This window comes from Pieris brassicae, chromosome 14 (genome assembly GCF_905147105.1).
Source record: "Pieris brassicae chromosome 14, ilPieBrab1.1, whole genome shotgun sequence".
Lineage (NCBI taxonomy): Eukaryota > Metazoa > Arthropoda > Insecta > Lepidoptera > Pieridae > Pieris > Pieris brassicae.
This window is the reverse complement of record NC_059678.1, coordinates 5503415-5747701: the sequence shown is the minus strand read 5'-3', so window position 1 is coordinate 5747701 and position 244287 is coordinate 5503415. Positions and strand designations below refer to the sequence as shown.

General features: G+C 35.5%; 14 protein-coding genes across 25 annotated transcripts; 9 read left to right on the top strand and 5 right to left on the bottom strand.

The window, feature by feature from the left end:
- Window positions 1-8111: 8111 nt before the first annotated feature.
- LOC123717963 (cardioactive peptide) lies at window positions 8112-29602 on the bottom strand. Its single transcript, XM_045674252.1, has 5 exons — window positions 29391-29602; window positions 11972-12083; window positions 11827-11905; window positions 10186-10253; window positions 8112-9017 (listed from the first exon to the last, which is right to left on the bottom strand). Exons 2-5 carry the CDS (start codon window positions 12041-12043, stop codon window positions 8892-8894), a joined length of 345 nt encoding a protein of 114 aa, XP_045530208.1. The 5' UTR covers window positions 12044-12083; window positions 29391-29602; the 3' UTR covers window positions 8112-8891.
- On the top strand, window positions 26809-31953 carry LOC123717962. Its single transcript, XM_045674251.1, has 4 exons — window positions 26809-26862; window positions 27748-28100; window positions 30057-30218; window positions 31827-31953. Exons 2-4 carry the CDS (start codon window positions 27869-27871, stop codon window positions 31937-31939), a joined length of 507 nt encoding a protein of 168 aa, XP_045530207.1. The 5' UTR covers window positions 26809-26862; window positions 27748-27868; the 3' UTR covers window positions 31940-31953.
- A 1587-nt stretch (window positions 31954-33540) lies between these two features.
- LOC123717958 (cyclin-dependent kinase 9) lies at window positions 33541-37976 on the top strand. Its single transcript, XM_045674244.1, has 5 exons — window positions 33541-34350; window positions 34684-34769; window positions 35162-35299; window positions 35668-35747; window positions 36803-37976. Exons 1-5 carry the CDS (start codon window positions 33669-33671, stop codon window positions 37020-37022), a joined length of 1206 nt encoding a protein of 401 aa, XP_045530200.1. The 5' UTR covers window positions 33541-33668; the 3' UTR covers window positions 37023-37976.
- A 1060-nt stretch (window positions 37977-39036) lies between these two features.
- On the top strand, window positions 39037-50530 carry LOC123717955 (sorting nexin-7-like). Its single transcript, XM_045674238.1, has 10 exons — window positions 39037-39379; window positions 39800-39938; window positions 40525-40644; window positions 43594-43735; window positions 44423-44505; window positions 45328-45419; window positions 46354-46482; window positions 47632-47831; window positions 48216-48261; window positions 48872-50530. The coding sequence occupies exons 2-10, from the start codon at window positions 39804-39806 to the stop codon at window positions 49266-49268; spliced, it is 1344 nt and encodes a 447-aa protein (XP_045530194.1). The 5' UTR covers window positions 39037-39379; window positions 39800-39803; the 3' UTR covers window positions 49269-50530.
- Window positions 50531-50663: 133 nt separating this feature from the next.
- On the bottom strand, window positions 50664-60403 carry LOC123717960 (pyridoxal phosphate phosphatase PHOSPHO2-like). 3 transcript variants are annotated; one of them, XM_045674245.1, is made up of 4 exons: window positions 60042-60403; window positions 54595-54783; window positions 52093-52311; window positions 50664-51474 (listed from the first exon to the last, which is right to left on the bottom strand). In XM_045674245.1, the coding sequence occupies exons 1-4, from the start codon at window positions 60183-60185 to the stop codon at window positions 51334-51336; spliced, it is 693 nt and encodes a 230-aa protein (XP_045530201.1). In that variant the 5' UTR covers window positions 60186-60403; the 3' UTR covers window positions 50664-51333. The 3 variants fall into 3 exon arrangements, with proteins under 3 accessions (XP_045530201.1, XP_045530202.1, XP_045530203.1); XM_045674246.1 differs by lacking the exon at window positions 60042-60403 and adding an exon at window positions 55282-55426; XM_045674247.1 differs by lacking the exon at window positions 60042-60403 and adding an exon at window positions 55287-55409.
- Window positions 60404-60662: 259 nt separating this feature from the next.
- LOC123717961 (grpE protein homolog, mitochondrial) lies at window positions 60663-64370 on the top strand. Of its 2 annotated transcripts, none has more exons than XM_045674249.1 (6): window positions 60663-60841; window positions 61070-61238; window positions 61618-61731; window positions 61810-61929; window positions 62579-62662; window positions 63176-64370. In XM_045674249.1, exons 1-6 carry the CDS (start codon window positions 60753-60755, stop codon window positions 63278-63280), a joined length of 681 nt encoding a protein of 226 aa, XP_045530205.1. In that variant the 5' UTR covers window positions 60663-60752; the 3' UTR covers window positions 63281-64370. The 2 variants fall into 2 exon arrangements, with proteins under 2 accessions (XP_045530205.1, XP_045530206.1); XM_045674250.1 differs by having other exon boundaries at window positions 60665-60841; window positions 61082-61238.
- Window positions 64371-66117: 1747 nt separating this feature from the next.
- Window positions 66118-85749, bottom strand: LOC123717957 (serine protease snake-like). Its single transcript, XM_045674243.1, has 10 exons — window positions 85612-85749; window positions 84684-84781; window positions 78046-78122; window positions 75165-75298; window positions 73917-74068; window positions 73325-73437; window positions 71022-71174; window positions 69359-69488; window positions 67824-67955; window positions 66118-66426 (listed from the first exon to the last, which is right to left on the bottom strand). Exons 1-10 carry the CDS (start codon window positions 85667-85669, stop codon window positions 66259-66261), a joined length of 1215 nt encoding a protein of 404 aa, XP_045530199.1. The 5' UTR covers window positions 85670-85749; the 3' UTR covers window positions 66118-66258.
- Window positions 85750-88611: 2862 nt separating this feature from the next.
- On the top strand, window positions 88612-99110 carry LOC123718140. Of its 3 annotated transcripts, none has more exons than XM_045674552.1 (10): window positions 88612-88625; window positions 90055-90083; window positions 91081-91166; window positions 92493-92637; window positions 93172-93240; window positions 93565-93675; window positions 94376-94554; window positions 96684-96808; window positions 98133-98252; window positions 98978-99110. In XM_045674552.1, exons 2-10 carry the CDS (start codon window positions 90076-90078, stop codon window positions 99107-99109), a joined length of 975 nt encoding a protein of 324 aa, XP_045530508.1. In that variant the 5' UTR covers window positions 88612-88625; window positions 90055-90075; the 3' UTR covers window position 99110. The 3 variants fall into 3 exon arrangements, with proteins under 3 accessions (XP_045530508.1, XP_045530507.1, XP_045530506.1); XM_045674551.1 differs by lacking the exon at window positions 88612-88625 and adding an exon at window positions 88939-88952; XM_045674550.1 differs by lacking the exon at window positions 88612-88625 and adding an exon at window positions 89240-89284.
- Window positions 99111-101529: 2419 nt separating this feature from the next.
- Window positions 101530-111091, top strand: LOC123718010 (pyrimidodiazepine synthase-like). 2 transcript variants are annotated; one of them, XM_045674349.1, is made up of 6 exons: window positions 101530-101644; window positions 107193-107366; window positions 108402-108568; window positions 109072-109174; window positions 109478-109611; window positions 110696-111091. In XM_045674349.1, the coding sequence occupies exons 2-6, from the start codon at window positions 107249-107251 to the stop codon at window positions 110813-110815; spliced, it is 642 nt and encodes a 213-aa protein (XP_045530305.1). In that variant the 5' UTR covers window positions 101530-101644; window positions 107193-107248; the 3' UTR covers window positions 110816-111091. The 2 variants fall into 2 exon arrangements, with proteins under 2 accessions (XP_045530305.1, XP_045530304.1); XM_045674348.1 differs by lacking the exon at window positions 101530-101644 and adding an exon at window positions 104325-104479.
- LOC123718011 (gastrula zinc finger protein XlCGF49.1-like) lies at window positions 102141-103987 on the bottom strand. Its single transcript, XM_045674350.1, has 3 exons — window positions 103770-103987; window positions 103406-103488; window positions 102141-102634 (listed from the first exon to the last, which is right to left on the bottom strand). The coding sequence occupies exons 2-3, from the start codon at window positions 103486-103488 to the stop codon at window positions 102160-102162; spliced, it is 558 nt and encodes a 185-aa protein (XP_045530306.1). The 5' UTR covers window positions 103770-103987; the 3' UTR covers window positions 102141-102159.
- A 1211-nt stretch (window positions 111092-112302) lies between the features above and the next one.
- On the top strand, window positions 112303-121085 carry LOC123718012 (phospholipid phosphatase 5). 2 transcript variants are annotated; one of them, XM_045674351.1, is made up of 7 exons: window positions 112303-112500; window positions 114650-114836; window positions 115357-115426; window positions 115740-115868; window positions 116767-116934; window positions 117561-117792; window positions 119380-121085. In XM_045674351.1, exons 1-6 carry the CDS (start codon window positions 112424-112426, stop codon window positions 117767-117769), a joined length of 840 nt encoding a protein of 279 aa, XP_045530307.1. In that variant the 5' UTR covers window positions 112303-112423; the 3' UTR covers window positions 117770-117792; window positions 119380-121085. The 2 variants fall into 2 exon arrangements, with proteins under 2 accessions (XP_045530307.1, XP_045530308.1); XM_045674352.1 differs by lacking the exon at window positions 112303-112500 and adding an exon at window positions 114298-114455.
- Window positions 121086-122610: 1525 nt separating this feature from the next.
- LOC123718164 (putative Dol-P-Glc:Glc(2)Man(9)GlcNAc(2)-PP-Dol alpha-1,2-glucosyltransferase) lies at window positions 122611-125047 on the bottom strand. The gene is made up of 2 exons (XM_045674586.1): window positions 124740-125047; window positions 122611-124539 (listed from the first exon to the last, which is right to left on the bottom strand). The coding sequence occupies exon 2, from the start codon at window positions 124536-124538 to the stop codon at window positions 123093-123095; it is 1446 nt and encodes a 481-aa protein (XP_045530542.1). The 5' UTR covers window position 124539; window positions 124740-125047; the 3' UTR covers window positions 122611-123092.
- A 4041-nt stretch (window positions 125048-129088) lies between these two features.
- On the top strand, window positions 129089-141217 carry LOC123718115. The gene is made up of 13 exons (XM_045674507.1): window positions 129089-129348; window positions 129546-129705; window positions 130183-131537; window positions 132469-132587; window positions 132661-132791; window positions 133933-134040; window positions 134625-134742; window positions 135171-135306; window positions 136318-136477; window positions 137403-137505; window positions 138523-138633; window positions 139105-139316; window positions 139881-141217. The coding sequence occupies exons 1-13, from the start codon at window positions 129179-129181 to the stop codon at window positions 141024-141026; spliced, it is 4029 nt and encodes a 1342-aa protein (XP_045530463.1). The 5' UTR covers window positions 129089-129178; the 3' UTR covers window positions 141027-141217.
- A 10574-nt stretch (window positions 141218-151791) lies between these two features.
- Window positions 151792-243909, top strand: LOC123718237 (RNA-binding protein Musashi homolog 1-like). 5 transcript variants are annotated; one of them, XM_045674715.1, is made up of 5 exons: window positions 151849-151914; window positions 165151-165182; window positions 230944-231077; window positions 232630-232850; window positions 236028-243909. In XM_045674715.1, the coding sequence occupies exons 3-5, from the start codon at window positions 230966-230968 to the stop codon at window positions 236709-236711; spliced, it is 1017 nt and encodes a 338-aa protein (XP_045530671.1). In that variant the 5' UTR covers window positions 151849-151914; window positions 165151-165182; window positions 230944-230965; the 3' UTR covers window positions 236712-243909. The 5 variants fall into 5 exon arrangements, with proteins under 5 accessions (XP_045530668.1, XP_045530667.1, XP_045530666.1 ...); XM_045674712.1 differs by lacking the exon at window positions 165151-165182 and having other exon boundaries at window positions 151792-151914; window positions 232666-232850; XM_045674711.1 differs by lacking the exon at window positions 165151-165182 and having other exon boundaries at window positions 151792-151914; window positions 232651-232850.
- The last annotated feature ends 378 nt before the right edge of the window (window positions 243910-244287 follow it).

The following is a 244287-nucleotide window of genomic DNA, read 5'->3' as shown; positions in this document are numbered from 1 at the left end:
AATATTGTAGGACTATATATGACGTAGGTTACCGAATTTCGTCAAATCCAAGACATAATAATGCAATGTAGTTTCTAAAGCATTGTAAAAGTGTTGCCAGCAAGGCTAATAAAATGCTAGGTCCTCTTCATCCTTTACAAATATTCAAAGTACAGTAACTCTTTAAGAAACACTTGTGCGTAGCACATAAATACCACTGAAACAGTTTAAAAACGTTTTCTTAGAAAACTTTGCTTGTCTACACTTGCGTGGTCTATTGCAAACGTACAAGGCTCGTTTGCCTTTCGATGTGAATTCATTAATCTAGATTATTTGTATAAAATATTTAACTTTAATCATAGTAATCTTCTTGAAAAAAAAAACGTTTCTTTGTAATCCTATAGTTAAAAGTCTTCTATAACTACCTACCAGTCATCTTCTACTTTTTGTGTTCCAATAAATTTTACAACTATTATCCAACTAACGGTTATTTTGTGTATCACGCTCTCAATGAGGTTTAAGAGTCTAATTAGTTTTAGTAATTTTTAAATTTTGCTTGTTTATATTGTAATAATTCATGTGTATGTGTGTAAGATTTGTGTTGTAGACTAGAATAAATATGACGTCAAACAATAAATAATAATTAACCTGAAAAGGAATTTCAATTCTGTTACTTAGTCATTCAAAAGATGAAGCGACATTTACATTTTTATTGAATCATATTTTCGTGTTAAAGTTAAAAAAAATTAACTTTTGCTAGATTGTATATTTCTTATACATTGAGTTAGTAAAATTATCACGTTGTAGATAACAAACCACGTCTGGTTGATTCTCGTTTGCCGGTTTATTGAAACGTCTTACAGAATCCCGTATGACTGTCGAAGACTGCTTATGAAGTGAGAAGTCTTTTATCCAGTTAGGTTGACGGATTCTTTGCTCTCGTCCCTACAAATTTCCCATGTTTCGTATCTAGCAGGCGAGACTTCTGGCACTGAAAGTGTCCGTATTTTTCACTTGGCATCAGGTGAGCCTTCTGCCCGTTTGCCACCTATTACATAAAAGAAACAGCGAACCAAATCATAAAGGGTATCACTGGCGCATTGAACTCATTTGTCTTCTCTGTAATTTAACAGTCACTAACGCGAATCACGTGATCAACATCAATACGTTGACCTGCTTTTAACACATTGCGTTAACTAACAATTGATTGTTGAACTGGCGACAGGTCAAGAAAAGAGGGTATCAATTCTTAAAAGGCCGGCAATACACTCACGAGCTTCTTTACGTGTGTCCACTTGACATCAGGTGTGTAAAAATTAAGCTGCGAGGACAATCGCAGAATAGGAGCCTGCTAACGTTGGACCAATTGTTTGTGAAACCCTTAACTTATTCCTAAGAACTTTGTAGAGTAAAGCAAAGGCAAGAAGTTGTGTTTTTTTATATGTGTTACCATTTATATTCTACAGTTAAATGAATTTAGAATATTCATTTTAAATATCTTGTTTACAATAAAAAAAACAATTACATAAGTAGCTAGTAGCCTGTCTATATACTCTCTCGTCAACTCCTCTTTACGTAACTTTGTTAGAATTAGTGGTGAGATTGTATTACTGAAGAATTAAACACCAGAGCTGGTGCTCCTGTATCGCAATGCAGCGAGGAAATGCTGCTAGCGTTGACACACTGCCACAGACTAAACAATTTTCTACTTATAGATTTTTTTATAATATTTACAAAAGGGAAAGTCAATAAAAATTGTTTAATACATTTAACATTCAAAAAATCCATATTCGTTTTGCCCACACGCTCATATTAGAAACAAATCTAGACTTGAAATAATTTCAGTTGGTAAACAAAAGGTAACAATCACAAATAATAGTTAAATAAACATGCAATTGGCTAAATAAAACATTTCGTAGATAACTAATGACTAATATAAAAATTTTAATGTACAAACCTGCACCAAAATCGTAACAAATGAACGATATTTCTTTTTTTTCTTTTTACAACAAATGCATTCACCTATTGTTTTGGTTGGTACTGGGGACTGGTTGATCCCAGTCCAGTTTTTCTTTCCATAGCTTTTGCAACATTATTTTAGGTACTACGTTTTGTTACAGGTACATCTGGTTCCTGTGTCACCCTTATAGGAACATGTAAAGTCGCTAGAGGGTTTCCATCCAAGACCAAGAGTACTCGAAGACTCGCTGATAGTTAGACTTGCTTATTTATGTCAAGGTTATCAAATACCTTCGGATGATTGCTCATATTTTCGACGATTAAAACAACCTAATTTTAATGCATTGGATACTGACTTTTGTATGTAAATTAATTGCTGTGGATCATCAGCTCCTGTTATTAAATCATCCACATAAAAATCAGTTTTGGATGATGTTTCTGATAAGTTCATCATCTTGTTCCTGTCCTAGCTGCCACAAACACCGTGTACTGAGATAACTTGCGCTTGCTGTGCCATAGGTTAAGGTATTTAAGATCAACGTTTGGATGGGGCTTAACATTTTTTCCATATCTCCAGTGAGTAGGTACTTGTATTGCCTTGTCCGAATTAAGATGGAAAAGATATGTACATCTTCGACATTGGGGCCTAACAATAAAATGTCATTCAATGAGTAACCTGATGTAGAAGAGGCTGAGCCCTCGAACACTACGCGGAGCTTGGTATGGTGGCACAAGTAGTATGCTGGACTAGGGACAGGTGAACTATTATAGTTAGATACAGACATGTCCTAATTCTGCATATTCTCTTATGAATTATGGTATTCATTAAAGGTTTAGATTAATTAATCGTTTTTTCCCAAGATTGTAGCCTTCTTCATCTCTTATGGTCGCAATTATATAAAAAAAACATCAACTCAACAAAAATCTCACGTAGTATAGGTTTTAATCCGCCCAAAAATATTTATTTATCTACTTCTTAACAATTATTCTTATTTTTAATTTAATTTTATTTACATTTGTTTTTAAATTTCTTATTTGCTTACACTGCTAACTTTTACTATTATTATTATTTGTTTCTACTGAGTAGTAGACTATTAATTGTTTTCTTTTACGACTGAAGCGCAAACTAGCTGCTGTGGTCTCTGGCAGAATGACCAGCACTGTGGAACAACTCTGCTCCTCAGCATAATGCTGAGCCAGGGCCAATTACAACCACGGCACACACGCATTACACAATTTAACCGTATTCTTTAAAAAAAAATATTGTTATTTTATGTGTTTCAGTGTGTGTGTTTTGTTGGAAATAAATGTTATGTTAAATGTCGTATTTGGTTTCTTACTATAATTATTGCTGGTGCTCGCAAACGATTTTACGACATTGTTTTGATTTTGACCTTGCCTTTGAATAATGATTATTATTAGCTATAGAACGCACAGGGGCACTGGTCACCTTTGACACACTAGCGCACGCTAACGTGAGACTGATTATTACGATTCAATGACTCAAGCACATCAGCACGGTCTATCATAAATTTATAAAATTGTTCGAGGGTAGGAACGTCGCCTTCCAAATTGTTGCGATATTCCTCCCATTTTGACAACGTATTGATCAACTTAGATGATAACATAAATATTATTAGTACATCCAATTTGTCAGTGGGTTGTCCTAGCCTTGTTAAGGCGCGTAAATTTTTGGTCACGTGGTCAACCAAAAATCGTAGAGATCGCTCTGATTCCCGTGGAAGCTGTTTAATATTAAATTAATCAATATGCTTTTGTTGTCGTATCTATTGCAAATCATCTTCCGCGCTTCAGCATAATTGTTGGTTGACACCTCCAAATTTGAAATAATCCTGGCCGCGTCGCCTTGCATATCAGACATGCGATCATTCTTATGTATCAGATTTTCAAGAGTATCCCGAAACTCCAACCAACGGAAATATGCGCCATCAAATTTGCTGGCTATTTGAATTTGAGGGAGTTTCAACCCTAATTTGTGGGGGTGATTAGCATCATCTATAATCAGGTAAAAAAAGATAATGCAACTTTGCACTAAATAACAAATTTACGTGCATAAAACGCTGTAAAACTTGTTTAAAAACATTTAATTTACACAAATGACGAACGATTTTCAATATTATTTTGTTAGTTATTAAGTTTTTTGGGAATTAGTTAAGGAAGGACACTTTGGCAGGTGTTTTGGTGTAATATTTGCGCAGGCGTTAAGTCTCAACAAACATCAACATATGAAAAAATATATTTAAACTTGGAATGGTCAAAAACAGGTTTCACAGTTTGTGGTCAATCAAGTGTCGAAACATAATTTTTACATATTATGAAACACACAGTCTTTGCTGTTATCAAGTGAAGTCTGTTAAATCAGAAACTACTGAACGGTGTTTTAGTAGTTTATAATGGATTTTTTAATAATCATCAATTACAGTGATTGTTATCGTTTATAAGAAATAAATTAATGTATAGTAAGAAATCAACAAATAAAATAACATGAAATTAACCACATTAGATATATATATATGACCAAGGTGTAATTGATGCACCAACAGATTTAGATGGTGTGGACCCTAGTCGAAGTGGCGTGTGGAAGCCAACTTCTTTCATTGGTAGGAAGCTCTAGGCCGTGGTGGAGATCGACGTTCCTCACATAGAAGAGCCAATAGAAGAGTGAATATTGGATCCACAATGCGCGAAGAAAACGCTGGTGTAGGTCATACATGCCGGTTACGAGTTTTGAACAAACCTTGTGTCTGAGGAACATCTGCTACTAAGTACAGGCTGCTATCCAGCGTGACGCCTAGACATTTTACGGATTCCTGCCACGGGATGGCTTGCCGAGCTGGACCTGGCGATCTGCAACGATCTTCTCGGATATGAGGGCCCACCGCGCGCTGCTTTTGTATCTCAAAACCAACCAAATCTGTCTCTTTGTCATCACTTGTGATTTTTCAGCTTATTGTATATAAATCTTATTTTAAGTTATGCCCGAAGCAACCCTGCCTCGATAGAAAACGTATGATCTGTTTGTACTGTTACCGACTTATTTTTGTAGTGAACCCAGTATGAGAATTCACGTTTAAATGTTCTCTTTGACGATACTTTCGAGACAAATTCATGGATAACCTTTACTCTGCAATCCTACAACTCAAGAACTTAATGGGAGTTCATAGCTATAGCTTACGCTCTTCTGAAAACAATATCCTTGAAATTCCATCACATAACTCTACCTTTCTTGACGAATCCTTTATAGCAACTACAGTGAGCCTATGGAATTCACTTCTTGTCTTCTGTGTTGTGGAATTTGCTTAGTACCTTCTCTACTGTAAGCATTACCTGTCCACTGTCCAGTAACTGGTCTAACTGAAATTATATACATATACATCTTTGTTTTGTTCAATTATTTTTGTCTAAGTAATTGTATATATAAACCGGCATACGGACAACACACTTTTTAGTAAAATATGAGGTTACATTCAACGCAGCATATAAGTGAAAATTTATATCTCGGCAATATTTCTGCTACAGTATATGGCTCATTATTTTGTCTTTACATGGTCTACATACATGGATTGGCTAGTACCTATAACCAAAATCAACAGCAACAAACACTATCTATATGGTTGAGAAATATTGTAGTGTTTTTGTGTAGTGATCGTTCCGGCCATAGCCTGGAACTATAAACAATGCATAGACTAGACGTAAATACTGGCTGATGGTGGTGACCAGCCACACCCTAACAAACTCCCGTTTAAGAGTTTATGTAGTTTTTAATACTTTTTTTCCTTATAGCGGATATGAAAACAATAACTTGACTATGACTTCTTATCGCAACAAAGTGTAAATAAATAATGATAACGCTCTGTCTTATATGATTTGTTTTTATTATTCAGTTAAGCTTATCAGCAATGTATATTAAATACACATTGATAAAATAAAATGTTTTAGTAATTAGTTAAAAATAACATGCATAAACCATGCAACCTTTAATAACATTGAAGTTATTTTCACGTTCTTCTCTAAGTTGTATTGCTTTGGAAATACCTTGACGTAATACTTTTTATACTTCTAAACTTAAAGCCTAAATATATCGTTTAAACGTGAACTTTAATAATAATGACACAGTGACACTGCATCCGTTTGTTTTGGCCTCAGAAACCATAATATTTCATATGGTTTTGTGCCTTTCTGTGCCTGGCACACGCGATTTGAGTTATCTCCAGGATCTTCGGTTTCGAGGGTTAAGATTTAATTGCGTAGAGAAACGTCTATGGTGCACAATACAATTAAATTTACACATCTGCCACAGCGATTAGGCGAGGTTTCGCTAACAATTTGATCGTTTTCATATCGTTTCATTCAAAGCCCGTGCTAGCTCGAAGGTATCAATAACATTGCAAATAATGCATATTAATGGTGGCGAAGTTGAAAATTGTTAAGAGAATGATAAATATTTATCCCGCGTCCTCCTAAAGGATGTTCTCTATATAAACAGGGGATGGAGGATCTACCCTCATTCGAGAACTAGTGCCTGCTGCAAACATGTTGAAAATAGCTGCCATTTTGTCGTTATTTTTGATTGGTAAGTAATAAATATACAACAGTAGTTTTTCTAATTTTACTGGATATATCCAAAACAAAACTAGTAAGATTTATGTTGGCGCCTGATAGATTGTACCGGTGAACACAGAGCTAGTGTTTTCCGTAACGAATAAGTATCGCAATACAGCGAGGAATGCCATTTTTTTATATTAATTTGTAATTATTTTTATTATTACTATATCGGTTAAGAAAATTGTAAATACTTTATATTCGATTGTTATGTTTAGGTTGTAATAAACGAATTATCACGTAAAATTAACAGTCAAACATCAACTTTGGTCTTTCAATTAACAGTTAAATTTAACACACACATTAGTGTCCAAATGAATGACAATTAAAAATGACATATTTCTTCAAACTCTGCTTTCCTATCTTCTATTTTTCGGGAGTTGTTTATTTCCAGAACTCAAATATTCTTCCTTACAGGCAGTGTATGGGGGCAAGGCATATCCTGCGACTCGTGCGGAAGTGAATGCGCTTCCGCTTGTGGTACACGTCATTTCCGGTCCTGTTGCTTCAACTACCTTCGCAAGAAACGACCTGACAACTTCAAGGTATACAACACGATATATCTTTTTAAAGATCCGTATTCTCGCTATTCATATATCTTATAATTGGACAATGGTGAGTTGAAACCTCACTGTAGTGAGCTAAGTGAAGAAGGTTCTTACCCCTACTCTGATTTCGGAACTGGACCCGTTAAGACGTGTTTGGACCACCTGCGGGAGATGGATTTTATCTAATTAACAGTCACCAGTATTTGCATACCGCGTTTTAAATGCAACAACTGCCATCTAGTGAGCGAAAATTAATTAATTAACGGTACTGTTTAATATTTAAATTGATTTTACAGATGCATCATTATTATGATGGCCAGCGACAGACCATACCATTGTTCACAGAAAACCTTCCAGACGACAGTTTTAGATGGTTCGCTAATGAACGCTACGGCCTGTTCGACGATGTAGATGAGCGGGAATAAATAAAACTAATATTTAAACTGACGAATATTATTATTCATGTATTGTGGTACTGTAATCAAATGGCCATTTCTAAACGAAAACTCCTTCAATTACGTTGGACCATATAATAAGTAACTATTCAAAATTGCAATAATAAGTGGGTAGTTTGGATTTGCACAAGCCTACCCACACATTCTTGCGATAAATTATCCCGATATCGCGTTCTCAGTGACTGTTTACACGTTCTGGAACGCCCGAACAAATCATTACCAATAAATATAGTTTTATGAAACATCATATATGTATAAACGCTAATTTAAAATATTATTTTCGTTACCATGGCAACCGCAATACAGGAATTGCAATTCGCATCTTATGGCTGGTCAGATGCGAATTTCATATTAAGCAATATATTTCGTTAATTTCTGTATGAAGTAAATTAAATTTTAGAGAATTTGTCGTATTATTTTAATTTCAACCCTCAAGTTGTTTCTTAGAAACAAAATTTACACGTGCTGAACCGGAAATAATTCTTCTTGTATAAGAGTAGTTTAAAAAATGGCAGTACGGCATTGGGAATGTCAATAAAAAAAACAGTTACAATGAAGACTTTATTTCTCTCCGATTTGAACAATATTAACATTAATTACAACTACGAGAGTAAACAGTACGAGTTTTATGAATAAAGACAACCTAATTTTCGTAAAATTGCTTTCAGTACAGATAACGAACAAAATTATTTGTCATCGTGATTCACAGATAATAAATTATGTTGGAATGCAAGAATTCTTAATTATATACAATGTCACCTCCTAATTTAGTACAAGAATAAAAGTTTTTTTTTTCTTTGCCACCGTTTGGCGCGAAAATTACACAAAAAACGCTACGGACGCATAGTCTATAATCTACCAATGATCAGCCATTTTGTTTTCTTTTTGACACAGACCTTCGAATTGAAGATAATTAATCATGTTTTTACGTCTACAAATAATTCTGTCTTAATCTGTAAATTAATTTCTATAAGTGAAAAAATTAAAATGACGAGCGATATAAACGATTCAAAATGTAATGACTATAAGAATAAAAATATTTATCATGTATTTGATTGAAAGTTTACTTACATAACTCCCAAATGAGGAGATCAATAAGTATATATTTTGTGGTGATCCTAATTTACCCATCAACTTAAAATAGTTATTATTTCATTGTTAACCAAAGACTGATTTTCCAATGTTAATAACGTTTACGTCGTGTTTAAAGGTTTGACATATAAATAACATAATTTATTATAGGTATTGACGAAAAAAATCGACCAAAGAAAAAGACAAAAATGAATTAGTCTGTGCCAATGACATATGACATTTAAAGTAACGCTTCCTATTGGTTCCGTCTGGCAATTTGCGCGCTCGCTTCTTGTATCGCTTCCCAAAGTTTTGCTTCAGATAAGATTTGGCGGGAAAGATCTTCTAAGGAGTTATCTGTGTCGAAGTTGTCTTCTTCAAACTGTGGATAAATTTTACTTGAAACTGGCATAATGGCAAAACTATTGCGAAAATATAAAAAAAAAACTGTGGATAAATAAAATGGTTAAAAGTTACTACAATGTGGTGTTAGGCGATTACTGGTTGTTTTTTTATTTCTTAAATGTTTAACTTCTGTATAATTATATTTAATTCCGTGGTTATCAGATCCCGCTATTTGATTCTAAATGATTCCATTTGATGAAATTAAACAGGGGACAAATCGACAGGAGGCTCTTCTGATTTTAAGTGATATTCCTGTCCATGGACACCTAATATCAAAGAACAGGGCCCAAACGGACAGGAGGCTCATCTGATGTTAAGTGATACTGCTCCCGTGGACGCTCTTTATGTCACAGGGTTCGCGAGTGCGTTGCCGGCCTTTTTTTTCAAAGAACAAGAGGCTCATCTGATGTTAAGTGGTACTGCTCCCGTGGACGCTCTTAATGTCACAGGGTTCGCGAGTGCGTTGCCGGCCCTTTTTTCAAAGAACAAGAGGCTCATCTGATGTTAAGTGATACTGCTCCCGTGGACGCTCTTAATGTCACAGGGCTCGCGAGTGCGTTGCCGGCCTTTTTTCAAAGAACAGGAGGCTCATCTGATGTTAAGTGATACTGCTCCCGTGGACGCTCTTTATGTCACAGGGTTCGCGAGTGCGTTGCCGGCCCTTTTTTCAAAGAACAAGAGGCTCATCTGATGTTAAGTGATACTGCTCCCGTGGACGCTCTTAATGTCACAGGGCTCGCGAGTGCGTTGCCGGCCTTTTTTTCAAAGAACAGGAGGCTCATCTGATGTTAAGTGATACTGCTCCCGTGGACGCTCTTAATGTCACAGGGCTCGCGAGTGCGTTGCCGGCCTTTTTTTCAAAGAACAGGAGGCTCATCTGATGTTAAGTGATACTGCTCCCGTGGACGCTCTTAATGTCACAGGGCTCGCGAGTGCGTTGCCGGCCTTTTTTTTCAAATAACAGGAGGCTCATCTGATGTTAAGTGAGATTGCTGTCCATGTACACTTTTTAATGCCAGAGGGCGTCGCTTGTCTTTCAAGAATCTTCTCTAGAAAGATCTTCTCCCTTATTCCCTCACACTAGTGTAATTATCTCTATTTTAGGTATATGTTCTAAGCACATCTCTCAAAAGAAGAATATTGACCTGTCTGGATCGCATCATTCCTTGCAGAGGCATTCCGGGAGGGTTCATTGACCTTTTGCGACCGCATCCTGAAAACCACGAATTTTGCTTGATATTGGTTTATGAAGCAAATTTAAAAGGTTAGCAAAGTTAATTGAAATAATCTTTAATTATCTGTGAAGTTATAACAGAGTGCAGTGTTGGCCTAGTGGCTTCAGCGCGAGAGGACCACCACTGGACTTTCTATGTGGGAATTTAACATTTGCCCGAACCGTGAAGGATAACATGAAGAAACGTATGCCTTAGACACTACGCAAGAGATGAGACATACTTGTGAACTAAGTTTTTGACATACGGCAGTCATACTAAGTCTCTTTCTTAATCTAAAACACATCTACTGCCCCATGCTCCCTCAAAAAACAAAACTAAAAACGTACATATTGTTACGAAGACGGGTCGACTGCAATGTTTCTAGAGTTTTCCACTAGTTAGAGAACTTTTCAGCAGGCTGTAATATGATTTCTGACCGTTTCAGGAGAGGATCAATCACATATTAGAAAATTGTAATTTCCATAATGTTACCCTAGTTTTCAGGAAGCTGAAACCTTTTTTCAGTCGGTTTCAGAACATGTGTAGTAGAGTGGTGCAGTTTTCAGGCGTTTTCAGGCCTAGGTATACCCCTTTGATGAAGGAATATTCTAGACCGAACTTTCTAGGTGTGAGACAAGGACGAAATGATACGAGAGTGAGAGGGAGAAGATCAGAACTTTCTCGAAACTAGACTGAGCACTCTAGAACGCCGTACGACAAGGACGGAGCAACGTGCGAAAGAGAAAAAGAGTGCGGACGTTCTAGAATTGTGCAATCGCTACTCAGTAGCAAGCCCGCGTAGAAAGTTCTCGAATATTGTTTAGAATTATTCCCAGGGATATATAAGCGAGCCGAAACGCGCCTTTAGTTTTGAATGCGATAACAAGAGAGAAATATCGAAGCGATAAAGTGAATACAAGTGATAAAGTACTGTGTTAAGTGTGCATAAGTGAAGTAATTAGTGACTGTAATTAGTAAATTAAGTGCATCTCTGCAATTAATCTGTGCCCATAAATTCCTCATTGATTTATCAAGAAATAAACCTTTGAAGAAATCTACGGCATTTTCTATCCGATCCCCTAGCTCGTAACAATATTTTATTGTATTTTTCCTCTGCAACGTCAAACATCACATATGAAAATATGTTATAGAATGGATATCCACGTATGAAAATGATATTAACTTAAGAAGGCGTCAGACCAGAACTCCCGAGGGGACTACAAATTAATTATATATGACTCCAGATATAAGTTTATTTCGTAATCCTAACATAGATTAATATAACAAATTATAACTATTATAAATATATTCAACTATTATTGGGACTATTTGTATCGAAGAAGTCATGGTCCGCCGGATGATAAACGCAAACCTGAGACGGGCGTGTTAAAGGGATATTTGTCTCTAAGCAAACCATAATGTCGCAATTGTAGTGAAACAATGTCAAATCGTTTAAGACAAGAGATTTAAATAGAATCTCTTAAGTAAAGATTTTTAGTCACTCTCCACTTAAAAGTCGAGAAACTACGATTATAACTTTTATATATTTTGGACATTGAAATTATACATTACCTGTGAACGCATTGCAGAACGGTCTCTTCTTCGGCAATACTATGTCATCCGTGAGACGTGGATTGAAATTATTTGGAATCTGAAAAATGTATCTTTGTACTAACTGCGTGGATTTAAAAGCATGGCAATTGTTGTTAATACTCACCCTTGCCGAATAGCAGGTGGTGATAAGCAAAAGTCCAAGTAAAACAATCGAGACGCGCAGTGATGCACCCATGGCGGGAAAATTTGACAGATCGAGTGACAAAATGGCGGATCTGTGGAAAAAGAATAATTTAATAGTTTTGACAATTGTCAAAACGCGAGGTTGCGTTGCGAGTTAAAATGACAACTATTTAATTAAAATTGCAACCCTTACAATGGTGATTAGCTTATTATCTATGGTTTATGAGTTCGTGTTTTGAAGCTTATAAAATATATTTTGTTACTGTGTAACTATTAACCAAATAAAAATAATTTCATGTATTATTTTCGATAATATGATTAGCTGAGTATCAATTGTACTATTAATATACCGCGATACAATTTGTAGCCAAAGTTCTATTAATCAGTAATCAAACCAAATAAATGTCGATAAATCTTCCCTAACTTCGAACTAAATTCGATTTAACTGAATTATTGATATTGGAATTTAAGTATAACGTGTAAAAGACGTTAAACGTAAATAAATCAATAAAGCTTTTTATAAATTTGACGAATATATAAATGATCCTAATCCTTGGGATTGATTTGCTTCAGTTCAAACAATTTGTATGTCTCAAAACTTGGCGATTCAAGGAGTGGCGTTGAGTATCTTGCCAGTTCTTATTGCCCGCTGGACTTGCGAACTGCTAGTACCTATACCTATATTTATAATGTTATTTTGAGTTTGAATTTATTTTATTTTGTTAATATCATCACGTCATTTTCCGAAGGCGATAGGCAGCACAGATCTCTACATACCACGGTCCTCATCCACCTCTCTCGCTTCATTCACTTTTGACCTGTCCCTTGTCTAGTACGTCCTTTATCCAGGCCTACTCAACCCGATCACTATTCACGGTCGCCCGGTATATCCTCGTCATCGTCCTCGTCCTCTTCACACACACTTACACATACTTCTTCCACAGAGTTCATTCTACATTTATCCTTTCTTTGTCACAGCCAACATTCACTACCGTATCTGTGATAATTTTTGTTAACAGACAACTGTAGATCAGGCTTCTTCTAGCCTGGCTACTTACTTCCTTCAAATGAATTATTTATTCAAGAATAAAATATACAGGATATCACTCACTCCTCTTATAACTTATGGAACTCATCAACTGTTAATATCATATAAGCTGCATGTCAATAATTAATATACTTAAATTATTCGTTCGTACTTTTGAAAGTCCAAAGAAACTTCAAAGTTTTTTCTGATTTATCGAAACGAAAAATGAATCATACATATTGCTCTTTTGTATTTTACACTATTTTATTCATTTGTTTTACATTAAGACTAGAATTTGTTTACTTTTAGAGAGAGAATTACTTCTATATTCATATACAAAACATTGTTAAAAATAAATAATGTTTTGAGACACGGGCACCGTTTCTATTAGATTTATTACACATCAAAATATTCGCTGTTTTCTGCCTCACTGTGTTGATAAACTTCACGAACCTAAGCCACTGGGAACAACAGCGAGGAGCCCTTTAGGACGGAGGGCGAAGCACCTTCTACAGCAAGCTTTAAGGAGAGAATTGAAAAATATAGTAACGAAGTTTTGCTATTTACTCTATGAGACACAAAGTTAACAGCCAGTTTATAAGTTCTATCGAGTTAGATACAATTGAGACGTGTTGAAGTTTCCAATTTGTTCGCTTTGTTTAGCTTACAGAAGTTTCGAGTATAATTAGTTGGTCACTCTTGTTAAAGAAACAAGAAAATTATTATAGTTGACACGGCGTACTTTCGCCTCACGGGCAGTGATTTTCGTGTTACAGATAACATAAATTTAATTTATTATAAAAGTAATATAATACAACATATTAAGTTCACTTTATTCAGATAATAACTGAAAAATAAATACACTTAACCTACAAAGTATAATATTAAAAAGAAATTTAAAAAGTTGGTCCCTGTGGCAGTGTACCTCGCGATACCTATTTGTAATGCCAGGAAAACACCAGCTCTTGGTTCACCAGGCGCCAACATAAAGCTTTTATAAGCTTATCCGAATAATTTAAGGGAGATTTTTCCGCATCGACGTTATGAACATACATTGACAGTTGCAACACTTATCAACGGTGTATTGGAATAAAATATTTTCAATACATTACATCAAAAACCATGAAAATCCAGCTTCGTGAGAGATTTGAGTCGCGATTATAATGGATGGAAAACTAGAACTCCAACTGTTCTCTGATGGACTTTCTCTCTATGTCTGCATTAAGCATTCGAACCCTGAAGGAAAACAAACCCGGAAAGTCGACGGCGCAGGACACAGGAGGCTGCCTATTACATTAACAAATGGTCATGAAAGTGATACAGATATCTGAGGTCGAGACCTAAAAAGGTTGTAGCGCCACTGACTTTTTTATAACGGATTAAACAGTAAACAAATCTGCATATATTCGGCATTGGCCTGATAAACTTTAACCAAAGCATTTGTAAATGCCTATCTCGAACCTAATCTTCTAGTTATTATTAATCTCTCAAATAAAATCTCGTATTAAGTATGATGTGGTAGACTTCAATAAAGAAATAAGTGTTCTAACAAACTTTGTTTTATATTAAACGATTAGCGGCCGACGTTGTCCTGTCTTAACTATGTATTTCGAATTGGTTTAATTAACTGAAATTGCTTTATGATATACAAAATTCTTTGTTTGTTTTTCTGGCTCGTATATAAATAGTTTTGTTGGTATTCCGACATATAACAGGACACGTGAAAAACATGGATTTTCAAGATAAATGCCGCAATTAGCGACTCTAATTATTTTATATGTATTGTATCAATATAGTAACTCTTGACTCAATTTTCCTACATCCTCTTTGTCGATATTTGCAGCACTCATTCTGGCAATGTTATGTCAAACACCATATGGTTACATCAAGAAAGTTTGAATTGTAATTTAATTTTCCGCGCAATTTTCTTATTTTTTTCTTTCATAAGAACCTTCTCCTGACAATAACAATCACAACAAAAAAAGAATTGGCAAAATCGGTCCAGCCGTGATGATGCCGTGACCATGTAATTCGCACCAGTGCGATGAACTTTTCATTTTTCAATTCTTGTTTTATATTGTAGTATTCCAAACAAAGAGTCAAGTGTTTTGGCAGCTGCGTTGTAAATTATGGCACTAATATGTCATCTATAAATTAATATAATCATATAGATTAAGATAACAAGCTTATTTCGATCGGTTGGTATATTGGTTGTCATTGAAATAACATAAACATAGTGAATAATTCAGGTAGATATACCTCCTAAACCCTGGTTTTCAAATCTGACGCTTGGTAAAGCTGAGCATCGTATGAGGCTGGGCCATGCATGGATTCCCTTGCATTTGGCAAGGCTTAACCTTTTACCTAACGATATATGTCAATGTGGCACTGACGTTGAGGATTTTAATCATATATTCTTTGCCTGTCCTGAACATGAATACATCGGAATACTTGGCGTTGACATATCGAACGACGTCCAGTTTCGCGGTCATTTGGAGGGAAAGGCTAAATTAGCCTCCAAAAAGCTTAGTGCGCTCAGCAAGGCGAGACGGTACTGCACTCCGGGTCACCGCTTGCAACTCTATAAAGCGCAAATACGGCCCCACATGTAATACTCTTCTCACCTCTGGGCGGGAGCTCCCCAGCACCAACTCCTTCCACTTTACCGTATCCAACGAAGAGCGGTTCGAATCGCCGATGACCAATCCCTCTCCGAGCGGCTCGATCCTTTGGCGTTGCGAAGAGATGTGGGATGACTCTGCATCTTCTACCGCATTTACACAAGAATCGAGCGTACAAATTCTTAAAAGGCCGGCAACGCACTCGCGAGCCTTTTGGCAATGTGAGTGTCCATAGGCGGTGGTGGTATCACTTAACATCAGGTGAGCCTCCTGTTTTGCCCCCTATTTTATAAAAAAAAAAACATGACCGTTCCGCTTTTATTTCTTCTTCTTCGCTTCAGTCCGTTAAAATGCTTCTTCTTCTTCTATTTCTGTCCTACTGTCTAATTATAAATATTGATGTATACAGAATTTAAGCCAGTTTCATTTTTCATAACAATATAAAATTATAATCATTTATTTACTTATTATATACTAAATCTGTCTGATCATTTTCCAAATTCCAATCCATTAAAATAAATCTAATAACACACTTTTGCATGGCTGTCGCACAAACCGTGCAACCACAAAAAAAACACTTTGGAACTTTTAACTGAAACCAACTTGCATTATTTCGCTCAAGTTCAGTTTACGCTTGAAAAGAGAATATACTTGAGTGTTATTGTTATCTTTATAAAACTTTAGAATTAAACTTGTAAAAATTATGAATTTTAAAAAAATATTGATTTACGTCAGTTAAGTGACAACAAACGGATATATACTAATACCGTCTTGGCGTTTTATTTATTTGAAAACTGTATTACGTTCGTGTAATTTAAGAATAACATTGCAAATATTATTAATTGGGAAATAAACTTTTTATTACCTCTTTATAACGTTAGAACATATTACGAAAAAAGCGTAACCATAAACCAGACCAAAATGGCGGCCGTTAGTTAATACCGAAACGAACAGTGTGAACATAGATAATAGAACGATAAATGTATTTTAATCTTATTTATTGATTAGTAATTTTACTGCTAACTATAAACGCTTAGACATTATACAAAGCCAAACCAGATTACATACATAAACAATACATATATAACAGAAAATATAAGTACGTTAATAGACCAAACTATCGAAAACTGAAATTTTACATATGAAACAACAAAAGTTAGATAAAACTTGAAACATTGTCGATTAACGTCTACATGAATTCGATATTATATTAAATATATATACAGACACGCTTTTTATACGTGAAATATGAACACACTTGAATGAAAGGAAAACACAATTTTCATTAATTGTAAAATAATATTAGCCAGATAAAAATTCTTAAGGGTTTTACTTGAAAGTAATAATTTCGAATTCCATCTGTTCCTATTTGCAAATAGATCGGCCATGTGTGCCTGACAAATATAAGCAGCTTTTTCTTCGTCTATGCTTCGGTGCTGACACGCACAATTCTAGTACAAAACGTGATTATTCCCAAATGGAATTAATTAAAATACTAATTTATTTTCGACATTAATCAAACACCAGACTCTTAGAGATTTGTACAATTTTAATGTACAATTAAAATGCTGCCACAGGAACTTAACTTTTAAATACATAATTACTATGCAGGTTAAAAAAATTGTATATACTGTATTGTTTGTAAAGTTATTCGGGTATAAAACATAAATACGTCTAATGTAGACAAAAACAGTAAAGATCTTTGAATATAAAAAGAAATATAATTGAGAACATGTTAGACCTGTATCACCTTCCCTATGGCATAGAATCTCCAGGGCCATAGGGTTCAATTGCACGGTTGTTAGTTAAAGTTTTGAGTTGGCATCTGGTAGATGGTAACTGTGATCCCAGAGCTGAACATTTCCTCATTCAACGAATAAGTATCGCAAATCGTGATACAGGGAGATATGTTAGCATTACAAGGTCTACGGGGACCACACTTTTAAAGTTTATTTTATGTTTCCATCTATATATTATAGAGCAGTGGTGACTCTCGTCCCTGAGGTCGTATATTCGATCCCCGGCTGTGCGACTTTCTTTCAATGTGCGCATTTAACATGGAAACCAGACGGGACTTACAGTTGGCCTACTACAAAGGGAGACGTTTGAGGAGTGTGCAAGTGGTTGGAGAGAACTAGGTTTCTTGGTAACTATGGGACATGTGCGACGGCGAAGGTCTAGGTTATTTGGGATATCAAGGGCAGGATCCAGTCTGTTGCACAGATCCCCATCATCCAGGACGTTGCGACTACTGAATGCTGTCTCCAACACTATAGACATATTTATATATTCGCAGAGTGAATTCACAGTAGCGATATTGTGTAAATTATGTGTTTAATATTATATTTTAATTATTTAATGTTTCTCGACATTATCGTATTGGAGTAGTCTGTAAGGATAATGTATATAGTATTGTCTTTTGTTAAAATAGCTTTTACACATTAAGAAAAACATCTATTTTTCTTAAGGATAATGTATGTATTTCTGTAATAAATAAATAAATAAACATAGCTCGAACGGTGTAGGTGCCTTAGGCACAGAAGGCTGATCACCTACTTGCCTATTACATTAACAAACGATCATGAAACAGATACAGAAATCTGAGGCCCAGACCTAAAAAAGTTGTAGCGCGATTGATTTTCCTTTTTCGATTTAATTCCGTTTATTATAACATAATGAATATTTGTGTCGTGTGTCATTTGTCATTGTTACAGCCATTTTATAATTTAAAAAATGCCACTTTGGCGATGTTTAAAAGCGTCCGTTAAGCGTAGTTATATTCACTGAAGCCTTTTCTAAATAACTTAACATGTCCCAATGATTAGACGGCCACTAATTACGGCCGCAATTTCGTCTGAAAATTCAAAAGGGTTTTCTTGTTATTCTGACATCTGTTACTTGACAGATGTCATGCGAAATGACAAGCGCCCCGAGTGCTTCATTTTAAATAGTCTTTTGTAACTTTACTTGTATTGTTGTATATACTAGCGAAGCAGAGATACGTTGTCCTGTCTTAACTGTGAATATTAATTTCGAAATGGTATAATTAACTAAAAATGCTTTATGATATACAACATTCTTTGTTTGTTGTTCTGGCGTATATAAATATTTCTGAAAGGGCATGTGAAAAACATGGTTTTTCAAGATTAATGCCACAAACAATTCACAACATGTCTTCAAAAAGTATTCTTCTTGTGCAACAGTTGTCTTATTATAGGATCAATTACAGTTAACGTACAATGTCGTTTCACGGCGAATTAAATACACATAGGGTAAAGTAAATATCGTGTGAGGCACAGAAGGCTGACCACCTACTTGACTATTAGAGAAAACAAATCAATAGGTTCAACAGAAATCCGAGGCCAAAAATGATTTTCTAGATCAAATAACGTAAAGGATTCAATATATCAAAGAACATACTTAATTGAGATTTATTTTAGTTACATTTATGAAGAAAAACAAATAACATATAATCAAAACTGTAAGGGATGCAACGGACGGCTAATGCTATCAAGCGATCTCTACCAGGCAACCCTTGTAAGGAAAGAAACAAAAAAAAATATACAAAATAAACTAAAACACGGATTCACGTGGTGCAATACAGAAGGTTGGAGCAGGATATGATATGGTTAAGAAATGTTTATGTAGAAGGGTTTGGAAGATGTTAGGGAGGTGGCCAATCATGTGGAGTCGGGCAGCCTATTGCACAACTTCATGGCAGAGATCCTCAAGGGAACGGAAGACAGACTTTTGGTACATGTCTTATTAAATTTTTTTTAAAAAAATAGGTCCTTTTTAGGTCTTGGCCTCAGATTTCTGTATCTGTTTCATGATCATTTGTTAATCGAACAGGCATGTAGATGATCAGCCTGACGCACGCCGTCGACTTTTTGGGTCTAAGGCCAGCCTTACGATGTGTTCTTTCACCGTTCGAGCTAATATTAAATGCGCACATAGAAATAAAATCCATTGGTGCACAGCCGGGGATCGAACCTACGACCTCAGGGATGAGAATCGCACGCTGAAGCCACTAGGCCAACACTGCTCTGTCTTATAAATGAAAATAAAAACGTTTCGTTAGATTGCTATACTGAAATTTTTGTAACAACTACGTATTTTTTTATATATAATAGGAGGGCAAACGAGCCTGCGTGACGCCCAAAAAGGGCAGTCTTCGCAGCCCATAGACACCCATTTTAGTGGGTGCGTTGCTGGCCTTTGAGGGAGGAGTACGCTTGAATTTTGAACAGTTGAAGGTCGCATCTCTCAGAGAAGTTTCCACAGTTCGCTAATTAGCAAAAGAAAATGCCTTGTGAAATGGACTGTGGAAGATTTCCAGCCATCATGATGATGTTGGTGAAATCATACGGCACGTACGGTGCTGAAACGAGACAGGAGGGATCACCCTGAACAATTCTTCGGAACACTCACCGTAGTACAATTTATAGAGAACGCAAAGAGACGCAATGTCTCTCCGTAGAGAGAGACTCAAGCCGATCAGTAAGACATTGGAGATTGAGAGACCTTCCCTGAATTTGGTCAAACGGAAGAAGCTCTTCAACTTCTTATCACAACGGCCTAGTGACAAGAGTAAAAAGGACAAAATCATTCGATTAAGTGTACGTATGTATACTAGTTAAGTACCAAACATTAGCACATGGAAATAACTAACCAAAAAACAGTTTTTACTGTGTTATTAAACACTATGACAAATATAGTTTTTAGTTAGTTTTAAATTACTTATTAGTATTTAAGGAATTACGCCCTAAGTCCCGCGCCCTTATTTAGCATAAATAACACAAAAAATCGTAAATGTAAAATACTCACCGCGTGACACACTGGTAATGCAACAGTCTTTGATCCTAACCGCTTATATAGCGCGCTGGGCGGGCGGGCGGATTGGGAATGGTGTGGAGACTTCGTACTACCGATATTTATTTGCTAGGTATAGAATTCTTTTATTATAATGAGGAAGGCGTAGTCAGCCTGCCGAGGTATATTAATGAAATTCAAACTGGACTTATTATCGATGGTTCTTTAAGAAAATTTCAAACGGCTTAATGAAATAAATATAGTTTTATAACAATAATTTAATTGCAAGAATTTGGTACATAAATATTAAAGTTTAAAGCAATTTACTAAATAATTAAAAGGTAGAATGTTACATAGTGGTTATATATCAATTATATCATCATAGTCAATTCCTATATTATTATATTAATTTTAACTGTAATTCCAAAAATAGTTACGTTAGTTAAAAATCAGAATTATGGACAGATTTATTTTTAGGTATGTTATAATATATAACCAGAGTGTAACCACTCTAAATGGGATATTTTGTTTAAATTTATATCTCTATATAAAAAAACTAAAATAGCTAAAAGTTATTCATACCTGTCAGTTATCTCAAAGTCAAAAATTATTATATAGGTAACACAATGTACACTTATGAACGTCAATAAAGAAATACATATGCTCCTTATTTTACATTTACTGCCTGTTCTCAACGTAGAACGGAAGAGAAGAACTGGCAATAAACTCTCCACCCCTCTTTGGAATCACCAAGTTTTTTGTTGTACACAATGTTTGTAAAGCAACCATTACACCATGTTCCACATGACATCTTACTATAATAATAAAAATAATAAAAAACAACAAAGATTTACCCTCTATCAGCAGAAGGCCTGGTGAAATAGGAGCACGCACTTACATTCTCGTGGGGAATGTTACATGATCAATTGACTGTAAAAAAAACTAGTACGAACAACTCCATGCATTTATTTCCACTCATCTCCCGCTGTTCTACGGTTCGCACATTGTGCGTAAAATATATAGAAACTTAATGAAATGCACTATTATTAATATACTATTTTGGGTCAGTATGAGCGTATATTGTTATTATGCTGGGCCTTTTAGTAGGCATTATTTAAGATGGCGACATCGTCATGGCTTAATATGATAAGCATTTCTTATAACCTAATCTAATATAACTTACACTAATGCCCAATCCTTCAGCAGTGTTAGCCTGATGCCTTCAGATGTCCACTCTCATCCCTGAGGCCATAGGTTCCATGAACCACCCATGGACGGATGTGCGGAACTTTCGCTCGAAAGAAAATATGAAGAAAGAGGTCTTAGACTAGTAGACTGTAGTTTCCCAATCTTGGGGCCCATGCCCCACAGGAGGACAAGTTGATTGTTTAGTTAAATTTAAAAAAATCATAAAATTATTTGGAATATGAATTTTAGTTTTACATTATATGTTTTGATATATTATTTACTATGTTCTATACGAGAAAAAGTTACTTAAGTGTAACTTTTTCTTAATATTCAAAATTATGTATGTTTTGAGAATTTTAGAAAGGGCACAAAAGGGTAGGGAAACAACGCTGATATTACTAACCAGCCTCTGCTGAGGCCCAGACCTAAGGTTAAGGACGTTACTAATTTATTTTGTAATAACAAATCGCTGGTTGTGTTGTTATTTATTTAACCAAATAAACTCAAACTCAAAATAACTTTATTCATATAGGTAACACAATGTACACTTATGAACGTCAATAAAAAATAAATATACATTAAATGCTTCTAATTGTACATTTACTGCCAGTTCTCAAATCAAGGGCGTTGGAAGAGAAGAACTCGCAATAAACTCTCCGCCACTCTTTGTAATCACCAAGTTTTTTTTTGTATTACACAACGTTTGTAAAGAGCATAATAAGTGAAATATTAGAACTGCCTTTAAGCAGATTTAAAACACATATTAAAAAACACATTAATGTGTTAAGGTTCGTACACAGTTGATGACTACCTAGACCAACAACGCGTGGCGATAGTTCTAATTATATTGTTATAATATGTTTTGTTATTTTTGACGTGCTGTGAATATGTGTGTAATGGTGAATGTGGTTTTTTATCTTATGTAACCTTAATGGCATTTCTTTTGAATAATTGTAAGAGGGAGGAAAACTTGCCGAGTTTCTGGCCCGTTCTTCTCAGAACTTCTTCTTTTGCGAATTTTGTAAACGTTTTTAACATTCATGAGTATGCGTTAAGACGCATTTGAACTGATTATAAGTATTTTGATTATATTACACAGAAGACTCATCTGTGATCTACTGATCGATATAACGTTAATTGTTAGTAAAAAAATAAATTATGCTCATTTGCTTACGCCTTACCACAAGTTTAAGTTCAATGGAAGACTAATGTAGGTAAGAATCTGCGTCCTGCAGGTGTGAATCAACTGTTGTAGTAAAACGCATTACGCCACGACATGCGTCATGCGACATGACACGTTATATTACGTCCAATGCAACGCTACCTTTCGTTTCTCACCAAGCTGGCGATGCGTAAATGTCCAATTTAGAATACAAAAATAAAATATCAAATGAAAACATACGAACTCTGTAATAAACACCGACAACTAAAGTTTTTCTATGTTTTCCGTATTAAGTTTATCCCAAAAAAGTTTTATCTCCTGAGCCTCAGTGGTGCCTAAAATACAGAATACTTTTTTTAATATCACGTTCGAGAAGATGGCCATTCCTTCGTATTATAGGACGTTCCTACGGGACGCCCAGATGCCATTGCAGCCCATGGATACCCATTTTAGTAGATACCGACTTTCAGAGGTTGGAGTTGGATGTCGTATCTTCCAGGGTAGACCGCCACCGAGAGTCGATTCCACAGTTCGCCATTTCGCTAGACTTCAGACCCATTAAGTTTCTTACCTACTTAAATGGGGTTAAGAAATCGGTTTGATAAATAATTTGGAGATTTTTTTTTAAATTAATCTACATAATCATCTTAATAGTAAGTTTGTTTTATTCACTGTAGACCGGTTTGTTTTAGAGACAGCATGAGATAGGTGCCCATCTCGAACCTCATTAGCTGTTTTGCTGATGAGTTTTTTTGTAATTTTTCATCTTTAAAACACTTTTGTTTACTTCAATTGTCGTACATTTTAGATAAATTATTATATATTAAACACAATTTATGATGTGGTAAGATTTAATAAATAAATAGACCAATTGAAGCTTTTACTTGCTTTATACAATTGATATCTTAACATATACTATTTCGTATACGTAACAGTCAGTCAAAAGAAATTGTTGTATGAACTTATTTTGTACATAGTATTTAGTTGTAATGTCTTCCTACAGGTTTTAAGTTGAAAAATTCTCAAAGAAACACAATATTGTAATGCCATGAAGATATATATTTATGTCTCTCACAAAAGAATGAAGTTTTACGGTTCTGTTTGGTTAGTTTTTAACTGCTATTTGATTTCTCTTGCAAAAGAGCTTGCTCCTTGCAAAATATACGACCGAACTTCAACATTATCAGTTCATCTAATCGTTTAGTATGGTCGGTCAAGTCTAGAGGGCCAGTTACCTTTCCACATCTTTTGTTATATGGATTCACACACTTTCAATGTGTCTTGCAAATATCACTAACAAAGCTAGAAGGCTCGCAAGTGCGGCCTATTAAAAATTTGTTACGCTTAATTCTGGACTCTAAATCGAATTGGTTCGATAATACTCCAGAGGGCAGCTGGATTCAGATAATTGTGTTGTTTTCGTATTTATTGACATCCGATGATGAACTTAGTAACACTATTAATTGTCACTGCACTATTGTAGCGTCTGGTTAAAATATTTTATTACTAGCTAAACTTTAACCAAAGCATTTGTAAATGCCTATCTCGAACCTAATCTTCTAGTTATTATTAATCTCTCAAATAAAATCTCGTATTTAGTATGATGTGGTAGACTTCAATAAAGAAATAAGTGTTCTAACAAACTTTGTTTTATATTAAACGATTAGCGGCCGACGTTGTCCTGTCTTAACTATGAATATTAATTTCGAATTGGTTTAATTAACTAAAAATGCTTTATGCTATACAACATTCTTTGTGTGTTTTTCTGGCTCGTATATAAGTTTTGTTTGTATTTCGACATATAACATGTGAAAAAACATGGATTTTCAAGATTAATGCCACAAACAATTGGCGACTGTATTTTATATGTATTTTATCAATATAGTAACTCTCTCTCAATTTTCAACTTTCCTACATCCTCTTTGACGATATTTGCAGCACTCATTCTGTCAATGTTATGTCAAACACCATAAGGTTACATCAAAAAAGTTTGAATGAAATGAAAAAAGAAAATTGCTATCGTAACAAAAGTATTCTTTAATTTTTTTTTCTTTCATAAAAACCTTCTCCTGACAATAAGAAACACAACAAAAAAAGAATTTGCGGAACTGGTTCAGCCGTTCACGCGTGATGCCGTGACCAAGGGAAATAGCGATTCATATAGATTTTTAACCCTTTTTACTACTAATTATAAATAATGCAATTCTTGTGAATTCATCCAGCAACTAAATACGTCTCATAAAATTTAAGAAGCGCAAGACACGCGTAAGCTTCATTTACTCTGTGTAACCTTGTACGAACCCGAGACACTGCAAGCCATTGCGACCGCTTACCACGCCAAGTGTGTTTATTTGGTAATTATATTCTCACTCTACGGACCTTAAAAATATAATGGTCCCCCTTACCTCTTGTAGCTTCCTACCATACCCAAGACCAGTGATGGGCAAAGTACGGGCCATCGCCGGCCCGCGATAGTATTTAACCCGGCCCGAAGGTCCAGCATGGATAGTATGTGGCCCGTTATAATTCGTTTTCGGGAATAAAAAGTAGATTCTATTTATATTGTTTTTATAATATTATAATTAAAAGCTTTAACAATTATACATAATTTTTTATAATTGTGGCCTTTTTTAAACTTTGTGGCCCGCCATTAAAAAAGTTTGCCCATCACTGCCCAAGACTAACAACGTTGTAATAACTTTGTAAAATGGGTACACTGCATGTAATTGTATAACAAATGTATTTTAATTTCGCTCCATCATTCAAGAATATTACATGACTAAGGTGGTCTGAAAATTGATCACAACAATGTGGCCAACTTTTGGGTGATCGCTTTCAAAAGATTGCAGGCAAAAAAGCCTATTTCACACAATATTTTGCGAATTATAAACATGATTGGTTTTCTATTAGGATACAGCATCAATCAAATTTATTGGCGCCGAGTTTCCAGCAGCCATTGTCTTTCGGAATATAATTTCTTTGATGCCTAAAAACGCAATGGCAGTAAGTATATAACAGGGGGCAAAAGGGGCTGGGGATTTAAAGTGAAAGGCTTGCGAGTGCGTTTAAGAATTGGTACGCTGTACGTTGACTTAAGTTCAATGGATTCGGAGACACTTCAGTGGGCAGCTGGTTCCACATAGTTGTATAGTAAGAAAAAGGAGGACGCCCACCAGACCTGGGAAGATGAAAAAAGATATTTCGGGAATTCATTTCGGTGGCGGTAGTTGTACGGATGTTTGCACTTTGAACAACTGACTTTAATCGTATAAAAATTGACCTTAAAACTAACATACAATTAGGAGTAGTGGTTCAATTCACAAATCTAAAGGACAGTCATTGTTATTGGATATACTCGGAAACGATAATGTTAAAATACGTGATGTAAGATCTAAAAGGAACAATTGTCTTCAAATATGCGATGTTCGTTAACGGTTGTAATTATTTACTAAAAAGTTCAGTGGTTAATAACTCGGGGAAATATTGTAAGATGGGGTTTATTATGAATACACTTAATATGAAACATTTAAAATCTAAATGCATTTATAACGGAAGCAGTTAATAGACCGTCAAAGACATTAACCGCAAGATTAAAATCGGCAAAATAGGCGTACTAGTTCGTAACGTAATGAAAATACATTTCTTGGGCAATTTTGTTAAAAATTTAATACAGATACGTATTGTATCTGTGGCACTAAAACCTTTTTAGGTCTGGGCCTCAGATTTCTGTATATGTTTCATCATTTATCAATCTAATAGACCGACTAGGTCGAATTTAATGCAAGCCGGTTTTCTTATGATGTTTTCCTAAACCGTTTGAGCGAATGTTAAATACGCACTAGAAAGAGAGTCCATTGGTACATTACACGGATCGAACTTACGACCTCTGGGATAAGCATTCCTCTCATTGTACTCTAATATAATATATGGTGCATAATCTGTTCCTCAATGACATAAGTACATAAATCAAATTATCTTTTTAGATGTCAAACCACTGACAGTGTATATGAAAAATTAACTGAAACAGTTATTAGATATATTAAAAATCGTTTAGGCTTACGGTAAGTAATTATCTAGCAATGTCTAATAATAATTATTCAAGTATCTTTACGCAATGTTCAATGTAAAACCATCCGGCGTCAATGCGTTATGGTGGCTGCAATTACACACAAAACATTTGGTTTGGTATTGTATAAAATGTATGTGTAATTCGTGGAGCAAACTGTATTTAACAAGTATTATATTCTAGAAATGTCCTTATTTGTTCACAAAAACAGATAATATTTTTAAGACAGCCAAAATGGGAGAAATTTGTTATAAGTTAATAAGCCAATAATTCAACTAGAATTGTATTAAAACACGTCCTCAAAGATCTTCCTACTCATTATAAAATCGACCTAATTTTCAATTTGAAAAAAAATATATTTTAATGATTAGTGAAACGTTATAAATTATATAAAGTTTGATAGTGTAATTTATAATTACTATGAAAAATTCTGCCTTTTAATTATGTAAGTCAAAATTGCAATGGACAAAATATGCAAAGATTAGATTGTACAACTATCATATTTTTGTACCATATATTGCTAGAATAAGCAAGGAAATTGCTATTATTGGCGTAATTTTGGTCAATTTGTGTCCGTATCTTCGCGTGCTATGTTTTACCAAATAGATTTCTTTCAGATGTGATTCCTCCTCTTAGATTTTGAGTTTCTTTTCATTGTTGGAATGCTATTAGTTTTAAAGAGGCTCGTGTATATTTAAATCTCTTCATAAATTAGACGACTTAATTACAATAAAAACATTATAGCATCTTTTATGACGCTTAAAGAACAATTCAAACATGATTTTAGCAACAAAAGCTCGCAAAATGGTAAAATTTTTTACGTTTGTGCAACCATTATTCAATAGTAACGCGACGCGATTTTAGAATTTGTTTGTTTCAGTGAATGGAGAGCAATATTGATTAAATGAAATCCGTTTGCAATATAACAAAAATGATACCCGTAGTTGGAATATACACTCAAAAACTTATCGATAATAAATACCAATGAATACCAGACTATAATGTCTGACTATGCAAAACTAAAAAAATTGGATGAAGAGTCGCTCCAGCAACTAAAGGAAGGATCGGGCCCCGCCGATGAGTGTCTATGCTCCATTTTCAGTCCTGGCATAGAGAAAAAGAGTTTCACCAAGTCTGTGAAAAGAGCTCTAGGTCTCTCTGGACGGAAGAAGCAAGTTTTCACGGGAAACGAGAGCGTTGACATACCATTGACGTTTAGCAGAGATGGAAAAGGTTAAGTGAGCTTTTTATTGAAAGCGTTACAGTTTTTATGATGATGGGCTCTGATGTTAACTTATACCGCTGCCATGGACACCCACACAGAAGGATCGCTTTAAAAAAAATGGTAGGCTCTTTTCTGAAATATCCTAAGTCGAATTGGTTGGGTAATACTTCAGTGGGCAGCTGGTTCCACATAGTGGTGGTGCGCGGCATAAACTGCTTTAAATAACGCTCAGTTGCGGAACGACGGACGTCGAAATGATACAGATTGTATTTTCTCTTCTGCCTTGACGTCTGAATGAAACTCAGCTGACGGTATAAGACCGAACAGCTCCTCTGAACACTCTCCAAGGTATATCGGTAGAAGATGCAGAGAGATCCCACATCGCAACGCCTACGGATCAAACCGCAAACACATGAATCACGCACTAAATTGCTACTGTAACGAATCCTTCTATTTAGAACGACCAAGCGCGAAGCCAGGTTTGTGAAGTTAAAGGGATAGGGATCTGCTGAACTCATTGAAAAGAGATTCACGTTATTTGTGGATGTCATATGCTATATTAACCTCTCATCAAGATAAGAGCGTATCAATTCTTACAAATAGCCACTACCGCACTCGCGAGCCTTCTAGCAGAGTAAGTGTCCATGGGCGGTATCACTTAACAACAGATGAGCCTCCTGCCTGCTTGCTATTGTATAAAACACGATTTTTATATATGGCAACACATACATTTGTAGACAAACTAGACATGGGTGAAGGATGCCAACGCACCTCATTGGCCTTCTAGTTCGGTAGGATTACAAGAATTCCTACAACTGGGACGGACGAATTATAACTAAGTTCACTTGTATCGAAATCATAACAATTGACATTAATAGGATGCGATTGTTTACTTTTTAGAAGTGTCGTATAAATATTTCAATAAATCTCAACATTATCTAGGTATAGATGTGCGCCGTGTAGCCTATGACAAAAAGTATCATTTTAATACGTTCAATAGGTTTACGTGTGATTAAATTGGGTTAATTCACGTTATTAAACTTAATGTCAAATGTGTAGCATCAGAAGACAGAAAAAGCGTCGCGCGACAAGCTACGAACAAGAGCTGACAACGACGTCAAGGAATTTTGTTAATTGTTCAAATTTGTTATAATACTTATAACAAAGAAGTCGTTCTTCTTTAAGTTGCATGTACGACGATTATTTTATGTATGGAAATTATTATGTTATGACGTACGAGTGCTTGATAAATATAACGTAATCGTCCTTAGAATAAATTATTAAGTTAAGAAACTTACTGCTGTTTCAGAGGCTTTTATATTACAATTCACATTTATTTGTACTTATACTTCATTTGTGTTTCTATTCCTAGGTTCTTGACCTACTACCACTATTATCACATCACTTATTAATTCATATTGGGTTTTTACAAATCTTTAAATGTACTTAAAATTAATAGGCGCGCATAAGAGACCTGCGCGTGGACAAATTACATAACCAATTTCGGTCATAGCGACAATTCGACTGAGGTCTGAGGGGTCAATAGGTCAGGGCAAGGGATAGAAAGATATTTCCTTCCTCTTCTTACATTACGCTTCGCAAAACAACAATTGTCAATGGTAACCAACCATTGCATTTTACTTACAAAGTGATGTTTTTGTGTAAAAAACAATAAAACAGTATTGTGACCAAATGGCTTAACAGACTGAACTCAAATTTGGAAAATCGTTAATATCGTTGAGCTCTTGTGCGTTATCATTTCAATGAGATAACTTATGAAACACATTGTAGGTAAATTCTTTCTTTTTATTATATCTATACTATGTGATACGGATAATAAAGTGTTTATTTTAGATACACCAGAACGTTATACCATTTTCGCTCATTTTTCCCTAGAAAGCATTCACTCGTACTAAGGGATTTACAAAAGAGTGTTGACTGTGACTTAGCTACTTTTTTTTCAGGCGTTTACACCACAAAGGAGGTCGTTAAGCGGCAAACTCCTTGCGGAAAATGCGGCTGCGACAACGAGAACATTGTACTGAAGCATTCGTACGCAAATATAAGGATAACCACGCCTGATATATCGTCTATCTGCCCGTGTCCAACGACTGACTGTTTACCAGGTACGGAATATAAATTAGTCAAGACCACCAAACTGTTAACGGGGCAGGGCCAGTAGGTTTTGTACATTAAATAAAAAACAATAACCAATATAAATATAGAAGATAAAGAAGACGAGAAGGGATAGAGAAGATTTTTAATTGAGCAATATTATTATTATTATTTGATTCTACTGATGGTTAGATTCTTATTTGTTTTTTGCGACTGAGGCGCAAACTAGCAACTGTGGACTCAGGAAGAATGACCAGCGCTGTGGAACAACTCTGCTCCTCAGCATAATGCTGAGCCAGGGCCAATTACAACCACGGCACACACGCATTACACAAATAAACCTTTTTCTTTTTGATTATTGTTATTTTATGTGTTTCTGCGTGTGTTTTTTTTAGTAATAAATGTTAGGTCTATGTCAATAAAAGTTAATTTCAACAAATTATTAAAAAAGTCAATCTTCTAAAGGAGGCAGTTCTCCCATTATTCCCCTCCCATTACCGTAATGGGTCTGAAATCTTCCACGGTCCGCTTCACAAGACAGTTTATTTTGTGAACCAGCAAACTACGGTATCGACTCTCGGTGGTGGTCCTCCTTGGAAGATACGACATCCAATTGTGTAAAAGAAGAACATTCTCTCCCTCAAAGCCTCACTAAAATTGGTGCCAATGTGTGTGATGACTGCCCTTTTTGGGCGTCTCGTACGCTCGTTGTGTCATGTCAGGCCCTATGCGGTCGCACAACTCAAAAAATGTACATTGTTTCTTTCCATTTTTTGTCATGGTTTCTTGAAGTAATGGAATGGAAAAAATATATGGTGCAGTTGAGCAGTTTATGTATCCATTTTGAAAGATCGATACACGATTTAAATAACCTTGCTCGATAGAAAAAAATGCCAATATAGCCAATTTTTGACACTTTGAATTCATTTTATGACGAAAATGTATATGGAACATGACTTTGAAATTTACACGATATATTTTATCACAAGCCAAGTAATCCATTTCAGAAAAAAAATTATAAAATTGTAATAATTTAATGTTTTCCATAAACAATTGTTATTACGGGCCGGCGCGCCTCAGCGTACCGCAGTCCACCCCGAGACACTGATACAGCAATTCGTGCTGGAATAGGGCCTTAACTTCAACCGTTCAACAAATCTGTTAACCGACACCGAACTTAATGGCTAAGTTCAGATATATTATGTTAATTTAAACCTGTTGAAGCTCGGTAACAACTGGCTTTTATCGTTTAAAACATGAGCTTAAAGCTACGATAACTTTAGAGGTAGTGACGCTGGATTAAAAAAAAACCAACTTGACTTATTGAAAAGTTTGTAATTCTAAGTTACACTTATGTTATTGGAGATTATCGGAAACGAGAATGTATTACAATTAATGAGTGTGGAAAAAACTAAAGGGCTTATTTTGGCTTCAAGCAACAATTGGTATACGCTTCTAATTATTAACTAAAATATATATCTAACTTAACTAATATTAGGTTACATAACTCTGGTCAAACATAATTTTTTCATAGATCGAACAGCCTTCTTTTTGTTTTACGAAATTGTAAAGTGCTTAACAGAAAATCGAACCCAATCGATACATAATTTCCGTTACAGATAAAGAGAGACTTCAAAACAATATAAAGGTAATCGTTGAGAGGGCTGGTGTTTCCACTCAGAGTATGCAAGATATAAAGAATAACGGCGAAGACATAACAAAAACAATTTAATTATATTATATATCTTGTTATACTGTGTTTTATTTGCAAAGTGACATTTGGAATCCAGACATATTAAGTACAGTAAACAGATGGTTATATTTCATACGGATTCGTTGATTTTAATCGTGTTATTCTAAGCAGCATTTTCTCGCTCTTTTGGTCTACCCTTGTTTCTTTCTTTCCTTTTTAGACCAGCACATCTATCTGTAAGTCAAGCCGATACCGATTGAGAGTGAGTGAGAAAGGGAGATCGAGAAAAATACACGCTGTTGGTTGATGTATTCGTTTAGTAGTTACATATTAGAAGTTTAGATGGCGCATAACTTCTTGTGCAGTAAACGCAGATTTTTTAAGTATATTACCATTAGCACGTCAAGTATACGTGTGTAAACAGTGTGAATATAGATACACAAATACATGGAGTGATCATATACAGGTATTTTACAAAGAAGTTTGACTTATGACGTGTGTACTTTGTACGCACGCTTTTTTTTCATAATTTCAATTACAGGCTATATCTGTTACCAAATTATTTGAAAGATCTAACTGTGATAAGCTGAATAGGCTTCTATTTTTTTTTATACATATAAAAATTCTGATAATTAGATTAGACGTCAATGTACTTGCAGAGTATTAAATATGAAAAATAATGTTATCTTTTGTACCTTAGACTTTATTTATTAAAAACTATCTGACCCGAGAAACTTTTTAACGTCTAAGAGTCACAGTCGTGATACAGATAAGCTGAACTTATTTTTTATGTAATACAGCAATTTAGTTCACTTTATTGAGATAACGCAAAAAGAAAACTACTCATATTTATTATGAAATATTGAGAAAAAATGCTATAAAGTTGTAGCACTCTCCGGGTATCCCTTAGAAAGTAAGAGCACATTGTACCTTTCGTGTACAGCTTACATTAATTTTTATTTTACGATCAAACGCTTTCTGGTGCTTGCCGGACACAGTATTTCCATTAATTACGTAAAATTATCGTTCATTTAGGTTAGGTAAATAGGTATTTCGTGTATAATATTTGGCTACAAGTCTGAATATCTAAATAAAATATTACATACGTATTTTAGACACTTTATAATATATATGATTGTTATGATTATTAATAATTATATCTTGCAACTTTGCTGACTGCTATGAAATCGATATGTAAGATGCTTTCTGGATTGGAATGTTGCAATCTAAACTCGTCTAGGTTTTAATTGGTTCATTGATTATTTTAGTTAGCTGCACATTTATAGATATCAATTATTTATATTTCAGAGTCTAAATTCATGCATAGAAAAGCGGAGTCTTGGCTTAAAATTAATATTTAGAATTGAATTGCGTAACCTATACAATTTTGACCATAAGTTATTTAAAATAATTTAATTGTATTCATTTAAAGCGGAAATGGTTATAATAATTAATTAATTATAATAATACTCCAGAATATTATTACAAAGAAATCTCCGACCATAGGCAATATTATCCTTTCTACATTCTATGCCAACTGTCAATGCCAATTGTTAACTGTAATTGTCAGTGTAGGAAACCGACAATATTAGGACGTGTTGTTTTTAACTTTTTAAAATCTTCATTCTTCACAATAATAATTGTGTTATGTATAAATGTATAAAAAGTATTACTTAGTCAAAGAAATTCAAAATAAAGTATAACCAAGTGTTTATTGAATCTTTTTCTTTAATCTTCATTTATAAAAGGCTTCAAAATTGCATCCAAAATGCAAAATGTTAACGCTCCGCGGGAGCCTGCTCCCGTGTTGAGCACAAGTTCAACTATTCTCAATATGAGAGAAAAAGAGAAATATATTGAAGAATTTGACTTTCCATTCTGTGACGAGTCTTCTAAATATGAAAAAGTTGCCAAGATCGGCCAAGGAACCTTTGGAGAAGTGTTTAAAGCACGAGCTAGAAACAGCAGTAAAAAATTTGTTGCTATGAAAAAGGTTTTAATGGATAACGAAAAAGAAGGTTTTCCCATTACAGCACTGCGAGAAATTAAGATATTACAGCTTCTGAAACACGAAAATGTCGTAAACCTTATTGAAATATGCAGAACTAAGGCTACATTACACAATAAATATAGGTCAACATTCTACTTGGTTTTCGACTTCTGTGAACATGATTTGGCAGGTTTATTGTCTAATGTAAACGTAAAATTTAGTTTAGGTGAGATCAAGAAAGTTATGCAGCAATTATTGAATGGGTTATATTACATTCATAGCAATAAAATATTGCATCGAGATATGAAAGCTGCAAATGTACTTATTACTAAGAATGGAATATTGAAACTTGCTGATTTTGGTTTGGCAAGAGCATTTAGTGTTGCTAAGTCAGGACAAGCCAATAAATACACCAACAGAGTGGTCACATTATGGTATCGCCCCCCAGAATTGTTATTAGGTAAGATATCCCGGAATTAACTATAAAGATTGAACAAAACTTCTACCATAATGTAAATAATTGTAATTGTTACATAAACAGACCAACCAGGATATTTGAGTCCTCGTTAATGTATCCCATATAATTTAGCTAATGTTGATTGTATGGATGTAATCTTACAATTTTAATGTAATGTGATATATTTGAGTAGTATTTCAGAATCTATGTATGATAGTTTCACATAGATATTTTAGCTCCTTATTTCCATCTTGGTTGTATGTCTAGGCCTATTTGATGCAATGCTAAGTAAAACCCTGAGGGTGTTCACAAAGTTTTGAGCAATTAACTTTTTAGGTGATCGTAATTATGGACCGCCAGTAGATATGTGGGGAGCAGGCTGCATTATGGCCGAGATGTGGACCAGGTCTCCAATTATGCAGGTAATAATTTAGGTGGCACTGGCTGTGTTATTTTAATGCTGCATTTGTAGACATCAGATATTTGATTTGTATGTATGTATGTGTATGTTTGAGGATGCAGTTTCCGCACTTAGTCTCTCAATAGGTCCATTGATTTATTATTTTCTAATAATACTAAATTTGTAAAAAGTTAAAAAATAAGTTTCTGCAATAGTAAAAAATGGCTGGTGTCATATTACTGGATAATTAAATCAACTAATCATTATTAATATAATTACTGAAAATTTATAAAGTAAGCTTGTGTAGATGTTTTAAATTAAAATGCTTTGTTTGGTTTTCTTAAATATGAATGAATTTTTTTTTGTAAACATGTTTGAACAAAGAGAGCCTTGATGAGTTACTTGATTTTTCAGGGTCCCACAGAGCAGCAACAATTAATACTAATATCCCAGCTCTGTGGGTCATGTACTCCAGATGTATGGCCAGGAGTGGAAAGTTTAGACTTATACAATAAGATGGAGTTGCCAAAGGGACAAAAGAGGAAGGTTAAGGTAGGTAGACATATCAATAACTTAAGATTTTTATATCATTAATTGACATATTCTGTCACCTCATACTATAGTAGACCAGTGCTGGCATTGCGCCAAGGCTCAAGCCTCTGGGCATTTAAAACACAGCTGTGAATGATTAGATTTTCTTTGAGCCGTTAAGACTTGCTTGTACAGGGGAGGTCCTGTGAGAAAACCAGTATTGGTTAGAACCACAAATTTATGTACACAATGTTCTAATATTAAAGTTATTGTTTTATGTACAACAGCCTCTGTAATTTTAACTGTAATCAATTCAACTTTAGAAGAGAGTATCAAACTTCTTAATGTGTATAAATTTCTGTATTAAACATTTAATACATGTTTTTCAGGAAAGACTAAAGCCATATGTCAAAGACCCGTATGGTTGTGATTTACTTGACAAGCTGCTGCAACTAGACCCCGCAAAGAGGTACTCCTAATTAACTTAGATGATAGAAACATTTATTAATATGCAATCATAACATTTTCAATAAAGCTAAGCTCGTGATCAGTTAAATAAATAAATTAGGCATATGAATTATTTTTATGTGGTACAACAGTATACTGTGCATTAAATATACAAATCAATATCACTAGAACTGTAGGACGATGAAAATGAACTCATTTTACTAATGAATATAAAGTTAGATCGTAATTCCAATCTCTAATCCTACAAATTTCCTCGATAGCAATCCAGGATTGATTTGGCCAATCTAAGCAATATAGGTTATTGGCATGTGTAAACATTAATTTTAATACAGAGGCCAATCTTCAATCTCTGATCGGTCCTCTAAAGGATTGGTTGAAAAATTAGATAGGTTATTCAATCTATGGATTGAATATTGGTCTATATAATTTTCGATTTAAGATGGGTAAAATTGGATTGAGATTGAATATAAATTTTAGCCGTAAAACATTGTATCTTCCTGCTACCAAATTACATATTTTTTAAAATAGTGAAAATTAATTTGTACAAAGTGCAACGTAAATTATAGGTAGTTGCTGCCAGCTTGTACAGTATTACAACGTCGAGTAGTATCGACGCACTGTATTGCCATTACAGAGATTTATCAAAAAATATTTTAACATCTTTGACATAAATAGACTTATTTCAAGAGTAATTGTGTTTTATAAATATATATCAAAACTATAAGGGCACTTTTACCTATGTTTTAAATTTTTACAGTTCAAATGGATTATATCTTTACAAGTTAAGTCTTATTTAAACAAAGATTTATTTCCAACACAAAAATACAGTATTTACAATATTTTAAACCATTATAGTAATAATAATAATTATAATTTTAACCAAAAATTAAACAAATTTAAAAGTTTGGCCCTGTGGCAGTGAACCTTTTACGCTGGCAGCATTTCCTTGCTGTATTGGGATACTTATTTGTTGAGATAGGAAAACACCAGCTCTGGACTCCACCTTAAATCCTGAATTAGTGCCTGTGCATTTGAAAATCTTAATTATTTTTTCAGATATGACGCAGATACAGCACTCAACCATGACTTCTTTTGGACTGACCCGATGCCATGTGACTTGGCTAACATGTTGGCCCAACATACGCAGAGTATGTTTGAGTATCTGGCGCCACCACGTCGTCCGGGACATCTCCGACATCATCATCATGTGCCTGGAGCTCAGGCCAAGCCCAACCCACCACCTCAAGACTCGGGATACCAGGATAGAGTGTTTTAGTGATGTTGACTTTGGACAAGTGTGAAGTGCAATTGTGTATTGGGGCATGGTTCCCATATTTTATGGAATGTTCATTTCTATGATATAAATGCTAAGACATTGTACAGTGATATAAGATAACTATTCAATATGAATTATGACACAGGTGGGTTTGTAGATCTTCATGATTGTGCGTTATTTGTGTAATTTTTTTTATTTAAAATACAATTTTTTTTCAAAAGAATTTAAGTTTAGCCTTGATACTGGGCTTTCAATAATAAATTCTATGTTGTAACCTAAGCTATTTGGGAAAACTTGATTAATTACTGAGATTATCATTTTAATATGGACTCATAAAAATATCTCTTTTCTATCTAACCACATACAAAATGATAAATTTATAAAATTTGCATGTGGTTTTTACTAATGAATCTTTATACGTAATAATTGAACAAGTTTTAATTATTTTTGTATAAGATATTTTGTGATATATTGGTTGAAGTAGAAGTAGGAGAATACAGGTAAGGCGAAGGTAGCAAGCAGTTTATAACCCCTTGCTGAACTGAAACCTGAAATACTTTAGGGAAAATCCATGCAGGTACTTCTTATGTCTGAATAGTTTTTATAGGAAACTTATCATGTAAATGTTTATAGCAATTTTCCCTAAGTTTTTGACCGACTTTCCTGCTTCCAAATTAATTTGCAACCCATCCTATAAAATTTGGCCAACAATAAGAGTAAGTAATGAAAAGACAGGAGAACTGACTAAAACATACAGGGTTCCGTCCTCCCTTGGACACTAGAAAGAATGTGTAAAATAGAATTACAAATATAAGTCACATCGCCAGAATTTCAATGTCAGATTTACTGTTGTTTTACATGGATTACAATTTTAGATAGGTAGTATGTAAATAAAATGTGATATATTCTTGAATATATTGTGTTCCTTATTATTGTTAATGTAATAAAAAATAAGGCTAAATAAATTGTTGTATGACAGTTGTGATACATTTTGTATTAAATTCCTTAACATAGTTGGGTTTATGTCAAAGACTTCAATTCACTGATGAAATTCATGAAATCTAATTTTAATTTAAAGAAAAATCTAATACTACATTTAGATAGCGAAGACGAGTCTAATTTACATTTTAATAATTATAAAACTTTAAAAAAAATTGGTTCATATGAAAATTAATAATTGATATATTATTCTTAAAACTTAAAATAACATTCGTCTCATTATCTTGAAACCAAAATTTTTGAAGGTTTCACTTCTATGTGTGAATTGCACACAAGTTTTTTTTTAATGATTTAATTGTTGTCATTGATGGTGGGTGTTATGGTACATAGAGTGTATGGAAGATAAACTAAACCAACCTTTACGGGGTTTGCGAGGGACGTTACATGGAGTTTGTACAATTTTTAATATAAATAAAACATTAGCCAGGTTTTATACTTTAGAACGCGACTATAGATAGATCACAGGCACTACTGTTCAGTGTTATCTCTATGGACATTTAGGTAGCTTTATACCAAAATTATATTGAGCATAGTGTAATTATTCTGTTAAACTACAATAAGCTGATATAATCGCGGAAGTTCACTAATATAATGCATTTTAATATTAGTAAAGAACTATACAAAGAGAAGCACCTAAACACAAAGCTAAGGACGCGCTTTACCTCATCTAGGGAAAATAAAACAGTGACAACAATTAAAGATTACATACTTTTTTTAATTATTTGCGTTCAGAACAAGTTAGTCTATACCATACCGCTATATATTACTTCTTGAAATATTTAGAAAAATAGTAATTCAAAGGATAAAGAGGTTCAACCTGGCATTTTTCATAAATTAAGTAAATAAACTTTTTTTTTTCCCACTACACAGTAATTAGTAATTTAATGTGTAGAGTCACATAGCACACTATTATCTGTGCTCTGTACATTAGAATTGTCAATTCATTTATTGACAGCTGTGTCAAAACTGAGGGCTGACATCTCTATCGTTCAGCTGACTAGAGTTGTTACTACTTTCATAAATCAAAATTATTCGATCTTGTTATTACATTCTAAATTATTATTTCCTATTCTTAAAAAATAAAATGTTTTGGCATAACATATTAATTTGTTGATATTAAAACTTATTGAAATTTCACTTAGTACCAAATTATAATACGGTGATGTGATATTATTTATATTTAATTCAATCTAGTGCATGTAGATGCATTATCGATCGCGAAATTGCAAATTAGGTTGAACTACTTTTTATTAATTCCATATCAGTGCAGTGATATCTTATGTAAACTAGATACCTACGCCCCCTTTTCACATTACTTCATACTTTTACGGATTTTTTACACCTTTAATAAAAGAAAGGTAAGCACTCCTTTCCAGTCTTTCACGTTAAAAATTTGTTTATGGTTTTTATTATGTTTCAAATATGTAGGAAAATCCTTAATCCTAAAATTGCTTTAAATGTTTTGCTGTGAATATGAAATAACATGAATATATTCTGATTCATGTACATTATTACTATTCAAAACAACTTTATTTTAAGTATAGTCAAGGAACTAGCAAAGTAATTTAATTTTTTAATGTTAAATATGAGTATATTAATCGGCAATAGGATTTGGAAATAGTCTGTATTTTTTTTCTGAAATTAAATCTGGTGTGTATTCAAACGGTTTTCTTTGTATTACTATGTGTGTACAGGACAATATCTGTTGGTACTGCTAATATAAAAAATGCATGAACTAACCATTAATAATGTAATAACCTTTTCCATTATATTTCTAGAAAAATGGCAAGTGAAAGTAGTTCAGCAGTTTTAGATTTGAATGATGTGGACACAACTGATACAGAAGTAGGCAGTGTCACAGATGATAGAGAGGGTTCTCCCCTCATCATGGAAACGGGATATGATATTGCTGTTAAGGTAATTGAGTTATTTTATATCTTTATGATTTTCATAAATATTGTGAATTAATTCACACAATATTGACAAAAATGTGTAAGATCTACACACCTTGTGTAGAACCTTTTTGGTTTTAAAAAAGTTACTTTAAAACCAGATCTCATGTGAAGGAGAGTTTAAAAACATCTTCCCTATTAAAGTCTGCAAGCTAACCAATTTAAATAGCAGAAAAAAGTTTGGAATCTTTATGAGAAATTTATTTGAACTAGAAATATTCTATATTTTGCTCATGCTGCACAATATTTTTTGGTGCCAGTGAGTGCCGATGTACTGCATCGGCCAGTTTTAAAAATGCCAGCGTTGCGATAGATTTTTTTGGGACAGTAAATATATAGTATTCAATTGTGTGTGTGTTTTTTTAATTATCATAGTATAAAATCTCCTGTAGAGAATGTTGTATTTTGAATATTGTGAATATTTTCATATAAATTGTGTATTGGCATATTTACCAATATATTGGTAAAACTTGGATGGCACTAAAAAGCTTAACCAAGGGCTGGCGACACCCTGAGTTTGTCAACCAATACCGTACATAGTAAATTTTTAGGTAGATGCACCCATGAAACAGCTGTCGACTCTAGAAACATTTGTGACGTTTCGCGTCCGATGCGTTTGCGCTCGATGGCCTGCACCACCCTACGTTAGGCGACGGTTTAACCATTTTAAGGTAATTTACATGCATTAAGTTATAGGGTAACACTAAAAACTCATATTTTTATATAAATTAGTGTGTAGTTGACACACTAATTCATATAAAAATATGAGAATATGTTTCAATACAAAAGACTAATTCTCATAGGTATTATGTTTAGTAAAAGTCCATTATCATAGAATAGTAAAACAAACTTCCAAAGGAAATTAGAGAATTAACACTTAATAAATTGAAAGCCCTCGTTAAACATAAATTAATCGATTTTTATAAATTTGACGAATACTTAAATGATCCTAATCCTTGGGATGGTTTTGCTCCAGTTCTCTCTCAACTCTCAATACTTGGCGATTAAAAGGAGTAGCGGAGAGTTTCTTGCCAGTTCTTCTTACCCGCTCTACGCCCTTGACTTGCGAACTGGTTGTAAATGTAAATTTACAGTTAATTTAATTTGTTTTTCTTGACGTTCATAAGTGTACATGTTTACCTATATGAATAAAGTTATTTTGAGTTTGAGTTCAGGGGCGGATTTACCAGCAGGCTTAGTAGGCTGGAGCCTAGGGCTGCAAATTTGGGAACCGATGTTTCTTCTGCTACTTTAGAAATCAATTCTTTGCATGACGGTTGATGATGACCTAGAATAAAGCTGCTAGTCTGCCCCCCAACCAGTTACCGACCTCTGCTCACACAGGACACACACACAGAAACACATAAAATAACAATAATCAAAAATATTTAAAACAATAATAATAATAGAGAGATAACAATTTTTTAAAGAAAAAGGTTTAATTGTGTAATTCGTGTGTGCTGTGGCTGTAATTGGCCCTGGCTCAGCATTATGCTGAGGAGCAGAGTTGTTCCACAGTGCTGGTCATTCTGCCAGAGACCACAGCAGCTCAGCGCCTCAGTCGCAAAAAACAAATAAGAACCTAATACTCAGTAGAAACAAATAATAATAATAATAGTAAAAGTTAGCAGTGTAACTAATATAAAATTAAAAATAAGGATAATTGTTAAGAAGTAGATAAATAAATATTTTTGGGCGGATTAAAACCTATACTACGTGAGATTTTTGTTGAGTTGATGTTTTTTACAATTGCGACGAAAATATTTCTCTCTGCCCAGTCCCATCTATAAACCCTAACATGTGAGTACTGGTGGGAGGATGTGAACTGGATGGTTGGTGTATAATGTTGTGGTAAAATCAAACTTTTATGTACATTTTTAACAAAATCTTGAATTGAGGCAAGGGCGGTGAAAACTTCACAATCTCCGCCACTGGCGTACTGTATATTGAAAACTAACCTACATACTACAGACTCCATTATTAAATAAAGAGTATTCAAACTGACATATACTATATAACAAATACATATAGTTGGTACACAAGTTCTGTCACTGCCACATTATTTTTGAATCCCGTACATGATCTTGTATTTTTGAATGTTTGACTGTTTGAATGTTTTAAAACAAAAAACAATCACTTTCCGTAATTTTTCACGATGTAGTGGACATTGAAAGGAAACTGAATAGCTTTTATTGCACAGCTGTGGGCACTCACCGTGTACCATTTTCAAGTTGCTCAAACATTTGAGTAACGCTTAGGTTTGTGTATCGTACTATTGATAGGTACAATGAAGTCTCCAGTGTGGGCAAAAGAACTGGGCGGCCGCGCTCCGCAAGATCATCAGCAGTAATCAAAGCTATCAGGGCGCGGATAGCAAGAAATACTGTCCGAAAACAGAAGTTGATGGGCTTTGGAGATGGATATCAGTAGGAAAACAGTAAAAAAGGTTTTAAATGAAGATCTTGGTCTACGAGCATACAAAAAAACAGTGGGCACTTACCTAATGCTCGTCTAAAAGCAATCAGGCTTAAGGTTCGCGGTTGTGGTTACAGCGGTACGCGAAAAACCGTGATATCCCCTTCAGGGACGGAAATAATTTCGATATTGAAGATAAGTATAATAAACAGAATTATGGAGTGTATGCTAGGAATTCTGAAGAAGCTGGTAATAAAGTTCCGAGGGTGCGACATGGACATCATCCATCATCAGTATTGGTCTGCTTGAGAGTGTTCATAACGGGCCAACTGAGGTTCATTTTTGCGAAAAGGGGATCAAAACCAGTGCGAAGGTACTCTTGGTGTACCCAAGAGAAGGTTTTGGATCGGCTTGTCAAAGACCAGCCCAGCACGCTATTTGCGTGACATAACTTCGTGTTCCAGACTCTGCGTCTGCAGACCAATCAAGCCTGGTTTGAGCGTCAAAACATCGCCCAACATTGGCCTTCCTCCAGTCCGGATCTTAATCCTTTGGACTATAAAATTTGGCTTTAATTAGAGAGGAAGGTCTGTGATAAATCCCATAAAAAATTTGGCGAGTCTGAAGTCGTCTTTAAAAAAAGCAGTCACTGAAATCGACATCAATCTGGTGCCTGCCGGCTGCCTGGAAGTTCCTTTGGAATAATTTTATTTTTCGATTCCTTAATTAATGTACTATAAATTGATATATCACTCATTAAAAACTTTTCTTTCATTATTTCCATTTATGACAGAACTTTGAGACCGTCTACGTACATAATAGGCATGTAGGTGGTCACACACATAACATTACCTCAGAGTTGAGACGTACCTAGTCGCTTCTATAGTTATAGTTACATTTATAACGCTAGCCAAATTGGATTTTGAATCTACAGAGGCCTAACTAATACAGCCACCGCACGATCGTACTCTCGAATACATGCGTATACACACCCATTCACTCGTACTTATAAGACATGTATGTACCACTAAAACTACTTATAAAAACGGTTCTTAACCTGTACCATTAACCACGGAATATTTGTCGTTTCTTCAACACCGGGACTCCCCAGTGTGGACTAGCGATATATGAATTTTGTCACAACGCGATTGTCATAAATAATGTTATTATCATTGAAATGATTGATAGAAATAAGTATCTTATAGCTACTTCACAAACGCCTCTCGGCTGCACATCCATTAGTGGCGATACCACCGCTGCCTCCGCTTCATTCAGCGAGGCAGCAGCTCGATAGATATTCGCCGTCGTTCGTCGCTGTGCGAGCTTTGGCGCTTGATGCTTTTATGGGTGAGTTGAGGAAAATATGTTTAATCTTAAACCAATTATATGTCTTTAAATAGAACATGTACTTATACGAATATCTCGTCTAGTCTTTTGTCTTTTTCTAATAGAACGCAATCAGGCATGAGAGGAGGCTGATGTTATGTGATAAGCCTTTGAACACTTACATTGGCAGAAGGCTCGCAAATACGATGCCGGCTTTTTATGATTTGTTACGCTCTTTCCAAGCCACATAGGAATGGTTCCACATAGGAACGAAAGACGTTGATACGGATTGTTATTTTGTATTTTCCTCGACGTCTGATGAAACTCAGCTGCAGGTATTAATCCGAACCACTCCTCTGAACACTCTCCCATGGTAAATGCGGTGAGCAATGCAGAGAGATGCAACGCCAAGGATATCACTTTATAATTAACTAATAATGCTAACAAAACATGGTTCAACGGGCAGCCACATCGCTACTAAACGATTTCTTCCAGGCAAATTAAAAAAAAAATTAAGTATTACGTCATGCAATTGTTGGAGACTGAACTTTTAAATGCGTGGCTAACTCCAAAACAACTGAACCGATTTTGTAAACTTAGACTAGGCTTATGAATATATATTTTTATGATAATCAATAATATTATTCAACATCAACATTCTAATAAATAAATAAAATAATTGTATAACCGTAAACTATTTATTTCCAGAGAGAATCGCAAAACACCCAATTTTAACACACAGCGACGACTTTAGACTTTTTGTGACGACACCAGACGGTGATATTGATAAGGTGACTCATTTTCACTCTATATATTTTTAAGAACGTCAAAATTTATATTGAATTGACCTACTTCAACCATAGAGTATAGATAATAAACGTGATCTACAACAACAAATTTTTAGCGCCGTTCTATAGTCTATGGCAAATTACTATTATACTCTGTGGAAGCGCCCGTTTCCCGCGAATATGTCCTGCCATTTATTTTTTTATAAGAAATTCCACATGTATCTTTTGTTAGTTAATTGACTTTTAGTTAGCCTTTAAGCCAAAGGGAGTGTCACTGATAATATGTTTCTATTGTTATACCCACGATCTTTGTGATTTTTAATAAAAATTGACTAAAGGAAATTACAAAAATACAGACTGATGAATTAAAAATAATGGTCCGTAAAGTCGGTTTACGGACGATAGTTAATGATAATAAACATAACATTGATGAAATGATTGCATATGTCTTCTACTCCAGAAGAGAGATATATGCGGCGCATGCGTACAATGAGCGTAACGGGACAATGAACGTAACGTGACAATGAGCGTAACGGGACTATGAACGTAACGGTACAATGAACGTAACGGTACAATGAACGTAACGTGACAATGAGCGTAACGGGACTATGAACGTAACGTGCCAATGAACGTAACGTGACAATGAGCGTAACGGGATATTGAGTGATGATTTTTCGTGTGTGCAGCAGGCGTTCTTAGATGTTTTACGTATAGACTAGTCATATACGTAGGAAAACGTATCATCACGGAGGAATCACAATTTGACTGAAGGAGGCGACTGAGCACACTCAAAACTAATTTTGTTGAATTTAAACCATATTTCAGGTATTTAAAAGTGAGAACGGCGCTTTAAATTTGTGGGGGCTTAGTACAGCGCTGTATGGGAACAACGAGGCAAAGGTCACTAATGGCGCTAGGTGAGTTGAAGTTAGTCTTATGTCTCTTTCCCGCTTCGTTCCGTCCTTGTCACACTAGAATGTTCCACCAAAGAGGTACGTTTATATGAGTTCTACTATCTATGAACCTTCCTTAAAAGGGCCTCTTCAAAGTGTATAATGCTTTTGGTTTTTGTTAACGAAACTGTATATTACACTATATAATTAATATTTTACTGATTTTAATGAAAACACTGAAAATTTCAACAAAAAATACGACTTTTGAACATATTTCCGAAGGTTTAAAAAATATTATTTCACATATGTTTTCAGGCGTGTGCCTGACACACCCTTGTAACACTCACTCACACACGCGCACATACCCTCTCCCACTATCACACTCACATACACACACCCAAACATACACCCATACTTTATTTCTACTAACTTCTAACTAGTTGACTGCTTTGTTTTGTTTTTCTTTCCTTATTTAAAATGTTAAATTTGTTTGCCTACTCATATATATATGTACTTTTTGTTACCACTCAATATGACTTTGCCGTGAACAAAAGCTTGGTTACCCATAACACAGGTTCTTACCTAGCTTGGAAACCAGTCTCCCAATACCTTCTCAACTGTAATCTTATTTATTATTGTAAATGTTATATGGGAGAAAAATAAATAAATATTGTTTAATTAAAAAATCTTATTTTCTTTTTGGTCTCTAAGACCAGGGGGCAAACTGGCATCGCCCTTGGGCGTCCATGCGCGGCGGTATCACTTATCATCAGATGAGCCTCCTCCTGAAACATAAAATAAACATATATGTCGATCAAATAACAGTCTTCAAGGCGGTATTAGGATTAGATAGGCGAAGACATAGGCATGCTACGCAAATTCGACTGTTCTCTGATGGTTTTGTTTCACTTGAATATAAAATATTGTTCCCAAAGAATTTTATGTATTTTGTTTCCAGAGTAAAAGACCCGGAGTTCACCTCGGCAGGTGATTACATGCAGTCGTTGCAGACGAAGTTGACAGCACTCTGCACTCTCACGAACAAGCTGTACAAGGGGTCCGTCTCGCTCAGCAACGAGTATACAGGGTGAGTCAAAAGGAAAATAGCCAGATGTGGTGATGAAATCGGCATGTTTTGTTGAAGAACAGGGGATAAACGAGCAGGAAACTCACCTGATGTTAAGGATACCACCGCTCATGGACACTCTCAAAATCAAAATCAAAAGTTTTTATTTCAAATAGGCCTTTGCAGGCTCTTATGAAACGTCTAGTTGCACGGTTCCAAAAACTGGGTCTCATGGAGAAGAACCGGCAAGAAACTCCATGGACACTCTTCAACAATGGTTTAGCTTACAACGCCTACACAAGCTTCTCAACGCCAGAAGGCACGCGAGTGTGCTCTTGTCTTAAATAACCCTTAGTCGAATTGGTTCGGAAATACTTCAGTGTGTGCTGGTTCCACATAGTGGTGGTGGGCGGCAAAAACTGCCCTCAAAAACGCTTCTGGAACGATTGTCGAACGTCCGATGTCTTCCAAATCGACGAGATCTGGCGAGAGAGAGAAGACAATCACAGATCCGAAGCCAGACATTGAGATTTTATTTTTAAAGTGGGTGCATGATCCTGCACAGGCCCGGATCAGAGAGCAGCTGATCCAACGCTGACTCTGACTTTGAAGTCAGAGTTTACAATAGAACGCTCGAACGCCAATCATTACAAACAATTGGATACAGCTTAGTTTTTTGTCCTTTTTCTCCTCTTGAGTAGTCCATCAAACCCCCGTCACGGGTAAAGGCCTCCTCCAGCTTTTTCCAACTGACTCTGTCCCTGGCTTTCTTTCTCTATTCACTTCTATATCTTCCATCCACCTCTAGGGCGCCTTCTTCTCTTTCCCTTGGTCCTTTCTATATAATTGTGTTCACCTTTTCTCAGTGCATCTTCCTATATGCCCTATCCTAGCTTCCTTCAGTACCCTTGGAAACCCTTCACGGGAAAAGCCTCCTCCAGCTTTTTCCAACTCTTCTTCTTCTCTCTCCATTCGCTTCCTGCTGCCGCTTCTATATCTTCTATCTATCGTTTTTGTGGCGCCCTCTCGTTTCCCTTGGTTTTTTCATCGTCATAGACAATTTACAAGATGTCTATGATATCGCGTGGTGTTGCCATTCTAATAACAAATGACGTGTTGATTTATTACATAATCTCTGACATAAACAATATTAATTCAAACACCTTCCAGCATGCGGCGCGCCTGCGACGCGTGGGCCAGCCAAGTGGGCGGGAGGAGCTCGCGGGCCTGCGCCGCCGTGGCTAGGGGGTGCGCCGGCGCAGCTGCTGCCAGAGAAAGAGCCCCGCTCAAGTATAAAGCCATTTTGCCCCTGTTGGCCGCATATGCCAATGCCCATTTGGACAAGATCAAGGCAAGAGATGCGTTGCATGGTGAGTATTTTAATTCTCTTCCCGAAGGTTTATGTGCTATATGTGTGAGCTTTCAAGTATTACGTCATGCTATTTTTGCAGATTCTTGACCCCCCCCCATGAAACAACCACCCCCCTGTGACTCTATACCTAAAACCTATTATTATATGGTATAGTCTATATATGTATTAACAATAACGGGTAATCAATCAATCCCCGCCCCGCATCGTAACGTTTTACAAGAGGGGGGGGGACCCCCTCCCCCAAATTCGTTACGTAATACTTGAATGCTGCCATGTGAGATTGATCACTTATATGCCTATTAGATTGAGATTGTAGATCAGTCACAGACTATATATTGTATTTTTGTCGTAGTGTTGCCACATTATTATTTATTATTTCCAGCTGCATACGTCGCTGGCAACAGTGCGACAGGTGACAGTCATAACAGGTAGGATGTCAATAATGTTTTTAAATATAATTAATTAGAGGTTTTTGTATATGTGCTGAGTCCTTGAAGAGCGACCTCCACCTCCACCTCGAGGGTTCGATGACGTATTAAACATTAATTCTTAAATATCATGAGGAAACTGATGTGGAGACTATTGTGAGAACATTGTGAGTGTCCGGGTGGTATCGCTTATCATCCTCCTCCTCCTCCAAATAGTAAGCGCTGTTCAGGCATAGAAGGCAGGGAAGAATACTACATACTACACATTTGATTGTTAATCTAAATCTAATCCAAATCGATCCAGCCGCTTAAGAGGAGTTCGGTAGTATTTGTTCCTGGAAGTTAGAGCCTAATATTTTTACTTTTAATCTAGTTCCTAATTAAAATCCGAAAATAATCGAACACAAATTAACTAAAAATTCATATGACAAGCCAAAATTCCCGCCTCGTTCCACAGACTAACAAAATATTACAATTTAATAAAACATCAGTTCTGACAAGTGACAGATGACAGTCTCCTAGAAACAGGTGACATTCAATACATAACTGTGTATATTAGGTTTTTTTTTACATATTTGATTCGATTAAAAAGTACGAAATCTGGTGCCAGGCTGGAGCAGGCCTCGGAGGCCCTCCGCTCCGAGCTATCGGACTGGATCCCGAAGACGCGGCGGGAAGTGAAGAGCCATCTGCTGGAGCTGGCCGACAGACAGGTGGCGATCCACACTCAGTCGCTGATGGCCTGGGAGGCGGCGCTGGAACTCTCGCACGAGGCGAACGTCGGAGAACTCTTCAAAACGGTATCGAAAACGGCCGTGCAAAACCTCTCCCCCTCCAAGTGTCCGACGGACGTCGAGAGCGACTACGGCGACGGGACCATCGAGGACGAAACGAACGATCCGAAGCAGAACGGCATGAACGGGGAGAAGGAGGAGGAGAAGTCCTCAGAAGAGGAGAAGGAGTTCGCGGACCCTCTGCAGAAGTTCACCGAAGTGGAGTTGTCCTGATTGTGCGACACTCTGTTCTGCGATGTGTTCAAGCAGATCACTCTTTGAACTTCTCGTGATTCGGTTAAGTGATAAGCTTCGACTCCATCTGTGGAACCGGCTGCCCACCACAAAGGTCCTACAAAGAGCGTACCGACTCCAAAGAGGCAGGTGAACCTTCTGATTCACTATTAGTGGAGGGTCTTAATATACCTTTATTAATCTACCAATTACACACTAGTCACCTCTCATAAAGCCCAACTAATTGTAGTGCCACAACCATACATGAACCGCTCCTCCAGTCAGGAGCAGATGTGTCCGTTGCCCCATCGGGGCAAAGATCTTGGGTAATGCATAATATTAGATATAAAACAAATTGTACTTAAATGTATCGAATAATAATAATAACAGTGCCAAATGTAAGGTAGAAGTTGTTATCAGTAGCCAATGTATTGGATGAAGGTAATGTCAAATTTAGTTTTCATACTTCATCGCTAGACATAACCGATTGGACTGACAGTGCCACATACTTGACAGGTAAGTGTGTCACTGTCATGGATCTTAGTATTGCCAGTAAATAACTAACCATTATAAGAGGAATAATTACAAGTCATGCAGGCTTACTTAATAATTATTTGAAAATCTGGAAAATACAGTTCTGGGCTTAAATGTGACACAAACTTAGGAACAACTTTGTATGGAATAAAAATAAATACATTTTTGTTGGATTTTTATTTAATGTAATAGTAAAATTATTTATTTTACGCATCAAATGTCATGATCACTGACATTTTGAAATGTCAAACTGACATTTCAAAATGGCGACGGTAGTTTCAATTTCAGCCGCTGGCCAAGAAAAGTACGTGGCACTGTAATTGTCTATGACAGTATGAATAATCAAGTGTCATTGAGACTAATCTGTTTAAAACAATATTTTAAAAGAGTACGAACGTCACTCTGAACTAAACTTTCTAGAAGAGACATAATATTTCTCTCTTCTCTGTCCTATTTGACTCTATGGAAAACGTGTTTTTAAGAGTAGTCTGTATAAAACATGACTTTCAAATTCGTGCGAAGCAAACTAATATGTTAAAAATCGTTAATTGATCAATAAAATTTAAAGTATTATTTTTACGTCAGTCACGTAACACAAACACAGATTAGATCGAATCGATCATGACGTAAAGTATTTTATACAGATTAGTCCAATGACCACAGATTACTATTTTTAGTCGAAATTTTATCGACTTAATGTAAATATTGTATTTATTGAAATAAATCACTTTTTCCCAACATTTTGTTATTTATGCCACCGATATGAGCCCATATCTTAACTAGTGTCAACAGAAATCCACTAAGACACCTGTCAAATGCTCTGAAGTGTCAATTTTGGCGGGTTATAATAAAAACACAGGATTTTTTCAAACATTTATTAGAACAATTCACTACGTAAAGCTTGGTGAGATGGACGTTTATAGAAATTTTCGAGATTTTATCGAACAAATGAATACGTTAAAGGTGCGTTCATCAAAAACAACTATTTTCATAAACAACAGACCTCTCTCAGCGGACCGACATTAATCCTTCTCGAAAATGATCAATATCAGGTATCGCGATTGGGTTGCCGGCCTTTAAAATGCAGACCAATCACAGTAACGTCAGCGTAACACATATTTAGAAGCTACGATACCTTGGACACGACCAACTTATACCCCTCTAAAAAGGAGTGTTATTTATGAAAAATGATACAAATTTCTTATTCTACAAGTGCTATAAATATTCCTAGAATGAGGAATCATTCCTGGAATGGTTAACCCTTCAGAAAACATTTCACTTCCGTTCGAAAATACTACTTCTAGGCTTTGTGCGGTATTTAAAACAACTAATTTCAACAATTATATTATTCAACAAACAAAAAAATATTATCGAAAACTGTTTTGTTACTAAAAGATAACTACAGTTACATTGTACACTTTAGCGGAATTATAATGTACAGTTCTTAGGTAAGTACGCCTTACGCAAGTCAATCGTATTTACTGTAAGCTGTACTTAAGAACGAATGGCTGAAAATCATCGAGTCCAAAACTTATTTCGGAAACAATTCATTGATAATCGTGTAAGCGTCAATCCACGGGACGACTTTGGCCTTAATCTGTGGTTCCGGTGTTGCCAGTGACTTTTTTATTAACTCGTCGAGAGGGTATCCTTTTCGCGGGAATACTGTTCCCTGAACAAAATATTTACAAAATCTTATGTCGGTATAAAGAAGTCTATTAGAGAATCTAGTAGAGAAAGATATATATGTCAATGATATTATTTTAATAACTCGACGTTAAGAGTGCTTTAAAATTTAAATTCTTGATATGGGAGAAATGAAATTAATCTATGTTTTTAACTCCAGTCAAGTCGACAATTAAGTTGTAATTTTGAGGGTAGTAGCAAAAACAAACTCCATTCTCCAAACTGAGACCTGTATAAATTAGCTTCATCTTCGGATTGCAGAATATAACCAGAAAATCTAAAGTATAAGTAGTACTATCAGTGCAAAGTTAACTATTAAGAAAAACACTTTTTGAACGGATTAAAGCTATGTATTATTATTAAAACTTATAGTTATTTACATAATACCGTGACCACGCACGCCGAAAAGATTCTAAAATTTAGAATTATGTAAATAACTATACGTTTTAATAATAATACATAGCTTTAATCCGTTCAAAAAGTGTTTTTCTTAATGTGTAAAAGCTATTTTAACAAAAGACAATACTAAAGTTAACTATTTCAATTAATGAGGGTACATGTAAAAATGTATGTGTAAATAATTCAAATTGAAGGCTATACTCACATTACTAAGCAATTTCGTTGACGGACAGAAGTCGTTCCGCCCATCCCCACTGTACACAACACGTGTGTAATTCTTGTTCTTACAAATCTGCGCCAGCGCAATCGATTTACATAGGTTCGAGGGACAGAGACGGCAAGATGTCTGACGCATGCATGGCTCTATGAACAGCCGATCATTTTGCCAGAAAGCACGATTTGTTACTATTGTTGTTATGGCGTCCTGAAAAGAAATTTTCAAATTTATAAAACTAGCGCTGCAACCTTATAGGTCTGGGCATCATTGTGCCCGACACATGCCGTTGGTTCCGAAGCCGGCTCATAATATTTTTATTTAACATAGAGATACAGCTTTGGAGTGTTGGCCTCCCTAAACGTCCCTAAAACCCAAAAGCCGACGGGGAGTGTCAGGCACAGGTGGCTGATTACTTCCCTATTAGAAATTATTGGTATTATTATTAAGATATATACATTTTCTAGGAGGACCTAGGAGTTCAGACTCTCATTCGAATTCTCTTCGACGATTCGCGACGACTCGCTGTTATAACGGATTAAACAGCAATTATCCTGGATATATTTTGTAGTGGGCTAATCAATTTTAAAGAAAGTTGTTAAATGGCTCTTTAATCGGCAGCTCATGTCTGAGCGTCTTGGTCAGCGAGGAAGCATCTGGAGCTATCTGTTACCACCAGTTTCTGGCCAGCTCCAGAAGAGAAGAGACTAGATCTCTTATGTTTACAGTTTTGTGGACGATGAGTCTTTTTGCCTTCTGTGTTACCAACCACGATCAGTTTCTCCAAGTTCTCATCGCCTCTGGCCTTTGTATGGTCGAAAATAGATAGAATTCAACTGTGGAAGACTGTTGGCATATGGTAGACGGGCGCTAAAGAGCTAGTAGCATAATATACCGTAAGTATACTATTATGTACGATGTGTTAAACTTAAACAAATATATAAGGGCTACGCAATGGAACCTCCACAGATAATTCTACAATTAAATACATTTAAAAAAATAACTGTCAATCTGTCCTCAATATGGTAATTCCTCAATATGGTAATTCCTCAATATGGTAATTCCTCAATATGGTAATTCCTCAATATGGTAATTCCTCAATATGGTAATTCCTCAATAAATACACTGACAAAGCAAGCTCTCTTCAGCAAAATGGTATCTACATGGTCTAGCGATTTCGTATACGGTAAGGGACTGGTACACAGGTTCAATTCCCGGTCCGAAAACATAATTTTTAAAGTGTATCCTACAATATATGTTTTTGTATCGTTAAGGTGTTTCAATAGATTTTTTTCCGTTTGCTTGATGTATAAATCAGTGGCGCTACAAACTTTTTAGGTATGAGCCTCAGATTTCTGAATCCGTTTCATGATCATGATGATAATAGGTAAGTAGGTGATCAACCTCCTGTGCCTGACACATGCCGTCGACTATTTGGTTCTAAGGCAAGCTTCACGATGATTGCCTGCACCGTTCGAGCCTACGACTTTAGGGTCGCAGGCCAACACTGCTCATTATTTTTAATATAATCGCCTAAACCAAAGGCTGCCCACTAGAATTTCTTAGGCAACATTTATTCATTATATGTCAGTTACACTAAACCACAATTAATTTCACACCTAACTTAAACTCCGTTCTATAGTTAGTGAGTTTATCGCGTTCCAAGGCCGAGAGACTTCATTTTCTATATCAACACATGATCGATCTTAAACACCACCGCCAAGGTGAACCCTTGTATTGTTTTTACACAAAATTCACGCGCTTCGATGACGCCATGACATCTTGTTAGTACGAACTTCATAATTGCCTTAATAAACCTGTTCTAGGTTGATTTACAGCGTACAAGCACAGACAACTTATTCTTTAATCTATATTTAAGTTTTTTAGCCGAATTCCTTCATCGCTCACATAATAATGCCCTATATTTGAGTACTCCAAAATCAGGATTACGTTAAGTCCATTTTTGTCTCTAATCCTCGCCATCATTTTTCAATCCTTGCCGGCTATATCTTGTATTTCATATTTAAACTTACACACATTCAAAAATATATTTTTGAGTGTGTGTGTGTGCGGACCTCTAACGCTCTCGCATCCACTTTCATGACATTCACGATGCTCGTCTGTCTGACCTGTCCCTTCTCTAGAACGTCCTTTGGTCCATCCACGGCTGCATTCTATACAAAACTTCTCATTCATCCGTTCTACACCAAACACCTAAGCAGACATGCAAAGATCCAGAAAAATCTAGAAAAACTCATCGTGACTGGCAGAGGGCACCAGACCTTGAGGCCGATCTCCTACTCGCTAGACGTATCAAAGCCCTTACAGGTGTACCATCACCCAGGCTTATAGGCTTGACGAATATAGAGAAAAGATGAGGAAGTTGTCTGTCGCCACTAACAAAACATCCATCCATCTAAATCTGACCAAATGGTCAGCTTTTTAACAAAAAAATCGCATCCTCTTTTGTGTCGGAAGTTAAAAAGACGTTACCTGCAACTCATTCGTCTTAATCCAATGATTCACGAAGACTGTGTTCGCATCGGTTAGTATTACGACGTCCCAGCCCTGCTCCGCCAATGTGGTGATCAGCTCCCGCATGCCAGGAGTAGGACGCATACTGGCGATGCTGTCCAAGATTTCTGATGGGTGGAAGCCAGCTGAGAACGCGTGCTCGAATACCTGCAAAACAGATTTATTTTATGTGGTCTTTATTATTCTGGTGTGTGGTAGGTAGTGAGGGGATAATTGCAGCAATTAAACCATGCTACGTCACGGTCATATGTTTGCACCTACTTAGAAATACGTCGTAGAGCAGATTTGATTTTTATAGAATAGGGTAAGAGGCTCTGATGTTAAGTGATACTCAACGCCAGAGGGCTCGCGATCGTCAGACTTTTTAGAATTGGTACGCTCCATTCTTGAAAAACCCTGTTTTTATAGAACAGGGCAATCGGGGAGGAGGTTCATCTGATGTTGCCAATGCCAGAGGGCTCGTGAGTGAATTGCCGGCCTTTTAAGAGTTGGTACGCTCCTTTCTTGAAGGAGCCTAAGCCGAATTGGTTCGATAATATTTAAGTTGGCAGCTGGTTACACATAGTGGTAGTGCGTGACAAGAATTGCCTTTAAGAGGCTTTGTTGTAGAACGACTGACGTCACAATACAGGTGGAATTTCGTACTCTGCCTCGACAATGATGAAACTCTGAACACTCTCGGAACTCTCGTAAATGCGGTAGAAGATGACGTATTGGTTCGGAAACATGTTGACGTGCAATTGGTTCCATATAGTATCGCGTTCTACGTCCGATGAGAACTAATTTGAAAATTAATTATGTTTTGATTAATCCCTGTCGTTTCGATACTTGAAACTTCGATTAAGTCGTTATAAATGACCACCCATACGCTGGTGCAGGATATAATCACGAAAGCTCTAAGAGTATACGTCTTCATTTCTTTTGTTTAAATAAATATAAATGTATCATTTATTTGAAAAGATTTGTACATTTAGATCGATCAATTATAAAAATACACACAATTAGCCATGTAAAAATAGGCTTTTGTGTGCCTTTATAGCTTTCATAATAATAAGATGATTTATTTATAACTGTTGTCAATCTTAGTGTCTAAATACGCTATAGTCAAAAAGAATTTATTCCTATAGGTAACACAATGTACACTTATGAACGTCAATAAAAAATAAATATACATTAAATGCTTCTAATTTTACATTGCCAGTTCTCAAATCAAGGGCGTAGAACGGAAGAGAAGAACTGGCAATAAACTCTCTGCCACTCTTTAATCGCCAAGTTTTTTTTTGTATTACACAATGTTTGTAAGGAGCTGCAACCATTACACCATGTTCCAGGTGACATCTTAAGTAATAAATAATAGTAAAATTAAAACATAGGTTTATCTCAGATTGTCAAAGATCCTCTATCAGCAGGAGGCATGGATATTCTCGTTGGAACAACATGCATACATACTCGATATAACCTTGATAAACCTTGCCTTATAAAAAAACTTTTCATATTATATCTGTTTTTAATTTATTTGTTTGGACAGTTTTTTTTTAATTTGAGTAATTCCTAGATTAGGGCGTTCTAGCAAACAAATATATAATAAATATTAGTATATTTTATTTATAATATATAGCGTAGATGGCACGCCAAGTGGCAATGAGAGAGGCCAAGGCCATTGGGAGCTTTGCCAAATCACGTCCACATAACTTCAAACTTACAGTTTCAGATAAAAAAAACTGTTTTTTACGTAAATAAAAAAAAATTAAGATGCTACAACATTTTCGGAGCTTAGATCATTTCTAAATACCTGACACATGTCGATAGTCATATGTATATCAGTATAATGTGGTAAAAGTCTAAGACCAGGTTTTGGCCAGTGATATATGCACAATAAAGTTAATAACGTTAATAGATCTTAAGTGTAATTGATTTAGAACTTTTGATAGTTGGATCCGGTGATGGTGGGCGGCCATGGAGAGTCTCTTCCGACTAATACCTGCAGCTGAGTTTCATCATCGTCATGGCAGAATACGAAATACAATACGTATCACCATGACGTCCGCTCCACAGATAACAACTGAACGTTTCTTAAGGCAGATTTTGCCACCATTATGTGGAACCAGCTGTCCAATAAAGTATTTCCTAACCAAAACTACCTAGGGTCCTTCAAGAAAAGAGCGTATATGCGAGCCTTCTAGCAATGGGCGGCGGTGTCAATTAACATCAGATGAGCCTCATAACTTATCAAAGAAAATGCTTTCCGTGGGACGGGCATGGAGGCGATGTGGGTGGACTTCAGTTTTCTACGTCAGTCAGAATAGTCAGGTATCACTATAATTAACTACCAAAGTATAAATATTTCAGCTCGTGAATAAATCGATTTCAAAAACGATTACTCTTATCGAGAATTTTCTAATTTCAGATAACAGGGCAATGACGAAGTGTATTTACGAAACGTTGCCTTAGAGTGTTAAAATTTTGATTCTTAGCAATTCTTTTATAATAAAATAGCTTAAAGATCCAAAAACAACAACACAAACGACAATACAACCTTTTGAGATCTGTATCTGTTTCATGATTTGTCAATCTTATAGGCAAGTAGGTGATCAGCCTCCCGTGCCTGACACACAGAGACTTTTTAGGTCTGAGGGAAATTTCCTTCACTGAGCTAATGTTAAATGAATATATAGATAGAAAATCACAGCATATCTAACCTACAACTTCAGGGATGACAGTTACATGCCGAAGCCACTAGGCGAACTGCTCAATGAATTTATAAGTAGTTAAATTACGAGAGAATTTTAGAGTTTGAAACGTTTTGGGTGAGTTTAATTTTTGATGAAAACAGTTTGCCTGGTCCTTTACCCTTTCAACCCTCTGCTGAACAGATCAGATAAACAAAACGGTACAAAACGGTCTCATTGGAGAATCACTTCGTATTCTACTGGGGTATAAAATCTTCTCAAAATATTCCTACCTATGTAGGCCCTGCGTTGGGTTGTCTCTCTCCTTAGAATATGGCGAGGGGGCCGATGGCTGACCATGCGTGATACTCGTGAACGGGTGCTACTTGTGGTGACTGGTCGTAGTTGAATTCGTGTATGCGGTGATGTTAGTTATTTCGACTATTTGGGTGTTGTTCCCACGAGAATATAAGTGCGTGCTGCAATTTTACCATGCCTCCTGCTGATAGAGGATCTTTGACAATCTGAGACAAATCTATGTTTTTATTTTACTATTATTTATTACTTAAGATGTCATCTGGAACATGGTGTAATGGTTGCAGCTCCTTACAAATATTGTGTAATACAAAAAAAAACTTGGCGATTAAAGAGTGGCGGAGAGTTTATTGCCAGTTCTTCTCTTCCGTTCTACGCCCTTGATTTGAGAACTGTTCATAAGTGTACATTGTGTTACCTAAGTGAATAAATGATTTTAAATTTGTTGAATAACATTCAAGCAAAATCGTATACGGGTTAAATTGCTAAGACTATATGTTTTATGTATGTATGTGAAAAACATAATGAATGTTGACATTCTTTTCTTGGCTTGGCTGTAATTAGTACTAACGTCACCATTTTGATGCTATAATAAATAATTTTACCATCTACGAACATCTAATGAAAATCCAATTAAAATGTATTTATTTTATTCCTTGCATTATTGCAATGGCAAAGTTTTAATTACCGACCGGTTCTGATTGCTAGGTATCTTAAAAGATATTCTATCGATAGTAAAGGTAACAAAACCTATCATATCAGTTGATCCTAAGTTTGTGTCACGGTTAAGCCTAGAACTGTATTTTCTAGATTTTTAAATAAGAATTTATTAAATAAGACAAATTATTCCCCTCATAATGGTTAACTTTTATTTACTGGCAATACTAATATCCATGACAGCGAGGCTGTCAAGAAAGTGGTGTGGACCTAAGTAGATCTAAACGTGTGGCAATGAACTAGAAGCGCCAAAATTTTTACACACGAATAATGTAGCCTTCCTTGACTACGGTTTATATATATAAATGTATGAGCCAAAGTTATCCATTTTGCTCGTCAAGGTTTTCTTAGATTTATAGGTTATCGCGAGTTACGCCCCGTGCGTAAAGCCAGACATACTCTTCAACAGTTTGCATTCATTCTCCTTTAAATCACCTCAATGGAAACGTCTCCTTCATCATCTCAAGAATACACATAAACTCTCCTCATTATATAGATTGTTAAAAATAGTAGATAAATAGGAATGACTACCTCAGTAAATATTAATGATCTGTATTATGTATTTTTAATTCCTTCAATAAAATCTATGTTCTGACGCGACATTAAATTTGGTGACGTCGTAATGTGCGTATACATCGACTTATATTTTTAATACGCCAAAAAGGCTGGGAAAATGCTTAAAAATAATGTTTGCTTCATTACTTTTAAATATAAGTTACCTTTATTTAAATTCAGGACCAGCTTTACTGTTACAAATATGCTTGTGCTTGCGCAGTACAACCGGAAAAAAATTCAGGAAAAGCTAAGGAAGTATTCCTAGTGAAACAGTATTTAGTAACAATGAGTCTTTTAGTAAGTCATCAAGTTATGATATCATTGTACATAGTCATAAGGGAAATCCTAGTCTAGATCCAACTCATCCCTGATGTGTAGTGGATTTTTCGATGTGAGGAATCCAGGAGAACCTCGCTTTTTAGCAGTCAACTAACAGCAGCGTTCATGCCAAAACCAAGGATTATAGCGCTGAGACGCTGACGTGTTTTTTTTAGAATTGATTTCAATAATTCCGTAGAAAAAGATTTGCTATAGACTTCATAGTTTATAATTTAATCATATCTATAATAAAAATTTCAACATCGCGACTATGCTACTAAAAGTGTGAGCGATTACAAAACAGAACACAAAAAACAGAATGTCAGTGTTTCAATACTGTATAATTATCGTACTAATTGTACTAAGTAAATAGCTGTCAAAAACAAAATTCATTAAGAAAACAAAAAGTGTATTTAGAAATATATAAACAAATAAATATATTCAAGTAAGTAGAAATATTTATTTCACGTAATTAGAAAATAGGTATGTTACAACAACACTTTTATCCATAACTTTTCATAGTTTTTGTTTTCCCTAAAAGAGGTTAGTATCTTGCTGGAATTTACCAAGCTGCTCAAAAATTTATATATTATATATACTCTTGAAGCACAATTTTTTTATCCTGTTTTTTATTATGTTAAACAAAATTTTATTAATATAAATAGGGACACTCCCTCTTCAATAACTATGTAAAACATAAATTTAATTATTATACATGTATGCTCGCATTTTATTCAATTTATTTTTATACAGTTAATCTATGAATAACAATAAATAATTAGCTTATGAATTTAAAATAAGACGTCAAACCTCAAAGACTTAAAAACTTACAACGCTCATATAGGGTGTCCAATCCCGGGTCCCGGAATCATATTCCGGTGGAGGCCGTTTTTCCCTCAGTCTTGATATTATTATCGCATCTGAATCTTCATCCACGATCGTATGATCAAAATCAAACACTGCTAATTTCGCCATTTTTAAATTTCGCGCTAACACACTATACCGCGATGATGTAATAACCACGACTACAAAGTGAAACTCACTGAGCTCCTTGCGGTAACCGCTCTAGTTTTAATAGTTCCCTCATTTTTTGCAATGTTTCCGAAACTTACCGCATGATGGTAAATAGCGAATATTTGCGACTTCCTAGAATCTTACAAAGAAGCATCTTCAAAGCGCCACTTGCCAGTGGCATTTTCCTTGACCTAGAGTAATTGCATTTTGACACTTGACAGTGAACTTGAAAGTGCTATTAATATTTATTGTTATGCATTTTTGTATATGTTTTAAATAGTAATGTCTATATTTTTTGAATTCAGAATAATAATTCAAGAACATCATTTCGTAAATTAGAATATTTACCTCATAGTTATTCTTTTACTTCCATTTGAAGGTCTTCCTGGTCTGTCAAGAAGATGTAAAATGTATATTATGGAATATGCATAGAGTTAGACATTGACAGTGACAGATAAGAATAAAAAATTCTGTATAACCTTACGTGTTTAAATTCCCAACTTTAGCAAATTAATTTAAGTACCTAATATGGCTTCGTTAAAAGTGTATTCAATAGGCCGGTTAGCAAAATGTGTAACAGATTCGACTCTGAAAAATTTAAGGACAAATTACTACAGGTAATTGTTGCGCAACTGTTATTCCAACCTCAAAGATAAGTTCGTTGTGTTTAATATATAAATCACAGACAAATAAATTACAAGATCACAATAAATTGTATATCTTTCAGTGGTTTTTAATATGTATAAGTGATTCTTACAAGTTTATCTTCTATATGATGTGAAATAATTGTTGCATCAGCCTAGTTCAGTAGACTTTTTATCATTCCATTTGAAAATGTGTTCAAGTTTTTATTCTAGAGGTTCTGTCCGCTGCTACAGTGTAGAAGAAAAAGCTGCAGAAGATCCAGAAAAACAGAGTAAACAATTACCAAATACAGTTGAAGAATGCCATAAACAGATTGAAACTCTAACTACAGACCTTAACACTATCAAAGAACAATCTAAGGACTTTGAAGTAAGACTGATAAAACTATTTTTATCATTATATAGTTGTGATCTTTTTGTGCCAATAAATAAAATTTGGCACTTACATTATTTTCTATGTTTTTGGACATTGTTTTAGTTTCATATCACTAGGGATTCCATGTTTGGTGTTATCTATTAAACTTACTACCATAAGCATACTATTTAGAAGACTAGAGATCTTATACTAATTGTGGTTGTGAACCACTTATTTGGATGGATGTACTAATCAAAATTTCATAGACACGAATCTATGTAGGGTCTATACTCTGTTCTTAATATTATACCAAATATACAGTACATTTAGTTGTACTAATTATATTTTAATTACTTAACTGATGTATTTCTGATGTATGTGTATGATTCTCCAGGATAAATACAAGAGATCACTTGCCGACTGTGAGAATGTGAGACGTAGAATGATGAAACAAGTGGAAGATGCTAAGTCATTTGCGATACAGAGTTTCTGTAAGGACTTACTTGATGTGAGTGCGTTTTATTTTAAAATGTTAATAAACATCCATTCTCTATATAATCATTAAGAAAAATACTTTAAATTGCAGGTGGCAGACACCCTCTCAGCGGCAGCAGAAAGTGTACCAGAAGGTGCTGAGGCTGGTGCTGGAGCTGCATTAAGATCGCTGGCAGATGGAGTTAAGCTTACAAGAGCTCAGCTTTCACAGGTATCTCATCTTCAGTTTTTAAAACTATCCAAAAAAAACTTAATCATAAAACAGACTGGTTGCTTGCTTGCTAGTTCTACGATATTCATTTAAAAACCTGTTCAAATTTATATATGCGGAACTCTTAAATTATTTAAGATTAGTTATAGTAATATTTCTTAAAACATTTCAGATTTAATTTTTAAGTCCTTAGTTATACCAAATTCACAAAATTACCTATAAAAATAAAAAAAATATTAATTGAAATTAAATTGATGTTCTCAGTACAAGTCACAAGATGTGTCTTTTTATTTTTAATGTATCATCTTTTTAGTTTAGTGTGTTTTTTTTGTTACCATTTAGTTTTGTCTTAATAACTGTGTATAACATGTATTTTTGCACTTCTCGCCTATCTTATGTAATTTAATACATTTTTTTTACTCACAGTGGTTGCCTGGAAGAGATCGCTCGAAAGCGATAAGGCCGCCAGTTGCCCTCCTTTTGATTTAATTATGTTTAATTTTTTATATATATTGTAATGTAACGAAGTGTTAATAAATAAAATTATAATATGTATAAATAAATAAAATGTCATAACTTGGTTAGGGATTCTTGTAGGTTTTCATGCTATAAAAACTGATGATTTTACATATGATTCTTATTTTTTCAGGTTTTTGCCCGACATGGGCTTGTAGCTGTTTCGCCTCTTAAAGAAAAATTTGACCCTAACTTACATGAAGCACTGTTCCAACAGGTAATAGATAATTTATTTAGCAGTTCATCATTTTAGACTTTAGAGTATGTATATGGCGCATTGATCTTAGGAACTAGTATTTATATTAATTTTTTTTTTTTGATTATACTGATACATAAGCTTCAATGTTTGCTGATTAGAAAGATATATCCAATATTTTAATTTTTTTATTGATAATTTAGCATGTATTCTCAATCCCTCGCAATTATTAGTATTTATTTATTTATAATTTGTTACCTTCAACATACATATAGAAGTTACATTAGTTATTAGTGATGTGTATCGTAAACCTGTGGCAATCCTTTAATTACTGGCTCTATTTCAGATTTTTTTATAGACAAGTAGATGTCGGTCATATGATGCCTTCTGTGGTTCATTTATTGATTATCTGGTCTTATATGTAGTGGTGGTTTCTTCACCGCAGGAGCTAATGTTAATATAAAAATTCATTGGTGAACTGACGGGGTTCAAAGCGCTCTTTAGCCGGATATTCACATGTTAAACGAATTTCAGGAAGTGGAAGGCGCAGAAGCCGGTACAGTTGTGACTGTGAGCAAAGTTGGTTACAAATTACACGAGCGATGCGTGAGACCCGCATTGGTTGGTGTCGCCAAGTGATGTTCTACAGGGACTCCCACTGGGACCGCACTCCTTTATTCTCTTCATCAATGACACAAACCAAGATAAGACAAATGTCCTATTATAAAACGTTTCTGGTTAAGTGATGCAAATTGTTACAAACTAAGGGTTTTGAATAGATAACATATAAAGGAGTTATTTAAACACTCCAGAATGTTCTTTGAAAGCATTTTGCAATGCATTTCCAATAAAATACCGGATAGAGAGTTTCCAGCTACATTGTGTCCCGTAGACTTGATTTGAAATGACATGAATAAAAAATTGTATGCCCCCAAAAAATGTCTAGTTTTTTTATTTATTTAAGTCACGGAAGAATCTATTGAGATTCAGCTTGTGTCTCTAAATTGCACAAAACACTCTCTTAACCGAAGTTTGTAACAATATGTATACATTAAATCCTCATATAATGTCAATCATTTTTTCATTATGCTTTTATAATTTTATATAATAGCCATAGACAATTTTTCCCACTTTAAAATGTGGGTATTTTCTGATATTACAGACACAAATGTACATGTTTAATAACTTTTTGTTTGTATTGTATAAGGGTGGTGTACCTCAGGGTTCCACAATGTGGCTTTTAGTTAAAGGCGATGCTCATGCATTTAAACTAAGGTTTAGTTGGGTAACTGAAACATATAACATGCTTCATATAGCAAATTCCAATTGATTTGATTAATTTATGTTTAAACATAATAATTAAATTTTTATATTACTTAATCATAATAGGTTTTCGGAGCTCCTAATTAGCGAGCTCAGAGAGACTAAATCATCTATAACCCTATTCCGATGGATTATGGGAGTTGAAGTGAATTTACAGCATGAATTCACTATAAATGTATCATAAAATTAACCATGATATTAAAGTCCTTAATAAAAGTATAATTCATACAATTATTTGGATGTCTTCGACAGGGCTTTTCTTCAGTTACCCAACTACCCTCTCAGGATTCTTTGTAAAATAGTTTTAGAAGAAAAAGTCTAGTTTATTTTGTATTCCAAATGTAGTGTAGATGTAGACTGTGTAAAAATGGATGGATGTATTGTTGAATAAAATTTTGTTATCAAAGTTGTTTTCTTAACCGGACAACCAATCCTAAAGCTGGTCTTGGGCAATACTTAAGGAAGGAACAACACTACAGCTTCTGAGACAGTAATGTATGACTGTCAGAGTCGGAATTTATTCAGAATCTTTGTTTTTGTCAAAATTCGCGAAATCCTGTCTCTATTGTTTTTGGTATTACAGATAAAAAATTAGCTAATCTGTGAAGCCTTATAATTTTTTTTATATAACGAGGCAAATGGGCAGGAAGCTCTCAGTGCGTTGCCAGCCCTTTAAAAATGGTACGGTCTTTTCGTGAGGGACCCTAAGTTGAGTAATAATGAATTCATTTATTGGAAACTACAAGATAATTTGAGAGTTTAGAACTGTTAATTTCTAGATTAAGAGCTGTTTTTTCAAACCAATAAAAGTGTGAAATGTTGAACAAACATTGTTATTGTGTTTACATCATTATGTGTAGTTTTCATTACACTTTTGACAATTTGGTGGTGCCAGATTGGCAGCCAAGTATAGCTCGTGTCGCTGCTCTCCATCACTTGGCATAGACTAACACTAGTTTGACTTATAATGTCTTTGAATACAAATTTTTCAACGAGTTGAATTTTGTACTTCATCTGGCATTACATTCCAGAGTCATATAATTTTATACATTCCAACCAATTTTATCATCCGTTTCACCAATAAAAGTACTCTTAAAACTTGGAATAATAGGTTTCGTTTGGAGATCTTCCCTCAGTTTGTGAGATTGATCTTAGGAAGTACAGCATCGAATTGTGAAATTATTTCTAGACTGGATAGTCCATTTATTGAGGAAGGCTAGGACAGAAGCTAATATACTTTAAAGTTGAGTCAAAGACAATTAAATAATTTACTTTAATTGTCTTTGGATGAGGTACTATATATAGTTGACGCGCTTTAAACTGAGTCGTCAGTCAAGCCGCCCGCGCGGCCAATAAAAATAAAAATACACAGATTAGGGTAAAAAACCGCCTTCACCGGGGAAGGCGAGGACCTTTACTTCGCTCACTCCAGTGAGCTTCCGTCCTGACCTTCAGGCGATTGACCGCCCCGCGACGGCCCAAGCCGTGGTTCGAGTCTCACAGGAGACGCCCTTGCGCTAGCCGCGGGATAAAACGCCATTCTGGCCGAGCTACGCTCGCCAAAACAGCCCGAGCTGAGCTGTAAAGGCCAACAGCGAGATTCCATTAAAAAAAAAAAAAAACTGAGTCGTCAGTCAATAAATGTACCTGACAGTAGGAATGCGCACCCACCACCCACACTATCGATACTTCTACCTGCGCATGCGTTATCGTGACCTTCATTACAAAAATCATACATTTAACATAGTTGATGTTGAAATTCGTCTCCACAACGCTATAGCTTCTCTATGGTTACGTCGAAACAAACAATATGGTTATATTGCAGTTAAAAGAGTGGAAAATATGGGATAAATGTATTTTTAACGCCCAAATTATATTTTTATTAATATAAAATTGTTTACGACGTTATATTCTTAGGCCTACCGAATTCAATTTCGAAACTAACTAACTAAACTCGAATAATTTAATATTTTTTTAAACTTATTTGTGGCTATAAAATAACGAATAAATATATACTTTGTCGGTCTGTATGTCGTATATTTCACTCAGATGAACACCTAAAGTATTATAGATAAAATATATTTTAGATTATAAAAATATTTGTATATTAAAAATTAAATGGTACATACAAAAATCGAGATCACAGTCAATAAAAGGGGTATAATTTTAATCCTATATTTATATAAGTCTCACAGAATCACTTAGCATTATTGGATTTGACAATTGACAACTTCTATTAAAATAATTTCTCCTAAATAATCTTCACAATTTTTCTTTTCAATTTCTTGTTCACACTATGGCCAGACGACACTCTCTATCCAGGGCACATATTCAGCAACTCTGGTATAAATCCCAGGTTGGCCTATGACTCCACAGGCTCGGCCAAAAGACGTTATCCCAATAATAGTGTACATACAGCTGATCTGCCGATGTTTTATTTGAAGGGGCCCTCCGCTGTCACCCTGCAATTGTCAAATTTATAGAATACTTAAAGTGGTTACGTAAATGTCGAGGCTAATCAACTTGACACCTGACAACTTGGGGCCTATTGAAAAGATTTAATACTAAAGAAGTTAAGGTATTGTTAAATATTAAATATGTGACGTTTGTAACACAAGAACAAAGTCCCCATAGTAGAGAGTGTAAATAGTTATTGGACACTATCGTATGTAAAATTTTCTTCCGAAATTAGCCTGGATTCGTAATGCCAGTGGTATTTAACAGAAGAGACAATTTATAAGTATAAATGAATCCCTATTTTCCTCGGTGACGGCATCACGCGCGAACGGCTGGACTGATTTCGCTAATTCTTTTTTTGTTGTGTTTGTTATTGTCAGGAGAAGGTTCTTATCAAAGAAAAAAATAAGATGAGAGAGTATAAGAATGTTCTATAGAATAAAGCATTTTCAGTTAATTAAACCAATTCCAAATCAATATTCATAGTTAAGACAGGACATGTCAGGTCAGCTAGTATTTAATAAAATAATAATAGTTTTGATAAAATTACTATTAGGCAAAGGAATCTCTATAATAAAGTAGTAAGCCTTCCGTTAACAGTAAGAAGGACGATCTACTATTTCTTTGCAAAATTACATTCATTATTCAACTAGTAAACATAAACTTTAGGTTCTACAAGATAAATTAATTAAAATCCCTTTATACGCATACTTCCACTAACAGACTACATATTACTATCACTGTTTAAATTAAAACTAAAATAATGAAAGTTTGAAAGTCGATAAAACGAAAAAGTGACAGTAAAAAGAGACCGACACATCAATTCATAACATTTAACGTGAGAGAAAATGAGATAGAAAGTATTATACAGAGTATAAAGTTTTAAGTGTAGTAAGGAGTTTTCATTTCAAAAAGTTTCTATAATAATGATATATGAAATAAAATTGATTAATATTATCTAATTTTATAATTGAACTACTTACTATACTTTCCTATTTAATTTTTTGCACATCTATGTTTTTTTAATTCAGAAAATGATCAAATACACACTAATTTAATGTTTATACACGGTATAATGCTTCCTATCTCATTTTCTTCCACGTTAAATCTTATGAATTTGTGTCTCTCTCTTTTTCTGTTGCATTCGGTTTGATATCACAACGACTCTAAATTTACGATTTATTTACGATTTACGATATATATAACGATTAAAAACAAAGTTGGGAACAACACGCAAAATACATAGTCGAAGTAACTAACATCACCGCATTCACGAATTCAACTACGACCAGTCACCACAAATAGCACCCGTTCCCGAGTATCATGCATGGTCAGCCATCGGCCCTCTCGCCATATTTTATAAATCCCCTCTCGATAAATCTTGGTTAAAAGTAAAATGTACCTGACAGGTGTCTTTCGACTTTTCTTTGTCCCCGTAACAAATTTGGGTTCGCGGGTCGAAACCACGTTTCATGAGTCGATCTGGGCCGAACATCTTTGAACACTCGTCCGTCGAAAACCTATGCAGGATCACCTGAAAATCATCACACAGTTTTAGCTAGCTCTTTGTAATAATTAACCAATTATCTTTTAGTAATGTTCATTTTGAAGCAATCTGGTTTTTAGGTTTGGTATTTCATCAAATGTATTAGGGCACTGCAGCAGAATGTAAGTGCGTGCTTCTATTCCACCATGCCTCCTGCTGATAGAGGATCTTTGACAAATCTTTGTTATTAGTTACTTGAGATGTCATGTGGAACATGGTGTAATGGTTGCAGCTCCTTAAAAACGTTGTGTAAAACATTAACTTGGGGATTAAAAATAGTGGCGGAGGGTTTATTGCCAGTTTTTCTTTTCCGTTCTACGCCCTTGATTTGAGAATTGGCAGTAAATGTAAAATTAAAAGAATTTCAAAGGTATTTCATTTTTTGACGTTCATAAGTGTAAATTGTGTTACATTTATTGGAGCAAACTGTCTTTGTTTAAGAAGCAGAAGGAGGAAGACATTTTATCTCTCTCCCGTATTATATTCTAGAAATGTCCTTATTTGTTCACAAAAACAGACATACTTTTAAGTCAGTCAAAAGGGGAGAAATTGGTTATAAGTTAATAAGCCAATCATTCATCTAGAATTGTATTGAAACACTTCTTCAAAGATCTCCTACTCTCCATTATAAAAATCTACATAATTTACAATGTTTGATCATTTAAGTGAAACGTTATAATGAATATAAAGTCGATAATGTAATAATAATAATATATCTTACTAATGTCATGATATGATTGATAATGACTTGAAATACTACTATTATATATTCTTGCAAATTATTTTTAGGAATATCTGCGTAAAAGCAATCGCCTCTGTATTTAAATTTACAGTCAGTTCAACTTTCTACTTCTTCTCTTTTTACGAGAACTGACAAGATACCCTCCGTCACTCGTATTAATCTCTATTTTGGTTCACAAGATGTTTGCTAGAGGCTCCAGCCATTACAGCTTCTTGACATTCAACTAATAAACAAACTAAAAAGAAAAGATTTTCTATCAGAGGACATTGGAATGGACAAAATGGAGGATGCACTGTCATTAAACTGATAGATCCGTTTGTCACCTGACTGTGCCTATACATCCCGTATTTTTTCTGGGATCAGGGGCAAAACTATCAGTAATTAAAAGTGCCTAACAGTCGCAGTCATCTGAAAGGCATAACTGCACATTGCCAGAAGGCTCGCGCTCGGTGGCGTTTTCAGACTTCACCTGACACTGATAGGAAGATATGTTGCCAAATTTTTGAAAGGCCGGCATCGCACTTGCGAGTCTTCTGGCAATGTGAGTGTATCACTTAACATCAGATGAGTCTCCTGCCCGTTTGCCTCCTATTACATAAAAAATAAGTGTTGCAGGCTTTTGATAGCCCTTAAGTCGACATGAAATTACCTTCTGCAGTACATCAGATGAAACCCCTCTGTTCTCGGTCGCACCCCATCCAGTCGCAAGAGATTTCTCATAATCAGCAGGTGCACCGATGTCTAGACAAGCTGGGACGGCGGATTGGCCAAGAGCTATCCTGGAAAAAGGTTATAAAACAACTCACGATAAAAACTCAAATCCAATGCGAGCCTGGGAAGACCTCGAAAGTGATGGACTGGCGCAGTTGAGGTTTGTAGGGAAAAATGGTTGGAGGAAGTTAAGAACAGATCCAAATGGAAAGTTCAGGAGGCCTTTAGTGATCTATACTGCGAAACACAAAGAAACTAATGAAAATTACTAACGTAGATTAGGAGTATGACAACAATACTTATACACATTTGATACGTCCTTCTCACGCAATTCTTTTAGGTACTCCGTCATTAAGTTGTGGAATAATCTGCTCCAGAAGTGTGTCTCTATAAGTTTTGCTACCTCCCTAACATCTTTCAAACCCTTCTAGATAAACATTTCTTAACCATATCATATCCTGCTCAATTCTTCTGTATTGCATCGCGTGAATCCGTGTTTTAGTTTATTTTACATTTCTGTTTGTATTATTTTAGATTAATGTTGGTGATTCTTTAATTGCTTGGTTTAAATATGAAGACTATGGTTGCTCAAGCTCAATCAGATCCAAATGCTCTAACTTGTTGGTCTCAACAGAATCTCTTAACCATTAATATCTCAAAAACATCTTATGTAATATTCAGGGCAAAAAATTAAATCATTCCTATCTAACCGCTAAAAGTTCAAGACGTTGAAATAACTAAAACAAAATGGGAGAAATATCTGGGTCTTAGAATATATTTAAAGTGGAAAATTCATGTTTCACATATAATTGTCAAACTGAAATCACTTATAGGCAGATTTTGGTCAATATCAAAATGTATACTTCAATCCGTACGTCATTTAATTTATAATTGTTTAGCATGCAAAAACATAATTTAAAAACATAAACAAACTTACAAACACTACAAAGTAAATGAATAAAATCTCTATTTTTTAACACAGACTAATAAAATTTACCAAGGTACCAAAATTATGACGATTAAACAACTTAATGTAGCACTTAATTAAACTTAAACTAAACTTAATTAAAAAAGGCCCTCTCCATAGTGGCTTATCATTTAACAAGATCAAGGACACAACCACACGCAACACTCGTCGAGCGATTTTGCATATCTTGCCGAAGCCGCGTACAAAGCACAAATTATTTGAAGAGGTCGATTGGGTGTGAGGCTGTGTAACCGTTTAATCAGTTGCCATCTAAAATTCGCAATATTGGCGTGTTTGACAGATTCAAGAGGGCATTGACAATGCATGTCAGAGTGAACGGGACGAGTAGCTCGTATATACATAACATTAAGTTTCTCATGTAAATAAAGTTCCTTAAACATTATATATTTTTTTATTTCATACGGTTCGGTTATGGACTTCTTATTAACATATTTATTGTTTAGTAGTTGTGTTTATGTGGAAGCAGCTGACTAATTAAATATTTTCGAAACAATTCGACTTCATATTCTTCGAGGGTCCTTCAAGAATAGACCGCACATTTGACCACGTTTTATAAAAAAAGAAATGGTTGCTGAGCCGAAGTTATATCTTTATATATGCATTGTAAACTTACGGTCTGTCTGTCTCAAGCAAGGCGATGTCGTTGTAGCGTCTCGGCGGGTCGTAATTCGGGTGTTTGACGACACGCTGAATGCCGTACAAACTCCTCTTGTCAATTTGGTGCTTCCGCCTTAAAACGCCAAGCAAGGCGTATTTTACTGGACCGCTGAAAACGTGTATTTATGACTTTAAATACAACTTTGTAATATGCGTTTCCGTTGTTTTGAAGTAACACATTATATCATAATTAAAATTAGTTACGTCGTTTCGAAGGAGCTTGTTTATAAATACTAACTCGATTATATACATGATATGTTTATTGTTCGCGCTACAATCGGTGTCAATCAAAGAAGGATGACAATTGTCTATTTGACTTTGACACACGAACCGGAGATGGTAGGTGGTGTCCCAGCGTAATGGCGCAATATAGTTATATATACCGCATACCGAATAGCATTTAATTTTTTTTTTATCCATCCTTGAAGGATCCAGTGTTTTAGTGAGATACGCCACCGTTGATAGTAAGCGCTAGTTTTAGTCTCATCGATTATTGGATTCCTTTTTTTATTATACTAACACGCGACAGCTGAACCAGCGCATATTATTTCACCGAGGGAAGGGAGCATCCTGGATATAGCTTCCGGAAACCCAGGCCACACAGCTTTTTTGGTCCTCGACATATTTTAAAACATTAACAACGTCTTCTACATACGGTTTAAATAGTTTTCTTGATAATTTTGTTACATCAACCGCAGCTTTTGAAAAACTAGAAATACCTAATAAATTGGAATTTTTGTTTATTTAGACAACGAAACAATTATTTCATTTGAGAATTCTTATAGATTTTTTTAAAGATTCTGAAAATTCTGATCAAACTAATTCAAAATATCCTTTATGTAATACAGCTGTTCAGATTTTTTAAAATTAAATGCAAAAGAACGATTCAATATCATTAAAAAACGGAATTATTGCGTAAAATGTTGAAGCGTAGATCAAAAAACTACGAATTGTAATTCTGTTGAAAGTTGTAAAACGTGCAAATCCAATACGCCCAATACATTGCTGCATTTCGTCAAATCCCAGTTTATTTGAAAAACAGGCGAAACCGTTCGCACCTGTTATCAATGGACTCCGATCGAAAGCTCGAGCCATTGAGTCGCAGCGTCATTGCTAGTCGATAGTTCTCCGCGTGTCGCATCTGGCTCCTTAGACGAACCTAACAACATTCTCTATGTTCATTGCTGAATGAAGCCAATACTTTGATATCACAACCGTCAAAGGTTTGTCTTGGTACTGCCCGCGTATGTACTTTTGATATGCGTAACCCGCATAGTTTGCGTCTTATAGACAACGGCTCTCAAAATCATATTATAACAACTGAGTGTTGTACAAAGTTACTATTAAATTACACTACGTTTTCCGAACCTATGTATGTGAACGGGTTTGGTGGCTGTTCGAATGATATAGGGACAACTAATATAGTTATAGTGGTATTTGTGTCTTATGTTCCATAACAAACATATTTTATTTTTCTATTTTTATATATATGTCGGAGGAAGCCATTCAACGAGTTGCTTGTTGATTGTACAATAACACGTTAAATTCTCTTTATCATTTAAACACGTTGCATTAATCTTAATTTAACTTAATACGCGATTTTACGATATTATAAAACCTAAAACATATTTCTATTAACAAATTAGTGATTTTAGTTAAAATTAGTTACGTTTTTCTAATTTATAAGATTGTAATCGTTATTAAACAAACGACCAATGAGAGCAAAGCATTTTGCTCGAGTGGGGTCGAAGCGCCATCTATATATAGCCCAGTCCGTTGGTTGTTACGGGGCCTTTTTGAAGTGGAGACGGATCGAGTTGGATCCCTGAGTTTTGGTCGCTAGATTGGTGCATTGAACTCACTGCTCGGTCTTAAAACTTATAATTTATTATTAATAACTACCATAAAATATCAGTGTATCATCAGTGTAAATAAAATATTGTGAAAACTACAATCGTCGTGTTTTGTACCCTCATGACGCCCACCAAATCTGCAACCACTGTTGCTGACGTCACTGGGAAAGGTGTTTCTCCGACATATATGTATTTCATCTTTAGTATAATCGTAGTAATAAATGTTCACTGTAGTATTTCGAAGCAAATAAACCTAAGAAATTACATCCAATTTACAATACAGAGTCACTTACAGTTGGCCATTCAGTATGAATTCGTATTTCTATGTAAATGTGATGAAAAATGTGTGTTTTTCTCAAGTGTGTAATGCTGTTTCAATTGTATGGTTATAGTGTATTAGACTCACTTGTTACGACTGAAGGTGCAGTGTCCCGCTGTGAGAATGAACCGATCACTCATGAGCGTGCCGCCACAGACCCATTGAGCCGTGTCCGGTGTCTCGCCAAAGCCTAGAAGTACCTAAAAATTAAAACAAAATAAGCTCCAATGCGTCAACTTTGTATATCACTAAAAAAACAAAAAAAAAACAAAACAATAACAAATATAACTAAACACTTACAAAAAGTATTACAGTGACTTCACTGTAATACTTTTCACTTTTACTATTTACTTAAATACAGACACAATAGCACACAACTGACGAGACTCTAGAAGAAGTCATGGTCAAGCATCCGTGATTAATATATGAAAACATAATTATGTAGGAATAATAATAGCAAATACTTAAGATTGCAAGGTTGCTCAAACAATTCGGCTAGGCGTAAATAATTCGACTCTATGGTTGATGGAAAACATATTTTTTGTATTTATAAGTTCGTAAACAAATAAATATATATTATTATTAATTGCCAAAACATTTCGTGCTATATCCACATCTTTATTGATCTAGTTCGTTGCCTGCATCCCTAATTAAGATGAACAGAGAACGATGAAGTTACCATATGCGGAAATTCGTCTTCTCCAGCCTGCACTCCTCCAATGATTAAGTCGGTCACGTGGTGCCTGCATTTGCTGACTCTCGCCATTTCGCCAGTCAGCGCCACCCCGCGTTCGCAGGGGTAAACTAAAGTTTGCTGGTATTCTATACATTCTGGAAAAAGCAATAATAAAATTTAATTCTTCCTTTCACAGTGATTAGAAGTCGTTATTTAATTAAACCTAGCTGATATGCAATTAATAATTTTTAAATAAATAATAGACGGCTCAAATATAAGCGAATTTCCTTCAACTTTGACTTTATTCCCTTTGGAGTAGAGACTCATGGGCCGAGGGGTTCAACCCGTAATAAGCAATAAAATAAGTATGTCATTATATTGGAAAAGATAAATACATTTCCAACACACAAATTGTCCATTCCGATAAATTAAACAGACATTGTCTTGCATGATATTTCGAATTCGATTAGGATATTGAACAAAGTATGACAGTATCGACTGCAGCTCCATCTGCATCCAGGGCATCCAAACGCGTATAAAAAATCATTTAAATCGTTCCAACCGTTTAAGATGAGTTCAGTGACAGACGTACAGTAGAATTATATAAAAGTAAGCTCTCCTATCTTTTAAGTTAGATCAAACTGCACAGGTGTGATTGAAATCGGTGAAGTAGTTTAGGGAGCGTTCAAGTATTACGTAACGCATTGTTGTGTCTGTCCTTTTGTAAAACGTTACGATGCGGGGCGATGATTGAATTACGCGTTATTGATAATATTATTTTCAACTTTACACCACATAATGGTAACTTGTAGTTATAAAGAGTCACTGGGGGTGGTCACAAAACGTTTTACTATTGGATACAGAACACATTACGGTGCGTTTCACCAGCTCTGGAGTCAGGCGTACTATCTACCAGGTGCCCATTTAACTAAATTTGCGCCTGTGCCAAGTTTTATACTTGTCCGAGGGAGATGAGATGGGGTTAATGTGTCCACACAAGTAGGATCCCATACCAAAGCCCGTCCCATCCTTCAAGGGATAAAAAAATTCCCTAGCGATACCTGATGGTTCCAAAATGGCTGGAACATTGACAGAGCCAAGAGAGCGGCGTACCTCGTCGTTGAGCGCTTAATTTTTAATAGATATAATAATAATTTCTTGGGCTTAGATTGCATCCGTCTCTTTGACAAGTGATCGGCCTGTGTATGACACATATCATCGATTTTGTTTTATTAAATCTCGTATACTCACTGTCCCAGGCTTTCTGTCCCGTCTTAGTGGCGGTCATATTAGACCCCAAATTCTCACAAAAACCCTCCGAAAGTTCGTCCGTCTCCTTATAATCATATACTAGCGGAACATACGCTGTAGATGTTGTCAAAGGCCTGGAAAATACAAATATCACCAGTTATATATGGAGTTACCTAATACACAAAACGAACAGTTAACGAATCTCTATTTTATAGTTTAATATAATATTTAAAGGTGTAATTATGACATTAATATTAAGTTTTTAGAGTTTAAACTTTTGACAAAACATTACATTATTAAACTATGTATTTATATTAATATAACTGTAACTTTATTTCATCTAAAAATTGTCTGTAAATGATGATTTTAAGATCGCAACTGTATAAATGACATCAACTCTTTAAAGTGGAACTTCTTTAAGCGCTTAAGGCTATATTTTTTACGGATGAAACGTGACACGATGATGTGTAGCGTTTTTGTCGAAGAAAAGGGAGAGAGGGATTGAGAGAGAGTGAGAAAGGACAAACGTAGCATGAAGCAAAAAGACATGAAGCGAGCGTAGAACTGATACATTTAGATAATGTTGAAACACGAACTAATATTGCATATTTCACTTATCATAATGCTTTATTTTGCAGGTTCTATCGTTGCACCGCACAGTTTAAGGTAACCTTGTTCAAGGCGTTTTGCCAGTCCTTTTATACATGTGCCCTGTGGGTTGGATATACAATGCTCTCCGGGTGCAATATAATAACGCTTTCAGGATGTTGTTGGGGCTCTCGCGGTACTGTAGCGCGTCGGGTATGTTTGCAGATGCACATGTGGATGACTCTTCATCAATCATCCGCAAACGGACAGCCTCACTGATGCGTGAGGTTCATGCGAGTACTAACAGTATCCTAATGGTTATAGCTAATAAACCCGAATGTGCTGTTTTGAGACACTGGGTTCATATACATGCCTATGTACCTGGTGCTTCGAATCAACGGAGATTTTTGAATTAAATGTTTTAATAATTTTGCTAACATAGTTATGAGTCTACTAACAATTTATGGACTTTTAATGGTCTGAAATAAATGATTTTATTTATTTATTTATTTGTGATAACGTTGAATTAATGTAAATATCGAAGAAATAAATTTAAAAAGAAAATTATAATTTGTATTAATTATCGACATTTTTTATATTTTAATGACAGTTAATTTCATTAAATTCGTAACATATCTTCCTTTTTCCCTCGGAAGTCTCGGAAATGTAAAGTTTTAGATTTGTATTAATATGAACTGGACTTACAAATTAGTTTACCAAAGATATTCGGTTAACTATACTTTTGATCGGAACGGGTTAAATGCGAGACGTTTTGTATGTCATATTTATTGTCTTTGTAATTAGGAAATATTAAAAATAAAAGCTTATTTTCTGGGATGAAACATTCCGTAATCGGAAACTGACGGAATGCTACGCACTGTATATAGTTGAATAATCTTGATGATAATCAATTGGGTGTGGCGAACACAATGAAACATATCAAAAATATTAAAAATTCTTGTAGGGCCTCTCTTGTCGTAAACGTTGCTGAAAAGGTTTCCAAATTTGGAATAAAGAGAACTGATCTTCGGAAGAATACAGTGATGAATACAGTGAGCTTTGTTCATTACTAATGCGTTGCACAAAGGCCGTGATTACCTCATAAAATATAAAAGACCCAACGTTTTTGTATGCAAATGTTACATAGTTCTCTCAATTAGAACGTACAGGCATCATGGAGTCTGAAAAGTTCGTGGGCCGTCACATAGATGGCGCTAGTTGTGTTAAAAAAATATGTTTTTTCGTTAGCCCTAAGATCAGTGGCGTAAGATTGGGCGGCAGAGCTGGCAATATGCCACGAGTCCCCGACCCAAGAGGCCGCGAGCTCAAAAATTTTTTTATTTTTTTCATTGTATGAAGGTTTCCTCACGTTTTCTGCACTGAAAAGCTAGCGAATAGATGTTGAATGCATTGAGATGTTATGATCTATGGATGAATGCAATACGCATTGGGCTTGTGTAGGGGCTACAGACCATTCCCTCTCTTTAATAATAATAATAATTTATTGCAAGAATATGGTACAAAAAGGTGCCATACAATGGCGCGCGCAATGGTCTTTAAAGAAGTTTTACATTTTACATTATTAGTCATATGAATTGGTCAATTCTTATATAGTATCGTATATATCATATCAAATGTTATTAAATTTATATCAACTACAGTGTTTCACGCAAATAATCATTTATTGAATAATAGGTTTTTTTTCTAAAAGTCGATTTTTAAAGACTCTAGTCGGAAGATATTTTAATTCTTTTGGTAAATTATTGTAAACCTCAATAGCCATACAAAAGGGGTTTTTCCTAAAGAGTTTCAGATTGATTTTTGTCACAGCCAATTTCTCCCCATGTCTACTTCTTACTTCGACTTCTACATTCGAAGTTTCTGTGCACGAATAAGGATATTTCTAAAATATAAATACAGGGAAGACATACAATTTTGAGCTTTTTAAATAAAGGTACGCAACTATCAAGATAGTTTGCTCCACAATTTTTTCTAATACATTTCTTTTGAGCCTTAAATACCCTTCGACTGAACTTCCCCAATATTGTGGTATTAGTAGGACATAAACATCCCCCATCAAAAGAAATTGCCTAGAGCCCCAGGTGGTATAGTTACGCTTCTACCTAAGATTCAAAAGACAAACAAATTGGATAACTGTCGTACTATTTGACATTTAGTATTTTGAGAGAAGAAACTTTTGTTATCTATAATGTTCTGTGTGTTAAGTTCCTGTCAGAATTGTGTACAGTTCGCCATTAGATTGTATAGGGTTCGAAAAATTAATTTCACCTACCTTCTAGTGGTTGTGGCGACAGGTTGACGTTTATCAACACAACACACTATTGTGTTCATGCCAATAAAACTACATATCTGAAACAGACAAAATTCATCTTTATTTTGATACTTTCGTTTAATTACATTAGTTTTGCGGGTAGATGGAAGGACTAAGGTAAATGAAGGTTATAGTAAAATTTGTAAAAAAATCACAAGAAATTATATTTTCCATCTCCATAACACAGGTTCTTAAACCTGTAATCCAGCTTGGAAACCAGTCTCCCAATACCTTCTCAACTGTAATCTTATTTATTGTTTTAAATGTTATGTTAAATGTTATTTATTTAACACTTTTTATTTATGTAACCACAACTATGTGGAACAGGTGCCCATTGAAGTACTTCCGAATCAATTTCTTAAAAGGACAGCAACGCACTTGCACACCTTCTGGTATATTTAACGTCAGGTGAGCCTCCTGCCCTAATACATTAACAAATACTGCTGTTGTTGATTAACCTGAGAGATTTATCCTAAGGGTAATAGTAGTAATATTATAGTATTACTACCAATAATACTTTAAAGTATAACAATACCTAGTACTGTCTTTTGTTCACATGGCTTTACACGGTGACCACGCACGCTGTAAAGCACGCGAAACGTCGGAAAAAATTTAATTTAATAATTATAAGTTTATAAAAATAATACGTAGCTTCAATCCGTTTAAAAGGTGTTTTCTTAATAAAACAATACCTAACTTCAATATATTTTCGCTAGAAGAAATGTATTACTTAACGTAACAGACATTTTGAATTTGAATTTGAACAGAAACATAAAATCTTCGTTGAATGAAGTCTTCGGCCCAAATAAAATAACGTTTAGAAACTGTTCTAGACATCGGTTATTGCAGTGAGTTGATCTAACAAACTAGTCTAACACTGAGTGGCCAGAAGAAAGTGAGTTTTTTTAATGGAATCTTGCTGTTGTTCCAGAGCCTTGTCAGATCAGCTCAGGCTATTTTAGTTAGCGTGGCCTGGTTGTAATTGACTTTTTTCCACGACTAGCACAAGGGAATCTTCTGCTAGACTCGGACCTTGGTTTGGGTCGTCACGGGGTGGTCAATCGCCTGAAGAGCAGGACGGAAGCTCAAGGGTAAGTGAAGTATTTAAGGGACCTAGTCTTCTGAAAGTGGTATGACGTTATCATACCGAATGTAGTCATTTCGCTAGTTTTTGGTATCTGTAGCGTATTGAACTGAGTAAAAAAATTACAAATGTAATTTTAAAAGTGATTCACTAATATCCATCTGAAGAAACTTCCCCGAGTTTTGTATAAATAATGCTATTAAAACCACATTCAAACCACGACAGACTGATGCATTGTTTCAATAAATAAGGTGTTTTTCCTTTACCGAGAAATAATCAATTCCGCACGTAGTTGGAAATCCTGGGACAGGTGGACATACGAGCTCAGGGGGTCGCGTCTAGCCACTAAGCCCAAGCATGCAAACTTCAGATACCATTTTAGTTCAGCTGGGAGGACGGAAGGTGTTCCTCCTTTTATCGAAATCCTCCAGCAGTGTGATGTCGAGATCTTGTATATGTCCTGTTAATATCGTTGACAACCTCTGCTGGACATAGGCCTGTAGATGGTTCAGGTCTTTACGTCATGAGACGGCGCTACAATGTTCAACAGTTGGCTTAACTAATTAGACGGAGACTGTTCGGTCAAGCGCGGCAGCCTCGGGAAGTTTTGTTTTAATAATTTACAACAAAGTTATGTTCAAGAATGTGTGTAAAAACAGATCTAAATTGATTTAACCATGATAATAATAACTATGTAGACAAAATGGCCGCTGCCCTTTTGAATCGCCAACCTTTGTACAAGGAAATCGTGATGAACTGCCACATTTCACTTGACACGTTGAAACGAAATGTCGTCAAATAACGCGGATATTTTTAGATAATTAAAGGATATACTATACATATATTATAAATTTCGACCTAAATGTTCAAACACAAAATAACTTTATTCATATCGGTAAACACACTTATGAACCTCAACAGAAAAGATGCTAAATTGATTCTAAATTTACATTTACTACCAGTTCGCAAGTTGATGTCGTAGAGCGGGCAAGAAGAACTGGCAAGAAACTCTCCGCCACTCTTTTTAATCGCCAAGTTTTAAGTCACACAAATTGTTTGATCTGGCAAATCAATTCCAAGGATTACGATCATTTAAATATTCGTCAAATTTATAAAAAGCTTTATTGATTTATTTACGTTTCACAAGAGCTTTGAATTTATTCAGTGATAATTCTTTAATTTCGCTTGGGAATTTGTAAAAACCAATACAAAGTTGCATCAACACAGAATACGTAAAATAAAATTTATTTATAGTTATTTAGAATATCTATATTTCATTAATGTTGTATGTGTGTGTAGTAAATAAGCTCTTCTTAAAGATGTAGAAGCAAAAAGGGTAATATTTTTATAACATAAAAACTTATTGCCTCCAAGGGGCCATTGCCCTCGAAAAATGAGGATAATTTACGTAAATGTACCGAACCACTTAAACCGCTTTCAAGATATACTTTACATAACCTTATATGTTTTAATGATAAAAGCTAATAAACGATTTTATCACATCTTCTATTTTTACATTAATGTACTGATTGCATTTGTTTTTGCTGATCTTTGTGGAATCAACTGCCCACTGAAGCATTTCTGAACCAATATACCAATTTTTAAATCTTTGAGAGTGTTCAAGGATATCACCTAAATCAGTTATGTATATGACATCAGGTGAGTCTCTGCCCATATTCTCCTATAAATATAACATATATTAAAATCTCCGTTTATTTGGACACAAAGCTAACGGAATCGTATACGGTTTTCATTAATAAATTCTTGAGGAAGTTTTAACTGTACAATTTATTACATTTTTATGTAAATTGTCTGAAATATAACGCTTAATGTTGAAGAGGTCGCGAAAATACTTCAACTTTCAAATAGCAATGCGCGCATCTTAAGTCGATGCAAACATTCAATGTCATTCTTTTTTCTAACAAAACAGTTAAAAAAAAGAGTCAAAGTCAAAAATCATTAATTCATATAGGTAACACAATGTACACTTATGAGCGTCAATAAAAAAAATATACATAAATGCTTCTAATTGTACATTTACTGCCAGTTCTCAAATCAAGGGCGTAGGAAGAGAAGAACTGGCAATAAACTCTCCGCCCCTCTTTGTAATCGCCAGGTTTTTTTGTTGTATTACAACGTTTGTAAGGAGCTGCAACCATAAAACCATGTTCCCCATGACATCAGCAGGAGGCATGGTGAAATAGGATCACGCACTTTCTCGTGGGAACGACACGCAAGAGAGTGCGTATTTATTACAATCTGGCCTCACGAAACACACACACAGAAACACAAAATAATAATAATAATCAAAGAAGAAAAATAACAAAAAAAAAAGTTTTTCAAAAGAATAACGTACATGTGTGTGCCGTGGTTGCAACTGGCCCTGGTGGAACAGACGTGTTCTACAGCGCTGGTCATGCCAGAGTCCACAACAGTAAACGTGGTAAACTGGAAGGAGTGCCATCCGATGTTTAGCCAAACCGCAAAAAGACACTCACATTGCCAAAATGCTCGCCAACGCCTTTTAAGGTACGCTCTTGAAGAAGTACTATAACCATATCGACTGAGGGAGTCGATATGGTTATAGTACTTCAGTGGGCAGCTGGTTTCACATAGGGCTGGTGTGTGGCATAAACTTCCTTATGAAACGCTCAGTTGTATTCATTAACAGTCTTTGTGTTTCTGTGTTCTGTGTTCTATGTTTTGACACTATTGTTAGCTTCTAATATTGATTTACTTAAATTCTAAACATTTTTATGAAACATATTCTTAAGAATCTTGCTACAAGTGCGCATGTGCAATAGTTATTCATTAGACTCGTACGGTTGTTTACGAATTGACTCGACCGTCTTCCCGGAGTGGGATGGTCGATCGGAGGAGGGAGTTGTGATTATAAAAGAAGTTGTGACACATGCTAACGGGCGACCCCTGCTTCAGTCTCGATTCATGAGAATCGCGACCGGTGCGCCCTTCTATGTGAGAAACGTCGAGCTCCACCATGACCTGGAGCTCCCTACCATAGCCCAATGGATGAAGTTGGCGTCCACACGCCACTTTGACAAGGCTAAACACCATCCCAATCCGCTGGTGCGTAATAGCATCAACTATTACCCCTTCCCGACAAAAAAGGCTCGTAGGAGGCCCCGACACATACTAACGGATCCGGATGATCCAATTACCGTAGCAAACGATAAATTAAAAGCCGCCCGCGCGGCCAATAATAATAAAAATAGAAATTCACAGATTAGGGTAAAAAACCGCCTTCACCGGGGAAGGCGAGGACCTTTACTTCGCACTTCGCTCACTCCAGTGAGCTTCCGTCCTTCCCTTCAGGCGATTGACCACCCCGCGACGGCCCAAGCCGAGGTTCGAGTCTCACAGGAGACGCCCTTGCGCTAGCCGCGGTATAAAACGCCATTCTGGCCGAGCTACGCTCGCCAAAACAGCCCGAGCTGAGCTGTAAAGGCCCTTAAGGCCAACAGCGCGATTCCATAAATTTCCTTCCTAGAGATTCCTTTTTACAAGTTTGAAGTTATACAGGTCACGTTTGGTAACATTTGATGTTGAATCCAGAAGTTTCCCTGTATTTAGGTATCCAGATTAAGATTAAAAGTATTTTATCAGGGCAAGGGGCTTGCAAGAACGTTGCAGTTTTGTTAAATTACAAAAATATACGTGTCTAGAATGTTAAAATACAGATATTTTCACATTTCGGATACGTTTTGCGTCAGTTACAGCTTATAATGATGGGCATAATTCAAGACAAAAGACGGGCTGTATTCGTTTAGACTAGCGCAACATACCCGGCATTTCAAGTTGTTAACAGCCAACCTTTATCAATAAAGTGAAATTTTCACAATATTACCCACATAGTAATAATGATAATTAAGCATTAATAAATAGAAAATTAAAACAAATTTAACAAGTTTAGTCCCTGTGGCAGTGTACCATAACAGTGGCAGCATCTCGCTGTATTGCGATATTTATTCGTTAAGGAAACCACCAGCTCTGGAGTCACCAGTACTATCTACCAAGCGCCAACTTTAATCTTCAATTAGCTGTGCATTTGAACCCCGCGTCCCAGGAGTCATTTCAAAGGGAACAAAATCTATGTTCTTAGAAACCAATGCGACTCCATTAAACTAGGGGATTTTAGTGTTTTGTGTAAAACGAAACGTACGTATGAGCTCATGGTATTTCCTTAATCATTCAAAAGTCTCTGAGAGACTCAAGTGACTCACTTGAGGACAAATATCACGACAATTAGATTATCAAGTAAATGATACTTTTAAATGCGTTACACGAACATGTCATTGGATAAGGTTAAAACCATTACGGATAATTTATTAGTGACTTTGTGAAATTTTGGTATTGTATTGAAACATCAAACAACAAACATGTAGTTTATAATTTATTTAAAACATTCAAAGATCTTCCTACTAGAGTTTTTAGTAATCGACTTATTAGTAGGAAATATATTCTATTAATGAATATTTCAGTAAAACATTATTATTAATATTCATTTGATAATGAGTTATGCAACATTAGACATTTAACTAACTGTCTAGAGATTAAATTGACTCTCTGATTTAACCACTTTACTGGGACATATATACTTTAATAATTATATGTCCGCTAACATAAGGTTCACTTAGATTACGATCTCTTCAATTAGTCGAGTTATTTTTTTGTTAATCCAGCGTTGCAACCCCTAATGTTATCTTGCCTTGTTATTCTAATATTGCCAGAAGGCTCGGAAGAGCTTTACGCAAGCCTTTTGAGAATTGGTACGCTCTTAAAAAGTCTAAGTCGGTTCGGTAAAACTTCAATGGGCAGCTGGTTCCAGTGATGCTGAGGGGAAAAACTGCCTTAAAAAACGCTCAGTTGTGGAACAACGGACGTCGAGGTGATGCGAGATGATAGGATGGAATTTCATATTCTTCCTTGACGTCTGATGTTGAAAATCAACTGCAATTAATAGTCCCAACCACTCCTCTGAGCACATGTATATTTTCAGTTAGGTCTTTAACTTTGTTAGTTAATAAAACATATATCTAATGACCGTTTAGACATATAATTAGACAGAGTGAGACGGGAAATTTGTTGATAATACTCACTTAGTAAGAGAGAAATAGGAATGAGAAAGTGAGAAATGGTGTATGGCGTGACTTTGGAAAGATTCGTCACAATAAATTCAGATGTTTAAAGCAAATAATAGTTTCCGCCTCTCGTCCTAAAGAACAGAAATAGAAAAGAAAAGAAAACTTAACGAAATGAGGAACTCCGATCGCATGATCAATGGCAGATGATGGCAGAGTTGGAAAAGGCTACCAGGGAAAAGAATAATCGCCCTTATGAAAGTTGACGGGCTTAAGTTGGTTAAGCTAGGAAGATTGGGAGGAAAATGCTCAGGATAAAGATTAAGCCAGTTCGAGAAGGCCTATAAGAGTTACTTAAAAATAATTGATACTAGTATATTTTGTAAGGATGAATGTTTCAAGGAGGTATTATTAACCTGTGGTTGACGTCTTCGTCTAATGTCATCTATAGCTGGTTGGCAGTTGTCCAAAATAGTGCAAACTCCTTGGACACCATTCTGGTAGCAGAAGTCACCTGCAAAACAAGAAGCTATATATAACATTGCGAAGCAAGTCTGAACTTTTCGTTATTCAAACGGAAAATTCTCGCGATTCCTCTGAGACGGCTTCAAAAACTATATTTTCTTTTATATAATATGACGACAATATAATACAAACGAACCTGTGGGACGCCCAAAAAAGAATACTAGTTGGAGATCGTATGTCTATGGGTAGACCCGCATCGGGAGTCCGCACAGTTCGCTGGTTCGCAAAAGAAAATGCTTTGTGAAACGGACCGTTGAAGATTTGATTTAATGTTTTTTTAGGTCTGGGGCTCAGATTTCTGTATGTGCTTCATGAGATTTGTTAATCTAATAGGATGATCAGCCTGCCTTACTGGACAGACGCTCAAGATTTCCTTCACATATCAAACGAATGCTAAATGCGTCATACAAATTCTGTAGCATTTCCGTAGCGGAAGCCACTAGGCCAACACTGCTCGTTAATCACTTGCGTGTGGAAATCATAATGGTGGTGGAAAACTTCGTGAGGAAACTGATATTACACCCAAAAGTAGTAGACGTTTGACCCACTTGGCGTAAACAAAGAAACGGTGCAGTCTCTAACCAATAGGATTGTATTTTTTATAATTTTCCTTGCTTTTGTTTCCATGAGAAATACTACTTTCAAGTAGGTAATATATTAGATTCCTCCTTACGTTGTTTTCCTTAACCGTTCTGTACCTGTTTAAGAATCTATAGCTGCACAGTCAAGATTTGAACACGCTACCTCAGGGTTCACAACACTTTTGAAGTTATTAAAATGTAATTAACACTCCTCTAGCTGTAAAATTACTTAACATACCTTCATATTGTCCAGATGAATAACAAATAAACAAGACGAACATACACAGCAATAACATTATTAAAACAGAAAGGAATGCATGCAAAATGCAACTTTATTGTAATTATTCTTGTCGTGTGTTTACGGCTTTGAGGCCGCGTTGTGACTGAGTCAGATTCATGACATGACCAAGACAACAATTAATTAATTATAACTTGTTTTAAGTTTTAATTACTTCTATGAATATTCTTTTCTATACTGAAATATTTTTATTACCAAAACAGATTACGATATATAGATTTTCATGATGGACATTCATTCAAGTTCACCACTTCATACATATTTTTATGTCTACATGAATAACAAGTCTGGCCATAAATACTGTTATATAAAAACTTTTAGTTTTCTTTCTTCAACTTTTTAATTTGGAACAGGTTTATATATTATTTTAAAAACTTCTTTCGATTTTGCGCTATTTCACATATTCTTTCCTAATCATTATCAAATTACAATATTGAATGGGGTGTTAAACAAAATAGACTTGCAGTGATAATCTTGCACAATGTGGGTTTGAAACCGTCATATTCCAGACACTTCGAAAGCTTGGTATCAACCGTATGTTTGTATATCGTACTATCAACAGATACATCAACACTTCTTCTGCCGAAGACCAGAATATGTCGGGGAAAACAAAGGCTGTTAATGATGTTAAGGCCAGAATTCGTCAAAACCCCATTACAAAAAATCTTATCGCGAGACATGAAGATTAGGAGTGATATATGTACATATACATACATTATATATATGTTTCATACATATATATAATGTATGTATATGCTAATTGATCATTCATGAAAATAATATTTCATTTTTTATTAGCGCAAATAATATGATTTCAAATTACTATATTTTTAGTTAAAAAAATGCTTTATGACAAACAACATTCTTTGTTTGCTTTTTCTGGCGTGTATTGTTGGTATTCCGACATATAGCTGGCCATATGAAATACATGGAGTTTCAAGATTAATACCACAATTACTGACTGTAATTATTTTTTATATATTTTATCAAAATAATAACTCCCGTCGAAGCATTTGTTATAAACGATATTTATCATGCACGCATTCTGTCAATGTTATGTCAAACGCCATACATACATGAAAAAAATTTGAATTGTAAAGGCGCTATGCACTGAAAAAAAAAATTGCTACCGTAACAAAAGTATTCTAAAGTATTCGTGATGCCGTGACCAAGGGAAACAAGAATTAATTTTTATACATATAGATACATTGTCCCTGCAAAAATACACAATTTAACATTACGGTCTAGCCTAACACTAAACTAATATGTAATTTAAAATAGGATAGGATATAGTGTCTAATAACACTTACAGCCTCTTAGGGATAACACTCTGTTCTTTTGTAGTGTTTAGCACTAACATTAATTCACTAAAATGGTTTTGTCCTTCTCAAACTTCTCGTTAGGCCCGTGACGTAACGTGTTGCTCGAGAATTCTTTCAGGATTATAAAATTAAATGACATCGATTTATGAGTATTCGTTGTTATATTAATTAATATGGAACCTTTTTATTTATTATAAACTACTTATTAGTTGATTAGTTACAGTACACTCAGCCATACTATCTGAGTTTTATTATTATTTAACCTCCGACAAATACCGTCTTTTTTTGTGTCACAGTCTCTGTACGTACATAGAAATGAACCTATACAAATTGCGGGATTGCGTGTATTTCAGATCAGGCGCTATTTTTTAATTATCATTGAAAGGGACGACCTCATCACCTCCACTTCAACCTTTGTCTGTACTTTGTCTCTGTTCTACATTAACCGTTTAAATCACATACACAAATTTTAAAATCTTCCGTCAATTATGTGAGCATTTCTTTTCAATAAATACGCGTTAATATTCAAATTAAGGTATTGAAAATTGATGTATATTTAAACGACCCTAGTGCTAGGATATAAATTGCTCCAGTATAAAGAGGTAACACGACTGAGTCTCCCAGCTGCATTTCCAGACTCTGGGGAAAGAAGTTTCAGTTCTGACATATGTACTTTGCGCGCACGCACTTTTTTCTTCTTTTTTTTTTAGAAATCAACTTATATATGTACGTGTGTATAATCAACGTATGTTAATTATATCATTTTGTATAAAAAATAATGTAAAATCCATAGTTGAAACATTAGTGAATATGTGAGCACTATGTATCAATATAATAAAATATTTATCTGCTGCATAGTTTATTTTGGTCTTTATGTCGGTGTCTTTGGTCGGTGCACATGTACGTTGCCGGTCTTTTAAGAATTGGTACGCTCCTTCTTGAAGGGCTCTAAGTCGAATTGTTTTGGAAATACTTCAGTGGGCAACTGGTTGCTCATAGTGGTGGTGCGCGGCAAAAACTGCTTTAGAAAACGCTCAGCTGTGGAACGACGGATGATGAAACTCAGCTGGAGGTATTAATCCGAACATCACCTGTGAACACTCTTCATAGTAAATGCGGTAGAAGATGCAGAGACGGAACGGCCTGCTATATTGAGAATCAATTCAACATCTATCTTGCTGACCTTCACAAATGTACTTGGTTACCTATATGAGTAAAGTTATGTTGAGTTTAAAAAAAACGTAAAAATTATAGAACTCTTTTAAAATTAAAATAGATTTTAATTCTTAATTTCCCTTTTATTTGTGTGCAGTTGTAGCAAATGTCTTACATTTAATGTCGAAGTTAAAGATAAACATACTTACCTCTGATAACCTATACACAATAAAAATATATATAACTCCCATTGTCTGTACGAGGAAGTGAAATAAAGATTCGTGCTAAAGTAACAATTATCGACTCCTGAAGACCAGTGTTGTCATACGTGTCAAGTGTGTCTGTGCACCGTCAGGGAAAATATTTTGAACAAAACCAATAGTTTTATCTAACTATAACACGAAGTATGATGTGCGGTAGTTTTTGAAGACACGGGAGGAATCTAATGTTGTTTAAGCAGTAATTTGAATTAATAATGTATTATTTTTTGTTTCGAATGTAAAATTTCAGTTTTCTTTCGCTTTTTTTTGATATCTTTGTCTATAAATGTACTTACTTATACTTTCTGTTTCATAAATATTGTTTATCTATGTAATCTGTTTATGATTTGTACAGATACCGGCAAACATCTTGAACAAACGTCCTTGCCTGCGCAGAAGCGATTCTTAGGTATCACTGGGAGGGGGGCGGGAGAGTGACGTGTGGATGACGTGATTGGTAAATCAGTTGACGTTTGTGTCCCGCGCTGTGTACGATGCGCAAACCTTCCCCCACTCCCTTGTTAAATGCTCAAGAAGTTTGCCGGTATATGTATATTGTCTAAGTGTTTTGTTTTAGTTAGCAGTTTGATTACTAATAATTAAACAATAAAATGTATGTATCTGTACTGTGATCTAATGACAAGGTGATCAACCTTCTGAGGCATACGGCTTCCTCTATGAAAGGACCTTGGAAATGTGTATATTTTTAAAAATGTTTCAAGGAAATGAGGTTTAATTATTATTGTAAGAATAGAAAATAAATTGATAGTGACTGTCACTGGAAACAAACAGGCAAAGCCAGGACAAATGGCTAGTTGTGTAATTTACTTAAAATCAGGTTTGCCCGTCGCCAGTCGTTGTTAGGTTACCGCACGGGTGAGTTATTTTAATATTTTTCCTTGTTTAAAATGATAAACATAGTTTATCAATGTTTTTTATACACAAAATAGTTTATTTAGTATTATTTGGTAAATATTTTAAGTATCTCGTAACTTTTAACTGACAATAACCACTTAAACGTACATTTAAATCTCTTGATAATGTGACCAATCAATAAAATATTGTTTTATAATACTTTGTGAGCGAGTTGCGAGTTTTTTTTAGTTTTCGGGTATCTACCGATTTGTTGGAAAGAAGATAAAAAGAACAGAACAATCGAGGGGAACCTTTCTAGGTTATACATATATATTGTATATTAGACGCATGAGGGTCAAATTTTGACGCAAACGTCACGAAGATCAGCGTTTTTTGTTGATGAAAAGGGAGAGAGCGATTGGGATCGATTAAAAGAGAGAGTGAGAAAGAAAGATCGAGATAAAAAAAAACGCTATTGGTTGATGTATTCGTTTGGTAGTTACATATTAGAACTTTAGATGGCAATTATGTTGAATAACGTCTTGTGCAGTAAACGCAGATTTTTTATTTATTTATATCATCATTAGCACGTAGACAGTGTGAATATAGACATGGAGTGATCATATACTGGTACATGATCATCTTTTGGGGCTTTTACCTTAGTTATAATTAATTTACGAAGAAGTTTCACTTCCGACATGTGTACTTTGTACGCACACACATTTTTTTTAAATATTTGTTTATTGATAACCATCTAACAATGCTTTTTATATTTTAAATGTATTTTTCAGATAAACTAAAAGCTGGACAATATGATTAGGTAAGTCGGAGGTTGTCATTGTCGTTGTTAACTAATTTGTAAATCCCATATTTGACACAAGATCAAAGTACGTCAAAACCGATTACGACGACATGTTTAAAAAAAATCAAAGGTCCTGGCTGAATTCTATTGTATTAGGTAATAATAACGTTGTTATTTGTATATTGTATTAGGTAACAACGTTGTTATTTGTATATTGTATTAGGTAATAATAACGTTGTTATTTGTATATTGTATTAGGTAATAATAACGTTGTATTTGTATATTGTATTAGGCAATAATAACGTTGTTATTTGTATATTGTATTAGGCCATAATAACGATGTTATTTGTATATTGTATTAGGTAACAACGTTGTTATTTGTATATTGTATTAGGCAATAATAACGTTGTTATTTGTATATTGTATTAGGTAATAATAACGTTGTTATTTGTATATTGTATTAGGCAATAATAACGTTGTTATTATTACCTATTATTATTATGTATTATTATTATTATTACCTAATACAACGGCTGTTACGACTATCGGTTTTTATGACCAAATATGAGTAGTGCCTTCGACATAACAGATTTTGACTGTATTTAACACGGGAACTCTGTTTCTGGGATTATCTAGACTAATAATAAAGACGATTTGTTACTAGTATTGAAAATAGTTGAATATTTTCAAAATAGTTACAAGCTATACTATAGTGTTACCAAAAGACTAATAAAAGTGTCAGTGACGTTACAACCTTTTTAGGTCTGGGCCTCAGATTTCTGTGTCTGTTTCATGATATGTCAATCTTATATGCTAGTAGTTAATCGGCTTCCAGTGCCTGATACACGCTGTCGGCTTTTTGAGTCTAAGGCAACCGATTTCCTCACAATGTTTTTCTTCATACGAGCGAATATTAAATGCGTAGACACAGTCATTATTAATAAATGCCTGATGCAAATAAGAAAGACTTTGTTTTATACCATATTTTTAATTCCTTTATAAATGTATGTTTCAGATATATTTGTCTTCTCGCCATCGCTTGGTCTGCAAATGCACAAAATTTCGAGTCGAGTTTTGACAGTTTTTTAACGTCTTTGAATAGTAAGTGCATGTATTATTAAAAAATTCAAAATCATTTATTAAAGTGAAACTTCTTTATCGGCGTTGGAAATTAAATTAACCGTCACATTTTTCGGTTACGCGCCATATTTTTCTTGTCCCTGCCACGGTTGATTCGAAGAGATTCAAAGCCATTAATAACAATAACAATGATAGTAATAATTCTATTACAATTAATGAAACTCTGTAATAATCTTAGTAGTAATAAGGTAAAATAAAATAATTGTATTATTTGTATTCATGTCTATGATAATAAGTTAATCTTTATCTAATTTAACTTTCTTTAACCAATTTATGTAAAGTTGCATATCGTAGATCATTTTTCGAAAAATAAGGTCATAAAGAAGTTTCACTTCTTACAGTGTACACACGTAACACGTGACGCACACATTTTATTTGTTTTCATTTAGGTAACAAAATGTACACTTATGAAAACGGCATATACAGAAATGTATATAAAATGCTTCTAGTTTTACATTTACTGCCAGTTTTCAAATCAAGGGCGTAGAACGGAAGAGAAGAACTGGCAATAAACTCTCCACCACTCTTTTAATCGCCAAGTTTTTTGTTTTACACAACGTTTGTAAGGTGCTGCAACCATTACACCATGTTCTACATGACATCATAAGTAATTAATAATAATAAAATAAATTTAAAACAAAGATTTGTCTCAGATTGTCAAAGATCCTCTATCAGCAGGAGGCATGGTGAAATAGGAGCACGCACTTACATTCTCGTGGGAACAACACACAAATAGTCGAAATAACTAACATCACCGCATACACGAATTCAACTACGACCAGTCACCACAAGTAGCACCCGTTCCCGAGCACGCATGGTCAGCCATGGGCCTCTCGCCATTTCAAAGGAATGAAACTGGGATTTCTCTCCATGAATATTTTTTTATCAATACCCTTAATGATCGCATTAATACCTGCTTAATAGCTGAGTTTCATCATTGCCTAGGCAGAATAATTATTCCACCCACTCAACGACCTGCTAACTGAGTGTTTCTTAGGGCACTTTTTCCGCCCACCACATGTGGAACCAGCTGCCCACTTAAGTATTTCCAAACAGATTCGACTCAAGGTCCTTCAAGAAAAGAGCTTAGAGGCCGGTAATGCACTCGCGCGCCCGAGCATATTTATTGTTTTTAAATCAAACATCACATTCAGATAAATGAGTGATTTTCGTTAGTGCCTGCTTTTAACTTCAGGTGAGCCTCCTTCCCGCTTGCACCCTGTTTTACAAAAAAAAAATGTTATTTAGTTGTGTAAGAAGTCGTTTGAATAAATGTTCTATTTACAGATTATAACAAATCGATTGAGGACCTGAAATGTTCGAAAATAGAGCCTTCGGATGGGGATATATGGCAAGGGTGTTATGACTGCTACACCTGCGACCATCCAAGGTTCCTACAGCACTATAAAGCCAAATCGACAACACGCCGATTGTAAGTATTTATTACCAATCCATACATAGTTATTTGACACTCAACAAACGCCAACGCACTACTGACAGATTGACATTGACATATTCAAAGATGTCTACGGTGGCGCGGTATTGCCTTTCTAATAAACTTTGTTTTCCCCTTATTAATTAAATTATTTTCCTGGAAAGTGCTAAAACGTAGGTTTTCCCAAAAAATATTTCAAATCAGCAAAATTGATTGAAGCTGCTTTCTGTCATTGTAAAATAGGCGTTCGTTCTAACGACGAAAAAAGCTTCCTAATCGTTCCTAACTTATAAATGTTCTAGTATTGTCTTTTGTTAAAATAGCTTTTACACATTAAGAAAACACTTTTTAAACGGATTGAAGCTATGTATTATGTAAAAACTTATAATTATTTACATTTTTTCCGACGTTTCGTGTGCTTTACAGCGTGCGTGGTCACGGTGACAAGTTTTTAATAATAATAGATAGCTTCAATCCGTTTAAAAAGTGTTTTCGTTATAAATGTTATGTTAAATAAATAGACGTTTACAGAATTGTGGATGACAACTGCGCACCGCTTGAAGTGTGTTGCGTTCACCAACTTGAAGTTACTAGCATAAGGTTTGTATGAATTACAATTGCGTCTAAATTCTTATTATTCAATTATGCTGATCCATTCTCGTCTTGGACATAATATGTGTGCTTATTGCTTGTGGTGACGTCCATGCGTCAGGATGTCTCTCTTCCTTTAAAATTAGAAGCATTTTATATGTATTTCTTTATTGATCATAAGTGTACATTGTGTTAGCTAAATGAATAAATGAATTTGAATGAAACGCCTTCAGCGACAAATTATTATCATCTGGTTTGGTTACAGAGAACTAAGTCAAGTTACAAGGGTCCTAGGGACACGTTGGAATAAATTGTCTCGTGATTATTTTTCAGGAGTCAAGAGAACTGCGGGAAGAGTAACCCTGAAGGTGAACCGAGACGCGTCAGATCCACATTGAGAAGTGTACTTCCCGGACAGTACCCATGGAGGGCCTGGGTTTATGCGTATGTTACATTTACATGATTTACAACCTTAAAATACGGATATAACAAAGGCGTTGATATGTGGGGTCTCTCTAGGCTCGAAGCTGAGTTTCATCAGACGTCGAGGCAAACACACAAAAATACACGGTGTTGTATTTTGAACCAATTTGACCCAGACTTCTTCAATGAGGGTACCAATTCTTTTAAAGTCACACATTAATGTTTTTAATTAATCTGTGCCTTATTGCATTGAGAGTGTCCATGGGCGGCGGTATCACTTAACAGCAATAGAGCCAGTATGTTAATAACTTCCACACCAAACTTGGTATCTTTTTTTCTCTTAATCATTTCTACATTTGATTATTTATTGTGAATATTAAAGCATTTTAAATGTAAAATTTGGGATCCTAAAGAACGAATTTTATGGCAACACTAATACGATTTTGTCTATGCCCATTTGTACACCGTACTTCCAATTCGTATCTCAAAACACAATATATTTTATTGTCCGTTGAGTGTGTTGACAAAATGTCTGCTTCATGTCAATTCCTATACTGTAAGATATAGTTTTTGTTAATATTTTAATTTATTTAATGTTGTCTTGTTTTTTCTGTGTATGTCTTGTTTCGTATGTGATGTAGATGCTTCCTGCATTGGAGTTATATGTGATGTTACCTTATTATGTTGTTAAAAAAATGTATATTAATACGTTTGTTTTCAGCGACAACACAAAATTGTGTCCGGTGTCATACATAAATTTCTTCCCGGAGGTGCTCGTCTCGACGGCGACTTGCATGACAATTGCAACGAGAGAAGATAATTTAAGCGTTCGATTCGAGCGGGATCCCAGCAAAATTGCAAACATTATCAGTGTCAAAATACATCCAAATTTTGACTTTGGCAAGTATCTAAGACGAGGGCCCTACTAATGTCTGAAGCTTCTCTCAATTCTGAGAAACTGTGGTTTATAGATGGTTTACATTTGCTCGTACGATGTCAGTGGCATATTGTGCCAGGCACAGAAGACTGATCTATAGAGATGTTAAAATATGTATTCGTTTGATTTAGCAAAAAAATTCATACACAGAAATAATCAAACAAAACTATTTCATTATTGACAGAAATATATAAGAAAAAGCAGACCTTTTGTCAATCCCTTAACGGGCAATTAAAATATCTGTCGATACTCAGTCACAATCAGCAAGTGCTGCATTAAACCATGGTTCTATGAGATTAAAAATTCTAAAATTGTCACCTCTATCATATCTAGAATGCGTTTAGGACATGCATGTACACCTCAACATTTAGCAAGGCTTCGTATTGTCGATGGCAATATTTGTGAGTAGAGTCTTGTTCCCGGTCATATTGGGAACAAGAAAACAGGCTGTATTCCTTACAATTACTACATGTTCCATTTTCGACTAAAATCTCCTGCCTTTTGCTTTATCTTTTATTGTATTATAATGTATTGTCTTCTTTCATAATCAATAATAATATTAAGATGTAATATGTTTATGTACATATTTTGTTTTAACTAGCTTATCCCTTTGTTTACTTTTGATATTTATTATCCGCGTTTGTCTATAATATTTTACAATTCCGATAATGTCAACTGTCACAATTGGTCAAACAATGTACTCTGTGTTTATTTGACGCCATGCGCCGACCAATAATATCAAGCTATTGAAATTGAATCTAGCAACCTAAACTCATCAGTATCTCAACTGGATTTTTTTAAGGAGGCTCATAGTAGGGCCCCGATTTTTTCATAAGTATTTTGTTTCGATTTTTGCATTGCTACTTTATAGTAGAAGGAATAAAATTGGACTGATACGTATGACTAGCTTATCTAAGACAATGTTTAAAAACGATTTATCAGAATTTCGATATTGCTGTCGTATCGCTTCCTCTCAAAGTAGCGAAGCCTCCTTCAAGCCCATAAATATCGTATTGATGCCCGAACTTGAGAAAATTCTACCCGTGAAACTCCGATACTTATCTATATATTCACTATTTATGTGTTTAAGTTGTTACATTCCTAAGTCCTCACCCTCTTTTTTTTATTTCGGTACCTAGTTCAGCTTGTATATACTACACATACAGATCATGGCCTCCATTGTTAAAAGATGGCAGGTGGTTTCTCTCGCCTTACCGCGCTCAACGACATCATACGCCGCTCTCTTGCCTTCGTCAATGTTGCAGCCATTTTGGAGCCAACGCATCGCTGGATACATGTCAGCCCTGTCTCTATGAATCTGAGGCGGCCGCATAGCAGGCTGAACATAATAAACGGCTCAAATATAAGTCTTTTCTCCAATTTTGTCCCCTCAATTGGAGTATAGACTCTTGGACCATGGAGTTCAAGTGGACATAAGTGGGAGATAGAACATGTGACCCCAGAACTGGTGCTCTCATTCCTCAACGAATGACGAAATACCAGCGTTAACGCCACGTTACACTGCCACAGAGACCAAACTTCTTACAATTAGTTTTAATTTTCGTTTTTGATATTATTTTTTACTATTTAGGGTTGTTTTACTTTAGGTTTGTTGGTTCTTATTTGGTTAAAATAAAACTTCCTAATAATTCGTAGAGAAGAGGTGAAGATGGAATGTGTTTATTTTTTTAAACTGTAGATTTATATACAAAAATTATCCTACCCTGGCTACTAGTGGTAACATGTGGTACCAAGATGCGAAGGGTGCGTAGACAATAAAATCGAGGCGCGGCAAAAAGTTGTGCTAACGGTAACGCAATTAACTGTTCTTTTCAGAACATATTATTGTTTCATGACGATAACGTTTAACAACTGTCCTTGTCAGGACACATCACTGTTTCGTTACGACACGTACTAATCACCTACAACTATATTGGGTACGAAAATTGTGAATAATGTATATTTGATTGTTATGTTTAGGTTTTAATAAACGTATATAACTTAACATATAACATTGAAGTGACATAAATTTAAATACACATCTCAGTCCTCACAGCTGTACATATGTTTTTATACGATTTATTTATTTCAGAAAAAAATGACATCGCGCTTATAAAGCTAGACACATCTGTGAAATCTTCTCACCCTGTGTGCAGAGCAGAAAGAGCACCGGAAGTCGGCACCACTTGTGTGGTTGTAACGAGTGATGATATTACCGTAAGTTGGCTTCGCTGGCAGTAGGGATGGCAGACTCAGGTGTAGGCCGAGTCCTTTACCCCTATGATACGGGGCGAAAATGCTTTTCCACAGCGTGTATAAACAAGAATTTATTGTATATACATAAATCAACATATCGCTTGCCCCGGGGAACAAAGTCGAAAAACACTATTACGACTGTTTTAACGTTTTTTTTTTTTCATTTTTGTCTTCGAATGTTTTGAATGGAAATTATTTGCACAATGTTAGTACTCGTTCTCCTTATTTCCTTTTCTGAAATAGATCGCAACAACCATAATGATAGGTTTAGTTTAGATTGTAATTCTACCAAATAATAATAAATGTCAATGCGACAGTTTAAAAACTAATAGAGAGAGGTAATAATATAACCCTGTTCCACCATAACATTTCCGCGAAAACAATGGTAATACATCATTACCTTCTAGACATTCGTCACAATTACCGTCGTAATGCGCGGTTACTGTGTCGTCGGTAATCTAGATAAACTACTGCAATGTACATTTAGTTATTTTTTTATTATTCTATATAATCTGAATACATAACAGCAATCGTTAATCGTCGAATAGGAAACTAGCTTTCATTATAAACATATATTTGTATATGTAATGTACTTAGTATTCTAGTATTAATTGCATAACTTTCTTCAATTTTTCTGGAAAAAATAGATTTTTAGTTTTACGACTTTGTTCCCCGAGGATATATATAAAAAAATCGACAAATATCTATTTGTTATTATTACAAAATAACAGTTGCATCTGTGGAATAAACAAGTTATTATTAACTATCGCTTTATGGGTAAGAATCAGAATCAAAAATTCACCGTAAAAAAGAGTATACTGTAAAAATCCAATAGTTTTTTGACGGAGGTACTGGAGTCATACTCTCAAGATCTTTAAGGCTTGCGCTACTTCATAATGATTAAATTTCCTTTAAACAATTTGAACGACATTTTTTTTCTATTGTTGATGAGCTTTAAAAAATTTAATCTTCTTATAAGATCCTCGCCCGCTCTACGCCCTTGACTTGCGAATTTATTTAAATAAATGTATATTTACAACTTCTTTTTAACGTTCAAACTTGTACTTATTTACCAATATGAATAGTTATTTTGGGTTTGAGGATGGCCTGTGATTCTCTGTGTCAGTGTCCACATTTATCGTTGGCTCGTTTGGAAGAGGGAGCCTTCGTGAGGAAACCGACTTGTCATAGACCTAAAAAGACAGCGTTACAGCACTCTATTCGCTTTCTTCGGTTTCATAAAACGGAAACCCAGACCTAAAGGGTGCTTTTGGTTTTTCCCCAGATAACAGCTATTATACCACCACAAAAGAATTGTAACAATACAGAAGGAACCCTGTGTGCAGTGGTGCCACGTCAGGATTTTATTCCTGAAACTGCCAGTGGATTGTTTTGTGTAGATCAGGTAATACCAATTGAAGGGGTTTCTTGGCTCACTCTGTGATGCCAATTATAATGGCCCATAAATATAATGAGGATATTTCCGGAGTAATTGCCACTGGCCACGGCTCAATATTAGATCTTCTGTTTTACTTGGAAATGCTTTGATTTGATTTGTCACGGTGCTGATTGTAGTCATAGATTGTAGATTTTTTTATAGTACTCCGATTGACCGTAGGCCAACGGTCTCACCTGATGTTAAGTGATACCGCCGCCCATCGACACTGAAATTTCCTGAAGCCTCGCAGGTGCGTTGCCAGCCTTTTATGAATTGGTACAGTATATCCGTAATAGATTTAATTATGTCAGACTCGCTACGCAATTCCATCGCAATTTTGATGATGATTAAATAATTTTACCATCATCAAAAATCCAATTAAAATGTATTTATTTTCATTACAATGGCAAAGTTTTAATTACTGATCAGTTTTGATTGATAGAAGATACCTAGATCTTAAAAGATATTATCAGTACAGGTAACAAAACCTAGCATATCAGTTGTTCCTTAGTTTGTGTCACAGTTAAGCCTGGAACTGTATTTTCTAGATTTTTAAATAATTATTAAGTTAGCCTGCATGACTTAAAATTATTCCCCTTATATGGTTTAATTTTTATTTACTGGCAATACCATAACATCGCTCTGTGGGCCAAGAAAAGTGTGACACTGCAGTAATATAATTTTTAATTTAGTTACAGAGTCAACAAGTCGAGAAATATTTCCTACACGGAGTAATGTTGAGTCATTCCGAGAATGTCATAAGATATACGCAGATAAGCCACTACGAGAAGTGGATCACTGATGAAATACAGTCTATGGCTTGAATTTGAAGTTTTATTTAAAAAAAAACAAAAGTAATAAAATCCCGTTTAATTTCCAATCAATACAAAAGTAGATAAACAGCATAGTTTTGTTACATACATTTCTGAAGTGAAACTTTTTTATCGCCGTTGGAAAAAAAAATCCGTCACATTTTTTGTTTACGCGCCATTTTTTTCTTGTCCCTACCACGGTTGACTCGAAGAGATTTGTACATTACTAACAAAAATATTTGTTAACGATAACAATGATAGTAATAATTCTATTACAATTAATAAAATTCTACAATAATAGTAATAAGGTAAAATGAAATAATTGTATTATCTGTATTCATGTCTATGATAATAGAAGCCTTTTGTTAAACTTTATCTAATTTAACTTTATTTAAGGAATTCTGTAAATTTGCATATAGTAGATCATTTTTCGAAAAATAAGGTCATAAAGAAGTTTCACTTCTTACGTGATTACACCATCGGTTGGGTCTTGTCGGTTATTGCTTTATTAAGGATCCGGTATTTTATATTAAAAAAATAATTGTATCTAAACATATTTACTTTAAAAATAGCAAGCTCTGAATGTGAATGCTGAGGCAATTCACCTTGATACAACGGGAACAAGATATCTTAACTAAACCTTTGGAGTTAGTGAAACTAGTGTAGTGTAGTGTTAATAGTGAATATCAGTGCGATTGCAGTTTCTCGGACACACGATTATAGTGCAAAATATTACAGCACTCTTAGGACTGATAATGATGCTGTTAATGAGCATTAGCTGTATAGCGTAATTATTGTATACTCTAGATTCATATAAAACCTCTTTTTTAGACTTTATAGTAAAAAACAAACTTCTTAACAATTATCAAAATTTCTTCAAAACATTGCAGCGTAAATAAAAAAATTAAGTTCAATTCAATTCATAATGTTGATCATAACATTAAAAGTGTTGCGAGTGATGTTTTTTTCCCCAAATATCTACGATCCACCTATTAGATATATACACATATCAGGATATATATATCCTGATTAAAACAATTTAAATGTCCATGACAAATATATAGGTATAGCTACAGTCCATCTGCGCTTTGTCAGTAAAAAAAATGTCATACGATTCGCACGTCTTATTATTTTAATTCTTCAATTCAACACGCTTTATTAATTCTTAACTATAATTCATGCAAAGAAAACATTTATTACTAACGAAACACACACTGAAACCGACAAAATAATAATCAAAACACAGTTAGTTTGCGTCAGACGCAAAAAAACGTTTTTGTTTATCCTAATATCCTAGCTTCCTTCAGTACCGGATTGACCGGAAATCCTATCCTACATTATGTCAATGGCTTTTCACTACTTGCTTCCTGCAATTACTTTTAACCGACCTTTCAATGGCAATTTCTTCCCTTTCCCCTTGGTCTTTACCAGGGTCAAGTATTACGTCATGCAATTTTTGGAAATTCTTGACACACAAATGAAACGCGCCGTTAAGTTTCTGTATCCAATAGTAAAACGTTTCGTGACCAACCCTAGTGACTCTTTATACCTCAAAGTTACTATTATGTGGTGTAAAGTATTGGAAAGTCGAAAATAATATTAACAATAACGCGTTATTTAATCCCCGCCCCGCTCAGTAACGTTTTACAAGGGTAACCCCCCAATATTCGTTGCGTAGTACTTGAACGCTTCCTATATGCTTTGCGATTTTTATATAGTGCAAGGATATAACAAACACATTGTCGTAACAGTACAAGGAAAGATAAATTTATTAGAAATACTATTTGATAGTACAAACAAATTTAACATCTAACAAGTTCATTCATACTTAATGTGACCATTTAAGTATGAATGATTTTCAAATAAAAAAAAAAACTAAACTTATTTATTTAGAAAAAGATACTTGGACAGGAGAAGAAATTTGTTTTAATATAGCTGGTGACGATTTCAAATAAGTAGGAGAATCTTGGCACGTGGTGGTTTACATTCTGCTGCTCAAATTTTCCGTACCACGGTTGATATGAAGAGTGCTTTCTCCATGTCGTTTACGCGGTCTTACGCCCACCGCTTGACCGATTTTCTATTGCATCCTTATTTATTTGTAACACTCTATAATGACGTTATAAAAGGTATATACATACTAGCTGCCCCCGCGAACTTCGTTTCTCCTTAATGTGGTTTTAGTTAGCCTTAACACCGTGACACGAAATAATGATTTCACTTTATTATCGTCACTATAATTTGAGTTTGATTTACACTTCGGTGTAAGTAACACGTGGTTGGCTATGCTAAATAATTGAATTTCACGGTATTTCGTTTACTACAAAATAAATTTAATTTATACTTTAGCCTCAATAACACACAATAATTGGTATTGCAATAGATCTAATAGAAACCGTGGAGTTGCCATGTCTAGACACAAAAGGTAATTGTTTTTTAATTTTTTCTGAAATAAGTGAAAAAATTGCTAATTTTCGTCGTAAAGGTGGGCAATTTTGAAAAGTTTTTAATTGTGTTTTGAACAAATTTACTTTGAGAGGTCAAACGGTAAGTAAGACAGGGATAGATAGATATTTCCTTACTCTTCGCACAATATCATAACACAAAACGGCAATGTCTCTTGTAACAATTGTCAATGGGAACTATAAACTATTCATTGTATTTTACGAGGTACAATATATTGTTTGTTGTTATAACGAATTATTGTAACCGGCTTAATAGGTTTAATTCAAATTTTGCGAATCATTTAAAATGTTTAGCCCTGACAAGTAATTATGGCTTAACAGGATTAACAGCGTTGCAGATACCAGCAAACTTTTTAAGCATTAACCAAGACAGTGGGGGAAGGTTTGCGCATCGTACACAGCGCGGGACACAAACGTCAACTCGTTTACCAATCACGCGATCGACGTGTCCTCTCCCCGCCGCCGCGCACCCCCTCCCAGTGAGGACTGTTTTTCTAGATGTTTCCCGGCATCTATACAGATTGTATAAAAAGGTTTTGTTCAAAATGTCCGAAAAACCAAAACAAAAACAATATTAAAATCAAAATAATTTATTAACTATAAATAATCATTTTTTCTCTTTTTATCTTTATCATGTTTCCTCGAATGCAAGGTCAATTTACTCTTAGTTATAAACCGTTTCCCACACACCACACACTCGTGGGGTTTGTCCCCAACATGAGTCTTATAATGCATCAACATATTATTCTTCTGTGTGAAGCTCTTTGCACAAATTTCGCATTGGTAAGGCTTAACACCGGTGTGGATTTTCTCATGTCTGTCCAAATCTGCTTTCCTGTAGAACGCTGCCCCACATTCTGTGCAATTGAAGTTCTTAATTCCTGTATGTGATAGCGCATGGATGCTCAAGTGTCCGGGTTGTGTGTATGTCTTCCCACATAGGGAACACATGTATGGGCGTTCTCCTGTGTGTGTTCTATTGTGTTTTCTTAATTCGTAACCGGTGAGGAAGACTTTGCCACATGTCGGACAGGCCTGAGGCTTCTTTTGTACTGTACGTTTTCGTTTTTTTCTGAAATAGATGCAATATTACTAATAACATTGAGGTAGATGGTACTGGCGACCGCAGAGCTGGTGCTTTCCTTTTTCAATATATATATCTTTCGAATCTATTATCAATGTTTTGATAAAAATGAAAATAGTTACCCTAAACCTGGTGTTTCTTTATCATTTATTTTAATTTACTCTTATTGCTATTAAATTTAACGAACCATGGTAACAATGATAGATGGTATAGTGGTGTAGGGGTGAAGATTAACCTCAAATTAATGGCGCTTTCATAAGTGAATATTTCATATTTTTAATTTTTTTTTTATATATATTTGAGAGCCCTTTTCCACTGAACACCCCATTGTGCCCACTTGTGCGGATCTGATCGGACCGAGAGCAGAGCTGAGATGTTAAAGAATTTTACCCCTTGACAGGTATTGCAGTTACAGAATGTGGCCCGTCATAGGAGTTGTGACTCATTTCCCAGACAATGACTCTAAGCCTAACAAATTAAAAAATGTCACCTTCTTTACTTCTGTGTATGTACATGGGATTTCTACTCTGTATGATACAACTTACAGATTTTTGATGTCAATGACAATTTAGTATATCAATGAATCATACAGATACTGAAAAAAAGGAATGCTGGGTAAGATAAGACAGGTTTGCTCTTCCTTAGGGAAAAAAACATTGACTCCTAACACCAGGGGGATGTTAAGCAACTACGGCTACCGAGTTGTGAGTGTTAAAAATTCCTTTAAACTAAGTTCAAACACAGCAAAAGGTTGCATACTTTTGTGGAGGATCTTCCTCGTCCGAGATTTCAATAATTTCACATTTAACTTCTATCGGTTCAGAAACATCAATATCTCCCATCTGTAATGAGAGTAAAATTTATGAAATAAAGTGTGCAATAGACTTGTTATGTGGCAAATATATTCAAACGTAAAAAAAAGTATCAGCCAAAAGTTTTCATAGAAATTATAAAATTTGTTAATTATTCCTAATATTTTAGATTAATTAGCCAATGTAATTCAAGAGTATATAACTGATAACAATATGTTTACTAGATTATAAGACTAATAAAAGCTTTAAGATACATACAATTGATTAAACTGAACACATTTAAAAGAATGAAGGTCTTTGTTTTTACTTACATTTTATAAGTTTGAACACATATTCCTATAAATCATATCAAACCATCTTATGAAATATTTTTCTACGTGCATTTCTTTATCGTGATCTATACGCTTAAAAACATATACTTAAAGGTCTTATTTAAAGTAATTGTAACAGTAATAATATATAATTTAATAAACGACAACAACACAAGGTACAATGTTGTTTACACGCACCAATAAAAAAGTTTAAAGTAAATGATCAAATCTTAATGTCACAGTGACAGAACAAATAAATTCGCTACACCAACATTGAATTTTTTCTAAAAATAAATCAGTTCAAACAAAGAAATTACTTTTATTGTTTTCTAATTTATTGCAAAGCAAATATTTATTAAAAACATATATTTAATTATAATTAAACTAACATTATACTACATGTACATTTATGTTTAAATACAAATGGCAATACCGTAGGTAGGTATGAGTAAAGGTCTATAAAATATAACCCGTCTAAATCCAAAAGTTCTCCAGGAACGTGCCAATAAATACAATATTTATATCAATTTAAATTGACAGTATAATTATATTCAGGTTACCATGATGTCATACTGCCTAATTTAAATGTGACGTACCTATTTCCACATTTATGCCGGTGCGTCCGAGTAGTTCGCTATAAAATTGCATTTACTTAAACGATTCCATTGTGAATAAGTGAAAAATGTCTCATTATCAGTTTAAAACAGCGGGTAAGTACTATACAATTGAATTATGTACTCATTAAATTGTTTTATTAATATTAAGCTATTAAATTTCTACCATATGAGGGTGATTTTTTTTGTTGCGAATTGTTATATTGATATTTCATTAGTATCTTATTTTTATGATTAAAAACAGCTGTTAACCGATGATATCATTGTTTGTTATGCAGTCTGTGCAAGTTGACACAATCGTCGATCGATTATAATCAACATACTAGGTCATGGTCGAGATATTGTGTAGATACGAATTACGAAAAACTCAAGTACTCTTGTAGCGGGGTTAACGTAACGTAGGAAGAAGTTACTTATAAGTTTTATTTTTGAACTATGTAGGTACATAAAGAATATCCAATATTGCTAACATTGTGAAGAAAAAACGTTTTCTATTGTTTGGAACTGCAATTACCAACTGATATGATATGATCACGTTTTCACTGTTATTTTATATTTAAAACAAAGTAAAACTTATCGTTTACTACTGTCAAAATTACCACTCATTTCCAACAGTCAATAAAGCCTGCAATTCCAGGGTTTAATTTCCGTGTTTTTTTTTTTTAAATATATAATATAATCTAAATAGGACACGAAAAACAGGATCGTTTTTCTTCCACTAACACAACTTTTCCGCTTCCACCCAACATAATTAAAAGAGGGAAGTTTCCTCCGGATCAAGCGCGAATAGCGTCCATATAAATATAGATTATAGAATGTGCATAGTATAAGTAATCATAGACAAAAATGATCGCGGTAGACCTCGTAGTGTAAATATAAAAATAGAGAATTACTTTTTTTGGATTCTTTAAGAATTACGTACTGTTCGTGAGTATTTGAATCAATTTACAGTCAAAACTTTAGACTTGGGTTTCGATTTTGTACCGCTATCTTAATTTATTGTTATTTCCATTTTAAATAGTAATAGTACCTAATGTTTAAGGCTGGTTTTTTAATCATATATTAAGTGATAAGTATAAAATAAAAAGTATGTTGGGGAAGTTTTTTTGTTGATAAAACGGAACTAGTGTTATCTTTCTATGTTACCGTAACACGTTATCATTTGAATGCATTATCTTGTAGGTTTAGTTACATTTGAATTAATGATTTTAACTTGTGACGTTTGGCTGTCATCCGTGGCTTGTAGAAAGAAGAAAATACTAATTCTCCACAGGCAAAGTGTAAATGTTGTAATTTAAAAAAAAAAAAACATAACACAGAGTTGTTTGAGTTAACTAGATCATACTTTAAGTTTTATCAAACTCAAAATAACTTTATTGATTGAACCAAGTACACTTATGAACGTTCACGGAAAAGATGTTAAATTGATGCCAAATTTACTTTTACCAATTCGCAAGTCAAGGGCGTAGAGCGGGCAAGAAGCTCTTTGCCAGTCCTTGAATCGCCAAGTTTAGAGTCATACAAATTGGTTGATCTGGCAAATCAATTCCAAGGATTACGATCATTTAAATATTCGTCAAATTTATAAAAAGCTTTATTGATTAATTTAAGTTTAACGAGAGCTTTGAATTTATTTTGTGATAATTCTGTAATTTCCCTTGGGAGTTTGTTGTAAAACGAATACAATTTCCATAAAAGGAGTGGTTTATGTTCTGGAGCCTAGTTGGTCGAACGCTTAGATTAGTTCGGTTTCGAGTATTATACTGGTGAACTGGTGAACCAATCTTAAAATCGTTTATATTTTTTCGTACGAGGCTTCAAGAATATATTGACCAGATAGTGATAATATTTATCATAAACACAAAGCCCCCGAACAAACACAAATATGGATTGAGAGTAGCTATGGTATCAATCATCTACTAAAGATATGTTTACAAAACTCGCCGAAAATATGTTGCGTAAATTAACCTACTTTTATATAAATATAGCGACCTATTTAAAGATACAGCAACATACAATATCACATTTATTGAGATTCAAGCGGCTCTCATCCCTGAGGGTCATTCCCATGAGCCTCCATTCCCTGCTGTGCACCAATGGACTGTCTATGTGCGCATTTAACATTCGCTCGAACGGTGAATCATGAGGAAAACTTGCCTAAGACCTAAAAAGATTTTTTTTTCTTCTCCCATGTTAATTACAATGTTAATTTACAATCATAAATAAGACTACAGTTGAGAAGGTATTGGGAGACTGGTTTCCAAACTAGGTAAGAACCTGTGTTATGGGTAACCAAGCTTTTGTTCACGGCAAAGTCATATTGAGTGGTAACAAAAAGTACATATATATATGAGTAGGCAAACAAATTTAACGTTTTAAATAAGGAAAGAAAAACAAAACAAAGCAGTCAACTAGTTAGAAGTTAGTAGAAATAAAGTATGGGTGTATGTTTGGGTGTGTGTATGTGAGTGTGATAGTGGGAGAGGGTATGTACGCGTGTGTGTGTAAAGTCTAAACACTAAAGTCTGCGTGTTTCAGGCACAGGAGGCTGATCCGCTACTTGCCTATTAGATTGTCAAATGATGATGAAACAGATACAGAAACTTGAGACCCAGACCTAAAAAGGTTCTAGCGGCATTTATATTATAGGCTTATATAATTGTACATCATCATACCTAAGTTTTCACAGTAACGCCCACTTAACCACGAGGTCAGCACTGCACTGCTGTTCATGACCTCTATCTAAATATCATTTGCATAACGGGTGTTTAGTTAAACTCAGTCTTTGAATGGCATTTACCAATTTCAGGTCCTCTCCCGCCCCCAGCACTACCAGCAGACAAGCTCAGACTGTACCATGTAGATATGAACCCATACGGTCACAGAGTACTTCTAGTATTGGAGGCGAAGAAGGCCAAGTATGAAGTGTACAAATTGGATCCGTTGAGGCTACCAGCGTGGTTTAAAGAGAATAATAGGAGATGTAAGTTCGGAAGTTATTTTATGGGGAGCAAACGAGCTGAAGGGAGGGAACGAGGGAAGGGGCAGTCATCACAGCCCAGCATCCTAACGGACCCGACAGACGTTGTCCTGTCTAAACTATGAATATTGATTTCGATTTAGTATAATTACCTAAAAATGCTTTATGATATACAACATTCTTTGTTTGTTTTTGTGGCGCGTATATAAATAGTTTTGTTGGTATTCCGACATATAACTGGCCTTGGGAAAAACATGGATTTCCAAGATTTATACCACAAACAATTAGCGACTGTAATTGTTTTATATGTATTGTATCAATATAATATCATATCATTTTTCTTACATCCTCTTTGACGATATTTGCAGCATTTTGTCACTGTTATATATAAGTATTTTTCTTAATTTTTTTTTTAAACACAATTAGCGAAATCGTTCCAGCTGTTCACGCGTGATGCCGTGACCGAGGGAAATAGGGATTAATTTTTATGTATATAGATTTAAACCATTTTTCCGCGCACCACTAATGTGGAACCAGCTGCCATCTGAAGTAATTTCGAACCAATTCAGCGTAGGGTCCGACGAGCGTACTAATTCTTAAAAGACTGTCATTTGCGAGCAATCTGGCAGTGTACGTGTCCATGAGTATCGATGAAAACAGGTTATCTTAGGCAGATGAATTTTATTAAATCTTTTATAGTATCTTCAGTGTTCCTTGATAAATTCTGCCTGGTGAGATTCAGCAACGAAACGTAGCACTAAGGCTGACTCTCTTACGCCAAAATTTTTTTGCATGTTTACATTTCACGAATTGTCAAGTCTCGTAATATTTCAAAAGTATCTCTTTCGACAGCATACAGAGCATTGATCAATTTTTTCTGGTAGTTATGCAGTATAATTGAATCTGTGAATGAGAATCTTCCAGCTCTCCCTGTCCTGTGCCAACTCCCGCCAATTGCAAGCTTTCCGCTGCGAAGGTCCTCCAGTCTGTTGATCCAGCGCCACTGATTTGTTTTATTATATTTTTAAACTTTTACAGACAAAATCCCAGTACTGGAAGTACCAACAGACCAGGGCGACAAATATCTATTTGAGAGTGTGGTCATCTGTGATTATTTGGATGAGAAATTCCCGCGGAATCCACTGCATTCGAGCGATCCGTTCGTGAAGGCACAGGACAGATTGCTCATTGAGAGATTTAATGAGGTAATATCAATATTTTTCTTTACTTGAGACAGTCTTTGTAAGAGCCTATCGTTGCGTAGAGATGTTGGGTACCTCTGCATCTTCTACTATACTTTTATTCGTTAAATAATAACTTCAAACTGATTCTTAAAACTTATAGAAGATGAACCAAAGCAAATCCAAAATAATCGACTCGATTACTCGCAAATAAATATCATGAGGATATTGCCGGAGTAGTTGTCGACCGGGAGATGCCAAGCCTTTTAAGCAAATATAGTCCCTTTTAAGATAGGGGAGTTTTGACATTTCCGCTGCCTAGCTCGGCCACAGATCTGTCTGTCTGAGAAGATGTGACACAAGTGATAACTAAAACTAATCTAAGTCATTCATTATTGAATTCTGTAATTTCATCTCTTTTAAAAACGGTGATAGTTTGATGTTGTACCCTCCCATAACACAACATTGGACCTACCCTCGTTCATCCATCGACAAAATAGAATTATCCATATATTATAATCTTTCAGTTAATAAAAGGTAGTCTGGAGTGCTTCGATACAAATTTCGTATTCGGCAGTGAACAAATTCTGAAGACAATGGATATATTCGAAAAGGAATTGGCGGCTAGGGGTGAGTTTCTTTTTCTCTTTTAGGTCGGCTACGCATTCGCGAGCCCTCCGGCACTTAACATCAGGTGAGGCTTCTGCCCGCTTGCTTCGTTATATACAAATACAACGCAATGCAATCTTCGAGCCAGTCCCTTTGGATTGGAGGAACAGGCCTTCCGTCAGAGGCTCACCATCCTGTACGTCGATTTTTATTTAGGCGTAAATAAGGCTTAGTAAAATCTATTGTCCAGAATTTGCACGATCTCAGGACTCAGGGCATCCATCCCAGGGAATACAGCTTCCAAATAATAATAATTATTTTTAGGTACAAACTATTTTGGTGGGAACCGTCCCGGGATGTTGGACTACATGATTTGGCCATGGCTGGAACGCCTTTACCTCATGAGGGTAGTCGACCAGCGAAAGTTTGACGATAAACGACACTATTTTCCTAATTTTGTAAGTACCTACATATCGTAGACATATTACGGAAATTTCTTCCATTAAAAATATAATTTTCAGTATTTTTATGTTTAGTTTAAGATTATTTTTATTAGTTTATATTTATTTTAGTATTATCTCTACGTATATATTATTTTATATATAAGTATGTGCATGTATGATATATCTACAATCTGCCCTTACAAATGACTGCGATGACGTCACACGTTAAAACGCGGTAGTGAAGTATTTCCAGGAAAGCATATATACCTATATCTTCTCTACCATAGCCATTGTGGCACATTAGGGTAAAATCCACCTTCACCGCGGAAGGCGTGGACCTTCGCACTCCGCTCACTCCAGTGAGCTTCCGTCCTGCCCCTCAGGCTATTGACCATCCAGTGACGGCTCAAGCCTTGAGGCTTGAGCCAAAGAGACGCCATTGCGCTAGTCGCGAGAAAACGGCCATTTCTTCCACGCTACCCTCTCCAAAGTGCCCGAGGTGAGCTGTCAAGGCAAGGGCCTTGACAGCTCACCAAAGGCCAACAGCGAGATTTTATTCCTAATAACCCTTAGCCACTAAGACCTTCGAGCTAGTCAGTGGTTAGGCTTCTTGAAATTCATTCCTTTAGGTTGTTGTTTGGAACTGTTTACCATCGGTCCTCCACAGATCATCACAAAATATCCAAGGGGAATTTTTTTTTTTATCAAAACCAACCTCAACATTATCTTTCCCTCTCTGGACTCTGTCCTCTCTGTTTGAACGAACGTTTTCTGGGAACCCCTCCCCCCCCCTCAAATTTAGGGGGAATTAAGATGTCTTAGGGAGTTTAGAGGTATTTACGGAGTGCTTTTGACAAGTTTTTTTCTTAAACGCGATTCTATAAAATTTATATTAAGCCTCGAACCCAACAATGACTCATATACAGGCTATAACTGAAATATCACAAAAGGTGTTAACATTCTGTAGGTGTCATCGCTGCTTGGACTTGGCTGCTGCATTTAGATGTCTAAAATATATTATAGAGAAAAATTATCTTATCAAACGACATCCAGCCGAGTAAACATCTAAAAGACTAAAGAGCAATTTCCATATTCACAGGCCGACTGGGGTGATCTAATGCAGCTGGATGACGTGGTCAAAAAACATTCGCGGTCACCGCAAGAATACTTCGATTACTACAAAAATGTTAAAACGCATTCGATGGGATTCTACCTTTAGAAGTACTTTCGTACTAGCTATAATGAAATTGTTAAGAATTCTTTCATAAATCGCCTTATTAAGTTTTGTAATTTTATAAGGATTATTCAATACAGGACATCGAAGAAGACATCGTAAGGAAGGTTAGAGTCGAGACTTAACGAGGTACGACAGTCGGTAGTTCGATTTGTCAAACGTAATGTCAATGTCATGTAAATTGTCAACGCGTTGAGGAATGGAGATGTTTTTTATAGAGATGAGGTAAACTAGCGGACACACTTAGTTTCGCCTCCCGGACACCAAACACTCCTGGTGTTTGGTGTCCGGTTTGCTAGTATGTTGCATACCCCAAGCTTCTTCACCTAAGCGCGTGTCAGGTACGGAAGGCTGATAATTATTTTTTATTATTTAATATAATATTTGTTTATATCAAAATTATTCAAATTCTACCAGTGACAAAAGCTTATTCAATTACTTTTTTCTTAAACTGGTCTTTTTTACACTAAAAGTTGTGATATTTTGTAATCAATAATGTAATAAATATGTGTAATACAGATTAAACTCTCCGACCCATTCTCTATATTTTGTTTCTGTAAACTAGCTTTAGCTTAGCTTGTTTTGGAAGTCGTTTCTTCCTTGTTTACATGCTGTTTTTATTAAAAACTCTTACTCTTAAATTATATTTTCTTAATAATTGAAAATCTATAAAAAATATTTTAGTTTTTGTATGGGCAGTTAAGTTATCATAATATTATGTACTTAAGATTATATAAAATTCATTTGCGGTTTTGGAATTAAATACATAAATAACGGAATCAAAATTGCTGTATTGTGAGATACGAATCTAATAAAATATCTTTTACTGTTGCTAGTTTTGCTGTATTTTTTTGTTCTTTTAATATTTAATTATTTTGAAGTCACTTAGGTTTAAGTTAACATATAACGCACAGATTTTAACAATGTTATATTTTCTATATTGGTCAATATTCAAATATTCTATATAATAAAAGGAGTTGTGTAAAATGAGTTTTACTTACCTGAACATATCACTAATTTATTAGTCTAGATCAAAAATTATAATTTCAGTCGCCAAGGGTTGTAATTCTAACTGGAAAAATTGGTTGAAAATTGTATGATATTTTTTTATTTTAGCGGCAATTTTGAATTTCCTCGTAAAAGAAAAATAACGATATCACAGAGCACTTAAAATTAGTAAGTTTATAAATTAAAATGACAATTGTCATTGTGATCTTTGTGTGCTACATAGCAAAAATAGGTCTCGTTACCAGACCATACAATTTAAAAAAATGCAAATAGCAATGAAGTGACATTATAAAAATTAAGATTTTGGATCTTGGGTTTGTGTCAATATGATTTTTTTTCTATGGGCTTACGCTTTATCCGTGACATTTATTGTACATTGTCGCTTAAATTTTTGTCCAGTTGAAGCATTACATTGACGTTTAATTTGTTAATTGTCAAATGATGTCAACATAAACGTCATCAATTCCATTGAGTTCAAAATCGACCGCAATCAAGTCAAGCAAATAAATAGCAAGTACACCATGTTTAGTATCAAAAACAAATATTAAATACGATATTTACCGGCTTCTGAATCACACAAGTAAAATGCCGCTCATCCGTTCTGCCAGTGTTAACTTGCTGGTGGAAATAGTTCTCCGAATAGGTTTTTTGTCAGCTTTTTGGTAAGCCACGTATTTATTGTATTTGTTTATCAATGAGTTTTTTAAATGATAAGTATTTATTTGGCTTTGTTTATTTATTATGTAGTGTCCGTTGCTATTTAATTATTTTTTCCAATAGAATTCAAATGAAGAAACAAGATACTGTTTAATAATGTTCATGATAATAATAATAATAAAAGTAAAGTTTTATCTATATTTGGTCTATAATTCTACTAGTTTTATTGGTGTTTCTTATAAATACTAAACCCAAAATCCTTGCAAGCCGCGCGGGCAATGATTTTTTTGCTTTAAGAAATTTATAGTTTAATTTAATTACTTTAATGAGTCAGGATCTCGAAATTATAAATAAAATCATAGTTCAATACTAAGTGTTATTTAAAAAGTTACAACACTATTACAGGCAAGTTGGTCTTCATATTATGTATTTATTGTATATAAATATGCACCAAGTTGACGGGTAAACTTGCTGACTGTCAAGTCTCTGTCAATCTGTCTTGATTATTTACAAACTGGTGTTGAAATCAAATATAACATTTATTTGAATCTCTGATACAGATAACAATATTATTTAATATTTACTACAATCTATCAGTTTATACCAAATATATAGTTTCATTTAAATAAATATAAAAAAACACAAGTGAAAATGTATGTTTCTAGATAACGAGACAAATGTAATTTTAATTTTTAAGTTTAATATCAATTATTCATTTTGACAAAATCTACAATGATTAAGAAGTTTTTATAATGAATAAATAGACTATAATAATGTAATTAGGCTTTTTTTTCACTATCTAAATGTAGTAGTAGAGTTTTCTTTAAATTATTTTTTAATCCAATTTTAATTTTTAAGTTAAATCAATCTTGAATTTTGATAAGAACTAAAAAATTAATTAAACTTTGAAAGTTGATGAAATGAAAAACCGAAAAACACTTAGATTCTTAACGCGGGGTATAATGGATAGGAAACACTGTACGGTGTATAAACTTTATATTAGTGTATATGATCGTATTCTGAATATAAAAAAAACGATTGGGCAAATAAATTAAATAAGAGATTCATTTAATAGAATTATAAAATTTATGATACAGGTGGGCCTCAGACTTGTGCGATTTAGAAAAATTTATAGAAAAAGATGCAAAAGTAGTGAACAAATTTATTTTTAAATTAATTTTAACATTTGGGAAATTCACTGTTTAAAACTAACATCATCCGTTGATGTGCACCATCGCACTGCAAACACTCTTCGAATCTTGACTTCAAATTGCCGAAAGCTCATTCAAACGCTATTCCGGCCATTTCTCCGCGGATGTTGGCCTTCAACTGGAAAATTGTGGTCAGATTATTGCTGTAGACTACTTTTCAGGTATCCCCACAGGAAAAAGCCTGGTGGGGCTAAATCTGGACATCTAGGTGGCCATGGAATGTCACCGCAGCGTCTTTAAAATCACAACGATTTTAAAGAATTTTCACATTCAGAATCTCTAATATTAATAATAAGTCTTGGCCTCATATTAGACATTAGACATAACATTTATTACTAACAAAACACACACACACACAGAAACACGTAAAAAAACAATAAATAATAATAATAGAGAGAGAAAAATTTTTTTTAAAGAAAAAGGTTTAATTGTGTAATGCGTGTGTGCTGTGGTTGTAATTGGCCCTGGCTCAGCATTATGCTGAGGAGCAGAGTTGTTCCACAGCGCTGGTCATTCTGCCAGAGACCACAGCAGCTAGTTTACGCCTCAGTCGCAAAAAATAATATGAATTTAATACTCAGTGGAAACAAATAATAATAGTAACGGTTAGCAGTGTAACTAAAGAAGAAAAAAATATAAATAAAATTAAATTAAAAATAAGGATAATTGTTAAGACTTCTTCTTATCTACTTAGATAAATAAATATTTTTGGACGGACTAAAAACTATATCTCGTGAGATTTTTGTTGAGTAAGTAAATTATTTATATAACTGCGACGAAAATTTGATTTTAGTTGAGGATGTTGGACCAGTTTCTTTACAAGTGCATCTGTACAAAACACTTTTCTCTCTGTTCCATTGGTATATAGATAAGAAAAGAATCTGAAATTCCTGCACGTTACTAAATCAATAAGGCAATAAACAGTTATTATTCGTCATTACAGTTACATGGAGTCATTGCCGCCATTCACCAGGATAATTCAGCCATCAGAACTCCATGATAGCTGTAAGTTCCCTCGTCACGACTCCTATGTACCCACAAGCACTCTGTGGAGTATTGTGTTATCTGTGCCCTGTATACTTTCGTTACTGGCTTGGGCCTTTTGCAGTGACTGTAATGATGCCTTAGAGGTGAGTAACTCAGAAATGTAGAGGTGTATCTTGTGTTATTTTTCTGGGTAACTGAATTCTCTTAGGTTGCTGAAAACACTGCTTTCAAAGAGTTTCTGTGACTGTAATAAATTTGAGTTTATATCCGTTAAAGTTTCTTTTTTGTCTCATGTTATAGAAGGACAATTTTATTTTTATTAGTGTGGGCCTAATGGCTTCAGCGTGCGACTCTCATCCCTGAGGTCACAGGTTCAATCCCAGGATGTGCACCAATGAACTTTTTATGTACGCATTTAACATTAGCTCGAACGGTGAAGGAAAACCTCGTGAGGAAACCGGCTTGCCTTAGACCCAAAAAGTCGACGGCGTGCATCAGGCACAGAAGACTGATCAAGAAGATACAGAAATCTGAGGCCCAGACCTAAAATACCTTTATTATTGTTTAGCTATATAATGTTTGGCGAATTATTCTTCTTAAGAAATTATAAAAATTTAAGTTAATTATAATAATAACGTATACTCATAAAGGTTAATATTTCAGTTTCTTCTGGCATGGTCACTGTCACTGGGCATCACAGGCGTTCTGACAGACACCGTAAAGCTTATTGTAGGTTAGTTTCTGTCAACCACCGTCACTACTACTAGTCCAAGTCCTCAATAAATGTACTGCCCAGATATATTTTTCCATTCAACCACAACGAGGCAAGCTCTCCAAAGGAAATTCTTCCCGTTTTAACACTTTTTTTCATTTATTGCTCTGCCCTTATGATGTGATGTTATATGGAAGTCAAAATATTACAAAAAATAACACTAGTTGATAGTTTCACATGGACAAAAGTGGCCAAGAAACGTCTTTTAAAATAGTTTTTACAATTCAGTAGAATGTATTTTTATAATGTTACCAGAATTAGGAATACCTTTTAGGTAGACCACGCCCGGATTTCTTCTACCGATGCTATCCAGATGGTGTAGAATCTCCAAATCTTCAATGTACTGGAGATCCAGCTGATATTATGGAAGGACGGAAATCATTTCCCAGTGGGCACAGCAGTTGTAAGTACATCTATATTTGTCCAAAATCTGTGTCTCCCATTATCAAGTTATCTATTTTCCTACATTACAATTACATCTGGATTTCTACAATCAAGAATATCCATTGAAAGAAAACTTTTTTTTATTATAAACTTATAATTATTTACATAATTTTAAATTTACATTTTTCCGACGTTTCGCGTGCTTTACAGCGTGCGTGGTCACGGTGACTGAAGACAAAAGGTGTTAAATGTCAAAAGTATCACAGCTGTAGAGAAAGTTGTTTTATCTGTATTTATTTTCCCGGAGTTGGTATCGACTAAAAGATGACTTCATCTTTTAACTTTAACTTTCTCTACAGCTGTGATACTTTTGACATTCAACACCTTTTGTCTGCAGTCACGGTGACGCACGCTGTAAAGCACGCGAAACGTCGGAAAAATGTCATTTATTTCTTGATGCATTCATCTTTACAAGAGATATACATCAGAGTGAAGGCCTTCTCCAACTGGCTCCATTTCTCCCAATCTTCCCCACCAAAGCTCGTCAGCCCACCGTGCAAAGGGCATCCTCTCTTTCCATTTCCTGCTGGCTCTTTCCACCTTGTCACGCTGTTTGTCCAACTGCAATTGTTCATGCGAGCGGTGTGGGCCACACCACTTAAATTTTTTGCAATACTGCATCAATATTATTGGTTTTTCCTGTTTCAGTACTTCTTATCTTGTCCCGTAAATTATGTATTCTAAATAATAGCTATACTAAAAACCACCAATTCGACTTAGATTCAAGAAAACCACAAAGGCGGGCAATACATACGAGCCTTCTGGCATTATCTATCCATGGGTCCAAGCCTCCTGCCCGTTTGCCCCCTGGTCTATAAAGAAAATGAAGAATATATACGGTCATACATTTTTTCCAGTATCGTTCTGCTCTCTGGGTATAGCATCTTTATGGCTCTGTGGCCGTTTGGGAGTGTTGTCCCGTGGCAGAGGGTCGGGGGTTCGAGTCTCGGTGACGCTAGCACCTTTGGTACTCGCATCTTGCATCGCGCTATCACGGACATGCGATTATCATCATCATTGGCAAGGTGGGGTTGACCGCTTCATCATATACTAGCGGACTCGATAAATGTTTCCTGCGTGATATTTTAAGCGATTAGGATCCTAAACAAAGTATGAGAGTACAGACTGTAGCGCCATCAGCCGGGATGATTAGTGAAACAAAAAAGTCATTAAAATCTGTTCAGCCGTTTAAGAGAGTTCAGTGATATGTTAGAATTATCTATAAGTAAGCTATCCTATCTTTTATGTTAGATCAAATGGCACAGGTGAGCAAATTTGATTGACATCGGTTAAGTAGTTTAGAAGTCCGTAGCGGACAAACGACGAAACGTGTAATTTGTATATATTAAGACATACATACATACAGGCTGGACATATATTAAAAATATCATTGTAGCATTCTTGTAATGTAAGGTAAGTTTAGTCAAGATCAGTGTTGGTCTAGTGGCATCAGCGTCTGTCTCTCATCACCAATGGACTTTTTAAGTTCGCATTTGACATTCGCTGGAACAGTGGAGAAAAACATCGTGAGGAACCTTTGCCTTAGAACGAAAATGTTGACGGCGTGTGTCAGGCACACTTGCTTCTCAGAAATCTGAGGCCTAGACCTAAAATGGTTGCAGGGCCACTGATACATTTATTTAAATTCTAGATGTCCTAGTCGGATCAATACTTGGTCTGTCAGTTTCGACATTTTGTTATCGACAATACTACAACCCTCTCAGTTCGGACAACGCTGGCGTTCCTTACATTGTTTCGATGTCAAATGTCAAATACTTTAACGGAAAACCTGACATAAGTCCGGTGAAGGAGAAGGAGGAAACCTCGCCGTTGCTGAAGAAGGAAGATAAATGGATTTAAATTTAGCAAAATTTGAGGGTACACGCTTGGTATAACGCGATTCAAATAAAAATTAGGACTTTTGTCTATTACCTTATAGATTTATAAATGTATCGCAGCGCAGCTTAATTAGCCGTTGAATTAACAGCCTAGCCTTTTACTACACAGCGCTGTTTAACTAGCGGCCTCAAAGATATTTAGTCGTAGCGTTTGTTACAACATTTAATAAACTGGCTAATTCTTTGGCCTTTCGCACAATAGATTATGTGGCAGAAATAAAAGCGATGAAACATCTGACATAAAAAATAATTCTTTAATAATTGAATTATTGAGTCAGTCACAGTTACACTCACATTATTATTGACACTACACTCTTAGTTATTGTTTTCATTTATATTCGGAAACCATCAAATGTCATATTGACAGTTTGAAGAGTTTGCTTTCGAGTTTGAGAGTGGCAGAAAGTGGAACTAAACTTAAATTAACAGTCAACAGGCTAGGAAAGTAATGAAACGTTATTTGCCTAGTTGTTTAATCAAGTGGCTGGACATATTTCAGGCCGCTAAATAAACGGCTAGGCTGTTAACTGAACGGCTAATTAAGCTAGTTGGCTGGGACATATACATGGATTTCGGCTAAACAGTAATGAAGGGACCACTTTCAGCCTCTTAACGTCCACTGCTGGAAATAGACCTCGCCACTAAATTTCCAGAATGACCGATTCCCCTCGCTCTACATCAAATGCCTTTCCACCACCATCATCAGGTCGTCTGTCCAAGGCTGTCCAACGCTTCGCCGACTGGTATTAGCCTCAATTCCAATCCAACCATCCGTTCTTCGCTTCTTGCTTGTCAGTGACACACAACAGTAGCTACTAAGAATATCACTGTAACTGAACTAGAAATTTACCTACTTACCTGCGTCGTATATAAATGATACTGGCACAAATTATTCTTCAAAAGCAGTTGCTCAAACTCAAATTAACTTTATACATATAAGCAACCAAGTACAATATATAACGTCAACAGAAAAGATGTTAAATTGATTGGACTGGAGCAAATCAATCCCAAGTAGGATCAATGAATAAATGAGATGTTTGAGTAATTATAGTTCAAAGGTATCCGTATCGAATATTCACGAATAAAAAAAAACAAATTATTTGTGATGTTAAGATAACTCATCCAACAACTGAAGGTAGTTGCATGAGTAGGACTTTTGCATTGTTTTTATACAATATCTATATATACGCACTCGCTGGCGGTATTTTGCAATAATAATACAGTATTTTCAGGACCCTCGAGGGAGTCGTAGGTGGCCTTTAAAAAGGTCACCTTACCAAAATTCCTAGACATCATGTTATTAATTATTCCTCAGAAATTTAATTGAACGCAATGATTACTTATAAAGAAATAATTATAACAACACATTCTCTTTACTGTACTCTGTAACGAAATTATAACCTATAACTTTTTCATAATAATCACAAATAACTTCATTCATCTATGTTCTAAGGTCGCTTCACTGTTGAGCCAAAACCGACAGATGTCAAATGTCATCTATTTAATTGTTCCAACGGTTAATTAGCTATAACGTTTTATTTGAATCGCATTATCTATAGTGACAACTTGGTTCGCGCCATTTGTTTTTGGTGAAATATTAAAGTTTGTTGTCGTTTTGTGAGCGAGATATGTGATAATTTATTTTTAGATTAATTTTCTAAACCTCATTCTTTTGACTTAAATTATGTATAACGGACGCTTTTAATATGAAAAAAGTGTAATACGTACTACAAATGGTAAAAGTTTACACATCGCTTGCCCCGGAGAACGTCGTAAAAACAAAACCTATTTATAATCAGGAAATATAAAAAAAAATCATATAATTACTAGCATATATAGCATATACAAATATATGTATATAACTGTTATGATTATTCAGTAAAATTACAATCTGAACTAAAACTATTTTTATGGTTGTTGCGATCTATTTCCTAACATTGAACAAAGTAATTTCCATAAAATAATGACATCCTTGTGTTTTTTTTTACCGTAAAAGGATTTTCAAAAGTCTGAAAATCACCCAACAGTCTTAATAGTGCTTTACGACTTTATTCTTCGAGGCAAGCGACGTGTAGAACTAATAAGGTTAGAAAGGTTTCAGCTGCAGGTTTTCCATTTTATATATTTGGAACAAATATACGGGTTACATATACCGTCAAACGTCTTAAACAAATGTCCGATTTTTAGTTTAGGGAGGAGTGACGCGTCGATCGCGTGATTGGTTAATCAGTTGACGTTTGTGTCCCGCGCTGTGTACGATGCGCAAACCTTCCCTCACTCCCTTGTTAAATACTCAAGAAGTTTGCCGGTATCTGTACTCTGATGGAGTTGGAAGCTTGTCAACGGCTACTTAAACATATGTTATTTAACTTTTATTTAGTTCCAGTTAATTATATAAATATATGAAGTATAATCATCGATCTATATATTTTATGTGTTAAGGTTGCTTACAATTTACCAGAGCCGGTATTAGTATCGCTATACTAATTCCAACCGATACGGATATCGGGAGAACTATCTCGAAACTATAAACATATTAAAGTTTGTTATAATATAACAGTGGGCAAATGGCACTTACAAGGCGGGCGTTGCCGGCCTTTTAGGAACTCTACTGTATTCTTATATTACGCGATTTAAGTCCCTCGTACAACACTGGTATTCCCGCATATAACACGGGGATTGTGCGTTATATTTATATAACGTTTTGTAATTATTTCGTTCATAATATTCGGTATATCATTTGTATATAGCGCTTCATACGTGATTACGTTTATGACAACCAATCTACCGTTATATAGGCACATTGTTTTTGGGCGTGTTCATTTAGTTGGAGTCGCTTTCACAGAATACCGATCCATTCTAAGTTAACCACGATCTGTATTGTAATTTTCATTCCTCATAGACACGTGTACTTTTATATGTAAATGTTTTAAAACTTTTTAAATATTTGAATTAAATTTAAGATAAAAAGCATTTTATATATATAAAATGTGTAAAGATATAATAATCAAAGGGACAGGTCAGTGTTTAGGGATCCAACTTGAGCCTCAGGTCATGTATTGTGTTTTACTATCGCCACTAATTGCGTACGAAATGAGGGACTGTCCCTGCGCATGCGCACGAGACATGGCCTGTCTGAACAGAGTGTATCCCGTTTTGAAGTACATAATTTTAACATAACTCGATACAATTGCGTAGTTTTATGCATGTTACCAGTGTTAATAGCAAATTTTTAATTGTAATTGATGTTTTTTAAATTATAATAAATGTTTATAACTATTTAATGGTATTTCATTTATTTAAGATGGCTATTAATCATTTATTTTACCTCTCGTATATAATCTAACTGAGTTTGTAGATATTTAAGCGACACAGTGCGGTCATGCGTTTGAATTCTGGCAATGCAGGAATAGATATTTCTGTACAATATTATCATCCACTGAATTAAAAAATCCGGAAAAATGAATCAACGTTATTCTACAAGAGCAGTGTTGGCCTCGTGGCTTCGGCGAGCGATGCTTCTCCCCGAGGTCGTAGGTTCGATCGCCGGCTGTATAGGAAATTTATATGCGCATTTAACATTCGCTAGTACGTAGGGAACATCGTGTGAAAATTAATACCCAAAAAGTCGACGGTGTGTGTCAAGCACACATGACAAATGATTATGAAACATACATAATTTTTTTGTAAATTCTAATCAAGATTTGATTCTCATAGAAACGATAAAAGGGTACTTTAACTCGAGTGACGTAACATGTGTTAGAGGTAGTTGATCTAGTCCTTAGGATAGGAAATTAAACACTTCAATGAAGACTTAATTCACTATAATTTACTTCACTGATCTTACGTGAACTGTATAACTTCAAACTTGTAAAAAGGAATCGCCCGTGAGCTTTTTTTTATGGAATCTCGCTGTTGGCCTTAAGGGCCTTTACAGCTCAGCTCGGGCTGTTTTGGCGAGCGTAGCTCGGCCAGAATGGCGTTTTATCCCGCGGCCAGCGCAAGGGCGTCTCCTGTGAGACTCGAACCTCGGCTTGGGCCGTCGCGGGGTGGTCAATCGCCTGAAGGGCAGAATGGAAGCTCACGGGAGTGAGCGAAGTAAAGGTCCTCGCCTTCCCCGGTGAAGGCGGTTTTTTACCCTAATCTGTGTATTTTTATTATTATTGGCCGCGCGGGCGGCTTTTAATTTATCGTTCGCTACGGTAATTGGATCGTCCGGATCCGTTAGTATGGGTCGGGGCCTCCTACGAGCCCTTTTTGTTGGGTAGGGGTAATAGTTGATGCTTTTACGCACCAGCGGATTGGGATGGTGTTTAGCCTTGTCAAAGTGGCGTGTGGACGCCATCTTCATCCATTGGGCTATGGTAGGGAGCTCGACGTTTCTCACATAGAAGGGCGCACCGGTCGCGATTCTCATGAATCGAGACTGAAGCAGGGGTCGCCCGTTAGCATGTGTCACAACTTCTTTTATAATCACAACTCCCTCCTCCGACTCGACCATCCCACTTCGGGAAAATGGTCGAGTCAATTCGTAACAACTCGTAAACAACCGAACGAGTCTAATGAATAACTATTGCACATGCGCACTTGTAGCAAGATTCTTAAGAATATGTTTCATTAAAATGTTTAGAATTCAATTAGAAGCTAACACATGACAGCCTTGGCAAATAAATTAAAAAACAACACTAGTAGGCAACTGTAGACGTTTCAATAAAATCTTTTCAACACCTCAAACCTATTTATACAATTCTCTGATTCGAAGACGTCTTAAAAAAGATTTAACACATAAATAAAACACTTCCACAAAAGAAAACAGAATTACCATTTATTTCATTAATAAAAATCATAATCATTATTAAAATTATAGAGAAAATGCATGTTACCTACGACTAGACATTTATAAACTAAACAAATACAGCTTAAAAAACTAAACAGATAACACTAATTACGATATATTTACCAAAACTCAACGTTACGAGTGCAATTTCTAATAAATTTGTTGATATAAAAAAGTTTAACTTAAATGTATAGACAAAAACATCATAGACATCCTAGAGATAGCCGCTACAAATCTTTAAAAAAAAATTATAAGCCTGGTCATATGACTGTGTACACCACGGAATAGAGAAATAGAGTTGGAGAAGCATTTTGAAGTATAATTTATAAAGGTATGATTTTTAATCACCTAGTTATGCCTGTGGTCTCTTCACAACCCTTCTAGAAATCTATGCCACGATACGGTGAATATTAAATAAAATTATCATAAATTGTTGATGTCAGAATGTTTACCATACTATCCTTTGTGGTTCTTTAAAATCAGTCCACGTGATTTCTTTGTTAAAAAATACATAAAATGTAGCAACATTAATTGCCAAATACCAAAGAAATTCAAAGACAACTATTTTATATGAGGACCTCACAAATCTTAAGCGTATTATTATGTAGGGAACTAAAAAGTATCTAACATCGACTAATTTCTGTAATGCCAGCATCAAAAACAAACAAACTGTATACGGTAACAAAAATGAAATACAATTTTGGTCTTTCAAATTATCATATAAACTAAATAGTAAGAAAATATAGGCTGGTATCGTCACATACTTTGCATAATCATATCTACCAAACCAACGATTCCATATATAAAATGTGTAATGACGGTTGTCTGCCAACAGGTATGGATGCACAAGTGTATTATAATGTACGACTATTGTTATTATAATGGCTAGCAAGGCAACTTTAAACTTATTTTTAAAAATTAATTTAATAGTTGATGTGCACCTGCCAAGAACATACGGCAACCCAAAAACTCCATAAAACAGCAAAAAGTATAACAATTGTGGTAAGTGTAATGTTGCCTGATGTGCACTTTTATCTCCAACAACAATGGAACCATTCATATAAATAAAGCCTACAAAACCAAGCAATACTGACATCTGTTGAAACAATATAATAAAATCAGATACTGTTAGGAATTTAAACAGACTTGCGCAACATGTTGTTAAATGATATCCTAAAGCAATTAGTACATCTTTCAAATCATAATATTTCTTTAATCTAGATGAATCAATGTTATGAGCTATAATACTATGTCTTATTGCATGTTTATTTAAATACTGATTACCGAACACTCTTGAGGTACGAATGAGCAAATCCAGAATTTTATGCCCGAATACCATGGCAACCCATACCACATTAGTCTGTCTCATGATCACTGACAGGGCACCGCACACAAATACCAACCAATAGCTCTTATATACCACAGACATTGTTGTAAAAATTAACAAAACAAGCAAGGATAAAGTATCAGTATAATAAACAAATGAGAAGAAATACAACGGTGGCAGTAGAGCTAAGCTGATGGCCTGTACAATAACTTTGATTTGACTACCTGTATTGCTACCATAAATAAATTTGAGCAAAAATGCAAATATTATTAAATTTACACCAGATGCTATCAAATTAATCAATTTTAAATTATATGCAGAACATTTTATGTCTAATAGTGGGTACACAGAAGTTGCTAGATATAAACCTGGCAATGTTGTGATTTTTTGGTCCCAATATGAGAAATTCCATTGGCAAAACGCAATTCCTTGTGGTATATGAAAGAGTTCATCAATAACAACTGGTTGAGCTTTATATATAACATCAAAGATCTGTAGTGATATGAAGTAGTAGACGCTTACAGCCTTTAGGAGAATTAAATTGAATTTCAGTGAACTCCCCAACATTCTGCAAGAAGAGAACTTATTTACAATTCAATTTAAAATGACTTCCCAGTCTTTGGACATTAATAATAGAGGTTAACTTTTTATCCAATATGCAACTGATTACCGGTATTGGATGATAGTTCTAACTAATGTTACTTGAAATATTATGAGATTACACTTATATATTACATTTTGCTTTCATTTAATGAAAAGTAAATTTACCTGAATTCCACAATACCAGCCTAGCTACTATGATACTATATGGAGTGGTTTCTGGATAATTTTAATTGAGAAATGACGATATTTACTTTTTCATTGTGGTAAGCGAATCATAGCGTCGTTTTCGTTATATTCAATTTAAGTTTTTTGGTTTTTAGATAACGAAAATGAAAAAGGCGGTTTTTTAGCACCACAGATTACATACTAAACACAAACAAGAAACTCAAGAAAGACTGGTCAGCGAGAGACTGCCACAGTCGATAGATATCTAATTGGAAGTTGAAACTTGTTGAAATTACGAAACTTTGTGCTTATTTTAGACATGATGCCTTAACAGTCGACACGAAATGTCATTTTCATACAAATTTAGTTATCAACTTTCTACATACACTAATGTTAGCCATCTTGACTATGCCCCTTGGTGTTTACAAGCTAAGCAACCCTTCTGAGCTGAGTCATGCTGACTTATAGGAAATTATATGCGGCTACAAAAACTTAAAAAAAAAACATCCGAACAAAAATCATAATCCGACATCGAGAAAATACGAAGGCCAGAGCCGAGTTATTCCTATTAATATCATTATATAAAATTACTTAAGTTTTATTATTCGTCTAATTCTGTTACCTAATCTTAATTAATTTACATATTATATAAGTCGGAGAAACACCTTCCCCAGTGACGTCATCAACAGTGGTTGCAGATTTGGTGGGCGTCATGAGGGTAAAGCGCGAGCACAAAACACGACGATTGTAGTTTTCACAATATTTTATTTACACAGATGATACACTGATATTTTATGGTAGTTATTAGTAATAAATTATAAGTTTTAAGACCGAGCAGTGAGTTCAATGAGAGAGAGACCAAAACTCAGGGATCCAACTCGATCCGTCTCCACTTCAAAAAGGCCCCGTAACAACCAACGGACTGGCCTATATATAGATGGCGCTTCGACCCCACTCGAGCAAAATGCTCTGCTCTCATTGGTCGTTTGTTTAATAACGATTACAATCTTATAAATTAGAAAAACGTAACTAATTTTAACTAAAATCACTAATTTGTTAATAGAAATATGTTTTAGGTTTTATAATATCGTAAAATCGCGTATTAAGTTAAATTAAGATTAATGCAACGTGTTTAAATGATAAAGAGAATTTAATGTGTTATTGTACAATCAACAAGCAACTCGTTGAATGGCTTCCTCCGACATATATATCGGCGCAAATCAAAACGCAACACTAGCAAAATAAGTATGAGTCATCGTGCACTTGTTCCGTACGATGTAAACAAGTGATGCACGGCGGCCGTCCCACCACATCGCCTATAAAACGGATGCGAATCGAAGTAAAAAGGGGACCGCTGTCAACTCTACGGGCATGCGGCCCGTAACTGTTTCGCCAAGAACGCTTCCGTGCGCTGAGCCGCCGGCGTGCGTGCTTTGCGGGCAACAGGGCCACCCAGCGAATTATCGCGGTTGCCCTCGTGCCCCCAAGGCGCATAAGCCGGCGTCTGGGCGCACGGCGGGGCGCGATGCGGTCCGTCGTGGCGCGGGAGCAAAGCCCACATACGCGCCGGCCCCACCTCCCAAAAATAGTGCCTTGACAGAGCCCCCCGTTACGGAGGGCCCTCCGCCGCCCAGGCGCTGGCGCCGACCCCCGTCATAACGGAGGGGCCCCACACTTAAGGTGAGCCGTCCAGCTAAAGCCCGCAGCCATACCGCGGAGGCCGCTGCGGAATTAGCCAAGGTCCGCGGTGCCTTAAATATTGCGTTTAGCATCGTAGATGTGTTAGACAGACGCTCTTGTCGACTTTTCTGAGGCTTACAAATCCGCCAAAAGTGCTGAAGCCAAAAAGAATTAGTGATCGAGCACGTCCAGCTCCTCAAATCCGTGCGGAAATTTGTGGATTCCCACACACCGCAATAATAACGACTACGTCTAGGATCAAGGTTCGATCCTAGTTGAGTTTTTCCCCGTTCACCTCGTAGGAGGCCTCTACACACACTTACAGATCCGGACGATCTAATTACCGTAGAAAACAATAAATTAAATGCCACCCGCGCGGCCAATAATAATAAAAATAGAAATTCACAGATTAGGGTAAAAAACCGCCTTCACCGGGGAAGGCGAGGACCTTTACTTCGCACTTTGCTCACTCCAGTGAGCTTCCGTCCTGCCCTTCAGGCGATTGACCACCCCGCGACGGCCCAAGCCGAGGTTCGAGTCTCACAGGAGACGCCCTTGCGCTAGTCGCGGGACAAAACCCCACTTTGGCCGAGCTACGCTCGCCAAAACAGCCCGAGCTGAGCTGTAAAGGCCCGAAAGGCTAACGGCGAGATTCCTTCAAAAAGTAAAAAGGGGATTTGTTTGCCAGTGCTCGTACCGTTGACATCTCTGTAAATTACTTGAATAAAGTGTTGTGTTATGGTGGTTGGAGTTTATTGTTTTGAATTATCTTCGCTATAGAATATACAAATACCAATGAAATTAATGACGTGAGCACGGCTGAATTCATAGTTTTAAAAAACAATTCGGAGCCAGTTATTCCGTCATATATTTTAGTCAAGAATTAAGAGCTATTTATACCAAACGTTAACGATTACCTTTACTTCCACTTGTCTGCAATAAAGTCCACAATGTCAGTTTTGGTTGTAATAAATAACCTTATAAATTTTTCACATATAAGATAACATTCCTGTTCCCAGGAATGTTAAATATGACATTATTACTTAGTTTTAAAAATCAATAAATAACTTAAGTTACAGTTCTGTGTTAGTTATAAGCTCTTGTCCTGAACCGTTAAGAAGGGGGTTAACTAGTAAAGTCTCTCTTTGTATTTTTCGCTTGATTCTTTAATGACTTCCTCGACAGTGGTAATTTTTAGTCTCAAGACTGAGTGTTACTTTTCTATCTAACATCCAGTTTACGTAACGAAGCTTATTAGCATGCTCTTTCTTGGCTTTTACGTGGTCCTGTCATGTTAAGCATTGGTCTAGGTCCACATCCAAGTATTTGGCTGAAGTCTGTTTTAGTAAGACGGCTCCTTCCAGAGTAACCGGTGAGCACATCTCCTCGCACGTATCCTCTACTGTTTTAGCCATAATCCTATATTCCAGTAGTTATGTGGATGCTTCGTTTGGGTCTGTATTACAGGAAAGAATTGAACGGTAATCTACATAGGTTACAATAACAACATAATCCGTAAAGGACAGACTTCGCCAGACGCAATATGCAAGCACACTATATCTATAATAAATTAAATAGGCAGCTTAATATATACCCGCTCACCGTCTGCAATCTAAAAACGACTAAACGACTGGTTTATGAACATACCCTACGCAGAGTTAGAGCTTCTTCTGAGACCTAGTAAGTAGACTTTATTCATTCATTCACTGACTCACTTACTCACACACTCAGTTATGCACTCAAGCATGTTGATAACAGTTAAAAATAAATAAAATAAAAGATGTAACGGAATTTTATATAAATTAAATATTTTAAGGAATGTATAGTTAAGTTTGTTATGAAAGAGCTGGAAACCCTGACACAGTTATTTATTACTTAAAAGGGTTCCCAAATCTTACACATTGTAATGCATTTGTACTTAAAATGAATAAATACATATTTTATTATTAAATGGCTTTAAAGATGTTTAAAGGTATGGATCCAGCACTGAGCCCTGGGGCACTCCTACTTATATTTGGCAGATTGATGATTTAGCTTTAACAGGAGGCCCTAATGCCATAAGCGATCTTGCTAACTGCTGTATATCGAGAAATACCGCTGAACAATAGTTTTTCTTTCTAGACCTTGCCATATTATATGAGGAACTACTGCATCCTCCTCAAAACAGTTAGTATTCTTTTTTCATATTATTCCATAGTAGTGACGTGACAACTTTCATCTACCATATTTTCAATAAAATACTAGATTTGCCGTGAGTACCAAGAATGATAAGAAAACTAAAATTGTAAGCAAAAGTAAATTGTAGGCAATGTCTGCCTTAGACTATTATATCGTTAGTTAAAAACTAAGAAGAAATACTATTTCCTTTCTAAATGGTTAAAAATTACAGCCTAGATAGATGGCTTAAAGGTCTCTTCACCATTTATACGATAGCTTTTACTCGGTAAAATTACTTTGCGACAGCGGTGACCAACTAACGCCAAACGAATAATGCCATTCCCATTCAAATTTCATTGGTGGCAATGGAAGCGTATGTCGTAAAGATTTTGTCTTAAGTCTTTAAAAAAAACATTGCTGACAATTACTTAACTTGTCAAACTGATGGAAAAAATGACATCGATTGAATTATATACGCCAAAGTCATGTTATGTTGTTTATTATCTCACGACAAAAATTTAAAAATTAAAGTAACGGATATCGGTTTTCGGAGTTCATATTATGTTTTGAAAGTTTTATTGAGTATTAACTATTAACCTAATATGACCGAGAAGATTTGTAACGATTTGGTGATAAAGCTTAAAGCTCACGGTTCCAATAAAGACTTCTGTGATTTGGCTGCTGCTCATGAGGAGTATCATACAGTATTGAATAAGTTACCTTCGAACGAAAAGACTTCGTTTTCTCTTAATGTGCTGTGCATATTGTGCCGGTATGTATTTATACTCATTCTTTATAATTAATGCCTATTTAAAACCATTATAAATTCGCTCAGCAACAACAAAAATAACGCAAGAAAATATACTTGGTTTAATGACTTATTTTACCTATAAAATAAGAGGCGAGAACTAAATAAGAAAATTAAAAGCAACAATTACACAAGGCCTCTGATTTTGCTTTTCTTTTCAGAAATCTTGAGAAAGTTCCATCATGGAGGAATTCTATAGATAATAAGGATTTTTTAAAGCTGTGCATAGATTGTGTTAGGCATACAAGAGGTGTGACTGGTGAACCACAAGTAAAGACCCTGGCAGCCATTTACCATGTACATAAATATATTGTCAAACAGGTAATAAAAATCATGACTATTAACTGAATCACTTGTGGTTACAATTTTTTAACATAATATTTAAATATTGTATATAGAAACAATTATTACCTCCTCTCCTGTCAATATGCGACAAACCTGAAACCTCAACCAAATAAACATTAACCTACATAGTGTTATAATAATTATAAAAGAAATGTTTAACAGACCCTGTAGACTTGAATCCCAAAGCCAAGGGAACAGCAACAACAACTCTAAAGGGAAAAATAATATTAAATTTAATTGTGTTAGACACAAGTTCTTAAGAAGGGCTTGATGAATAAGTCGAACTGTTTAGCTACCTAATTGTATATTATATTTGAATTTGTTTCAAATTACAGACTTTTGATACATAGTACAATAGAGTGCTTCAATGACACATTTATTGTTTGCTACTAGATTGATAGAAAAAAAGAAAAGCTTTTAGCTGATACTTAAATTACAATGTTAATGTTTCAGAATGTATCTTCTATACCACCGGAATTGGTACTCAAATTATCAATTATGCCATTTGAATCAGACATACTCCTTAAGGAATACTACAAAACATACTGGAGTGTTTTAGCAGATAGAATTACTTATATAGAAAAACTAAAACCATTGAGGATACCAATAGTCAAACTTTTTCCAAAACTAAATGAGGATTTATCGAAAGTGATAAAAATTTATGCAGACCAAAATGATTTCTGTAAAAATATCTTGCCATTTATTGTGAAAAAATTGAATGTAATTTATGTTGATGTTTCTCTAAGTAATTTGAATAAGACATATCAAATTATTTTTGATAATATTAGATCATATGACTTAAGTGGGTTGAAGGATGAACACTTAGAAGAGATTTATACTAAATTCAGTGAGTGTGTTTATGTCATAACAGAGATATCGTCAAAATCTGACTTTAAAGATTCACCGTTAGATGAAATTGTAAGGACATGTCTGTCCCTTCTTGGGCATAGACCAGATATTTTTCATTGCCTGCAGACATTCTATTTAAATTCATTTATGTATATCTTCAGTAGACCAAAAGATGCAGAGAATGTTTTTCGGAATATGCTGGTGTCTTGTGAGACAACTGAAAAACTGGGATATAAATCTATTATGGTGTCGACATATCCATACCTAAATCAATTATTAAGGCTATGTATAGAATATTACCAAAGAAAAAAATTTGAATTGAACGAAAATTGCCTTAATTTAATATTATTTCTGATGGAGAAAGTGAAGAATTGCAAACAACTTATCAAATGCGAAAACTGTAAGATACAAACAGGATATCATGATGCCTTACGTTTAAGTTTTTTAGTGAAAAATATTGTTAATTTGAATACGAAGGAGAAACTTCTATACTCAATAATAGATGAGCAATATGACATTTTAAAAACGTTAAGACTCTTGAAATGTACAAATCATGAAAAGTATTATGCCAAACTCGTCTCAGACACACACAACACAGCGATACAGTTCTACAAATCACAACAATATGATTTTGCCATACGGCTATTTGACTTTTGTATAAAAAATGAATTTGAAACTCAAAATAAGAATTTGTGTCGAGCGCTTTACAATAAAAGCATATGTGAGGCGGACAGGAAATTGTATGTGAATGCATTAAAGGACGCTTTCTTAAGTATGGTCTTTGACAACGGACAAAATGTGGAGAAATATATGAGTTTAGTGCTTGATATAAAAGGTAAAGCGGTGAATAATGAAGTGGAAAATAGTGAGCGGATACAACTAATGTCAGTTCTCGATGCTTGTGATGAAATAAGTGAATATGAAAATTTAGTCCCAATGTTGAGGAAGGTCAAGTTTAGGTGAGTTACTTGCTGCTTAGTGGCCATGTGCTTAATCAACTCGGAGCTGATCTCTCTAACATTATTTATCAGGACTAACCCTGAAATATATAAAGGGAACTGGGTGATGTGAATGGAAACATAAGAATTTGAGTTTGTAATTATTGTAGGCAATAATTATTAAAAAAACCATTAGCTCTACAAGCTTTTTAGCTCTGGGCCTCAGATTTAGGTATGTGTTTCATGATAATTTGTCAATCTAATATATAGGTGATCAGCCTTATGTGCTCAAATCACCCTGTCGACTTTTTGTCCATCCAAAGCACAGCCGGGGATCCAACCCACCACCAGCCACAAAGCCACCAGGCCAGGAGGCTCATCTGATGTTAAGTCATACCCCCATGGACACTCACAAAGCTCGCACTCACAAAAAAACAGGTTCGCAAGTGCGTTGCCGGAGTTTTAAGAATTGGTATGGCTATTGGTTATTTTATTGAAAGACCACAAGTCGAATTTGATCGTAAATACTTAGCCAGCTCTTTCCACATAATGGTAAAACGCGGTAAGAACAGCCTTAAGAAACACTCAGTTCTGGAACGGAGGTGATACTGTGATATAGATGATTTATATTCTGCCTCAACTGATGAAACTCGGCTGCTGGTATTAATCCGAACAACTCCTCTGAACACTCTCCACGGTAAATGCGGTAGAAGATGCAGAGGTACCCCACATCTCTACGCAACGATAGGCTCTTACAAAGACTGTCTCAAGTAAAGAAAATATTGATATTACCTCATTAAATCTCTCAATTAGCAATCTGTCCTGTGCCTTCACGAACGTAAATGTAGTAAAAGATGCAGACACCCCACATCTCCATCATTAGCTGATCAAGCTGCTCGGAAACTCAACATAAGGATCACCTTTTAAGTTATATTTGCAATTTTATTTTCAGTGATCTATTAAAGCAAGAGTTCTCAATTTATGTGAAACTTTGGCCGTCCCTTGTGCCTATAACTGGAGTTATCAGGTCTCTAAATAATATGCTAACGGACAAATATGAATGGACATTTTGTAAGAATTCTTTTTTACTTCAAGTGAGCTTGAGTGTGCTTTTTCTTAATATAAATATTTTTTAAATTTTCAGCTGAAGACAAGACAATAATAAAAAATATTTTGTATGATGTGATGTTGAAGACTCCGGATGTGGTACGAACGATACAGGAAGCGAATTTTAAAGGAATTGTCGAAAAAGTTATTGAAAATATGGAATATAATGTATGTATATCTCAATGTTGACTTGTATGCTGGCTTTGTACGCTATAGATGTTTATATAATTTATTGGTATTTTTGTCGATACAAACTTGAAACTATATATCGACGATATTTTAATAACGTATCAATGTTGATTTTAATTATTTATTTTATTTTAACTGTTATTCTTAATTCTTACAATTTAAATTATTACTAAATCTTTAATCTTATTCATAGTTAGTGACTGTTTATATTTTTTAATAAAAAAACTTGAACCAAACTTGATATAATATAATTTACCTTAATTTAATTCAATAGGCGTTGGTATCTGTATCGGCAATATTTACATATTGCTAAATTTTATTGAGTGGTCACAATTTTCTTGCTCAATTTAGCAAGTGTTTACAAATTTATTAAGTAGTAACATATTTCTTTGCTAAATTTATTAAGTGGTCACGTATTTCTTTTGAAAATTTTTAAATGGTCACATGTTCTTTGCTAAATTTATTAAGTGGTCACGTATTTCTTTTGAAAATTTTTAAATGGTAACATGTTCTTTGCTAAATTTATTAAGTAGTAACATATTTCTTTGCTAAATTTATTAAGTGGTCACGTATTTCTTTTGAAAATTTTTAAATGGTCACATGTTCTTTGCTAAATTTATTAAGTAGTAACATATTTCTTTGCTAAATGTATTAAGTAGTAACATATTTCTTTTGAAAATTTTTAAATGGTCACATGTTCTTTGCTAAATTTATTAAGTAGTAACATATTTCTTTGCTAAATTTATTAAGTAGTAACATATTTCTTTGCTAAATTTATTAAGTGGTCACGTATTTCTTTTGAAAATTTTTAAATGGTCACATGTTCTTTGCTAAATTTATTAAGTAGTAACATATTTCTTTGCTAAATTTATTAAGTAGTAACATATTTCTTTGCTAAATTTATTAAGTGGTCACGTATTTCTTTTGAAAATTTTTAAATGGTCACATGTTCTTTGCTAAATTTATTAAGTAGTAACATATTTCTTTGCTAAATTTATTAAGTAGTAACATATTTCTTTGCTAAATTTATTAAGTGGTCACGTATTTCTTTTGAAAATTTTTAAATGGTCACATATTTGTTTGGTAAATTTAATTTTATAATTTGCAATATATTTTTCAGAAATTGCCGTTAAACGACAAAATGGTGTATATCGCTTTATTGATGATGAAGTCCGAACACGATCTGCAAGACGCCTCCGACAGATTCGGGTGGAAGCAAGCAGAACATGTAAGTGTATACGTCTACGCCTTTAAATATTTTACAAATACATCCCCTCTATAACGCGGCAGACCCGGCCCGCGTTATAGGAAATTGACTTGTAGGAGAATTTGCGTGAAACCATATTTTTTTGGAAACTGTAAAACAAGGAATTTTATAAAACTTAACTTGAGAAATTCCGCGCAATAGGCCGTCACGGAAATCGCGTTATACGTGTATCGCGTTGTACAAGTGTATTATTCAAGAATCAAAGTCGGTCCAGCCGTGCTTGTTCATTACAAATATACAACTTTTAATTTCTATAGAAGAAGCGAAGGGTAAGTGCAGCCACTCTCATTCCTGGTAAATGAGATGGGGCTTCAGCGTGTCTCTCATCGCTGAGGTCGTAGATTCGATCCCCGGCTATGCAGTAATGTCTATTTCCTTATAAGGAAACAAAGGAGGCCGATCACCTACTTCCCTATTAGATTGACAAATCATTAAACAGATACAGCTGAGGCCCAGACCTAAAAAGGTTAAAAGCCCCTTTATATCTATAAATGGCACTTGATATGCCCCTAATTCCATTATTACAGAGTACAAATATATTTCAGACGTTTGACCCCAGTAAAAGCACAGTGTACAAGAGTATCTTGGACGAATACAACGCTTCGAAGGATTCCATACGAGCCGTCGAATTGTTGACTACCCTCAAAAGTGAAATCAAAAATGGTGAGACACATTTGAGTCCTTGCTTATACCGGCAAACTTTTTGAACATTAAACAAGAGAGTGGGGGAAGGTTGCGCATCGTACACACACAAACACACAAACGTCAACTGATTTATTAACGCGACGTCACTCTAGTGATAAAAATCGCTTCTGCAAGGACATTTCAAGATGTTTGCCGGTATCTGTAACAATTTTTGTAAAAATGTGGGTAGACCTTAACGCATGTTGATTTTTAGGGCTAAGACCATAAATTCTTTATTTATTGACGTTCATAAGTTTACATTGTGTTACCTAAATGATTAAAAAATAAAAAAAATATTTTTTACCCTCATCGTTGGAAGTGTAAATCAGATCCATGCCCAGTAATTGGTCGAGCACAGTACTTCTTGTATATGAATTTAAAAGGTCGTTTTAATTTATGTTTTTCAGTGTCCTCGAACCGGCTACCTCACGTGCTGTACTTGTGTGAAATGACAATCTTTCAATTGTTACACCTCGAGAGAACAGTTCACGCCCTTCAGCTGGCCCACCTTGGCCTGCGTTTGGCAAACCTCGTTGGAGACAAGTGAGTCACACTTATTATAATAAATCTATTTAGACCGTTATATCAGTTAATAATATATAAATTTATAAAGCATAGGTTAAGAGGTGTATTAAAAAAAATTATAAATTTAAAAAGTAATTAAGAAAAAATATTTTTAATAAAAATATTTAAACAAACATAAAAAATGGATTTAAAAGTGACAGAAAATAAAAATAGATTAAAAAAGTAGTTAAGAATTTAATTTGGAAAAAAAGCACAGTTAACTATATTAAAAAAATAATACAAAAAGCAAGGATTTAACTATAAAAATGGATAAGAAAAATGAAAAAACAGCACAGATAAGGAAAAAAAATAGAGAAAGCATAGATAAATATTCAAAAATAATATAAACGGATAAAAAAATAGAAAAAAAAACAGCACAGATAAATAAACAAATCAGAAAAACACAGTTAACTATATAAAAAATAAAAAGAAAACATTAAAAAATTGAAAAAAAATAAACAGCACAGATAAAGAAAAAAATTGGGAAAACACATTAAAAAAAAAGGATAAAAAAACATTAAAAAATAAAGAAAAAAAATGTAAAAAGGCACAGATAAATAAACAATCCGGAAAAAGTACAGATAATTACCATTCTCTAGCTTCCTTTGAAGTTCTTCTGTACAAATATTACCTGTCCACATCGTATCCCTAACTTTCTTACTAACTACTAACTGACGTGAGACTGATCTTAAATTATTACTGATTTATGTGTCTTTTTACTTTCTATCTTTAATATGTTTATTACTGTTTAGTTTTTGTTTTAATAACTGTGTATTACATGTATTTTTGCATTTCTTGCCTATCTTATGTAATTTAAATATTTTTTCTTTACTCACAGTGGTTGCCTGGAAGAGATCGCTCGAAAGCGATAAGGTCGCCAGTTGTCCTCCTTTTCATTTAATTATGTTCAATTTTTTTATATTGTAGTGTAACGAAGTGTTAATAAATAAATAAATAATTAGATAAATAAATAAAAGCCAATGTTTGCAGAGTATCGTTCGTCCGCTGTGCGGGTGTGCTGCTCTTCCACGCTGGAGACCAGCGAACCGAATTCGACGCGATCGCAATGAACGCCGTGAAGGTGTGCGCCGTCCTGCTGAAGGACAGGCAGACCGCGGACCCGGCGCTCGTCTTCCTGTGTGAGCTTGGAGTGAGTATACATCTCCAGCACCTCCACACAGAACCGACTTTTAATATTTTTTAAGGAGAAATAAAAGAATGTAATGATATTACTAGGATAGCGTGTACATTACATATACATTATATATATATTTATAAATGAAAGCTATTTTTACTTATTCGTTCGTATATTTATATGTTTCCCGGGGCCAGTCATGTCATGAAACGTGCAATCAGTTCTGTACCCAATAGTTAAACAAGTCGTGACCACACCCAGTGACTCTTTAAACCAAAAACCTACCATTATGTGGTGTAAACTACTGGAAAGTAGAAAATAATATTATCAATAACGCGTTATTCAATCCCCGCCTCGCTCAGTAACGTTTTACAAGGGGAACCCCCCCCCCCCCAAATTTGTTTCATGGTCATTTGTCAGTCTAATATATGACATGACAACGGGATCAAGGCAAACAACTGGCTCGCCTTAAACCTACGCCTGTTATTTATTCTTTAAACATATTTCCAGTAAAAGTAGGCATTTTTTGTTACTACCCTCAAGTTTTAAATTTTTAGTAACTTAAAATAAACATTGGCACCATCTTTTAGGTTTGGGTTAGATATTTTTTTAACGATTTTTTTTTTAACCTTTTAACATGGAGGAGAAAATATATATACAGTGTAACGTCCTTCGATTTAACGACGGACTCCCTAAAGCGTAGAAATATTATATATATTTATTATTATATAATTGGCTTTGGTTGGTAAACCTCGTCTTCCATACTATGACGGATTATCTATAGGACATCTATATAACGCCATCAAATACACAGTCCGTTATATATAGTCATAGTCGTTATATAGAGTTTACACTATGTATGTACAGCTTCTGGGACACATGGGAAGTCTATAAGCAGCTGGACTTGACTTGAAAGATTAAAAGTAATTTCTACTTCCAGATCTACTACGCGAGGTGTAAAAAGCTTTCAATAGCGGCTCAGCTTTTAAGGAAGGCCGAGAAGTGTGTCGTCGATCTAATTGAACTATGTCCCGGTGTACACTGTGAGTTCAATTCTATCTATCTATATCGTTTGTTTGTTAGTCTGTGGAAAGGACGCTTTTAGCCCTGTCATTAGAATTTGAAGATTTTCCTTCAGTTCCAGTATTTATTTAGACCTTCCTAAATAAATACTGGAACTGGTCCAGTCGAGAAGTTTTTCTAGTTTTTTGATTGTGTATTGTTTACAATTTGTATTTTGTACACTTTTTTGTTATTATTTTAATTTTAATATAAAAGAACTCGACTTGTAATTAATAATGATGTAAAGTCGTTCGAACCCAAGCCAGTATTTTACCACGTTCACATATAAAACATTCTGAGGAAACTGGCTTAGGACAACCGTTTGTGAAGCTCAGAAGACTGATCAGCTGCTTCTCTATATATATATGTCTCTCATTTCTCTTCCCAGGAGATGTGGGCGTCCTCCCTTTCTGGTCTTTTTGACCTGTCATGATGGACGCGAGGAAGCCTACTTTAATTAATAGAGTGTGCTATCACGTCTGTTGAAACAACTTCTCTTTTCTATTCATGAGCGGTTCGTGAATTTGTGGGACACTACTCGATCTGATCTGAAAGTTGTTAAGTGATACAGCCGCCCGTGGGCACTCAAAATGCCACACGGCTCGCAGGTGCGTGCCGGCCTTTCATGATTTGGTACACTCTCTTCTTGAAAGAACCAAAGTACCTTATGTTTTTGAATTTCTGATATTTTTTCCTCCTGGGATTTTCAGTGGGGACTTGATGCCCCGGGCTCCAGCCCGAAGGCCTTAAATGGGTCAGGCATACATGAATTGTAGTTAGCGCCACCTAGGGTCGGGAAGCTAGTTTTCGGTTTAGTGCTGGATTGCGTGTCTCATTACCACTTTAATCTTCATAGATCTAGAAGCCCTTTGAATCCCATCTTCTTTTATACGCTTTAAAACTATTCTCTACCTAACCTGAGGCTCGGACCTAAAATGTTGTGTCGCCAAGTGGGTTTTTACAGAAATTATTATTGAGATGAGTGTATTCATTTTCAGTGGACCTTGCGATTGGTAAAATAATGGAGCTGGGTGTGATGATGAGTGATGTGTCTCTTCTCTCCGCTGTGAACATCATTCAGAGGCACTATTTGACCGCACAGCCAACTGGTAAGTGTCTTGAATTGTTGCTTAACTCCATTTGAATATTGACCAACTGCTGACGCGGTTCCAAACAGCTGAAGATGCCACACCGACGGCTGAACAGAATGCGTGTGTGTGATCTGTCTTCTCGCTTCCTCTCAAAGTGGCGAAGACCTTTCCAGCCCTGGATTATCGCGGTGATGCCCGATAGCTTCGAGACCACCACCTTGAGAAGCGTTTTGAGGCCCAGGTTTTTAGGTCTGGACCTCAGATTTTAGTGTCATTCATTTGTGAATTTATTCCGCAAGTCGAGGACCTTCTATGCCTGACACACGCCGTTGAATTTTTGGCAAGTTTACCTCACGATGTTGCAATGTTAAATGCACAGCCGAGGATCGAACCTTCGACGTTAGGGATGAGAGACGCCGAAGGAAGAGCAACACTGCTCGGTTTGAGCTGCTGAATTCGGTTTATTGGTTGATGTATGATGTATTTCAGAAACGACATGGCTTTCGCGCCGACGTCACCAGCTCCAGATAAGAGTCTACATTCAGCAGGCGAGCGTGACGTGTGCGTCCGTGTGCAACCGTCTGAAGTTGTGGCGGAGGGCGAAAACGGCGGCGGGCGCGGCCCTGACGCCCTCGGGCTCCGCCGCCCACGGCAGGCTCTTCGCCCTCCTCTGTGACCCTTGCCGACCGGACGATGCGAAGGTAGTTAGAACGTTTTCTGTATGGTTCATTTTTTTTATACGGCACGGCATTGAGTGCACATGGTATGTTCGCCATGTGCACTCAATGCCGGAGGGATCGCGGGTGCGTTGCCGGCCTTTTAATTATTGGTACTTATAGAACAGGGGCAAACAAACGGGCGTGAGGCTCACCTGATGTTACATGATACCATGTACACTCAATGCCAGAGGGCTCGCGAGTGCGTTGCCGGCCTTTTAATTATTTTTTCTTATAAGGGGCAAGCGGTCAGAGGGCTCGCCTGATGTTAAGTGATAAAGACGCCCATGGACAATCTCAATGCCAGAGAGATCTCGCGAGTGCGTTGCCGGCCTTTTAGGAATTTGTACGCTCGTTTCTTGAAGGAATACAGATTGTTTTCTGACTGTGTCGTCAGGTGGACATGGTATCTTGTAAAGGGTGTTCAGTTATTACAAGGGTTTTGCCTGATATGGCCCGCCTATTAGATTGACAAAGCTCGAGACAGAAGCAGAAATCTGAGGCCTCGACCTAAGGAGGTGGCGCCACTGATTGTCTTATCTTTTTCAGATTAAAATCGACAATCGTCTCAAATATATCCTGGGCTTGACCCGCGAGATAAAGCCTCAGAGCGAAGATGCCGAGAAGACTCCGCCGAAGTCCTTCAAATATGAAAACATCGAAGTTTCCCTCAACTGCTTGACCATTGGGGATAAAAGCCCCACCAGCTCGTATACCTCTGTGCCAGCTTTTCACATGCCAGCGTTTTTGGACCACGTCCGGTGCGCGTGCTACGCGTGCGCGGTCCCGGCGTGTTCCATCCTGGCGTGCCTGACGGCTTCCTTGGAAGCCTCCACGTTCTTCCGGTCGAAGGAGGCCCAAATCGCCAGAAACTACTTCGAGGGGGCCACGGAAAGTTTCAAACTCGCCGAAGCGAAGTTGAAGTCGATTGACAATTCAATGTTTGAAGAATATATCGCTGATGCAGTCCAGACGAGGTATTTGGAGGAGTTGAGGACGATGGAGGTGGACTTTTTGATAGAGTATGCGTTTTTCGAGCTGTCAAAGGGTCGTCTCGACAGGACGAATGAGTTGACGGCCAAAATATGTGGGATCTGTCAAAACGTTGACGCGTATGTCAAAAATGAGATATCGAACCTGATGATTGCCACGTGCAATCTGTCAAAGCCAAAGAGAGCGCAGATGAAGCATCTGGAGGTCGAATTCGACAATTTGAAACTGACGGAAGTGCCGAAGACGCCGGAGTCGAAAGTGATGCCAAAATTTCAGACTCCGAAAATCGTTATCAACGAAGAGGTACCAAAGAGACTGAAGCCTTTCAATAAGTTGTTGGACTTCGATAAAAAGGAGGAGACCCCGAAAAGGGAGAAGCCAAAATTCAAAGTGCCGGAGCCGAAGATATCCAAACCGAACGTGGAGACCGTGACGCCTCGGCCTTCCCGATCCAGACCAAAAGTAGCGGTCGAGGAATCTCCGCAGGAGTTCTTCACGCCGAAATCGCCAGAGGAGAAGTTCTTCACGCCGTTACCGAGGACCTATTTGAGGCCGAAAAATCTGGAAGCTGAATTTCTGACTCCATCCGAACCGAAGAGGTCGTTGCGGAAAAAGGCCTTGCTGAGAGCGACCAGCCCCGGGAAACTCGAGACGGTCGGGACGAGGTCCAGACGAGTCAAACAACCAAATTTTGATGATTGACTCCGTAACCAGTGTGACCAGGATACTGTTGGGACTGGAGTAGACTGGATATATAGGTGTGATTGTGTATGTCTGTCCAGAAGATTGTCATTGAGATTTTAAATTTAAATCGAATTTCTTCATATATTTAATAAAACTTTCTTTTCTTCTATTTTAAAGTCAATTTGTTGTTTAAATTATTTTTTCTAACGACTTTTATCTTTTCTATTCAATATATTTCCCAAATTAACGATTAACAATAAAAAAAATTGTTATCTATGAAATTAAAATGATAATAACGTTTTGTGTTTTATTGTCGCTACTCCCCTCTTTGAAGGCACTCTCCTTAAAGCCTCAGCTAACATCGGAATATTGGGCATTGACATATCGAATAACGTCAGTTTCGCGGTCATTTGGAGGGAAAGGCTAAATTAGCCTCCAAAAAGCTTGGTGTGCTCAGCAAGGTGAGACGGTACTTCACTCCGGGCCACCGCTTGCAACTATATAAAGCGCAAATTCGGCCCCACATGGAATACTGTTCTCACCTCTGGGCGGAAGCTCCCCAGCACCAGCTCCTTCCACTAGACCGTATTCAACGAAGAGCGGTTCGAATCGTCGACGACCAATCACTTTCCGTGCGGCTTGATCCCTTGGCGTTGCGTAGAGATGTTGGGTCCCTCTGCATCTTCTACCGCATTTACCATGGGGAGTGTTCGGAAGATTTGTTCGGTCTAATACCCGCAGCTGAGTTTCGGTATCAGACGTCAAGGAAAAATACAAAATACCATCACCTCGACGTCCGTCGTTCCACAGCTGAGCGTTCTGGTCTTTGGGTGTTTGGGCGGGTGGCTGGCGGCGTGCCAGGCGCAATGCGGATTCGACGTTTACAATTTATCTGTCATGCATCGGTTTGCTCTCTTAGAATGTTAATTATCCTGAAGTGGAGGTACCTCGTCTTACCATACACAATTTATTAAAAGGAAAATGCGTTGTTAATTAATAAATATTTATATTTATTACCAACAAACAAATATATAGTACTAGCTGACCCGATAGACGTTGTCCTATCTTAAATATGAATATTGATTTCGAATCGGTATAATTAACTAGAAATGCTTTATTATGCAACATTATTTGTTTGTTTTTCTGGCGTGTATATAAATAGTTTTGTTGGCATTCCGACATGTAACTTGGCCATGTGAAAAACATGGATTTTCAAGATTAATGCCACAAACAAGTAGCGACAGTAATTAATTTATATGTATTGTATCAATATAACAACTCTGACTCAATTTTCTTACATCCTCTTTGACGATATTTGCAGCACGCATTCTGTCAATGTTATGTCAAACGCCATACATACATGAAAAAAATTTTGAATTGTAAAGGCGCTATGCACTGAAAAAAAATGCTACCTTAACAAAAGTCATGACTACGTAATATGGTGGTTAAGTATTCTTATTTTTTTTTCACGCGTGATGCCATTACCAAGAGAAATAGGGATTCATTTTTATTTTTTATATATATTTTACAATATATTAACCTACATAGTAATAATAATAAAAAAATGATACATAGAAAATTAAAAAAATATTTTAAAAGTTTGGTCCCTCAGTGCTGGCATTTCTGCATTGCGATGCTTATAAGTTAAAGACAGCACCAGCTCTAATGTCACCAGGCGACTTCAATCTTCAATTGGCCTTCACTTGAATTGAACACGGAACACGGAGGAAAATAAATAATTTTCCGCCTGCTCTGTGGCCGCGCCAGGGTTTGTACTTGTCCGAGACAGGTGAGACGAGACTAACGTGTAGTTCATTGTCATATGTTCTTCGTCATTAAGACAGTTCTGGTCACGCACAACCACTGTGTGGAACCAGCTGCCCACTGAAGTATTTCCGAACCAATTCGGCTTAGGGTCCGTCAAGAACAGAGCGTACCAATTCTCAAAACGCCGGCAACGCACTTGCGAGCCTTCTGGCAATGTGAGTGTCCATAGGCGGTGGTATCAATTAACATCAGGTCAGTCTCCTGCCCGTTTGCCTCCGATTACATTAAAAAAAATCACCTGAAAGTAAATGCTAATAAGGTTTGATCGTATATATTGTTTATTTGCAATCTAATAGCCGAAGAAAGTAAGGTGTGAGCGGTCCCTTCCACCAGATACAGTTCCTGAGGTTGTAGGAGGAAATCTGGATTTTAAGGCTGGTTTTAGAGACCAATATATATGGTGACTATAGAAGCGTTTCAGAGTGACACCGACTGCTCAGCGGCGCCGACGCGCTATGATATGCGTGTGATAAAAGTTCGGTTGCGAAAATAACGTAGTAACTTATCCTGTAACTTTGACAGTAACTCGTCAAAACTTCTTGATAACATGCGAAAGTAGTTAAAGTACTCTGTTTCGTAACTGGTAACTGGTTGAATAATGTCACAAATGTCACTAGCAATCTTTGAGCAATAAGTGGATGAACTTCAAGTCTTTTTCTTCGTTGCTGTTGAAGTGTTCGATTCTTTTTCAATAAATAATATACGGCAGCAACTCGAACATTCATGGTGAGCATGTCTGTACGTCGCAGCGGTCAGAATAACACTGAAACGATAGCGCTGATAGCTACGTGTTGATCTGCCAGCGCCGAGCGTCAGCGTGAGTGTAAAACCAGCATAAGGGGTAATCTTTGGATCTACTGAACTGATTTTGAATAGAGAGTATGAGAGTATCTATGTAGGGAAATGTGGAGCTGGATAATGCCAAAAAAAAATTTCTTAATACATAATTAGCGTAATGTAAGTACAAAAAATTTCTGTATCACTTCCAAACTAGGGTTTAAATTTGTCGACAGGAGCTGTCATTTTCATACAAATTAAGTTTTCGACTTCCTACATACGCTAATGTTAAGGCATCTTGATTAAACGCCTAGGATAGGAAAGCCCGTCCGTTAGGTCTTCTAAAACATAGACAACAGACGATGTCGGTATTGTAAAAAAAATCGACGTTAGTTAACACAGTTCTTCAGAAGGACTGGTGCGATTTTACAAAAGACTCTGCGGATGGTCGAAATACAATAGCCTGCGCCATGGGCGAAAAGGAAAAAAAAACCGGACCGGTGCGAGGCCATCTTGCGTCGCCTATACATGTGTTTAGGCGGTTTCTTCAAAATTTTTATAGTACCTGAACATAATTAAATCAATAATTGTGTACGTTCTGTAGTAAATAAAATGAATTTTTAAATCTCGCCAAATAACACATTATAGTAGGTTCTAAGTATATTCTTAATGAAAAACCTAATCTAATTATAAATCAATGTTTTGGCTGTTGTCAAAACAGCGTAACGGCTTGGCAAGGGCCTGCATGTTTGCTACTTACTTTCTCCGAGGCTGATTGACACCTGCATATACCAATGCTATGAACCAGCTGCCAACTGAAATATTTCCGAAACAATTTGACTTCGGGTCCTTCAAGAAAAGAGCATAGCAATACTTAAAAGGCAAACACTTGCGAGCCTTCTAGCAATGACAGTTGCCCATGGGCGGCGGTATGACTTAACATCAGGTGAGCCTTCTCCCCGTTTGTTTCCTATTAGATAAAAAAAATCTTCACCTCGAACACCTCGACCCGAATCGCGCTGAATAAAGAACATCTCCACATCATTGGGACCTTCAGGTCGGAGCATGGACTCCAAAAATACTTCGATTTTAATTAACATGAAAGTCATAAAGTAATAAAAACAATAATTTTATTATTCATCTGAACACATGAAAATAACTTTATTACACATAGTAAAAAAAGATTTGTCGTTAACAGAGAAAGTAAAATTGTCCTGTTGTTTATTAGTTAAAAAGTTTTTAACGTGGTTAAAGGGCTTCTAGAGCAAAAGCGTTGCGTTTTTGGGATGCTTATAAGATGGTTTTTAAATCAAAAGTCCAACTTGGAATTGGATTAGATACAGAAAAACCCAAAATGACTACACAAAGACAAGTTACCATGGCATCAAAAGAAATCTGATAATTAAAAAAATATATATGCACTAACTAACACGTGGCCAGGTACAAAGACGACAGGCGACAGGGACTGGTGAAAAAGCCACGAAGCTCACGATGAAGAGGCCGGATGGACAGGCGATGTGGAATTCAGGAGCTTGGACTTTTAATTTGTGTCGTATGTGTTTGTATTTATAAGGAGTAAAATAAAATATTGTTAGATATTATATCTTAGTTTCCATTGGCTTAGTGGCTTCAGCGTGCGACTCTGATACCTGAGCTTCGATCCAGCTGAGCACCAATGGACGTTCTGTTTATGTGCGCATTAACATTCGCTCGAACGGTGAAGGTGAGGAAAACGAATTGCTTTTGCCCCAAAAATTCGACAGGCGTGTGTCAAGCAAGGGAGGCTGATCACCGACTTGTCTTTTAGATTATGTTTTATTTACTCATAATGCCCGGTTCACATTATTCCAGTCCAGTGCTGGACTGGAATGGAACGTCCACATTATTCCAGTGATTCAAAAGCTGTTAGATCGGTAACACTACAGTGACAATGCTTTCAAGAAAGAAGTTTAGAAATTGTTTTAAAACTGTTCAATTATTACTGTTAGAAGAAGTAGTTGATGCAGTGGAAGAAGAACTAAAAAGAAAAAACCGGATATGGGTGAGAAATTGGATTAGCGAAGGAAATGAAAAAGGAGACTCAGCAATGCTTTTGCAACAGCTAAAATCAGAAGATCCCTTGGAATACAGATTTTGATTTGATTTTTTACATCCTCTACTGTAAAACCTTCTATTTGCATACAATCACTAATTTTGTGCAGGGCGGATTGGCGCATGCCTTTGTGTCTATAAAATTCCGAAGTGATATTCTACAAACACACATGTTCTCTGTACAAAGAAGTTGAAGTTGGAGTTGAATTGAAGCTGAAGTTGGTTTTCAGTTAATTTCATTGTTCGGAATTACGTATAAAATTCCATAAAATAACAACAAAGTGTGTTCACTGTTAAACGTGTATTCAAGCACTGGATTGGCCGTTCACACTATTCCAGTGGCGCTGGATTGGGTTAGCTTGAATGAAAAATAGACCGTCATTCCAGTCAACTGGACTGGATTGATCACTGGAATGGTACATTCCAGTGCAGGTTCACATTATTCCAATTCCAGCGCTGGACTGGAATAATGTGAACCGGGTATAACAGACCTAAAAAGGTCGGCATACATCAAGTATAGGTCGAGCTAGAAGTTTTTGTTCATTGTACAATTTTGTATGCATATCTTGTCTTGCAGTTAATCAATTGACAACTTATTTCGCGGTTTTGAAATGCGGTTGTAAGTCGTGATCATGTTTAAATATTCCGAGATTGGCTAACGGTAACTAAAAGGTATTGTTATTATCATTTGTTGGTGGGTTTTTTGTTTGCCCGCATCGTGAAAACAGTGAAGAAACTGTGTCTTTTTGCCAATGATATTTTACGCCATCACAATCTACTCAACGGGATTGGACAACTGTAGAGGGAGAAATTGTTTATGCGAAAAGTTTTGGAATTTTATTGAAACATCTCCTGTATAGCTAGGTTTATAATTTACCAAAATAATTCAAAGATCTTCCTATTAGAGTTAAAATCCTCTTTATAGTACACTAGCTGCCCCCGCGAACTTCGTTTCTCCTTAATGTGGTTTTAGTTAGCCTTAATACCGTGACACGAAAGAATAATTTCACTGTATTATCGTCACTAAAATTTGAATTCGATTTACACTTCGGTCTAAGTAACACGTGGTTGGCTATGCTAACATTAAAAATTAAAAAAGTAGCCTCAATAACACGTGGTAATCATGATATTGAATTGTAGCTTATACGACACGTTTGTCGGTTTACCATAGCAGTGCCATCTATTGATTACTTAATCCAGTCGAAAAGTATCGACATCTGTTAGAATCTTTTGGAGTTAACAGATAATTGTGACTGTCAATTAATTATAGACAAATAATTTGCAATAAAATAAAATTGCGACTATAATTAAAGATCTAAGCTATCCTATCTATTAAGTCGGACCAGACTGCTCACGGTGTGCCAATTTAATTTAAAATCGGTTAAGTAGTTTAGGTTTCCATTGCGGACAAACATCGTGACAGGAGATTTAAATATAATAAGATTTGGAAGAAATGTACTAATTATTATTTTATCTTTATTTTTTGATTAACTTAATTTATTACCTTTCAAATAAATTATTGGCTAACTCGGGGTCCAACATTAAATATTTAATGTTCAAGGTATTTGAGAAACTCGTCTAGCCTAAGTCTAACGGATTTTCTCAAAATAAATATACCCTATACTCTATGTTATTCAGGTTTGGGTTTAAGACAGTTTCAGAAATCCATTGGTACAAAGCCGACTAAAACTCAAAACAACTTTATTCATACTGGTAAGCTACTACACTTATAAACGCCAGCAGAAAAGATCTTCAATTGATTGTAAAGTTACAATTACCAGTTCGCAAGTCAAGGGCGTAGAGCGGGCGAGAAGAACTGGCAAGAAACTCCTTGAATCGCCAAGTTTAGAGTCATACAAATTGTTTGAACTGGAGCAAATCAATCCCAAGGATTAGGATCAACAAGAAATAAAGCTTTTTATACATTTTACGATTTACAAAAAGCTTTATTGATTGATTTTGTGTTGGGCCTTTTAAGGAGTGGTTTATCTTCTGGAGCCTTGTTGGTCGAACGCTTAGATTAGTTATGTTTCGAGTATACTGGTAAAAGTCACAATTTGTTTTAAAATCGATTATTTTTGTACATACAACCTTCAAGAATATATTGTCTAGACTTTAGGCATCACGCTTAAGCCAGCGTTTCTTCCAACATTAACTATTATCATACAAGGGCAAGTTTTAGAATCTATATACTGCAATACACGTTTGATTAGAGACAAATATCCCTTTAACACGCCTGTTTCAGGGTTGCGTTTATCATTCAGTGGTCCCGTTAACAGATTAGCAATGAAACTGTGATTAAACATTTTCGTTTCCATGGAGACCTTTTGCCGAGATTATTATTTTCTTTATTCCTACACAGTCCCCTGGAAAGTTGTGAATAATTTCCATGGGTCAAGTCTGGCGCCTTCATAAGTTAATAATCAATGGCGCTACGACCTTTTTAGGTCTGGGCCTCAGATTTCTGTATCTGTTTCATGATCATTTGTTAATCGAATAGGCAAGTAGGTGATCAGCCTGACGCACGCCGTCGACTTTTTGGGTCTAAGACCAGCCTTACGATGTGTTCTTTCACCGTTCGAGCTAATGTTGAATGCGCACATAGAAAGAAAATCCATTGGTGCATCCATAGGTGAACCTACGACCTCAGGGATGAGAACGCTGGCACGCTGAAGCCAGTAGGCCAACACTGCTCTATGCCTGCTACTGCCTTCGTAAGTTACACATGTTATTTTCGCACGTGTATATCTTTTCTATAACATATTTTCATGTGATTATCCGCATTGTGAGATGTCTGAGTGATGGCAACATTAAAAAAATAAATTTAAATATGTTTTTGGTAATTATCGTACTATTTAAACAAAGATTTACTTTGACATTTTGTGTGCTTTTCACGAATCGTTCTCAGCGAGAAATATAATTAATTCGTAGTAATTATAAAAAGGAAATTAAAACAAATATAAAAACTTTGGTCGCTATGACAAGTGTATCTTTTCCTCGCTGTATTGCGATATCTGGAAAGCACCAGCTCTGCGGTCACCAGTACTATCTACCAGGGGCCAACTTCTTCAATCTTTAATTAGCGTCTGTGTCCTTGAACCTTTCTTTTATTTTCCGTCTGCTTTACGGCCGTCCCAGCTTTTTTCCAGAAGTGAGATGTGGTCAACACAAGTAGAATCCCATGCCAAAGCCCGTCTCATCTTCCAAGGGATCAACGACATACCGTCCATCCGCTTGCCATCATACATTTTTATTTTCTATGTTTCTTCTGAATGTGCCTCACCAAGCACCGAGCTTATGACGCAGAGCGGCTCTAACCTGGTGCTTTCATGAAGAAAGTTTCTCACTACAGCGAGGAAATGCCAACGTTAAAGATACACTGTCGTAGGGACTAAACTTTTTATGTTTGTTTTTATTTTCTATTTATCAATTTTTAATTATTACTATGTGGGTTAAGAAAATTGTAAATACTGTATTTGTGTGTTGAAGATGACCTTTTTATTCTGTATTTGCATTTACTTGGAATTTTCGAAGATTTTCTTTTCATTATTGTAAATAAATACCTATATTTTAGGTATATCTATTTTTGTTTATAACTACAATAAACTATTAGAAATGTTTCGACGATTTTGTTGATATGTTTATTTTGAAAATTCAGATACTAGGTACTAACATTTAAAGACAATTGTTAAATTTTATTGAATGATATACAGATGGTAATATAACTAATCTGGCCATAAACACTGTTACATAAAAACTTCTTTTTTTCACCTTTTTTTTAATAATTTTTTAATTATTTTGAGTTTGGAACACGTATATTATTTTAAACACTTCATTCAATTTTGCGCCATTTCTTATATTCTATCGTGTTCAATATTAAATTACAATATGGAATGGTGTTAAAGAAAATACAATTGCAGTGATCACCTTACACAAATTGGGTATGGAGTCATATTCCAGACACTTCAAGAGCTTTGTATCAGCCGTATGTTCGTATATCGTACTATGAACTGATACACCAACGCTTAGTCTATCGAATACCAGAATATCGAGGCGGCCGTGTGCTGTTAGAACTATAAAGGTTGTTACTGCTGTTACAGTCAGAATTCCTTATTAGGAAGCAAAATATCTGATCGTAAGAAATGAAGATTCCCCCCAGGACTCTGTCGCGTGTTATAAAACAAGACCTGACGCTCGGTGCTTAACGTCGATATACAGGACATGCCATAAATCAATATTTACAATTAAAGAAAGTGGATCGACCATTGCCTTCTGTCGCGATACGAAGGTGAACAAAAATATCCTCTTTATCAATGAAAATTTTTAATGATATGATAAGGTGTACTAGTGTACTCATAGTTCTAAAGAAGCTGCTGAAGTGGACGGAAAGGTACGTGATCATCATCATCCTACATCAGTGATGGTTTGGTGGAGAGTGTCTTACCAAGGAGTCACAAAACTACATTTTTGTAAAAAAGGAGTGAAAACTTCAGCCAAAGTGTATCAAGATACAGTCTTGGATCATGTTGGGAAACCTCTCAGCAATACACTTCTTAAATATATAGCTTGGACTTTCTAGCAGGACTCTGCACCTGGTCACAAGGCACGAACTACCCAAGCCTGGCTTGAAACCAACGTTCCGGACTTTATACGAGCTAGAGTCTGGCCCTCATCTAACCTAGACCTCAACCCTTTTGTCAAATTATGGTCAGTTTTAAAGCTCATGGCCTGCTCTAAAGGACACGGCGACATTGAGTCTCTTAAAATTTTTTTGGAGCAAGCAGTGGGGAAAATTCTCTTGGAATTCGTGGCCAAACAGATTAAAGGCCTTTTTAAAAGCCAAAGCTGGCTATTTCCAATAGAATATTTAATACAATTTAATAATATTACATTAGGTATTTCATTTAAAAAAAATGCATTTTCATTTATAACGGAACTTATGGCTCGACTAGGTATTAAATCAAGTTTTAGGTTTTATATTTTAATTGCATTAAGTAAATGTAATAAAATAAAATTTTGTTTGTCATTAATGAGTAATATAAAATATCAGTCGAACCGTGAAATAATAAAATTGCAACATTGCAATAATTAAAAATAAATTACATAAATCATAATGATTTGCAAATTGTCATTTTTAACTAAACGTCACAGACTATGCAATTTTAAAAAGAGATGTAGAACGCGCGTCTATCTCTTTCTGTCACACAATTTCACAGAAACAAACGAATGATGTTTAGTTTAAGTGAATTTATGTGATTATTTATTAATAATAAGTGAAACACTCGGTTCCTTGGTTCCGTTCCGTCTCAGCCTGTCCTGGAGATTTGTTGTGAGGGTTTTAAATGGAGCGTAATAAATAAACTTTTTTAACTTGATTTATATAAAGGATATAAATAATAATTCTTATAATTATTTTGTATTTTATCGAGTATATACACTGTATAAATATTAAATCAATTAACTTATGTCCATTTTTATTGTTCCAATAAAAAAACTAGATCAAAATAACACGTATAAATGCTTTGTATAAGAAAAGTTCTTCAAAGTTTTTTTCGAGAAACGATTTTTTATCAAGTACTTTGCAAGTCATGGCTTTATGCGTAATTCATATGAACTGAACGAGGAAGTATCGTCTTTCATCTGAGCCAAGGTCCAGTTTACTGTAATAATTGTCAGAATAGATGGAATACTTTAGAGATACATCTTCGTTTCGTACGCTGCGTTGCTCGAAATGTTTTTATAAAGCAATACTAATAACTTGAATGATAATACTTAAAATTCTTAGACTCGTCTCCAAGTGTTATTGATTACGTTTTAAATACGCTAGAAACAGCTGTACACTCAGGTATTAGAAAATAACTTCAATTAAAATGGACGCGATGAATAACTTTAGGCGTAACGAAGCCCTACAAAATGAACGAGGGCTGTATCGCTCAAGGAATACGTCGGCATAGCAGACTGCGGTTTTATGCCTCTCACTCTGATCGAGGCGGAAAGAGAGGGACGGCAAAGGGTAGCCTGTAACCAACAGCTGGTGACGTCACGGCGGGGCGAGGGTGACACCGCCAGTCAGTAGTGTTCGGCCGGCCGCAACAACTCGCGGACGGGTGCACAATGCACGCGCGGTGAACAAAACAATCGCAATGCTGTTTGAGAATCCTAACGCGAAATTGTTCCCAGCTTTCAACATCCCACCGCCAGTTAGGCTCAGGTGAGGAGCCGGCATGTGTATTAAGTGTATAGTGTCTGTGTGTATGTGTGATATTCAACGCGACACTGTGCCGCTACAGCGACTCGACTAACAGAACGTCAATATAACGCTTATTTTTTTTCTCTCATTCCTGTGAATGTGACAAGATTCTGTTCGACGATCCGCTTAGCTGCACGTTTCAATGTCAGATATGTTGTAATTCAAATAGCCCTTCGAAGGACAGGTTTGTTGTAAACACAATGACTTATAACGCGTCGTGGTTTAGCCGTGGTACAGGTTGACATACAGGCCGCCGCCCCTGCTGTCTGCAGCAACAGATAGGCAGCTTAGGATATCTATGTATAGAACCTTAGGCGAGCTCCATTTTGAAATACAATTACTCCAAACAATATCTAGGGTACGTCGTGAATCTTGAAAACCGCTTGTAATGCAAGAACAATGTTTGTGTTGGTAACTTGCAACAATCCTTGCAATGTCGCATTTTAACGATTGTGACAACCCTTGCGATATAAAAAGGTTTTTTTTTAAATATGAGTCCACAGATTAGTATGTTATTTTAAATCATTGTTCGTAATTAATAAAATTTGTAGTTGCTACTAAAAAGTGTTTAATATGTTTTTAATGAAATTAATGATTGAGATATTCGTATGATATTAATGGAATTCTATCACTATTTTAATGATTGAATGCAAATGCAAAATACGAATAATCGTGAAATAATTATTTCACTCAAAATATTTATTCATTAATTGAAAATGTCTCGATGCTTGAAAATATTTTTAAATTATGTTTAATTGTCTCTGCAGAAAGATATTTAACATCCAAGACTAATTAATAAATCGTAACTTTATTTACTAAAAATGATATTTAACAGAAGAAAGTGTCTCCACTACTTAGTCTCTATTAAATGGGAGACATTGTTCTTGTGTTCTATTTTTCCGCTTACCAATATCTGTCATAATGTAACAATAATAATAAAATCTAGTAGTTGTCGAGTTCGTTATAAACAAAAGGCAATTAATACAAATAGTATACATACAATTGATATATTATAGTATACAGTAGCTATGTACCATCATCCAACATAAAAATGCTAACCTTAAATTAGACGAGTTACGGAGATAACCACGCTCTTACAAACTTACTTATAATATTAGAATAGAAATTTAAAACTGTTTATAAATTAACTTATAATACATATTATGTATTACGTGTGTATGTACACCCACAAACATAAGGAGACATTTTTTTGTATATATTATGGCAATAGAGACTTTATACCAGTTTCAAGTAAAAAGGACACATTTTCGGCGTTAATTAAACCAGGGAGCAAGATAAACACCACAGATAAAAGCTAACTATAATAGTTTATAAAACTCTGATCTATGTTCTAAACTGCAAAAAAACCGCGAACGTATTATTCACATGACGTTTCGATTGATTTTCAGTTGTCAGCCAGTGATTGCCACGTTGACAGATGACAATTTGACATGATTAGTCTATGGAATATTCACGCCATCTGTTGCCGCGAACTTGGTACATGCAATGTTACGCTGGATTTTAATAAAACTGATTTATTTTTAACATTTCATATTATGTTTGATATGTATCACATAATACAATTATATTTTATTATTATGATTTATTTTGGCTCACAAACTTCTATATTTATATGTTGATCCAACAATATCTAACCATAGAGATCAGTAGAGGTTTAATAACCATCTGTTCAGTGTTTTTTAATAACTATTTGAAGTTGATATATTTATTGAAAATTATTTTTATTCTGTCTTGTTGAGTATTTAGTATTTGCGTTTCGGTTTTTATATTTAACTAAAAAGTAAACGTTGTCATGTACAAATCATTACAGTACTAATATCGTTATTAAATAATGGAAGTTGGTAGTGACAATTAAGTTTTATTATATTTATTGTCAAAAAAATAGACAAAAAATCAAGATAAATGCAGATGACTCTTCTTTGATTCTGAACTGTAAACAATCTGTTTTATTATGCAATTATTGCAAATTGTGCAAGCCAACTGTTATTGTTGTGTCACAATAAATAACAATGAATCAAATAGGACTTATAGTTAATTACGAATAAGACTTTTTGTAGACAATTTAGCCCATAATTATTACGATTACGACGCCTGTCAAAATCTAATAGACTTTAAACATAGAGTCAGACTTAGTTTTGAATCTGTGCTTTTCTATATGGATTATATAAATCGAATACGATAATTAAATACAATAAATATATAATAAAGCTCATAGACCAAAAACACAACTTAATTATTTGTGTAATCAAATACAAATACAAAACTTACGTAATAATTATTGGGAACTATGTATATTTATGAACGTCAGTATTAAGAAGACATGGGAAGTAACTGCGACGCCATTTTGTTTTATGTTATTTATTAGTTAAACAAGGAATTTATTATATCTATGCGTTCAGTGATCAGTGTTGGCCTAGTGGCTTCAGCGTGAGACGCCCTGAGGTCGATCCCCGGCTGTGCTCCAATAGACTTCCTCTCCATGTGCGCATTTAACATTGGCAACAAATGATTATGAAGCTCAAAGGCGCTTCAACCTTTTTAGGCCTGGCTCGGATTTGTTTCTGATTAATGACTTGCCCAGGTGCTCAGGCCAGCTCCCCCTATGCCTGACACACGGTAGACATTTTGGGCAAGCTGGTTTCCTGACAAATGTTTTTCTTTACCGTTAGAGCTATTGTTAAATGTGCACAATTTCAACTTGAAAATCAAATATTGATTTAGGTAACACTTATAAACGTCAATTAAGAAATATTTATTAAATGCTATTTGCTTCTAATTTTACATTTACTGCCAGTTCTAAAATCAAGGGCGTAGAACGGAAGAGAAGAACTTACAATAAACTCTCCGCCACTCTTTTTAATCGCCAAGTTTTTGTTTTTTATGTTTGTAAGGAGCTGCAACCATTACACCATGTTCCACATGGAATATTAAGTAATAAATAATAATAAAATATTAAAAACAAAGATTTGTCTCAGATTGTCAAAGATCCTCTATCAGCAGGAGGCATGGTTAAATAGGAGCACGCACTTACAATCTCGTGGGAACAACATGCATACATAGTCAAAAAAACTCACAGACAGAAACTACATTGGTGCACAGATCCGAACCTCAGGGATGAGAGTTGCCGGCTGAAGCCACTAGGCCTACACTAATCTATATTTTTTATGAATATGGTATAATCATAATAATACAGATGAAATAGAACGGAACGGAGATTTTGTAATAATTAGTAATCAACGGAAAACTGGTTAATTGAAGTTAACGCCCAACTTTTTATTACGTTGTGAAAATAGACGCCGCGGTATAAATTATTTATCTGTTTTCATAGACTATAGCTCTATAGCTAAAGACTGACATGTACTACATATGTCACGTTGATTGTAGTCTGTGCATCCGTGTTGCAGATTACCATTTTATCTTTTTAAGGATTTTTAACGACATGTTCATTGCCTAAAATTTGTTTCTCGCAATACACAATATGTCGTGTACAATTGTTATTTTGTGTCATTCTAAGAACCTGTGGTCAAAGTTACATAGAATCAGGTCCATTACAACTAGGCGTTTGCACAGAGCATGTTAATTCCTTAAATTACTATACCGAGTGTCTAATAATATAAATAAAGCCTTTAAAACTATAATGATATTTTGTTACATATATCAAATTATTAGTAACCCCCTCCCAGGCCTCCTCCTGCAAAGAAAGCCATTTCTCCTGACCTGGACCTAGGTCGTCTTTTGCGGCGTTAGGTATGGCACTATGTGGTATCCAAACCTACTTAAAACGTGGGCAACACTCTTGCCCTCTAGCAGTGTGAGTGTCCATGGGCAGCAGTATCACTTAACATCGCAGCATCCTGCCCGTCTGTTATAAAAAAAGAAATTACATTTTTCTTACACAAGCCTGAAGCCAGTATGGGCCAATAGTTATAGAAAGGTGCTACCATCACATTTGGAGTCGTCCTGTGCGCCATTTTCCTTTTGGTCCTCTCCACATTGTGACTATATCCTGTCCTATATTGAAACCTAGCCATGCGGGACATTTCTTTTTTTCGATTATTAACAACGTAGTTAAAAAAAACAAACCATTCTCCGACGTCCGACTCTTCAAAGCTAGAGAAATTTCTGAAATTAAGATCTGTGAACCTCTCTCTTAATGTACAAAAGATAATTATATTGTTAAATATTAATTATCAGTAAAGTGGCATTAAAGAAATGCTGGGCAAACAAACAATACATTAACTGAAACTAAACCTTGTGCCATTTATCATAGCACTGGTGCCAAACATACACTAGTGATGGGAACATGTAATATTATATCTAGACGACTGAATTCTGAGCTTGATTCCTTGGCGTTGCGTAGAGTATGTGGGGTCTTCCATCTTCCACTGCATTTACCACGGAGAGCAGTTAGTTGGACCTTCATTATTGTTTTCATTATTGGAGTTTCATTATTGTCGAGGCAGAATATGAAAACCGAATGACGACGTCCGTGAAACTACAACTATGTGGAACCAGCTGCCAACTGAAGTATTTTCGAAGCAATTAGTCTTGGGGTCCTTGAAAAAAAAGCGTATTATAACACGGCTGGCCGAACCTTTTAGTGTGCGAAATGTATGCCTTAACATCAGGTGAGCCTCCCGCCTGTTTGACACCTGTTCTATAAATATATTTAACAAATCTATTTTTAAATGGGACAGCCTTTGTATGACATTCAATATAGTCTTCAAGTCCACATAAATGCTCGCCATTGGAAGTTCTTAATAAAATCAGTCTGAGCAACTCCAGGTTGGATATATCTTAAACTCTTACGTAAATCGGGGTGTTGAAGGAATATTTGTTTATTGACTTGTGGATTCAGCGTGCGACCCTTATCACTGTGCGCATTTAACATTCGCCTGATGAAGATAAACATCGTTAGGAAACCTTGCCTTATACCCGTTTGGGTCGACGATGTGTGCCAAGCACACAGAAGGAGGCTGGTGACCTACTTGCCTATTCGATTGACAACACAGAACAGATACAGAAATCTGAGGCTTAGGCGTAAAACGGTTGTAGCGCCACAGGTTTATTTATTTTATTTACACTTCTCTGGTTATAAATCTACTTCCTTGGAGTAGAGGAACCTGAAAATATGTGCTGAACAACGCTAGTTTACAAGCAGTACGTGCGTAATACATTACGTGTGATGTTATGGCAGCCACTAGACACACCACGAAATTGAAAACGCTTAATCATTTCCTTTGATCTGCGTTTTACGTCCGAGAGCTTTTAGTCTAAAAATTTTTAAAAGACTTTTTCAACTGACCATTTGGATGTTCTCACAAATCTCATATAGATAAGTCATTGTTTACTTATTTACATTTCAAGCGAAATTATAATATGCACACAATATAAACATTAACCAATATTTTTTTATTATTTGACAGATCATTTCCACGAAGTTAGAGGTCTTATACATTTTGCTATAGGACGCTTCGAAACAATGACATATTCAATTTTATCATCTGTGGTCGCGTTAGTTTTGGCGCCAAACATAAATTAGACATTGAGCGTGACATCTAGTTACAATAAACTACTACATATTTTTTCATTCATTTTATTTACCTTTATATAATAATGATTAAGATCTAAGATCTAATCAAATACAATGTATTTATCTTTTGTCCCTTTATGTCCCATTTAGCTTAAATTATGATGAAAAGAGATGGATTTTGTTGACTATGCAACAAGACTGCGTCGACTTCAGATTTCTGTATTTTAGAACGAGCAAGTATTTTTTTTGTGTTAATTTGTAAAATGGTAACATTTACTTCCTCTACAGATTAAAATGAAATTCCGATTAACATTGACACAATCGCCTTAAAAAAAGTGTTTAGGGTTGTCTTAATACGTTTAGTATTTTATAGGAATATTAAGTCTACTCATTTGTATTATGAGAATTTGAAAAAAATCCGTATAGGTACACAAAAATTTAATAGACTCTAATATAAATTTTTTATCTGCTAAGTGGCCGTCGCTAAACAAAATTTTTATATTACCCATGCTAGGTTATTACTACATACATAATAGACAACATATATTAGATGAGAATAAACCCATAAAACATGAAAACTAAAATATATTATTAAAAGGAGTTCCTTAAGGCAAGGTTTCCAAGATACTGGCAGCGCTCCCCCGTTGAATAGCTGGACTTCCTCGGTCTCCTGTGATATCGACTAACCCTTTTCCTTAAATAAATTAATTCATATGTAGCGACACCTGCAATCTGCGGCCACAAATAATGTTGACGTCGTACCTTGTAACGCACTTAAAAAGTTATTCCGAGATATATACAAGTCGATAACCACTGGAGCTAACCAGTTGAAGAAAACGCCTTCACCGGTAAACCTTTACTTCACACATCGCTCACTCCAATCAGCTTCCGTCCTGTCCTTCAGACGATTGACCACCCAATCACGCCCCAAGTCCAGGTCCCAGTCTCGCAATAGGCTGAGCTGTAAAGGCCCTTAAGCCCAACAGCGAGGTTCTATAAAAAGCCACCGGAGGCTTTAGGCCAATCAGTGTTTATCTGAATTTAGAATCCTCTCTTGAGGTTGCAGGGCACTGCAGTCTTCCACACATAATATGACAGTTTTAAAAATAAATCAATTTCTACAATGAGACAGCCCTACAGCAGATGTAAGAAAATAGAAAGTGAAGAATTTCCACGCGAGTGCTCCGTTATTCATGCATTTTCTTACATGATACATTTGTATATAATACAAATAAACATATTAAGTAACCGATCAACAACAATCGCCCAGCTTATCTCTATAATAGTTTAAATGAAACCCTTAGCTTGCATAATCTTACATACCACAGATGTAAAACAACTTTAAACCATTGGCTCGGTACACTCAACTACAACAAAACAGAAGCATTGTTAAATCCTCTAATATAATTTTTTCCTTAATCCATCATTTCATGCAACACGCGCACATATTTGTTTCGTCTTTCACAAACACATTACATAGTCATCATAATATATTCATATATTTATTTTTTTATTTATTTCTTTTTAAAACCATTTGTGTTGGTTGATGAAACTTTGTAAATTTAAAGAAGAGCGAAGCTTCCCTGGCACAGGTCTCTGACTTACTAGGGAGGCCTCAATCTGAATTCCATTGTACATATATCTGAACAAATAAAGAATTTTGAATTTTTTTTTATCGTTTTTGATAATGATTTGCGAACTATTCTTAAACGTCAACAGGTGTTAGTTTCTGAGAGCCTGACATTTGATTAGTCTACGTATATTTGATTTTTTTAAAAATGGCGGAAATTTGTAAAAGTTTCTATAGAATATAACAACGACAATGTGGTATCGTCCAAACACCTAATCCTGGCCGCAAGGCGAAAAATCAAACGACGCATATTCTGTTTAATTCTTATTACAAAAAAGTGGCGGACTCGGTCATTAAATTAGTGTTTTACTACGAAAATGTTTACTGATTATTGTTCTGCATCGGCAATGAAACTTGCCTGTATCTACCGAGGTATCCAACACGGCTGTGGTTATCTACATATACTACAATGTATTTAAATTAACGCCATGTTGTTAATCATCTTCCAAGAAGTTATATCCAGGGAGTGTATTTAGACCATAAGTTTTGACAACTGTTATATGTGACTTTGTAGGGCTATTTTTATGTTTATTATTATTATTAACTATATACAGGAAGTATTCATTAGAGATGACGGATTAATATAAAAATTAAGCAAAGTCACGGGAAGTTAATAAGTATTGGATTGTTAGGTGTGGCGTGAGAATGTGTTTACATTATATAGAGTGACCATACATTTATTTGAAAATAGGATTTCGGATAAAAATATCAACGGCACATTTACGAACGGATCACAATTATATCATTTAATAATACTTTTTAAAGTATCTGTGTGGCTTGTTTTGGCAAAGGCGTCCTCCAGATCCTGCCTTTGTCTGCACGCTGCCACTCTCTGCCATGTACCTGCTGTTTCCGCAAGCTGATCTATCAACTTTCAAAGTTGTGTGCTTCGTTTATTGTACATTGATCACCAGTTCAGTACTTTCTTGCACCACTTTTCTGTTGCCATATGTCCATTTGGGCTTGATTTTTTTTAACATTTTCTACCTTAGTTATTCGTCTTAATGATGTGTTAACTTCCCTATGATACATTGTTCCATCGATCTTTGACAGACTTGTAGCTTTCGAGATACATATAGTAAACAAGTATAGATTTTTTTTTAAATCTTTATAACATTTATTTACATATAAAATAAATACCCACGGTTTATTGAAAATGTTTGTAAACAAATGTTCCTCATTACATAATAAAACAACTATTTATTGTAATTAAATAAATAAAAACGGTTGTTTTCTATCAGGCGCTGTGGGAACAAGACACAAACTCGGAAGTATCAAGGTGATGCATTTTGTAGATCTGGTGATCAGATATTATTTAATTCACATGAAATTTACATAATCATAATGTAATAATGACAATTAAAATAAAATAAAACACTTTTCTAAAAACTTACACAAAGAAAAGCCTTCTGTGCCTAATACACGTAATAATGGAATTCCACAGCAGCGGCTTGATCCCTTGCTGTTGTGAACTGATGTGGGGTCTTTCTATGTCTTATACAGGATTCACCATAGTGTTCAGTGTTGGTTGGATTAATACCAGCAACTGACATTCATCAACATCGATGCAGACTACAGAATACCACCCATACGTCCGTTGTTAAGGCAGTCTTGATGCGCCAATAACTGGAACCAGAAGCCCACTGCCAATTGCGAGCCCTCTTGCAATTTCCATGGCCGGTATCACTTATCATCAGGAAAGTCTTCTGCTCGTTTGCACCGGTTTTGTCCGGTTTCTTAATATCCCAACAAATGTATAAAACACGGCTATCCTATCGTTCACTCAACACTGAAGATTCAATAGTAAACAACGTTTTTATTAACCGGCTAAATGAACTCCCTAGATTTATATTTTGGGATATATTTGAATTGAAACAGTTTGTTTGGATATACGTGGTGTTTGGCCATTTTTATTTATTTATAAGTAATCTTGACATACACATAATATAAGACACAATATACTAATCTAAAACAGATTACTTTGATAAACAAATACGAAACAAAAAGTACATGTAAATATTCATTCTTCAACTTTGATTTTGGGATTTGGAGTAGAGACTTGGGCCGTGGTGTTCAAGTAGACGTTTATTAAAGCTTACCACATCATACATTGTGTTTAATCTACTGCATATTTTATATAATCTTTCATCTAAAATATATGACAATTGAAGTAAACATAAGTGTTTAAAAAGAAGAAATTAAAGATTTAAATATATAATACAATTCCTTGTAGGAGGAATTTGGAAGATATTTCTGGTTTTAGACTAGGGAATGAGTACGGGACGACAATTTTAATATTATTTAAGAGGTCACTGCTATGTAAATTATTATTTAGCAGTTTAGACATTCGATAATTAAAGATTTAAGTTGACGCCTGGCACTATCGGTGACCACAGAGCTGGTGCTTTCCTTAAAGAATAAGTATGAAATGCCAGCGTTAAAGGAACACTGCCACAGGGACCAAGCTTTTTAAAATTGCATAAATTTTGTTTTTAATATTTTGTTATTATTACTATAAAGGTTAAGAATATTAAATGAAATGTTTTCACTAATATCTAGAATGATTCGTGAAGGTTTTTAAGGGTCACAGTAGCTAAAAAAAATCATTTATTAATATAGATAACACACTGTATTATTTTGACGTTATACACATAAGTGTATGAACGTCAAAAACAGAAATGTATACGAAATGCTTCTACTTTTACTGCCAGTTCTCAAATCAAGGGCGTAGAACGGAAGAGAAGAACTGGCAATAAACTCTCCGCCACTCTTTTTTATCGCCAAGTTTTTGTTTTGCACAACGTTTGTAAGGAGCTGCAACCATTACACCATGTTCCACGTGATATATCAAGTAATTAATAACACGGATCCTCTGTCAGCAGGAGGCATGGTGAAGTAGGAGCACGCACTTACATTCTGAAGCCAGCTAATAAGTAGGAAGCAACTAACATTATTTACGAAGACGGCAAATAGTAACCCATTTTTCTTTTTGAAATTGTCGCAGTGTGTCAACTACGTCCTCGCTTTGACTCAATTATGTTTATTCCGTCTCCAATTATTACGCTTTTTGAGTTCGCCGAGTGGTTTTGAGATGTCTCGAATTATTTTTATTCCAGGCTAGCCTGAGGGAAGAGGAATACCTACCCCAAAGGTCGTTGTAATATATTAGGTCCTTACATATGAAATTGGCGTTTTGTCGTTCTGGCCACTTTGACCTCAAATACCTCCTCTTTGGTTAGGAATTTTAAATTCAAATTAGTACAGCTATTTACTCATGTATTTGTGCTTCGATGACCGTCATTCATTTGTTTTTTTCTTCTGTTTTTTTCTGTTTGCGTCACTCATTTTACAAAATGGAAAACTTGAAAGTATCGCATTATTTACGAGTACGAGTTCCGCCGTGGCACTACTGCTGCGGAAACGACTCGAAGGGTGAATGGTGTGTATGGCGGTCATGTTGCAAAAGAAAACACAGTTCGTTTTTGGTTCCAACTTTTTCGTTCTGGAAATTTCGACCTGCAGAACAAGCCCCGTGGACGGCCCGAGACCCAAGTTGATAATGAAGTATTGAAGGCTATTGTGTGTGCGTCTGCTGCGGTGTTAGTGATAAAACTGTTTTAATTCACTTGAAGCAAATTGGGATGATTAAAAAGCTTGAAAGGTACCTCACGAATTGACTGATGCAAACCGGCAAACGCGCGTCGACTGCTGCGTTATATTACTGAACCGGCACAATAATGAAGGTATTTTAAACCGAATCATTACCTGTGATGAAAAATGGATTCTTTACGATAATCGGAAGCGCTCAGCGCAATGGTTAGATCCTGGCCGGCCAGCCAAATCCTGCCCCAAGCGAAAATTAACCCTAAAAATATTACTTGTAAGCGTTTGGTGGACTAGTGCCGGTATTGTTCATTGCAGTTTTCTCAAATCTGGCCAGACTATTACGGCTGATGTCTATTGTCAGCAATTGCAAACCATGATGGAAAAGCTAGCGACAAAATAACCTAGGCTGGCCAATCGCTCCACGCCACTGCTACTTCACGACAACCCTAGACCACACACTGAACAACTACCAAATTAGAAGAGCTTTAATTGGAATGTCTAAGACATCCTCCGTACTCCCCGAACCTTGTTCCAACAGATTACCACTTTTTTCGAAATTTGGACAACTTCTTGCAAGGGAAAAAATTTAACTCTGATGGGGCAGTCCAAATCGCCTTCACAGATTTTATTGATTCCCGTCCGACTGTTTTTTTACTAAAGGGATCAAGGCGAAAGCGTTCTGAATGACTGTTCTCATTTATGGTTATACTGGTGTAGTTTTTACATGACGAAACATTTTGATATTTCCGTTCAATGGCTAGATACACAAACTTATGACTTAGTTAACAACTTCAAAGGTAACAGAAACAAGAAAGTTTGCAACACACATACAGTATTTATAATATTTCGAACCTTAATTATTAAAAATGTATAAATAGAAAATATAAATGCTGGAATTTCCTCGCTTCACTGTGAGGAGTCAGCTCTGTGGTCTCCGGTAGAATCAGGCGCCAACACGAATCTTCAATAAGCCAACACTTGAACCCCAAGGCCCAGGAGTCTTTTCTTCAAAGGGAACAAAATCGAATTCTACGAACGCGCCAGGGAGGGAGGTGGGACCGGTCTAAACAAGTAGCATCCCAAAGCCCTTCCCATCTTTCTTATCATCGACTCTAGCGATGCCTGTTGGATCCAAAATGGCTGGAACATTGACAGAGGCAAGAGAGCGGTGGCGTATTTCGTTGATGTCTCTGGCTCCTAAATGCCTTTTTAACTTTACTATTAACTTAGTCGTAGGTTCGATCACCGGCTTTGCACCAATGGACTGTCCATGTGCGCGTAAACATTCGCTCGAACGGTGAAAGAAATCCTTGGCTTGCCTTAAACCCAAAAAGTTGACGGTATACTTGCCTATTAAAATAAAAAAATATCACGAAATATATACAGAAATCTGAGGCCCAAACCTAAGAAGGTTGTTGCGCCTTCTACAATATATTATGATGTGACAATTAGGGTAAATAATGTGTATTCGGTTATATTCGAGAAGAATTCGAATGAGAGCCTGAACTCCTTGGTCGGTGACGGACGGAAATTGGAATATTCCGCTATGGCGGGCTTAAATTTGGCCTTTGGCCTTAAAAATAGGTTATGAATTAATTTATGATATTTCTCTCCACTATCCATCATTCAAACCGTACGCGGTGTCGTTTGTTTTGGATAATCGCCAGATGTACAGCTATTTATAATATATCCTGTTAAAATTGACAGATTAAAATTAAAAATCAAAACGACGACTAACAATATTTGTTACTGCTCTGTGAATGAAATGGTATATATAATAATGTTATGGTTTCAGTATTAAAATTGCGATTTACTTATTCAGTAATCATGTGCGTAAATATTATATTAAAAACAATTATATGTAGCCAAAGATGCAATACATGTATACGAAAAGGTATAAACATATCTTTAGCTTGACGTATACAAATAAAACATTTCGGAAATATAATTTATAAACAAAAAAAAATTATATAACGTAATATATGATATACAGCATCGCTACAGTGAATACATGTACAAACAAATCTTGAAAAGCGCGAGCGTTGCTCACAATCCCCCGCAATACTAAGCAGATAGTAGGCCTTGTGTTGGTTTTGTGTTTAATATTTGTACCCCTCCTTGCCTCCTAGATGTTATACAGTATTTTATAAAGAAAATGTGTATTTATACATACAATACATGCGGAGTCCAAACGAGCAATGTTTTAAATGTCAAATTTAAGAGGTCTGCTGTATTTGGTACCCCTGGACGTCTGTACGTCAAAAATAGTTTTTGACAGTTCGTGCTAAGTCACAAGTTACATTAAGATTAGTTTGAACAAACGTTTCCTTCGTAGGTCGTATATGTGTACATATATATTATACTAATAAGGTTTTCTTTCGATTTTTTACGTTTTCTCTTGTTTCAGGTCAGTGAATTTTTACAATTAATAGAAATTTGGTGAGTCTTTTAATTTTATTAAAGCTTTTGTCGTGTCTCCAAGTACAGTGTAGGGCCAGTGGCTACAGTGTCTGACTCTCATCCCTGAGCCCTCGTTCGTTCGATCCAGCTGTGCACCATTGGTTTTTCTTTCTATGTGCCTATTCGTCATTCGCTCGAACGGTGAAGAAAACATCGTAAGGAAACCGGCTTGCCTCAAACTCGATGGCGTTTGGCCAATCACCATCTTGCCTTTTAGATTGACAAATCATGAAAGAGATACAGAAACCTGAGGCCCAGCCACCATGGCTAGCTTCTGCTCGCGACTTCAGTGCAAGATTAGTACTTCGAGCCTATTATTAATAGGCAAGTAGGTGATCAGCCTCCTGTACTTGCATCTGAGGCAAGCCGATGTTTTTCTTCACCGTTCGAGCGGATGTTAAATGCGCACATGAGAAAGTCCATTGGTGTACAGCCGGGGATCAAACCTACGACCTATGAGAGCTGAAGCCACAAGGCCAACACTGCTCATAACTGGCCTTTGAAATCTATTTTTAGATATATTAAATTATATTCGAGAGCGATATATAAATAAAGGTCATTGAACTGGCCATGACAAAGACCATGGAGCCAGTCATTGTTCTGTTTTGTTCATTTGTTGACTATCTACAGTATACCAACACACAGTTACGAAAAGATGTTATCATGATGTACTTGTATCCAGTTCCTCATACAGATACCGCCTTATTCATAAAAAACATAATGTCATTCGCGTTTTAAATATATTTTTGGAAATATTGATTTATTATCAACATATACCTAACTCATAGTAAAAATAATACTTTGACCAAAATTAAAACAATTTCATTAACTTTGTTCCCTGTAAGTTACACAGGCACTAAAAACTTAGTTAAAGTCAAAGTCAAAAATCATTTATTTATATAGGTAACAATTTACACTTCTGAACGTCAAAAAAATATACATAAATGCTTCCAATTTTACATTTATTGCCAGTTCTCAAAAGGGCGTAGAACGGAAGAGAAGAACTGGCAATAAAGTCTCACCCACTCTTTTTAATCGCCAAGTTTATGTCTTACACAACTTTCTAAAGAAGTATTAAAAATAAAAATAAATCAATAGCTCTACCTTTTTAGGTCTGGGCCTCAGATTTAATGGGCCAGTCGACTTTTTGGGTCTAAGGCAAGACGGTTTCCTCACGATGTTATCCTTGAGCGTTCGAGCGATGTTAAATACGCACATAGAAAGAAAATTGGTGCACAGCCGGGGCTCGAACCTACGACCTCTGGGATACTGAAGCCACTAAGCCAAAATTATCAATCCACCAGCATGAATGTCAAGTGGATGAAGCGAGAAAGGACCCTGGTAGAGACCCTTGCTTGCCTTCGGAAGGCATGAATAAATAAAATTGCCTACATATTTTTAATATAATCCCATTTTGTATATCTGCAATACACTTAACAAGAAAGCAGGCCATCTTTAGATTCCTCTTCACTTGGTGCTCCTCTTGTCTTGTCCTGTGCCAGAAGCTTGCGCAGCCGCTATCAACATCCTTGAATCTTACCACACCTGAACGAGCCTTTTTAGATTTAGATTTTAGTTCTGGTAAAATAATTCTAGTGAGTGCTATTGCGCGTTAAACTAAACCGTGCTAAGTGAAAAAATATATCACAAGTGCTGTGTAACTTAATAGAGACTGTGTGTAGTGTTATTGGACACTTTGTGGCATCACTCTTATCCCTAAGGACGTAGGTTCGATCCCTAACTGTGCACCAATGGATTTTCTTTCTATGTCCGTATTCAATATTCAATCGAATGGTGAAGGAAAACATCCTTAGAAAAATCGAAGGCGTGTGTCAGGTTTGGCTAATCATGGAACAGATACAGATATCTGAGGCCCAGACCTATATCTATATATATAAATTTGTTATTTCCCATACTCCTCCAAAACGACTAGACCGATGCTTATGAATTGTTTATGCATATTCAGTAAGCCTGAGTAATTGTTACTATCTATCTTTCAAACTCCTAAGTGCCCCTCAAAAATTTTCTTTTATTTTTTAGACACTTTTCTGTTTTTTTTTATGATACAGCATACAAAACACTAGGGGTGTATTGACACCCCTGTACGATCAACCCCTATTTTTTATTATTATAGTAGGTTCTTTTTATTGAGCTAAAAATAATGTTTTCTGGAAATAATATACATGTCAAAACAACATTCGCCTAGTAACCTACAAAAAGTAGTTTCTTTCAGTAAATATGGTTAATTTGAAATTACTTAATAAGTTAAATGTCTCAGTAGAGTATGGATTTATATAAAAATAATCGCAATTTTAATACATTTCTTACGATTTGTAAACAAAATCAAAATCAGCGTAAACGTGTATGCTGCATTTGTCCTCGGGCGGGGTCAACGCACGAGCTGGTTCATTACCTGAATAGAGCGATTATGTACAGAGGTTATTAAAAAGCGAAAATGTTTATTACTTTATTTGGTTTGATTGGCTCCTTACAAACGTTGTGTAAAACAAAACTTGGTGATAAGAAGAGTGGCGGAGAGTATATTGCCAGTTCTTCTCTTCCGTTTAAGGCCCTTGATTTGAGAACTGGCAGTAAATGTACAATTGGAAGCATTTATTGTATATTTATTTTTATTGACACATAAGTACATTGTGTTATCTATATGAATAAATGATTTTTACTTTTGACTTTGGGTTTATAATAATACATTACAAAAACGATTTTAGGAAGTCATTCTCATATGTTGTACTATGATAAACTTTGTATCGAAATTGTATTCGTTTTTGCAAATTAAAGGAAATTAAAGAATTATCACTGATCTGCACAACTCTCGCTAAACGTAAATTAATCAACCACCTCCTCCACCGTTACAAGTGTTAGAACAGGGATGTATTAGTTTCCTTATAAAGCTCGTGTAGCTGTCGCGAGGGGGGTGTTTAGGTCGGTTCGGGGCATATGCCCCCTTCGGGTCGTGTTCTTGGTCGCGCCCTGCTGATACATGGCGGGAAGGCGGCGGTGTTATAGTACTTGCAGCGCTGCAGCGTACGAGAAGACATGGCTCTATTCGCTGTGCGCAGCCGATGTTGGGGTCATGTCCGAGCTGTCAGTCCTGTGGTGAGGGCCAAGGAGTAATCTCAACTTGGCCCTAGTGTCGTAGTCCGTGCTAGACTGGCGGCTCGCGGTCAAGCTCCCCGGGGTAACCGGGGAACGCCCAGCAATGCGACCAGCGGTCGAAGCCGCGGTTCCTGCCTTGGTGTCGTCGGGACACGTGGAGAAGAGCTCATCATTCTTATATTGCTCTGGAGGCCTGGAGTATAAAGTAATATTACGTTTGACATCTCTATAAACAATTACTCTGTGTCATAGTCTATACTTTCCGGTTCGGGAGGTTTTTTACTTTTATTATTTTAATATAATTATAGTTTCCACACTAAGGTCAGTATATGTTGTCGTAATAACTTCGTCAAATACATATTTACAGTATTCAGCGTGCGACTCTCATCCCTGAGGTTGTAGGTTCGATCCCCGGCTGTGCACCGATGGATTTTCTTTCTATGTGCGCATTTACCTCGAACGGTGAAGGAAAACATCGTGAGGAAACCGGCTTGCCTTAGACCCAAACAGTCGACGGTGTGTGTCAGGCACAGAAGGCTGTTCACCTTCCCTATTCGATTAATGATCATTTGGATCATGAAACAGATACAGAGGCCCAGACCTAAAAAGGTTGTAGCGCCATTGATGTTTTGTGTCGATTAACGAATTAAGTTCGTGGCGGTTAAGTTCAAATATAACTTGAAAGGTAACAATGTAATTAAAAGATGAGCTTATAACTAAGACAACAACAAAAACTAACTTATAGACCTCTGACAAAGAAGTCTATTAATCGAGGCCTTTGGAAACTTGACGAAAGGGATTCCAGTTAATATATTTTAGTTATTATACTTTAAGGTTAGTTATTGTTTTTTGAAGTGAAACTTCTTTTGCGGCGTTGTGAAACAATTTCGCGTCACATTTTCCGTTACGCGCCATTCTTGTTGACCGCGGTTGATTTGAAGAGATTTGAAGCCATTAATTTTTTTGTGTTTTTTTTTTAATCATGTGTCTTAACTACGACATGATGGAACATTACGATCTAGCCTAACTTAAGACTAATAAGTAATTTAAGTCTAACCTAATTTACTAAAAGAATTGTTATCATAAGTAAGTGTCCAATAACACACTCTATTAAAGGGCAGACATTCTGTTCTTGTGTTCAATTTTTTTTTCCATTCACTGTTTAGCACTTAATATTAAAGTACTAACACTAATTCACTAGTTCAAATGGTTTTTTCCTTTTCAATCTTCTGACTAGGTTAGGCACACCACTAACCTAACCTGGTTAGGTTAGTGGTATTTTGAGTGTGTGTGTGAGAGGGATTTGAGTGTAGACCTAGCCCCACAGTCCCCGCGTCAAGCTCGATATCCTTGGCGCGGGTCTGCGCAAGCGCATTTTCACCTCATACAAAAAAAAAAATAAGATTAGTGGTGTCAGGGGGTTGAATTATCTTTATAACAAAAATATATATCAACGATTACAATGATAGTAAATCTATTACAATTAATTAAATTATATATTTGTATTCATGTCTATGATAATAAAAGCCTTTTGTTAATCTTAATCTAATTTAAGTTTATTTAACCAATTTCTGTAAACTCGCATATAGTAGATCATTTTTCGAAAAATAAGGTCAAAAACAAGATTCACTCCTTACGTGTATACAGTAGTACATACACACTTATTTTTTTTGGAAAGCATCCCAACTTAAATCTTTAATTAGTGACTCGACTCCAAAGGGAACAAAATGTTAGGTGATACCGTCCAAAGGCTCATATTGCCAAATTGTGACATATGTGTAAATCTTGGCAATGGATTTAATCAAATTGATTAAACTTAGGTTAGAGGTCAAAGTGGGGCACGGATGGAGTACTCTTAATTTATTCATTGAATATAATATCGTAATCCTACAGATGATATAAACTATATAACTAAATATATAGCCAAATATGAAGACATACAAAAAGGTTCAAATATTTACGAAATGCAAAAATCCATAATAATTTCATACATTTAACTAAGTGGTGCTCATGATGCAGGGGATTTTTCTCTATGAATATTCTTAATACCTACTTTCTTTCAATTTTCCACAATTAGTGGTAGTTGTATGTGTCCGTGCGTAATACAAAATTGTGTTTCATTCGTTTTTATTTATTTATACTTTGTTACCATAATAAACATAATTATACAAACAAAAAACCAAAATTAAGTCTTACCAAGCGATTTCTTCCAGGCAACCCTGATATGGGAGACAAAGCCTACAGGGTAAAGTACAAAAAGTGCATAATTAATAATTAAAATGAAACTCAGAATAACATGCAACTAAAACTAAAGGAAATACGCTTCGTAGAAGCGATGTTAACGTTGATAATAAATACGTAAATACACAACACAGCCGTGCAATGCTGGGTTAGGATAAAGATAACTAATTGTATTTGATTCTTTCCTTTAAATTATTTGTTAATTTTAGTTTAATTTTAATCTTCAATGTGTCTATATTAGTTGTAAAGATCCTTAATGAGAATATACGACACTATTGCCAGTTTTAATTAAGAAAGCAGGCGTATTTAGGTTCGCGTTCCATTAAGAGCAGGAGTGCTCGCTCGCTCGCTTCGCATTTATAGAAAGCGATATTCTGGTGGGATCTTTTATTGGTGGGCAATTTTAAATCGTTTGAATGGTTTGATTGTTATAAATTTACAGTTTATATGTCACTGGCCTTAGTATATATATATGTGTGTTAATGATTTAATTATGTTCGACGTCCTGGTGGATAGAAAAACTGTTCACAGTTTGTGTTTCCACCACATCAACTTCCTTTATATTATGAACACTTATACAATAAATAAATAAATAAATAATTTGTTTTATAGTTGATCCGCAACCTATTATTAGGGTTTAATATCGATATTGTATCAAAAGTCTCAATCTTTCTAGGTAGTCTCAATTCGACCCTTTTTTCTGTTCGTGGATAACTTCGTGGTTTATTAACAGATTTTGATGATTCTTTTTTGTTGGAAAGAACGATAGATCGAGAAAAAACCTTCGAAAATCTATTCGAAATAAAAAAGAAAATGAATTACTTATTGTTATGATTGCGAAAGTTGTTTTTTTTTTGTTAAAAACTACATTGAACTTAAATATAAATTAAATAGATATTATATAACATTATCTCATTATATGTTTCTGTTAAAATTAGTACTTCTAAGCCCAACAATAGCTTCATTCCAGTGGAGTATTTAAAACGAAATATATATAAAAACTGGGTGACAACAACGTGACGAAACAAAACTGTCGTAGTTTTACAAAAGGTGTTAATAGAATCACAAATTGTGTTTTTTTTATTCAATTTGATAATAAACTTTAATTATGCTGGACGATTTACCACGATCCGCATTACAAGACATTTTCTTTATTATGAATTATGGAATCGGTAGGAGTCAGTGGGAGATTCCTCCTATACTTTAAAGGGATCATACTCCTTCCATAAACAGCGACGATGCACCAACTAAAAGAGTCGATGGGGTTTGACTACCCTTCTTGTGCGTGCTTGTGTACAGAGTACACATGTCAGAAGTGAAACTTCTTTGTAAATTAATTATGACTAAGGTAAAAGCCCCAATAGATCCTGAACCAGTATATGATCACTCTATGTATTTGTATATCTATATTCACACTGTATACGTGCTAATGATGATATAAATAAATAAAAACTCTGCGTTAACTGTATAAGACGTTATGCGATAGCCATCTAAAGTTCTTATATGTAACTACTAAACGAATACATCAACCAACAGCGTGTGTTTTATCTCAATCTCCCTTTCTCACTCTCTCTCTTCGCTCTCTCCCTACTCTTCGTCAAAAACGCTGCACATCTTCGTGACGTTTCCGTCAAAATTTTACCCTCATACGCCTAAAGAAGTTTCACTTCAAAAATGTTGTTTCTTTTTGCGAAGCTATATATATGAAGCTTATCTGTTGGTGGTAGCGATCCGTTCTCGCCCAACGTTTAATCAGACTGCCTCAGGAGTTTAAGGGTTTATTGGTTGTGATAGAACACCCAGGACTTATAACCAATTGTGAAAATATATACGAGTATGAAAGAACGTATGTTCATATGTAAATGAATTTGATAATAATGTGGAGCTGGACATGACGTTCTAACTAACGGACTTATATGAAAAGCATCACCTCGAAATCCACAACTGAGAGTTTTAACGTATTTTTCTCCAACACTATGTGGAACCTGAAGTATTTCTGAATCAATTCGAATTAAGGTTCTTCAATAAAAAATCGTACCAATTCATTAAAGGCGTTTCCAAGCCTTTTGAGTGTCCACGGATGGTAGATGGTATCTCCAAATCAATTCGACTTTGGATCCTTCAAACAGCGTACCAATTATTAAAAGGCCGTCAACGCATTCGCGAGCCTTCTGGCATTCAGTGTCCATGGGTGGTAGGTATCTCCAAATCAATTCGACTTTGGGTCCTTCATCCATGGTCCATCATTATGTGGAACCAGCTGCCCATTGAAGGATTTCCAAACCAATTCAACTTAGGATCCTTCAAACAGCGTACCAATTCTTAAAAGGCCGTCAACGCATTCGCGAGCCTTCTGGCATTCAGTGTCCATGGCTACCACTTAACATCAGTTCTGTGACACAAAAAACAGAAGCACCAATCGTAAAGACATCGTCAAATGTTAAATGTTAAAGAGGTTAAAGTTGTATCAACCAGGTTAGTAATTACTAATGCTACCGAAGGTTTTATGATGAGAATGGCAAGTGTCCAAAACATGATGGACTGAAACAGATGACAACACACAAATGATTGTTTGACAGTGCACATTATTTATTGTTACACAAATAGAACATTGTAATCATAAATTGTTAATAGAGAGTTTTTTTGCTAGGCATAGACCAGCAGAACAAGGATGATCGCCTTCTTGTATTTAAAGTGAAACTTCTTTAGGCGTATGAGGGTAAACATTTACAAAAACGTCACTAAGAGTGCAGCGTTTTTGTCGAAGGAAAGGGAGAGAGCGAAGAGAGAGTGAGAAAGGGAGATAGAGATAAAACACACGCTGTTGGTTGATGTATTCGTTTAGTAGTTACATATAAGAACTTTAGATGACATTGTCGCATAACGTCTTGTAGAGTAAACGCAGTTTTTTATTATTTATTTAGATTATCATTAGCACGTATACAGTGTGTATACAGTGTGAATATAGATATACAAATACATGGAGCGATCATATAGTGGTACATGAACATCTATTGGGGCTTTTACCTTACTAATAATTAATTTACAAAGAAGCTTCTGACATGTGTACTTTGGACGAACTTTTAATAACAGAAGCCAAACGGGCCTGGCTTACCTGATGTTAAGTGATATCGCCACCACAACCACCACAGCATAATTCTGATCCAGGGCTAGTTACAACCACAACACACACATTACACACTTAAAATTTACCTTTTTTCTTTCCACAAGTTTTTATTACGTATAATTTTTGTTTATGTGTTTCCTTAGTAATAAATATTATATCTGTATTATATACTGTAGACTGTTTATATGATGTATTGTTTGATAAATAAATCACCCTAGATGGGGCCGAGAGCGGCCGCCATCTTCCTTTAGACATGCATTAAGGACCGGATTGGTCGCCAAACTCCAAAAAAGTACATTGTTTCTTTCCATTTTTTGTCATCGTTTCTTGTAGTATGGCGAATGGAAAAAATATATGGTGCAGTTGAGTAGTTAATGTATCCATTTTGAAAGATCGATACACGATTTAAATAACTTCGCTCGATAGAAAAAAAATCCAAACATAGCCAATTTTTGATACTTTGTATTCATTTTATGACGAAAATGTGTATAGAACATGATTTTGAAATTTACACGATATATTTTATCGCAAGCCAAGTAATACATTTCAGAAAAAAAAATGATAAAATTATATTAATTTAAAGTTTTACATTACTAATTGTTATTAGGGGCCGGCGCGCCTCAGCGCTCCAGCTCTCCATTGCGTACCGAAGTCCACCCCGAGACACTGATGTAGCAATAGGGCCTTAACTTCACTGATTGATTGGCCTCAACTGAGCGTCGCCAGGGCTTCTTGGGAGTCTAATCTAGTGCCTACGGATGTGGTGGAGGTCCCTTCAGACGTGGCATATTCTATTGATTTGCTCTTAATGCAAAACCACGCCCAAATCGCGACCTTATCGTGGGAAATATGTGACATTTATAGTAATGTTCGATCACGATTACTCTATTGAGACAGATCAAATTTTCGAAAACTGTGTTAAAAACTATATGTTATCGAAAAGTTTGAAATGTAGTTAAACTTTTGTTGATAATTTTCATACACCAATAGCGGTGCAACATTTAAGGTCTTCAGATTTCAGTATGTGTTCCGTGATCAATCTCAAACTAACTTTCATCATATCGGTAACCAAGTAGACTTGTGAACCTCATCAGATTAGTTACATTTACTACCAGTCCGCAAGTTAAAGGCGTACAATGCGCAAAAAGAACTGGCAAGAAACTCTCCGCCACTCTTTTTAATTGCCAAGTTTTGAGTCATACAAATTGTTTGTAAGACAAAGAACTGTTCTAATAGGCAAGTAGGTGATAGGCCTCCTGTGCCTGACACACGCCGTAGTTGGCCTCTTTCCTCACTTCCTTACGAGAGCGTGTGTTGCATGTGCACATAGACCAACACTGCTCAAATTGTCATTCTTTTTCTTCTCTTAGTGCCTCCAATATTGTCATTAAACAGCTTTAAAAAGTTTAACAACATTTGGCTAGTTAAATTTGCGTCTGTTAGGTGACCACAAAAACGAAAAAGTATCTCAAAACACCAAGGAAATGCTGCCAGTGGAAACTGCCACAGGGACCAAACGTTTCAATTTCTTTAATTATTACATAAAGAATATTGTTAATACTATATTTTTATGTGTTTAGATTAGAAAGATTTCTGACATCTGTCATCTTTGAAAATGATAGCCTATGTATGTGTGTAATACATGCTTGTTCGTTGATACGACACAGAAGGCTAAGCATTTATGTATTTAAATTAATGAACACACACGGTCTGCCCCATCTGCCCCTTTGGTTCATTATTATTCCATTTAGGCGTTAGAACACGGCCCGAAGACGCACAGCCCCATAATAGTTGTCATTAAGAAAAACACTTTTTGAACGGATTGAATGATTATTAGGAGGGAAAATTTACTATTATTATAAACTTATAATTATTTACATAATTTAAATTTTTTTCCGACGTTTCGCGGGCTTTTCAGCGTGCGTGGTTACGGTGACTCAAGACAAGGTTGTAATTGATTAAAAAGATGACACTGTAGACACATACAGTCCATTGAAAAGCGCAAATTCCGCACCACATGGAGCTCTTCTCACCTCTGGGTCCCGCCCAGTACCAGCTCCTACCACTTGATCGTATTCAACGAAGAGCGGTTCGAATCGCCGACGACCTATCCCTTTCCGAGCAGCGTGATCTCTTGGCTGGCTCTCGAGCATTGAGTGTCCATGGGCGGCCGATGAGACGCCTGCCGCGTTTGCCTTTTCTATAAAAAAATGTTAACAAACATAAAGAGCTAACAGATAAGTGGAGCGAAGCTTTTCCGCACTCATTAAAGTTTTTCCGATGGGACCCAGATACATGACTTACGCATTATTGGAGTTTAATTCACTCAAAGGAAAATGGGTATGAAGATTGTGAATGAACAAAAACGAAAATTCATTTATAACACTATTGTATTTATGATAATAGTTAATTCATATTTAAAAAATAATGGCGCTGCAACCTTTCAAGCTCTGGGCCTCAGATTTCTGTATGATGATTCAATCTAATTAATTAAATTAAAAATTACCTTACCTGATTCAAAAAACATTACATTTTGTACTTATATTCTAAAGGTTGTAAACATACAATAGGCAACGAAACGTTGAGCTACAATGTTCATTTTGGTTAACCTTACACATAATATACTTCTATGAGCACTATCGTTTAAACTAGGCCTGGCCTGTATCTTAAACGCTAGGTCCTTCCAGTGTCAAAAAGAAATTGGTTAAGTTGTTTGTTATTAGATGTTTAATTATTTATTGTTTATTAAACTAAATTAGGGTAGAATCTATTTAAGTTGTTGCAATGTGTTAAACAGTAGTAAATGTGAACTTCGATAAAGATTTTTAAGTCTTGTGGATGAGAGATTTGAATACGAGATATGAATTTAGTGTTTATTACTGTTTGACGCGGCGGCGGCGGTCCAGGCGGTTGAGGGAATGGAATTGTACCTAACAGCAAAACTCACCCTCAGCCACATCCAATATATATGTTTTTTTGACCCAATAAAAAGAACAACATGCTACTTTATTTTAGCTTAGCTTCCTCCGCCCCAGAACGTAAGTCACCGAGGAGGTAGCAATTATAAAAAAAAAATTGGCAAGTATTTTATCGGCCTGTGCCACCATACATATAGAAATACCATTGGTTTACAGCTGGTAATCGAACCAAATGACGAAGAAACATCGTGAGGGGGAACCTTGCCTTAGACCCAACACGAGGGCGTGTCAGGCAGGGGAGGATTACCAACCTGCCTGTTAGATTGACAAATCATGAAACAGATCTGAGAACAAGACCTAAAAACGTATCGACATTTATGTATTTATTTATAATACCATAACAGCAAGCAAATGCCGTAGTTGTGTTGACGTTATTTTATATCAAACGTCGTTTTTGTATTGTTCTGAGATTGTATAAAATGTCATTTGTTTCGGAGACAGTACTAAGCAGTCTGTTAAGGGAGCCTGGTGACACAAATTCATTGTTCCATAGGTCTGTGAATAACTATCGTTAATGTACATTAAAGAAACTATATATATTCAATCATTGTTATATTTTATATCATTAACAAGTTTCTTAACCTAAATAGTAGTATTACGATTATTAGATATTTTGACCGAGAAAGGCGCCAGCTCTGGTTGTCACCGGTCCTATCTACCAGAAGCGAACTTATACGTATTCAATAATATCTGTTACCCTGAGCATAATTTAATATAATTATACATTCGATATTATCCAAGAAAACATAAACAGTGTGAAAAACAAGCGAATGACGCGGATGTCATCAAGATAAATTTCCTGTTCCGCCGGAAGTTCAGCCATCTTGCCAACTATCTTGTCAAAACGCGAAATATTCCGAGTTTATTAAATTTCTTGATAAATAATTTTGCCCGTTATTGTGGAATTTCAATTAGACACTTTCGTGTAAAAAATTAGTTATGTCGGGCTGTGCGGGCGGCGTCTTTGTGCAGTGTTCTAACGCCTAAATTGAATAATAATGAACCGAGATGGGGGAGACATTGTGCTTCATTCGTTTACATAGGTGATCAGCCTTCTGTGTCCTATCAACGAACATGCATTTGTTAGTGCACACATACATAGGCTATCACATAAACAATATTCCTCCTTCAGTCGCACTCTTCATTTCTGAATCGTGTTAGTGGTGCCACTGTCTCCTGTCTTCGGCAAGCCCCTGGGTGATGGACCTGTAAGGGCCTTCACTGTATAGCAAGAAGGGGATCTATCGCGAGGTCTGGTCCCTTGATAAGTTTTTCTAAAATTTCTGGACCTCTGTGTGTTGCGTGTCCAAAAAAACTAAAGATCCGTAGGTAATGAAGTGTGAAAAGGAAAAGAGGAGTAGAAAAGTGGAGCAAGAAAGTATTAAACTGGTGCCCAAGTTACAATATACGGAAAGGAGAAGACAACTTTGGAGGTGGAGGGACTAGGTTAAGGAAACAGTGCAGGTAGGAAAAGATTAGAAAGAGGCTTTTGACAAAAAAGGACATACAGATACCTAGGATATCCAAATTAAAATTCCAGGACAAACAATCCGCGTGAGTCATTTCTGCAAAAACCCTTCATCTTTTAGTCGATATCAACTCCGGGGAAATAAATACAGATAACACAACTTTCTCTACAGATGTGATGCTTTGACATTCAACACCTTTTGTCTTCAGTCACCGTAACCACGCACGCTGTAAAGCACGCGAAACGTCGGAAAAAAGTAATTTAAAATTATGTAAAATAATTATAAGTTTATTAATAATACAAGCTATGTTAACAGAAGACAATAAAAATCCTAGGTATCTAGGAATTATGAAAATATAAATGTATTTAAATAAACCTGAAACAAAGGTCTTTATTATAATTATTACTAGTCTAATTTCCTAACAATTTGTATTTTAATTTTATTTCCTACCATAGAAGTAATATAATAATACAAAACTCTTTATTATTGACACACTAACGAAATCTATCAGAGAAATCCAGGCCGACATTTACGAGTTCTCTTTGAAATCAAGCAATAAATCCCTTTCCGCAGATCGATAAAACGTCATTGATCTATAAATGATCTATAGATCGGCGCCATCTTGTATTTCCGAAGCGGGCGCATCCGCTTTGCGCAGTCAAGCGTAAAGACCATTGGAGCGTGTGATATGGATCTAGAATTATCAATTATTTTATTATAATTTATCTAGTAATATTTCTTAATCAACATAATAATAATAATAATTAAATACAAAATGAAAACGAATTACAAAAGTATGGCAGTGTACGCTGGCATTATCTGGCTGTATTGCGATACTTATTCATTACGGAAAGCTCAGCTCTGGTCTCCTCGTTTAATTAGCGCCTGGGTAATTAAAATTACATTTATGTTTCACATTTATAATAAGACATAGTTACATTTCACTAACTCCTGCAATATTTGGTCGTAGCACGATATATAGCCTAAGGATATTCTAGAAATATACTTTTAAATGCAAAAGAATTAATGTTAGATATGTGGTGTCGTGAACTTTTTTGTAGATACGAATGTCCTCTATAAAACTGTAGTACATCACTTTGCTCTATTGTCAATGGTTTCCACAGCGTATGCGATTCAGTATTTTTATTGGTATTCACAATTATTCGGTCGTAGAGCGATGCTAAGCCTTTCTAGAAATTTTTGGTAGAAATATAGTGTCGCGAACTTTTTTCTAGATATGAATGTCCTCTATAAAACTTTAGTACAGTAGTATTGCTCTATTGTCAATGGTTTTCGCAGCACATAGGAATCTTTATTGGTATTTACACCTTGGGTACGCTATCGTAATTTCATTCATAAAACAATTATTTATTTACATTAATACATACATACTAGATTTTCTTTGCATTATTAAGCCAATACGATAATGTCGAAATTAAATATATTATATTGAGTACATATGAAAAAACAGTATTTTTGTTGAGTTTTAGTTTAAAAGAATGTTATTTTTACGTTGTTTAATTAAGGTAGTTTATCTAATTGATACGTAAGATACACAGCTTTGAACTCACTCTGAGAAGACAAAGAAGGAGATCGGAGACAGCTGAAAGTCACGCATTCAACGGGTATCTGTGCAACTGGTTCTGGCACATGGTATCGTAAACAACCTGCGCCGTAGCACATAGTTCATCATCATCAGGGTTCTAATGGTGAAATAAATTTTTAAATCAGTCCAGTAGTTAGGAGCGTGTTCTATACAATGAAATCTATAATTTTGTGTAGATAATATCTGAATATTGTAGATAAAAAATCAAATCATTGTCGCTTCATCCTTTTTAGGTCCTGGACTCAGCTTTCTGTATCTGTTTGATTTGTCAATCTAATACGCAAGTAGCTGGTGAGCCGTGCCTGAAACACCTTTTCTTTTTGGGTCTTAAGCCGGGTTTCTCACGATGTTTTTCTTCGTACGGACAAGTGTTAAAAACGCACATAGAAAGTTCATTAATGCACAGGATCGAACCTACGACCTCAGGGATGTTGATGCCACGGCCAACTCTGCTCTCAACTACATAAGAACATATAAAAGTTACAACCACGAACTTCGCATTTATTTATTACATTAAGCCAAAACATCAAACCCTTTCTAAGGAATGATATTATTTATTCATAAATATAGCTATCAAACTATTCAATCACCTTCCCAGAAGTGATAGATCTCATCCGTGTAATGTTTTTAAGGGGAAGGTGATATTTGTGTCATTCAGGGAGAGTATTTAGACCATAATCAGATATTATCTACACGAGTTCAATCCATAATAGATTCCAACAAGGCTGTGAGCGTATGTTCCACTACAATGTATTTAAACAGTTGTTACGCTAGCTATCAAACTATTCAATCACCTTCCCAGAAGTGATAGATCTCATCCGTGTAATGTTTTTAAGGGGAAGGTGATATTTGTGTCATTCAGGGAGAGTATTTAGACCATAATCAGATATTATCTACACGAGTTCAATCCATAATAGATTCCAACAAGGCTGTGAGCGTATGTTCCACTACAATGTATTTAAACAGTTGTTACGCTAGCTATCAAACTATTCAATCACCTTCCCAGAAGTGATAGATCTCACCCGTGTAATGCTTTTAAGGGATAGGTGATATTAAAAGGCATGGTGTCATTATAGGGAGACTATTAAGACCATAAGTTTTCACAACAGTTATAAATGACTTTGCAGGGCTATTTTTATGTAACTAATTGTGCGGCTTCTTAATTAATCAATATGAATGTACTTTGAAAATAAACGATTTATAATAAAAATATTACAAAAATCGTTGGATATTTTATTGAGTTTATCGTGTTTATCACAAAAAGTGATTTGAAGTACCGTTATATCTAACTTGCATACCCCCGCTCGTAGACAATACAGCTTTCAAGTTTCGAGATTATGCTTTTAGGCTTTTGAAAATATTTGCCAGGTTTATCGCAAGTGTCTCGAATGGAGTGCTTCTAGGACCTGTGTTTTACATTGGAAATTTAAGATTTTAGTGTAAAGAGGTATTATTCAACTCCTCCTCAGGTGTGTCTCCTTAACCTGAAGGAAGAAAGCAGTCCAAGCACTGACAGCCCGAAATTCAAAGTTAATTTATTCGTATAGATAACGGACAAGAACTTGTCAAGTTTTACCATCCCTATGCATTACAATTGTTCAAAGGAAAATGTCGTAAACCACAACGTCATTAAGGTTACATAAAAAAATAATTCTGCTAAATATATAAAGAAATATGTACATATTGTTACGAGCTAGGGGATCGGATAGAAAATGCCGTAGATTTCTTCAAAGGTTTATTTCTTGATAAATCAATGAGGAATTTATGGGCACAAATTAATTGCAGAGATGCACTTAACACACAAAAACACAGTCACTAATTACTTCACTTATGCACACTTCACACTGTACTTACGTTTCGGCTCGCTTATATATCCCTGGGAATAATTCTAAACAATATTCGAGAACTTTCTAGGCGGGCTTGCTACTGAGTAGCGATTGCACAATTCTAGAACGTCCGCACTCTTTGTCTCTTTCGCACGTTGCTCCGTCCTTGTCGTACGGCGTTCTAGAGTGCTCAGTCTAGTTTCGAGAAAGTTCTGATCTTCTCTCTCTCTCTCTCGTATCATTTCGTCCTTGTCTCACACCTAGAAAGTTCGGTCTAGAATATTCCTTCATCAAAGGGTTATACCTAGGCCTGATAACGCCTGAAAACGGGTCTCCTGAAAACTGCACCACTCTACTACACATGTTCTGAAACCGACTGAAAAAAGATTTCAGCTTCCTGAAAACTAGGGTAACATTATGGAAATTACAATTTTCTAATATGTGATTGACCCTCTGCTGAAACGGTCAGAAATCATATTACAGCCTGCTGAAAAGTTCTCTAACTAGTGGAAAAATCTAGAAACATTGCAGTCGACCCGTCTTCGTAACAATATGTAATATTTAGAATAATGATGTGGAAAAAATGTCTTAATTTTAAGTATTTACAATTTTATTAAAGTGTACCTTTAACGCTGTATTGCAATACTTATTCGTTAAGGAAGCCCCAGTAACTAGGCGCCTTATATCTTTTATAAGCTCCTATAAGTCTATAATTAGTATCTTTATACAAATTTCAATAATAATTAAAATTTGTTCAACAAATACTCGGGCCTTCAAAACGCCTTTGTGGAGTATTATTTACATTTTATTTATTTAATTCTATATCTACAGCATTTGTAATAAGTCCTTTTATATAATATGACATTTTGGTATACATAAATGTTAAAAAAATGTGTGTACAAAGTACACATGAAGTTATTACTAAGGTAAAGCCCCAATAGACGATCGTTCATATACCAGTATATGATAATTGTATTTGTATATCTATATTCACACTGTTTACACACCGTATACGTTATGCGACAGTCCTAATATGTAACTACTAAACGAATACATCAACCAATAGCGTGTATTTTTTCTCGATCTCCCTTTCTCACTCTCTCTCTTCGCTCTCTCCCTTTCCTTCGTCAAAAACGCTGCACTCTTAGTGACGTTTTTGTAAATGTTTACCCTCATACGCCTAAAGAAGTTTCACTTCAAATACAAGAAGGCGATCATCCTTGTTCTGCTGGTCTATGCCTAGCAAAAAAACTCTATAAACAATTTATGATTACAATGTTCTATTTGTGTAACAATAAATAATGTGCACCGTCAAACAATCATTTGTGTGTTGTCATCTGTCATCAAAAAGTTCCACGTCAAAAAATACTAGTTATTTTTGATTCGCAGAGAAAAAACAATGATCAGCCCACTGCCGAATATATCCAGGATAACACTGTTTACTCCGTTATAATCGCAAAGAATTCGAAGAGGTGCCTGAACTCCTAGGTATATATGTTCTCCGCCAATAAACTGTTATATATAGAATAGTCAAAATCTATATTAAAAGATGTTTGCGTAATTGCTTAAATTAATTCAGTTGAAGTATTTCATATTTTATTACCGAATTGATGATAGGGCTAGCACAATCGTCATCAATATTTTAATTAAAATATCATTTATTTATTTACAACACAAATATACTAATATTCTTAACCTACATAGTAGTTTGGCATCATTTCCTCGCTGTATTGCGATATTTATTCGTTAAGGAAACCACCAGCTCTGGAGTCACCAGTACTATCTACCAAGCGCCAACTTTAATCTTCAATTTGTGCCTGCGCACTTTTACCCCACAGCATAAGAGTCTCTACGGCAAATGGAACAAAATCGAAGTTGGAGGAAAGACTCTTAAAATGACGCGAGCTGTTCCTCTCCCTAAAATATGGCGAGGGGGCCGATGGATGGCCATGCGTGATACTCGTGAACGGGCTAAAGCTGCATGCGGTGTTGAATTGAACACTTGAATTCGTGTATGCGGTGATGTTAGTTATTATTGACTATGTACTTGCGTGTTGTTCCCACGTGAGTGTATGTCCGTGCTCCTATTTCACCATGCCTCCTGCTGATGTCATGTGGAACATGGTGTTATGGTTACAAACGTTGTGTAATAAAAAAAACTCGGCGATTGAGTGGCGGAGAGTTTATTGCCAGTTCTTCTCTCCCGTTCTACGCCCTTTATTTGAGAACTGGCAGTATTTTTTTTAACGTTCATAAGTGTACATTGTGTTGTGTATAAATGATTTTTGACTTTGACTTATATGTTTCATCCGAGGGAGGTGAGACGGGACGTGAAAACGTGAAAACAGTTGCTTACATTTATTAAATGAAAAATATTATCTGGGCTCAGTGAAACGACGTCCAGTCGACGTCCATCCTCAACTGAGTGTAGCCAATAGAAGTATTCCTGATCTTATTCCACAAGATCCCTTGGCGTTGCATAGAGATGTGAGGGCTGTCTGCATCTTATACCGTATTCACACTCTATGTGTTGAGGGTTGGTCGAACTTATACCAGCTGATGAATGTGTCATCATTGTCGAGACAATACGAAATTCCATTCATATCAGCTCGACGTCCTTGAAAAAGCGTCCCAATTCTTATAAGGCATTTACGAGCCCTGGTGAGCATCCTGGCCGTTTGCCCCTGGTCTATAGAACATTTTTTATTTTTCTAGTCATGATTTAAATCAGCTAATAATTCGTCGTAATTTTTTTATTTTTGTTACAGGTGAGTGAAACTTTTATACTTACACAGGAAATTCGGTGAGTTAAACGCTTTTCCGCGTTTTATTTACACAACATGCATTCAGTAGTACAGGATCTTCTCACACCATCAGGGACTGAGGAAATGTTAAGTGATGATACTGTACGGAGTTTCTTATACAAGTAATTAAATGAAAAACACCAGAATTTCCCAAATTCCATCATTCATTCATCAACCTAGGAGTAGTGATTCGTATTCATCGCGAATATTACAGATAAAACACTTATCCAGCTTGGTGGTTTGGCAGTGGGCTGATACTTAATCCGCTGTTTTCTAGTAATTTTTTGTTACATTTATGACGTAGACATAAAAATTTATTACTAACGAAAGACACATAATAATAATAACAAAAAAAAAGGAAGAAAAATAATTAAAATATTAATGAAGAAGGTAGATTTCAAGTGTGTAATGTGTGTTTGTAACTGGCCCTGGCTTAGGATTATGTTCACCATGAGTGTCATGTATTTTAGAAAAGATATCTTGTAACTGCATTGTATATGTGGTGAACTTTAATAAACGAATAAAACGCCAGCCCTATGTATGATCTATGGTTAAATCAAGCGCGTGCGACGAGCGCATCAGACACAAATTTAGATCATATATTAGAACACGCGTCCGGGGTACAACTGATAAACATAGTGTTGTGTATGTACTAAAGATCTCAATGTAGTTCTCTATAAAAACGGAAATATCTTCAATGTTTTAGCTGCTAGGTGGTGTAACTCATATTTTTTACACAAAACATTCTCAGAAGAGTCAAGCTAGCAACAATCATAAACTCTACGTTTCGTTCATATTAACTATCGATCCATAATGACGTCATAATTACCGTAAGTAGCGCAGGCCGTCACGACGGTCCGCACAGATTCTGGTAACATGATAACAAAATTTACTTTTTTTCGATAATTAGTTTGATGAACCAACATTGTCATAAAACATCAGGATCCAATGATATGTTCTGTCGCGAGTGTCAAAATTGGATTTTGACAGCTGACAGTTCGCTTAAGTCGACTCTGAAATCTGACAGCACTGACAGATATGGACGGATGAATGTAAACAAAACAAATTCTATTTTTTTTAAACAAAACTTATATTTTAAAAAATCTCTTGCTTTGACGACATTTTGACCTTTGACACGATAATCTCTTATTAAATATATATAATACTGTTATTTTTTAATTTTAAATTTTGTTGAACAGACTATTAATTTTGCTTTATTTTATGAAGTGAAAACTTCTTTCCTGTTGTGTTTCACATCATTATCTGTATAGATTGTAATACACATCGTTCAATTATTCAATTAGATTAAATTTATCATGAATTATATAAATACTTTTTGAAGTGAAAACTTCTTACTACACTTAATTTAATGTTTATACATTGTATCATTCTTGCTTTATCATTATCTCCCACTTTAAATCTTATGAATTTATGTGTGTGTCTCTTTTTGTGTCAACGACTTTCAAACTTCTATTATTTTAGTTTTTATCAAAATTAAACAGTAATATTAGGGGCCGATCAAGTATCTCTTTGATTTTCTTGATTATTCATTTTTACATACATATATTTTTTACACATATGACACGCACACAGTGTCTACGTTTGAAAGCGAAATGCATTAAAGAGGATTTCTACAAAAAGTATACGCTAGTATTTATTTATACTATACTATTATATTTTTGAGGACTTTGCTTACTTTTGCTGATAAGAGGTGGGGGGGGGCATAAATTATTACATTCGTTAATAACAAAACTATATATTAATGATTACAATGATAATAATAATTCTATTACAATTAATGAAATTCTGTAATAATCTTAGTATAAATAACTATATGTCTTTGATAATAAAAGCCTTTTGTTAAACTTTATCTAATTTAACTTTACTTAACCAATTAAACTTAAAAAAATTTTCAACAAATAAGGTCATAAAGATGACTTACTTCTACCACGAGTGAAGTGCACATATTTTTTTAGTTTATGGCCTGGTTACGATCTAGTTTGCTACGAACTTATTAAAATTTCAAACCAAACTAAAATTACTTTAACTTCAATTAAAATAAATCTGCTTGCGAAAGGATTTTCTCTGAAAATCTGTAGAGATTAATTTAAAAATTTGTGTTTTAAAATGTTTCCACTGATCGATATTTGTGTGCGTCGGCATGTGGCGCATCTGTCATCTGTCAACTGTCAGACGCCATCTGACGGTCTGATGGATCCTCAATTAATTATTAATTGCCATCAAGCGATGTAACATCTGTATTTGAGTGTAAACGTTTTTCGTACCTGGCTTTTCCATTGCTGAAGAAAATATTCATGTTGTCCCAGACCTAGAACCTGTAGTAGTACATAGTAGCTTATTAAAAAAAACAAACAAACTAAACCACTACACGCAACACTCGTCTAGCGAGTTTGCTTATCTTGCAGAAGCCGCTTACAAATTATTTGAAGCCGTCTATTAAGTATGAAAGTTTACAATTGTTTAATTACTGTCTTAAATTCCTAATATTAGCGCGTTTAACCAGTTTCGAAGAGCATTTTGGAAGAAGTTGGGACGGCTGAGGCCGTCGTGTATTTCGTTCGGATTATTTTCATGTAAATAAAAACATTATTTGTAAGGAGAAAGTTCTTTAAACACTAAACATTATTTTCGTTTTATTAGGCTCAAATGTAGAATATTTATGGATTGGTCTGTGGAGATCTTTTTGCAATGGGAGGTTTAGGTTATGTGGTATTAATAATACGACTTCCCAATGGGATTATTTAACATTTGCTCGAACGTTAAAGAATACCATCGACAGTTAAAGGGGTTGAATTAGATCCAAAAAGTCGACGGCGTTTGTCAGCCACAATTTTTGGTCGTAGTATCAAGAATCGCTTCTGGACAAGATGGCGTCGTCATTTGACGTTCACGCATAGATTTTCTGACAAATGAATGAATACTTACACTCAATACAATTGTATTTTTCTATTAAGTTTCTAAAGTTATGATTAAAACCCAAAAAAAAATCTAAGAGTTTGTGAGCAATTTTATTATAATAACGAAGTAAGAAATGGTTCAGTAATTCCACACTTAAGTAAAAACGTGCTGTTAAGTTTAGTAAAGCATAATTCAGTGTAGCAAGTGACGTCTGGGATCGTTTTTACGACACTGCCGGTGCAACTTAAAGCCTACGGACAGAGCTTTCCAAACTTACGAAGGAAAATTGCAATAAAATTGCAGTGACGGTGAAGTTGGTCTTAGGGTCCTTCAAAAAAAGAGTTTTTAAAAGGCTTTTAACGTCAGGTCTCCCTGTCCGTTTGCCCCGAAAAAAGTATATATTGTTACAGCAATATATTTCTTTTAAAATCGGTTCACATTTCTTAAAAGTTTTAAATTTTCGGTCAAATGCTTTCCAGTTTATATTTATTCTATATATATTCTTAGGGATCAGAAGCGGTAAATATTAAAAAATAAACAACTTGCTTACAAAATGATTTTATCTAACTAACTACAACAATGAAATAATACATAGAACAACAACTAAATACAACCGAAACGTCCGTCACGTCCAAGAGTCAAACGCAAAATGACTCAAATCCTTTTTTTTAAATGGAATCTCGCTGTTCACCTTAAGGGCCTTTACAGCTCAGCTTTTACACACCAATGGGTTGGGATGATGTTTAGCCTTGTCGAAGTGGCGTGTGGACGCCAACTTCACCCATTGAAACTATGGTAGGGAGGTCCAGGTCGAGGTGGAGATCGACGTTGTCCTGTGCAGGGTGGTACTGAAAAATCGATCTTTAGATGACCAAGACTTCTTGACGCCTAGCGAGAAGATTGAAAAGGGGAAATCCATTACAATTAGTCTCAATGTATGTAAGTCTTTAGTGCTAAGAGAAGAGAATAGAACATAAGAACAGTGTCTTTCCCTTTTTAATCTTAAGTTGGGCAAATCTCTCCTTGGGTAGATTGCCTGGCGAACCCCGAGGGCCCATTTTAAGGCATCTGAGGGGCTGAGGTGTTTATTGGGTGGGGTCTCTCTATTTGAGTGTAAACCCCGCGTCAAGCTCGACGTCCTTGGCGCGGGCCTGCGTCAGCGCTTTTTCACCTCATTTAGAATATGTTGTATACCTCTATGCACAGATAATTTATGAAAAAAAAAAAGAGTTGCCTAAGACACATTTTGGGTCGCAGAGTTAACAGTAAATTACTAATTTAATTACGATATGTTCCATTACTTTATTTCTAAATTTTAATTTAAAAATTAGCAGTTTGAGAACCTCTATCATCTCAAGTAAACGTCGAGCGCCATATGTCTGGCGCGAAGCCAGCTCTTGTAAATAACGCTTAGTCGGTTCGACTCCCTGCACGTACTAATTAACTGTTTTGATTTAGGAGGACATTTTATTTGTCAATAAATCTGATTTATATTGGATCCTTAGATAATAATTTATTTTTTATTTATGTCACGCCTTCCTCCACCGTGGATCTCCACTTGCCACGGACTGACCTCTCTCGCTTCATCCACGGCATGGCATTCAACATGCCAGAGATCACGCCGCCTCCGTCAAGTGAATTATCGTCCTCAAAACTGTGTTCCTCGCTGACCATGATGCTCCTCCATGCGCTACCGAAAAGAGAGAGCATGGACGAGAAGAATTGGCAACTCTCTGGTGCTCCATTATATACTCCGCTCCAAATGTTTCCTTGCTGACCATGATGCTCCTCCATGAGCTACCTAAAAGAGAGAGAGAATGAACGAGAAGAATTGGCATCTGTCTGGTGCTCCATTATATACTCCGCTCCAGATGTTTCCTTGCTGACCATGATGCTCCGCCATGAGCTACCGAAAAGAGAGAGCATGGACGAGAAGAATTGGCAACTCTCTGGTGCTCCATTATATACTCCGCTCCAGATGTTTCCTAGCTGACCATGATGCTCCTAAATGAGCTACCTAAAAGAGAGAGAGAATGAACGAGAAGAATTGGCAACTCTCTGGTGCTCCATTATATACTCCGCTCCAGATGTTTCCTTGCTGACCATGATGCTCCTCCATGCGCTACCGAAAAGAGAGAGCATGGACGAGAAGAATTGGCAACTCTCTGGTGCTCCATTATATACTCCGCTCCAGATGTTTCCTTGCTGACCATGATGCTCCTCCATGAGCTACCTAAAAGAGAGAGAGAATGAACGAGAAGAATTGGCAACTCTCTGCCGTTCAATCTGACGCACACGGGATCTAGCGCCACTTCATTAAGCTATGGAGCAAAACGAATGTTCTATATCGTGTTAAGAGTAGGTACAGCAACAATCTTACTTTTACGAGGTACGGCAATAAAGTTTACGCAACGCGAACCGTGAAATTGATAATGTTAACATCGCAATAAATATTGTTGCTTTTTCATTTAAAAACCAGGAGTTGTGTGGGCTTCAGCCTGCACCATTCCCTAGATATTTCTACTAAATACCATCCGTATCACATCGACGTCCCTCGTTCCACAACTGAGCGTTTTCTAAGGCAGTTCTTGCCGCGATATGTGGAACCAGCTGCCCTATTTCCGACCCTATTCCACTTAGGGTCCTTCGAGAAAAGAGCGTACCAATTCTTGATGCGGCAACGCATTTGCGAGCCTTCTGCAATGTGAGTGGTATCACTTAACACCAGATGAGACACTTGCAAGTTTGCCTCCTGTTAAATAAAAAAAAATGTAAGCCGTCACGGGCCGCCTGGCAGATGTGAAACATCGACATTATTTTGTAAAAGCAATATGCAGAAAATAACATATTGTGATAGGAACTAAATATGTCGAAAAAATTAGGATGTTTTCCAGATATCGATAACTATCTATTGGATAAACATTTATTTTCATTAAATACAAAAATTTACGAATTTATTTCAAATCGTGACCACTCAATTCGTTTAATCAGTGACTTCGGTAATAGTTATATTCGATGTTGCCTCTGAGGACGGTATTACTGTGACAATTGGTCGATGGTAACTGAAGTATGTTACAAAAGTATTGGACATAACATTAATAAATTTTAATTGGCTTCAATATATTGGTAAACTCAAGAATCGTAGCTAGTTATTTCAATATATTACTAAAATCGTAAATTATAAGTATCAATAAAGAATGTTTCACAATAAATTTGTTTGTTAATTGTTACAATAATAATTATTATTGTAACAATATATACGATATATATACATATATACCATCGTATATATATACAGATATCGGTTTTACGTGCGTCTATAGATGTTTCACATCAACAAGTTAAACTCGATGAAACAGGTATTACACCCAAAACCCAACATGTCTGGTACGAGGCTCACCTACTTTCCTTTTCACATGAAACAGCCACTAAGGCCAAGACGTAGAAGAGGTGGAAGAGTCAGGAGACGAGAGTTTTGCAATACTCACTACAAATGAATGATAGTTAAGGCGCTTTCAATTGTACAAAATCGACTTATGGAAAAAATGTATTACTCAATAAAAGATTATTTGCGTGAGACACTGTAGTTGATATAGATTTAATAACATTTGATATGATATGTACGATACAATTCTCTCATTTCCCTTGGGAGTTTGTTTCTAGAGTGGTTTATCTTCTGGATCTTCTGGTCTGACGCTGAGCTTAGTTCTGTTTCGAGTACGACTGGTGAATTATATATACATTTATTTTATTACCCCTAAGACTTGATTTGTACGTGAAAAATTTATTGACACAAGGGAGTCACACCTCGTCTGGCATTAAATCTCCAGAGTAGGAGTAACATACTCATTAGAAGGGTATAATTAATTCAAATAAACTGCCGTCTCATCTAAATTACATTTACGTCTTCTGATTAAACGGGAAAGAATTTCATCAATGTTTATTAAACATTTGCGAAGTTTTATCACTTAACAATTGTACGGGATACTTACTTCGGATTGTATTCGTTTTAACAACAAAATTAAGCTAAGCGAAGTTAGAGAATTATTACTAAATAAAATCAAAGCCCTCGTTAAACGTAAATTAATCAATTAAGCATTTTATAAATTTGACGAATACTTAAATTATTCTAATGCTTTGGATTGATTTGCTCCAGTTCAAACAATTTGTATGACTCAAAACTTGGCAATTAAAAAGAGTGGCGGAGAGTTTTTTGCCAGTTCTTCTTACCCGCTCTACGCCATCAACTTGCGAACTGGTAGTAAATGTAAATTTAGAATCAGTTTAGCATATTTTCTGTTGAGGTTCATAAGTGTGTTTACTGATATGAATAAAGATATTTTGAGTTTGAGTATACAAGGTTTTCTAAAAGCTCTTTTGTTTCAATATGCGGTTTGGTATCAGATAGGATTTTATTAAATAGTTAAGTATTTGGAAGTCTACGTTAAACAATTATTTTTAAGTTACGCGCCATCTTTCATCATTTTGCTGTCCCTACCACGGTTGATTCGAAAAGATTAACAAAAATAAATAATAACAATGATACTAATAATTCTATTACAATTAATGAAATTCTGTAATAATCTTAGTAGTAATAAGGTAAAATGAGATAATTCTTTTGTTGAACTCTATCTAATTTAACTTGATGTAACCAATTTCTATAAAGTTGCATATAGATAGACTGGGTTACGCAAAACACGTACATGGCCGAGTGTCACAGTGCAAACAGTGATGGGGTTTGGAGGAGGACCCAAAACTACTGAGAAATATTTGTGTAAACGAATCTGAAATAAATTTTATTATTATTATATTAGTAACAGGCAAGATTAGAATCCATATTGTATGTAGATCTAATACGGCCATAGATTATGGAATAAAAGATTTAATTTGCGCCGCCCGCCCGCCCAATACAATGGCTGAATGGCGATTTATGGCGTAGCATTGTACGTTTGTGCATAACAGCGTTTTGTTAGAAGGAAATGCTTTCCGATACAATAGCTTAAATCCTTAGAATGAAAATGGAGATGAAAAGTCAGTTACATCGGACACAATTGCGTTTTAGCTTCAGTTTAGTTCCTATATTGCCCAGATTATATGTTTTAATTTACATATAATGATAATAATGAAACCTCATTTATTACTTGAAACATCGTCCATACAAAAGATATTATGATTAAAAAGTAATACTTTATTCGGCTGTTTCACGATGGTATGGTTTTGCGCAGCACCACTATGTGGATCCAGCTTCCCACTGAAGTATTACGTAACCAATTTGACTTACCGTCGTTCAAGAAAAGAGCGTAGCAATTCTTAAAAGGCCAACAACAATCGAAAGCCTTCTGGCAGTGTCAGTGGCTCCTTTCCTCCTGTACATGCGTGTGTCATGATGCAGGTGATTTAGAGCTCTGGATAGCTTTTATCTGCTGAATTATTATTTAAGGTGCTCTAGGCTTCAGTCTAGTCTAGTTTAACATATTCTATCCAAATGTTATCTCTTTCAATTGAATGAATCCGAATCAACTATGAACTTGCACACGACACGACGGAGCTTTAATAAACCTCCCAGGGCTTTACAAAAAGCTTGTTTTACCTGTATATAAAGTTGATATGAATAATATAATCTGATATTCTTCAATATTTCTCGGAAAGTATAGATGCTTTCAGTATAATTAGAAGAATTCATCAAGACACTCAAGGACACATACATTGTCAGAAGACTGGCAACGCCTTTTAGAATTGCACTTTTCTTGATGGACCCTAAGTCGAATTGTTTCGGAAATACTTCAGTGGGCAGCTGGTTCCACATAGTGGACGGACGGTATTTTGTATTTTGCCTTGATGTCCGATAATGAAACTCAGCTGCGGGTATTAGACCGAACAACTCTTCTGAACACTCCCCATGGTAAATGCGGTAGAAGGTGCAGAGAGGCCCAACATCTCTACGCAACGCCAAGGGATCAAGCCGCACGGAAAGTGATTGGTCGTCGACAAAGACAAGACATAAATTTTAACGAGCTGATCTCACTTAATCACGATCTACTAGTCACTACTGGGTCCAACCTCAACATCGCAATGCTCCACTGAATACTCAATCAGAACTCTTCCTACTCGCGTCATTTGCTCTTCTCTGATTGGTTGTAACAATATTTGTTTAAATAGTTAAGTAATGATTCCAAACTATGAAAGGCTTCAATAATATTAAATTTGATTCTCAAAAGTAACAGAATGAATCTCAATAATTTTACAAAAGCAACAATAAATATCAACGTTCAGTTGATTCGATCGTAACATTTCCCGATAATCCGAGAATTCCCTGGTATATATTTATATAAATATTATTATTAGAAACAGTACTGACGCGTTGGCAACTGTCTCCATAATCTAGAATCTATATTAATGTTCTGACAGTCCATTTTGTTTGATGCCAATCAAATCTTCTTGGCTCGCAAATGATTTTTTAGCGGCCATAATAACGCCAAATTCTATAACGCGGTTAGAATCAGACTTAACTTACTGGTGTACCGTTAACGAATGATTCTGAGTGTCCCCGGTATTGTATATTATTATTACCTACACTGTTTAAAGGGGTGCGTAGTGCGCAGCCGCATGAATCGATAATTTTTTATGTATGTATTATTTTGTAAAATGAACCTAATGGGAAACCGAATGGGCTTAATAGGGTTTTAATTTGCGCATTCAGAAATATGCTTGGATTTCGGTTTTTATTTGGTCTGTTAATTGTGTCATGTGGTGATCAAATTATTTAATCACCTTCCCAGAAGTTATAGATGGCCTTGTAGGGCTTTCAAATGGAAGGTGATATTTAAAGGCAAGGTGTATTTATAGGGAAAATACTAAGACCATAAGTTTTGACAACAGTTACATATGACTGGGCTATTTTTATAAAAATGATTCTGCGGTGTCTTTATTAATCAACAAGAATGTTCCACTTTCTTTGCAAATAAACCATTCATTATTATTATTATACGGGTTTGGGAAGTGGTTATAAGAATATAAAATAAATCCATAATTTACTATTGATTTTTCTATGAATTGGTTTTCATTGGATTCTTTAAGATCTGGGCCTCATATTTTTGTATCCGTTTCTTAATAGACCAGTAAGCCTTTTGTGCCTGACATTAGTCGAAGGGCACAATACAGCGTACGTCTATTGATGAAAAGCTTTTACAAATCTTCACCCTCAGTAGGAGTTCAACTCCCGAGTCCAGAAAGCTAACACTGCTCTTACGATAGCAATAGAACCCAAGACATAACAAATGTGTAGTCTCTGGACTATCAATCATAAAGCCGGTGCATAACATGGCGACAATTAAATTAATTAATGCTCTATTGTCTACAGCACAATATCTTTGGTATTCGAGTTATGGCAAATTTAGTGTTCGGGAGAATTTTCGTAATAATTTCGGGAAATTTATGATTTAAGGGTCCACGAGCTTTCCCTTAAATTTGTTTTAAAGCCGTTTCGATTGTACTAAAGATTTATATGTTTGATATACTCTCCATTAATACTTTAAATTTAATCAATAATGTTATGTAGCCGTGTTTATATGGAAGGCTCACATTCAAAATAGCTTTATTCTTTTCTGTTGTGTACTTTGTTACCTATAGGTAACAAAGTACACAACAGAAAAGATGTTAAATTGATTCTAAATTTACATTTGCCAGTTCGCAAGTCAAGGGCGTAGGAGCAAAAAGAACTGGCAAGAAACTTTCCGCCACTCTTTAATCGCCATGTTTTCAGTTATACAAATTGTTTGAACTGGAGCAAATCAATGCCAATCATTTAAATAATCATAAATTTATAAAAAGCTTTGAATTTATTCAGTGATTACTGTAATTTCGCTTGGGAGTTTGTTGTGAAAACGAATACAATTTCCATATAAGGAGTGGTTTATCTTCTGGAGCCTAGTTGGTCGTACGCTTAGATTAGTTCTGTTTCAAGTGTTATACTGGAGAAGGTCACCATTTGTTTTAAGATTGTCTATATTTTTTTGTACATTCAACAATGTAGAAGAAGTTAGCTCTGGATACTTCTAGAAAAGAACAGTTAACATACAAAAACTTAGCATTTATTGCCACATGACATCATCTACACACACACATATATATATATAACTATATGTGTGTACAAAATGAATCCCCATTTCCCTTGGTCACGGCATCACGCGTGAACGGCTGGATCGATTTCGCTAATAATTTTTTTGTTGTGTTTGTTATTTTCAGGGATTTTCTTATGAAAGAAAAAATTAAGAAAATTGCGTGGAAAATTAGAAAATTTAAGAAAACTTTTGTACGATAGCAATTTTTTTTTAAATTTCATTCAAACTTTTGATGTAACCTTATGGCGTTTGACATAACATTGCCAGAATGCGTGCTGCAAATATCGTCAAAGAGGACGAAAGAAAAATGAGTCTGAGTCATTATATTGATACAATACATATAAAATAATTACAGTCGCTAATTTTTTGTGACATTAATCTTGGAAATCCATGTTTTTCACATGGCCACTTATACGTCGTAATACCAACAAAACTATTTATATACGCGCCACAAAAACAAACAAAGAATGTTGTATATCATCATTTTCAGTTAATAATACCAATTCAAAATCAATATTCATAGTTAAGACAGGGCAACGCCTGTCGGGTCCGCTAGTAGGTATAAAATTATTTGTAGCTCACTTCTAGAAGTTTCCCTTCCATGTGTAGCCTACCAGACTAATCATGGTTTGATCACCTTCCTCACACCAACACCAACTACGCACGCTAATCCTTGACTTGTATAAGCTATCGCGGAAGCTAAAAGTAGTATCAAGAATATCCATAGCGCTAAATCCCCTGCATCATGAGCACAGCATACACACCATCTCACAACAGCCAGAATTGATATTACTTAGTTAATTTTTATTGATTGCATTTCGTAAATTTTCGAACCGTTTGTAATATATGTTTAGTTATATATAATTAATGTAAGCTGTATGATTGTCATCAATTAGCATCTGGAACCTCCTGCCTGTGCCTCCGGTTCTATAGGTAGCTATTTTTCCTTGTACTTTAGACCTAGGGATTAGCTGTTTATAAACACAGCCTTGTGTCACGTATCGGATGAACTATTGTTATCATACAAACGCAATACGATACGCGTAACGATTCAGCTACCGTATGTTTGTGGTATACAAGCTCCGGCTTTATAACGTGGTCATGTGTCCCATTTCGAAAGTGTTACCTTTTACGTGTACATACACGTGTGCATAAATAATAATACATAATTATGTAGGAAAACATATAAGAAATACCAAATAACACAGCAAGGTTGCTTATACGACTCGGAGAAAAATCTGCAGTTGCTGAAAATTATTTTAGTGTGTTAAGTCTTTAGAAAACTATATTTTGTTTATATTTTAAATAATGAAGTTGAAAAGTTTAGGTTAGATCCACTTTCTGTGTGCATCTAACAGTTGCTCGTACGGTTAAGAAAACCATCCTTAGTAACCGGCATAATACCAAAAATTTACATAGTACATGTTTAATAAAAGAAGGCTGTCAATAGTTGTCTATGAAACAAACATTTTCAAAATGGTTGCAATCTGTGGCCAATTATTAATTAAAGTGCCACATTATTTTCTTGGCCGATAAGAGTCGATGTCTATTAGTATTGCCAGTAAATAAAAATTAACCATTATGAGGAATAATAATTTGAAGTCAGGCAGGCTTACTTAATAATTTCTTAATTAAAAATCTAGAATACAGTTGTAGGCTTAACAACAACAAACATATACAACTGATATGACGGGTTTTGTTGAGAGTACGACAATATATGTTATTTTTACAAGATATTTAGATAATGTTAAAACACGAACTTATATTATATATTTCACTTATCATAATGCGTTAATCGCAATAATAGCAATAGTAATTGCGTTCATAATGTAAATATCGAGGAAATATATTAATTTATAATTTGTATTAATTAATATTTTAATGACAGTTAAATTCATTAAATTCGTAAAATATCTTCCATTTTCCCTCCCTCTGAGTGTCGGAAATATAAAGTTTTAGATTTGTATAAATATGAACAAGACTGCCAAAATAGTTTCACTTCTGACATGTGTACTGTTTTTTTAATATAATGGCTTTATGCCAGTTTCAACCACACGTCAACTTGACAGACAGTTGACTATAAATGTAAAAAAAAAACAAATGAAAACCGCGATCAAGATCGTGTTATCCTTCGATTTCATTAACTCACCCAAATACTTTAAATTTTTTCGTAGCCTTACTGTTCACATACGTGTTGTCAACATAAAAATCGCCGCACAGACTACTAAAGTGTGCGACAATGATGTATTTGACATCTTGCGGTGTCGACCGTTAGTTCCACGTGTGTTGGTCATAAGTCTATGCCCTAACATGTTATTCAGAGGAAGACAATATAGAGCTAGAACCATATTGTCTTTGGTTAACGCATTTAGCCTTCAAATTTAGTTAAATGTTTAGGTTCAATAGGTTTTTAATGTGTATTGTTTGGCTTCAAGTACTACTTTATTCGTACTAACATAGTTCGTAAAGTGTGGACAGTGTTCTGAAGAGTTGTTTAAGTTGATCCTTCCCCTTTCAAAACCGTACTAGCTGATTAATTCAAAATTTCATTAGCATCCTTTTCCTCGATCCGCTTCAGAAGACACTGTCTTTTACGAACTAGTATCTTCCATGAGAGACACGAACTCCTGCAATGCACCCGCTAAAAATGGGCGTCCATGGTCCTCGATCCTCTAGGTTCGTTTGCCCCCCTATACAATAAAAAGAATGCAAATTGCATGTGACGATAATCCGCCGTATTACTGACATTATAAGTCGGTTGAAATAGGTATGTCCCCAATACACGGAAATAGATGAGGCCTGACACTTGTCAGCACTTGTGAGGTTACACTCAAGTTATGTGGCTTCCGATAGGGCAGGGACGGACTATGGGGCGGCTACTTCGGGCCTTATTTGGGCCTTTTGCGATTAAAGTTGATCGACTGTTCCAAGGGTCATTTCTCTGATCGCGTGGCGGGATGTGGACAAGGAGGTGTGTCCTTCCTCGGGTGATTGGTGGTGGAGCCGTGGGGTTTTAGTGGGTATGCACAGTACCACAAAACCCTCCACCACGAGGCAGTCGTGCCGTGAGAGGTTATGCGTAACGTATATTATTATTATGTGATTTAAGTTGGAGCTGGTGCTCCTCTCACTTGAAGCATTAAAAATAGACTGCCACTAGCACCTAAAGTTTATTTTTAATGATTATTTATTAGAAAAATTATGTTTCAGAATGTTCTTACGATGACGATCGAGTATGCGAGTTTGACGTCTGTCTGTCTGTCAATGTCAAATATTTACAGGTCAATACGACAGTTACAGTTATTGACAGCTGCTACATGTTGAAATAAATAAATATATATATATATAAAAAAATCTGTAGCGCTATAACCTTTTTAATCTCTAGGCTTCAGAATTCTGTATTTGTCATGATTTGTCCATCTAATAGGCAAGTAGGTGATCAGCCTCCTGTGCTTGGCACACGCCCTCCACTTCTTGAGCATCATACTCACGATGATTCCATTGAAGATGGAGTGTTTAATGCGCACATAGCAAGTCGATTTGTGCAAAGCTAGGCATTGAACCTACGACCTCAGGGATGAGAATTGCACGCTGAAGCTACTAGATCTGGCTCTGCCCTGCAACGCAATATATTATGTAAATAATTCACCACAAGATGAATGTTTTTTTTTTCAAATATTGTGCTAAAAGTATTATTATCGAGCCAAGACTATATATTATATTAATAACATTTGAGAAACATCAAACGCCAACCCGCCATTTTACCATAAATTATAAATTGCTGATACAAAGATGACAAGATATAGCACGTTTTAAAATTCGAAATTCAAGTAGTTCCAAGCACGCTTGAGTCAAGTGTTCCGCTCTCGATGGCCATAGATTAAAGAGGATAAGGGAGAAACACGCTTAACCCTTGTCATTGTCAAATTCTAAAGATTCTTTGTATTGACTTTGTACTTCTTCTTGTGATTTAGACAATGTGGCTATTGGCCTCAGATTTTGACATTTCCATTTGATTTATTTTTTGAATAAACTGGAGCCTCGTCTTTTTGTCGACATTAATTCCTTAGGTAAACTCTAAATTAATCAGGTAATACACAAATGGGGATAATCCAATAACCTCCCGTTAAAAATTCGATACAATAGTTGATACGAGATGTATACGAAATAGTAACTGTGTTAAATAATAAATGCAATTCACGAAAAAACAAAACACGAATAGTAAAGTTTTTTTATATTATATTCATGTTATAAACAAGAGTATCAAAAACAAATGAAAACCAGTTTTCTAACATTCATTGTCTCTGTTCGTATTGTCTTTATGCTGATAGGAATGTAAGCCGTACGTGTCATAAAAAACAAAGGATTCTGTGGTTAGCTTAGTTTGACATGGCGGGAATTGAATGGCTCGAGAAAAGTCTATGGTAAAAGATTTTATATGGTCGAAGGATATCCTAATGTTGATACAAAAAGGCGGCAATTTTGCCTATAATGCAAGTTGTCAATATATAAATTATAAAAAATATAGATATTATAATAATGGAGAAGTATTTTTATATAAATAAAATATATAGATCAGTTTTAGTTTGCACCACGGTTTTGCAATACATCTTCGTACTTATTGTAGAAACCGTCATGGCTTGTGCCGATGACATTTGTCAGGCACAGATTATATATATAATATAAAATCTTCTTTGTGTCAAAATGACAAACAACTCGCATACATTCACAAAAAGCGGGCCTCATTTTCTGTAATCGGAAATGTTACGAAACAGACCTTAAAGGGAGAAAAAACTTATAAAGAAAAATTATTAACAAGTGACAGAGGATTTCAATTAAAACTTTTAAATGGTATTTTAATGAATTTAACGTTTTTATTTGTTTGAGTTGTTGCAATGAGTACTTTGAAAATATAGTTACGCTTTCGAAGATATCGATCGTGATTCCACTCGTAACACCTTAACGTCCCTCCCACACCTGAGTGATTTTTAACGCAGTTTTTGGCCACCATTTTGTGGAACCACCTGCCTACAGAAATAATTCCGAACTAATTCGACTTACGGTCTTTCAATTCATTCCAAGAGCATAGATTATAGATGTCACTGTGACAGTTGACCTCTCCAACGCTGTATCTATGGTTCAACCGTTACAGCGTTAACCGCGAAATTTTGACGAAGCACCCTTTGTGTTTTAATGAAGCGATGCTTAAGACCACGAGTAGATGCCTACGCCACATTTTCTAATGGAAACGGTATACAGTAACTATTTGGATGATATTTTGATTTATTATAAGTTTGTATTTGTATGAACATTTACTAGACTAGTTTGGTGTATTTAAACACATTTTTATCAGTTATTGGTAATGTGTAATTTAGGTATGTTTTGTAAATATATATTTCTGTTATATCAAATTGAAAAGAAATTCTTAGACAGGCTTTTTAATTGCGGCTATACATTGATTCCACTGCATTTAAGCTGCACGACGAACTGACTGTCTAGGACAAAGGGATGTTTATTAAAGATACAATGGCGCGGCCTATTAAAACTACAGTGTAACGTCTCTCGAGTTAACTACAAACTCCCTAAAGCGTCAAAATCAATTGGCTTTGGTTGGTTTGGCTTCCATACAATGACACATTCTACATAGCATTACACCCACTCTCAATTAAACGCTATTATATTTATTATTATACTTATTTAAAGGGGTAGGTGATGATGGTGTCATTATAGGGAGTGTATTTAGACCATAAGTTTTGACAAAAGTTATAAATAACTACTCTTCTTATTATTACATTATGATAACTGATTGTTATGTTTATAATTAATCAATCTGAATATAATACTTAACTTTCAAATAAACAATTTGTTATAGAAATCTCTAGCTTGGTGTTAAACAAGCAGAACCGCGAAATTGAATAGGATCTGTAATAGAGACAAATGCTAAAGAGCAGCTAGAATCTGACCCAGTTTATGTAAATAAATGGAGGCTTTGTTGGAATATCACAAAGCACTGAAAACTTAATGCATTTGACGAAATAAAATGAGAAAATATACAATGCACCGGTGAAAACTGGACTGGCCTATCTACACTAATAGTATAAAGAGAATTGGGTTACAGGACGATCGGATGAGGATACGAAACGTAATAAATGAAGACCGGTTAACAAGTAGGAGATACAAGGACAACAGGATACAACCGTGGATGGACCAAAGGAAGTTCTAGAGAAGGGACAGGTCAGATAGACGAGCATGGTGAATGTCATGAAAGTGGATAAAGCAAGTTAGCGAACGAGTTATCTTGCATCACCTAAAATACGTACGAACTACGGCAAAACAATGTTTACCTACGAAGGCGCACAACTGTATAATAAACTACCCACAAATATAAAAGATGTTACTTCTAAGTTTATTGCATGTTTCGGCAATCGTTTTACAATCGTTTAATATGTTTTAATAGTCACACTATTTACAGAACGACTACAATGTAACGTTAATCTAAATTATTATTCTCATGTAAGTGACATTTTTGTCTTTTTTTAATAATAAAGTCTTTAAACCTAAACCTAAGCAAGAGACAAAGAGGACCGTGGCATGTAAAGATCTGTGGTGTCTCCTTCAGGAAAAAGGCGTGAATTGTTTGCCATGCCATCAAAAATCTTCATCAGGGATTTTCTAATGGTGTTTGCCATAGGAAGAGATGAATGTGATGTGTATTTAAACAGGAGTATCTGTAGTGTAGTGTATACACGCTGGGCTAGATAGATATTTAGAGAGAGTGTGACCTAAGAACGTAACAACCCTGACACATAAATTGTGAATGTCTTCTCCAAAACACCTAAGGTAATAGACGGAGCCTTAATTGTACGTTCTTCTTAAAGAATTTTCTTTTTATTTATGACTAGCGGACCCGACAAACGTCCTGACTTAACTATGAATATTGATTTCGAATTGGTATAATTAACTAAAAATGCTTTATTATGCAACATTCTTTGTTTGTTTTTCTGGCGCGTATATAAGTTTTGTTGGTATTCCGACATATATCTGGCCATGTGAAAAACGTGGATTTTCAAGATTAATGCCAGAAACAAGCATTTTATCAATATAGTAACTCCGATCTAATGAATTTCAAAGGATATTCCACTTTTCTTACATCGTCTTTGACGATATTTGCAGCACACATTCTGTCAATGTTATGTCAAACGCCATAAGGTTACACCAAAAAGGTTTGAATTGTAAAGGCGCTATGCACTGAAAAATAAATTTGCTATCGTAATAAAAGTATTCTGAAATTGTCTAATGTTTCGCGAAATCTTCTACACATTGAGTGATGCCGTGACCAAGGGAAATAGGCTTGCCATCTTTCTCTATCTCGAGCTATTTGCATCCATTGAGCCGCGATTTTTTTTGATGTCATCATCACATCGAGTGTAAGGTCTTCATTTGTACCGTTTGCCTGTTGGGCAATTTTACATATATATAAAATTAATAACTGTAGATACAGGTTTAAGTGTATGATTCATTAGTGTTTACGTAAATTTACTGATGAAGCCACATCTGTTTCACGAAATTCATGCACTCCAATCCTTTACCACACCCGTCTCACGTTGGGGCTCATCAGTTAGTGGTCCCGTTGACGGATCAACAATAAAGCAGTGATGAGAAATGCTTGGTGGACATTTTCATCTCCATGGAGACCTTTCCCCGAGATTAACATTTATGTATTTACATTGTATATTCGCTGATGCTTGGCGTGCCATGTGATTTCTTCAAAGAATCCCCTCGGGAGGTGTCCTACATTGTAGGTTACTTAGAGGCCATTTTGGGACACAAATAACTTAAAAATATCAATAATCAATATATGTATGTTTCGGTTATATTACTTTATTGATATAATAATAAATATAGTATATGTTATAAATATTTTTGACCTGAAATACAGTGATACAGAGTTCAAGTTGTTCCGATACAGTAAATAAACTACATTTTTAATCTGTTAGGGCTGTGGCGACTGTTTAATGCTTCATTTATATAATTAAAAATATGTGTGCGTGTACACTAACACACGTAAGAAGTGAAACTTCTTTATGACCTTACTATTCGAAAAACGATCTACTATATGCAACATTACAGAAATTGGTTAAATAAGATAAAGTTTAATAAAAGATTTTTATTATCATAGACATGAATACAAATAATACAATTATTTCATTTTACCTTATTACTACTAAGATTATTACAGAATTTCATTAATTTTAATATAATTATTACTATCATTGTTATCGTATATATTTTTGTTATTAATGGCTTCGAATCAAACGTGGTAGGGACAAGAAAAAGATGGCGCGCAACGGAAAAATGTGACGGTAATTTTTTATCCATCGCCGATAAGGATGTTTCACTTCAATAACAGTTCAAACTTATTTTTATTATTATGCTTAGTAAGAATTATTTAAAATGGATAAACAGAAAACTTAAATGAAAGTGTCTTTACTGGCATATCTTCGCGGTATTGCAATACTTCATTGTTATGGAAAGCACCAGCTCTGGAGTCACCAGTACCAGGCGCCGTAAATCTTTGAGTAGCTGTGAACTTGAACCCCACGGCCCAAGAGTATCTACTCCTAAGTTAAGAATATTGTAGATTTGTATTGAAAAATTCAATTTAAGATTAGTTACTAATCATTGTAATTGTTATAATAACATTTTTGTGTCTGTAGAATAAACAAATGCAGCTTTACACCTAAAACAGTGTACAGGTGGCACAGACTTACTCATAGACTACAAATGCGCAATAGACAAGAATAAAATATTACAAACGAAAATACCAAGTTGTCAAAAATAACGCGGTGGACAGCCCTATTATCAATATGCGGAACGGCTAAATATTGCTTAAATCAATAACGCTGCAATCTGTATTTTAGCACAAATAGAAATTCGATAACTCCGGTTAAGTGGCGCCGTGTGCGGTAGAAAAGTGGATGGGTAGGGATTCTTAATAAGGTTCTCATTATAATGTAGATGCTTTTATAGGATTTGTATTACCGTTTTAGTATTATTAAACGATTTAAATGTATTGTATAGTATTACATATAATAGTATTCTTTAGTACCATTGGAACTAAAGTGTAAAGGCCTCTAGGGCCAACTCTTTTCCACCTTTAGTGCGCTCTCTCCTACTTCCCCTTGGTCATTTCCATATGGTCGTAGTCCTTAAAGTCCACTTTATCTGTATAAATGCCTTGCCCATTGCCACTTCTGTTTTCCGGTTTAATATAAAAAAAATATAATCTAGTGAAAACTCCTTTAGAAACATACTGAATATGTGCACAGAACACATCACATACGTAACCTCTGACATACCTTTATACGCAGTAATCATTCCATATTGACGGTGCAGAATTAAAAGCACGCTTTTGAATGAAAAATGAAGAATTTCTCGCAAAAATCTTGCCATTTGTTGTGTGATTAAAATTGTGGGGCTACGTTGCTAGTTTCGACTTCAACGTCGCGGCCATCTTGTTTTAGAAAAAACAAGCAGAAATGTATTGTTTAGTTTATTACCAGTTTTGGTATGCCATTGTCATTGGTCAAAAGGGCAACACGAAGTGCTGAAAAAAATGTGTGTGTGTACTAGTGTACATATGTAAGAAGTGAAACTTGGTTATGACCTTATTTTTCGAAAAATGAGGTCATAACAAATTCCTTAAATAAAGTTAAATTACATAAAGTTTAACAAAACGCTTTTACTATCATAGACATGAATACAAACATATAATTTCATTAATTGTAATAGATTTACTATCATTGTAATCGTTGATATATATTTTTGTTATTAATAGCTTCGAATCTCTTCGAATCAACCGTGCTAGGGACTAGAAAAAGATGGCGCGTAACCGAAAAACCGGTAATTTTTTTCAACGCCATAAAGAAGTTTCACTACAATAAAATTGCAAGATGAAATTTGTTAACAAAAATGTTTTATTTTCAAATATCTAAAAGCAAATGTGGAATTTTAAATTAAAACCTGGTAGTCGGAGAAAAAGACGCCCAAACAAATATGTTTCTGAAGAACGCTCTAACGATGAGAGACATTGTGTTCCAAAGAATGGTTCTAGACCTTGATAATGCCTACAAATGTAAATAAATAAAAATGAATCGCAAATATGTTAAGCGCGAACCTCGAAGACTGCAGCACCAAAACGAGTACTTATTCCTTGACCTCTGAGGAAGGTTTTTAAGGCGAGAAAATTTAAAAAATTAGTTTTATTCTGTAAAAGCGACAGTCATTGCAAAATGTTCCAGGTGTTGGTAACTAAAATGGTAGACTTGGTACAGTCATATTTACTCAAAAACTACTGCTCAGAATTAATTGCGGTTTTAATCAGTATCTAGAATGATTCACGAGGAAGGTTTAATCTTATAATTTTACAACGTTTACGGGGTACGGTGGCAGGGTCGTTAGTCTCTAGTATTTTAAATACGCCAATATAATAATGAAAAGCTATTGTTTTGTTAAGTTCTTTATCGGCGTTGGAAAAAAAACGTCACATTTTACGGCTACGCGTCACATTCATCCGTTACGCGCCATATTTTTCTTGTCCCTACCACGGTTGATTCGAAGAGATTCGAAGCCATTAATAACAAAAACTATTTGTATTCATGTCTATGATAATAAAAGCCTTTTGTTAAACTTTATCTAATTCAACTTTATTCAACCAATTTCTGTAAAGTTGCATAGAGTAGATTTTTCGAAAAATAAGGTCATAAAGAAGTTTCGTTTACGTGTGTACACTAGTACACGCAAACATTTTTTATTTAAATAACAAATGGCCAAACGGACAGGCTCACTTGATGTTAACGGACCCATAGGTAATCCCAAAGCCAGAGGGCTTGCAAATGCGTTGCCAGCATTTAAGAGTTGGTACGCTCTTTTCGTGAAGGATACAGTCGAACAGGTTCAGAAATACGAACAGTTCTCGTCCTTTCTTATCTCAGATATAATATACATAAAATTATGCCTCTAATGTATAATCAATACATGGTTAGACAGACAGGCGCCACGCGGGTGTTTATCAGCCTATTTCGTAACCAGGGCTCCAATGCGACCCCTATTTTTATTGTGTTCCACAGAATAACATTGTTCTATTATTTATTAGCTCATGACTTCTCGTTCATATTTCACGCTTTTTGGATTCAATACATTTTTTCGCGTTCTGTATGAGTTGGGACGTTCACACATGACCTAAGCTAAAAAAACCAATGGCGCTATAAGGCTTGATCTTGTCACCATCATTATATACCACCAGAACCAAGAGCCCGAACTAGAATGTCAATAATCAGGGACTGCAACCTGAATTCTGAATGTCGTCCCCGACTATTGACGTCTTTACCTTCGCAGAGTGAGTTTCCAGCAAGGAGCTCCCAATACCAGCTCCTTCCACTTGACCGTATTCAACGAAGAGCGATTCGAATCGTCGATGAACTGTCCCTCTGCATCTTCTACCGCTTTTACCACGAAGAGTGTTCAGAGTAGTTGTTCGGATTAATACCTGCTGCTGAGTTTCATCATCGGTCGTCAAGGCAAAATACAAAATACCATCAGTATCACCTCGATGTCTGTTGTTCCACGACTGAGTGGTTTTCAAGACAATTTTTGCCACGCACCACCACAATGTGGAACCAGCTGCCCACTGAAGTATTTCTGAACCAATTTGACTAAGGGTCCTGCAAGAAAAGAGTGTACCAATGCTTGAAAGACCGTCACGCACTCGCGAACCCTCTAGCATTCAGTGTCCAATAGCGGCGGTATCACTTAACATCAGGTGAGCCTCCTGCCCGTTCTGTTCTATATAAAAATGTTGGGATATTGTGTGTAATCTTATGTATTTTATATTATGTGTCTTATTTTTCGATAATAATAATTTTATCAATAAATAAATGGTTTTGATAGGGAAGTAGGTGATTTGCTGCTATTCTTTAAAGTCAAAGTCAAAGTCAAAAATCATTTATTCATATAGGTAACACAATGTACACATATGAACGTCAAAAATATAAATGCTTCTAATTTTACATTTACTGCCAGTTCTCAAATCAATAAACTTTCCACCACTCTTTTTAATCGCCAAGTTTTTTTTTGTATTACACAACGTTTGTAAGGAGCTGCAACCATCACATCATGTTCCACATGAGATCAGCAGGAGGCATGGTGACTCCCTCCACGCACTTTTACATTCTCGTTGGAGCAACACGCAAATACATAGTTGAAATAACTAACATCACCGCATACACGAATTCAAATACGACCAGTAGCACCCGTTCCCGAGTATCACGCATGGCCAGCCATCGGCTTCTAGCTGCCAGGTGTCGATTTTTGGGTCTAGGCCCGATATCCTTACGATATTTTCTTTCACAAGCGAATGTTATAACGCCTAAGACCTGTTCGTCACCCCCTGTTCGAACCCATGTGTTCATCAAGACCTCAGTTTCTTTGTAATAATAATAATTTATTGCAAGAATATGGTACAAAAAGGTGCCATACAATGGCGCGCGCAATGGTCTTTAAAGAAGTTTTACATTTTACATTATTAGTCGTATAAATTGGTCATTTCTTATATAGTATCGTATATATCATATCAAATGTTATTAAATTTATATCAACTATAACTCTCACGCAAATAATCATTTATTGAGTAATAAGTTTTTTCCATAAGTTATACAACAAGTTGATTTTTAAAGAGTCTAGTCGGAAGATCTTTTAATTCTTTTGGTAAATTATTGTAAACCTTACCTTACAAAAGGTGTTTTTCCTAAACAGTTTTAGATTGATTTTTGTCACAGCCATTTTATCCCCATATCTACTTCTTACTTCGACTTCTACATTCGACTTAAAAATATATATGTATCTAGGGGTTATGCGATGACAAAGGTAAGTATGTTTCGCTATACCAGACCAGTCTGCACAGATCAATTAGTACTGTAATGATGTATTGTAAAAAAACTTACAAAAGTCGAAATATTGAACGAATTATTACCAATATCATTTTGTAATTATCTTCCTTGGTCTGTCAACAGATGGCTCGTGACCAAGTTATGTAAAATTTCAATCTTTTTCTTATTTGCGTAAGAAGTTGACAGTTAAACGTTTTTTAACGAGACGGATAATGGAACTTACATTTACCCAGCTTAATTGTTATCTAAGAGACTTAAATAACAAAATTCATCTAAATTTACTTCATATATCATTAAAAGACAGCAGAGACAAAACAGTACAAAAGTATTGAAGCCCTAACATTGTTTCACAAGTAAGTAATGCCTAATAACTGCCATTGCAACTAAGCGTTTCAAGGCCGTTTTCACGCACCACCGCTAAGTGGCTACCACCACAGCTGCCCACTGAAATATTTCCGAACCTATTCCTTCAAAACAATGTACTAATTCTTAAACAGCTGGTAACGTTAGCCCTCTTTTATCTCTGCCTTTTAATAAATTTAAGAAATGTATTATAAGCTGTGTATAAAGGCTTACTACAAAGTTAACGATTATCTAATTTATAAAGCCCTGGGACAAGTGCTAGACGGGCTACTTCTAATGAATTTGCTATATTTGTTTTAAAATAAGTGTTGTTTGATGATTTGCTATTTTGAAAGAGTATCGAGAGTTTTTTACGCCGGCTTTTTCTCTCGGCCTACATCCTCTGTCTTCTTTGCTGATGAGTAGGGATGTTTACCTATTTAAATTGAAATTTACATGTATCTTGTGTTCCGTAATAAACATATTTTGTTTTTTTAATGTGCAATGGCCTCCTCGAGCCTATTTCTCCATGGTTTTCATTCTCCATAGTTAGTTTAAATTATCATCTTTAACCTACATAGATCTTGTGACAAGCTGGTATTTTAATACCTTATTAACCTAAAATCTCTAATCCAATTAAGAATATAAAAAGCCGTCAATACGTAACACATACTAAATCCCCTGCATCATGAGCACACCATACACACACCCTAAAACAACAGACGAATTTGGTATTACGTAGTTAAATACATTTAATAATTGAAGTCAAACTTCATTATTGGCGTTGTAAAAAAATTTACCGTCACATGTTTTCGGTTACGCGTCACATTTTTCCGTTACGCGTCAACCTTTTCTTGCCCCTCGGTTGATTAGAAAAGATTAAAAAATAATAACGATAACAATGGTAGTAATAATTCTATTACAATTAATTAAATTCTGTAATAAGTAGTAATAAGGTAAAATTAAATAATTGTATTATCTGTATCATGTCTATGATAATAAAAAAATAAACTTTATTTAACCAATTTCTGTAAAGTTGCATATAGTAGATCATTTTTCGTGATAACGAAGTTTCACTTCTTTCGTCTGTACATTTTTAGATTTCGTAAATGTTTGAACATTTTTACATATATATTCCATCTTTGGCAATATATTTAGTTATATATAATTTTTGTTAGCTTGAAGGATTACAAAATAAATAAAAAAACATAAACTATCTTTGTTTCTACGAATTCTGTAAATATATATCTGAATTACTTTATGTATGTTTTAGTTTTTTGTCGTTATTTCATTTACTATTACTATACTGTTTTTGGTAAACTGGTGTTAACCAAAAACATTATAAACATCTTGAGAGACTTAGATCCAACCCTTGACGGCGTGTGTCAGGCACAGAAGGCTGACCACTTCCCTATAAACAGATACATAAAGGACCAGACCTAATAAGGTTGTAGCGTTTATTAACATTTACTTTCAAGGGCCTTTTTATCACAAATAATAATCTAACACAACACTTATTATAGGTTGCTCTCACTCTCTTTCTGCAGTCGGTAGGTCATGTGTGAGCATTGTCAGTAAGGAAACATCTGGAGCAGACAGCTTCCAGCGGCTCCTGTCCAGCGCCTGTCTAATTTACAGTTTTGAGGACGATGATGAGGATTTTGATCGGTCCATCTGGTTAGATGGCCACGTGATTTGCCTTCTGTGTTACCAACCACGACCAGTTTCTCCAAGTTCTCATCGCTTCTGCACATTATATATTATATATATATGCTATTGAAATTAGAGTTGTTTTATCTCATAAATTAGAAAAAAAAGCTTTGTTCGTTGTTTAGTTAAAATAACTTTACAAAGTACAATTCGACTTAGGGTCCCAAGAAAAGAGCGTACAAATTCTTCTTCATTTGTTTAGAATATTTAAAATTCTGGCAGGTATCGCGATTTTATTCGTTGAGCGAGGAAAGCACCAGCTCTGGAGTCCCCTCGGTAGTACCAGGCGCCAACTTTTACTTAGGGTCCGAGCACATGAACCCCACGGTCCAGGAGTCTCTACTCCAAAGGGAAGAAAATCAAAGTCGCATGATAGACTCTTCAATTGTCTGCCTTCTCTGCGGCTGCTGACAACTTTTGTGCTTGACCGAGGGAGGTGAAACGAGAACTTCTACACAAGTAGCATCCCATACTAAAGCTCGTCCCATCCTACAAGGGATGAAAGACATCCTCCGGCTGCCGTCTTCTTCTTCTTCCAAGAAATTGGTGGCGCTACCTTAGCCACAGATTTTAGCTAATTTTTCTTAAAGTCCACAGCTGTACCAGTGTGTTAAACACCCAGAGTGCCTCTGCTTCCTGAATGTTCTGTAATGACAATATAGATCGTTAAAAGTTTTGAGGCTGAAGTCGGAAACACGAAATATATCGTGATTGTCAGTTCCGCGTTACCACACGGCAGGCAGCGATGTCTCTAATATCGATTTTTGGAGTTTTGTACCAACAATCTGTCTTTAACAATATTTCCATTGTTTTTCATCTGTATTTTTCTCTGACTTCTGTTTATATTCCATAATCATTTGGTGATCATTTTGGGTCTAAGGCGGGTTTCGTCACGATGCTCTCCTTTAGCGTTCGAGTGAGTTTTGGAAAAGTCCAAAGACCCGGATTCTAGGATGAGAGTCACTGAAGCTGAAGCTTACTGTTCATACCCTGAATAGCGCTGTCAGAATGATTCTGGCAAACCACTGTGGCCATGGGACAGTCAGTAGTTCGTGGTTCTCCCTTCAAGTGAGAGGACAGTATATTGTGGAAGGTAGCGCTGTTTTGTCTCATACGCAAGAAGGTGATCCTCCTGTGCCTGACATATGTCGACTTTATGGGTGTAAGGCAAGTTTTGCTCACGATGTTATCCTTCTTCGAGTGAATGTTAACTGCGTATATAGAAAGTCCATTGGTGCCGGGATTCAAACCTACGATCTGAGGGATGAGTCACTAGCTAAACTGGTCATACCCTGAAATGCTATATGAGAATGTTTCTGACAGGCCACTTTGGCCTTGTGCCAGGCAGTAGTTCGTAACCAAGCTTTTTCTCAAGTTGTAGGAACAGTACATTGTGAAGGACGATGCCGCTGTTTTAATCTTGGTCTATAATCATTTCTCCTATTATCATTCTTATGGCAAAGAAATTTGAGACATGAAAGACATTTTTTTCTTGATAACCAATGATGTACACAAATCAAACACGCCATAAATTGGTTGACAATTATGCGGCACAGTGTACACTCTGTGTGCGATCTAAATCCGCCGATTTACAAGCTGTGTCGCATCTAAACCATCGTGTTTATGGTAGGGGAGATCCCCCACAAGTGCGTAGCAGTGAGTTCGTCTCGGGCAGTGATGCCAACGTAGAAAGTCCAGGGGATTTTTAGAGGAAACATTTATTAAGGAGGAATTACTTTAAAAACACGATTATATTCAAACTTTGGTGTAAAAATGTGACAAATGTACTTGACATTTGTCACGTCAGAAAAGAAGTTGAAGTGATTCTAAATTTAAATTTATACAAGCATTATAGAGCAGTGTTGGCCTAGTGGCTTCAGCGTGCGACTCTCATCCCTGAGGTTGTAGGTTCGATCCCCGGCTGTGCACCAATGGATTTTCTTCCTATTCCCTTCATTTAACATTAGCTCGAATGGTGAAGGAAAACATCGTGAGGAAACCGGCTTGCCTTAGACTCAAAAAGTGTGTGTCAGGCACAGAAGGCTGATCACCTACTTGGCCTATTTGATTAACAAATGATCATGAATCAGATACAGAAATCTGAGGCCCAGACCTAAAAAGTCTTGTAGCGCCATTGATTTATTTATTTATATGAAGCCCCGAACCCAACCAACAAACTAAATATCTAATAAAAACTTCAGACTTTTGCAACCCAAACGATATTTAGTAGACTTTGAGGTTGGTCCTAGGGGGAACTTTCTGTAGAAGTTGCCATCACTGGTCTCGCGATGAACCTGTCAACAGCCAGGCCTGAAATGAGCGACTAGCTTTTGGCATGTCCAGTCAAGAGCTTGCTAGACTTACTTGGATACCACTTACATAATTTCATATTGCTTTTGTCTTCTAATCGTTTCCTATCTGTATCGTAGGTTTGGGGCTCTTATTCCTGAGGACGTAGCCATCTAAAAATAGGCATGCACAAGTCTTTATAAGTTTCATAATTACATAATAATACGTTGAGTTATTTATAATTGTTGTTACATACTCGCCTACGCACCTTGCCTTTGAAAATGCCTTTCAAGGAAAATGTGAGGAAATTGGTTTAGACGGAAAAAGTCGACAAATCACGAAATAGATACCAAAGTCTGAGGCCCAGACTTAAAAAGGTTGAGGATGTAATTTATTATTGAAGTGCTACTTCTTTTGACGTATGAAGTTATTATAGTCAACATTTTCTTTAATTATGTAGAAATATTTGATTTTTGGAATAAAGTAAACTATATTTAACTGGATAATGCGTTATAATAAAGCTTTTAATGTCTTAAAAACCTTTTTTCAATTGTTAGTGTCGTTTCTATAAAGGTATAATAAAATTTTTGAAAATATTTTCATCTTACGCCAAAGTATAACTTCTAACGCGTTTACTAAAGTTAAATTGCTAAATATTATTGTTTTTAAAACCCCTGTAGCTTAACGGTATCAAAGCCAAATCATACACTTTACACAAATCATACAATCATACACCACAACGTTCGATATATATGTACGATACAAATAATATAAGATTTCATTTCACATGACTAATAATTTAAAACGTCAGAATATGCGAACTTACGAACCACCGTTTGGTTCAATATTCTTGAAATAAACTATTATTATTACATTCTAGCCAGCTCCATTATAACTCTGAATAAACTACAGTAGACATAAAAAGTTTTGCATATAATCCCGCAACATAAGGAGTCTATTTTGCTAAGACACGCTTACCCATAAATATTTACACAATCTAGGCTAGAACTCGATTCAATTACAACTTTGAATACTTAATATAACTTTTTAAATTTTTATAACCGACCCTAGTATTTTATGGAGAGTAGGTATTTAGTTTTTTATTGTACCAGTGGTTAAAAAGCACGAGGCTGACCTGATGTTTAGTTATACCACACATGGACAATGCCAGAAAGCTCTTGAGTGTTTTTTTTAAGGATTGGTATGCTCTTTGAAGGACACTAAAACGAATTGGTTCGGAAATACTGCCGCTGGTTCCACACAGTGATGGCAAAAACTATCTTAAATAACGCTCAATTGTCGCCCAAACGACCTCTTCGACGATGTTAATAAAAAGTCCGGCAACGTACTCGCGAGCCACTTGGCAGCGAGTGTACAACAAAAAATCGCTTGCAGAAAAAGACTTGTAACGTTTTTGGTTTTGACAGCTCAGTAATACCTTCATACAATTTGTGATATTGTTTTCGTGTGTACATATATATAGTAAATACGGCGAATCTTAAGTCTAGATATACGACTTCTTCGATACAAAGAATACTCCCTTCACCACCGGATTGACCCCAACTTTGCGCTCATCAAGTAGAGCCTACGTCTCCTCTTGCGCTGCAGCCCCACCAAGGGCTAAAGGAACTGTATTAGTAGAGCGAGAATAAATACACTAAGAAGGTTGCAACTAAGACCACACAGTAAATGCATAAATATGGTCTGGCTCTTGCGCTGCAGCCCCACCAAGGGCTAAACGAACTGTGTTAGTAGAGCGAGAATAAATACACTAAGAAGGTTGCAACTAAGACCACACAGTAAATGCATAAATATGGTCTGGCTCTTGCGCTGCAGCCCCACCAAAGGCTAAAGGAACTGTATTAGTAGAGCGAGAATAAATACACTAAGAAGGTTGCAACTAAGACCACACAGTAAATGCATAAATATGGTCTGGCTCTTGCGCTGCAGCCCCACCAAGGGCTAAAGGAACTGTATTAGTAGAGCGAGAATAAATACACTAAGAAGGTTGCAACTAAGACCACACAGTAAATGCATAAATATGGTCTGGCTCTTGCGCTGCAGCCCCACCAAGGGCTAAAGGAACTGTATTAGTAGAGCGAGAATAAATACACTAAGAAGGTTGCAACTAAGACCACACAGTAAATGCATAAATATGGTCTGGCTCTTGCGCTGCAGCCCCACCAAAGGCTAAAGGAACTGTATTAGTAGAGCGAGAATAAATACACTAAAGAAGGTTGCAACTAAGACCACACAGTAAATGCATAAATATGGTCTGGCTCTTGCGCTGCAGCCCCACCAAGGGCTAAAGGAACTGTATTAGTAGAGCGAGAATAAATACACTAAAAAGGTTGCAACTAAGACCACACAGTAAATGCATAAATATGGTCTGGCTCTTGCGCTGCAGCCCCACCAAGGGCTAAACGAACTGTGTTAGTAGAGCGAGAATAAATACACTAAGAAGGTTGCAACTAAGACCACACAGTAAATGCATAAATATGGTCTGGCTCTTGCGCTGCAGCCCCACCAAGGGCTAAAGGAACTGTATTAGTAGAGCGAGAATAAATACACTAAGAAGGTTGCAACTAAGACCACACAGTAAATGCATAAATATGGTCTGGCTCTTGCGCTGCAGCCCCACCAAAGGCTAAAGGAACTGTATTAGTAGAGCGAGAATAAATACATTAAGAAGGTTGCAACTAAGACCACACAGTAAATGCATAAATATGGTCTGGCTCTTGCGCTGCAGCCCCACCAAGGGCTAAAGGAACTGTATTAGTAGAGCGAGAATAAATACACTAAGAAGGTTGCAACTAAGACCACACAGTAAATGCATAAATATGGTCTGGCTCTTGCGCTGCAGCCCCACCAAGGGCTAAAGGAACTGCATTAGTAGAGCGAGAATAAATACACTAAAGAAGGTTGCAACTAAGACCACACAGTAAATGCTGGCGTCTGGTATCTTCCTTCATTTTCACATGTGTATTCTTCTCGTGTGTGTTTGAGAGAAAAAATAAAATAAATATGCTTTAGTAAATAATTAAGTATTTTCAGTGCCTGTACCGCGTGTGTTTGATGTGAAAAATATTCAAATTGACGGATCGTTTTATGGCTTCCAATCAATGGCGTGGTTAACGTCACCGGCACCTGTTACAATACCTTTTTGAAAAATATTGCGGTGTTTGGCGATTAAAATATGGATAATCTAATTTTTCATCGACGGAAAACATTGTCAAACTAATGCTGTGACTCGAGTGCTTGTATTTGTATTTCCAAAATACGATAACTTATTCCATAAGAAACCCGGCCCGGCCCCATTATTTAAACGTTTTTAGTTCAATTTTCAATTCAAGAACTTAGAGTAGAATAAGTATAGTTTGTTTATTGAAAATAATGCCTCATACGAGTTATTTTTAGCTGTTAAAACCTTACATCTATGAAGAAAAATCAATAGTTTTTTAATTTGATTTCAGCGCCATCTGGCCGCACATTTAGGTACTAATGTAATCAACTTAAGTTTAAATTCGCAGAATATAGATGACGCTTTACTAAACTTTTGTTTCCTTACAGGTAAGCTGACGAACCTATTTCTCGGTGACTGGTAAGATTGTACCAATAAATACAGTGACAATGATAAATAATAATTCAAAATAAATTTTTACATGTCCTATAGAGACAATATTATATTTAATACCTTTTTAGAACCTTTATTTAGAAAATTACTTACATTATTTTATTAATGAGAAAAACATAGACAAACGTAGTCAAAATAAAATCTATTGTAACTAAACTACATTAAAATACTATGTCTGTATGATAAAGGCTTATTCTAAATAATATAAGGTAAGTTTGCGAGCTGTTGTTGATAGAAAAAGTATCACATTACGTTATTGCGTAAAAAGATAAGATTATCCAACTGTCAAATTTCCCGCCATTAAGCAAGCCATCAAACGCAGACTAGGGTGAAATGATAAATATGACCTGTCATCTGCGAGGTCATAAAACGCAGGGTCACTCAGGGCTGCCACATGTGAAGTAATTCTAAATAGTTTTCAGAAATACGTTTTAAATGTCGCTTGACTGACGTTAGTCAAATATTTTGTTACACTTATTCGTTCAATAATTATATTAACTGACTGAAATTACTTAAAGCCCTATGTCACCCAAGTGGGGCAAAGGGCAGCGTAGTAAACCAGTCTGATTGCTCCTGGGCGGCTCTCTTAACTTAACTCCACATCATTCTTTCGCCTTTCGCTTCTATTTGCCTTGATGATTCCAGTCTTTCCAAGTCTTGCTTGGAAATGTCACTTAGATCCCTCCGGTACCATTTCCACTTAATGAATATAGTAAAAAAAATCAATATCTAACTATTAATTCTCATTGATTAGTAAGACATAATGAATTAGACAAGCCTCCATCTGACAACATGGCCAAATAAAGAATATCCGGTCGTTCCTTAGGAAGCATGTTCAAGCATGATGTAACGAATTTGGGGGGGGGGGTCCTCTTGTAAAACGTTACGATGCGGGGCAGGGGTTGAATTATGCGTTATTGTTAATATTATTTTCATAATTTATAATGGTAAGTTTCAGGTATAAAGAATCACTGGATGGTCACGAAACGTCTTACTATCGGGAAAACGTTATAGCGCGTTTTGTGGGGGGTGGGGGTCAAGAATCTCTAGTAGTAGTTTGCTATTTATTTTTGAAGTGAAACTTCTTTAAAATGAGGGTAATTTTTTTACGGAAACGTCACGAAGATGTGCAGCGTTTTTGTCGTAGAAAAGGAAGAGCAAATGAGACCGATTGAAAGAGAGTGAGAAAGGGAGATCGAGGAAAAGGACACGCTATTGGTTCATGTATTCCTTTACATATTAGAACTTTAGATGGCAATTCTGTCACATAACGTCTTGTGTAGTAAAAGCAGATTTTTATTTATTTATATTATCATTAGCACGTATACAGTGTGTATACAGTGTGAATATAGATACACAAATACGGGGAGTGATCATATACTGGTACATGATCATCTTTTGGGGCTTTTACCTTAGTAATAATTAATTCACAAAGATGTTTCACTTCTGACATGTGTACTTTGTACGCACGCACTTTATTTTAATATTTTACCATAATTCTCAAAAGCCCTCCACCTCCAACTATGTGATGTGAACAACCCTTATGGAACACAGATTTCTGTGTCAGCTTCTCATATTTGTGATCAGTCTTCTGCACCTGACATAAGTTGTTTGAATCTAATGTCATAAGTTAATAGATTTTGACAGTGTAACATGAAAAAAATACGCACGAGTTAAGCTCGGTAGCTATTTTTTTTTAAATATTACGGCAGCGGTTTTAACTTTATGCCAGTTTCAAGTAAAATCGGTAACAGTTGGATGTTCAAAGAAATTAGACTCTTCGGTATAAGCTGTGTTTAAACTGTCAACTGTCTTAATCAAAGAATTAAAAAATGTGGAGTTGCGACGCTAGACTAAGAAAAAACTGTAATTTTTAGGTTCTCAATCTAAGTGACACGACTATTACCTATAAGATTATTTGTAGTCGACCTAGGATATACTCAAATGTTCTTAATTAAAGGGCTAATTTATATTGACGTTTTACAGTTTACTGGCTACAAGTGTAAGATGATTGACTTTGGTGCTTCTAATTATTAACTACATATATTTTATTTATAAGTTATGTAACTAATGACAGGTTACATAACTTATAAATAAAAAAATGTGTGCATGTACTGGTGTACACACGTAAGACGTGAAACTTCTTTATGACCTTATTTTTCGAAAAATTATCTACTATATGCAACTTTACAGAATTCCTTAAATAAAGTTAAATTAGATAAAGTTAACAAAAGGCTTTTATTATCATAGACGTGAATACCAATAATACAATTATTTCATTTTACCTTTTTACTACTAAGATTATTACAGAATTTCATTAATTGTAATAGAATCATTATTATCATTGTTATCGTTATTATATATTTGTTATTAATGGCTTCGAATCAACCGTGATAGGGACAAAAAAAATGTGACGTTAATTTTTTTTTGTAACGCCGATAAAGAAATTCACTTCAAAAACAATTTAAAATAATTTCAATCAGTTGTTATTCTGATAATCGCCTCTAGCCAATGATACAAATCCTTCTGTTGTTTTATTTATATATAATACTACTATGCATTGTAGTATTATATATAAATATGTACTATGTATTATGTGGCATTATCTTTTTAAGGTCATTAATATTCCACTGTCATCCCTAAGCCATAAAATGCAGAGCGCTGCTCATTGGCTATTATTATCTATGCTCATGCTTTTGACATTAATTTATTATTATAGTGTAGAGGAGACTTAGGTATCTGTGGTTTATTTTTGCCAAATTATCGATGACGTGTGCTCTCGTGTGTGTCTCAATGATTGCTTTTGAAGAATATTTGCACAACATTTTTAGTACACACCAACATATTTTGCTATAGAGACAGATAAAAACCATCTTAAGTCCAGCAACAAATTTAAATAATACCCGCAATTGCTGCAGCAGACTTCCAGCTTAACGCTTAGTAACATATTTTTATATATAAATATATGTATTAATTGAGTTTTTGGATTTTTATATGTGTAATAGAAGGCAAACGAGCAGGAGGCTCATTTATGTTAAGTGATACATTGTACTAATTGCGCGGCAAAAACTGCCTTAGAAAACGCTCAGTTGTGGAACGACGGACGTCGAGGTGATACGGATGGTATTTCGTGTTTTACCTTGACGTCCGATGAAACTCAGCTGCACACAAATCTAGTAAACTTCAATAATAACGAATATGAAAATTTAATTAGAATTGTAATTCTTTTCAGTACTTATGTACAAGTTGTGTCGTTGTTACACAACAGATATACAAATTAAGATGGCTAACAATGTATAGACTAAAAAATACAGAAAATAATACAGGCAAAAAACTGTTCCTACATATTCTTTCTGGTACCTAAACTATATACAGAACATAATACGAAGATTCAAATATAGTTCAGAAACTGATTGTCTATTTGAAGTTGCATTATGAAGTGCCTGTGAAATGATAAAAACTACGTTTTTAGTAGTAATAGTCCAATTAAAGACAAAGAAAAACAAATGAAAATTATTGATTAGTGACTGTAAAATCATGACAAAAATGACAAAATTTTTTAAATTCAATTTAGATAATTTTAAAAACCCGCCATAACTCTGGTCTAGACAAGATGGCGTCGCGTGGCATAAGTCACGTAAACGTCAAGATTTTTTGCGCGGTAAATTAATATAGTTTGTGACAAAATTAAACACCAAGACATTACGTGTCATGCGAAGTAATGTTCCAATCAGACTTTTCGTACTGTCAAATAAAAATTGATCGTAATTTTTTCACGGAAAACGTCAGTGATTTTCCCAAATCGCATCTGTGAAATCACCATTAGGTGTGGCCATAACGATGATTTCGATTTTTGTAATTTTATACGTAAATGACTTTTCGATTACACGATGTTTATTACGAAAACATAAACATTACGTTTGTTATATTATTAATGTACTACTTTTGGAAATTTGTATTATTCCATTAATGATAATTTATTAATTTTAATTTCATACTTATTTTAATTATGTGACGATGTACTGATAAAATTATATAAAAAATTACTATAATAATATGACTCATCATAAATACTACCTTTTAAGGCAAGATGGGGTCAATATGGTCTAGATGGGGCAGAGGGCATGGGACAGTTGGCATGGCTCCATTGCGCTCTTGAGCCTCGTATTTCACCTCGCTCCAGCTCTTTCGGGCTCTCCTGCTCTCCTCATCTCCAAGACTACGACGCTAGGTTTGCAGATTTCAAACAAACGCCTGCTTGAGAATATGATTGGAATCTCTTCGGTGTGTATGGCTTATTTCCACTTGTATCGCATGTACTGCTGGCTGATAGGGGTCCTTCAAGATCATTGTGTATCAAATATGACAACCAACACACTCGTAAACCTTTGCTTACTGCCTTTGAAAAATTGACTTCCCTGTCGAAGTAACATTGTGATCAAACTATCGTAAATTTTTGCAACGTAACCGATCTAAGTTTTCCGATATACCAATCAATTATCCACTGAGTCAGCCATTGGGCTCGTTTAGTGAATATCCAGTCATTATAAGGAAAATTGTCTCCCATGGCGGATCTGATACAGGCGTGGCAGACTAATGAAGTGTAAGGGTGGGGCTTCATGCCCTCTTTTGCGTTTAGCGGAATCCGTTGGTTATTCAAGCACTTTTACGTTTTAAGCCAAATGACATTATTGTCAGCTGTCATTGTATGTCACAGAGCATAAATTAACAACATCATTGTCAACACGTGACGCGTAAGCCAAAAATGTGACGGTTATTTATTTTCCAACGCCGATAAAAAAGTTTCACTTACAATAAGACTGGCGGATAGTTTCTTGTCAGGTCTTCTCCGCCGTTCTACGCTTTTAAAATTTTAAATTTATCAACATTCCATTCGTTCGTTCATTTGAATAAATGATAATTCGAATTTGACATTACAATAACCACAGACTAGTTTTGGAATACCACAGAGATTGTTATCTAGGTATGTCATATTTGAGTGTGGTTGGCATATTAGCCGACCCTAAGCAATGACAAGAAAAAAGGTTGAATAGTGCTGGCTCATAACTTTAACAATTGAAAAGTTTAGTTAACTTCTTTATTAACTTAAAAAGCTTTTGTTGAATCTATTTAACCATATAACAATACCTTTTCTTGCTCTGTAAAGTACAAATAAAGTGTTATTCAGAGTGATCTGTAAAAAAACATGGCTTTAAAGTGTCATGAAGTAAAAAACTTGTAAATAATTTTGGAAAACTCCGGAATGTTGATTTTTATTGACGTTTGACACTTGACACAAACAGTCACAGATTATTCGAATCGACAATGACGTAACTTGTAAATAATGTGTCTATCTGTCAATCATAATTCTGTATTTGAGTTAAATTTCCCTTTAGCTTTTATTTAAAGAGAAATATTGCGATAATTAAAAAAAATGATTGTATAGAGAAGCCTTTTGGATGGTTCGTGAAATTATTTCAATAATTTGAAAGCCAATAACAGATAAAAATAACAATTTATAGTTTCTATAGTCACTAATAGATAATCTGTCCAATTTTTTTTATTTTAAGCCGTCTATCTGTCAATTTGTAGACTATTTACTTTAACAATAAGTTATATTTCAGTAAATACATAAACCTTTCTCAGGAATCGCACTACAATCCGTCCGATATTTCATCCCGTTTATGTTAATAGTTAGGGAGAAAATATATATTGTAAGCAACACTTTGTTGCTATTAATACATACGCTGGTTTACTAAGTGTTCTTAGTTTTGGAAACGATTTTTCGTTACACCTTTGTTTTACAATGTGTTAATTTATTTTCTATTATTATTTACTTAATTCCTACATTATACGTAATAATCGCGGATTGCAGGACCCACGCGACTTCAATACAGAGGCCCCTCGATAGTTGTGTGCTATATTGCGGACTGCCGAGGAAGTAGCGTGGATCTGATCTGGCCTTCTCAAGTTCACATCACACGTGGACGGACATCCTGTATCATATCTGATTGTCCTCCTTGTTACAAGCGTGATGTGTGTATTTAAATTTGTTTTACACAATGTGGAAACTAAAGTTTTCTGTTCCATAAACGAACGACGTCGTAGGGCGTCTACAATGTTTGGTTATGCAGGGGTGGACCTCTGAGCCGTGTGTGGGGGAGCCGTAACAGCTCGCTGGCAATAGCGGGAACGATTGCCCTTTCATGTGTCAATCCAATGGACTGTTTATGTTTTTAATTTAATATACTTTACAGCTAATCTAATATTTAGGACAATAACTAACACAATGATAACTATAGGCCGCTATATCATCTGATGTTGAGGATTATTAATTATACATTTCTTAATAATTTGCGGTACATTATTTTACAGACATAATATATATTTCTATTCCCATTCCTATATATTCATAGGCCAGTGGGGTCCGTCATCTCACCTCATCTTGTTACAGTGACGTTTCTGGAAACGTCGTTTGCAAGGATCAAATGTCAAATGTCTGATTTCCGTGCGTCAAAAATGTATTTCATGCTGACAATCGTCTCGTTTCTGAATCTCTACGTGTTCACGTGTCAGAATCTTCCCTTAAAATGTCCAAATCCGTTATCAATATTTTTATCTTTATATAGAGAATTAGCACTTGCTAAATATAATTGCATGACTTAGACCTATTGACAGCGCTAATGAACTTTTCGATAAAGACTGACTTAGTACTGAAGCTTAGACTTCCTGCACGACCTCCTTGTGAAACCAGCTGTCAGTACAGGTATTTCAAAAACAATGAAACAGATTGAGACATCTAAAAACACTAACTAGCCCCGTATGCAGTAGCTTTTGAGTATTGCAAACACAGGAATTAGTTTTTTTTTAATTACGTTATTTTTTATTTTAAATATTTTTATTTTTATTTAATGAAGAAACTACAATTTGAAATAATTAATATTCTTAAGTTCTGTTCTAAGTTGATTAATATAATTAGTAAAATTAAAAAAAAACTCGGTTCTCTTAGGCATAGATTTATTCTGTAAAAATATATTCTGCGATTTGATTGGGCAGATAATTCATTTATATACACATATGAAATATTTTTAATGAGTAACATTTTGATATATTTTATCTAGAGATACATTTAAGTATTATATACACACAGAGTACAAATCGTTTTAATATTTATAATCTATCATAGTATTTATTTATCCTAATGCAGATAAAAAATTATTAGGCAAATAAAAGTATAAAATATTATCTATGCATACATTAATAAGCTTTATACAATTATAACAATAATTATGGAAATAAATAACACAGACAAATATTATATCTATACAAGAATATAAATACACAATACAAATTCGGTACCAGAGATTATAAAACGAGATTCACCCCGCGAGGGCTTAACCCTAAGAAAATGGCGGATGCAGTACGCATGCGTACACAACGAGTCAATACTAACACATTTTACATTTCAAGAAAGATCACGCTACAATACTATAAACATTAACACTAAACATAATAAAAAGAACCATAATCGATATTTGTATACTCTGTATTTATCGATTATCTGTACTTTTTACGCGGGCTTTCTTGACACAATCACTGCCACACACAATTCTTGATGTTGAGTTTGCAACGCGTTTGTTAGTATGTCCAGACATAGCAGTAGTTTGTACGTACTGCTGTGACAGGACAATATATCAGACACGTGCTTTTGAGGTGAAGCCGCTTCCCGTTTGAGGCAGCGTGGACGACCGCCGCGCCCCACTTTCACCCGCATGCGCAGTCCTCCACCCCCTCAATAGAAAACACCCTCAATCAGCTATCGATCTGGCAAAAATGTTAGGATATTCCTCTATTTAGGGGTTTTATCTGTCAAGATGAGGTAATGACCTCGATACCATGGATATTTTCGTCTCTTTTTTTTTGACCAACGCCTACTTCGAATGAACCAAAAACAATTATAGAGAAAGGAGGTTTTACTTAGCATGAATAATTATTTTTATTAGCTAGAAATAGATTATAATAAATTTCGTTCAACAATACGAGTTTTTAAAAATGACTGGACACTGGAAACATGGGCGTACAATTATTTGTTTTAAATACACGAAAATATTGATCTCAATTCGTTAAATTGTAATGTGTTTAAATATAAATGAAATGTAAACAATATTTATATTTATTGTAACCTACAATATAATTTATAATTGAAGTACGAGCTGCCCTCGAGGTCAATGAACTCTCTGTAGCACGATCCAGGATCACTGTTCCATTTTTAAAGTTTTATATCAATTGTCTATAATATAAATGTCTATGGTTGTTTCATGCTAATTTACTTTATGAGTCGTTTATTTGCAAAATGATTTTCAGATTGATTATAAAAAAAAACAGCACAATGATAAATAATACAGTAGTCATGCAAATGTCATATTAATCATCATGATATAATAAGAACTTAAATAGATGTGAAAGAAAATAGTAAATATTTTCTATTTTCAGTGTTATATCGCTTTAGTATTGTCATTGGATTGAATAACATTTTCTCAATTGTTAGTAAGCATTTAATGTGGTCAATACTAAGCTTTAAATATTAACGGTATCTATTACATTTCTCTAGAGGTTATGGAACCATTTTGACGTAAATAGATATGACAAGGAATGCTTAGTTTTTACATTACATCACTTATATTGCATTTTTTTGTTTATTAATTATTAAAAACAGTGAAAATATTATTGTTCCCAACTACGGCTGAATATATCCTATTTCCAGAGTAATTGTCGCTTTAATATTGCATTTAACTAGAAATATATTGCGATCGGATTGATTTTTCTCAAGAATTTCTCTTTAAATTCAACTAACTTAAGGTACATATAATAATGATTATTAAAAATTGAAAATTTAAATAAATTTAAAAAGTTTGGTCCTGATGGCAGTTTCCTCGCTGTATTGCGATACTTATTCGTTAAAGCACCAGCTCTGGGGGCTTAATAACTAAATTTGTATCAAAACTTTGTCGACACGAGCTGTCATTTTCATACAAATTTCGTTTTCGACTTTCTACATACTGTTAAGGCCTCTTGACTTAGCCCCTAGGTCACCAGTACCAGTGTTAGATATACCAGGCACCAATAGTTTTTCATTATATTACATCTACAAACCATTTAAAAGCTCAATGTTGACCTATAAACCATTTATTGTTCAGAAAAACCGCTATTTTTGATGGAAAAAATAAGTGAAAGTCTTGGCACAGATTACTCGAATCGATTTGATCTGCTTTTAATTTGAAATCTATTGTTAGCGAAAGATGGCATTGCGTTGTCGAATAACTCATCGAAGCTACAAGTAATTACCTTAAAAGCATTTGTTTTTATAGAAAACTAGGTGATCTGTGCCCAAGGCATGTCGAATAACCTTCACGAGTAACCTTTAGAATCGCAAACTATCATGTCTCTCTATTCAGTAAGTAGCTCATGTCTCAGCGTCGTGGCCAGCAAGAAAACATCTGGAGCTGTGTGATCGGACTTCGAGGCAGAATACAAAATACCATCCGTATCGCCTCGACGTCCGTCGATCCACAACTGAGCGTGTCTTAAGGCAATTTTTCTCGCCACCATTATGTAGAACTGAAGCCCACTGACGCATTCCCGAAGCAATTCAATTCAGGGTCCTTCAAGAAGAAGCCAATTCTTAAAAGGCGAGGCTTCTGGCAGCGTGAGTGTCCATATCAGGTGAGCCTCCTGCCTCATCTCCTATACATAAAAAAAGAAATGTCCAGTGCCTCAACAGTGTATAGTTTTTAGGACGATGAGTCTTTCAATTCATCAGTCCATCTGGTTGGTGAACGGCCACATGATCTTTTGCCTGCTGTGTTACCAACCATGATCAGACCTATTGCCTTTGCGCTTTGTACGGTCGAAAAAAGATACAATTCGCTGTTGGCATATGGCGGAGTTGGGTCGTTTTATTGGTGCGCTTCGAAGAGTATTCTTAACATTCGCCTCCAGCGCCTATCATTCTCGAGCCAATATAATCTACTTTTCTACTCCATACGAGAAGATAAGAATACTATAGTTCGTGTGAGTCTTATTTTGGTTTTGATACCAATTCCTCATTTCTTCCAGTTGCCTAAACGTATCATGGCCTTTTTAGCCATGCCAACTCGTATTTCCATTTCGGATCCGAGATACAGATCTATGATATACGTCTCAGCGCAAACAAGCTCATGGAGTGGACTGGCATATCCATCGGCGTTTGTGTCACTTACCATTTAGGTGAGCCTTCTGTCCGTTTGCCGCCTGTTCCATAAGTACCAATTGTTAATAGGCAGGTAACACACTCGCACTGTAAAATAATATATTGATAAACGGAAGGCCAGCATAGCTTAGTCTCTATGTCTTGTTTCTGAGCCACACCACACCACATGTTTCTCAACATGGTTAATTTGCAGAACTGTTTGATACATATATAGCATTAACTACAAACTACGAAACAAAGAATTAAAACATTTTTCTAATAATATATTATAATAATATAAATTAAAGAAATTATTATATTTTTTTAATTATTTGGGCGTATATAATATATATTATTATAATGGATTTTAGATAAAAAAAGACGTCGCTTTTTTAATCTAAAAAGCGTCAACCGAGCGCTTTTTATGTTATGAAATAAGCTGCCAGTCCAGTTCCAAAACATTATCTCATTTGGCCTCAAGAATAGATCAACTTAAAAGTCGGCAACGCTTACGAACGCGACGTTTTAGTAGCCCATGGTTCATGGTTTTCATTTAAGTTTCACTTTGCCGCTTTCTCATTCAGGCCTTATTCCATAAAATTAAGAGTCATAGACAAAAAACATTGTTTATGCTATAAAATGCTAATTATTATTATACTGTATATCACACACTAAGTCATTTATCATTTATATGTCTTATCTGTGGACATCTGTCACGGAGGGGTTGCTAGTTGCTACAATAGATTCTTATAAGATAAATTGAGGATGGCTACACTGATTTATTGCTTAACCCAGCTTAGGTCTGTAGTGCCTACGCTCGAAAATAATTTGTAAAAGTTTTATTTACGTAGAAAAATTAAATATTTTTTTGGAACTACTAATGAGTCTTGTTCAGACTTCATTTGAATATTGAACAACTGATGACAAGGTTTACGTGGTTATTTTATACCTTAATAGCTGAAGATGCGATACACCAACGAAATAATAATATTATGTATGTGTGAATATGTGTAAATAGTATGTAAGATATTGTTTTATAACAATAAATCAGATTTCATTATGCTGTGTCTTATTCTGGCTTCCTCTCAAAGTGGTGAGGACTTCTTCAAGCCCTTAATTATCATGGTGATACCTGAAGCTTTGAGGTAATCCCACCACCTTGAACCTTTGATCCTACCCTTAGGACTCCGTCAGGTACCTTATCTAGTGCAGCTTACACTTATACACTATATATACTATGCAGACTCCTGACAGTTGACACATATAAATTTAAACATACACATCACACTGGCTGGCTAGCTGTACAATTTTTTTGGAATCCTTGTAGATGAAGTATGCATGGAAAATCTGATACTTGAATATTAAAAGAATAACAAATAAAAAAATAAAGACGAAGATAGACACTTAACAAAGCAATCACTCTGTGGCATCCAAGAGAATTGGACCAGAAGACTGGAGCGCCCAAAAACACGATGGCAAGAAGACATCAGTCTCACCTTGGAGTCATATTGGACACGAGTTGCGAGACACATTGGAGATATGAGGGAGGGCTATGCCAAAAGGAATTCGGAAATAAAAGACTTTTTTATATTTATATTTTATAATGATTGTATTCCCATGAAGGGCCAGGGCGTCAAAGTTCTGCGTATTTTCTATTCATTCACTGCCGGGGCATTCATTGAAGATTTTCTGTCCAATTACGCCGGTTTTTCATGATGTTTTCATTGCCGTAATTGAGACACTGAAAAATTCAGTCGCTGCCCGAACACACGACCTCGTGAAACCTATAACATCTGGATAATAAAAATAAACGACGAAAATAATAAAAAGCACCATTGACGCTTACCTTTTAGGTCTGGCCCACAGATTTGTATATCTGTTTCGTGATTCATTTGTTTTTCTAATAAGCAAGTAGATAACCTTCTAAGGCAAGCCGGTTTCCTCACGATGTTTTCCTTCACCGTACGAATGTGTGTTAGTTGCGCTTATAGACGGAAATTGCATGGACTTTCAGTCAACATCATGGAAAACCGGCGTAGTTGGACAGAAAATCTTCAACTCGTGCCTCCGCAGCACACTGAAGTTAGGCCAACATTGCTCTCAACATAAAAAATACGTAATTACATTTAGATATCAAACAGATATATAGTTTAGAAAATAAGTAAAAGTTTACACTTCAAATTGAGCAGTTCTGGCCTAGTGGCTTCAGCGTGCGATTCTCATCAGATGGTAGGTTCTACCGCCGCTATGCGCCTATACACTTTCTTTGTGAAGGAAAACATCGTGAGGAAACCGGCTTGCCTCAGATCAAAAAAGTGCATCACGCATCAGGAACAGGAGGCTGATCACCAACTTGCCTATTAGATTGACGAATGATAATGAAACACTTACAGCAATCTGAAGCTCAGAACTAAAAAGGTTGCAGCGTCACTGATTTAATAAATTTATAATAAAACTTCATTAAATTATAATTGTCATTTTAAAACTTTACATCGAAAATATTTCAAATTTTAAAAATTAATTTTAGTATCAATAATCGAAAAAATATATCATATAATAAAAAAGTTAGAACTGTTTTTTATTCACTTCTTACTTTCACGTTTCATTCACAAAATAATCATACGCCTTGCACAGCTGATAGCCGTTAAAATTTAAAGTTATTCTTACTTGGAATAATTAAAACACGTCACGATATTTTATTACAACGCTCTGGAACGAAGCACTTCCTTTAAACATTACGAATACCTAGTTGAAAACATAACTTTATCACAGTACAGACACGCTCAATAACTCACAAATTATATAATTAATATTGAGATACATAATACAGCTAGAATATTGCTAAATACTCTACGTTAGAGTCAAGAGAATTCATAATGAGACTCGTTTTCGCGTTCCATATTGAATGTCCTTTGCGCACGGGCCTCTGCAGGACTAGAGAAAGGGGGGTGAAGGGAAGTGCGGGGTGGCTAATGTTTAGAGCGCGAAGCACGAAGCGGGGTTCAAAGATCGCGCCTTTCGGCATTACAAACGGCTATTTGCCATTCGGCGTTGGCGACAGTCGGCATAATGTTTCAAAGTTTGTTTATTTCAAATAAATTTAAACCAACCGTAATAGTACGCAAAGACAAATAGATAGGAACACTAATTCACGTTTTGTTAACAAAATCTACACCTGATATTGAGGGCAAATTTTTTTTTCCATTCAAAAGTTATAAAACCTTCGTCGTTACCATGTGGCAACCTAAATTTAGTAATTAAGTAGGTGTTATTAGTCAAAAACTTTTCTGACATCCGCTTAGGCTCACATTTTTCAGCGCTTCTCCGTTATATAAATCTTATAATTATTCAAAAGGTACAGGTGCGATCTGCTATTTTTTTTCTTTTTAAGTACAGATTACGAGATATTATGATTTATATCTTAAACTTTTTTATTTCCTGCTTTAAAGGTTTTATTCTAACATTACATAATTTAATATCAAAAAGTACGTTAAAATTAGCAACACATAATTATATGTAAACAATTAATTAATTTCTTTCAATTATGAAAGAAATTACCCATAGACACAAACGCTTCCTAAATTATTACATTATTTCTTCCCTCAATAAGTTGCCGCCATTATATTTAAGTTACTGTCATTATATTAAAGCCGCGCCTACACAATTCGCATCCAGGGACGCTCGCAAGTTATTGGAGGCGTGTGTGTCATCTAATGTGATTAAATATTTGCAATAGAAATTGAATCCTGCAAATAAACCACTTTATTTCATATTTAATGTTAGGTAGGTACTTATTAAACTCCATTGAACTTTTATTATCTCAGTATTTCAAGCGAACTTTGTATATAAATGACTAAGTGACTATTTAACTAAATAAACAGTAATAGTTATAGTAAAAATGTGAAGATAGATTGCTTAACTTATATTATTAGATTTTAGATGTTTCTTTCGATGTGCAATTAATCTTTGTATTAGGGTCTATGGTCAATGCTGTTAATTATTGTCAAACATCAATTGTCATTTCTCATTAATATTCACAATTAAAAACAAAAGGATTTAACGGATAAACGATAATTTAAATAATTTTTAATAGAATATGGAAAAATTAAACGAAACAATTTATTAATATGAATGCGTTTTATTGGATGTAAGCTATATTATGTTTTATGTAGAAATTCTACAACAAATAGGGACAAATTTCTTTTTTCTAAATTGTTTATGGTTTTCGAACGCTCTATTCTAGCTTTTTTCTTGTTTTTCATTTGTTTTTATTTGAATAGAAAGCGTCTTGACGCGAATTATTCGCTGTCGCCGCGCTTATTGAAGCGTGATATTGTGTAATTTGTGGCTGCTGTGATTTAGTGATAAAATGATGGTGTATTCTAGCGGTGCGCTTGGAGGCTTGGAGATGGTGGACGGAGAATTGGCAGCTCATGTGCTGAGCGCGCAGGCTGCCGCCCATGCTGCGGCTACGGCTGCTGCTCATCAGCAGCAACAACAGATCGCTGTTCAACAAATAAGTAAGTTGTCCTTAAAAGTAAGAGTTTACTAGTTGAAAATTGGCATTTAGAGACAACAAAGTTTGGTTTTTAAGCATAGATTTTAATGCATTTAACTTTGCATTATAATGATTGGAGCACATAAATAGACTGCATTAATAATTGATTGTAATATTTATGGTTTATAATTAATATAGAACTCATAGCTGTTAAATTAAAATTAATACTTATGTTTTTGTATCACAGGGCTAACTTAATATCAAAACTTATCCATATACATCTGTTTCCTTTGTGGATTAATTGGGAATGTTATGTTGGTGTTGAGAAATATTAATATTGTATATAAAATTAATAGTGCTATTTTCCATACTTGTTCATGGAAGATCTAACTTAATCAGAACATCACAAGACATAAATTTCTTTAACATTATGGCTGGATGGAATGTTGTGACAAGGACCAACTTCCTTGGAGAACAATGAAAATGTATCATATTCCTATAACATTTAGATAGATTATTCTTTAACTTTGTCTGGAATCAATTCTTATCTCTAAATTTGTATTAATAATTTATCTAGTACGCTACTAATATGGAAATTGGTATTAGTGGTAGCAAAATGTTGCAATTATCATTGGAAAAATGTGAAAATAAAATGAAAATGTCTTTCTGTAAATGCAAAACTGATTGTTTAAAGTCTATTATATTTATGATTCTCATGTACACCAAATCAAATTTTAGGAATATTTCTTAGGCTTTCATGAGCCCTAATTTTAACTTCCTAAGATCCTATAATTTTCCTAATAACCCAATAAAGATAAATTTGTTGCCACTGCAAGTACCTGAATATTCATTAGGTTGTTATTCTGAACACGAGTAAGGTACATAACATTCTTTGAAATATAAAGTGATATTTTGTGTTGAAATTTAAGCTCCACCAATGGTTTTAACCTTATAAGTGTACATTGTGTTACCTGTATTAATTAATTATATTTTAACATGTAAAAAAGTCATATAATATCTTTATAGTTCTTATTTGGCTCTAACTTTAATTAATAAATCTCAAATAATAATCAATCTCTATATATATAAAATTGTCACGTCACAATGTGTTCATTCCCATACTCCTCCGAAACGGCTTGACTGATTCATGTGAAATTGTTTATGCATATTCAATATGTCTGAGAATCAGCAACTATCTATATTTCAAACCCCTAGGTATGGTAAGGGGTGTCCACCCCAAAAAAAATGTGTATTTTTTGGATAATTTTTTTTATTATGATACAACATAACACAAATACATACAACCCTTAATTTTCATCCCTCTACTATGAACCCCTATATTTTATTTGTTCATTAGAATATTATGACTTAAAGAGCACCGAGCTTTATGTAGAGAAATATTCACAGAAAAACCTAAAAGTTTTCATTCCGGAAAACCGAACAGTCTCTGGGGTAGCATAGCAAAACGTTCCATGTTGGTTGGTATCTACTAAGTAAAATCACATTAAGAAGTAACGAAGTTCGCGAGGGCAGCTAGTTGTTATTCTATAAAATAAACTTTACACTTATCTCAGTCAGGTGTAACAATGAGACAGTTCTTCCACCTTCAGAAAACTCGCCGTCATCGGGCCGGTCAACGCCCGTTGCTACAAACACTGGTACCACATCACCGTCGCCGAGTAAACTGTTTGTCGGGGGGCTAAGCTGGCAGACCAGCTCTGAGAAGCTCCGGGAATACTTTGCTATGTTTGGAGCTGTCACAGATGTTCTCATCATGAAAGATCCTGTCACACAGGTGAGTTTTGACAGTTTACTCGACAGTTTACAAAGTTACTTTTGGTTTTGAGCAGGAAAACTATTTAACCCCTTTGTATAAATCTTTTGACCACTTGACAGTTTTGTCATGCATAATCTTTGGTTAGGACAAAAACCTATTAACCGAAATTCTTTGTCAGTACATAAAATATCCGATTTTGTTGTGGCTTTTAACTTTTGCCTGTCACACATTATCTCTGGACTATTAAAATATATTTATATTGTACAAAATTGCTGATGTTATGCAAAATTAAAGTATCTTTAACCTTATATTTGAAATTGACTTATATGGACATGTTTTGATTGTCTTTTGCTTCTTATCATCATCTTTTTAATCACATGAAGTTCAGATGTTTCAAAGTTGACCTGCTCAAGGCTTTACGCTTGTAAATTCAAAATGATTCTTTCAACATAAATCCTTAGTTAAGTTAAATGAGAATTGAACTCTTTTTATTATTAGTCTACAATTAATAAGGATAAACTTTAATTTATAATAACTATTTGTTTAAGCTAGGTCTTATAAACCGAAGAATCACCGTTTACAACGATTTTGACAGTGTCTCTATGATAAAGAAATAAAACCGTAACGATAATAAATAACAAAGTTCTCTAAATAAAATATAATTATAATATATAAATGAAATAACTCAACCTTTTTTTTGTAATATAACTGTGTTTTGATCGGACTACAGGATATACTCTTAATACAAAACAGTGTTAGTTTAGTGGTTAAGTAAGCCTTTCTACCTTGAGGTCGTGGGTTAGGTGCAGACTTAAATTATTAGTGAAATAAAAACCTTAAGAAAACACTTTTTAAACGGATTGAAGCTATGTATTATAATTATAAACTTATAATTATTTACATAATCTTAAATTTATTTTTCCGACGCTTCGCGTGCTTTTCAGCTTGCGTGACGTCACGGTGACTGAAGACAAAAGGTGTTGAATGTCAAAAGCATCACATCTGTAGAGAAAGTTGTGTTATCTGTATTTATTTCTCCGGAGTTGGTATCGACTAAAAGATAACGGGGAAACCCGCTAATACATAGGTTTAATCCGTTTAAAAAGTGTTTTCTTAATGTGTAAAAGCTATTTTAACAAAAGACAATATTATGATTTGATATTAAGAAAAACACTTTTTGAACGGATTAAACCTATGTATTATTTTTAAAACTTATAGTTATTTACATAATTCTAAATTTTAAATTTTTTCCGACGTTTCGCGTGCTTTACAGCATGGTCACGGTGACTGAAGACAAAAGGTGTTGAATGTCAAAAGCATCACATCTGTAGAGAAAGTTGTGTTATCTGTATTTATTTCCCCGGAGTTGGTATCGACTAAAAGATGACGGGGATACCCGCTAATACATCGCTTCAATCCGTTTAAAAAGTGTTTTCTTAATGTGTAAAAGCTATGTTAACAAAAGGTAATACTAAATAAAAACCTTTTAGGTTTGAATTTTCGTATGTTTTGTGATTTTTTTTTTGCTATAAGGCATGGTGATCAACCGTCTGTGCCCTTACCACCAATAATGTTGCAATAGATATCTCATACGGCTGAATCGAGCTATGGATGACGCCGAAACTAATATATATCCAAGGACTTCCGTCATGTACACGTTAAGCATGTTGTCGAAAAAAATAGGGACGTCTATCGTATTAGAAATAATTTTGAATTAAAACACTAAAAATCTTAGGTGTTTTTAGATACCCAACGATATCGTAAATCACTGCGACACTGTCACCAAAATGTACAAATGAAATTACATATTTTTTTCAAAAAAAAAAAACAGTTTGTTATATCAAGATGGCGTCCGAAACGCGGTCAGTGTATATTGAATGGGATATATAGGGTGCGTGGTTGTATCATAAACCAAACTTGTTTTTTTTGTATGATTATATATTTTATAGAATATCGCGGCATTGTCAGCGTGTACTGTATTTTTGATATGAGGCAATCGCTGTCTCGTTTGAATCTTCAACTCATTCTTTGCTAAGGACAGTGATGCCAACTTCTACAGAATATTTCCCCAAGGTTTATACCCCTAAATGTAACATGAGTCACATGGGCAGGAGGCTCACCTGATGTTGAGTGTAATGTTAACTGATACCGGCGCCCATGGACACTAGAGGACTCGCGAGTTGCCGGCATTTTAAGAATTGCTACAAATACGAATAGAAAAAATACAGTGGGTAGCTGCAAAAAATGCCTTAAAAAACGCACAGTTTCGTATTTTCCGACGTCAGGACGGGATTTTTTCTATAAATTTGGACGTGGAAGTTTTGTTTATGATACAGTAGACATAGTTGGGCTATACAGATGCGGATTAACACTGGCATGCTAGACTCACTAACGTCGACATAGACTAAAACTATCTCTTTCTTCCGGTAATACGTTAGTACCCCGTCTTTAGTTGGTATTACTGTAATACGTCCACTATTTTTTTCACATTTTAGTAGATTTTTAGGTCAACACATAATACACAAGACACTGGAGTTCATTTCTAAATTAAAAATGATTTGCAACGATTTATTTTTGTTATGGGCTTCGTGTTTCTCGAAAATAGTGGACCTATTTTAATTTGGAAAACGCGATTTATACTATTTTGTTAGTAATAGCTATTTCGAGTGTTTGAAATTAACAAGATTTAGTAATTAGTCTAGATAATACAATGTAAATTTCTCCCATGATGGTAGCGATACTGCTCGGTAGGTATAGTCACGGTATCGAGCTAGTCGTGTATGGGTTTTAAGAGTATTTTAAATAGATTTTAACTGTAAAATTTTCTAGCACTAACGTTACCCGACAATATTTTAGTTAAGACTAATCTAGAGTAAAAGAACGCATGAACGTAATTCCTGTACAAAACCCTTGAATTACTCAAGTATACGTAGGTTGTGTCTTAGGTGTTGCCCTGTTTAGTTTATTTTTTGTCATTTGAAATCTCAATATTGGTGTAATTGTGCCACTGATATTTCGATTTCTATGGCTGTACTTCGGCTCGAGTTCCATTGGTAGTTTGTGGTTTTAATTAAATAAAATGTTTATGCTGAGGGTAGCCTATAAAAAACCTACCCTCAATAGTGTAATTTGTCGCAAAAAAACTACCAACGGTACTCGGGCGCTCTGAAGTCATATTAATAGGAGGCCGCGCAGCGTTCGCGCGGCTTCGGTTTCATCACATTTCAGGAGGCCTCATCCGTAGACAAAGTCCTCGCCGTGCCGGTGCACACTCTGGACGGGAAACGCATCGACCCAAAACACGCCACGCCCAAATCTGCCCCGAAACCGACTAAAACAAAAAAGATATTCGTGGGCGGCGTCGGGCAAGACACTTCCGCGGAGGAGGTCCGCGCTTATTTCTCCCAATTCGGGCTCGTCGAAGACGCGGTCATGCTCATGGACCAGCAGACGAAGCGCCATCGCGGCTTCGGGTTCGTCACTTTCCATTCCGAGGAGGCGGTCGAGCGCGTCTGCGACATTCACTTCCACACGATTAAGAACAAAAAGGTGGAGTGTAAGCGCGCGCAGCCGAAAGAAGCGGTGGCCGCCACGCCTCTGGCCCTCGGCAAGAGATTGGTCCTCCGGCCCGGGCGCGGTCTGGTGTACGCGGGCGGCGTGGGCGCCGTGCCCACCGTGGGCGCTCACGCCTACCGCTACGCTCCGTACGCTCTGCCCTCCGGCGCCACCGCGGCCACGGCTCTCGTGGCTCCGCCGGCGCCGGCCCCGGCCCCCGCCCTGCCGCAGTTCGGCGCCGCGTACTCCCTGGCCGGCGTCGACATGTCGTCCTTCCAGGGCGTCGACTGGAGCGCGATGTACGGAGTGCCCATGTACATCTAAGCCGATCGAGCGACCCCACCCGCCTTCGTTTAGGTCGCGCTGCGTTTTTTTTTTTTTTCAAAAACGGTTCCTACAAAACTTGCCGAGTCGCGGCTCAGTAGGATAAGGTTTTCGAGCGATAATTGGCCCGACGCGGGACCCGACGCAAAGATTCGCATTTTTATTTGTAAGGCGAAGATCTCAGTTTTATTTTATTAGTTTGAAACTTTTTGTCTTGAATTCTATTCGTATTCGTAGTTTTAGTGCTCGTTTGGCGATGTTTGAGGATGGTGAATCTCGCAACTGTGTAGCGTTCGAGCGGACGTCGCGCGAGGCCGCGGCGGAAGGACCAGTATTATTGAACTCCGTGCCATTGCCACACGTTGTGCCAAAACGTTTTTTTTTTTTAAATTTCGGAATGAGACCGGGGCGCGACGAGCTTCCGGCTCGAACGTGAGGACTCTCGACCCAGTATTGGGGACGGCATCGCTAATATTCGTATATAGGTTGCGACCCATATTAAAGCCAAGTGACGATTCATGAAACGGGAACGTCCCGCCCCGCACCGTGCGTTCCCGTGACGTCGCGCGGCGTCCGCCGTCCGCTCGCCACTTATACATATCTAACAGGAAAAGCAATCATTTGTACGCCATTTTATGATGTAGACGACGCTGTTCTGTCGTGATTTTTGAGAGCCGACATTGATTTTTAGGTTAGGTTTGCCAAATGTGGACGTAATTGGCACGGTTTGAATATGCCGCCTCAGTATTATTGAGAAATTGTAATAATAAAAATGTCGAAGATTTTCAAATACTAATGCTCAATTTTCCCTATTATTTAGATTAAGCTATACAATTTGGCAACTGTTCAAGTTCCTCTGAGTACTTAATGAATCTCAATTATAACTCATATCTTAAAATTAAGTTTATTAAGAGGCTAAGAATCTCAAAAATCACAACAGGTGACGATTTAATCTGAGCGAATTCCGTTCGTTGGACCGCACATGCAACGACTTTCGATTCCATATTTAAATATACTGTAAAACTTTTGAGGGTAGTACGTACGACATTTTGGAAATACCCACATTTAAAATTTTTCTTCAAAGTGAGAAAATCGTTGTGCGTTGTGGTCAATTGTCAAATAGCGTCATAGATAAGTAACGTGAATGCATACTAACACCTGTGTACGACAATAATTTGAACAGCCGTAGACAATGCCTGCCTTTGCCTGCCTCCGACGTGTCCGACATTACGTGGCCCTTGCCCTATGCTTAATTTTTTAATGGTAAGTATTTATTTACGGGTGGAGGGTTTGAGAAAAAAATCTTAATTTTTGTGATTATAGCGTGTCTCTTTAAATTTGACGATGCGCTGGAGTCCATAGAAGAGGTAGCATACATACCAGTTGTGATTCTAATTGTAATTCTGTGTGGTCTTGCCGAGTTTCTTGCCTCTCGAAATTTATCCTAATATATCCTAAAATTCAATGGAAATAGTTTTTGTTTATTTATTTTTTAATTTAATCTGAAAGCATATCTTCCCGGACTCCAGTATAGCGTGTGCGTACTTAATTTCGTAGCTTAGGTAGTTAGAATCTAAAACTAAAAGCAATACTCGAATATTTATATTCTGTGATTAGAAAAGTATTATAAAAAAGACGAATTGATGGTTGTGTTCGTGCAATTCCTAGTTTTTAAGTCAAAATCTCCGGGACTTGGTCCTTCCAGTGATCTTTGAAAACTTAGTAATTAACCTTGAGATTGCTTTTCCATAACGGCAAATATTCACCCCCCGACCGGCACATTTTTCTCTAAATATTCATAAGATACTTGACAAATTATTTGCTAAAAGAGTAGAATTTCCGATACAGACTCAAAATTCAAAGTGGATATTTGTCGTAGTGGGTAAATCTTGCCAGATTTCTCGGTATTAATGTTGGTGACGCCAGGCAGAGGCAGGTGGCGAGAGTAGAGCCAAGTGCATGCAAAAGCTTTGCCGACCACATTCCTACATAGGTCGACTTTCCGTAGCCCTGGTTTGGTTATCCCGTAACGCGATGCAATGTTTTGACATTGACAGCTCAGTGTGTCACGCAGCGTTACAATTGGCTCGTTGCAATGTCGGCAATCTGGCAAATCGGGGCTATCGTTGGTATAAACGCGTATATACCCTTAGCAGTATTCTTATTGTAAGTAGGCTAGTTTTTTTCAGAGATTCGCTCGCATTTTTTATGTCGCCCATATTGAAAAGTTTAAGAAAAATTAAAAAAAAAAAACTAATTCGCCAAAAGTATCGGACGATTTTGCGGAATGTGGGTAGTCGGCATAAAAGTGTGACGGTATTTGCTTTGTTGGTTAACACCTTTTGTATATTTTTATTTCTCCCAAACTCTCAGTATTAAAGTTATTGTGACGTCGTTGCCCTCCGCGGTGACCCGCTGCGTGACGTGCCAAAGTCCTCACCAGCGGTTCGCCCAATCAGCTGTACTTAATTTTTTTTATACGTACTTATAGATATTTTCTATCCTTACGGTCGAATATTTGATGGAAATTTGAGAAACTTTTCGAAGAATTCGAGCGTATTTAAAGCGTTTCTGCCACTTTGAAGACGTAATTATCTCGTCAGGTATTGGACCGTTGGGGTGCGGCAACCTCGCAGCCTAACATAGTTTATTTATATTTTTTTAAAACACTTGTATTATTAGTTAGGTAACACTGGACGTGTGAGGTATGTTAGATGTAGTTTTATTTAGTATGCTCGTACGTAACCTGTAATTAAGCACTTAGATTGTGTCATTACATACAATAATATTAGAAATGTGTTTTATTTCCATAGATTTTGGGGGTACACTTTGTATCACACGAGTGCCGAGGGCAGTGCGTAAATGCGAATGCTCGTTTCGATGGATGGCCAAAAACGCTCGTCTCATTCCAAAATATTGTCTCTCTGTTGGCTGTTGATCGACGCGAGCGTTCGTCCAGCGTTTCCTGCGGTTAGTCTTGTGGTTTCGCTTATGCACGTTGGGTTAGTAGATTTTTGGCTGCATAACTTCCATACGAAGGAGTGGGGTCTCGATGGCATGGTAAATAGTTATCTTGTGACTAACCTCCTCTGGTCTTTTGGCATGAAGTCGAGAACATGCATCTTCCAGTGTCACTGTCAATTCTTACAGGCATTTGCCGCACTTGGTTGTGAACCGTGTTTTTACGGCGGTTATGAGGGCGTCGTTGGACGTCGTACGCCGCCACTACGTAGACACGTAGCGTAGACCTGTGTAGTGCGCTTCGCTTGAGGCCTACAGCCACAAAACGTATGGTCAAGGTATGGTCTGATGACGCCGAGAGGATAAGACACGGTGATCACGCTAAGTTTCTAAAAAACGCATGCTCTGCACTTTAAGAGGCGATTTTATCGGGAGTTGATTATACGTTCTGTGCTACTAGTCTTCCGTTAAATCTGATTTGCCAAAAACAGGCCAAAATTGCATTGCTCAAAATGGCGGCAAAACATTGAGCAACTTTACTTTGCCAAAACAGAGTAGATTAAGATTATGACAATAATGAAGGTTAAATTGCCTCAGTTGCCATAAGACAGAAACATTCCTTGCTCTAGTCATTTTAATTAGTTGGTGGTGAATTGGACGGAATCCTACAGTCTCTATCTTGCTCAACTTCTCGCCTAAACTCATCTGTCAAGCTTCTGCAGTAGTGATGTGCCATTAAGCACGAGCTCTTTGGCATCTAGGGATGTCATTGCTTACGCGACTCCAGTTATTCTGGACCAATGTTAAATAGTATTCATTAAGATTATATACAAGTTTTTGATCAGTATAATAATGTTACAGACAAAAAATATCTTAATTCCGTGTGTTTTCGGCAGATGCTAGTGGTAGTGTGTAGTGTAGTGATTTTGAAAATTTACATACATGATATAAGTATAACTTGAAGCAATAATTATGGTTACGCTAAGTGTATGATAAGACATCGTACAACATCTCACTAACAGGTATTGCCAGACTTAAATGCCCTTCAGCAGAAAGTTGGCAACATTTGTACAGTGGTAGCTCGTATGCAAACCGGTGTTAGCAACTTGGGACGGCTTAACATACATTGATGAGTTATTATACACCTACAAATTATTATATTTTTGTATAATAAGTCGATGTATTCAGTAGCGGGTATTTGTATTTTGACCTGAAAATAGTACTAAGGTACTCAGTAGGCGTTCGCCGCTTGAGGCGTGCGGTCGTGTTTGCTTTCAACGAATAATTTAAATTTCTTCCTAATCTATAAGACGGCGACGCCGGCATTCACTGATAAGTTTCATCTTTATAGCTGGAGATAAGGTACTTAAAAAGGAAATTTATATCTATATTATTAAATATTGTCTACTATTGATTTAGAATGTAATATTTTTTTAATCAGTCTGTAGTCAGAGTTCTGTAGTTTGTAGCTAGTTTAAAGTATTTATATGATTATATCTTACTGTTGCAGCGATCACGTTGCTAAAGATTTACTTTGACTTGATGTGGGTACCTGGTGGGATAACGTAACAGTTTGCGTCGGCGGTTGCTGTAACAATCTCTTGAGATATAGTCCACTGTCAGATAAATATTACCTAGTATAGTGGCTGTATGAACATTCCCTTCTTTATTTAAAAAGGCATTTTATGGTAGACTAATAAATAATTATAGAATAGATGGGCTGTTTCACAGACTGCTATTAGAATAAAGTGCAATATGATTTTATCATGTATACTCTGTGGAGGTAGAGGGCGCAATGGGTTTCATTTGTAGTCAAATATGGTTAATAAATAAATCCTACGCATGGACTTAGTAACTGAGGGTTCCGTAGTCAAACAGTAAATACGTGAATAATGTATGGATGTTCAGAACAGACACTGTCTTCGTATGACGTTTGACGTTTTTGTAATTTCCAAAAACTGTAGATGAACAACGTTCTAATGACTATGGAACTTAAGTTTAAAGTATAATTCAATATGCGAATGGACATCATGGCTCTAAGTATGCTTTACTGGTAAATGTTAATGTATTCACGAACTGTGTAGTTTTATTACGTATAGAGTAATAGTTGGGATCGCTAGAGGGTGGGTAGTGGCCGCGCGCCTCCATCAAAGCCTCTATATGGTTCATCTTCACTTAGACGATTATTAGAAATAAATGGTAAAAAACACAGTCGTTTTTTCATTTATCGCTTTTTCCGTACCTATTTTACTACGTAGGTAGACGCTTTACCGGAAAACCATGACCCCCGCCCCCATATGTAGTTTAGTAAGGACCAAACTTGCATGACAGTGGAGGCGGTAGAAGATTTGCATGAAACAGGTCCGGCCGGCGGCAGGGACGAACGAAGAATGAAGATTGGTGAGCGTCAACGTCAACTGTCAGATTCGTATCTACCCTCAGCTGTTATTTATGCTTCATTTTTTGTATTCCTTTAGTAAAGTGCATCCCAGTATTATAGTGTAGCAATAGAAATGGTTTTGGGTGCTGGATTCTTCGATACCGTAGCCTAGTTTAGTTTGAAGATGTGAATTGGAACCGGTCGCTTAGTTTTCGTTGAGGTAGTGTAGTGTAGCGTTGAAGGCATATCAGGTATCATGTACCCCGGAGACACAAGATTGTGCCTTAATAGAATGTTTTGTTTTAAAGTTGCTTTCGTTAAAGGCTAGAGTTTTATAGACGTAGACAATGGACCAAATTAGTTTGGAAATGGAGACAATATTTTTTGTACAATTCTTTTTGAACCGTTGAAATTGTGATCAGGGTCTTTACCCAACGAATTAGATCATTCGTAGTGTAATTTAGATGAAAATATTGTGATTGACAAATAAATGGAGCTAGTACCCCTCTGTAGTACAAAGTATTTTTAACTATATTGAAAGTTGGGACTCGGCGTCTTAATATAATAGACTGAATAGTCACATTTGTATTTTTAACAATCCCGTTTGGCTGGGATGCACTAGAATTGATTTCAATCTGTAACCGCACTTGTTTGTATCTGTTACGGCCGACTGTCACTTTGGCAGTTGTCTATTACCGCGCGCTTCGACAGTTTATTTTCTTACTAGATCTGAACGAGTGCATTTTTGTTCGAAGTAGTTAAGTATCTGTGTTTAGTAGATCCTGTAAAATTAATCAGAGTGCCTCGTGTGACAATATCATCACACTCATTCAATTCCTCATTTTTCTTGTATGTTAAAAACCTGTATTTTAGAAGGTATATGCGATATTGTACTAATAGTTATACTAGTCGACATGTTGTTTTTGTAAACAGGCTTACGCGACCTCTTTAATAACCTAAAAATTAGAACCGCTTTAAAAATACACGTGATCGCTCAACGAATTTCGGAGGCTAGACTAACTGTAATAATTTTCAGGTACCCTCAAAGAGAGGTTGCGTAAGAATAGTTTAACTGTAAATATAGATAAGATTGTTAATTCAAACTGTGTGTATTTATACTTACATAGAATAGGTCTTTCTCTCTTTAATATTTCTGAAAAACATAGTTTCATGACAGTAATTCGGTAATACTAGGGATGGGAACGAGTGAAGTTGAACTAATGTCAATTGTATTTTATTGCATCGCAAATTATTAAATAGGTGTGGTCTAAAATAAACAAACAAAAACCAATTCAACATATCTACAGTAAAATATAATGTAATTTCTTTATCTTCAAGCTCACTCGTTTCAAGCCAACATGATAAAAAGTGCCCCACGAATTTGTAAAATTTATCGTAATCAAAACTATCTTTTTATATTAGATGTAGTTTGCGATTGAATGTATAGATTTTTTACGACATATCTCATATGGCAACACAATTTTAAATTAATATTTAAAAGTTTGACTAAATTCTTAGTGACGTTTTTATAAAAGTAGTCGTAAACAATTGAAGTTCATTTAAAAGTTATTAAACCAAAACGTGTCACTAAAAATAAATATATCTATGCTCAATGTTATTAGACTGTGTTGCCATTATTGCGATGGAGCTGCTTTGTGGGAAATGGTCGAACGGACTCGTATCCCCGTGATGTATAGAGTACAGAACAGTTATCATGATGACATATTAAAAACCGTGTTTTGGTAAAATCTGCAAGTGTTTCCCAAAAGCCGCCTCATTGTGTATCTAGTCTGTAGCTATAGATAGTTCGGAATGGACGCATCTTATCAAAATGGTTATTGAATATATCTGTTTTAATTCGAATTGGTGTTTTATTTTAACCTTACTGTATATCACAATACTAGAATTATTACTATAAATGGCTATGACCCGCACGAAATCCTCCATTGAATAAAACCAAGTTCTTAATAGTTGAAATAAATTTAAAAAAAAAAACTGTTTCATGGTCATGGTCATTTGTCAATCTAGCTAAAGGCTAGTAGGTTATCAGCTCCCTGTGACACACGCCGTCGACATTAAGGCAAGCAGGTTTCTTCACTATGTTCTTCACCGTTCGAGCGAATATTCAAGTCCACTGGTGCACGGCCGGGATCGAACCTACCTTCGGCATGAGATTTGCTTAAAACCATTACACAACACTGCTCTCTTCATAGTTACAGTCAAAACTAGGACTGT

Bases quoted from the DNA above. Each gene is read 5' to 3' on its own strand.
- LOC123718237 (XM_045674710.1), top strand. From the start codon at position 151,847: ATGCTGTTTGAGAATCCTAACGCGAAATTGTTCCCAGCTTTCAACATC. The intron at 231,078-232,629 runs GTAAGTTGTCCT...CACTTATCTCAG, and splicing joins GATCGCTGTTCAACAAATAA to TCAGGTGTAACAATGAGACA. The intron at 232,851-236,027 runs GTGAGTTTTGAC...GAGGCCGCGCAG, and splicing joins TGAAAGATCCTGTCACACAG to CGTTCGCGCGGCTTCGGTTT.
- LOC123718164 (XM_045674586.1), bottom strand. From the start codon at position 124,538: ATGTTGGGGAGTTCACTGAAATTCAATTTAATTCTCCTAAAGGCTGTA.
- LOC123717963 (XM_045674252.1), bottom strand. From the start codon at position 12,043: ATGGGTGCATCACTGCGCGTCTCGATTGTTTTACTTGGACTTTTGCTT. The intron at 10,254-11,826 runs GTAATGTATAAT...CGTGGTTTTCAG, and splicing joins GTTCTGCAATGCGTTCACAG to GATGCGGTCGCAAAAGGTCA. The intron at 9,018-10,185 runs GTCAATATTCTT...ATTTATCCACAG, and splicing joins GAATGATGCGATCCAGACAG to TTTGAAGAAGACAACTTCGA.
- LOC123717960 (XM_045674245.1), bottom strand. From the start codon at position 60,185: ATGGCGAAATTAGCAGTGTTTGATTTTGATCATACGATCGTGGATGAA. The intron at 52,312-54,594 runs GTAACGTCTTTT...ATTTCTTTTCAG, and splicing joins TTAAGACGAATGAGTTGCAG to GACGCCATAACAACAATAGT. The intron at 51,475-52,092 runs GTGAGTATAGCC...TATTTTGTTCAG, and splicing joins CAACGAAATTGCTTAGTAAT to GGAACAGTATTCCCGCGAAA.
- LOC123717961 (XM_045674249.1), top strand. From the start codon at position 60,753: ATGGCTTCGTTAAAAGTGTATTCAATAGGCCGGTTAGCAAAATGTGTA. The intron at 60,842-61,069 runs GTAATTGTTGCG...AATGTGTTCAAG, and splicing joins TTAAGGACAAATTACTACAG to TTTTTATTCTAGAGGTTCTG. The intron at 62,663-63,175 runs GTAATAGATAAT...AACGAATTTCAG, and splicing joins ATGAAGCACTGTTCCAACAG to GAAGTGGAAGGCGCAGAAGC.
- LOC123718011 (XM_045674350.1), bottom strand. From the start codon at position 103,488: ATGGGAGATATTGATGTTTCTGAACCGATAGAAGTTAAATGTGAAATT. The intron at 102,635-103,405 runs GTATGCAACCTT...CATCTATTTCAG, and splicing joins GAGGAAGATCCTCCACAAAA to AAAAAAACGAAAACGTACAG.
- LOC123717957 (XM_045674243.1), bottom strand. From the start codon at position 85,669: ATGTTATTGCTGTGTATGTTCGTCTTGTTTATTTGTTATTCATCTGGA. The intron at 74,069-75,164 runs GTGAGTATACGA...TGCTTTTTCCAG, and splicing joins GGGACAGAAAGCCTGGGACA to AATGTATAGAATACCAGCAA. The intron at 67,956-69,358 runs GTAATTTCATGT...GATGATTTTCAG, and splicing joins CATCTGATGTACTGCAGAAG to GTGATCCTGCATAGGTTTTC.
- LOC123718140 (XM_045674552.1), top strand. The intron at 92,638-93,171 runs GTAAGTATTTAT...AGACGTTTACAG, and splicing joins AAATCGACAACACGCCGATT to AATTGTGGATGACAACTGCG. The intron at 94,555-96,683 runs GCAAGTATCTAA...TATTTATTTCAG, and splicing joins ACATCCAAATTTTGACTTTG to AAAAAAATGACATCGCGCTT.
- LOC123717955 (XM_045674238.1), top strand. From the start codon at position 39,804: ATGGCAAGTGAAAGTAGTTCAGCAGTTTTAGATTTGAATGATGTGGAC. The intron at 43,736-44,422 runs GTGAGTTGAGGA...ATTTATTTCCAG, and splicing joins GGCGCTTGATGCTTTTATGG to AGAGAATCGCAAAACACCCA. The intron at 46,483-47,631 runs GTGAGTCAAAAG...AACACCTTCCAG, and splicing joins CTCAGCAACGAGTATACAGG to CATGCGGCGCGCCTGCGACG.
- LOC123718010 (XM_045674348.1), top strand. From the start codon at position 104,452: ATGTCTCATTATCAGTTTAAAACAGCGG. The intron at 104,480-107,192 runs GTAAGTACTATA...TACCAATTTCAG, and splicing joins TTATCAGTTTAAAACAGCGG to GTCCTCTCCCGCCCCCAGCA. The intron at 108,569-109,071 runs GTAATATCAATA...ATAATCTTTCAG, and splicing joins TCATTGAGAGATTTAATGAG to TTAATAAAAGGTAGTCTGGA.
- LOC123717958 (XM_045674244.1), top strand. From the start codon at position 33,669: ATGCAAAATGTTAACGCTCCGCGGGAGCCTGCTCCCGTGTTGAGCACA. The intron at 34,770-35,161 runs GTAATAATTTAG...TTGATTTTTCAG, and splicing joins CCAGGTCTCCAATTATGCAG to GGTCCCACAGAGCAGCAACA. The intron at 35,300-35,667 runs GTAGGTAGACAT...CATGTTTTTCAG, and splicing joins GACAAAAGAGGAAGGTTAAG to GAAAGACTAAAGCCATATGT.
- LOC123718115 (XM_045674507.1), top strand. From the start codon at position 129,179: ATGACCGAGAAGATTTGTAACGATTTGGTGATAAAGCTTAAAGCTCAC. The intron at 132,792-133,932 runs GTATGTATATCT...TATATTTTTCAG, and splicing joins TTGAAAATATGGAATATAAT to AAATTGCCGTTAAACGACAA. The intron at 134,743-135,170 runs GTGAGACACATT...TATGTTTTTCAG, and splicing joins CAAAAGTGAAATCAAAAATG to TGTCCTCGAACCGGCTACCT.
- LOC123717962 (XM_045674251.1), top strand. From the start codon at position 27,869: ATGTCTGACTATGCAAAACTAAAAAAATTGGATGAAGAGTCGCTCCAG. The intron at 28,101-30,056 runs GTTAAGTGAGCT...CTTTTTTTTCAG, and splicing joins GTTTAGCAGAGATGGAAAAG to GCGTTTACACCACAAAGGAG. The intron at 30,219-31,826 runs GTACGGAATATA...TTTCCGTTACAG, and splicing joins AACGACTGACTGTTTACCAG to ATAAAGAGAGACTTCAAAAC.
- LOC123718012 (XM_045674351.1), top strand. From the start codon at position 112,424: ATGCCGCTCATCCGTTCTGCCAGTGTTAACTTGCTGGTGGAAATAGTT. The intron at 114,837-115,356 runs GTGAGTAACTCA...TTAATATTTCAG, and splicing joins ACTGTAATGATGCCTTAGAG to TTTCTTCTGGCATGGTCACT. The intron at 115,869-116,766 runs GTAAGTACATCT...CATTTTTTCCAG, and splicing joins TCCCAGTGGGCACAGCAGTT to TATCGTTCTGCTCTCTGGGT.